Here is a 272,578-nt window from a genome sequence, read left to right as displayed (position 1 = left end):
CATGCTAAACGCCTTCTTCAGACCATCTTGATCTGTTAACTGAAAAGCTGCAAGGAGCCTGTGCCACATGTTTGCCTTGACAGGGCCTGGAAACACCTGCAGCTTCAACCCGGACATTTGGAGCACATGAGGTGGGAACTGGTGGTGATAATGGTGGTGGTACTTCTGGAAATAACACCGGGCCAATCTGACCCTTCACATAATCCTGCTCTGATCAATGGGGTTATCAGGATATTTTGAAAGGCAAACCTGGCCAGCTTTGCACTGCAATTTTATAGTGGTTCAAAGAGAGTCAGTTTCTTGGGTCTTTTTTAAAGCATCCTCCGTCATCTCTTTAACCCAGGTGAAGATGTGCCTGCACAAAGCAGCCCTTGTGTACATGGAAGTCAAGCTCACTGCAAGGCTCTGAAGGAAATGAAGGGAGGAGAACTGCCTTGCCTTTGTCAATGCTCCTCTGATGTCATTTTTCCTCCTTTATTAGGCTCAAATATTGCAACTTTGATAATATTTCTGTATGACACTTCTGTTATTCAAAGCAAGTGTAACACAGCAAATTCCTATACATTTTGTCTTCTGTTTTCTGTTACCCAGAAAGTAAAATGCTGTTCCTCACCCAGATGCAACCTATGGTCAGTGCCCTTAGCTATGCCTGCATCAAACTTAATAAATGCATTACGCAGGTTTTAGGGCTCTGACTCATACTTCTGTTGCCAGCAGCCAGGTATGTTTCTAGTCGGGGGTACCGTGGGGCCCTGGATGCAGGCACTGTAGGGTCACATCACATGCTTACCCAGCCCTGGCTGCACGGTGCAGACACAGCCTGGGCTGCACACAGAGCTCGAGGCTGTCTGCTGGCACAGAAGGGGTCTTTCCATTTTTTTCCACTATTAGGTGTTATTTGCACAAAATATTCAAGTGATGTGGAATACTTCATTCTCTTTTAATGTAATTGCAGAACTAAAATTTACTTCTATGCACTTTGTGGGACGGAGCTGGTCGCGATGTTTGAACCCGTGCAGGACCTAACGCAGCAGTGTCCCAGCTCCTGACAGGGCTCTCGTCAGTTCTGACACAGTACGGCAATTTCTTTTTTTTTTTTTTGTCTGTTATTCTTATGGTCAATGAACATTCTCCATAAAAGCTGTACTGTGAAACTAAAACCATCTGCCCTGCGCTTACAGACACATTCCTGTTTTGGAGCCTGCACTGTCATCTATCATAGGTTGTAGCAGTTAATATTAAAATGCTGCCCTGTGAAGGTACGATGGGTGTGGACAGAAACAATTTGTTTATACAATTGTGTTTTGCCACAGAGTAAATTAAGTTACGGGGTATTCATCAAAATTGAATTACCACAGTACGAGCTAACAATTTTCCAAAGACACTGTGACATGAGCACAAAGCAGCCCATGTCAGCCACGGGGAATCACTGACGTTTTGCAGGCTGCAGCTGAATTACTTACCAAAACGATTAGACAAAGGCAATCCTCAGAAAGCTGGAAGTTGCCAACCAGTGGAGAATGGTGACAAGTCTACAAGAGTGTTACTTCCTACTTAGAGGAGCGAGGAGAAAGGAGAGAGACGTGCTGTGGGTGGGACATCAGTGGAAGCAGGCAAAGGAGACATCTCAGGGTGAGGAGGGTCAGCGTCCTTGGGGGGCAGGCAGGACTTCTGTCCTGAAACATTTCTGGAAAATCAGACTCTTGGTTGGCTGTTTACTGATCACTTTTATTTTCAGAACTTCTATAATGAAGTGGAGAAAGACACATCACATTCTTTGCACAGAGGGAAGTGATGAAATGATTGTGTTTGAGCAAAGGAAATTCAGGAAGGGCATATGGCAAGTGGAAATCATAAGATTTTTTAACCCTTTACTCTTTTTATTTTTTCATTTACATCTTTACTCAAAGAAGATGATTCTGGAAACTAAATAAAAGCATGTGCAGGGAGAAATCACCTTCTAATTTAACATTTTCCTAGAATAAAATATTTTGTAAGTTATCCTCTATTGAAAGAAAAATGCAACATAGAAAAACCTGCTTCATTGGAATTGTAGGTAACTAAAAAAGGAGTTCCAGGTGTAAAAGAATTTAAAGAGGACTGAAAAGTTGCTTTTGGAAAAAAACAAATCAATAAACAAAAGCTGAGGGCCTAGTATCTCACCCCTTTAACCTATTTCTTTTAATAATTATTCTATGGAACCTCACACTATTCTAAGAAAACAGAAAATGAAAAAAATTGCAAAAGAAGAAATGTTTCCCTATGCTTTCAAAGCAATAGAAGATTCTCAAATATTTGTCAGAAATCTTAAGAAAATACAAGATGTTGTTTTATAATTCAGTCTCCAATAAAAGCCACATTTCTGGCTACAAAGGCTGAAAGTATTGTAGCCAGCTCTCCTTGGGCAGCTGGGTCTGCGCAGACACTGGGCTTGGGGCAGAGCAAAGATTGCACTGCCCATTGCCCTGCGCTCCTGCAGGACACGAACTGGACCCTGTGCGAATTACACCTGAGCGTGCCAAGTGGTGTCAGATGTCAGCCCCCAGCACGGACCCCGGGCACCCCCTCCCTCAGCCGTGCTGCCTTGGGATGATAGCACCCTTGCAGTCACACAGATGTCCCTGCTCACTGTGAACTATGCTGGGCTTTTGTAAGACTCTTCATTACAACAAAGCAGCTGTTTTTTTTTTTTTTTTAATTTTTTTTTTATTTTGTTTTTTATTTTGTTTTGTTTTCATTTCAGTGGGCTGAGCAGGGTTGCTTCTTCACTCTGATGGAGATGGGCTTATAGTTACTGTAAATGTTACTGGGTGCCATGCAGGTGCCTCAAGAGATGTTGACTGTGCATATTTACATAAATCTAAAAATAAATAAATATACTCACAAACCTCCTCAATCAAAATATGCCAAAGACAACTAAAAGATCTTGAATCAAATATTAATGTTAGAGATTTCTCCAGCCATTTTGTAAAGCTTCCAGCTACCTTTATTACACAGTGTATAATGCACTGTCTTATTTTAGTCCTGAGCTATCAGCAGTATTATCTTTTTGATGGCCTTGAACTGGCTTAATAAAACTGGTCCTCCTCTGAGTGCCCAGGCACGAGCACTTAAGATGGAGACGTGCTAGCACCTGCCTGCTGTGGCCATCGTGGCCAGGAGCTGCCAGTCATGAAAGGCCTGCTCCTTTGGCACGGGTAAGTCCCCTGTCACTTGCCTCATCCTGAAATGTAGTTGGGAGGGCTATGAATGCTTTCTGCTGTATCAGAGATTTGTCCTCAGCTGACTTTGGCTCACACCATGTCTGTCTGTTTTTTCACTCACAGTTTTGTTTTTTTTTTTACCTTTCTTTCTTTTTGCCTTCTGCAGTTTCCCCGCTATTGAACGTATCGTGTAGTTGCCTCTTTGCTGCATGGTGTCCTTTCTGCTGCATTGCTGTAAAGCTCCGTGCCTCATGGAAAGGTCTCAGCGTTGTGTTTTCTAAATGAAGAGCCTGTGATATTACACTTAGTGGCAGCAATCACAAGAGAAAACAAATCTGTTTAGAAAGAATCCCATGCAATTCCCTTGCAAATATGAGATTTGCAACATCACTATGGGAACAAAACCAAGTCAGTGGGCTTTCTAAATTTAATGAGGTTCAGATGTCCAAGGGCACCAGCTTTCAGGGGGAGAAGCAATGTCAGAGCATGCAGAGAAAGGATAGTGTTTCCTTAAGCAAAGGAAAGAAAATATCTTGAAAGAGTTTCACCCCTTGAAGTGAATCAGGTGAAAGTTAGTAGTAAAGAGTGAAAGGCAGGCCGCTGGGAATGTTCAGAGGGGATTACATTCTTCCACAGATTGTGACTTTTAAGTTCAATCACTGCAATATTATTTATGACAGTTATAGGCCTATATGGCAGTATATCAAGAAAGAGAGTGATTCATCACTTCCAACGCTTCTTCTTCCAGAGACTGAGCTGCAATGCAGCACATCACAGGCCACAACATCATTTTGGAAGCAAGAAATCTAACAGAGAATGATGTAAAAGCTATTCAACCAGCTTAAAAAATCCCATTGCTTCCAGTGAGCTTTGGAGATGGGCTAGAAAGGAGGCTATTGACAACAGCTGAATTTGCCAGAACTTCCTTTTGCTGAAGATGGCATCTCTGGTGTATTACTAAGACTGAAGGAACAACCACGTACACCTTGGAGCTGTTCAGAGCTCCCCCCCAGCTCAGCCCCTGGGGGCAGCAGAGTTTTCTCAGCACCCTGTGGCCAGGGCAGGCTGAAGCTAAAGCCTCCTCCATACTGACTTCAATTCATATCAAGTGTTTTCATCTATGCCAGCTGCTTCAGTGGTAGTATACAAACACAAATCTAGGCCATTGCCCCTCATGCACTAGCCAGGCAATATTGCTTCCTGCAGCAAACATCCAAACTTCCTTCTGTGCTTGCCTATGCCCTTCCCACCTGTGACAAGATAGAAGTGGAGCTCTTTGCAAGCTCCTCATGTATGCAGATGGAATTTACCATAAAGCTCTAGCCTGGGCTGAGTCTTAGAAGCACTCAATGCATTACCCACACAGCACTGAGGATTTCTGAAGTGCAAGACACTGCTAGAAATCACACAGTGTCCTCTGAGAAAGATACACCGATATGGCTCTGCTTCAAATACAGAACATTTAAATAAATATTTTAGAAATAAATATTTGCTAAGGTAAGCTCATACCTTCAATTTTATAGTAAAAGTGAATCCGCAGTCCTTATGCTCTACCATTTCTTCTCTACATAGCTAAGCTTCTGTTTTCTCTGTTTGGTGCATAATGCACAGCACTGCAAAGCAAATAATGCGAATGTTGCACCTTGCTAGAATACCTCTATCTTCTGCTAGATAGTAGCAGATGGTCAGGTCTCTACAGACAATTTGTCAGCAAAGATGATGTGATGATGTGTTTACAGGTTCTATCGGAACGCCTGTTGTTCACACAGTCATATTTGCTCCAGAACAGAGGTGCCACAGCAGTGCCTGGGGCAACCCCCCAGGAACCTCAGCCCAGTTGCTCCCTGTGTTCCCAGCAGTCAGTGAAGTGCACGACACCGGGCCCAGAGAACAGAACGAGTTCTCCTGAGCTCGCAGTGCTGTTCCTACCCTCATTGACAGCACTGTACCAAATGCTTAAGCGTGAATTGATAATACATCTTCCCCAAACTGGTCATTTGCTCCCACACACAAAAAAGAAATGTGTAATAGTGACATCTGGTGATGCCTATTTTGCTTATACACACACTCCTCTTTTCCAAATATACTGAGTTTCACTGAAAACTCCCAATGATATCAATCAATGATAGAACTATAAAACTGAACATTCAAGCATAAAAAAAAATTAGATTGAGGTCTTATTCTTTTCTTTTTCCCCTTTTTTGACACTGCTAACCCTCATCAAATGGTTAACTCAGCACCGTTATGTTCAAGGAGATGCATCAGATACTACATGGTCCACCTGGAAAAGGAATTTGTATCTAGATGCTAATATAAAATGAAAAGTGAATTGTGCTGCCACCAATTACTGCCTGCTTCTGTGGTACACATTACCAGAGCTAAGAACCTCACATTCCTTGCAGTGAGTTCCACAAACTCAATATTAGAAGACACAAAGATATTCTGGTTTAAAAAAACAGAACACCCAAGCCTCCAAATTTCTGGTAAAGTTTCTCTGCCAAAGGAGTCTCAGAATGACCTTGTTTTTGTATTAAGATGAAAAAAACCTAGATGTATCAGGAGGATACCAATAATAACCAATCCTATTAGGCATCGATCCCCACCTTCCCAAAGTATTTGCTGGGAAGCACAGGGATTATCATCAGATACTGTGATGCTCTGGTTCTGTAAGTTATCATTTGTGTCCATTATTAAATTAGCTCACCACTGTGGTGGAAATCACTACTTCTTTGGTAACTACACTATGAGTCAACTAGAGCATGGACTGTGTAAAGTCCTATTGGAAAATCCTGTAAAAATTAGGTGGTACAAAATAAACATATCTTTCTGACTCAAAGGGGAGCACTGTGGAAGGGGAACTAGTTTATAATTTTTATTTATACATGTTCATGAAAAAGTGTGTGGAAAAAAAATACCATTTTTTTTTAGCAGGGCAGCGCTGGTGGGCGCTCAGGGCACTGCTCAGATGGGCAAAGCTGTGCTCTCAGAGCATGGCAGGTGTTGTAAAGACACGCTTCTAGTTGAAGAGCAATGGAGAAGTCACCCCAAATACCTATTGCAAAGAAGAGCTGAGACAGGGTCATTAATGACAATTAATCATTAATTAAACCCAGCATGATACACTGGAAACAGCATGCCAGCTAGGCCGTTCTCTGGGCAGTCTCCTTTAACTGGCTCACACAGAGGTTGTGCTTCCAGTTTGAAAGACATGTCACATAGTACGATCCCAAGCCACTCAGTGAAGTTGTGGAAGCAACAATCTTTTGGTTGATTGAATTTTCACTTAATTTAATTTCATTGGAAATCACAGATGGTGTCATCCAGTAGCTAGAGGCTAAAAAGGGGCACTTTACAAACTGAATGAAAAACTTATTAAGTTATAATAAGCAGCCAAAGCAAATAGAGGTGAAAACTTTAGTGCAAACATGCTTACTCTACATTCAGTGATATTAAAATGGAATTTATTTTTATTTTAAACTTTACTTATGCTTGTGGGAAAACAAATAGCTATAATATGATGCAAAAACCTGGTTTCTGATAAAAGAAAATGGAAATAGATATAACGAGCATAATAATGCTAAAACGTGGATAGGTTAGAATGGCTTGAATGTAAAAAGTTTACTTAAATTGCTTTTTTTTTTTTTTTTTTTTTTTTTTCTCCCCAGTCCTTCTCCATCTCTTAGTGAAGCACTCCCCAAGTCCAAATGGCCAGCTTGAAAGGCACTGACAAATGTCCCCTGGCACATGCACGGTAGAGGACATTTTGTCAGCCTGGAGTCTGGGTGTTGTGTAACTCTTCTGCCTTTCCAGTATCAGCCGACCATTCGTTATCAAAATGACATAGCAATTACTCAAGGACACTGTGTGCTAATCACTGTGCATATTAGCTGGGATACGGCATGTCTGTCAGTGAAAATTTGAAGGGACAAACTGATGCTTACTTTTTCCTCTGTGTAATTTGGAAAGTGAACATCTACTGTTATTGGAAATGGAGAAAATCTTTTCTTGTGATTGAAAAGAACATTTTTGCCCCTCCTCTGATTTTCAACATCATCATTTTTGGAGAGAGGAATCATAAATTTTAAGACAATCCCTGCTCAGAGATGTGTTATTTATTCACCCTGTTAACAGCCATTTCCTGTAATCAGTATAAACTGATCAATCTGCCATAATGAGAATGGAGCCAGCAGCTTCCTGGCCAGGGATGAGTCTGTGTCTCTTCTGATCTGCAGACATAACATATTGGAAGAGAAGACCACTGAATTCCCACATGCTCAGCAGTGAGAACACAGCAGCTTTCCCCTCTGCAGGTAGGTTGCTAAAAATAAGACGTAAGAAGACAATGGTTCTCAGGTCACATGTATTATTACTGATGGAAGAAAAGAGAAAGTTTTCTAATATATGCTTGAATAATTTATTAAATAATTCTGACACTAAAAAAGTGTTTTTCAGTCTCTACTATAATGTACCTGCTACCACTAACAGATAATGCTCAAAAGCGGATCCACAAATGTATTAAGAGCAATGATTTTTGACCTTTCATAGAAAAATGCTCTTATTAGTGCCGTAAATACCTCTGCTGAACACGCGGATGGGGGTAAAGTACTGAGCAAATGAGATTTAGTGAAAAAAAAATGGGATCAAATGGTGCTTTGTTCCCATGGAAGAGTAAGCCAGTAAATAAAGCAACAAAAAATCCTGCCCCTTGCTTCCAGGAGGCTCCATGGGCTGCCCTCTTGCAGTGGTACACTAGCTGGGGGACACAGAAATCATGCTCTTTTAATGACTGATGCATGATTCAAAGTAGGCCAAGAAGTGGCTGAAATAAGTGCTGAAAAGAAAATACTTCCCTAGCAATATGTTGAAAGCTGGTATTGTTATACCTTTAATGCAGATTTCGGTTTGCTGGAAGCACAGCGAATGAAGACCTCTGGGCCACTCATCAGCATCTCTGGTTTTGTTTATGAAAAACAAAACAGGCCCAGATTTCTCTCTGCCTTCTTTTTTGGAGTCACTATGTGGACTCTGAAATATAAGGGGCTGAGAGAGTTCCTACAGTCATAACGTTTCTTATTTAAAAGTATTAATTACACACCTACAGGAAGTCTTCCCCACCACCCCAGGAAACGCACAGGGGTTTTACATTGCTGTTGCTTAGATGCTGAGATTTTACTCTTTAAAAGTTGTTTCTCGTCTGTTGCCAAGAGACATCAAAGTGCAAAATGTGAAGCATTTCCATCCAAACTGTGATGCAGCAGCCACCTCCAAACAAATAAGGTGTAAATTTTAATTGATTCCTTTAAAATGCTAAGGGCTTGATCCTGCAAGAAGTTTTACGGGTGTTTGTATTTAATATTCTGACTTGTTCTGCTGCAGTCAATGGTCTTTGTGGATAACTGGCATGAAGTGTGTATGTATTTGCCAGAGCAAACTATTAGGAAAGCAAACAGCAGTGGTAAGTGAATAAAGTTCAATACTACCAGCTTCCTTTTCACTCAGACTTTAAAATAAAAAAGAAAACTAAATGCCTACAATACCATGCTGATGCAGAGTTAACACAACTGCATAATCAGTTACCAGATACAAGAATGCAAAGCTGTGAGAATCACGGTTACTGTGGCTGCAGTGGGCAATTTGACCATGAAGCAGTACAGCAAATATGCAGCTTTGCTTCTCACATGTGCCCTGTAAAAACTGGAAAACAGACAAACTAGATGAATTAAGTTTTGCATTACAGCCTCTACTTTTGTAAAAGGTTTTTCTTTTTGTGATACCAGTACAGCCACAACATTGTAACAACATAGCTAATCATGAGTTTTGCACAATACAATAATTATTTCATTTGTGCTAATTGCAAGTTTCTTCTAATTCAATGAATACAGAGAGACTTATCTACTCCTTAATGCTAAAACTGAACTCCTCGATGCTGCAGGACACATTGTTTACTGCAATGTCCACTAAAATAATGCCAGAAATTATGTTACTGAATTTTTACTCACAAAAATTCACAGTAGCATGTTAGATGTAGTGCTTACAGCCTGGAACTGTTGGGCAGGTGTCAGGGGATCTGGGAAGAACCAGGTTGTTTTAGGTCTCTGCACAAGTGCTGCCGAGGAGCAAACGCTGCATTACACGGCTGCCCCGGCAGTTTGCCATCATCTCTATTTCTATGCACAGATGTGCACTGAGTTTCTAGGTTGAGAAGTGCCATGAGAATGAGAAGAATTATTAATAGGGAAATTGTGAGCCAAATAATTTATATCCTGATTCTTCATCAGTATCTTGCAAAATGCCCTCAGCAGCAAATGTTAGAAGTCATGACATTAAATGCTGTTAGAGTACACTCTCTTTCTAACAAATAAGACTGTCTCAAAAGTCACTGACAAAAACTCCAGCATACCCGAAAGGGGCAGGATGTGCCTGTTAGTTTTGAGAATGTGCTTCATTTCAGCTGTGCTACCCTTGATGAAACCTCCTGTGATAAATCACAGAGGCCAGACGCATTTCACTTGTTTGCCGATGAATTTGAAAGAGGACTTATAGCAGTTGGGAGTGTAAACACAATTTGATTTTAAAATTATTCAGGAATCATTTTAGAGTTCCCCTGAGGTTTCTGTGTTAACACAAATGGATTTTGCTTGTTGTCAGAAATCAGCTGCTTCTAGAAAAGCTTTGAGGAGGAGACAGGTAACGTGGCACCTAGTCCTATGTGAGCATTTGTGCACAGATCTACATTATAACCCCACTGTAAACATTAAATGTGCTTTTAAGATAATGAAAAACATACTCATAGTAGTTTTTTAAATCTCAATTGCATCTACATTACAAGTCTACGTTAGTTTGCTATAAATATCCTCCACCTTCAGAGCCTTGGTCTAACTCTGCACACCTGTGGCAGGCACCTGCTCCGAGGCTCTGACCCGTGCTTCGGGTCCCGCCGTGTCAGTGCTTTCTGAGGTTGCTCTGGGAAGAGGCCGGGGTTAATTCTTTTCCTGATAAGATGTAGCTGTTAGATCCTCGAGACTAGGTTAGGCAGTTAGAAGCACGCAGGAAGGTTAAAAAAAAAAAAAAAAAGCAGCCTTCCCACCTCTATGCAGTCCACCTCCTCATCCTGCTGGGGTGGTCTGGGCTCTCTGCACAAAGCCTGTTGTGACAAATGGTGGCACCTCCCTGCTTCCCACCTCCCCATCTATATTCAGCAGCATTCAAAACATGACAGGAAACCTACATAGAAACTATTTGCCACTGATTAGCAGTGCACACATTTTTCATAAGGGGTTTTCCTTTTCCTTTTTTCTTTTTCTTTCTTTCCTTTTTTTTTTTTTTTTTTTTTTTTTGCTAATCATGTTTGGAGATGTTTCCCCACAGAGAACCACTATTTCCTAGTAATGAATAAGCTCAGCACTTGTGAGTTCAAGCTGGCAAATTGCCAATAAACATTTATTATCTCTGAACTGCTGCATGAAGAGTCCAGTGACACAGCTCAAGCAAGAAAAGAGGAAAACAGAAAATCAGGAAAGGAACATGGGTACCAAGTTTTGAACTTCTGAAAGAAAGAGAAGCCTTTGAAGGACTTTTAATTTACAAAAATGAGGTGAGGTTTTTTTATTTTTTTGTCTTTTCCTGTCTTTTAGGATCAAGTCCTCGATCTATTCAGGCTGGTCCTACAACCTGTGGTGCTGCCATTGCCTTTGACAAAGCTGTAGCAGTGCTCTCCCATGAACTTGGTGAAGGACATGCCTGCTGGTGACCCCTCTGCTCTGAAATGTGCAGCCGAGCCTCAAGGGACATAGGCTGCAGCCTGGCGGTGCAGAGAGCTGCTGGCTGCCCTAGGACCCAGGACTCCTGAGAGGAGAGGTCCTTGTGATGGCCAGAAGCATCAGCAAAGCCCCTGCATGATTAGTAAAAAAAAAAAAAAAAAAAAAAAAAAAAAGGAATTGTCTTTCTCACCCAAGTGCAAAAGCTGATCTCGATGGAGGTCTCTCACATTGTTGCTCTCTACAAATTTCCAATTGCTTATGCCAAATCTTGGTCTAAATACAGGTGTTAAGGGAGCACTCACCTTCTGCAAATTTTTATTAAATCCACACTTCAAAGGGATTCCAATTGTGGCCTGTCCCTAAGGAAAAGATAATCTAACACAGCCCTTTGCTATAATCCACAAAGAAGAATGTGTGGGAATAATGTGTTCACAAACTACTGACACCAGGATCAGATTTTGCTCTGCGTTTGGGCAGCACCTGTCAGCAGAGTGTCCTGACCAAGGATTTAGGCCTCCAGATCATGTGGATGAGCCCAGGCTGGCTTCCTGCAGCATCACAGCAGCTTTTCAGAAGATAAAGAAAATAGGAAAAGGTTCTTTTCAGAAACTAACTGCTGAAGCATTGTTTTTGAGTAGTTAGTGATGAGCAGCTCAGATATCAGCTGACAAATATTTACCGCAGAACATCCATGAGTTAAAAGCTCATTTCTCTTAAGTAGCTGGACACGGTATGTCTACTGATTTTTTCTCATATGCTCTCTCTTCACCCCCATAAGATACTCTGGGAATTTTACCAGCCTTAACCTCTTGTTTCCCCACAGCTCTACCCCAGATAGGTGTTGACCTTGGCTAAGTGTTCGAGCTGCCTTTAATGAAGAAGGATGCGTGTTGTATATAGATCTTCCCAAAAATCCAGGAAAAAGGCAGTTGCCCAGTAACAAAGGGCCCAGTTCAGCTTTTCTTGCTCATGATAAGCAACATCCCCTCTTTCAGATGGTCCTGCTGCTCCCCTCCTCCTACCTGAGTAAGTAAACATGACGGAACATGGATGAAGCACCCGACAGGGCAGGGCTGTCTGCGGATGGTCTCTGCAAGGGAGAGGGCCCACAGGGCTCTCTTGTTTACTGGGTAGCTGATTTCCTGATATTTTCCTACAGTCGTCTTTGCTGTACAGTGACATATGAGGCAGACACTTGACCTATGCCTGCTATTTAATTAAATGCACTTCTCCACCTTTCTTCTTTGCGTCTGTGTCATGAACCGTGTAAGGATAGACAAAATACAGTGCTGTTAATAGGCAAAACTTATGAAGCTTAAATGGAAGATTTGGCTGGTTATCTTTAATTAAATGGGCATTAATACCATGCAACATCCTAACTCCGAATGTGAAGGCATTAAAATAATTAACTGGTCTAATCTAGGTTTAAGAGGCTTGAAAAGTATCTTGAAAATAGGTGCCAGCGTGATAGTATATCCCTGTGAAGGTGACCTTAATGCTGCACATGGAAGAAACATGCAAGCATCCAGTCCTTTTGGTGAGTTTAGCACATGAATACGTAACGTCCCTTTGGTCCTACAATGCGCATTGCATCACACCTCCAGGAGAGCTCTAATGTGAAGACAGGTAATACAACAGCTAATGCTAAGTGAGGATTTGTGCATTTCCACAAGCCCTAGGTTGATCCAATGGTTTGCATGCATTAGGTGCATGTCTGATAACCATCTTTTGGCGAGATAAAATTATTTCTTCTTACAGCACAAAACTAAGGCAGACTGAAGAAAGCTGCTCAGGTCTTTCCCCACAGCCTTGGATACCAGTCTTGGAGAAATGGTATTATTACACTGAAATGTGCTTTCCACTAGAGACCTTTATATTGCTATTTCTAGACCAAGGTATTTGCACCCACTGAGCATATGCATTTTAGACTTTTTGGGGAAAAAAAAAAAAAAAAAAAAAGGATCCTTTACTTATTGACCTAAAGAGAATAACAAGAAGAACAAGCAAGGCCAGTTGATTTTACCCACCCTCCCCAAAGAAGACCCATTGGCAGCATGCATCTGTTCAGCCTGGAAGGTCGTCAGCGAACATTAAGATCTAGTAAATTTTCTTTAAATGGAAGCTTAAATTCTGAGTAAATTAAACTGTGTCCATGCAAATCACGCTGCTGTTAAACAACAAATCCTAAATTATAGTACATAAAATCAGTCATTAATGCCTGGAAGCTCTGATCGCAGTATTAACTCTGGGATGGAAAAAATCCAAACCACTATAGCTAAAATAGAAAGGAAAGGAAAGGAAAGGAAAGGAAAGGAAAGGAAAGGAAAGGAAAGGAAAGGAAAGGAAAGGAAAGGAAAGGAAAGGAAAGTGCATCTCTAAACCCTGTTGCAATCTCGGCTGCCCAGTACAGTGGCAATCTGCAGGATTTTTGTCTTTATTTATCGGACTGCATAATCTAATTATCTCTCATTAGTCCAAAGCTGATTATTTCATTTATCTTTGTATATGTGACAACAAAAGGCTCTCTTTAATTAAGCAGATCAGCAATTAGCTGTTGTTTTATAGGCAGTTTTAAACATCCCTGTACAAATAGCATGCAGCATGATTGTAATCAGATGCTCAGGGAAGAATTGTAGATGAGGACATTTTGATTTACAGCCCCATTTAGTTTAAAGCTGCGCTGGCAAGTCTAACTCCAAAAGCAAAGGCTTATGAGCTATGGCCAAGTTGCCGAACAGGCTCGGTGGAACAAAGCCTAACTCAGACCTGCCAGTGAAATTTAGGAGATCTGCAGAAGAGACTGTCATGGGCTGACACAGATGAATATGGGAACTCGGTTTCCATCAGACAGGATTGTTCACATTCAAACTCCATAGTGAAACAGCAACAGGCATGTTTGACTGTACAGAGCTCTGTTCAGCTAGAGCAATCAGGAGTGTCTGTGCTTAACTGAGAGAATCACTTCCCGTTTGTGAAGATGTTGTTTGCAGCAGCGGATGATGCAAGAAACACAAAAGCAACTTGATTTAGTCCATGAACTATCCAAAAATTCAGAGCAGCAAAAAGGCTGGAGTTCAGGTATCCTTCCAAAAATATTTGGGTGAATTCCACCACCAGTGATTCCCTCATCTCCTCTAAAAAAGGCCTCTCCCACTGTGGGGCCAGTTCTTGTTGTCCCTGGAAGAGGAGTGTGTAGTCACTGCCTTCCAGTCCTGCACTATGGATATCATAGCTGAGCCAAAATGTCAGAGCAAGTTTTTGTTTAACCATCACAAAATTCTGCATTAATTTTATCAGCAAACGATTTCTTGCATCTGGCAAATATGTATGTGTCAGTACAGCTCAGGGTCTGGAGAGAAAAAAAATGCAGAAAAGAAAGAAAAGCAGGATTTTCTTTCCTTACAGTAATTTGTGAACATTATGAAGTTTTAATTTTAAGACATAAGTGCTGCATTAAGCACAAAGAAATTAAATAGGATGTGTCTGGTAGTACAAAGAGAAAGAACAATGGATTGGAATGCAAATCTCCACACAAACTCATATTTGTAAGCATGGGTATTGTCCATTACTTGAGAGTAGCTCAATTTAAATAATCAATTTGCAAGAGAAAACTGCTGGTGCATTTAATATACTGAACTTCCCCCACTGGACTGTGCTTGTGACCTACTCTGCTTAAAATATGGAGAAATTAGATTAAACAAACTAGAACAAAACAGATGCTCCTTTCATTACTTCATTTTGCAATTTCTTGTTTCTCAAAAATCACCTGGAAAATTATGCTTATTTATGTTGATACAATTTTCAAAATACATGTATTTTTTTGCTTTGCCTAAAGACAATTATTTTTTTATGTTTTTCACCCTTACCTTTGGATGGAGACATTTTAAGATTTTTTTTTTTTTTTAAACAGGAATAACTGATATTCCAGCTAAATGTGTGGGTTGCTCTCAAACCTACAAGGAGGTATTGGAAACTCTGGAAGAAACAGGAAGGTCTTTCAATGCCCTTTGGCCTTCTTTCTGCTAATAGAAAAGAGATTTCTCTGCACAGGACTCCTTTGCAAAGTATAATAAGCTTGGAGCAATGCAGTGTTATGAAGCTATTTACCTGCTGGTAATTGGCAATTAAGCCCAGTATAAAAGGCTAATGGCAATTCTCTTCTGCTTGCAGAGTAAGAGGTACAAATCTTGCTTGAACAAACTGAAGACATCTGTGAAGCTCCCTGAAGTGAGTCATGAAAAGGACATAACCTCTCAACCACTTGCCATGAATTTTAAGGGCAGAGTCCCTAAAAACCATAGATGAAATCATGAATCTAGGGCATCTTGCAGCACAGGGGGAATTCACATTGATTTGTATGGATGAGATGGTAGCAGTCTTCATCTAAGTGTGGGGAAACAGCTAAGCTGGGCCCAGGCTCCTGGAGTCCTGATGCAACCCCACCATTGACTACAAACGTTGCTGGGAGACTTGGATGACCCTCTCTGAACAAGGTTTTTATTTAGAAGAAACAAACCACATCCAGTAGCACTGCTCTCAGCACTGATAGCAGGGACAGAAAAGGCTAACAAAAGGCTGACAAAAAAAGTGCTAGAAGTGATTACTGAGTGGCTGTTGAACACAGCCTAGTGAATAAGAAAAGGCCTTCTGTAGGGTGTTTTTTCCTTCATATTCTGTCCAAAACACATCTGTAGAAACAGTGGTTGAATCCCACCTATTCTTTCTCTTATCAAACGTGGTCTTAAAACGAGAATAATGCTCCTCCATTGGGTATATTATGGGAAGTCCCATGGATGATTCAGGATTACACTATTTAGTAGGTACACTGAGAAGCAGAAAAATAAGAACAGAAAGAGAATCTCCTAGATGGATGATAGCATATTCTCTGAGAGAGACCAGTGGAGCATCAGGCAGCCTGGACAGTCTGCAGCTGCAAACTTCCAGAAGTGGTGACGTGTAGGACAGAGCTGCATTTCCATGCCACCTCACAGGCACAGCTGTGGTCACAGCTTCATTAAAAGCCAGAAATGACAGTCCTGTCTCAGAGTGTTTGTGACCTAAAGACACTGCTGCTAGACACCTCCTAGAAAGAGCAAAAGAGATGTGACCCCAGCTCTTGGCCCCTACACAAAAAGATGCCAGAGAATACTGCAATGAAGTGCTGTTAACCCCCTTTAACAATATTTTCCTCTTTGTACTATTAAATCTTGGTCAATACTTAGGCAAAAAAACCAACCCTGACTGCACTATGAAGTCAATATGAATTTGAACTCATCAACCACAAGAACAGCTTTAAATTATGGCAGAAAAGAAAGTAGATTGAGCCAATGGTTGTAACAGCTGAAAACCATCTACGCAACAAGATGCTACAAAAGTAGCATCTTCTCCTATCCCAAAAACTAGAATAAAAATAAAAGTTCTGAATGATGTTGGATCTCCAGTGGTGTGGGGCTGTTGGGGGAACCATAGCCTTGCTGTTCCCTCAGCTGACCCGGGAGCCAGACCTTGATCCACACCTGGCCACTCCATGAACCCACGGCTCCTGCACCTGGCTGGAGAAGACAGTAAACTACATTTAAAACAGCTTTCAGTGCTGGATACCCCATCAGAAGTGAGCTGCATCTGAAGGGAAAGAGTATAGCTGTGACTTCCTTGAGGTAAATTATTTTGATGCCAAGAATGGCACCACCAGCTAACTAGGTCTTCTGAAGCCTGGCTGCCCTTCGTTTTCAACTTCTGACTGTTCGCTGGCTTTTGCACTTCTGACGTACTTCTGCCTCATAAAGTGCAAATGAGGAGCCTTTCTGAGACATGTAAATGTCACCTGATGTTCCTCTAGTCCACTGGACCATAACCCAAACTTTCCCTACAACACAGGTTTGCCACCGCTGGCTACAGCCACATGTTTCTTATGCTTCATTTACATTTTGTAATTCTCACAGGCTCTGAGTAATAAGCAAAAAAACTGGCCAACAGCTCTAGGACAACTCTTTTTTTTTTTTTTTTTTTCCTTAGAAAAAGTAAAATGTTAAGTACATTGGCTTATTTCTGATAAATATATATTGCAGCATATAGTTTTTAGGACCTGAAGAACCTCTTGCAACATACAAGAACAGTTTGAAGGTTAGGACTTCACATTTGTACTTTTGCAATAACACGGGCAACTCTGCTGTTTCCCATTTTGCAGATGAAGAAGCTGAGCAGGTCATTTTATGACCTTGTCTTTATGCTACAATAAGAGACTAGCAGAACGGGAAAAGAAGCCAGATTTCTTTCTCTGCATTCCTTTCCCTCCTTCCTAAAACACTCTGGTCCCAATTTTATCATTAAAATAAAATAAATAATGGAAACCACACATATATGCGACCGACACATTTTGGCATTTTCTCTGAATCCATTCAGACTCACCCACCTGGATGGGAGGTGCGGAGCAGAGTATGGCTTGATCCTGGATGAAGCTAGCAGAGAGCTTTGGGGGATTTAATGGCCATTCGGTGGTTACCAGCAGGCCTAGGCAGGTACAGGTGCTGGGAACGCTGGTCAGGGATTTGCTTCTGCCCTTATCAGTTGGCCTAAATTTATCTTGGCAACTTTTAGGAGCTCTACTTCAATGGAAAACACCTATTTTATCCAACGCTGCCTCCATGTTTTATCCTGGATTTCACATGAATTTTGTTTGTAATATAAGTGTATTTGAAAAGCAGCTACTTTCAGCACATGGCTATTTTTAGGTGGCGCGTGGGACTTCAAAAGATAGAAATCACACTGTCTCCTATTTTTTTCTTCTGTTGTTCATACCCTCCTTATTCCCAAATTACAAACATCCATGTGCAAAAAAATCAAACCTCTTACAGACCTACTTCTTCAGAGAAAAACCTGTCAGCTTGGCACTGTAGGAAAAGTCCACTGTGAAGAGGAAAGAAGAAAAACTGTTGCCCTCAGCCAGGGGCTGAGGCTTTGTCCTTAAAAGGCGGGTTTCATTTGTCAGTTTTCTGGGACAAGCCCCACAAGTGTGCAATGAACAGCTTTTTGCATTATTGTTCAACATTTCTGAAGGTTTTCCTAACTTTGTTTTTCATGCAGTTAATTACTCTATGTTACATCTGATTTTTCTCATGGCTGATTATTCAAAAGGTAGATAAGGGAAAACAAGAAAGTGCAATACACTGTAGAAATCTACTTCTCTGGTAAGCAAAGGTGAATCTTTAAACTCCTGTATTTCTTTTTCACAAAATAAAGATAATTTACTTTTCTGGAAGTAAGATGAGCTCAGTGTTGCAACTGACACTCACTGTATTGATTTCTAGCTCCCATATCTGTAAGCTGAGCAACATGTGTCCTGGCCTGTGATAGCTCCTGCTGCCAAAAACCACAAACCAAAACAGCTGCCCTTCCAGTTAATAATTATTCTTATTATCAAACAGCAGACCTAGAGGAAAATGGCCAGATAATAATAATGTGGCCCCAAATGAGCCTAAACATTATTCTGTTGCTGTAAAGACAGTATTAACAGTATTAATATTTCAGTATTTTAATATTTACAGTATCAATATTTCTGTAAAAAGAGCTTCAAGCCATGCTTCAAGCCTCTTATAGGTATAGTAGATTTTTTTTTTACAGTACAGAGGCTTCTGACAACATTACAATGAAGACAGAAAAACATATGCAGAGAATGAGAGACATGTCAGAGCAGAAAAGCCCCTGAAATGAGACCTATTAGTTAAACAGCAAAAATGGAAAAAGCTGTACACATCCTCAAAACTATCAAAACCAAACTTTTTTCATTACTGCTACTTATTTATTTAAACTAGAACTTTGTATAGCACTATGGTTACAGGTTCCACTTGCAAGGGACTGAGCTTCTGAGTCACAGACCTGGGTTTTCTATCGAACTTAAAATCCCAGAGGAGGTGAACAACAAAAACCTCCTGAACAGACCTAGACATTTTACCCACGCTTTACACTACACAGATTCTCAAAAATGCTTTTCATCAAAGATGCTGAAGAAGAACTAGTACCTATCTCCTTTCTGGCTATTGATTTCCAAACACACAGGCCTATTAACCAAATCAGCAATGCTTCTTTTGCATACTTTTCAGTGTCCTGCAGTGACTGTTTCAAGGGAAGACAAACATTCAAAGGTTTCCTATCACCACTGCCTATGTCTAGCTTGCTCACTTGGCTTGAATTCACTGCTGCCCCAAAACTGTTATTATTTTTTTTTTTTCCCTAAGGACAAAGGATAGAAATATAAGTGCTTTTGAGAGGGATGGGACTTGACAGTGTGTTATTACGATGACCCTCAAGTACCTGAATGCATTGGCCAGGTATGGCGCAGATTAGTTGTGGTGCTTGCAGCTCCATGTGGCAAGCTCGGACCTAGAAAAGCCACCCTTTCCTGTGGTGAGCTGGCAATTAAAGCTCCACTCCTTCAACCTTTCTGTCTCTTGAAAGCTAAGGAAACAAAGAGCAGGGAGTGGCTGTATAGTACAAACTTGCACTAACCGAGTTACAGCTAGCCCCTACAAACTCATGCAAATGGTGTCTTGCAGGTTTCATATAAAACAACACAACACAGACGGGGGGGGCTGCTCTCAGGGTAGAAAACAGGAATTCCTTTGTATTTATCATTAGTCAGAAAACAGAAAAATGTTCTCTCCCCCAAACACTGAAAATTACATTTTCAATATAAAAATCAGCTTAGGTCTTAGGAGACAGCACTAGAGCATCTTAAATACAGATGTACCTTTTATTAGAAAATAAGCGGTTTATTGAATTAAAATAATGTTAAATTAAATTCCTGTGTGCTGAAAACCATGTGCTATGTTTAGTTGCAATTTGAGCTTGAGAGTTCTGAACCTAAAACTTGGAGATTTCATTATGGGAAGTGCTGTACAGCAGTACTGAAAAATTCAACCATCTTAATTGTACGAGCTATTATCTTAACTTGCACAGCATTTTGTATACTCTATCTGTTCCAGTATCGTATCTCCCAAAAGACAGGGGCAAGTACACAGGGCTGGATGCATTCACTTGAACGCTGTATTTTTCAACCATGTGTTTCTTTAGAAATGGTATGTTTTGTATTATTGTGGAGCGCATCCTGCATAGCAACACTGTAGATTATTGATCCCATTGAATTGTGCAAGACAAATTCTAAACCGTGTTTTTTCGCATTGATCCTTAAATCGTATCATTAAAATAAAACTCAATGATGTTTTGAATACACTGATCCTAATAATTTTAGTGCTTGCGATGTTCCATTTCTGCAACGATGACTAACAGCTCCCGAAGAAATAAATAAAAATCCTCCTGAAATACAATTGTGCCCAAGCTCTTTGAAAGCTACAGAAAACAATTACAGTAAAATTCTGCGTTCTCAATCAGGCTCCATAAAAAACACTCTAGCACGAAGAGATGCTGGATTATTTATCGTGGGAAGTTACTGAATGCTTAACTATGCAGATGAAATTCTGCTCATTCTTTTATACAAGGCAGCAAAATAAATAACTTAACAGCTCACAGTTCCCAAGGTAGACTTGTTAATCGGTCCAATATTGTTCTAATTCTCCTCGTAGCTAACTGAATTGGAGCATGTAACTGGATAAAATGTGTCTTTAGATACCATGTACTTATTCCGATTACTATTTGGTTGATTGATGACTTTCTGATTTTTTGAAACAATGCCAGCACAGTGGCCTCTTGGTAGCTGAACACATGACTGCTGTTTGTTGTGCTTTGGGGGGACTGCAGTGCGAGGTCTGGCTCAGTCATTTTTAAAATCAATACTTGCTCTCTGAGCATGGGATAATTTAGAGAACATAATTCAGAATTCTACCTTTCAGCATGTATCCTCCATCAAAGGGGGATTTTTGTCCAGAGTCAGCACAAAGGCTACATGACCCAAGAATGCACAGATAAGGTTAAAAAGAAAGGAAAAGTATATATTTTTTTCCAACCAAAGCATCACTAGCCACATGTGTACATAAATGTGTCTTATGAATGTGCACATTGAACATATGGATACCTCCGTGATACCAGCTGGAAAGAGATGCTTTGAATAAACTCATTTTTTTCCTTAGCCTCATGCATTTTTAAAAAATTATTATTATTTTTTTAAATGTTTTGATAATTTGTGTAAAATTTGAGAGGTTTTGAAGCAAGGTCCTACTTCACTGCAGAGTGAAGTGTTTGCAAAGGACTAGCTAAAAATGGGACCCAAAAAGCCTTTGATCAGCTGTCTTTCAGCCTTCCTAATGCTGGAGTTCTGAAATAGCTGAAGAATCTCCTCACGGGTATTAGTCATATTCTGCTTAGCACAGGTATTAGTTGTATTCTGCTTTCAGCGCAGAGATTTGAACCAAATTTGCCACATTAAATCAGTGCAGTTCTGCCAGTGCAAATGGAGAATAACTGAGATCCTAATCAGATCCACTGCTGTTTGAGTGTTGACTGAACTCCAGTGTTAGGCTATTTATTCCTTTTGGATTTATTTTCATGTTTAAACATTGTGGTCCTATATTATGCTTCCAATTCATCTTCCATATCTCTTCCATTAACAAAAAAAATATTTCCCTAGCTTCTTCAGACCTTAATGGCCTTCTAGATCCTCTCTCTGCCATTAAATTATATAAAGTCCTGTTTGCACTTTCTCTTCCTGCTTTCTCCAAGCTGCTCCCGAGCGACACACCCCAGAACTCCCTGTTTCCCTTGCAGCACCCCAGACACACTACTGGACCTCCTTCCTGCCTGGGTTTCCCTTGCTCCTCCAAGATCTAAACATCCCACTCCTCTTATGTTTTGACACAAGCTGTAGAAGTCAACAGAACCTTGTTTGTATTTAAAATGTCCCTTATTTGCTGTTAAAACGTGCCTGTATTTTAACAACTTCTCAGTATATAATTGCTCAGGCACAGTCCTTCTGTCCAGAACCTCCCAGCCTAGAGGACTGGGAGCCCCTCCACAAGCTGCCGTTTTCATTCCAGTTCTGCTTCTACCCCCTTCAAAAGGAGAAACTTCCAGGCATATCTGAACAGAGCTGACAGCTTCTCCACGTTGTCAGAGGATCCTGAGAAAGGAAAGATGGACATGCCCCAAAAGCACAAAGCTGGTTAGACATTTTCTCATGACAATAGCATGAAAAGAGGTATGTGAAATTTCTGGGGGTCTGGGAAAAAAAAAAGAAAAGTGTAAAACAAGGAAAAGCCTGACTCTACTTAAAGGCTATTTGCTGTTTTCAAACATCTCATCCTCATCCAGATTTCTTACATGTAAAGTATTTGTCTTAATTTGTTACAAAACTCAAATGAGTGCCACATGAAAAGCCATAGATGGCAGCAAATTATCTTTATCAAGCTAAGTTTTGCCATCACTCTCATTTTTGTATAGTTCTTTTAACAGAAATAGAATTAAATAGGAAACAAAACAGTGGGGAAGAGTTAGAACAACAACTTAGGCATTTCAGCTGACCAAAGACTACGAAAACTCAATTTCTTTTACTTCCCTCCTTATGTTCAGTCAGTTAATGAGTGCTCAGCCCCTTTTTACAGTGTGGACCAAAAGAAAAACCCACTCAGGATACAAAAGCTTCAAACCCTGCATCCATTCTAAATATTTGTGAAGATTATTGGTGCTATTTCCTTCTATGTAGTTTACTGGACCTCTGTATCACCAGCTGCAGCACTGGAGCTATGCAAACAGTTTCCCCTTTTAACTTTTTTTCCACAGCTCTCTGAAAACAGCCTTTATCCTTTGGGATAAAGTTTCTAGAGCCTATACATTTTTTTTTTGTGAAATAATTATTAAATATTATTAAATATTATTATTAAATGAGATTTACACCTCATTCTTTTTTTTAAATTAGGGGATGAACTACATTTCTTGTTAGTCTCGTCCATGGAAAAACATGATATGAACACCCATGTATTTTATAAAAATGCGCATGTTCTGAATCATTAAGCTCAAGACATTGTGTTCTAGGATAGACATCAGCCCAGGTTTGGCTGGTATTTTCTGCAGCAAGACAGATGTTTGATTTGTGGATTTCTACCCAGCCAAACCTCAAAGTAAAACAATGAAAGAGAAGAACAGAAGCAGGTGCCTGGCTACACCGAGAGGACAGGGTTTGAAACACTTGGTTCTGTGCCATTGAGGCATCTTTTTGCTTCACGCTGTGCAGCCTGGGTGCCCTTGGTACCACTTCTCAGGTGAGGTTTGCTCTCTTTCACCACAGAAGAAATGGCGAGCGACATATACAAATGATTCCCAGGAATACATGTATATTAAAGGCGAGCTGATGGATTTTGCTGCACTTCACTTGACTTAGCGAAACACAATAGAACAGGAAGCCTTCCACTTCTTTCCTTTTTTAAAAATTTGTCTATGGCATGATATGATACAAAAGCTATATTTGCATTACAGCAGCCTGAAAAAGTTACCAAATGCTTTCCTTTGTTCATTAGGTAAGTTGATAACAAATCACAAGGAGGGAAAGCAGAGGACCCGGAAGAAAATCAAGTTCTCAGCTTTGCACCAGAGCCCCCTGGGACAATTCTGGCACAGGAGGGAATGGAAGTACATGGATGTGCCTGCCTGGACTGGAAGGAAAATAGGAGGGTACACTGGAAATCTATGATACTTTGTGCTTCCCAGTATTTCGCAGAAATGGGGAAAAAAATGCATGTAGGTATACTACAGCCGATATAGCATTTTTTCCCTGAGTGAAAATTACAAAGAGAACACAGAACAATTATGTCAGAAGTGAACTGCTAGGACAAAAATCACTTGCCATCCCTATATCTGTAGGTTTTACCCTTATATGCACCCTGACATGAAAGATTCTATAAACAGTGTTTGATTACAGTGTTATTTTATAGTATGTGATTTCAGATGTATGAAAGGGACATTGACTTCTTTTTCCCTTTACCTGCCTTGTATTTTCTGCTCTTGTCCTTGATTTTCAGGTACAAATTAAGATACCTTCACATCCAGCTTCTCAGTAAATGAAAAAATACTCAGGCATGCACCTGCAATACAATTTTATGTCCTCAAGCTACAAGGATAAATTATATGACTGAAAGGTGGGGAGATTACAGGTTTATGACAATATTTTTTTAGAATATATATGATTATGCACATATCATTCTGACTTAGAGATTATCTCATTTGTGAGAAAATAACACGCCTGGCATCGCTGAATATAAAACAAAGGTTTTGTCATGGTGGCTTCATCAAAAGACACATGTAGAAAATGCATCATCTTTAATAGCAGGGTTGTTGAAAATTCTGAAACAGTTAATTCTCAGATATTTTTAAAAATCACAATTATGATGTCAATATCATAATTTTATAACCCATATAAAACTATTATTTGTGCCATCTATGTTGGCAATGCTCAAAATAGGAGAAAAAAGACTGTAAACTGGCATTTCTTCATCCTCTTTGTCATTGTTTATTTTCTCCACCATAAACCATTGCATTTACTTTTTGTGGCATGGGCAGTTGGGCTGCTCATTCAGCTTATTCAACAAGACTCAATCAAATGTTTATTTATCCTTATTCGCTGAGCCTGGAACCAGACTTTCCTTTGCCACACTGTCATTGTCTACTCTCCCTTTGAATCTTTCACTTTGCAGATTCATCTCCCCAAATTTTGGATGTCTGAGTGCCAACTTCAGGACCTCAGCAGATCCAAACACCAGCTATGGTTTTTCTTTCCTCTTTGCAAGGTCAGATAAATGGTCACCTCATAAAACTGTTTCTATTCTACACAACCATACAACAAAAACAAGGTCTTGCAATTGCAGCCCAGTGGCCTACAGCACATGAAGGAAGTAGCAGTAATGCAGCCAGCGTGGTATTTTCTGAAGCCTTTCAGGTACAGCAAAATCCCAGTTAAGCATAAAACACTACACCAAAATTTACTTTTGGTATGGGCCATTAATTAGAACCATTTGGGCAGAATTAACTCCCCTAGTGTGCTGAGGGCAGGATTCTGCAAAGCACTCAATGAGTGCTTCTGACATTGAAGCTAGGTACAAGTCATTACTGTCTCTGCTGTAAGAATAGAAATAGGTAGCTTATGTCTTAAGGAAGAGAAGAGCAGACTGCTAATGTGTAAATGGATATTATTCCAAGAGTGCCTTTGGACTTGCTGTGCTCCAGATTTTGGGTCTGGAACAGAGAGAGCCCTCAGGAGGGTATTGGTATCTGCACATCCATGAAATTGGAGAATCCAGTCCTAGCTTTTAAAAGAGCCAGTGATAACATGGTCCTGACATCCTTGAATTTATTTTCAAAGTCAAGAAATAGAAGGGGATTCACATTTTGTGTGTGTGATCTTCCTTTAAGACAGGGGTTAAACTGAACCAGCCTCTGGACCAAAACACTTCTGAGCTTTGATTCTTTTGTTTTTGAGCCTTGTGCCTTTGGATGTCCATTAAGAGCAGGTTCACAATCTAAATACACATGAGTTATTAATGAGAGGAATGCAGATGTTACAGAAAGCAATGTTTTTAGCTCTTCCTAATCAGATGAACTATTGTTGAACAACATTTATTTTCTTGCCAGATTTCCTGGCACAATTAATTCCTTCACAGAAATAAAACCTGCAGGAATTTTAATTGTTTTATAAAAAGTCAGGTCCCCTTTAAAGAATTGATTTCCATAGCTCTATTTCATTAGAATTGTTTTCCTTTAAGTAATTTCATAATTCCGCGTTAATGAGCGAGTGAAGATTGTTTCTGACTAAATGGCATGTGATGCCTAAACCACCAATCACTTCTCTGGACCTCCTATCTCTCAAACCACCTGCTAATCACAACAATTGCTAATTTGAGACCTTTTAGCCATTTCTGATGTTGGTGACAATGCTACATAGCGTGCAGTGGCCATTTGGCCAGTCTCCCACCCACCTCAGTGACTGCGGCTGCTGCTGCCCATTTTGGGCTCTATTGTTCTCCCGCCTCTGCTGACCACGAGCAATTCCTCCTTGCCTGATCCCGGGGGAATCTCTGCCTTCACAATGGGGGCAGGGCCATTTGCTTTGTGTGCAAGATAATCTTTTATAGAATTGTTCTCACACACACTCAAGCACACACTAGCCTGCTTGTGCTCCCTTTCTGCTTCTGAAAGGCTGACAAACAGCAGTGGGAAGGTTTAAAAAGCAGATAGGAAATGTTAACTGTCCCTGGCTAGTCATTCCTTTATTGATGTGCACTTAAAAATACATATGGATACAGCTAAATATAGAAATATACGGTTTACATAATCATTGCTGTTTTCACACTCCTACTAAGAGTATATCTGGCAACGCTTTGCATACACCTTGCAGATAAAATCTGATAATAGATAAACAAAGAGTCCACTACATTTGGATTTCATAAATACCCATGTGTAAAAACCATATCGAGATGGAACAAGCATTTCCCACAGTATTTCAAAAGAGAATGGAAAACCTAAGGTGATCTGTTAAGAGAAGCAGAACTGACAGCCCCTGTGCTCAGCATGGTATCTTCCTGCCTTATGGATGCTCCTCTTCCCCAGCCAGCTCTGAATAGAAAATAAAATTTACTCGATTTCTCTGTCTGAGCTGCTGAAATATGACTTTGTACTGAGCTTTACCTTTAAGTCCTCCACTCTGAAGGATTTAAAGCTGCTCATTATATTACAAAGCAGGTTGCAGTAGAAAAATAAAATAAAGGTAGACTGTACTGACCAACTGCTTTAACCAGGGTAGAAAATCTGTAAATATTATAGCAACCCGCACTACAATGAAAAAAGGCATAGAAGTATCCCCATTGCTTATGACAGGGGTGACAATTTGGGGCATTTCCCTACAGTTTTTACCATGGCTTTTCTGATTTATTTCCAGCCCTTTGCCTGAGCAGACTATTGAAGCATCCACAAAAGCTGCATCCAGCAGACATTTCCTCTTGAAAATACTCCCACCCGGCCCCGCTAAAGGGGCAGAGGAAGATGCGGCCAGCCGCCGGCGCGGTCATTGTGCCGTGTCCTGCCGGCCGCGCTCTGCCCGCGTACATGGCTCCCTCTAGGCTCGGCTGCCTCGCACGGCAGGAGGAAACGCTGCTGGATCCATAACCTGACCCTACATCTGCCCGTGGCCAAAATCACAAAGCAGCAGCAACCCCCCAGGAATATCCTGTCCAGCTAAAGGAAACCCATCGCCGCTGCTGCTGCACAAGGATCGCAAAGTCAGGTGAAAACCACAGTCTCACCCCTGTGAGCAACAGGGATGTCAAGAAAGCTTTGGAATACCTTCTGGCACAAGTGCTAGAAATAGGGCAGTGTGGAAAACCAAATCTAACAATTCTGTCACCTGGGACCCAGGCTGCTTGCCCTGGTAGGCACGGGATCCGTGCTTTGCGGCGGGGGCTGTAGTCACTTGGTGCTTTGTTGTGCTGCTGCCTTTCATTACTCTCTGCTCTAGCCAGGTGGCGAGGGCCACGCTCTGAAAAGCTCCCTGGGGCCCATGTTGTCTAATAAGTATGGATGTTGCCTGGGGCCGTTGGCTAGGCCCCTGCATCTAAGGCCCAACAAACTCAGCATTATAATGATTGGCAGATTTGGGGTTGAAGCGTGGCTTCTGACATGACATCGTAATTCATTCCACAGTGCTCTTTAACGTGTAAATTACCTGAGATATGAGGGACTATTTTACTTTTAACCCTTGTATGCCTGCGTTTAATTTCATTTTCCAGCTGTGTCAGTGGGCCTCTCTGGCGAGGTCGCACAGGTGCAGGACGAATGCGGCAGAGGCCTGAGGTGGCATGTTTCGTTATGTATTTTCGCTGTACGACACACTGCAGTCAAGAACTTCAACCGTTTCAGTCAAGCTCAACAAAATGTTACAGATGTCACATGAATGTCATACCTCCAACCTGGTATTTAGTGACTTGGTTCGAAAGCAGCAGTTGTGCCGTGGTTTCTGTAGTGTAACAAGGTGCAAGCACCTCACAATCACAAAACAATCCTTTTCAGCACAGCATCTATTGACTCGTGCACCTTTGTATTGCTTCCTCTACTGATCTCAGCTCTGATAAGGAGCTGTAGGTACTGCTATGTACATAAACATAATGATGTATACACACCAGCACAGGGCATGCTACCCCTTGGTGGCTGCTGCAGCTTTCACTAGGAACCAGCAGTAAGGCAAAATTAAGACTAGCAAAAAAAAAGCTCTTAGGTCTTAGCTGGTTTAGAGAAAATGAGGGATATGATTAATTTGATGCTAGGAAAGGAGGCTAGATAATTCATACATATACTCGAGTTTTATTGGAGCCTGATATATTTTATACAAATTACCAGCATGCAAACCCTCCAACCACTGTCACGGCTAAATTTCAAAACTTGCATGAAATAGCAAAGACCTGGTTTTGAAAGTGTGCTCTAAAATACTGTTTGCAATTACGATGTCAGAAAACATCATGTGTGCAGCTTCAGCCATGTAGCCTGATTTTGCCTAACATGCAGACGCAAGCAGAAGGGGTTGGGGTACGTGTGCCTCTTCCCGGCTGAGAGCTCCTGGCTGCTGGCACCGCTGACCTGAGGAGCTGCTTTCACTGCAGCAATGGAAGCTGTGGCAACCAAATCAGCTTCAGGGTAGACCAGTTACCCTGTTTATAGTTGCCTTAGATCCTGCTGGGCTGCGGAATAGTGGGAAAGTCCTGTGTTTTCAGTAATTACTACAAAGTAGCTGGTATTTACAACTTGTAGCTGCAGATAGGTTTTCAAGACACCCATTATCAGCCAGCCTCGCAACCATTTAATTCAATACTGAGAGCTTTGAAAAATATTTCTAGAGCATCAACTGTCTTTGAGTTTCTCTGAAATCACAGAACCTGGAAGGATTTATCATCCTGAAGGAGGTGGCTAGCAAACAGAAGGGTGTGACTCACAAGCCAAAGAAAAGTAACTGGGCCTTGTTTCAGGCACTTCTAGAAAGCTGCATCACTGCAAACATTTTTGGCCATCTTCATAATGGTGTAAGATTGCTGCCAACATACACAAATACCTTTATCTCATGCTTCAGCAAGAAGTTTTTGGCCCAGATGTTACTGAGTTAGCTTTATTTTTAACCCTCTCCCCGAGTCACAAATGCTTTCATCCCCTGGTTCCCTGCCACTAAACCCAGACTCGCTTTCGCCTCTTCTCAGTCCTTGTGAAAGTTGAATATCTATAACAGAAACCAAAATGAATGCAAACTGTATGCAGGCTTCGTTAGGAAACTTTACACCCTGCACAGAGTGAAACACCTCCCCCTTCCCCTCAAGCAGGGAACACCTCGGCTCTGTAGGGAGCTGAGGCTTTGCCACTGCCTCTGCTCATCACAAGATGCTGCTCGCAGCAGTCCACTGTGAGCTCCAGGAAGAGCAGTGCTCTTCAAGACCCCCTTTTAATTTGGGGACAGTACAACTCCTACAAGTTCCAAGTATTCCATGCATTGCATGGTAATGTGTCAATACAGGATTTAAAAAAAAAAAAAAAAAAAAGAAAAAAAAAAGAGAGGATTTGATCTGAAAAGGAGATATAATCGGTATGTTCCTAAAACCAACAGACTCTTGGTTTTGTCAATACCAAATGCTGGACCAAATTAATTTATTTATTTATTTTTAATTTGCATTACACCTAAACTAATTGCACCAGCAATTCATTTGGCTATGGATTAAAAACAACACACAGGATCTCCTATCACCATGCCTTGCTCCTTAACAGGGTAAACTATCCATAATCATACTCAGGTAAGTACAGAAGACATCCCATCCCTCATTTCCATTTTTTAGCAAAAACCAGCTTTAAGGCTGATTTTAAGATGCTGAGGTAGTTGCTCTAGAAGCCTATTTTCCCTTTGTGACAAGTCCAGCCTTGCAAGATGCTGAGCTCCCTCAGCTTTGGCTAACCAGATGCTCAGCGTTCACAGGAAGGATTCCTAGCACAAGCATGTCAGGAAGCTGTGGGGGGATTTTTCCCCTGCCCACACCCCAAATCCCACAACACTGCATTTTCAAAAGTTTTCTTGCATAGAAAACGCATTATCTTTTAGCTACCTCAAGTTTTCATTTTAACAAGGCACACTCTATATTGCAGTGAGGCTAGTAAGGCCACTGGAGCTGCGATGGCTCAATACTTGGTGGTACAAAGCGGTGGGAGTTAATCAGTGCTGAGCCAATATTTCAATATAATGTTTGCAGGCTTGGTGCTAGCGAGGCGCTATTTTTAGCCTCTCTGCCAGCTGCTCTCATTGTAGTTCCTGTGGCTATTTCTGACAGAGGGGGAATGCTCTCTCCGGTCTGGTTCTTATTCTGACATTTTCCCGCTCCATACTGAAACCACTAGATTACACCTACAGAGTAAGTGTGTTTCTGCTCCTTCTGCTGTAGCGCACAGTGATGCTGTGCTTCAGGAGCAGCCGACACACCTTTCTTCCACATGTAACTGCTGCCTAGGGTGACTGCACCCTGTGCATTGTCTGTGGGACCTGTACGGGTGGGCAGACCCCGTTTCTGTGCTCCACCTGCCCTGCTTGCCCATTGAGGTTACTGCAGTGAGATCCAAGCAGATTCCCACCTGGTCCTCTCTGCCTACTTGGGTTATAAACTCGTCGGGAGAGCAGCTTGTCTCCTCGTGCCCCCAGTCTGCTGCTACACACAGTGCCAGCACTTGGAAAAGAACAAGATATTTTTCTCTGCTCCTTGCCTTTGTGGAGTGCCCCAGCCTAATGGCACGTGGCCATTCTGTGCGGGGTTGGACGGCTTTGGTTTCTCCAGATGCAGGTCTGAGCCCTCAGAGGTGAACACACAGCTGATGCTTGAGTTATGTCAGAAAGCTGAAACTGCCCATGCTTGTGTGGTTATTAGGACACTGGATGTAAAGTCCTGTAGCATTTTCAAGGTAAAATTTGAAGTCTGCTATCTTAGGCACTGTTTTAGTAGAGTGTACTGCATTAAGCAGAATAGGTTTTAGATTTAAGCATACCCTAGCTCCATTACAATCTTGCTACCAAATGATTTTAAAAGCAAAATCCAAAGGACCCTGTGATTAACTCAGACCATCTCCCCTAACAGAGAAACCCATCTGACTGTGAAGTGTCGCTATCTTTCTCCTGCTGTCTCCATCTTCCTTTCATGCCACAATACAGGCATACTACAACAGAGGATGCCGTACATCCTCTGCCTCCTTCCCTTTTAGTGCTAGGGCCACTTCTTTTATCTGAGGGATCAGCCACCTCAGGCTCTTTTCCAGCACAGGAGTATGTGTGCTTTTCCCTCCCTACTTTGAAGGACACCAGTGAGTGCTGTGCTCACAGGTACACAGAGCACAGATACCTATTTGAGGAAAAAATGTTCTGTAAATCTGTCAGCCACGTACAAAAGGAAAGCATTTAATTGCAATTTAACTGCAGAGGCATTTCATGTGTTTTAACTGCTACAATAAAGAGGAAAACTTTCATTATCAGGTTCTGGGATTCAGCTGTGCATCTTTCCTTAACACTAATAGGAGACTCTGTGCTGTTTCTGCCCACCTAACACTGAAAAATTACTCAATAAAAGTTACTTGTCTGGTACAATTACACCCTCATCTTTCAATTAGCATTCTCCCTAGTAGTTAGGGTGGGCTTTAGGAGCCCTGTAAGAGATATTTCTTGGCTGAACAAAGTCATCTTCTTACCAAGTAGATTGGTTAGTGTCAGCCTGCTACCCCTTGCAATGAGCACAGGATCCTGAAAGCATTTCATCCTCATTACTGAATCACAGGGCTGCTGGTGAAGTGTGAATGTGAATGCTTTGGTCTTCTGGGAAAGCGGAGCTTAATATTGAATAAACAACTATCTGGGGAGAGGCAGGAGTCTAAAAGAAGCTTCTGGGGCAGAAAAGGGCTAAAGCCCTAAAATACTTTTATTGGTATAATTTTTCTTTTAAAAGGGAGTGAGCCACTTAAGTGTTTCCTTTGATTTGTATTGGGCTGACTGAATTATTATTAGAGAGAAGGAAATGCCTGTAACGCAATCCAAACTATATATCATGTAGAAAAAAATATTAGGGTCTTTAAAAGGGATAATGAGCACAGAGCAAGGTTCGCATATGCTAATCCCCTTTTGACACACTGTGTTGAATCGTTTATTAAAATAGCACCACAGTTCTTTTTACATTACATCTTTTACTCACATTTTCAAGAAAATGGGGCCGAGCGAAACATTTCTATCGACCAGAAACAAAATCTTTCTTTCACCGGCATTCAGAACAAAAAGGCCTTAGAGAGGAAGTCAGGTGGGCGGGCGAGATGGCAAGCAGAGGCAGCTTCCCACGTGAAGGTGGCACCACAGAACTGCCCTGGAAAGCCACCAACCTGTTCTCACAGGGTATTTGCAAGTAAGGTCCTTGTGATCTCACCTTTCAAAACATTTTTCTCTTGTATAAATACACATACATTAAGCCATACAGAGGAATTTCTGTCCCCTTATCCAAGTGAGGGTCCTACATACCTGGCTCCAAAATTATTCTCACTTATCCTGTGGCCAGATGAATGCTCAGTTATTTTTGTGAAGCAGTCACTGACATTACTGTCAAAGTTTTGAAACACAAGGGAGCACTTCCATCCTTTACGATCTGTTTATTATTGAGAGAAAGCATTTAGAAGCCAAAAAAGACAGGGCAAAGCTCGATTTACAACGTAGTTAGGAACACTGCTATAAAACTTTTCATCAATTCAAGTTTTTTGTTTTTTGTTTTTTGTTTTTTTTTTTTTTCCCCTCACCATTGTTAATTACTGGATAATGAAGGAGACTATGGCATGGGAATGTATTTTTTTCAGTAAACCCTGATGTAAGGAAGAACTTTAAAATGTCCTTGCTAAAAGATTTCCCAATTTTACAAAGAAATATCTCTAACATCAGATTAAACTCAAGCTGTCATTTTAGCACTTATTGTGCTTCTCTAGAAGGTCACAAAAAAGAGGCACTGAGATCTGGCCCTGCTCTGAATGAGAATTGCTTTGCCCAACATCAGATAAGCCGTTTGATGCAGGAAAAGAGTAGTGCTGGATCAGCCCAACAGAGGGCAATGGGATACATTGACTCGAGCTGCTCCATAGCCCCTGGAAGATGGCAGAGCTGGTCACAGCCTGCTCACTTAGAGCCGCCACCACTTGCCACAGGTCCAGCTACACGCGGTGCTGCCTAACCCGAGGCAAGAAGGAAGGGGCAAAAAGCAGGACTGAGCGGGAGAAGTGCGATCACAATGCTTCATGGGGTACTCACATAGCTGAATGTTGGCTTCTGTATTTTTGAAAGGCTTTAACATTTTTTTTTTTTTATTCAATGCCTGAATTTTTTTTTTTTTTTCTTTTTAGATCTGCAAACTGAGTCTTAAGAAAGGCTAATCTGGCAGGCACATCTGACACACGGGGTCAGATGCTGTGGCAGGAACATCAGGGCTGCTTAGCCGGGTAATCAGCAGGTTACATGCTTTGCACAGGGGCCTCCTGGTCACCTCTGTCTTGGGAACGTGGCCAGCCTGCGCAGGATAAGATGAGCTCTGTTATACTCAGCCTATTTTAATAGTGGGGTGGGCTGTGATAAGTATGTAGATTGAGAAGAAATGCATTTGGCATGTTTTTCATTTTACCTTTTGTCTGAGATGTCTGGGAGCAGGAGGACTGAAAAAAGATTAAAATAGTGTATTCTGAAAAGAAGTCACATCAAGATGGAACCAAGAATTTGGGAATTATCAGCAAAGGCCTATTCTTTAGAGTTCAACCTGCCAGCTCATCTCCCAGGCATGCTCAGACAAGATTTCTATTAGCAAAAATACTTCCCAGTATTTATCTGAACAGAGCATCCAGATACTACAAGAGATTCAGAGACCCATCACTAATACGTTGTGGCCTTTTCTCTGCATAGGAGTATTAATGGACTGGATTATTTTACAAATTACCTGGTGTTCTTACATACTGAAATGTAATGGCAGGAAAGCTCTAGACTCAAAATACATACATTGAAATCTATTGTTAGTATGTGATGCTTTGTTCAGTCGGGAGTAGGTAAATTTCAGAGAAGTCTAGTTTTTCTTTTGTTGTATGTTTCTCTCAAAATCAGTATCTGGGAACATGTGAATTAACAAGCATCTGTACAGTGGGAGGATGACCACAAAGCGATTTCAAAATCATGTTCTCATTACTGCTAAAAATATAGTTTGTTATTCCAAGAAGGGATGTAACACCTCTGTAATTAGGGACTGCTCTGGCCTCAGGGGAATCCTAATAAAGCAAATTTCATACATTGATGTGCTTCCCATTGCTTCATTTCTTTGTTCTATCACCCTGTTGTTAATAACACCCTGCAGCAAAAAATGTTCATGAAGCCAAGAGCTGTCCAGATAAGAGAAAAGGTCATGATCCCCCTAGTGCGCGTTCATCAGTGAATGGACACCAATCTGAAAATAAGAGGATGCCTGTCAATATGGAATGGAAGGCAGCAGCATAACATCAAATTAAAGCCAACGAATGCTCATACAGTTGTACTGGGCTCCAACCTTAACCAAAAATCAATAGTCAACAAAGTATTACAATATGAAGTGACTGAATCACTGGGGAAGGAGGTAGCAGAGGGAGGAAGTGCATGAAAGCTTTTCAACCATTATTATACTTATATTCACATATATACACAGATGATGGAGAAGATGATGCTCTGTTGCCTCTAAATTTTAGCTTGAAACACAGCCTTAGCTACCAGGTGTGGGAAATACACCATGCCCAGGTTACTAATGGGGGATGCAGCAGGTACGCCCCTACTCATATTCATATGCAAGGTCCTGAAACCAATAAAATGTATTACGTAAAGCCTTCATGTCTGATCACAGCCCCAAATACTAAGGGTGACTTCTGGCCATAATTCATGTATATTTTATGGCAATTCCTTTGAATAATCATAGTAGCAGTAAAAATGTCATGGAACAAGCAATGCCTGATGGCAATATAGGAAACAGATTTTTGCCAACAATTTTCATTTTGTACAATGAAAATATCTGTTTGCCTTTGATGCTTTTCTGTAGGGCATGTTTGTGGGGAAAAAAAACACGTGACTACTTTATATATAAGACATGAGCCAGATCCCAAAGAGTTTGTCTTAAAAATATCTACATTTATCAGTAAATTTGTGAACAATAATAAAGCTGTAAATTTCCATCGCCAAGTCTAACATTCAGCTAAGCATTTCATTTTAGGCCACTGACAGCTTATTCCAAAACCTCTCACAAGCATTAGGAAACTCTCAACAGCATCAGTGAAATGTGGTTCAGGTATTGGAGACCTGGGGGATTGCTGTTCAGTTACTCCACGTCAAGCTGCAAATACTGATTACATTCAAAAATCTTTATTTTCCCCAATCATTTCAAAAACAGAATTCCAAATGACAAAATGACTAAAAAAAATTAAAAGCACATACCCAATACACTGCAGGTTTATCTGATAACTGTTTCCCCTCTGAGCAAATGAGAAGGCAGAGAAAGAACCAAAGAATTTCATATTTATATCTTATTTTGTGGTTAAACAAAAATAATTTAAGCAGTGAGATGTTTTGGCACTCTTCATTTTGCCCCACTGAATGAACAAGATTAATTTTGCTGCCTGAAGGCTGCCCTGCATATAATTGAGCCTGATGTTAGAAAATGACCTTAATTTTTATCCATCAGTTTTGCACCCACAGTAACTACAGGAGCACTTTATAGCCTTTAGACATCTGATGACCAGATTAAACATGCAAATCAGATAGCTGAACATCTAAACCTGATTAAATTAATCAGCCATTACTTCCATCTATAAACCTGCACAAATATTTTAAAGTTTGCCATTATTTCTAAAGATAAAGTACATCAACAAACTCAGAGGCCACTTCTGGGCTCTTCTAAAATTCCCCAAACACATGTCTAGAGCTTATCAGAGAAGCAAGCCTGTGTTTTAGCCTTCCATACTGTCAAGTTTCCTCTGGGCTTTTCAGGATGAACTACTGAAGAAAACCCGAAGAAGGAATTAATTAGGATAGGCCAAGTTGTTCTCGGCACTGTACAAACAATGATCACCTTGATCAGACTATGAATTAAAGAGAATAACCTACACATATAAATGATAGGAAAAAGGGAGGCTGCAAGGGAGACATCCCCTAAAGGGTAGATAGGGTGCAAAGTAGATCAGACTCACTAGATTCTATTATTATAGTTGTTTCTTTCTTTTCTCCCCTTGAAAAATTATTTGTATTAGGTATTTTTGTAAGGCAATCGAGACTCCACATTTACCCTTCTTTTTAAATGCAAGATGGAAGAAGAAAAAGAGAAGTTGGTCTTTTTTTCCACAACAGTAAGTATACCTACGCTTGGGCATGAACTTTGTTATCTGACCTCCACATTTGCTCGGTGCATTACATGAGAACTATGTTGTAGCCTTTTCCTATTACCCAAGCCATAAATTTATAGGACAATTATAGTCTGCAAGCTACAATGCAGTGTCAGTTCCAGTAACCCAGGGACTCTCATCAACCATTTTTTTTGTTTGGTTTGTTTCTTCCAGGAACCTTGTGTTCCTTCTCATTTTCAGGGCAAACTCTACCTGGAGCATATGGTGCCTCAACAGCTGCATCATAAGCAAATCTTTAGGTTTATTACCTTGTTAATTAGGGTCATTGCCCACTAATAATTTAGCCAATAATAGGATATTTTTTAATCAGCCAGTCATTGCATTTATTATTTCCTTTGGCTGAAACTGTAATAAACACTATGAAATACCCTAATTTATGATACTTCTGCCTGTCATAAAAGCATTTAACTTGGCCCTAAATTTTCTTTAATGGTAGCCTTCATTTCTATTATTTCAGATCTTTTAAGACTCTATAACATGTGCTCTGGTAGGTGGACTTCGCTGCCATTTAGTGCATTAGCCTTGCTAGCCAAAGCCATTCCTGAATAAATGTATTTCCTTCTCTTGCTAACAAGGACAATGGAAGAAAAAATAACCTGCTACTAGGTGGGATTACTTTCATCATAATAGGGCAGGCTAAACATTGCTTGTGGAGGATTCTGTCCCACCACATAGGGCTTCTAACATCCTACAAGATGCTCATCCAGAAACAAGAGCAGGTTTACAACCATGGGACCTATTCCCTGGTCTGGTCCTGCTCCCAGGGTCCATTCACCCTGGGATGGTGCTGGTGGAGGAGACTACAGTATCTGTGCTGCTCACCATGGGGCCTGTGAGCCTCAAGGGCCTCATCGAGCATCTTGCGGTCTTCTCTGCTGAGAGCCTCAGCAACGCTTCCCTGACAAAATAGATAAGCCTGATGCTAACATTTTTACTGTTTTAATTCTGCTGTTAAAGGAAGGGTTTGTGTAAACCTCTTAAAGATGACCAGGGAAGGGGGAGAAGAAGAGGGAGCTGGTGTTATAGTGCCACGTTAAAGGAAAGCTGCTGTACATGCTCAGAAGCGAGAAAAGGAGAATGCACTTTTCAAAAGCAGCAACTCTCTAAAAACGGGCACAGGTTGGAGAAATAAATTCCAAGACTAACTGTAGGTTTCCTTGAGTATAACGAAGCTATGATGTATGCAGGATACAATACCAGCAGTTCATCCTGACGAGCAGAGAGGGGCAGAAAACCAGAGTAATGTCCCTTTTGTGAGGGAGAAGTATTAACCATGAAGATGTTTTTCCACACCAGCAGGACTGAATGCATTAGGATTAGGACCAGAGATGAGCAAAGCAAATCCTGAGAGGTAAGGAGCTTGTCAGCACAATATTGATGTCACAAGTCATGCTGATGCCCAGGTAGTAATAGCACTACTTTCTGTAGATGTTATTTGTATTAAAGTAGCTGAGATTAGGATCTCTTTGTGTTAAGCCTTTAAGCAAGGGAAAGTCTAACCCCCAAAGAGAATGCAGTCATCAATAATAAGACAAGCAAAAGCTGGGAACAAGACGCTGTTATTATTCCCATTTTATAGCCAGAGAACTGAGACACTGAGATTAAATGACTTGTCACACAAAAAATCTTTGGCAGAGTTGTGACACAGAGCCACTTCTCCCGGCTCCGCAGCTTCTGCCTCAACCACAAGATCAGCCTTCCTCTCTATTACATATAAATGGCAATAGTAGGTAAATAACACACTACCCCTCACCTAAAAATCTCAGACCACTTAACAAACACTAATAGAGCCTAATGATGACTTTGGAAGAACAGTAAGTATCCTCTTAAGTGTTCTCTTGATCTAAACAGGCAGGCTCTGCCTTCCCTTGTTCCAATAATGCACATCATATCAAAGATGCCAAATTGCCATCCTGGCATTGAAAGTAGCATCCTAATTCACACTCAGGATGTAGAAAAGGAAAAAAAAAAAGTGACATACAAATGAAGGTCTGTAAAATTGTTAAGTACTCTGTCACTTTTACTGGATTAGTAAAAATCACTGCTTGTGGAGTGAGGCCACAATACATATATCTCGACTTAGATCCCTGCCAGCAGCAGAGGAATACTGCAAAAGATTGCCCAAAACAGCAGCCACAGCAGGAAAAGGGTGACAAAGCACAGGGAGCATTAGAGCTGTGGGTCTTGTAACCCTTGATGCCATAAGGCAGTGCCCCCAGAAATGGGGAGGGTTGCAGGGCTGGATGCTGTGAGGGGCTGGAACTTCAGCCTCAACCATCCAAGGCAGATGCTGTGATGAAAAACCTCAAGCAGGTTTTTCTTCTGTGGGCTAGGGTAGGCTTCTTGTTATAGCTAAAATTACACCTTAATTTCTGGCTTTATTTGTCCGAGCAACGTGGGGTTAATATCCTGTCTGAGGAAAAGTGATATTGCCTTTATTAGCACGGTCTCTTAATGTAGAGTTACATCTGTGGCAATGACTAACGCTACAGGGCGGTGTTGCAAGCCCTCCTAATTTAATGCATCACAGCATTTATTTTACACAATACCTCTCAGTTTGCCACAAGAATCAACACGCTGCATATTAGAGGCAAAGATCTAGGTGCAACTCCCATGGCTTTGTTTCTTCCAGATGGTAAATTCAACAAGACAGAGAGGAAAACACTGCAGGTGTTGAGCCTGTTGTTACTCAGCAGGCTCTGGAGGAGCTGAGCACAGCAAAGCACAAGGACAGGTCCAACAGGAGCTCAGCTCCGGACCGATCATGCATTGGTTCAATGAGCTACAGCACCAAGGCTGTCCACAGGCTGATATTCCTCAAGCCTGTGAAATCAGAGCTGCAGAAATATCGTCGTGCAGCAGCTGGGATGTTGAGTACCCTGAGGGCGATGGCAACGCAGCGCAGCATGCAGGGAATGCTTCAAACAGCTGTGAACTAACTGCCCTTCTGCATGCAGGATCAGGAAACACACATACAGATGGTTCATGCATAGCATGCCACAACAGCTAGTGATGCTGATAACAATAGAGCAGCTTAAATAAAACTTAGAGATCGGCAAGACAGCACTATAATTCTGCTAGACACTCTGCAACTCTGAGAACAAATTTGATTGGCACAATGTTCAAAAAAGCATCTGAGTATTCCCCAACTAAACATATTTATTTTTCTGTCCAGAAGAGAAAAATGAAACATTTGTTTTCTGATTTGATGTCAAAATCTGCCACCTTGATGGGGGATACGTTTAATGAACAGAAAAGATTTAGTGAAATTTGATATTATAATAAATTTAAGAGCTCTTAAAATACTAATTGCTTGACAGTGAAGCACACGTTGCCACAATCACCCAAACTATACGTTATAGGAAGAATTATCACCCACCACTTCCAAATACATTACTCAGACCTAGACTGTCACCATCTGTGCGTTGCGAAGACAGCAAGAACTCATTCGGCAATTAGCATCAGTGGAAAGCGCTGCACCACGTAAGCAGTGCTCTACATAACAACAACATAGCTCGATAACAAGCTTAGCATGTTTAAGCATAATTGGTTGGAGAAATCAATCCTCTTCTACGGTGTAATTGTTGTGTGTGCAATGAGAAATAGGACTGAAGTCGAGGGAGCTCTGCTATGTGCTTCCTTCTGCTACAGGCTCACCTTTTGGTGCAAGTACTCAGGAATGTGCTCAGAAATCAAGCACAGATGGCAAGGAAGAATGTTTCTTCACCTATTTCTGGGCAGACCATAAACAGTAATTGCAGCGAGAGGTGATTTCTCCCATCATGCCCTGTGCTCTATTGAGCTCACTCAAGATGTAATTGGAAAACAAATACAGCAACACCATCATCAGGACAGACACGAGTGCTTGTCTTGGGAGCAAGTCGTTGTATAATGTGATAGGTCTTATTTCCACTGACACTCTTTATTCTTATCTAATAAAATACTCTGCCACAGTCTTCACAACCCTAGAGTAACAATTAAGTCTCATACATATGTACTGGTGCTCTGTGTAGATTCAAAAGTGATATTCTAATAACTATTAAATGTTAAGAACTGGCCTGTCTGGAAAGTGGAATCTAATTCATTACCAAATTGTCTGGTTAATGCAACATCCTCCTCCTCTCACACATGTAAGAAAATTGTAAATAGGAGCTAATGAAAGTGCATCCTAGTAAACAAATGTTTTTGCTAGAAATAGAGTATGGCACTGCACAATTACACTTATTTTTAACCTTTCTGCATCAATAAATTTACTATGAAGTCCATAACCTGTACAAAGAAAAGAAAGAAAAAGCAATTACCGGTGAGAAATGCCACACTTGTTAAAAATACCAGCCAAAACATAAGAAGCTAAATTTGATGAGATTGCACATTTGATGACTCATTTGTTCAATGGTTTTAGCTTTAACAGACCCATGGTTGAACCCGAAAGGATAATTTCAAAATAAATGTACAGCTATTAGCTTCTGGACACCACAAAAGTTGTACCAGAATAGAGTTGCAAAGTCAAACAAACTAAAGATATTTTGAGAGACACGGTGACACTGCCAGCGACTGCAGACAAGAAGCTTTTTATCTGCTTGGGATAGAGTAAGATTTAGTCTTGAAAGCATTTCTTGGCTCCCTCAAAAATAATTTTTCTTTCCTTTTCTTTAAAAAAATAAAAATAATCTGCAAGCCTCTAAACACAACGTGTAACAGTGCTGGCACAGGAATCCACTGTAATTTAACATTATTCGCAGCCACCTACCTGATATGACAGTGCCACTATATCACACCCACTAGCTAACGAGGGACTACAGAGATGTTTCATGTAGATGATTTTAAAGCTGCACGGTAATTTTAAATGAATTGAAATACTGATACCACTAACAACGCACCTCTCTTACCAATGTTCATGCCACAAAGGCTTCACTCCATCACCCCTCTGCTGATAAATAGAAATCTTAATATTTCCTACAGGAAGTACAAACATGCAGGAGTTGTCAAGTAGTATTTAGCCCCGTTTACACTACCACAATTATTTGGTTACCTTCTCCTGTCTGCTTCCTGTCTGCTAAGTGTGATGCTTTTTTTTTTTCTGCCTAATATCCTGTGAAGGTGCCAATTACCCTGCTGCTTATCAGCTGAAAACTATGCTTTGTGCAGAGGGAGCATCAATTATTTGTGAGCAGAGAGCAAAGCCTGTTTGAATCATAATGATAGGATGCTGGGGCTTCCAGCAAATAGAACATATCAAAAGGTAACATAAATCTAATAAAGTGTAGGTCATAAGGGATCATCTCAGAAGTCCACACTTCAATCTTTAATTGTTAAAATTATGTTAGTTTTGCAAAAGACAGCCCGTGAGTGTGTAAGAGCTTACTGTAGTTTAGTAATGGGGAAAAAAACAACAACCACTCACAGCAGAAAATATTTTCTTCAATTGATACTGTCTTTAAATGCATCATTTCTTCCACTCAGCTTATTTGAATCATTAGGCTTTCTACATTTGTGCCGTTTTCATGCCTTGGTTCTGTACTGATAACCATTTTGCAACAAACCCTCCTTGGTCTCAGCCAGATATAACCATGCTGCAAACCTGTAATCCTCTGCAGATTGCAGAGAGAGGCTGTAAAATGATTTCGTGGGGACACCGTTCTTTTTATTTGGTATCAACATTGCCTTACAGCCTCCCCCTAGCCCCCCCTTCAATTTCAGGCAAGCTTTTGTACATGGGGGGATATGGGACAGAAAGATTAGGTTATTCCTTGAACTACCTCTGTAAGGTCAGCTCTTTATATGCTTTTGAAACCCAATTTGAAGGGCTTGTCCTACTTTTTCCTCAAGGATTGTGATTCACAAGGGTTACTACCAGAGACCATTATCTTATCATAACACCTGCTCCAAGTGGTGGGACTTCTGGGTAGCTCCAGCAAACCAGCTTCTTTTATATTACAAAAATGCTTACCTGCTGACAGACACAGCCTCATTCAAATGACGTACAAGTGTGTCCCGACCATTTGTAGGATTATCGTGCTCCTCTTTCCTGAGGCTGGTATCCCCCAGTCCCAACTTGGGTCAGAAATCATGTAATGGTGCTTCTGTGAAAGGCCTGACTACTCAGAGCTGCAAAGTGTAAGGAATAAATAGCCCCCTCCTTTCTACACCCATGACAGCATGGGACTCTTGTTTTGGGTTATTACCCTGTTACTAGGAAAGCAGCAATGCTGCTTCTTAGGATAATGTTGAAACACTGCAGAATATTACTTTTAGGCCACTGAGCCCTAGGCAAAAAGCTACCATTCTTGCTTCCTAAAGAGCACACAGAATATTGCACTGGCATTGTGAGAGAAAAACAATGGTGTTGCAGTCTGAAAGGACTTCTCTAAAACACTACAGTATTAACAAAATGCATATGCACACAGATGTAAAGGTCAGCCCCTAGTGAGGGCCACCTCTGGCAGTAGCTGTCATACGATGGTAGGAGGTGTGGGAGATGCTCAAACAACCCCAGGCAGCAGATGTGACACAAAGAATGATGGAGAGAAACAGAACGAGGCAGCTGAGGTGCAGTGCCTTTTCCTGCCTCATCTCTGCACATCTCAGAGCAGCCTACGATGTTCTGTGATCAATTATTATATCTGCAGGCCTGCTTAGGGATCTGAAGAAATTCAATATTTTCAGCTGCAGTTTTCTGCCCTGCACTTGCAGGCGTCTAGCTTCCAGAAAATGTGCCACTCACACCAGTTTTCACCTCCTTGCCCCTCTCAGCCCAGAGCACGAGGGCACTCTTTGTGTTAAGGGAAAATACTGGCACTGACACCCGCTCATCGCCAGTGCTCTTCACGAGAAGCGATGGAGCAGTCCTTTCCCATGTGACTCATTTCAGCGGGCACCTATTGTCTTCATTCCTAGTGCTTCTGGGGGGTCACTGTCACAACGAGGTTGTAACAGCTTAAGTTACAGCTTGTAATTTGAGGAAATGGCCCCTGAAGTTAAAATGTGGCCTGCCCTATAAGCCTATGTGGGAGAGTAAAGCGTGCTGCTCTGGCTCTTGTACTGGCTTCCCCTCCATATAATGTTTGTGTGGCCCCAGAGAACCTGAGTTCTCTCATTTTGGGAGGGATCGGTGGGGCTCATGCCAACAAGCTCATGGAATGGGCTGTTGTTTCCTAGAAATGAGCTTCTTTAGAGCCACAGATAATTTCTGCTGCCCATCAGATAAAAGACGAGGAGTTTCTCTGCATTTCTGTCACTATCCTCTCTCCGATGTGCCATGAGGACTGCTCAGTTCCTTGCAGCCCCTTGTCCCAGGCAGGCTGCAAATCAATAACCTGTATCACAAGGCAACCTGGTCATAAGGCAAGCTACTGAAGCCAAGGTTTCTAAGGCTGCGCTACCCAAAGCGATATTCAAGCTATTTCTGAACAGTACACAAATACCCAGTGGACAGCTGACTGCTTTCTCCTGGCATTTATGCAGCTTGGCCCAGGCCCAGCACTAGCAGTTATTGTTGCTGCAAAGAGGGATAGCCGAGCAAGCTAGTTAACATAAATAATAAAGATACAAATTAGTATCAACAGTGAAAAACCACAATCTTATCAAAGAAACAATTCTTTCAACTTACACAGCCTTATTCAATTCACAATTTCTGGGAAAGGACAGAAGATTAGGCAGACCTTGCTGTGACATCAAAGTCAGCAAATCTGAAGGAAAGGAGGACTTCTGAGATGCAGGGCATCGCAGCTATTAAACAGGAGCAGTTGCATAGACAAACAGTTGGGCAGCCTGGCAGAGTTCAAAATGCCACCTGACCAATACTAAAAATAATAATCTCGTACACAGAGTGTCAAAATTTGGGCAGTGCATGGAGCACATGGTCTGTTGCTCCCCAACTGTCCCTTTGATCTGACATTCTCGCTAACACCACATCTAGCTCTGCCTTTAACTAGAAAGCAGGGATGTAAAACTGTCCTGCTTAGGGCCAAAGGAGTAGAAGACTCAAATACAAACAGCACTGTAATCTCCACATCTCACCTAAAATGCACGTAGATTACAACAGCTTTAAAGGGGTTAGTCTTTGGAAAGTGTGCCTTGATTTGTTCACTCCAATTTGACATTTCAGTAATCCATTTGGAGAAGGCAAGTTCTCTTTACACATGGGTATCACGATGGGCTGCACCATCAGCACTCCTGCTGTGATGATGAGGCTCCTAAGGCTGCATCTAGGTTGCTGTAGGGACCCTAGAATTTGAAGATAAACTTGGTGCTCTTGGCTTCTGGTTGGTACAATCTACTGTCCCAGACAGACATCAAATGTTGATCAGGTTTAAAATATTCTGATTCTTCTGCTAATTCTAAGGTACAGTGATGAGAAGTTTCATGCCATTTTGCTCTATCTGAAAGTTCATCTAATGATAAAGAATATAAGAGGGAAGAAGGACTAACCACTTTCTAGTTGTATCCCAGAGTTATACCTTTCTGGCTACCTGCAAAGAAGATGATAAATCCCTCTCACCAGGCTTACAACTTTGATTCTGTTGACATGCCTTTAGGCAGACCTGTGGCCCTGGAAAGCACATGGAGACAATTCTTTTTCCCTTCCAACACCATTAAGAATAAATAAAACCTTTGTCATGTCTACTGGATGAGACAGGAAGGGGAATGTAAACACTTGGCTGCATTTCACTGTTCCTTAATAATTTTTGCAGAATACCACTGGTTGGAAACAAAGCCACCAGTAGAGAAAGGTTGCTTTGCTGTTCATCTGACCTCTCTCAAGATTTCTGCTCTTAGTGATCTCTGATCACACTGCCTCTGCTCTGTCTCAGTGCTCCACACTTTTAAAGAGCCCTAGCTACTCAGACATTTATTCTGGTATCTTTTGAAAAAAGATGTCTACGTAAAAAAGAAGATCCAAAAGAAAACATATAAAATGGAACACAGCGTATTTCCTCTGTTCTTCCCCCAATCTACATGTGACAGCAGTTACCATAAAGCTGCAGCATCTGGTTTGGATGTAAATCTAGACCAGGGATTGTATTTGTACAGGGCATCACACAATCACTATACCTATGCAAGCAAAGGGTCAGAGGCTGTCCTCTGGGCTTTAAACAGGATGGTACAGAACACCTTTCATCCATGCAGCCATGCTCTCCCTTGATGCCTCCCGCATAGCAGGTGAACCCTGGCTTTGCTTGTTTGGAGGAGCACAAGTTGGTCCAGGCCAAAACATTTCCAGGGACTGCACCACAAATTCAGCAGTAGGTAATTGCAGGCCAGTGCCAGAGCCTCAGTTTTGCCCCTGGCTAGATTACTAGCACAGACATACTAGCGAGGAAGCCCAAGCTGTGTTCTGTCTTTTTATGCACTACTGCACCAAAAGTATGCCTGAGTTATAGCAGCACTTCATTCTTATTAAGCAGGTCTTACTGGGAAGACCAAAGAAATATTTGTTCTGTCTTTACAGAAGACAATTGTTTTTTAGGCACCCCAAAAATACAAAAACAGGACAAGAAAAATCTTTGGAGTCTGAGATGCTGGTGACCTAGTGCCCTTTGCTTTGTTAACTAAACTTGTATTTTGCTTTGGCTGATTGGCCCCTCTGACTCTGCTCGGGAAGCACCCTGCTGTCCAGCACTTGTTAGGACTTTTTCCTCTCTTGTGAGCTGGCAATTTATTAGGACAGATTTATGGAGAAATATTTAATAAGGTACGGATACTTCAAAATATAATTTGTAACTGCATCACTTCCAAGTGCCAATCTTTAATATACAGATCCATCATGCTAATATCCACGTATTAAGTACTAGATGTTTTAACCAGCCTGAAAGTGCTAACATTTGTTTGGGAACAAAGGCAGTCAAGAGAACATGTGCAGGTTAGGAAAGTCATTTTCCTGACATGCTGTTCTTTCTCATGGATTCTGGTGACCTTAAGCTACTCACTACTTATAGTAAGAGCAGTGTATTTGGCTAACCATTGAAAATAGAAACTTTGTAGAGTTTGCAGACAGTCCCTGGAGTATTACAGGCCACTAAGGATGAATGCCAAAGAGGAATTTTTTATCTCTCCTTTTTCCCTTCTTCCACTCTGAAACAATCATCAATTACCCTTATCCACTAGCACCATCTCATCTAAGTTCATTTTCAAGATGAAGTTTCCTCGTTGGATGGTGGCTGTCCAATCCTCTTTCTGTCCATCATGGACTGCTTTAGCGCTGTCCCCAGATTGACAGCCTGAGAGCGAATCAATAATAATTATCAGACTGCAACCACAGCGAGCTGTGTAATTCTGTGATGGGATAGCACTGAACAAACAGCCCCACATCTACTGCACAGCTTTAAATATGTGGTCCGGGGCTGTCCATTTAACTACTCTGATCATGTGGTTAGTAGTTAGCTGTTGGCCTTTTTTTTCCATCTCAAACATAAAATGCCTAAAAATTGCATGCTACTCTAACACAACCATGCCATCTCCTGCACTTTGCTATGTAAAAACTATTTGCCAGCAGATGTTAAGTAAGCCCATGAAACAAAACAATACATAACCGAAGAGGAGAAAAAGGTTATCTTTTGAGGCTGTTTTTTTTCCTTATGAACATTGAGTATGGTAGAGAAAAAAAAACAAACAAAAAAAACCCAAAACAAACAACAAAAAAAACCAAACAGCTAATCTATCACATGCAAACAGGTGTGAGCACATGCACTGCATATTAAAAGTGATGTGAATTTTACATACTGGGTGACTGACAAGGTCTGTGGGTTTTCTCAGGTAGTGACAATGTTGCTGACTCAGAGGGGATACTAGAATCATCTTAATCTCATTGGAAGTACATGCACATCACAGGGGTTTTCCAATTGCCTTGGCAATGAAGCAGTTGGACTAATGGAAAAATAATCAGACTCATATTTTGCTGGGGAGAACATCCTGGGGAACTACAACATGAGGAAATGCATCACGCATTGTGCCATATGCTCTGTCAAACAAGAAATGGGTGTGTATTTGGGAACACAGCTACTGAAATGATTCCCAAGTCAGTTTTGATTCTTAAGAGCAGAATTAGTGTTCTGGAAATACCAGAAAGTAAGAAATTCAGGTGTAGGAAAAATGTGAAAAAAGTACTGGTCTACAATAAATAGTTTTACACAAGATCCAGAAACGAACAGAAGTATAAAGTAATACAGGTTAAGGAAGAATAGCTTTTATATAGTCATCATGTGGAGAAAGGATCAGTAGGCTTTTAGAAAGAAGCCAAGCAATGGAAGACATAAGAATAAAAAGAAACAGAAAAACCAAACGCTATGAGTGTCACCTTTCAACCAACTCTAAGATGTGAAATTAGGAAGATTTCTTAGGAGGTAACAAGAGTAGTTTCCTGACAGAGTAGGCAATTATAAAAATAAACAAATGTGGGATAAACACTATACCATACCATTACTAAAATGGAGTGAGAGATTCTTTATCCAATACAATTATCATGGTGTTTAGCAGACTAGTCACTGAAAGAATAGCAAGCTCATTTTATATTGCATTTCTTCAGGTCCAATTTGGTTGAATTCCTGGTGTTTTGTACAGTGTCAACAACAAACCAAACCAAGGCATCATGACAAGACAGACCAGTATGAGGATGCCTGGAATGGGCAAGTGCCAAGACCAATCGATATTATTGACCCCACGAGTGTTAACATGTAGCTGGATAGAAGTGGATATCTACTAAAATATTAGGGGTGGGAAACAAGATATTGTCTAAAATACATGCACTTATGAAAGATATTGGATGTTAGATGAAGAGACTTCCTCACAGGAGAAGAAATTCAATACATCTTAGCCATCAGCTTGGCTTCTCCAGAAAGAGAAGAACGTGTTGAATCCGATTAGGCTGTGGAGAGTAGCTGCCAGTGGAAAGACTTGGAAGTTGCCTAATGCAAACCAACAACTGTGAGAAAAAGACTTCACAGAGAAACTTTAGAAGCAACTTAGTTTCTAAACATAGCAACATAGCAGTGGAATTCTTATCAATAAGACAAGGCAAGGTAGTTGGTCTCAGCAGATGACAGGTGCTAATAGATCTTTTCTCTACAGACAGGATTAAAAAGTATGATTTGACTTGTTATTCTCATCAGTATTTTCTTGGTCCAGGGCCTATTACAATGTAGGATAAAGCTGCCACTACCTTCCTTCTTACAAAACCAGGAACACAGTGACAAAGTAGAAACATTTTACTAATGGATTGAAAAAAAAATTACTTTGAGTAAAAACATGCCAGTGAGAAACATAAATCCGTACTTTAAGTATTTATGGTAATTATTATGAATTCATCAAATGGACTAGGAAGAGCTCCAGCACATGGGGAACAACAAATAGCTTAACAAAAATAAAACAGAATTCAAACAGTAGTTCAAATCCCCTCTGGCTGGATTTCTGGCTTCATGCCTTGCTGAAATTCCCTGTTTCTATGATCAAGTGAGAAGCTAGCAGAATTATTGCCTGGTTAGCAATCAGAATAAAAACAAAGGCTGAGAAAAAGCTTCGTTTTTCACAAGGACGCAAGGACAGTGAAAAAATGGCCTAGTCAGTCATAGAGCTGAAGGTCAGGGTATGGTCTTGAGCGTTATCTACCATTGCTAGATATTGGAAATCCTTATGAAGAGTCAGAAAGATGTTGCATATTATGTGAGAGGTTTAACAGCAGTAAAGCTGTTATTGCAGGAGCAATTTCTGAAAGCCTAACAGAAAATCTCACTCTTTAGTTCCGAACACAAAACAAGCTTATCATGCTTACTGTTGAATTCCCACTGGAAGCTCCCCAAATTCTACCTTCTCGTGTGTATGTGCTTTTTTTTTTTTTTTTTTTTTTTTTAGTGATTTTTTTTTAGCAAGAGAACTGCTTACTGCATTTAAACATACATTGCTCCTTACCTTCTACTGGCAAGGAAAAAATTAAATGAAACAAGCCAGAGGCAGGATATTAATGCAGAGTGCATTAAAAAAAAAAAAAAAAAAAGATGGCATGAACAGGGTAGTGACTGATTTATAAAATCAGTCACATACTTTTGGCTCGATGTCATGTTATAAAAAGAAAAATAACCCTGTTTACATGAACAGGATGATTAATCACTCTTTTCCTGCTACTTAAGATAGGCATTTTCTATTTTCTTTTCTTCTTTCATATTATTTGTAGGCAGTAACATAGTTTTATAATATAAACCTAATAATCGTGTTGATTATAGAGAATCTAATGTCCTTCTGTAGTTAAAAGATCTGTCAGCATCAATACTGAAATAAACTTTCAGGCATTTCTAAGTAGTCATAAAAATTCAATATCAGATGAAACTTGACTTTTATGAAGTTTTATCAAAGAAGAAAATATTACAAACAGGGGGTCATAACATCTGTAGATCACATTGTATAATACTAGATTTCCAGGCAAGCATTTGGAGCTGGTTTTGTAGTGATTTTTCCTTTTTACTCATGTAGAAACAAATTGGCAAGACTGCGAATAATTTAAAATGTGACTGATTAGGATGCAGCTGTCAATTTTAAATTTGCAAAACTAACTAAGGAAAACTATCAAGAACTCAAAATTTGGTATTGTGGTCTCTTCTTGGGTTTGCTTTCTGCTCCCATATCCCAAAACTAATATTAAACACGCTTGTTTCTCACTGTATAACCTTTGCACCCTCTGTGTTGCTGAATGCCAGCCTTATCTTAATCTCTGAGCATTATTTCACAATAGCTTTTGTTCTAGACCTACCCTCTTTGATTTTCTCCAAGAGTGACTCTTACAAGGAAAAGAAATTCATTCACTAGTCTGTACTAGTTTGATGGACTTTCAGACACATGAAAGGAAGCTAGCACCTGAGGATCTTGTGGATATTCAGGATGAGGACAAATTCCATGAAATCCATTTCTACAAGGAACAGGAAGTACTGAGGGTCCCTCTACAGTTGGTTCAGATTAGAGAGATGCAAAGATTTGGCATTAGCACCAAAAAAAGACCTAGAAAGTGGACTGCAGGAAATCATGCAGAGACATGAAGGGTGTCTGAGAAGTTAGCCTTTCCTTTATTTTCCTGAAGGACTCTTGGGTGAGAACCTTGCAGAGTGCAGGAGAGAACAAGGCTTCAAACTGCTGCTAAAGTAGAGCCAGTGTATTACCCTAGCTATAACAGTAGACATCCCTGTTTTCTAAACCATGAATCAGTAAGTAGTAAGGTTTAGCAGAAAGATGAAGCTCCCCAACAATCACTGTACCACTGAAAACTGGAGACCAATAGGGTGAGAACGTCTGGGACAAGTGCAGGGAAATATGAGCTTTGTCATGGACCACAGTGCAGTTTGCATTACTAATGCTCTAGTGCAATATACAAAGGAAGCTTGTCAGTGAAAAGTGTACAGCTACATCATCTTGGTTTTATGTATGCAGTATGAAAATATATCTAGAGAGAAATTACTTGAAACTAATTCCAACTCTTCTCTTGCATTTTTTAACATTTCTTCACTTTTTAGGTTGGAAATGAAGTAAATCATCACATATACTTGTACAGCACTGGTCATTATAGAGACAATATTCTAAAACCATTTAAAAAGTATTTTACACAATTCAGGAGAAGATGCTGCCAGAAATCATCTTAGTTTAAATAACCAAGAGACAAGATTTCATAATGAAAAGTATTATTCACATAAAATGTGATCTTCATAGAAATGATTAACATAGAAATGCTGTGAACTGCTGTCAATCAACAACCACTATGTAGATGTATTTGAACTTCTTAATGGGGATTAATTGTCAAATATTTTGTGCGAAGTGTTAGCCCTGTTCCAGAATCATGCACAATTCATTCAGGTGGAAGGATAAAAAAGGATTATTTCCTAGTCACAAAGAACACAAAAACTTAATTAAATTGTTGTCAGTGTTGAATGCACTCCTTTCAAATCAAAGGTCATTGACTGCCAGCCTATACTTGCATATTTAAAATTAGAGTATATTAAATTAATTTATCAAAATAAGCACATAAGCATGCAAATAAAATCAAAGTTAACTGATTAAAAGTCCATCGATTAAACACATAGAAAATGTTGTTACCATAACAAAGAAGAAACATCTCTACTTTTAGAAAATCTCTAAGTTGACATTTAGAGGAGATGGAAGCTTCTGTTGGTAGGGTGCTTATACCTTTTATTTGCAGGCATTGCCTTTGAAAGCTAGTTTTATGCTATAGCCATAATAATAATAATAATAATAATAATAATAATAATAATAATAATAATAATAAACCAAACCAAACCACAAAACAAAATAACAAAAAACCAAAACATTACGAACCTCATCGCTCAGACTCTTCTTCAATTTCCTTTCATCTTAAACTTCAAAAACATACAATTTGTCTCTCTACTCTTACCTTCATGCTGCTTATAGTGCCATATTATTAAAAGATGAAAACTATTTTCCTTTTTTATTAGAAATTATCTAATTGGACTTATCTTCATATAATACCAATGTAAGTGTTATGTAAAAAAAAAGGGGGTGGGAGATATAAAGCTGAGAAAAGTCAAAGAAAATGATAAATGCAACTAAACAAAAAACCATTTTCTTTTAGATACTGCAGATTCCTGGCAGTCTCAGCTTAGATGGCAGAGATGCAGCTGATGGAACAAGAATATGTTCCACCTGAGTAAAGATGAGTACCTAAACTCTAACAGGTGAATTTTGACAGCAATAACCAGGACTTCTGTAGTCAGCATGAAGCATTTAATAGAGCAGTTTCAGAAAATTTTCTTTGCTGTCTAAAGCAAATTTGAAAATCTAATGATCCTTATTTACTTCCACGGAAATTTGGAGTCATTGTGTAAAAGCTCTGCATTCATCAGTCCACAAATTATTAAGACAGGAAGTCTATCCTAATCTTGGAATTTGAAGTCAGCTATCATCATGGGACTTTACAAAATATCTGTATTACTTATACAACGTTTTTCTTTTCCTATTTCCAGTAATCTCCTACTCCTGGTATAACCTTAGGGGCAAGAGCAGCTATGTCATGTCCTGTGATCAAGCCTCATCTTGAAGGTTTGGGACACGCTCCATACATCCTCCTGAAAAGAATCATTGCAAGGGCAAGTGCACGAGGTGCGGCTTTGGTTGCATTGTCATAGATTCCACTAACGAAAAGTCTTTACATGGATACAGCTTTGCAGCTGGCATCGACCCAAGTTGTGTGAGAATAATCTTCTCATGATATCAGTACAAAAGTGCTCATGGTAATAATTTCATGATGTTATGTAGGGCTTAATAAAACTGCAAATCATCCTTTCTAAATTCAGGGAAACATCCTTGATGTAACCTAAATTAAAGTTTCCTACCAAAAGGCAAGTCACAAAATTTGGTTCAGACTGATAAAAAGCAGCAGATACTTAGAACTTTCAGGTTGAAGAAGCAGCAGAAAAGCTAATGCAAACACTGCTGTCTCTTTCAAAACCTGGTATTTTTTGTATTGTTTCACTTGTTGACTTGTCTGAATTATTTTATATACCCATATCAACTGACAAAAAGAAAAAGCATAGAAGAAGCCAGATGAAATTGTTTAGATAGAAAGAATTCCATCTAAGTGTAATTCCCCTGATGGCATTAATTTGGTAAAAGCCCTGGTACATGACCCAATCCTAACCTTATATTGAGCAAAGATAGCAAAAAAAAAAAAAAAAAAAAGTCAATTCCAAGCTGCAATTGCACTTGTTTGCCACCAACAAAGGCACCTTATATCACATGTGCAAAGTAACTAATAAGTGCCTGATTGAAGTTTTGACTTCTATTAGTCTAGCCAAGGCCAGAGCAATTTTCTGGGTTTGAATGTCCAGGGTTTAGTTGGATTCCCCTGAGGATGAACAGGAAATACCACTAGACACAAGATGCTCTGTGCCTGAACTGCATCTTCTGCATTCAGTGCCATTGCACTGCTCCAGCTGCCCTAGTCTAGCTACTAATAATGTTTTTGTATGTCAGCCCTGGCTTCCAATAAAGACAAGGACATTATTCTTAAATGACATATTAAAGTCAAGATAATCAAGACACTGCATTCAGTCCTGGTGTATTTTTATGAGGATATCTGATAGTACCAGCGCTCCAGATTACATCACAATCTTTTGATCAGATGCCACAGCAATAATTGCAGCAGTGTTGCTTGCAAACAGGCAGATGAGGACTGAGTAATAATCAACATCTGCGATGCTACTTTTAAAGTAACTTGGAATCAGTAAAATTACATCCACAGCAACACAGTGACCGTTCTAGAAACCTTTTGCTGACCAGTGAACGCACAAACCTGATTCAAAGTCTGTAAAAAGCATTGACTTCTATGGGATTTGAATCAGGCTCTCCAGGTCTGCTGTGTTAACTATCAACTATACTGGAAGGTAGACTCTCCACTCATTTTCAGCCAACCTTCTCTCTCCTTATACCTTGCAGGGTTTATGCTGTATTACAGGTTATTACTTGTTTTTATTAAATCCATTTTGAAGCCCAGGGGCTAAATCCTAAAGACCTCATCCAGCCCATTCCTTTTCCTTACCCCAGACAAACAACCCCACTGCCTCCAATGGGAGCTTGAAATCAGTGCAGGTGGAAATGATCCAATCGGCTTAAATTTAACACCAGCTTTTTGTTAACTGGTTTATCATGCAGTACCTTTATTCACTGGATGAACATACTTTATAGTAGTGCTACCCTGTATGAACATTAACAAGGAGGGAAAGGATTATATACAGAGCTTTTTAACTTGTTCTGTAAATTTGATCATGAAGTGTTTCCACCAGAGGAGATTTTATTGAAGCTATTACTTATCTGGTGATTCAGTCAGTGCAAAGCTATAAGATGTGCAAAGTTTACAAGGTGCTAAACAAAACCCCAAACAACCAGATTAACTGGGATAGGTTTCAGGGTATTATTATATGTGATAACACCATCCACAAAGTACGAGTCCTGAGTGTTCGGAATGGAAGACAATGTTTTATATTTAGAGGGTCAGCTAAAATAAGATTTTGCCCTTCCTTCATGGGATCAAAATTAAACAGGAATTGTTTATTAAAGGTTGAAATCCTGGATTAAGCAGTAAATCCCCTAAAACCTACTGATAATCATCATTATTATTAGGCCAGTAACACATACACTCTCATGCTAAGACCAGGACTCCAGCTGCAGGACATGGAGAAGCTGCTTCTGTCCCAGGCAGGTGCTGTTGGAACAATTTTCCATGTCTATAAGAAATTATTTGCATTGAATTCCCTGTTTTCCTATAGGACTTCAAGCCCATCTCCTCTTTATCAACCATGGTCTTTACTCTTCACCAATAGCTCCCTGCACCTGACTGAAATGAAATGATATGAAATATCAGAGGTCATGAGGTAACTGAGGAACTATTTTGTAAAGAGCAGTATCTGTACACAAAAAATAGAACAGTTCTGTATTTACTCACCACTGAGGATGGTGCAAAGCAATTTTGGAACTTGTCCCACTGCACAGCGAGTCTGTGTCAGTGCTAAGGACTGCATGGCTGCTCCCAGCTTTTTTGTCATACGGAGACAGTTCTCAGGTGGCAAACAAGGAAAGCGAGGGACTCATGGCTGCGTCTTCTATGTAACCTCTTCCACGTGTTGCACAGGAGGTTATGCTGGTGGTCCCTGGTGGGCTCAGAGCTACTGTATGCTACCATGGGCAGTACGAGAGACTACTATTCTTTAGTGATTATTCCCTTTGCAAACCGTGGGCTAATGAAACTGAAAGATGCAGACTAATTCCATTGGAGAAATCCTTTCCTCTTATACTGAACAGTGACCACTAACAAGGGACAAAATTAGAATAAGGAAATTGAAACAAATCTGCTTTGGCTGAAATAACACTCAGCTGGAGTGTTTTTGTTTTGTTTTGTTTTTTAAACAACAACAACAAAAAAATCCAAACACCTATCTAGAACAAAAATATGCCAACCATTTCCACATATCAGGATATAAGATTTTAGATATCCTTGTGCATAAGCAAAGCTGTTCCTGTTGTCTAATAAATTAGCTCCTGGGTATAGGGGAGCTAATGAAGGGCTCTGTGTGTTAAACAGAGAAGGTATGAGGAAGGTAACTGCATAACTCCCCCCCATACCTGCTACAGTTGCACCCAAGCTGTAAAAATATCTTTGAGGATGGACATACATTGACTTGCTATTGCCTACATGTTTTTGATGAATGCCAACACCTTGAGGGAAAAATGAGAATATTTTAATAGACAAAACCTAAAGCAACTACACTGGACTGAAAAGAAGTTCATCACTTGCATGTCTATCAAGGTGTTGTAAAGCTTTTTTAAAAGAGCAATGATAAGTTAAACCATGAATAAAATTGGTTAAAATTGGACCTCGTCAATCAGCTGACAGAACAGAAACATGCCAGTTAATTTCCAGAAGCCTTTAGGCATGTATTTCTTACTTGATTTCTAATCAAAATTATATACAGAACAGGAAAAAGTGCAATTACTGGTCTGTTGTAATACAAAACAAGTCCAAAAAGCTATAGATAGTTGGAGCTACACATTTATAAACTAATATACTTACGTGCTGCTGAGACTAATACACTTTATTTGATTTCTGGCTGCAAAAAAAACAATGATATATGTTAACCTAGATATCTGATTTTCAGCAAGGATACCTAAGTACTATTTAACATTGACAGTTATAGATAGCACAGTATTTAACTGGAGTCTTCTTTGACCTCAATTACCACATTAAAATATTGTTAACAAATTTAGAGTCAAATTGGCATTTATTATACAAGATCAGGTTCACTCTGAGTAATTTACATATTGTCACTAGGACTGCCAACTGCTTACATCTTCATATAGTCTGGGGGAAAGCAGCCAACGCTGATATTAACAAGACGGATGCAATGACATAAAATGTTATACCCGTGACAAATTGGAATTTTCCCTTTGATTTCGTGGCTCATAGGCAAAATTCTGGTGCATTTTTTCTACATGCTGTCTACATTCTTCATACTGAAATTTAAAGAGTTTATATATACACATAGAGGAAAATTTCCATTTTTGACTCTGGTGAGCTGCCTTTCCAAAGTTTAAAGTGGTATATGTAAATGCTGTACACCTGATTATCTTGTCGAAAGTGATTGTTGATGTAGTTCAGCACTAATATTTCATCAACATCAGTATTACAGATAAAAAATTAACCTGCTTTTTCATGTTTTTGTGTGCTTGTGTTTAGTGACACACTAAAGATGAAAGTGTGAATGTTTACTCATATATGTACAAAAATAAAATACACATACATATGTATGTTTACCTTGTGATTACCTGATGATTAACAGCATTTCCAATATTTTAGAACTGATGACTGTCTCCTATTTCAACCTATTTTGTGCCCTTTAAATTTTACTCACAGGGGGATAAGTTGCACAACATTAGCAATCTAACTTTGATCAATCTTCAGAGTCCCCTGAGGATGAGTCATGAAACCTCTGGTCAGTTTACAGTCGATCCTCAGTCAGACAAAACACCTAATGATTTCAGTAATGATTTTATAAGGACTCTGGGATTTGCCCTACTGTTATTAAGCAATGCAGAAGAGGGATCATGGAGTACTTACAGTTTCTCCTCAATCTAAAAGGGTATTTAATGCATTAGAGTAGATCTCATAAGAAATGTTTTCTTAGAGGCAGATTCTACAGTGGAGATATCCAAGGTATGTAATCCCTTTAGCAGAAACATCAATTTATCTCAGCAGGCTGTAAAAACGATAATAGCAAACCTAACTACAGAACCAGAGATCAGTTTCTGTCTGATCTTCAACCATAAGTGCTTTCTGAGACTTGCAGACACTGATAGCATGTGCAACTCTTTGGTTGCCCCTAAGGAATTATTTAACTTAGTTTCATTGCAAATGTTTGGAATTTCATGCAACTATATGACTAGTACACTTGATCTGCTTATTTTATTGGTTGCATAGTTGCAATACTTTCATTCTAGCTTTCCCAACTCAGCAGACCTTTCATCTTGCCCATGTCTTTTACTTTGAAGAGAGAAAAAAAGGTTTTAGGGTAAACTAAAGGGAGAAACTTTGTATAGGAATTCATAGAGGTTCACAAAGAACTTAATCTGCCTGAAGACATTTTCTAGATGAATCAGTCAGGAACTGTCTTTTTGAAGAAGAGCATCACAGAATTCCCTAAAGAACTTTCTATATGTAAAAAATGACAACCCTTCTAGTACTAAATTTGTACCAAAAGACAAAATAAGGCAGATTTCCACTCCAAATGAGGTTCTGACCCCAGAACAGCCTTTATAAATCTTGATGGGATCTTTGGTTTTATAACCAAAGCTGCATAGGAGTTTTGCAAGAAAACACATGTTGGCTGGATCCAAAATATTTGCACACAAGTCAAAATAACTTTCTCATATTAGGAAGACTTCCCTCAAATAAGGAAAATTAATACATTTTGAAATGACGGTTATTCCTATACAAGATATTCAAAACTAACAAGCTTACACAAAGGACAGATTGCATGAGTAAAAATGGAAAATTTTGCAGACTTCAGTTGCAAAAAGGGAAGAAAGTTTTCTCCTCTATTTTCATAGCATGTTCTGTTCATAAGAAGTCAACCACATCTCAAAAGGCTCTGTTCAATTTTGTGCTAGGAAAAAAATAGCAAAATGTATATCCATGGACATTAGATGTAGTCTGCTTCTGAAATCCACTGAAGTGACCTCAGGTTCTCCTGGACTACTAGTTCATTGTTAAGCCTATTACCAGACTCACTGGTGGGACAGCAAATAGGACATGGCAGAAAAATTAATTCCTATGAGCTGAAGGAACTCAGTACTACTGACTTGGTAACTACTGCATGTTGCAACGATGTGCTGCTTTAAATTACTCATTGGATGGATCCCTAACAGAAAGTAGGAGCCCTCCCTGGCATTTTCAATGGCTGCCACCTTCTCTGGTGAGCAGAGGCATGCCAGATTCACAAGCTGCAGGTTCTCTCCCTACAGCCTCATGATTTCAGTTCTGTGCAAGTGGGCTCCTTCTAGTTTGCAGTAACACTTAAGAGTAAATGCAGTTTACAGCATGGCTTGACAGAGGATTAGTATTCTTCTGCTATATTCTGGCCCATCTGCTTTACCTATGCATTTTTCTCAGGTTTGTGATCTTTCTATCTCTCGGGACAAGTGTCCTTATATGCATTTTGACTTTTCCAGTGGAATTTAAGACACCTGCTGAAAACCTCATAATATATTGTGTAAGTGCCAAGTCACTACAACAACTGCTACTGTAGCATTACAGTGAGATTTATTGCTTGCCATTTTTAACATAAATGTGTGCCTCCAAACAGCCTCTGAGGAACCAGCCAGATCTTAACACAGTTACAGAACCATCCTATACACCTCAGTCAACCGTCCTGCAGATCATCGGCTCTTTCTATAAAATGCCAGTAACCTAATAACAGTACATTAGACACTTTGTGAACCTTGTCTCACTCTCTTTAAATATATCTTGCAAAAGGAAAAACGTCCTAAAACATGCCCTATAACTTGACCATTTCAATCCAGGGCTAGATGGCATTGCAGAGCCCAAGAGCCCATGCAGAGAAAGCTATTGCAGCAAACACAGCTGAAAGGAAGACAGCTGATTTTTCTTACCTTTCTGTTTAAAAGACTTCTGTGTGCATCTTAGAGAAGCTTTTCAATTTTATTATAAAACCTCATTACTTCTTTTTATTGCAGACTTAGTGGAGCCTTCTTGTAGAAATTAATCATATGATTAACTGTGAGATGGTCTTTTAATACTGTATAGACCATACGTTGTTAAATATCCTTCTTGACCCTTTATTTGCAAGTTGGGTATTTCTCATAGGACAGAAAATAAGAGACAAATCAATGCAATAAGATATTTCATCCAGGGCTTTGTGCCCTACCCTAAACTCACAGTATTTAAAATCCTATTATTCAAGGAGGTAGGGGATCAAATTCACAACTGTCACAAACCATTAAAATCAGAAGAATTCTGCCCACTTATTCTAACAGAGATCTGACCAACTTCAGACATTTCATTCCTGATTATCTCAACACATACGTTAAACAGGAGAAGTCTGGCTGTACAATGGTGATAAAGAAACTCCACATTAAAGGCACTATCCAAGACAAGAAGCACAACCTTTAAAGGCAATAAGCCTTCATAAGGTTGGAGATGGAGGTTATTAAGAGTGGAGATATTCAGAAGACAGACAAAAAGGGGAAAAAAACATAAGCTCCATTTCCCCAAAGACTTGAGGAGCCATTTCATGGAGATGGAAATTCTCTGTGTGTGCAAGTCTACAGCTGCCTGAAAGCAGCCTCTTTCATTCAGTTTGCTCTTTAAGTACTGGAGCTGCAGTTGTCCTTTTTGCAGGAAATCAGATCTGCAAATTTAAAATGGAACAAATACTTGCATCTGCTTGAGCTTTTTCTATGCAGCCACCACTTATTTCTATCTGTACTTCCTGGAGGAACCTCCCTAAATGAGCAGATCCCTACCGCACAGGGCAGCAGCTCTCCTGGGACTGACCCACTTTGTCTCTCAGTTCTGACCACTGTGACAAAAGTTAAGAACATTTGTCAGCCCATTAAGTGACGGCAAACACCAGTGAAAACATCAGCAACATCTGAGAGCTTTTGCACAGCTTCAAGTCAGAGCAGGCAATCTGAGCTGTGGATGCTCTTTGGGAAAGGTGTGGCCTCTGGATCGTGTTCACACTGCACGCTCACGCAGCCCTACTGCTGCGGCACTGCTCTGTGCTCGAGGCAAGCACATTTCTCACCTGTGCACCCAGGGCATACAGTGCTGCAATGTGCTTTGAGCTGGAATAATCTTCTCACCCAAGGTAAAACTGTCTCCACTAACCACACAGCCTCTGAAGTTACTTTTTGCCATTTCAGAGGTTGTGCAAGAGTCTGCTTGTTTCATCTGCAGGTTTAATGGACAAAGGTGCCCACTAAGTGCAAGAAATGCAAGAGCTGAGAGCTACTGAATAGTTTCCAGGCTTTTCTGGTGGGTCAGTACACAGACTTTTAGATTTTTAGTGCTTAGGGTTTTAGGCTTTCAGTCTTAGATATTTTTAAATAGAGGTACTTAACTAAAGATGTATACAGCTCGCAATTATAACTTTAATTTATGCTGCTATCAAACATTTTTAACAAATAATTATATCCAGCATTATGCTATAGTATTTCAGATTTTTTGTTTGTTTTAATTTTATTTTAAAGCTTAACTCAATTAGTGTAGTTGTAGAATAATCGCACTGATCAAACGCATGGCAAGTGCCTAAGAGGGCAGACTGACACAAATGCCTGAGCAGACACCTATCTACCATGGATTTTCCCTGACTGCATCTTAAAATCCCTACTCTCCCTTGTAAACCTACCCTGGAGAGTCGAGCTCATCAACAGTTAGCACTGGTTTTGCCTGAGAGAAGTATTTATAAAATTCCTTAATCTTTTAAGTCAGATATCTTTGCTGTTGAGATGATGTTGTAATAGACTATTATGTACAAAGATATTCAGCAGTTTCAAAACAGCATATGGAAAAGTCAGCAACATTAGTTCTTTATTTTACAACCAAGTAGAATACAAACTGCTGAATTAAAATGCTGCCTGCTAAGCTTCTACCATTTTTACATTTTCATAGGACTGCAGGCTCAGGCGATGCTGAAATGCAGAATTCGTGGTGGGCTGGGTACTGCAGTGAGAGCTGAGACACCCCTAGAAGGGCTCAGCACCTGGCAGGAACAACTACAGCATTCACCATGTAGGTAATAGGAAAAATAAAATAAAATAATAAAATAAAATAATAAAATAAAATAAAATAAAATAAAATAAAATAAAATAAAATAAAATAAAATAAATAAAAGTCTCAGGAGTGGGATTCTTTTCTTGCCCCAAGTATAAATCAGGAATAGCTCCTCTGAAATCATGAGAGGTCAATCAAAAAGAGAGGAAAAACAGACTTTAATGTATTTAAATATAACCCAATATGTGCTACATTTACCAAAACCTGGCTATCATTACTCTTTCCCCTGGAGATTGTATCCAAACTTGCCTCTTACCCTAATGTGTACTATACAGAGATGCAAAAGCTGATGCAAGTGAATATGCATAGTTTTGGCAATCTCCTCTAGTTTATTTTGGTACATTGCAAAACAGTCTGATTCAGTATTATCCACTATAAGCTCATCTTTTCAGCTATTCCTGCAGAGAATGGAGTGTGTGCCCTCTACTGCAGAGTTCCTCAAATCCATCTATCATTTTATTGACCTGCTGGGAAAAGCGTCCTATTTTCTAGCTTAGATTAGGGTTCTTTAGGACCACAGAACAGAGACATTTCCAAAGTCTTTTAAAAAGCCTTTAAAAAATAAATATACACATATATAAAATATACAAAAGAAAAATGTCCTTGCAGGAATCATGCAGAAAACAGACTTGGTTAAAACTGGAGTTCAGCAGTGATGATACACTTACTGTAAATTAGAAGAAAAACACAGACAGAATGGTACTTGTGGAGAACCCCACATAGGACCTGAGCAGCGTGCAATTTCCAAATCCTTTACTCTAGAGCAGCTGAGCCTGGTTTGTCACTAGCACAATGCACCATGTGAAAAGTTTCCCCACTCTGTCTCCACCTGGTTTGTTTGTGGCCACAGATTGCTTGAGCTTGGATTTGTCCCAGCTCTTTTCTGGCTGCTCCCTTTCTCCACCCCCAGAGTAGCTCAGACCTGCCTAGGAGATGTTCTGTATTCATGTCTATAGAAGTGGTTTTGCTTTAACCAGCAGTCCTCGCATTTTAAATAAAGACTTTTTACACCTTTTGTTTCATCTCCTTCCACTGCCATTCTCAGTACCTTTGTGCCCTTCTCCAGAGATTTCTCATTTCTGAAAGAAAGCAGATAGCACATGGCAGGGTGGGGAAGTGCATCTCCACCCAGCCCTTCCTTGTACAGCAAGGAAACCCAAGCTGTTGTTTACTGACAGGGTGAGAAACCAGAGTTCTGGGTTATGTCCCTATTGCTGTCTTTGCTATGTTTGTAGCTGAAAGAAAGGTACAATTTAGAACTTAGAAATCAATGGTAATTGGTCTTTGTACAAATTCGCTTTAAGTGAAAGACTCAATTTCAAGTGATATCATACTGATTGGAAATCAATTTTTACCAGCAAAAAATGTTTTTAGGCATCTCAGAGTCATTCTTAAAGACCTGGAGCACAACCACGTTACAGGACAATAGCATTTGTCTCCATAGTCAAAGATTCAGACCTTAAAACTTCAGAAAAGTCAACAGTGAGACATTGACGCAAATGTCCAATCATTGGATGCTCATTTAGCATCTGACTTGTTGTAGATTTGTGAAAACAGAACAGTAAAAAATCAAATGGAATTACTTCAGAATCTTTCCCACTGTAGATAACATACAGCTATGACAATAAATGTGCTTTGTAAGCTCACTCTGGGGGAAGGAAGGGAGGGTGGGCAGCAGCAACGTCACATAGATATCTTTCAAGATAAATGTGTCGCTGGCTGGTGCACATGCCTATTCTCCCTTGCTGCATCAAATGTTACCGTGGCCAAAGAATTCGAGAACTGAACAGGCAGCCCATCACTGCAGACTCCACCCTCCTTTACATTTATCTGGAATACAAGTAACCAAATGAATTGGTTTGCAGTCTCAGATGCTCATTAAGCATTATTTTTCTTCAGAGCAAAACTCAAATAATGCCATATTTTCTAACTATCTATTTGGGATGCTGCTTCAAGCTCATTTTCCAGGCTCTATGATCTTCTCTAACACTTGGTTTGACTCCACCTTCCCTGAAGCTATAGAAAAAGCACTTTCATATTTACAAGGCACATTGTATTTCCCCTGCACCTGCTGACTCTCATTCACGGTCGGTTCCTGCCTCTCCATCTCATCCCATCATTTTGTCTGTCATTTTTTTGGAGTACTTACATCCTCTCCTATTTTTGACCCTCTCGGTTGGGTTGGACTTTCCAGGAACCCCCGGAAAGCAACAGAGATTTCATCAGCCTCACCTAAATCTCACTTTAGAAGTCCGGTTCCCTGTGATGCTAGCCAAGCCCTTGATAACATGGGCTTGGCCCCATGCTGAGCCACTGCCTGGTGCAAGGTACTTTGCAGCCCCATTTTCTTCTGCCTGCTCCCTGGCTGGGCACAGCACTGAGCATTGGCTCTGTGAACCCCAGTCATGGGCCTTACGATAACAGACGTCTTAAATTAGCTTTAGACATGCCATTGATTTGGTGATGCTACACAATGGTGCAGCTAGCGTGCAACTAGGACATATATCTCCTTCCAGATGACTTCAGTATTTTTTGCCCATACCAATATTCTTCAATACTTCAAATCTTTCTTCTCAACTTACAAGAATACAGGTTAGGTCAATCTTCCTTTATAAGTCATACCTTCAAAACACTAAATCATACATTTGTTTGCCTTCCACTGCACTTTTACAAGCTCAGTCAGCAATGTCCTTCCTCTAATACATTACAGAATTGCAGATAATCCAAATGGAGTCTGACTGGTGCTTTTCAAAGTGGCAGAGTAACATCAGTAGTAGTAATATACACATTCACTTGCATTTGTACTTCTGCCAATGTTTTCAGTTCAAGACCATATTTGAATCTGGTTTCCTAGAGCAAGATAGGAATTGATGCATCTGCAAATGCAAAGGCATATGGCCTAGCAATAATTGACATAGTTCCTTCCAAACATGCTCCTCCGAAGGTGACAAAACCCCTTCCAGAATAATTTACACCTAATTCCCTACGAACAAGTTTAACACACTGTATATACCTCCCTCTGTGTTTTAGGTGTTGTATGAAGCATCAATATTAAATTAGTAACATTCATACCCAGTTAATCAAGTGAGTCCTGAGCCAAAACCCCAGAGACTCTAAGGGCTTCCATCCTCTTTGATTTCCTATTCTTGGGATGAGATGCGTGGTACAATCTCTTTAGTAAAAATCCCTTGGAGAACTTCACAACAACCCTTCAGTACAATAGCTTGGCTCAAATCCATCTCCTGCAGTTATATTTAACTATCAATAGCCTCACCTTCACATTCTTACCCTAACTCCTTGAAATGTAGTCTAATGTGCAACACCTAGGAACTGCTGCATTATACCTTGGAGGGGGCATTGTTTAAACACTGAGGGTATTGATTCCAACTTAAACTTTGTTTATTGGTTTTATGGTGCTTTGGGAGAAAAGATACTACACAGAGTCACTGCTAGTGATCCCCACCTCTCCACCAAGATTATATCCATAGATGGGTTACTGTTTGGATCCATCAGAGATTACTTAATCCCCATAACTCCCAAACTTGATATAAACAGGGGTTCTTCACAGCTTGTGTGTGTTTACCTCTTGAGATGTTATGATGCCTGGCTGCTTACAAGTTGGCTAGACTCTTCCTTCTAAGGCATAAATTTCCATAGAATATGAGAGCTCAGACAGGCCTAGCTAACATTTAAGTGCCATCACTTTTATAGGAAACCCTTTCTACTGTGACAGCTCTGCCACACTGGTGTCACATCCCTCTTTACACTTCATCATGCCTGTTCACACTTTGGTGCATTGACAAATCAATTAAAGCATTTTCTTGGCTTCTCCTCTCCCCTTTTCCATCACTGTGGGACAGTTTGCTCATGGTAAGGCAAACTTTCACATCTAGGTTTTCAAACTTTTAATGAAAGGTTATTGGAATACTTGTTCCACAGGTAAGTCAACCAGTATAGTAGGACGGCAGTGGGATATTTATCTGTCTCTGTTTTGTTTTCTTGCAAAATTTACAAAATGGTGTCTGTGACTCATCTCCTAGAACTGGAGGACTGAAAAGGATCTACTTTCCTTTTTATCAATATAGGACTTCTAACATCCACTACTAGTGAAGGTGTTATGTTCAGATTGTGTGCTAAAAATACTGCATGCTTGGTGTATGGACAAAATTTGTATACCTTAATGAATATACATCACACAGAACCTAAATTGTGCTCTTAGCTGAAGTTCCTCAAATTTCACGAGTGATATATGCTCATGAATCCCACTGTAACCAGTGAGAGCTACAGGTACTTGACAGCTTGGAAAATAGTTTCTATCTAGATGTATGAACATGGATTAGAAACTATATTTAGGTATCCATACTTAAAAATATTTGTATTATTGATGCTACCACATACACACCACTGTAACCCATGGGCAGACTTTTTCAATATCAAGTCCACGGAATATCTGATTTTCAGAAATACCAAAACATATTAGCATATCTCCTTGAAAACTGGTCTTAAAAAAGTCACATTCTTAATATTTTCAAGGCTCATTAAACAGAGCAACCCCAGAGAGGCCTCCTCCTATCTAAGTCAAAGGGGGAAAGGGATAAAACCAGGCACGCTGATAATGAGCTAAGGGATAGTGCACTAGAATCAGAAGGACTCTGTGCTAGTAAGGTCCTTTGGTCTGCTCCATAAGGTGCTGCGTGTAGGGAGGTGCATTCGAAGTGCTTCTATGCAAATGCATGCAGTGTGAGGAATAAAATGGATGAGCTAGAAGTCTTTGCCCAGTCCCACAGCTATGACATCATTGGCATAAGTAAAACCTGGTGGGATGAGTCCTGTGGCTGGTGTGTTGCAATAGATGGTCACAGGCTCTTCAGGAGAGACAGGTAGGGTGGCAATGTATGTGAAGCATGGGCTGGACTGTGTGGAACTTCAAGGTGGCAATGGCAAAGTTGAGAGCCTCTGGGTAAGGATTAAGGGACAAACAAATAAAGGGGATGTTGTAGTGGGAATCTGTTCAGATCACCTGGCCAGGACAACAACACCAATGACTTATTCTTTGCATAACTATGAGATGCCTTGAGATCTATTCCCCTTGTCCTTATGGGAGACTTCAACTTGCCAGATGTCAACTAGGATCACCACACGGCTGACATGAACAAGTCCAGGAGGTTCATAAAGCACCTAGATGATAACTTCTTGGTGCAGGTGCTAAGGGAGCCTACTAGGAAAGGTGCCCTCCTAGATCTGTTGCTGGAGAACAGAGAGGGTCTTGTGGGAGATGTGGCAACTGGCAGCCATCTGGGTCATAGTAACCATGAAGTGGTTGAGTTTAGAATTTATGGCAACAGAAGGAAAACTTCCACCAAAACTTCAGCCCTGGATACGGGGAAAGCAGATTTCAGGCTGTTCAGGGAACTAGTCAGCAAGGTCCCCTGGGAAACTGCTTTTGAAGGCATTGGCGTCCCTCAGTGTTGGTCAGTCTTTAAGCACTGCCGTCTAAAAACACAAGACCATGGAATTCCAAAATATCGTAAGTCAGGCAGGTGGGGCAGAAGGCCGGCCTAGATGACCAGGGATATTCTACTGGAGTTTAGGCGAAAAATGAAAGTGTACGGCTGCTGGAAGGAGGGTCAGGCGACGAGGAAGGGATACAGAGATGCTGTTCGTGTTTGTAGAGAGAAAATTCGTGTGGCCAAAGCCCAACTAGAGTTGAAGCTGGCCATGTCTGTGGAAGACAATAATTTTATTTTATTTTTTTTTAGATATGTTAACAGAAAAAGGAGGACCAAAGAAAACATAGGTCTGCTACTTGATGGGGAAGGTCTCCTCACAATGACACAGGCAAAGCAGAGACGTTCAATACATTCTTTGTCTTCAACACTGATGATGAGCTTCAGGACCCAGGGTGCCCTGAGCTGGAGGACCATGATGGTGGGAATGACAAACTCCCAGCTTCCCCTGAATGTGTGCAGGATCTGCTGCTCTGCCTGAATCCATACAAGTCCATGGTTCCAGAAGGGATTCATCCCAGGGTGCTTAAAGAGTGGGCTGATGTCATCACAGGACCTCTCTCAATTATTTTTCAATGATCTTTGGAATCTGGAGAGGTCCCAGTAGACTGGAAGCTGGCAAATGTTGTGCCAATTTTCAAGAAGGGCAAGAAAAAAGACCCTAGCAATTACGGGCCTGTCAGTCTCATGTCAGTGCCTGGTAAAATTATGGAGAAGATGATCCTGAAAAGTATTGAAGCACACCTGGAGGACAGTGCAGTCATCAGTCCCAGCCAACATGGGTCCATGAGGGGTAGGTCCTGCCTAACAAATTTGATTCCCTTTTATGATACAGTTGATCAAGGGAAAACAGCTGATGTGATTTTTTTGGACTTCAGCAAGGCTTTTTACATGGTTTCCTCCCATAGGATCCTACTGGACAAAACGTCCAGCGTACAACTTAATAAAAACATCATACGATGGGTGAGCAATTGGCTGACGGGTAGGGCTCAAAGGGTTGTGGTAAATGGGGCCACATCTGGCTGGTGGATGGTCACTAGTGGGGTCCCTCAAGGCTCCATTTTTGGGCCAGTCCTCTTCAATGTCTTTATAAATGATTTGGATGTAGAACTAGAAGGTGTTCTGAGCAAATTTGCCGATGACACCAAACTTGGAGGAGTTGTGGACTCAGATGAGGGTGGAAAGGCCTTGCAGAGAGACCTGGGCAGATTGGAGAGCTGGGTGATCACCAGCCGCATGATGTTTAACAAAAGCAAGTGCCAGGTCCTGCACCTGGGATGGGGCAACCCTGGCTATACGTACAGACTGGGTGATGAGATGCTGGAGAGCAGCCCCGCAGGGAGGGATCTGGGGGTTGTGAATGGTAGCAAGTTGAATATGAGCCAGCAGTGTGCCCTGGCAGCCAGGAGGGCCAACTGTATCCTGGGGTGCATCAAACACAGCACTGCTAGTCGGTCGAGGGAGGTGATTGTCCTGCTCTACTCTGCACTGGTGCGGCCTCACCTCGAGGTCTGCACACACTGTGTGCAGTTCTGGGCACCACAGTACAAAAAGGACATTAAACTGTTAGAAAGTGTCCAGAGGAGGGCGATGAAGATGGTGAAGGGCCCAGAGGTATAAAGACATATGAGGCTGAGAGCATTGGGCCTGTTCAACCTGGAGAAGAGGAGGCTGAGGGGAGACCTCATCGCAGTCTACAACTTCCTCGCAAGGGGGAGGGGAGGGACAGGTGACCTATTCTCCATAATCACCAGTGATAGGACCCACAAGAATGGTGTTAAGCTGAGGCAGGGGAGGTTTAGGCTGGACATCAGGAAGAGGTTCTTCACTGAGAGGGTGGTTGCACACTGGAACAGGCTCCCCAGTGAAGTAGTCACTGCACCAAGCCTGTCTGAATTTAAAAAGTGATGGGATTGTGCACTTAGTCACATGGTCTAAACTTTTGGGCAGACCTGTGCGGTGCCAGGAGTTGGACTTGATGATCCTTATGGGTCCCTCCCAACTCGGGATATTCTATGATTCTACTTGAATGTTTGCCCACTTTTCAGATTCTGATACGGAACTTCCCCAAAGGGAACTGAATGAGCTTCACATCTGCTGCTGCTGCCCTCATACTCTCATTGCGGAATGGTCTCCTGGAACTGACAGAAAGAGGAAGACAAGTTTACTCTTCCCTACTACATACACACACACATGCCTTTACACATATACACACACCAGAAAATACAGTAGGAAAAGAGATACATTTCCATAACCATGATAATCAAAGAAAATCCATGTACACCCATGTCTAGGAACATGGAGACCCACCCAAAGAGATTTAAGCCTGACCCAAAGATCTGCCAGTGTCACTCAAATCTAAAATAGCAAATTGTACCTCTTGGAACATAACAGTACTTTATTTAATATGCAAAGTAATCCACTTTAATAACTATTTGACTGCAAAATGATTTACTACATATAAAAGAAAAATAAGTCATGTCCTTAGTAGACAGCTTCATTGCCCTTAAAATAAAAAGATTTTCATTGGTCACTGGTAGGCTTAATAGCACCATGATCCACAATTTGAAAAGCATAAGCTATACTCCCCACAATGTGAAGGAAATGCCGTTCATGAAGATTGTGTTTAATCCTATTATTTCCCTCTTGTCCAAGTTATCCTTACCATCCACTGTTAGTTTTCTATATAGTACTTGCATGACTGGCTACAACCTACAACTTGAGGCTCAGATTTTTTTGAGGCTCAGATTTACAGATTTTCTCCAAAGCAGAAACAAAACCACATTAACTATTAAAATGTTTCGTAACCTGTTGCAACTGCAACAAAATGACACTGAGCCTTTTCCATGGCAGTTTTTTCAAGAAGATAAAGAAATTTGTATTAAAGCTTCCGTAACCCTTAATTCACTGAACTAGGGATTCCCTAATTAGAGAAGAAAGCAGCTCCTGGAAAAGTGGCAAGTGAGTATTTACCTTCCATTTAAAAGACCTTGGATTAAAAGATACTGGAACAGATAACACAACAAAATTAGTTTTTGCTGTGATGGCAAGGTTAAGGTTTCTGCTGTTGCTAGGATATACTGCCCTATCACAGCCAATCTTGACGGCAAAAATTGGTGCCTTAATTTCCCAGCGGTCCATGCTACTTCTGACTTAGGCCTCATTCTGGTTAATCATGCTGTCATTCTCACTACAGATTGCCTTTTGACATCTTCATCTGCAAGAAGATTCAACAGTCAAGCCTATGGCGAGTCAATTCAGTGTTTCACTGGTGGTCAGGACTAAACTCGTGGTCAAGTTTCTTGTAAAGAGAAGAGCTTTGCTAAAGGATGAGGAATACAGTAATTGAAGAGTTATTTTGCTTGGCAGAGGCAGGCATGACCATGTCTGAGCAAAATGTAATTGGAGCACCGATCACATTTGACTCCCGGTACTGCAGTGTCAGGAGCCATTTACACCGTTATCAGAGAGCTGGAAGGTGGAGGCTTCCTCTGCTTGTGCTGGTTTAAATAACAGGACAGAAGAGAGCTGCTTCAGATATACATTTGTGAGCTGAAATGTGCATTACACTTGGTATTGACTAGTCCCAGCTGATAGATTCTCATGAAGACAGCTGTTTAGACAGCTTTTTTTTTTTTTTTTTTTTCCTAAGAAGTATTCTCTCTGATTTTGTTGTGATTTCTATTGTACTGGTCATGATATCCCCTCCAGACTGGTATAATGGATCATCCATATTAATTTCCTTACAAAGTTGCTATTTATGGCTGCTATCAAATGCTGCTTAAAAAGGCTTCCCAAGGATGATTGACAGGTGCCTGACTACAGGTTTTGCCTGAAAAGTAACATAAAAACCTGAGATACCTACTTTTCAGCCTGCTACAAGTCACTTTGTTTGAATCTGTCTGGAAAATAAAACTGCTATGTTATACAATAAGTTAATTCCATTAGAAGATTAAAATACTGTACTTTATGTGCAACAATATCCAAAAACCACACTTTTTTCCCCAAACATATTGCTGTTCCTTCTACTGCTGTATATCAGCATAAGCTTAATGTGTCCTCAGCCTACCTTAAAACTCTATTTCCAGTAGAAAATATGTGCAAGTGTCATAGAAGTTATACCAGTAGAAAGACGCAACAAAAAACCTGTGCTCTTTTACTATAGGTACAACTGAACAGGAAGCCTTTTAGTATTTTGAATAATTTATTGATGCTTTTGAAAAGCAGATGCACTCTCATTAACACTGCCTCTCTGATAACTTCTGCCCTTACTACCTAGATTTCTTCTGGTGCCAGATGTCTACTGCGATTTTTCACAATTATAAAAGCAGACCACTTGCTACTGTAAACTGCAAAGAAGCAGCACAGCCAGCCTCGCAGAAGATTTCCCATCAATTACTATTATTGTATTAGAAAAGAGCAGAAAGATTATCTGATGCTCTTAGCACCTTCCTTGACACCCAACAGATATTGCAGCTGTGAAGATATCAAGTGAACCAGCTGAAAAAAAATCTGATTTCCAGTAAAATCCAGTGAGTTAGACTCTGCTACTCTTGCTTACAGTGGCTAGTTCTATTATGGGCACCTACATTTAAATCAATGATATTTATTACAGAGACAGTAAGCAGTACTGATCCTACATCCTAACAAGAGTGAGTTTTTTTTAGAAAATTGGATAGCAAAAGACGTATCTGGCTAACGCAGTAGTTAACTGGAAGAAAGTATAGTTTGAGGGCCCTAGCACAGGGAAGCAAACAAGTAGTTGATTGCAAGTATGGCTAATGAAGTAACTGACGTGGTTCAGAACCCAAAACCAGAAGAAAACCAGGACTTGATATAAAGATTCTGCTTTGCTAATACACGAAACAGCAAACAAAGTACACATATTTATAACAAAGCATAGAGACATGCTTGATCACAGGAATCCAAGAAGTTAATATCATTAAAATTAGAATTAAATTAATATCACTAAAATCCCTCTGCTAATTCATACTTTCTCATCAGTACAGATGCCAATACTCTTTACAATGATAAAAACGGTATTATCCTTCATATAAAATAATTACATACACACCATATATGCAGCAGTGACATACATGTACTAAACTCAGAAACCAAGTGATAAATTGCATTTCTCCAGCACCTCTGACCGCCTCACCTGCACTCTGCCCACTAATCCATCTTTGCCAGGACTACCTCTAACCTTCCAAACCTATCAGCTGCTTGCAGACAACCATCATTATTATTATTTTTTTCAGATAATAACCTGCTAAAAAAAAAAAAAAAAGTTTTCTTCCTTCCCACAAATGAGGAATTTGCCCCCAAAATACATTGGTTTGAGGTTCAGGGCACTCCTAGAGCACTGACAAGTTTAAAATCTAATATCTCAGAACACTTGAAGGTTAGAAATGAGTACTTTATATAAATAGGGGAGAGCTATGAACACACACCCTTAATTGCTCGCTATAGGCTTTACCACATTACCACATGTCCACGTTTTTATTTTAGTCCTGGTAGGTCATAAGATATCAGCCTTCCAGATTGCAGCATTGCAAGGCACTGCAAGGCCCTCAGCTCACACTTGGATATTCTGAAGTTAATTATTCAAGTTCAGTGCTTTGAAAGGCCCATAAAACTAATTTCACAGCACTGGGGAACTTGGTACAAAGGAAGCAAAGAAAAGGGTATGCACACATGATCCTTAAGAATTGCAAAGTACATCTACTGCCGTCTATTTGTATGCTTTACCAGTCTGAATTTATTTGCAATGAATAAGCTCCAGATGTAGGCAGATTAAGTCTATGTGGTCTGTCACACAGATTTATCTTTTTTTTTTTTTTTTCCATGGCAAAGAAAAAAATAGCAGGAGGTACTGCCAACATTTTTAGCAGCTAGGTGCACATGTAGAGAACTACTGAAATCAAGGTCTCAGGTTCTGCCTCAGCAGATTGAAGGCATTTCCCATAGAGTATTTGAGCTCAGCAGCTTATCCACTGTACACAGAGATAACATTCAGCCGACAAACCAATGAAACCATCACCTCCGTTCCACCTCTGTGTAGTGGGCTGGGATGGAAGGGTATAAGACAATGTAAAATGCCTTTGTTTATTCCAAAGTTCTCATGCACATTCCTTATGAAAACTCCATCTGTCGCATTTCTCTGAGGTACCACTGGCAAGCTATAGCATGATCCAGCAAATTGCAAGACCTTGGGAAGAAGCAGACCATTCCACTTAGTTCATACCAGCAGGCTACTTGTCCTCCTTCCTTATTGCGCTATCGATTGCCCTCTTTTGTTTACAAAGAGAGCAACACTTGGGAAGTAAGACAAATGGTCAAGAGTCTGCCCTGACCCCTCTCCTCCTGCTAACATACAACGAAACCAGAGCCCATGGAACGTGATTTTGGGTCAGTGCCAAGCACACCTGCTAATGAAAAGCAACAGTAGTAAACCTTCACACTAACTGGGGAAGAAATTTGCATGTGCTATCCCTGCTGATGCAGCTTGCTTTGGAAATATCTGACATACTTGTGTTGCCTCTTCACCATTTCTTAGAAAACTCATATATACATACATACATAAGTCCTAATATATCCATGAATATCATTAAAAAGAACAATCTATCCCCATTTGCAAGAGTTAACTATCTAAATGATCTCCTTTGAATAGGTAATACTGAAATGGTAACCACAAAAACATAGGGACTCTTGTTTGAGAGTTTCCTTAAAACCTTAATGTTTTCCTCCTCCTCTGTGCTGATTTGTGAAAAGTAGTAAAGAAAATGAACTACTCTTCCTTCTGCTTTATGCTTTAAAATTATGATGACACTTCCAAATAATTAATCATTAACTCATTTGCAATTTATCAATATCAACAAGAATCAGAATGTACTAATGCATTAGTTTAACACCATCACAGGTTTCTAAAGAATTTTAGATGATTAGAAGACTGAAGACAGATGAATAAACTAAAACTGAACATTGGAAAGAAACACTTTTCCCATTAAGAAATGTTTCACCATGTCTGAAGTACATCACTTAACTTGCTATTTATGTGCAGATTGTTCCTGGCTTTGAGCATCATCTATCTCACTATTGGTGTTGTGATATAAGGTATGATGTACGGACAGTTAAAAATCTTGGTTTCCAGTGAATTTCAAGGCTGCTTCCAGCTAACCCCATGTTTGTGATCAGAGCTGGTCAGGCATAAAGAATTAGTTTTTCTAGGAGATCTCTCACATGCCCTCTCAGGTTTTTAGTTCTTGAATTCCTGCAGCAGTAGTTCTGTTTTTGTTATTTAAAAATACTTGCAAACCAAATGTTCTGAGTAAAGTCTTGATGATTTTCTAAATTGGTGACTCAGACAAACTTAGAGGGGCCATGTTTGTTAGGTATATCCATGATGGGTATTGTCCTCAGCATTGCTTTGTTTCAATGAACATAGATTACAAAATCACAGAGGATTGTACAGACTTCTGGATTTAGCAGCTAGGCGTCACGTGGATCCAGTACATAGCATCTTCACTCCCAAAAGTTTCCAGAAAGCTTGGTATGGCTGCTTCCCAGGTTTTCCCACATACCACATTATTACAGCCAGTCATTTGTAGACCTGGACTCATGGCACCTTAACTTCCATCTTCCAGGTGGACTAAAGTCCAGCATAGCACATAATCAATATTCAATTGAATGTAAAAATGAAAAATCATGAAAGCAAACATGAGATCCAGCCTTTAAAATATTTGTTGTGCATATATGTAAGGGTCAGTTTATTTTATTCACCCCTGACGACACAGTCCCATCTGGCAGCTCCTTAGAAAACTGGGACAGCAGTAGAAAAGATGAAGCAATTGAAGCAATTAACAATGCTCAGAGACTGAAAAGTTTAAAAAACACAAAAGAGTCAAGAGTCAGAATCAAGTTTTCTCAAGACAAGTCACACATGGCCAGCACGTTTGAATCACATCTATTTCTACAAAAACTTTACATACAAATAGCTGACAACTCTATACAGTTATTTATGTTTTTACATAGAGTTGATTAAGAACTGGTGCTCTCAGAAGAATGTGAGAGTATGGGCTGATGTGGTCCCTTTCCGAAGATCTATGCATGCAGCTGAATGCTGTAGTCCTGTCTCTGAAAACAAATTTCACTCCACTTGAAGTGAGAGTTATATTTCCATAGGACATATGTTTCCATAAGACACTGCACACAGACTTTATGTTATTTATCTTGCAAGTGTGAAGAGTTAACAGAGCTAGGATTCACACCTTAGGATCAAAGGAGCACAGGTATCAGGTTTCAAATACTTATATCATTGAAGTATCTGCTCTGGGACACACTGTGAATATGCTTTCCTGTTTTCCTCTCAAAAGTTACATTCTCTAATGAAAACCTGATATTGTCAAGGTTTTTGGATACCATAAATTTATCAGAACTCTGCTTTAAAAAGTATGAAGATGATGAACTTTGGATGACACGGATTGACTTTTGACAGCCTTCTCCAGACCTCCATGTGATCGTAACATTACGTTTAGGCATAGGAACAAAAGCATCTTTCGATTCTTAAAAATTAAGAAGTTCTTGTTGGCAACAGACCATAAGCAAACAGAAGGAAGGCAGAAGAAATCAGTGACAAACATTTTATTTCTTAATTGTTTAAACAGGAATTGCTTATGATTACATAAGTTTTAATGGTTTTCCAAAGGAAGCAGAACAATTCTTAGCTAACACTTTGCTTTGTTAGAAGTGAAGAGGGTTATAAATGCACTATACTATTATCTGTGCCTTCCTTCATATGTTGTGATTATGTGTTCAGTAAATAGCATCCAGACTAAAAAGACCTTGTTGCGAAATCAAGCAACATTAACTCATTAAGTCAATAATTCATGGATTCTTTTATCTAAAGTGGCAACATCACACCATCAATTCACAAAACAGCCACTTCTCCGAAGTGTATGTGATGATAATAATGGATTTTCTAACAATACACTCTCGGAGCAAGGTCACTGCGCACAGATGCGGTGGACGCCATGATCTGACCTAGGTCAGCAAAACAAGCTTTATTATTGAACCTAATTATGAACTATCAAGATAATGGCCTAGACTAAACTGTTTCCTAGGGGATTATTTAGAAACTAGTCAGCCATTTTAGGTTCAAACCTACTGTACAGCAATACCTTCAAAAGTAGAGCAATTGCTGCTAGTAGGTACTGTGTCTGCTAGGTACACTATACATGCACACAGAAAACAAACCCATTTTTAAATATCCATGTATCTGCCAAGGGTAACCCTCACGCTCATGGCATATATCCAATTCAAATCGAATGGCATTTTTCATAAGAATAGTCAAATGAGAGCTGCAAGAGCAAGCAAAGAGAAAAATGAAGTGTATAAATCTGCATGATCATCAAGTAAACAAGGTAACAATACAAACTTTGTTTGCACTTGGCATTGCTTAGGTCTAGAGATATAAACAAATCTTTTAATACAGTCTGATTTTAATACAATGCTAATAAGTGAAGAGGAACGAAGCCAAAGCTGTTTGGGATGCTGCTGATTGCTTTCAGACCAACCACAGTAAGATTCATGATATTCATATCATATTTCAAATATATTCCTTAGGAGAGCTCATGTAAGAAACGTATTTCATGCTTCCTACATTTCCTTGATTAGCTAAAATTAATGCAAGGGATCAAAGCTGTCTACTGCAATTTTTTGCTCGGCTGAGTTTTTTTTTTTTTTCTTTAAATAAAACCTTTTTTTCCCCCCTCCACAGAAAGATAAAGCATTTCAATTGAGTTCACTTCTCCAGCCAGAAAAGTCATTAAAATGTTTCCTTCCCTTGTGTGTCTCACTCTGTAATTCTCCCAGGTATATAGAACTGTCTCATTATTATTTTATACTCCAGCTCATGTAATTATACCCAAGTTTCAGAAAGGAATAGTTCCTTGAGATCAGAGTTCTTGTTGTGTTAGAAGTAAAGCCAACCTCTGAGTATTCCTGGCAGGGGAAGATTGATTCCCTGTATGATTCCCTCAATTATTTAAAATGATCTTGTTTTTATTTAAAATTTTGATTCATATGGTAACTAGAGACCTATTTTAGAGATGTTTGTTTTTTTAAGATCAGAGTTCTGTTACTGTGATAAACTTCTCACCTTTAATCCAGCTTCCAGTCCCAGTGAACCAGTCAACCTGTATGAATTAACATGATGTGATTGACCCTGTACCTTGCCTGTGGGTTTGTAATGAGATCCAACCCATGGGAAAACATGTAGGGAGAAGGGAGGGGGCAGCTCAGCCTGAAACCTTTCCTTTAACTGGTTGGCCTGTGAACCCATATGAACTGGATCTCCTACAGAAGTTATGATTTGAAAGTAACCCTTTCAAATCACTCTTGGAAAGGTTCACTTAGCTCTGGTGCTAATACACTGGGGCAATTTGCAGAAAATTTTGTATTCCTTCATTCCATACTGACAAAGACTGAAGTTCACAAGCTCTAGGCCAAAAGAAGCCATGGGGGAAAAATAGTTTTTCACAAAAATCAAGATAAAAGAATGACTTAGTCATACATTGATGGAAAGAGTTCTTAGGAATAAATGTAAGAGGGAAGGTGAAAAAGATTCACTGGGTAAAAAGATTGCTGGAGCACCATCTGAAAAAGGTATCTTTAAGAAGCAAGTATCTCCATCTCATACCATTAATTATCCAGGATCCGTTTGTTCTATATTAAGCAGATATCTATAACAAGGATTTTGATTTTTGTGTAATTGCTTTTTAAAGTCTGGAGCTAATTGAGAGTTGTGTTAGCAGTGGCCAGTTAGGAAATAATTCCCAACCATGTGAGTAAAAGGATGTTTTAGACACTTGAAAAACTCTGTATAATTTTTGTTCTTTCTATTAATATGTCATGGAAAGATACCAGAAACTTTTCAATTAAAATTAGAGGTTGTGGTAGCAACATTGTCACATGAAATAAAATGCTGGACAGCAACACTCTATTCTAAGCATACTATGGACCGAAGGTGACCAAAGGCAGAGAATAAATAAGAATTCTACCTAGCTCCTAAAAGACCCCAAACCAGTAGTTTAGAAGGAATTCAGTAAGAAAAGCAGAAGTCAGTTAAAAAAAAAAAAAAAAAAAAAAAAAAAAAAAAAAAAAAAAAAGGAACAAAACATAGAACTTTGGAATAGCAAGGAAAATGTTTTAAACACCAGTAAAACACTCAGTTGAGAACATGAAAGAGGATAGAACCCTAGTGAGAAAAACTATAGTCATATAGACCTGCCATTTGTTAAATAAAACATTCATAGAAGCAAATCTTTCAAAATAAATTGAGAACAATCTATGGAAAACATGGAAAATACCTGAATATAAACAACTAATTGTTCCTCACCTGGAAGTAAATGAAACTCTGCAATTCTACACCAGAAACTCTGCCATTCTACAACAGAAAAGTCCTGACTCAAATTATAAGCATCCCTCAGCTAGAAGCACATCATTATATTTTAATAGCTCAATAAACATAAGCAACCTCCTGCAATGCCACAGTCCTGTTTCTTCATTTACAGTGGCAACCCAGATACTTTTCAATGAGAGTTTGATCAATGTGGATAAAATCATGACTGAAGTGCAGCTAGGCCTTCTACTGACTCTGTTTTAGTACACGCTGCACGTACATCTACAGCTCTCATGGACCTCAGGAGAAGCAGGGAGCTACCAGATAATGTCCGTAAGAGATCTAACTATGGATTTAGACATCTGGTGGTAGGCAAATGCAATTTGAAAGTGAAGTTTCTCTGCATTTCAACTTCCTGGAGCAATTCTGCTAATAGTCCCACTCCTTACCCTTCTATTTCTACCCCTTTGATCTCCACTGTGCTGCGGCCACACAAGCTGTTGTATAGCTACTTGGAAATGAAGACAGCAGAAAGCTGGGAAGTGGTGCAGCAGGGAGCCAAAGGGATGGAGTGAGGCAGGACATATGCAAACATCAGCTACCATTGCAACCCTACTTCAGCCCTCTACATTCAAATGTTCATACTTCCTCTAAGTGCTTAATAAAATTTAGTGTATGAGGAATGTTTGACTTCTGTAGGAAAACAAACAAACAAAACCAAAACGTGTTCTGCACCCTTGCTTCTGCATGTCACCTCAATGCTGTAGTTTTAAAACAAGCAGAAAATGCTAGTTCTCTTGCAGTGTCCCACTTCCAGCAAACTGTAAGCTGCTGCCCTTCCACAAGCAGCAGGGAACATGGGCTCTGACCAAAATGCGACAGAAATTTGCAAGAATCCTCTCATTCAAGTAGACTTCAAAGTGTGGTTGTATTCTGTAGCACAGCATAAGAACACAAAGTATGGAAGGCACTTAAGGTTATTTTTGCATTACTAATTAATGTTTCAGAGCATTTCAGGAATCTTTTTACAGGAAGTTTATATTCAAATTCAAACTGAGAACTCCAAAAAGCATCAGGTGCAGTGAATTTCTAAGATATAAATGGCCATGGAAAATGTTGAGTAATCTTGGGTAATTTGCAAGCATTTTAGTCAATTTAATTTCCTCCCTGTGTGCACTGATTTGCTTTATATACACACACCTTTGGTAACGCTCAGTAGAATTAGCCTTTCCCACAACCTCATGATGCATATGTGCTGAATCAGGCCAACATATTGCTTCATACATAACTGCAAGCAACAAAATCAATTGTCTGGAGCATTATCTGATGTAGTCAACCAGTGGAAGGCACTTTACATTCTGTTTATGCCTATTCCTGTTCACTGTTTTAAAATAAACCATCTTGAAATGGTGTTAGCTTTTCACTGCAGTTTACTATACGTCTGGATTCCAGACAAGGAAGGGAATGCAGAACAGACATGATTACAAAGTTTTTAACTGTATATTCCCTGAAATTCAATTATGACAATCTCTCTTTTATCATTCATTGATTTAAGTATTAAAAATAAAGGTAAATTGGAAAGGATTTAGGCCAATAGTTCAGTAACAGTGAAGAGAAACCTCTTGACAACAGGATTACACTTCTAACGTTATGTTCTTCCCACCCTCCTATAGTCCTTAGTTGTTCTACAGGTCCTGGCTGCTGAAATCAACTCTTTATCTGATTGTGACTGTAGATAAGTATCAAAGTAGTAGAGTAACTAAAATAAGAGGATACACAGCTTTCGTGCTAATAAGCACTTCTTTTTAAATGCTAAGAGCAATTAGTCCTTTTGTGTCAACTATTGATTATGCAGACTGATAGACAAAAAAAGCAGCACCTCATTCTTCATTGTCCTGCATTTCTAAAGAGTGAAAGTGGCTTAAAGCAATTCTAAAGCAGAGTGATACTCCATCTTCAGAAATCAAGAGCAGCTTAGCTGTATTACAGAACAACAGTGATGGGTTCAACTGAGTGAAAAGCTTTTTCTGGTATTTCTTAGTACTATTTCATGAAAATATACATTTTCAGTATTAGCTTTCTAGTCCAAAGGTGAAGTCAAAAAAAAAATCTCAAGAATGAATAATTTTGGCTCATTCTATTTGAAACAAATTTAAGAAAGACTTTTTTCACAGTTAAAAATATGTGTGTTCAGTTTGAAATCTGAATTCTAAAGAGTAAATGTTCACAATCCAAATTCTGTGAATTCAGAATCATTGATTTAATTATGTGGCTTGTCCTTGGCAATGTCCTTAACTATCATAATGCCTGACCACGTGTTTATGGAGTCCATTACATGTCATAAAGTGTTTGGTTTACTTATAAAGTATGCTGTGTTCAACAATTTGACTTTATAAAGTGTGGTTTATAAGAAGTTCAAATAATAATTGTTACATCACAACAGTGCAAATCATATTCTAAGTGTTAAAAAAATCTTCTGCATGTTTAAAAGATATTCCTTCAAAATAGCATTTGAATCTTATTGTGCCATCTTAATTACATGGACACAAATTATCATGAGGTTCTTAAAGCATTTAAGTTACATATACAGAAATAGTGAACAATTAGTTACCTGGCAAACGGGTCACCTTTTGTTTGTTGGTAGCAGCAACCTATAGTCAAGAGTTAGAGCAGATGTTAAAAGCCTATTATTGTGTTAACTGACTCCAAGTGTTTAATAATCATGTGGTTATTTATTTAGATTTATTTTCATCTAAATAAAATGGGAATCCTTGGAATCCCACAGCAAGAACAAAATGAAATTCAGTATCTCCAAGTTTTCAGTGATTTTCGAGGATTTTAAGACAAATACAACACTTTCATATGTAGAGTAAAAGAAGAGCATAAGTTTTTAACTTCATATCAAAAGCTGAATAGTATTTAATTTTATATGCAACTTCAGCTGCTTTTTCTTAGTTTTTATATTGCTGCACTACTGCTTCTCACAAGTGAATGTGAAGCTATTTCATGAACTATTCATTGATCTCTATGAATTTATTACAAACGCTTTGGACCTAATTATAACAGCATCCTTGAAAAACAAGCATTTTGAATGTCACAAGGAGATGTTGCTGTAATAAAGGAGAATGTAATAGGCCTTCATGCACACTATTTGAGAGTCAGAGGATTTTCATCAAAGAGAATAATATAAGTCCCTTATAAGGAAGGTAGATCCTATACATATTGCAGTTTGAAGATTTCTTGACACAGAATATTAAATCTGTGGAAGGATTCTATTTTCAGGCATACACACATGAACATGCTAGCCTGTTTCACACCCATACTTTGTAAGGAGCACATAACTTTCCCAGAAAATACACTTTTATTACTCTTCCCCCTTTTGAATACAGAGTACCAGCATAATGTAGACCAAAAGTGCTGGGAGCCTTAAGGCCCTGCAAATGTATTAAACAAGTTGCACAAATTGATGATTTAGATTTCAGGGGGTAACTGTTTGATTCTTCTGCCACCGAACCTATTAAAGTCATCTGTCCTAAATATAATTCTGGGTGCCTAAAATCCCCATCTGATTGTTCTAGCCAGCATCTGGTCCCATATTACAAGTATTCAAGCAAAATGAATTAGAAGTATGAGAACTAAATGTCTATGTAGCTAAAGCATAAACGTCTTCAAGGTCTGGATATTTAACACATACAGAAACATTGCAATGCCTCTTGGTAAGTGCTCACTAGCACATTCATCTATGAATTTTGAATGTGTACTATTGGGTTATACATATCTGCAATTTAGAATCTAAATAATATATTTATATAAATCTACTTTATTTGATTAATACTTTGCTTTGTTAGGATTTCAACTTTCAAGTTGAAATACCTTTCCTACTTATTTTGTTTTCCATGAGCACTGTTGATCCCATTACTGAAATCTCTACTCAGCCATTAGGTTATTTTTTGTAAGAGCATGCATTGCTTTTGAAAGATGTTGAACTTTCAGATTTATGACACTGAAAATCTAATCCACTGCACAAATACATTATGGAGAACACTTGCAGTATACACTAGCTACTTTACTGAAGAGCTCTTTCAACATGCTTCACTCCTGACCTGGGGCCCATCTCTAGAAGGGAGAAAAGTCTTCTTGAATCATTGAACTTTTCAACCAGAACTAGAAAATGTACAAGCACTATACTTGCTGCTATGGTGATGTTGATATTACTGGAAGGGTAGCAAACTTCTGCCTGTACCAACCCTCTCGGTTTCAAGTCTGATCTACAGCAGATAACTTCTGTACCTCTTCTGAATTTTACTACTTTACAGCCTTCAAAAAACTAGCACCATCATTTAAATGACTAAAATGCCATATAAGTCTCTTGGTCAAGACTTCTGAAAGTCAGTATGAGATAATCTATAAAATACTAACATTTGAGAAACCCTGTAATTAGGTGCTCATACCATCTCGATGGTCCTTCAGTTTAAAAAATTTAATGGCATTCAATATCCCCTTCCTTCATCTACCCTGAGAAGCAGCAGTCCCTTGCTAATTCCCTTATTATACTAGCCTTCTCCCAGATAGGGAGAGAAAGTTGGAACTGCAGGAATACAATTGTTTGGAGATAGACTAGGCCAAATTTCAGAAGATTCCAGTCTCCATTAATTTTTACCACTGATGGATTTGGACTTCCTCATATAACAAATTAATTTCTCAACAATTAAACAACATCTCATCTATTACTGCTTCTTCATAGCTTACAGATTTAGGCTTCTAAACACAACGTATGAGTACACAATGTCTTCAATTGTGGGGTCTGGGACCCAGCCTTCAGGATGAGGTGAAGACAGAAAGTAATGTACTACATGACTTTTTTTAAAAACAAACAAACAAACAAAAAAACCAAAACAGTTAACTTGCATGCTTGCTCTTAAGATGACAGAAAGCAGTTTACTATAGAGTACAGTTACCTTCTACATTTTAAGTCATTTGAAAGCACACCTTATGTAAAAAACACACTCAGATATGTAGAAGTTTGAGCCTGAAAATAAAGTCACAGTAGCAAGAGCCACTGAACACTGCATAAAAGAGCTGTATGTTAAGTTTCCAGCTTTGAAAAAATGAAATGGATCAAAGAAAAATTCTGACTATTCCACTGTTTGTCTTCTGTAAATTCATCTGCATTTAACATGGTTTGTTTTACAAGCACAAGCGAAAGAAACAATTATTCTTGCTCAACAATGATTTTATGCACCCTGCAAAGCTCATTTCATTTAGCTTCATTGCTCCATTTTAGAGGTCTCTTAAGTGACATGTTCAAGCATCAAACCAGAGTCTAAGGTTCAGTATAAAACCATTTTAGCTCCTCACTGGCCACAAAGCACATTTTCTGATCCATCTGTGCTGTTTGCCCTTCATACAAGCTTCTCATAGGGCCTAAATAAACAGCTGAACTGTCTAACTAAAGGTCAGTCCTGGTTCAAACACTTATACCTTCAATCATATTACAAGTATTTTTTTTTCCAGAAGACCAGCACATTAGTAGCAATGTCTGTTGGATTTAAAAGAAAATGTGGAAAGTAGTTGATTATATGAAGAACATACCCTCATGTATCTTGTTTGTGGCATAACATAATACTGGTTGTGTGAAACTGTTTGGAAGAAAAAAGCTAGGCTCAAGTAGAGCAGAGTTTTGGTGAAAAAATAACTACAGAAACACCACTAGCACAGGTTTGTCAAAACCCAAATTTCACTTCCCAGTGCTTTTTATTGATGATTTAATGTGTTATGAGGATGGTGGTCATGTTCTCACATGTTCCTAAGACAGCACCAGTGTACTCAGCCCATTACCAACAAGCCCAGTTATAGCCTAGCTTTCATTGCAGCCAGGGTACAAAGATGTTTGTGAGATGCATGCTTCCAAAATTGTGGACCTGAAATGAAATGGGGCAATCCTTTTGTGGAAGATGTGATAAAGTCAATAGCTTGAGCAGGCTTTTAAAAAATGCACTCAGGTAGCAGATTTTCAAGGAGAAGAGGAAAATTTCATATTTCAGATAACTATATATATATATATTTTTTAATAAAAAACAAATCTCCTGATTACATATCAAATATTTAAAACATTATCTAACAAAAAAAAATTGGCAATGAATTCTTGTATTATTTTCATGTCATAACAGTTGGAAGGTGGTCAGAAAGAGGCACAATATGACTTTGAAATTAAATTTGCTACGTGAAAGAGATACGTGCATAAACATTTAAAAAGAAATATACATCTGTTATTTAATATTAGATAGGAAAATACTAACTATTTCCTGTAAGTTCAGCTATTACAATGATTAACCACTGTTGTGGGAAATGGATAAATATATACACAGGATTAGATCATTCTTAGATTAGGGATTTTTCTTGTGAATTTATTTTTTAAAATACCTGGAATTAGTTTCTTTTTTCTTTTAATGCAAGCATTCTCTCAGTTTATGCAATTGGCTGAATAAAGAAAAATACTAGCTTCTGTATAATTTAATTTTAGATAAATTAGAAACTTTGAAATATGCTTTTCAGTTGCACAGATCATCTTAATCAAGGCTTACCACTAATATATTGTCAATAATAATGTCTGAGATGTTTTCCTGGAATGAAAGAGAAAAACTCTCATTTTGATAATATATCATGTCGCAAAAAAGATTTAATTGAGCTACCATTTCTGACCAACTACAGCTGTTGTTTCTTCAGGAGACAATCATCTACATCAATCAGCTTTCCTGGGGCCCTGTATCCTGATCTCGAAGCTTGTGATCCTGCTGCTATGAGATGGCTACTGGTTGAGTTATGGAGCCCACCTGGAAGAGGTAAGGCACCTTTCCCTGTCACGGCAGCACATCCAGAGCCACTCATGCTCTGAGGACAGATGCACATGTCTTCAGAAAACTTTGTTCAACTTTTCAAATTGGTACAATTTATAAAAGTTTCTTCTCAAGGGCAGAAGAGGCACTGAGTAGCTATCTAGAAAATGAGAGCAAAGCTCAACCTTCAGAACAACTTTTTTCCTTAAGAATTAATTAACTTAAAACATTTTCCTGCAGCCAAAACTTGATACACTACAGCTAAGCATCACATAGATGAAGAATTTCTAATTAAAATTTTCTGGCAAGATAACTGAATTGTCCTCATATTAAAGATTAATGCTTTTGATAGGCTTGATGGCTCTATATCCATTGTAAATCATAAAAAAGATGCTTGAGGAATTGATTCAAATTTATTAATTGCAGTAATAAATATCACATCAGCAACAGCAACAATAAAAAGCTGTTCCTAATTCTTGAGTGCTAATCATTCCTAAGTTAGGAAATTTTATTTTATTTTTGCACACTACGTTAGTGGAGTAACTAAAGCACAGTTGCCTCAAGGCAGGATTTTGCAGCTCCCTCCCCCCCACTCCCCCCATACACTAGACCAACACTCACTGACCCATGTGGAATTATGGAAATGCTGTGTTTACAAGAATAAGCTTCACCCTGTCCCTTCGGCAGTTCTACAGCCGGACATTAACCTGTCCTTACCCAGTGAGGCTCAGGGAGGGTACACACCAACAGGAATCAGGAAAATCAGCTTCCAGTGGGTGGTGACGATTTCCAGGGCCAAGCCCCCACGATCTCCCTGCACTCTCATTCCAGGCTTTTCCCCTTGCCCCTTATATTTATGGACTTTTCTGCCATCAAGCCAACAACAGCAACGCCCTACTCCACACTCAGGCCTCTTCATCTGAAAGGGCACAATGAAACTTATTTCGACATGAATTCAGATATCATTAGTTTTACCTACTGCTCAGACAGAATCCCCATGTTAGAAAGTATTTTAGTTTGTGTTTATGTTGAGTTTTCCACAAGAACAACCTTGAACTCTTAAAAAACGGCTGACCGAAAAATATCACACATTTCAAAGATTCCTGATTTTTATTCTTCAGTAAATTAATGACAAATCAGTGGGACACCTAAGCAAGATAAAATTCAAGCTAAAACTCATTTAAAGTACATTGGTCCTCCCTGTTTTCCTGCCTTTGGACAGACTTAACTGTTTAAGAAGGGGTAAAAGATGTAGAGGTATCATCTACCTCAGCATATTTCCAGCTCAGAGACATTAAAAAAAACTTCTAGAATTTAAAACTTTTCATCAAAACAAGTGGAAGCTTTGTCTGCCTGAGGAAAGTGGTGTAGAATGCTTCATTTTTCTTTTGTTAGGACCACTGGCTAGCAGTATGTAGAAACTGAAGTTTAACAGAGCAAATTTTGGCTTCCTTCCATTCATCTCATTTATTAAGTCTGCTCATGGAAAAATTGCACAAACAAGGCCAGAAATACTTTGAAAGCAGTCCATATTTTGCTAGGCATATACCACCTAGAGATATAATTTTAAACAATAACCTGCTTTGTTTGTTCAGGCTCATTCCGGTGTTTATTTTTATTATGGTTTTATGCCAGTGTGCTACATGTTTGTACTCTTTTGGATTTAAATTTTAGGATTAGTAGGTATTGGGGAGAAAATAGAGCAAAAATTAATAACGTATGTTAATGAACAGCACAGGGACATTACAAAGTTCATTTCAAAGGATTTGGAGAAGTGATAGTAGCTTATGTGTATTGAGTCAAATTATGATTCAAAAGGAAAATGAAGTTGATTACATGTACGTAAGCTAGCATAAACATGCACATAACTATCATTCTAGGCAGTCTTGCAACTATTAAAAACAAAAAAAAACAAAACCAAACTTTCTCCAGTTAAATCAACACAAACCCTCTCATGTACTTGAAGAGCTATTGCTTTATTTTAAAACTAATCAGTAATATGGAAGATAGGGAGTACTCGGTGTCAGGCTTCTGGTCTCTTGTTAGGAGACCCAGGGATAAAGGAAACCAATGAGAGTCTTCAAAGTTGAACACAGTAACAGACACTGATATTCATTTGTACTGTTATTTGAGTGGTTCACATTCACAACTATTTCCACATCAGCTATTATAGGCTTGAATTTGAGGGCTGTCTGTATTTAATTGCAGAAGGAACAATAACCTATAGCCTGATCCAATACAAGTGACATTTGCCCTGTTCACTAGGGAGCATCTCTTTATAGTGTTTGAGGGAGCAACTGCCTACTGTACTAATTTAATGGCTGCTTTGGAATAAATCTACGGATGCTATTATGTAGACCCCGGTGCAGAAAAAAAAAAAATCAAAAGGTGTTAACACTGAACACTGAGTACAGGGAATAACAAACATCTGTGTCATGCTGAAGCCAGTGTGAATGGGTACAGTTCCCTAAAAGCCATGCAGTTATCTTTGCAAAAGGTTGAAGGTCTTAAATATATGAGCACAAAAAAGTTACTTTGCAATTTCAATTTCCATCTAGAAAGAGATGCTCCAAATAGCTGAAAATTAATGTTTTTCTTATATTTTGCCTTAAATACAGATGTAATTCAGCACAGACCACTTTGATGATAAAAAAACACCCAATCATTATAGTTTTAGTTTTAATACTTGCCTTCACACACAGGCATCCCAAGGCAATTTTCAAAGGTACTGGAACAACGGACCATACAATTTAACTTGAAATTAATTAAGAACAGCTGAAACAATCCAGAGTTCAGCCTTCACTTTTGAATTTTAGAAATACTTTCTTTAGCTTTAAAAATTTGTACCAGATCTATCACAGCTCTTGCTGATTCAGATGTTGCAGTCACCAAGTTGATTGAAAAATAGACCATTTTCTTAGGGGGGCTGTGTGCTTAAGATACTGTGGTCAAGCACTACCCTGCTATTCCTCCAGCTTGCAGGAATTTCTTATTATAATAAGAATTTCATCACCCCATTGCTTATTTTAAAATTAAAATTTTCCTGTTTCAGGTGCTATCATACCACTATTACAGAGCACACCTGAAAGCACATTAAAAGTCAATGGAGTAACTCCAACCGAATTCACCAGGCTTTGAAATCAATTTATTCACATTGATTTCAAATGGAGCTGAAAAAGGACTTGAGTGCTTATGAGGTTGGAACTCTGAGGAAAAAATAATGCATTTCTCCTTATTATGACAAAAAGCTGAAGAACAGTACTGCATTTTTTCAGGATAATTTTCACTGTTCATCTTTTTATTAGTACAGTACTCAAATTCATTGCAAGAGCTGCAGTTGTAATTTGTTGCAACTGCAAAGCAAGGTTTCCCATGAACAAACTTGGTAGGGCTCTAAAAGTGACTGAGGCTGAGTAGGGCTTTTCTCCTCACACAAATATATCTCCTGGAAGACGTATGTGGGTATACAGCATGCACAGAAAAGCCAGTGGTATGAAGAGCACCATATCTGCCCACACACTGCCTAAATTTGCATTTCTGATAGCATATTTTTAGCTATAACAGCACTAGCATTACTACAGCGCTAGCTTAATTGGGCTGGTCCTCCCTGGGTTCAGACACTGCTGCACTACCTAGATAGTGCTGCCTTTGCCTCTGCAAGCCTGCACCGGGATGAGGAGTACCAGTTATCCATGCTGACCTGCTGAGCTATTGGGACATCATTTTCTGTAACTACCAAAGTAAATAAAAATGCTATGTAATCACCACATTTCCTGTTTGAGAGCCGTTTGTCCTAGTCAAGGAAGATAAAAGTGAATGAAGGAGCGATACCTTGAAAAACAGATGAGTTAAAATAGCTTATGTTTTCTAGTAATGGGATAGTTAGAGAGAAAGAAAAATACTCTTTGTTGTGTGCTGTCAATCATGTAAAAGATATCCCATGCCTTCCCATGAGGCTGGAGATGACAGGGAGGATATGCACTCGTCTAGTATCCAGGACTCAGACAGCAGGCATCATACAGGAGAGCATTCCTAATTATTTCGGATTTCCAGCAATGGAAAGCACTTTGGAGAAGTAAAACATTTTTCTTAGCTAGTAGGCATGTTTTGCAAGACAAATAAAAGGACATAAAAGCACAGTTTAGATTTTCAAAGTGAAATCACCAAGACATTTAGTCAAGTTTCTTTATAATTCCATGTAAAGACATTAAAACAGAAGCAGTCAAAGCATTTTCAATTGGTTGAGGGCATGGCACCTGTTAAACAGTACTCCTGAATGGTCTGTATGCCTAGAACCAGGGAACATCTCAAACAAGTACTTTAGCACACTATGAACTGAAAATCAGACCAGTTAGCAGTGCTGCCATTATAGTGAGGCCATGAAATGGTAGAGGTTTAAGTAAAGCTAATATACTGGGTTGACAATTCTTTTTTACTTGTCTATTTAGTCTGAAAGAATAAAATCCAGAAACTCTATTCTTTTGTGATAGAGGGATTATTATTGTTTCATCTTTATTTCTTTCTAGGAAGAGGCAATTCATCCAAAGCCAAAATTAAAGTAGCAAGAAAAATCTGTCTGTCTAAGCCAGTAAGCCAAATACCCTTACTATAAAAGCATAAGAACTTCCACAGGCTGTAGACATGAAAGCCTTCAGTGTCATCAGTCAGACAAACCCCTAAAGACAAGTGGCTTTAATCCTATGGGGAAGCTGCAGAGCTCTGGGGAAGGAACCAGCTTTGTAGACAGACAGCAGAGCTCTGGGGAAGCATCACTCTCCTCAGACACAAAACTGGACCTGAGGGAATCTGCAAGGCTCTACAACAGCAGATGCTCCTGTAGACAGCTAACAAAAATCGTTGCATGTGTACGCATGAGCACACATACACAAGTCAGTCTGTAATAAAGAATTTTTTTAAACAAAAGTTCTAGCCCAGATCCTTAGAGGAATTCTTTCCTCTGTTTTGCTTGGATACATGTTTTTCCCCTAGAAACAAATATTTTGAGATGACTTCCTCCCTTTCCTGAAGTACTATACCAAATTTTCCTCAGAGTAAAGAACATTAGATTGAAGTTTGTTATGCCTTCCAGTTATGGTGTTCCCCCATCCCCTGCTTACACCTGTGCTACGCTAGCATTCCATGGCACATCATTATGCAATTTTAACCCACCTGAAGTTTCCAACAGCTGTGCCTTCACAGCATAGCCTTGGTGCTGCAGGACACCACAGAGGCAGAATGTGGCAGGGTTCACCAGCCTCGCTGGATCTTCTCCGTAGGTACAGTTTGTTTTTTTTTAAAGAAAAAAATCATTTCTGTTCAGGCAGAATCATTCCACTGATTATAAAACAAGCTTCATCTGGATTGAAAAGAGCTTGAGGAATTCTGATTATTATCTAGTAATAGGTAGAAAAGGTCAAAATGGAGCCAATCAAATTCATGGAAGGAAAATCCATTGAGGGCTACTGAACAGAAAAGGTACCACATCAGACTCAAGGTTCTGATCCACAAACCAGTGCAGAATACATCAGTTTGGTAGGACATCATGTGCTCACTCTGCTATAGTACTTAAACGTCTGCTCTTGGTTCCTCTCAGAAGCCAGATAACTGCCGTTGTGGTACAGCCATTGTCACCGTCACTGCCTCAGTTATTGTAATTTACACAACACAAAGGAACACAGTACATTCGTTGCTTCCAAATTGTAAAGGAACCATTTCTTCAGTATTTATTTATGCAAAATATAAATCAATTTTGCCAGTAAAGCACTACTAAGCTCTTTGGTATTACTCACATGACTACTACTACTCCTCTAAGGTGAATAATTGTGGAATTGGGCCATCTGCCAGCTGGGAAATAAAGACCTAAGTTCTGTCACTTTTACTTTTACTGAGTATTACTTTACTTTGTGAGTTGACCTGTAATGAGATTCTGATGAGGATAGATAGAAGCTTTTCAGCCAGTATAATTCAATGATGAAAAATGATGGGTATGTTTGAAATTACATTTATTTCATACCATTCTCACGCTCCTTTTACTGCATCCCTGTAGCTTCTTTTTTAAACTATAGATAAGGATATTTTGCAACTTAGGGTAATACAGACCAGAAAAAATAAGACGGATCTGAACAACTGCACTTGAGTCTCTCAGAACAATAGCGCAGTATTATTTCCCTGCAAGCTTTCCCCAGACTTCAGGTTCTAGAAGGGTCTTGCATTCAGTTTTACACAACTTCCTGAACTATCTACTCAAAGTCCTACCTGCCACCACTGCCCAGCACACACAGAGTAGAAGCAGGCATGGTGAAACGCAGGGACTTCATAGAGAAGTATGTGAGTCAGCTTTTATCCATGCTGTTTCTTTTCCAGATCTGGTAGATCTTGATGTATCCCTCCAGCTGATCAGGATGGGTGATAGGTCAGCTCATCGCACACAGACACGTAGCCTGAAACCACTCCTACACAGGCATGGATATAGAAGACCAGCTACTGAACTTATTGTCAAAATGGTTTAAAACCAGGGAAAAGATCCATTTTCAGTCCTACTACAATGTTAAGTAATGCAGAAAGAAACATTATCAGGTAAAGACCAAATTTATTGTTTTAACCATTACCAAGCTACAGAAGCAGGCTTTGAATTGAACTGAGGTGAAAATACCTGGCAGGTAATTTCCAGTTCTCTTCCAAAGTCTAAAAAAATTATACATACAGATAAAATTTTTATTTCGAAAGACCTAAAAGTCACAAATTCTATCACTTCTCTCCTCCTATGAAAAGGAGATGCACCATTGACTACAATGTATACCAGGAGAAGCCCCATCAGGCCTCTTAAGGTCCCTGCCCCAAGTAGCAGCTTTTGCTGGACTGTTTGCCTGGGTGCCCCTTTTCCTGGGCAGCATTCACCCAAATGTAAGCTGACTGGTGGGACAAATCATCTACTTTTCCTCCTTAGAGGCTAGATTTTAAGAGCAAAAAACAACCAACCAAAACAACCACTAATGCAACAAATGAACACAGCAGGTAAGAGGAAATGTTATGGAAAAAAGTTTACAATTTCCTGTAAATGTGAATACAGGCTATAGGTCAGCCAGTGAAGGTGTGAGCCTTTCCATTACAATTACACAGGCAACAGCTCTAACTGCCTGGTTATTAACAGGGTCACATCACTGTTAGCTTTTAACTTCAGAGTAAAGGAGGTTTCCAGAAAGAGGATGACAGCAGACTAGATTTCTTTTTGTGGGAAAGGAAAGCATAAAGGCAGTTTGGGGGAGAATATTTTATATATATATATATATATATATATATATATATATATATATATATATATATATATATATATATATATATATATAAATTTTAAAGCTTAGAGAGATCATCTTGGTCCCTTGGTTCTTTCAGGGCCTGTCCTATATTCCATTCTTTGTCCAAATGGAACATGTTTGGGCTGGCTGCCTCTACCTCTGCTCATCCTCTACTCTGCGAAAAGTTAGTTTTGTGCTGCAAGCAATTGACCACAGAGGAGTAGGCTATCAAGTAATTGATTTTGCAGCACTTGTGTGGCCTCAGGCAGGTTTAGAGAGTGCTGAAGCAAGACAGGGCTTAAGGCTGTCCCTAATTCTGCAGCTCAAGTCAAGATGGGAGGCAGCTTTATGGGCATTTACAAAACGTACAGCTCTGCAAGCAGCCAAACGTGTGGGGATTCACAGTTGAGGCTTTGAAGGACATACGCAGTACCATCCTTCTCCATCTGTTTAGGACACAGTTTGTGACGCAGGCAAATTCTGTTGCCTGGGCATTTTCTACTTCCTTTCAAAACTGAATCTACAGCAGGATTTCCCCGGAACCTCATTTTTATGAAAAACAGCATTTTTCAAATGTTAATAAAAAGCACATTATCATTCTGTCACCAAGCCCAATGTGTTCTGTGACCAATTTTCATCGTCTCTAGAGCAAAAACAACACAGCCTGTTCTAAAAATTTCTCAGTGAAAGAAATAATTATAGATTTCCTGACAAAGTAACAATTTTGAAGTTTACTAGTTGATTCAAAGTGCTTCAAAATGTTTAGGTAAAGGCTCCATGGCTCAGTTTTCTAAAAAATTAGACCACAAATAGACCACAAACAGAATGCTAGAAGTGTCATTACACTTGCTAACAACACCATTAGAGGATGCTCTGACAGTACTGGCCTGGCACCAATGACCCAGGGTACACCAGGTCTTACCTTTCTCTGTTATTTTGCAAAGCAGAAGAATGTTAAAGATTCATCTAAGGAGGCATTCAGAGTATCTGCTAGAGTATCTGCCAGAATATCTCTAGGCTTTTTCAGCTATTAACAATTTCAGTAAAACATGAAAAAATCTGCAAGAGCCCAAGGCTCTTTTGATTGATAGAAATTTTGTTAATGTACAAATTAACTATACATGTGGTTTTTAAATTCAATTTAAGCCTGAAAATCTAACCTTAGGGGTTTGAAATAATGGGGCATTAACTTCACTGCCATTTACAAACTACCATGAAACATAAGTAAATGACAAAGATGAATAAAATCAGAATGATAAATGTTTTATTGTTGGTATTTTTTTTAAAAATAATGTTATTGCCATTGAAAACTTAAGTGAAATGAATTCAGTCATTTTAGCTTAGTCCCTGGTGGACAATAGTCCACATTTCAAAAGCATCACACATAATTTGGCAAAATTGGTGGCTTCGGCTCAGATGTGGCTTAGGGCTGAGTAAGCATGCAATTCCCCTAGTGAGAGTGCCCCTTTCCTTCAGGGTTAAGGTCAATGGCTAGTCACTGTGGGGTAGGGAGGCTGATATTGTCTGCTTGTATTCATCTCTGCTACAGACAGCATTCCACCTGCCGGGCGTACATAGCCTTCCAGTGCCTACAAATATATTTCCTTAAATACACATGCACCTTCACTCCCCTCCACTCTCCCAGATAAACACATACCTTCCCTTTCTAGGACAGACAACCCTTCAGTCAGTTTTATAGTCCTCATCTTACCCTTTCTTCTTCCCCCCTCCTCCCTTCCCCATTCCACAGTCATATTTCACCTTATACTAGATTTAAAAGATTGCCCATTCTTGACCCAGAATACAGCTGGGCAATATACTAGTTTAATGGCAGGAAAACAGGGGCATCAATGGAAATTATAGAAAATCAAATTGAACAGATGTCAGGAAGCACATCAGGCATTGTAAATGTGAGGGATGCCCATCAGACAAGGTTATGGAGGTGAAAAAACAGAAGATGTAAAAACACAGCAAGAACAAAACCAGCCCTCCCCCCAGCTCCCGGTGATGTGTTTTAACTGATGTGTCGGGAAGGTTATCCTATGCCACTCTTCAAAGTTATGGAGGAATCTGCTGGATTATGCGATTATAGAAGACAAGTGTTAAGGCAACATGCGACATACAAACACTTCAAAAGCAGTCTCATTGAATGTTAATGGAGTTTTCTGTCTAGCACCGAAATTAAGATTTTACATGAATTTTCAGAAATACAGAAAGTGGAGGCATTCAGGCATTTAACACGGTAGATTGTGCCCACTGGGATTTTTAAGAGAGCGCAGACATCCAATTCCCAGTAGTTGCAGAGTTCTGAAGAGCCTGCATCTTCACATTAGCGTGAGGCATTTGAATAACTTTCCTTGCTCAGATTTGAGATTTTTCTGCCTTTATTGCCACTTTTAAGGAAGAAAATTGCAGAATTGTTTTCAAACACTAACAGGACACGTGAGCTTCTTCTTTCCTTCAGATCACGTAACTCCATTCATTGAAATGGTATCACACTAGCGTGAGTTTTAATTTCCTTTATCCAATAGAGTTAAATTTAATTGGAACAGTCATCATTTCAGCTCTTGAGAGAGAGCACAACAGCTTTGGTCTATCCTTATAAAGCCCTCACTAAAGGTAATATTTAATTCAGTAGGTACTCTTTTTCTAAGGTTGTCAAAACACATACTTTATAGGACTTCATTAACACTTTCTGATAATTATGAAAAAACATAGGCAATGTACATGAGACTATATACTGTTTGGTCTATGTCTAGTCAAGAACCGTATTATTACATGTGGCAAATGATTCAAAAGTTGCTTTAACGTGAAACAATACCTGGGTCAGGTAGCTTTTAAACCATTCTTCTGTGTTCAGACATATCTATAAAATCATACTGGTTTCCCATTTTGTGTTGGCTATTATAACTTGAACAAGCTGTTTCCTTACCAGGGGGCCACAGTGGCACAGGAGAGCCAGCATGCTGTCCTACACATGAGCTACAGAGCCCCAGCTGGAAGACAGGAGGACACTCAGGACTAACCAATGGTCCTAATGAGCCAGGAAGAGTGAGCAGGGCTGCCTAAACAGAGTAGAAAAAACAGAACCATCAATTTGTGACCATAACATTTGTACTTGGAATCCATGGCGTCATCTATGGCTTGTGAACTGCAGGCACAAGAGTTTAGAAGGGTCCTATGCCACTGAACACAGAGTAAGAGAGCATTTGAAAGCAATGTCTCGTATCGACCCATGCTGAAAAACCATTCTAATCCTGCTTCTGCCTGCAAAGCTACTGCCCGTTAGCATCAGCCATTAGCTGATATTTCAATATTGTTACTAAAAAGGATAGGAAGCATTCTAGAGTATCTTCACACACTGAGCAGCACTGCGTGCATGCTCCTTTCTTCCACACAGTTAGCCGCCCTTGTCCATGACTCAGCCAGCCAGCTCTCACTGAGAAACCAGTTCCATGGGAACAAAAAAAAGACTGAAGTATGTACATAGTTTCAGATGTTTTGGAATAACGAGACAAAGAAAATTAGTGGGAAAGTGAAAAGTAACATGAAAACTTGGCTAGAGGGATCTAAGGCTGACAGTTTCAAGCTTTTTATTTAAAGCCAAAATGTTTTGAAGTGACTAATAAAAAGTCTCTTAATTGAAGTTGTAAAATCTATGTCAGGTAGTGTGCAATTCAAACCTCAGAAGGAAGTGATGGTGCAGAGAATATCAGGGTTTAAGTGCCCTAAGTTATGCCAAAACATTCCTCTTTCTATCTGCTTACAGCCAGAACTAGCTTCTTGCCAGAAATGAGACTTTGCTAAAGCCAGGATATCTTACACATCTCAGAGACAAACATGAGGAAAAGGGTTCTCTGGAACATATTTTCTCAATCCATATCAGGTTTAAAAAAATCTGTAAAAATACCTGTTTACTATCACAAAGTCTAATGTTGCTATGAAACCCCCTTGCCCATCAATTCTGTTCATTACTTCCAGTTTTTAATTGCTTGGACCAAGCCAGGGCAGCTCATCTTTAATTGGAATAAAGAGTTAATCTTTTATACAAAGGACCCAGCTGAGTCTTTGTATATGTTCAAATGTGTAAACGGCTTTTGGCAGTTTAGAGTGTGTGTGGTGTTAGAGGGATTTAGCTCATTAGCAAACCACAAAGGCTCTTCTGACACTGTACTGTGGGTAAAATACATGAGGCCAACCTACACCCTGTGGACATGTACAGCATAACTACATAATAAACAAGCATTTATTAATAATTTTATCTGTCACACATGCAAAAGGAGAGGGTGAGAAGTCAAAAGCTGTCATATGTTGCAACTAAAGAGGCATAATTAAAATGATAAGTGTCATGTGATTGTAACCCTTGAAGAATTAATCTAGCATGAAACAACAATGGTATAAATACAACAACATATGTTCCAAAAATTAATTTCACATAATAGGCAGCTGATGTAAGCACTTAGACCCAATTATGTATGGTCATACAATAGCAGCTGATGCATGGAAAATCCCTTCTATAGTGTATACCAGAATAATCCCATTATAAGTGATTGAATAGAAAGACTCCTTTAAAGTCTTTGCACTAGTGTATTTACAGACAAGCTAGGATTTATGGAAATGTGTAACTAACTTCTCCACAAATTTGTTTTCGAGCTTTAAGTTTTCAAATCAGATGTGGCTTCTTCTGTATCTCAGAGCATTGGCAGAAACATGATTTGTAGTGACAGTTACAACCTATGGATTTGTTTAACCTCCATTTTAAATAACTCTGTGTTTAAGCTAATTGTTTTACTTCATAATTTCTACTTCACCCAAATAGTAGGAATTGATTGCTATTATCTCTACCTGATTCTCCCTCTGCAACTAAATGAAACAGATCATAATTGAAGACATTTATCTAATAGCATTAATTTGCTGTTAATATTGAATGTTTTGGCTTTACTTCTATTAACCTTCATTTTAGTACCGATTAATATTTTTCTCATAGAGAAAGCATGAATAGCTTACACAGAAATGAAGCATATTGGTGTTTCAGCTTATACCGATTGTCTGCATATGAGCTTTGCCGTTTTTCTATTGACCTCAACTCTGGTTGCGTGCAATGCAATGTCACATCCCAAGTTTCAGCTTGAGAGCACAATGTGCATCCAAAATTTTAAACCTGGAAGCACTGATAAGAATTCAGATGCACACAGATTACCTCCCGACAATGACAGAAATAAACTTATTCTGGACAGAAACTGTATTTATTGATTTAGATTTGGCCCTGAAATCACTTCGGATGCTTGTAAGGTCAATCAGAATGACCTACCATATGTTTCAATAGCCTTCTGTTCCCTTTCAAATTATGCAACTTTTAGTTATGAAGCTGTGAACATACCTAGCACTGACCAACGATGCTTTGTATGCTTGTGCTTGGAAAAGCTAGAAGCAAATTTCATTCACTGTGTCTCCAGAGCCAATGTAGTAAACAAGAGGAAAAACAGTGGAAATACAGCACTGCTAGAAGAAAACAGTGTTACCTATTGCCTGGAATTAATGTTGAGCTGTACAATAACAGTTTTCTGGGTGTCTGGGTGGAGATGCAAACAGACACAATTATCCATTCAGCTGATCATTTGAAAGTATATCTGAGAAAAAGCTTCTGATGAACAAAGTCTTCAGCAGAGAGGAAAAAAAAATGACGTCTCCAAAAAAAATCACTTTCAACTTATATGTTAGCAGTTCTTTCTACTTGGGCACCCATTTTGTCCTTTCAGTATGGTAAAAACAAAAAGGGAATGTGTACAGCTCATTAAATAAATTAATGACAGAGTTCCTATGGTCTAAAGGCATACCCAGACTGCATATAGAAACAGCAAGAGGTTGCCAAGATTTTAACTGCAAAAAAAATTTGCTTAGTGACCAAATTATATTATGACAGCAGTTAGCCATTGACAGAGTTACAAGTTACACGTTTTGGGAAAGCAGATAAACACTTCTGCAGAACACAAGGTTCTGTTGGCATCTAATGAATTCCATGTGGAAGCTGCAGCCAGGGCCAATGTGTGCTTTCACGTTATCTCAGCAGAGCCAGTCCTTGACATTTCAAGACAAGGAAGCAACAGACGTTACACTTAGTGCGTGAAAGGGAATGACTTACCAGCCTAGGGACTGGTGGACAGTGAGAAGCACAAGGTGAAATAACAGTTCAAAATACTATTGCCTTTTTTTTTTTTTTAAAAAAAAACATGCCATAATTCCTATCAGTTAGGAAAGGGACAAGATATTTTAAAGGTGCATAAAAACCCTTTGGAAAAAAAAAAAAAAAAAAAAATTTAAAATGCCAAAGACTAAATTGCTTACTTGAAATAGGAAAGAAGAGCTTCTGTTTAAAGTTAATGCATTTACCTACATTTTGAAATTTCACTTGACATTTAATTCCAACCATTTGTAAACTATTGATTAAATTAAGGTTCTGAAAACACTGACACACAAGCAAATGACAAAACAGTACTTTAAGAGACTACTAGTTGCAAAACCAACTTTGCTTCTTGAAGCACTATGTTCCTTGGGAAAACACCCTACAAATGCCACCAGCCTCCATCCTAGACTGCTCCAGCACACCACTTGTGACAAGCTGTGCCCGTTACCACCAGCTGAGAGAGCATGCGTGACTTCTGTACTCCAGGACAAGTAGTTCACAAAAGCAGCCCTTTCAGGCTGCCTTTCTCTGCAGAGCAGCCCAGGCCACCCCAGGCAGTTTAGCCATAGTTACTAACCTGTGACCTAGTAAAACACAGGTTGAGCCAGAGGACCGCTGTGACTTATACCAACTTGATTGGCCCCTTGGGGATCCATTCTGCTAGGAAGAAATTATTGTACTTTGCTTCTGTCTTTTCTACTCCTGGACATACCTTTAAAGAGCAGACCTCTACATGGTCTGTGTCAGTTGTGTGTACCAACACAACTTACAGTCCATGAATTTGCCTTTACACAGGTACAAAGCTTCCCTATGAGCAGGATAAGAAAATTCACATCAGCCAAGTCCTTCGATTTTCAGCTGATTTTAGTTGGATAGACTCAAAATATTTAATTGCAGCAAAGACGATTTTTCCTACTCTACCCTACCACACTCAGCTTTTAATGTAAGGGATGGTATGTACAAGTGATCTGGCTATTGGTTTGATTGTTTAGTGCTTCTGCTACAAAGTTAAGGAGAAATTGCACACAAGCTTTCCAGAACGACATCTTATTTTTATCAAACAAGGCCACACATTTGGGCCTGGAAGTACTAACAGCTGTATCTAAGCGAATGCTATTAAGAAAGGAAATAACGAATTGGGAAGTATTTGAAGTTCTGACCTTTCACCCCTAGGACTATGATTCAAGCTAACCCTGAAGACCCGATTATGATCTATCAATGATTTCTGGTTTAGATTCCCAATAGGTAATTTGTTTCATGCTGGGAGAAGTTGATGATATGGTTTAAGAAGGAGGCTATTTGTGCAAAATCATGCACACAAGCTTGTCTTAAACACTGAATAAAATTGTGATACATACATAGAAAACAAGACAAATACTTCAGAAATTACTAAATCGAACAGTAGATTCAAATTTTGAGAATGAGTTTTTTTTTTTTCTCTCCTCAACAGAAGTCTTGTGTTGCTCATTCATTAAAGAGTATTACTGGACTTAATGCCATGAAAATTAAAATAAGGTCTGATGAGTTTTCAAGTATTGGACGCTTCAGATATGATAAGTCCACTTTATCATATCTCAAAATATTGCTCTATTAGGGGTGCATTTCATTAGTTAGAAGGGTGGCATTACTCAGTATTAATAAAATATAGCAGGCACCTGAGGAGATAAACATGATTGCATTTAAAATTAGATATGTACATCATTTTTTATGTTTTCATGGGTAATGAAGAACATTCCCTCTGAGTGGGGAATAATGCTAAGGAGCAAGAGCTCATGTAAGGATTATTCAGGGATGTTACAGTATCACTTCAGTTACCCCAGGATTTTAGGTAATGTCTCCTTTTTCTTAACAGTTTTATGAAGTCTACACAAGAGCTTTATTCACACAACTCAATCCATCTCTATTTAAATGGGAGAGATTTTCTTCCTACGTTTTCCTCCAATTTTGGTGCCACCTAAATATTTAAATTTTTCTTCGGCTATGTCACAAAATTCACAGAAGATCCAAATACAGTAGCCAAGATGAAGTGATGATGTTTTATCAGTGCTTTTCCCCCTTTTAGCTGTTGTTTGAGAGCAATCCTGAGATAAAAAGGAGAGGTTATTACACTTGGACAACCTTAATTCTTCAGGGAAAGATGCACAGTTTAATAACAGCAGCCAGCCATCTGCTGCTCCTGAGGTCTGCATGCAGATGGAGCAGCCTTGCAATTCCTTGCAGCCTGTCACCCTCTGTGCAAGTTCAGAGGCAGAAGATATCCTCTCAAGGGCTGTGAAAAAACCCTGCCAAGACATAATCCCTTCTCACTGGCAGTGTGGGCACCAGAAGCAGCAGGACTCTGCAGGTGCCCCTGCTGTGAACCACTACAGCATGCACTTCACAAGTGGGGCTGCATCCAAGCTCTAGCATTTAAGACAACAGAATAAAGGTGGGTATTGTTCTCAATGACATGATTTTAAAGATAACAAATTAAAGGTGCTTATTACACATTTAGGGTTAGCAAGCATGCATCCGAATGGCTGAGTGCATAGCAGCACAGCTGGGAATGGAAGTATACAGGAAAGACATGTGCCTGTTTTCCTACAGCTTTTATGCAGCTCCAAAGAAAGGAGCTGGTAGGCTGGAAGCCCAAACAATCTGCGCAGGCACAGAGCAGGGTTCAAGAATCAACAAAATTAACACTAGCATAGGCACACTGGAGAGAGTCCAAAGGACCACAAAGATGAAGGAACTAGATCATCTCTCCTGCGAGGAAAGCATCAAATACTTAAGCAAGATTTAAATTTATTAGAAATTCTGTTTTCGGGAACCAAGTCTCTCACACCAGATGCCAGATTTAGAAATTGCTAATCCAGTGAAGCATTGCAAGTTTACCCATATGGCCTCCCAGAGCTTTTTGATGCAAACATGTCCAACCTGAATACACACAGCAGACAGATCATACACACTCTGTAGACTATAAATAGAAAAAGGTTTAATTGTGGTTTTCCTGAAAGCTCTCAGCTGGAGTCAGTATGTATTTCTGAGAATAAAAGAGCGAAGGTCACAGCCTTGCTCTATTTCCCCTTCCCATAGATTTCCCACAGACATACTGGAAGCATTTTTTCATCAAGTTCATACACAGTCTGACCTGCCGGTGCACCAGCTGAGCTGACCAGTGAGCCAACTCGGTCTGGTCTGTCTGCTCGTGGAGCTGCTGCTCAGTTTTCCACCACCCAGCAGCAACACCTTGTTGAGGATGGAAAGGGAGTGAGAAATCTTGTGTTTTCTTTCACTTCTGCACCAGAACCTGTGCCATGTATTGTTCAAATGCAAAGAAAATCAGGAAAGTTAAACTTCTATGGAATACTCAAAGGAAAGGGGCGAATACAGATTATTCTAATCTTTTAACTGGATAACATCAAATAAAGCGGCCAACTTTGGATTTTAATTGACTGAGACAACCCTAAGGATCTGTGATACTTAAGCTTCTGTTTGCTGGAGGTTTCCTCGAGCCCTTACAGGTGTTTTGTAAAGTGCATTTGGAACCTACTACTGTATATTCCTTAGCCTTGTTTAGAAAAAAAAAAAAGGCATAAGTGAGTCTCCCTTTTCAAATTATAGATGTCAACAAGCTTTGTCACAGTGCATTGGATTAAATGCAAGACTTCAAACAATTATTGCATACAACTCTATAATTTGAGAAACATTTATCTGTGGATATTGGGTCAGATATTGTGAGCCAAGCCAGTTATAGAAAAACAAACACGGGTCCACAGAGTAACAGAGGTCAGTGAAAAAGTTGCAATTAAATGCTTCCCTAACCACATGACAAAGCATTTGAACAACATCTTCCTGTAGATCTGGGACAGGACTAGATAAAACCTCTTGCTTTGTACCATTGCTGTGCTATAAAATGCTGATGATTACAACTGCCTCCTACAGACTGGAGCAGTATGAACTTCATCTGACATTCTGAGCTAGTTTTCTCAGTCAATATTAGTGCTGAATGGGACCCATTGATCAACCAAGTGAAGCAGCAAAAAAAAAAAAATATGGATTCCAGCTTGAGAAAAAAATCACTTGGGAAGCCACACATCTGGTATAGCCTGGCTTGGCAAAGCTGAATTCTCTGCAGTTTGACTGGGCTATAGCCACAGCCTGCACAGCCAAATAAATGGCAGGCAACTACAATTTAGATTTCGCAGCATACTACAGTTAAAATAGCTTTCTGACTAAGACTTCACTTAGCGAGGTCAGTAGAAGCTTGACCTGGCTTGCATAGCTCAGCCAATGATATGGTTTGATATGGGCATGTGGTCAAACAAAACCTTCCTTAATTATAACCGTTCCAGAAGCTTGGCTTCCTAATGAGATGTTGGTGGTAGCGTTGCTATTTCCCTAAGCATTTTGGTTTATCTCAGTTTAATGGAGGAGAAAAACCGATATGAGAGGACAGAAAAGAAAAGGAAGGGCAGCAAGGCCCTGGCACAGGCTGCTCCATCCCTGGCAGTGTTCAAAGCCAGGCTGGATGGGCTTTGGGCAGTCTGGTCTTAAGGTGTCCACCCCCTTGCCATAGGCAGGGAACCAGGTGGTCTTTAAGGCCCCTCCCAACCTAATTCTGCAGTTGGGTGTGAAGTGAAGGATGAGACTACATGCTATCTGGTTCAGCAGCGCTCACAGTAGTACAAGTACCTCCATGAGCAGAAGATTCTCTTTGTAATAACCATCTAGTTCTGACTTACAAACACACTGAACTATTTTATCATATCTTTATGATACACAGATGGCTTGTTCCCTCAAGCAGCAAGGAAAAGTACCTATAATAAATTACCATGCAGGGATTCTTTAAGGAAATAAAGCAAGGTGAACTAAGGCTGAATTTTGAATAACAGTAGCAAGCCAGGAAACACAGACAGTTGTTACATAGCTCAAAATATTACACCCATTTCTGTGGCTCCAAGCACACTATAATCACTCCTTAGAAACATGGGTATTTCTTTTTATTACTTTCCTGCTGCAACTAACTTTGAAGATGTCTGCTATTGACCAAGAGCTGTTCTCAGGTGAAGCTATTTATTCACATCCCACTGAAAAGCATCGTAGGTCATTTATTATCAGTGAATCAAAGGAGCTTTTCTTTGCTAAACCTCCTGTAATTTTATCCCTAATTAAAAAACAAAGCTTTAATTTGAATTCTATATAGAGCACAGAGATTTCAAGCATTATTAATATTGTAAGTCCCTACCTATTACAAACAACCCAAAAAACTTTTCTATACAAAAGTTACTGGACTAGAGTTTTTTCTTTTTCTCCATTTTATATAGATTCTTATATTGCCCTCATTACCATTGTATGTAAACACATTCCATTAATGCGGTTAGTGACATTAACAACTTGCCATGTGCAGTAGGCTCAGTTTGTGCAAGATACAGCATGTGTAATGCAACATACAATTTTTTCTTTATTATTGCTTTTTTTATCCAAGAATGTAACAAATTTCTATTAGCCTGGACTCTAAAATATTCCTTTTTTTAAAAACAAACAAAAAAACACAACAAGATTACTTCAAATATTAAAGTCAGCTTCAGAAATGCATGGCAAATTCAACCACATTTAGCAATTACATCCATTATTTCAAAGAGACTTCCAAAAAAACTTAACTGGCTCCTCAGAATCAGCTGAGGTGACCTAGATTCATCGTAAGTGTTTCTTACATCCCAATAATTGCAGAAACAACCCCTATGTAGAGGATAGTAAGTTCCTCACACCTGCAGGCTATTTTAGGCATTGCTAACATTACAAAGATGACGGATGTGCTCAGCACCATACAAAAGCCCAAACTCTGCTTCAGGGGCCTAAGTCCCCTTATCTGACTTTGCTTCAAGGCAAAGCACTGCCTGCACCCAGAAAAATATTTAAAAACAAAACAAAACAAAAAACACACATTTCAATGTGGAGCACTTTATTCAAATCTGAAGGCAACTGGTGACAGAAACACCCTAGAAGATTGATACGGGTTGAAGCATGTTATGTATGGCTTTGCTGTTCAACTTGCAAGTAATTTGTAAAGCGGGTCCGTCCTGACTATGAAACATTGTATCAGTGTGATTGGAATCAATAGTTCCTGCACTGTCATTTGTCACATATTTACAAGCCTGAAAAATAGTTCATTTTGTCCTGATCCTATAACTCAAAAGATTGAATCAGAACCCTGGAGGGATCTTCGAGTGCAACACATTCATTACTGGCCACTAGTCTTTGGTGACGCTGTGATCGCCACGCCAAGAAGGGATTGCAACTTCACATCAAGCAGGGTGCCCCCCCATGTTTTCTGCTCAGAAATATTTAAGGCCTGTTGGTAAATTGTACCTGATTTACTGTAGTTTAACTTAAAGTTACCTGTATTTCAATTTGCTTTTTCAGTTTTACTTTCCCTCATTAGAAGGCCTTTCAGAATTTGTGCCTCAGCTTCTGACAAGTTCCACCTACCGCAGCATTTTAAGGAGCAAGCTCAAGCCGTGAAATAGTCAAATTTGGATATATTTTCTCTTTAAACTTTTATTACAAACTCTACATCTCCTTCCAGTGCTGCACACTGAAGGCACGGCCCAGCAACTGAATTTCTCTTTACTTCTCCAAGATGGAACGGCATTTATAGCCGTCAGTAGACAACAGTCCTGGTTACCAGTTCATTGCCATGAGGTAACGCTCATCTTCCCACAGGAACAGTGTTAGATCCCCCTTCACAGGCCACCTCCATGCTCTATGGACTGCCAGGATTTCTCTACCTGAACTCTGAAGGGCAGGCAGAAGGATTCCGCACTGACCCTTTCTGAAAAGGGAAGACAGGCACCATGTGGGACGTCCTACCCTCCTGCTGCTGTTCAGCCAGGATGCTGCCCTCTGCCTTTCCCTAACCCCCAGAGGAGAAGGGATTGGAAAGTGGTGCCCCTTGCAGACAGGGGTACAGCTTCCCACATCTATCCCACCAAAACAGTGCCCAGCACAGTGGAAGCAGAACTCCAGTTTCCCCAGTCCTCTCTCACACATCTCATAGTTAGCCCAAAAATGCTTATTTGGCAAAAAAAATCCCTTAGCATGTTCAATAACATGAATACCAAAGTTCTCAAAGTATGACAGGCAACACTAAGCAAGCCTGTGTTCAAGCCCTGGATGCACATATGGTCTGCATGTGCACACATGGCCGAGGTTGAAAACCTTTACGTGTTATGTAGTTTTCTGGTAAACCACATTTTCTCGTAAAACTGTAATTACTTTTAAAACATTCAATGAGATTTAGTAACTTAAACACGATGCAGCAAGTCAAAACATGGCAGAAGGGACCTCAAGAGATCATCGGGTCCAACCAAGCCCTATAATTCTGTGATTTTGTGAAAACATCACTTATACCTAAGCAAAATACATAGTACTGGCTCTCAGATCCGATCTAAAATAAGAGTCCAACTCTATATATCAACAAAGAATTAAGTCACCAATGCAGAAAAAAGCTTCCCAGAAACTACAGAAACTATTATCTCCTCTAATTAACAAATGCATCAAACATGGTCACTTTGCAGGACATATAGCTTCAGACTGCATCAGAACATCAGATACAATAATTCTGTTTCTCAGCTGTTCTACCACCTAGACACAAACAACAGTAATATCTGAAGGGGATGGGTTAACAGAACCCAAATCCATTTTTCCCTCCTGAAATTTTAAAGAGTTGCTTCACTTCTGACTCATGACTGACAGTCTACAAAAATGAAGTGATGTTTCCAGTGGTGTCTCAGGAGAAAAAAGCCTCTTAACACTGTGAGCCAAGACTCCCTGATGGTCACTGCTGGGACCCTGCTAAGTGAGGCTACACCAGGGGCAAACCCAACCCTTTACTCTTCCAGCTATAACTCTTAGCATAAATTGTGGACTGTAGTTCATATATGCTTTAAACATTGCCTTAAAAACATTTGTGAATTCAGTTGTAACCGTCACCCTAGTTTTCAAATTTTATTTGTTGTAATCAATGGGGTACATAAAGCTGTATAACATTTTTACAGTATGCTATATCCCTGATGTAGTTTTTTTGAGTGCAGAAAGGAAAAAAGCAGAAGTTTCCACAGGAAAGCTAGACAAACAGCAGGACAGCCTTGACTGCTCACACAAATTTCATTCTCTTTGCATTTTCACAGACCAAAATGATTCTTCAGGGTGGGGGTGGATGGCACTGAAGTAAAGGGAGTCAGGAAAACCAAAATTTTTACTAGAGAAAGAATGGGAAGGAGCCAATGTAACCTTCATGCCCTTATTGAGTAGGGCAGGGTACCCAGCTTTGGAAAGAAGGAAAGGAAAAGAGAAAGCATCAGGAAAAATAGGTTTGCTATTTCACTCCCTTTTCCCTCCAATTAGGACAGGAGTGGGTGACCTCTTCCGCATCTATTTCCTCCCACCTCAACATTTCACCTTGCCTTGGCATTATTATTTTGCCAAAATATCCCTCTCCATTGGATCTCAATATTTTCAGCACAGTAGTGTAGAACTACACCTCTGGTCCCTGGTCCTACCACAGAGGTGCCTTCTTTCCTTAGGAAGACCATTTTCTTCTTATCTCTTTCCAGCAATACTGCCAGACTAATGGAAGCACTGCAATGGCACTAACTCCTTCCCATTTTTTTCCACAATATTTACCAGATTATTACTTGCAGCTGCTTTTAGCTCTTACCTGTACAGTCTTCATCTCCACACTTGGAGATGGAAATTCCTCTTGTGACGTAGCTCATGTCTCTCTAATTCAGGCTTTTTATCTCCAAGCACATTGACTTTCCCATCCTCTTCCCTCAAACTCCATAAACCCCTTCCTCTTACAGTGCTTTCTATTTTTTTTTAATTTTTTGGGGGGTCAAATTTCCAACTAGTGCCTCTTAGCACAATTCCTTCCACCCAAGCCAGGTCTATAAGGTTGAGTCTTCTTTTCCTTTCTCTAGACATGACAGAGCAGACACCATAAAAAAAATAAAAATGGAATGACTTTTACCAAGTATTAACTGCAAGCATTCTCAGATCCTAAGATGCTTCTAGCTCAGGAGGTAAAAGTGCCATTGTCAAACATAAAAATACTTACATTTATGTTAGTTCTGAAAAAAACATTTGCCATACTTAAAATATACTGACAACACTGTTTTCTTCAAAACCACATTATGTCCTTTTTTATTGCAACTTATGTAAGAATGGAGTGTCAGAACATGACCTATTTAATATTTAGAAGCCAGATGACCCAGGTTTCCCTTTCAAGTCTGACTTTAATGCAGTCATATGCAACCAGGTAATATCCTTCAGGCCACAGAGGGCTTCTCAATACTTTGTAAACAGCAGCAGACATACAACAACCAAATTCAGAGCTAATAGGTCACAGGAAGAGAACAGGATAGAAGAAAGGTATCTACAGTGCTTGAGTTTGCCAAAGTTAATTCCATCCTTCTGATGATGTCCAAAATTCAGACGCCAACTAAGCAATCCTTGCTGTGTAAGTTTCCATGCCCCTTCAAACCACGTTTGTGCATATCCTTCTTGTATCACTCATCATTTATCATAGACCTTAAGAGGGTTTAGAGTCCATAAGCTTTTCTTAATCATTACTCGTGTTAATCTGCACACTTCCTAATTCTTCATCTGTTATCCATAAACATCTGACACAGCTTAAGTAAATCTCCACTCTGCTCATTTGTAAAACCAGATGCAAAACAGTTAATGCCCCTGATGTTTAATATCTTAACCCTTAATCTGTAGTACAGTATCAACCCATAAGAAGATCAGTTCTTTAATATTTCTCTCCTGACTTTACAGGAAACAAGAACCATTAGAACAGGTGAAATGGCTTACTTTAATCACACAATTATTTCTGAATATTCTTGCCTTTACTTCTCATAAACTAGCCAAGAAAGCAAAATAAATAAATAAAATAACAAAGAATCAGAGTGATATTGGAGATAGAGATTTGATAAGAAGGTCATTCTCCCTACATTTTCACTACATTCTTTGTATTCTTAGACATTTTCCCTCAGCAATTGCCTCATTGCTTATTGCTTTTCCTCAGGGAATTTCACGACCCTTCAGTCCAGGGGGATTCAATTATATAAACCAAAGCACAGGAGAGCACCCACAGCACCCATCAGGTTTCTTACCTACACCTCAACTGCTTGTCAGACAGCCCAGTAGGTACTGCATGCCACTCCAGCTTTCAAGTGTCCTCAAGCAGTCTGCCATGGAAAGGCACAAGATGCCTTTTATCCATCCTCTTTTGTCAACGTGTCTCCTTGAAGTATTTATTTTTCTGTCCAGAGTCATTATGGCCACTACAGCAAGCTCATAAGTTACATGGATAGAGCTCTGTCTGCAGGATGGAGGAGGCAAGAGGCTGCTGCTCACTTCAGTCACGATGGCTTTGTGTGGAGATGAATAAAATAACCCAGGCCGTGGTGAAAAGCAAGCAGGAAAAGCTGAGTTTACATAGACCTCCAGAACAAACCCATTAGTTTATTCACAGAAAGGCACAGCAACCACCGCTCACTGGCAGAAAGCAGCGAGGCACAATCCGCACACTGGAAGTAGTGCGGACCCTCCATTTTGTGAGGTGAGGCAGCCACATGCCCAGTCCTTTTCCCATGGCACAAAACGGCTTTTTTGGGCTCACCAGCCTCCTCCCTCAGAACTTTCATGAGCCTTAGGGACACCAAGTTCTTCTCACCCACAATCAGACCTATACCTCAGCCTGCCATACAGCCATGTGTGGCTTAGGTCCCTCCTTGCAGCCTGCCCCAGGTGCTCCTAGGCAGGCCATTAGCCTGTTTGCACTTCCCAGCAACAGCTGTGGACACACAATGTTCCTCCAGTGCCAGCTGAGGAAAAGAAGATGTGTCCGTTGCTGAGAGTATTTAGGATTTTCTCTTACAGTTTAGGGAGGAGTTGACACTGTACTTATGTAATCTTTCTTAAAATCAGCAGATGAAGTGGTCCTGGCAGCTGGATTCTGAGTCCTCTTTCTTCCCACCCTCCAAGCCTGAGGTGATTTGAGGCCATACCAATGTGCATACGAGGTCTGAGCACTATACTTCAGCCCAGGGCTTCAGACTGTCAGGGCTGTGGTGCAGAGGTGGGAGGGCAGGCCAGCGGTGGGGCCAAGCCAGAGACCAGCATGGCTGAGGCAAGGTAGGCTGACATAGAGCTGTGGAACCTGGGAAGGGTGTGGGGAGGCCATGGCTGGGCTGGTGGGGGCCATCCTGGCCTGATGATACCCTCAGGGCCACAGTATGGCTGTGCCCCAAACCCCCTGTCCATGCCCATCCTGCAGGGCCTCACAGTATGTTCCAGCACAGATGCAGGCCTCTGGGTGAGTGTGGTCAACATATTCAACTAACTTTAACAATTTTACTTTCTTTTGGTTTTAAGATTTTATTATTATTATTATTATTATTTTTTGTAAAACCTTTGAATTTTAGCAGTGTGTCTGTGAGGGAACCCCACCTGTTCCTACAGGTGAGGTTGATCAGTACTCAGCAAGTGCTGGCCATTTCACCAACACACATTTCATCCTGTGCATAGCTTTCATGATACAAAACTTTCTGTTCTGCTTTCCGTGAGAGTGTGAAGCTTTTCAAGGCCTCATTTGTCTTCATTGTAGGACAATATAAGCAGCCATTGCAAAGTCATTATAAGAATGCTGAAGATGGCTTCTAATATTCTCTGTGCATGTTCAGAAATAATTTTCTTTGCCTTTCCTTCACCTTTTATTTGGGGTCACTCAGAAGTAAACTAAACAAGTAGAAAAGAACATTGGATTTGTCTAAAATTGCCAAGAAACACAGAGGTTCTTGACATGAGAAGCAATAAAACAGAGATGTCCACATGCTCTCTCTCCCCTACACCTTCATGCAAACGCAGTCCCCTGTAGAAAAATGCCCTCAGTTCTTGACACAGGAAAGGAAATATTAATACTGTTGTTTACAAATAGCTTTCCAGACTTATTACAGACATAGAAATCACCTAAAAACACACACATATACACACACCGAAATTTGATTTCAATAGTATATAATCTGGTTGTTTGGACAGGATATGCTTGCATTGGAGGAGCAGCCTAACAATGAACTCCAATATGTACAAATACATCTGCATAAAACTTCATTTCGTGAAGAAGTGGAGCATTCAAGCAATTAACCAAATCACAAATAGTTGAGAGATCTTAACAATGGCAATCATACAGCCAGACAGCCAAGAAGTTGATACCCCCAAGCAAGCTAACATGAACCTGTGAGTAAGATGTATTTCTTACCTCAGTGTTTTCTCCCAGTGTGACTCATTTTCTTTTTTAGTGGCTCTAAAAGGTTCTTCACATTTGTGGAAGACCTTAGTAATATCAGAAACAGGTGCATTTCTGCCCCTTCCCCATGATCAATCTGGGAAGAGAAGGAGGATTTGACTATACTGGGGTGATGAGAGGAAGTTGCAACCACTGTTGTCTGAGTTCACTGCAGTCCTTCCTGACTTTAGATTCTGGTCACAAGCAGCCTCTCAAGGGTGCCAGCAAAGTGTATTTCGTTTGCACTTAGTGAGCCTCTGTTATTTTCTTGTGACCACAGTGATAAAGCTATGATCACTATCATCATGGGGTAATTACATGTGGCATGATGCTTGCTATGGGATGTCTAGTATCTGCAAAGGTAAAGAAAGGGTTTTCTTGGGATGACCAGATAGGCTAAAACCAGTCAGGTATTTTTTATTTCTTCACATTGTCAATAAAAACAGAGCCAATTGGACTCAAAGGTGAATTTTGTAATGTGTTGCAACTGAATGACATGTTTGAATGGATAAAGGTTATTTTTAGCAACAATGACCAATGTGATTGAGTGGCCTGTGGCTACCTAGAAAGATAAGTCAAGGGCCAGTGCTAAGCATTAGGGTATAGACTGGTAAAACATGGGCCTTTGGGAAAAGAGATAGGCAGTTTCAAGGCTGCATCCACCCAAGATCAGAATATGCTATAAAGGTCAGTTGAATTTGCCTACAGAGGCATAGTAGCTGCTGAACTGTGGGGAACGCTTTCTACATTTATCTGCTTCCCAGAGAAGGCCAAACATTGTGGCAAAGCCTCATACAATATGCATTAGCACTTCATGCTCCTGCTCACTGCTCCCACAGATTTAGTTAGTGAATAAAAGTCCAGTGGAGGAGGATTCTTTCTTGGATTTTCATAGCAGTAGACGAAGTAACTGGCTATACAAAAGTCAGGGCTCAGAAAGCAACACTTTTCTTCATGAAGTAGCAAAACAGAGAAAAAAAAAAAGTTCAACAAATCAAGCAGCTGTGTGCTCTGTAACATCAATACACTTTATGAGGAGAAGCCCATAACACCTGGGAAAGCAAAACAGGTATGCCACTTCCTGATCATTACTCAATCACACAAATACAATTTATAAGACAGATGATAGTGTTGAACCAACAGGACACTGCTTGCTGATAGAGAAAGGGAAAGATTAGTCAACCACAGAGAAGGCAGAACAAAAAATTTCACAGGTTGCTTGTGAAACTGGCAGTTATATAATCCCATGCAGCCTCCCTTTACCTGTTAGTAAAACAGAGGTTTCTAGATCTTGAAGAGCTAGTTCTTGGGAAGGGTTTTATACAAATTGGAAGTAAGCAGAAAACAGAAGAAATGAAGAATAAGTAGTTAATGCTGAGCTCCATTACAGAAGCTAAATGAAAGATGGACAACGCAACCATAAGGATCATTCCTACTCTTGTGGCTGTTGCTGTATTTTTGAAGCACTTCTATGCTGTGACTAGAAGTAAGGAAGAATAACTCTGTGGAAGGTGGGTTTATTTACTCCAAGACCTCAGGAAAGACAGCATGTGCATTAAGTCTTGCTTAGCTTAGATCCCAGGCTTTTTTTTTTTTTTTTTTTTTTTTTTTTTTTTTTTGTTAAGATTTGGTTTCTAAAGCCAGAGAAGGAAACAAATCTGATACTTATCTTCCTGTTTCCCTCTGCCTTTCATCCTTCTTTGGGAATTTGAATTTCCCATGTACTCTTATCAGCTCAGTAGCTTGCATTTTGTACAACAGGGAGAGATCCAAACACTTTTTACAGTGCTGGCAATTTGTTAGTCAAACTGCCTCTTTGAGTGAGAACTTTTGGAAATGGTATGTCTCTATTGCTGATGAGGTGCTTCTGCTCAGGCCTAGGTCAATGATGAAGGTGAGATAAGTTAGTAACGTGAAAGAAGCCTTAGAAACTGGAGTTCATGGATTAGTTTTCATGTAGAGATCATTCACGTCCAATGCCGTGGTGTTTATTAATAACTTAAATTTTTGGGTTTCTTGTGAGTAAGCCATAGCATCAGGGAAAGGTGAAGTATATCTTCACCCCACACTCCATTTAACATTCTCCATACACATTCAAAGGGGCCTCGCACTCCTGCTTATACAAGGTTCCCCACTTTAATATCTGTCACCTGACTATTCACAGTGGGGATTTTGATACAAATAGTGATGATAAACAACACACATGTTTTAAATAGAGACGTGCTCCCAATAGGGTTGCAGCTAGGAAACTGCAGAGAGCATATTAACTGAATTTTTATAAGCACATATCTCAGCCGAACAAATAATACAAGGTCAGTTATCTACTGTTTCTGAATGTCCTCAGTCTTCTAAGTTAACCACTTAGTGCTTGAATCACAACTGCAGTTTTAGTGTCTGCATGCACCAGGGCTTGCTCTCTTCTTGTGTATGATGCTTTAGTACACTGATACTTAGCCAACTGTATCTTTTCATGTTAAACTGTACATTCTAATAAACTGTACATTCTAATAAAAACATTCCTTCCCCCCAAATTGTTACAAAATTTTCATGAGTTTGTAACAATTTTAGCAAATTAGTTAGAAAGAAAAAATAGGACTTGAAAAAAATGAAATGATAAACAAATGAAAATCAAATACTTAAAAAAATCCTGGATGTGCAGAAACATGGCTAAAGCTTGCAAATCTGAATAAAAACCTCTATCCACATTTTCAATGAGGAAAAAAAAAAAAGTACAAACCAGTATATCTTTTTCATCCCAGTTCTTGTTTCATGGTGTCCAATCTGTGATGATGTAACGCTTCAGTGTGCAAGCTGTGTCCTGGGCCTCTCCTAATAGGAACTGCCAAATATGCCAAATAGTGGCAATTACATGATGGCTTTGTGATGTGGTCCATTGGCCATTAGGGACTCATCTTTGACAACCAAACTGATTTAACTCAGGACCTGAGGATGGATTATACAGAGATTCCAAGTACAAAGGCCTCTGCTGTTAAAGCAGTTTAATCACTACTATAAACATAAATACAGACTGAAAATTGTTTACATTTTCATAAGGTTGATTTATGGGGTACAAAATATTTTGAATATCATGACTATTGGCTCAAATCTACAAAATAAAGAACCCTGACTTTTAATGTCAATTTTTTTGGGTATATTAGTATCCCACAGAACATTAATAAAAATTATTAAATGGGCAAGATATTTACTTCTTGTTCTCTTTATTGAATCTATCTACTATTAAAACTATAGACTTTTATTTTCTTCTCATTTGCAAAAAAAATGAACATCCAAGAACTCAACCATGGACTGCTATTCAGTTCCTCACTGAATGCACCCTGGGTTTTCTAGTTGTCGCATATGTTTAATTTAATTACAATTAATGAGTTACAATTTACCCTAAGGGAAAACTAGCTTTTGTTGACAAAGAGGTGTTTAGTGAATGGCATTCAAATTCATGACCTAGACCTCAAATTAACAAGCTGTCCATTAAGAATGCATGAGTAGCTTTAAAGACTGCATTTATCTGTCATGGTACTTTAACTCCTCTGTGATGTTTTAAAAAGGACAATGAAAACTGTGTGATACCATTAAAAACAAACACAACAACAACAACAAACAAACAAAAAAAGCTTTTGATGGTATTTTTTTCACTGCAAAATATTATTGAGTTCTACTGGATTATAGCTCATAAAGAGACTTCCAACTAACCCACAATGAATTAGGGTCCTCCTTTTAAGCCCTGTTCTGATTATAATGCAGCACTCCTACATTCTGATGGCCACTTTCCTTCATGTAAGAAATAAAATACTAGGACTCCAAGGAGGCAAGTTATCAGATACACTCTTCCTGGTTACCTAAGCATCAAGGAACTGCATAGATGTATTTGGAAAAGGAAGTGTGGTCTCAAGCACAATATTAAGCTGAATCAAATTTTGAAGCTAAGTTAAGCATAATATTAAGGTGAACCAAATTTTGGAGCTAAGTTAAGCAAACAATAAAAATTACGTGTCTTTGGAGACTTCCATTCTAACTACTGGACCACAAAACTGTTTTCAGATTTTTTTTAGATTTAAGCATGGTATAAAGATTAAGAATACCAAATTCCCCCAAAATTGAGAAAATGTTCTTCTGTGGTATCTCAGTCTGTAGAAATCTCTATGGTCAAATAACAATGTCCAAGAGCCTTTATATGATGAAGTGAAATATATAGTCTAGTTCTAAGTTTTCAACTCACATTTAGCTAACGAGTGCCTGTGTCATTTGGGTATTTTTTTATTTCAGGGCAGGGCAAAACAACCTGTAGGATCACTTAGCCTAGGGAGAACAAGCCCAACTGGAGGTACCTCAAGACTGTGTAGAAAACATTACAAAAATCTTTTGGATTAAACAGTTAAAAACACCAGATTGAGGCTATTAAATGATAGACCTATATGATTTAACAGTAACCGCAAAGTCGATGCAGAATGGCCTGCCATATGCCATTGGAGTTCCATTTTTATTCCTCTAGCCTATGTCTAGGGCCAGCATTTACAGCCAAGTTCCTCAGAAGCACTTGTGTTCCAGATTTTTTTTTTTCTAAATGCTGGTTTGTCATTGCACTAGAAGGTCACCAGCTGCTGTTTGTACTATTCAGTAGTCTCTCAGCTACAATTTCTTTCAGAGTTCTGCTTCTTCTGCATCTTATTTCTCAGTCCTATAAAGCAGTAATATGGAACTACAGAAATCTTCACTAACACATCACAGACATCTACATTCAAACTACTAATGTACTATGGTAAATTAATATTTAAAAGGGTTGTTGAACTTGTCCAAATTTGCCTGCATTTCCCTGACGGAATATCCTAGACCCTGCCTGTGGAGTTCTGTTATTTGATTGTTAGAAAACTGGAAAGATAAATATTATCATGCAAATCCAATCCTGAGATTGGAAGCACTGCATTACCTGGCACAGAATATTACTATATTTTAATACGGTATAAAATGCCTATGATTTTTCCAAAAGCAAATAGAGACAATGTCCTTGGTTTGCACATGTATCTGACTTGAACAAAAACAGATGAAAATTAAGGCCATGGCACCTGATGTATAAATGAATCCTCTTAGTGAACTGGAAACCCTCCAAGGTCTTCCCTTCCTATTTGTCCTTGTCTTTGACTCATACAAAACTATTTCTCATACATCAGAACTTCATACTTAGCCTTTTTGCTTTTCTTCTGGCTCTTTATATACTCACCGCTTCAGTGTTTGTGGGAAGTAGCAGGGTGGTGGCTGGAGGTACAGCAGTGGCACTTGTTGACATAACCGTGGAGGAAGAGGCCAGCTGAATCTTCAAACATGGGACAGATGGAAGTGTTGAACAAAAAATAATTCAACTTCCAGGACACCTTTCTTTGTCTTTTTGGATGGCCAAATGAAATAATCACTTTCTTCAGGCTGGAAGCCCTTGCATAGGACCATCACACCCCTAAATTACAGTGTGGTACATACATTGAGAGGGTAATGGTTGACATCAGGGAAGAGGAAGGCAGAAGCTTTCATATTTGAAAAGGGACAAATCTTAGTTTTGATAGGTAGCAGATGTACTAATCAGAATATATGTAGTGTGATTAGGAACTTTGACTTCTGGAGATGTCAAAGGCAATGGTCGCTAATCTGTGCCACTATACATCCATAGAGTTGTTGGAGTATTTGAATATAACAGCATTAAAGTGTCTACAGTGTAAAAATGAAAATGTTTTATGACAGTGCTCAGTTGCATTTTCTTGACCAAAACCTGAAATATTTCACTTTAATATTGAAATGTTTGCAAAATGCAATATCTGCTTCTCCCTTAATAAAACCCTTACTCTCTGCAAGTCAGAGACCATGAGGACAAAAACCTGTCACATAGCATGCTACAAAAATGCCACAAGGACAGATCATACATAGTTGAATGGCTGTGAATGGCTTTACTGTTTCTCTCTACTCTTTTGAAGGATTCAGGTTTATTGAATGATGAGTACATGTTCATGCATGCTGGCCAGGATATTTGTGAGCAGAAGTGGGTCAATAGGCATTGCAAAAAGGTGGCATGCTGTCATCTCTCCTCTCCGAGTGCCGTTTTGGGTGGATACTAACCTTGCTACAGCTTGCCATTTGCACAGAGAGTATCAGAGTCTTGGCATGCAATTAAATTATTCAGTCAGGATCAGAGGTACCTCTGGAATTCAGTGACAGAGATAATGTACATCTGACACAGCCTGCTTCATTGGTGTAAAATTGATCCCTTATTTTCCAAAAAGGAGGTCTGCTTTGGGAAGCTGAAGGACCTTTTCACTAGTTCCTTTCAACTTTCAAGTAGTTTTACAATTTAAAAGATCATTTATGAAACTCAGATATATTCAAGTCAAACTTTCCAAATAAGATATATAATTTGAAATGCTTCAGTTTTTCAAGTGGTGAACATAAGGTGTTATTGCCCTGATATTTATCCATAAAAATCCATTTTTAACTTTACTTTGAAATTACCAGTATACAACTTTAACTGTAAGCTTTTGCTGATAAAAATTAAGCTAATGATGGATAAACATAACAATCCAAAAATGTAGGCACTTTGGAAGAATACGACAAAGTGTAAACCCTTGGCAGTAGGATATAGATCTTCTAGCTATATGTAGACTGCCAAGTACTTGGTTATGTCTGTGTGAATGGCAAGTATTAATAATGCAGGAAAATGGAATTACAGTCACCCTGGGCTAACTGGAAAGGAGCCAGGCAAGAAACCAGAGCAAAGTGTGATGCACAGCCTCCAGGAATTTGTGTTCAGCAAACTCCTTTACCTAAGATACGTCAAATCTTTCCCACTTTTGTTAACTGGAAAACAGCTTAGTTTTTAAAGTGCCTAGTTAAAATACATTATTTGATTCAGATATTGCAGAACACTTGATAAAAGACATCTAAAGAACAAAATTCCAGCAGTTCACTCATATCACTTACATAATTTTGCTTGGAGTACCACAAATTAGAAAGGCAGTACATAAATTGTTTAGCATGAATTTAAAAATCAGAATGTGTTTTGTTTTAGGTTCATAAATGTACAAATCTGCAGTCTATACTGGAGAACTATTCCAAGAAAGCTCAGGTTAACTGTTCTCTCAAGATATCCACTAAGAATCTGTAAGTGTCTGAATGGGAGCCCTTTGCTATTTAGATAGTGAGAGATAAGATTTCTTCTTTAAATATTAGCTGTCAAACTGTGTTATGTCTTATTACGTTCCATCAGATTGGCATTCACCATGATGAGGTTTAACAGCACATGCTGATAACGCACAAATAATATAACATAATTTAGAAATAAATTTAAAGGACAGTAGACTATTTTCAGCTCGGATACCTGCTTATCAATGTTTTGAGATAGAACACAATTCAACCACAACAGGAAATGTAATTCACGTTCACAAACTGGCAAGTTCTTCTTTTCACCAGCTAGCTAAATTAGAACAGCAGCTGTGCTGACTGCAGTGGGGTTTGTGACTATTTTCAATCACTGTAATATTTGCACAGTACTTACAAAGTATGTATGTTTCGTAGTTCCCAGCAGCAGAAGAAAAAAAAAAAAAAAAAGGCCGTTTGAGAAGTATCTTTTAGGTTACGTGTTTTGGTTGAGTTTAAAAGGGACATGTGTTCTGTGTCCAGTACAAATAAGATCAGCTTGAGAATCAGCGAAGGGCAGTTTCTAAACAGTTCAACCGCCTACAGAATTTCTCTCTTATTAAAAATGCCGAGTTCATTCTCTGCATCACAGATTATATGTCTTTAAACCCCTTTCATCAAGAAGAAAGGTTAGCACTCCACTGAGATACCTTTTGAAAGTGAAAAAAGAGACTGACTGCTGATTTCAATAGGTAACTGAAGTCAGTGGTCAAATGCTGTCACCTGAACTTGAGCTCCACAGTTGTAAGAACTCAGCTGGACTCAATTTTTAGTACACTTCTTCCATGCAGTTTTATTTCCTCCTAATTTTGACTGTTAATACATTAACTTCAGATAATTTTTTATCTTCCTCCCTCTCTCCCCTAAACCTTAATTACAGGTTGCATTCCAAAAGATGATTTTTTTGTGCATGATTGGAAATTAAAACACTGACCTTTGGTAGACTTTTTTTTCCTTGGTGTTTTTCTGACTATCTGTTCTGTACCTGACAAATGAGGCACTGAGGCCCCTCCATATTCTGTTTGGGGTCTATTGGCTGAGGAACTCTTGGTCATCCTACCTGCCTGACGTCTAGGATCATGATGAATTGTCTCCAACTCTAGCCTCAGATTGTTTTTTAACATTTAATTTAGTTTCTTCCTGTGCTTGGATGAACATGGCCATGTTATGGATTTCTGCTCTAATGTACACCAGCAGGTTGGAAGAACAAGCCTCAGCAAGCTGTGGAAATAAGAGAGGCTGGATCAATAGTCAAGGTCATGACCCTGACTCTGATTTTGTACACTGTCCTGAGATTTTCTACCCTTAAAAGCCTCCGACTGCTTCTAATGTGGATCCAAGTGCATATTGAGAGAGAAATTCTTAACAATCAACCCCCCAAAAGGGTAGTTGTAGTTGGATCCTCTTACCTTTTGCATCATGCATGCAGAGCTGACTGGGAATGTACCTCTCTGCATTTGGTCTAAAAAGACAGTTTATTGTAAATGCTGTTCTGGCAGCCTTTTTGATAAAGAGATAGTACATGTTAAATTTTGTCATCTGTTGCTGCAAAAACATTAATTCATTTATTCATTCATTCAAAGACTAATTCATACACACCTAGAAACAAATTCAGATAGCTATTAATTGTAATATCCCATTTTAATGAAGATGCATAATGATTATATAAGCTAAAGAGCAAAAAGATTAATTTCACAAGCATACCTTGATTATAACAAGTAGCAAATGCTATCATAAAGTGTAGTGATAAAGGAACAAAGATGCTAAGTCATTTGTTGAGCATGCCTTTGTGCTGCAGATAGAGGTTTGAGTCTTCAAATATACGACTGTAATGCAACAAGGCACATTTCTGAATGGGTAGTAATTTTCCACTGCAGGATACAGTCATGCTGAGATTTAGTGCTTAAAAAAAAAAAAAAAAAAAGAAAAAGAAAAAGAAAAAAAACGATTGCAAAGGTATTTAATGTATCAAAACAACCCTCCCCCCCAATCCTTGATACAGATAAATGGTCATATTTGTTAAAACCCATCCCAAATGATGTGCTGTCAATACAATAAACAATTCAATCTCCAGTAGAGATGAGCAAAAGAATTTCTCAGATACAGAAACAACCTTTTTGTTGTTTTTGCAAAAGAGTGAAAAAATCAGTTTTCACTTGTTCCTTCTTTGTAAGGTGTACTTAGTAGAACAGAAAGCTGCATTTTGCAATGGAACAAGAGAACTGAAGGTCAGTTAGGAAATTCATACGGTTGCATTACACTGGCTCAATCTGAATATGATGCGCATACTCTGCAGCAGGATGGCTGCAGAGAACTGCAATGAATATTACAAGAAGAAGAAAGCACTGCTTAGAAAGGCTTTCCATAATACCTGAAAATTGCTTACAAATACAGTTATCCTTTTAATCAAGGGAACATGAATTTGGAGGTTTTCACACAGTAAAAATCAAGAGTGTGCACAATGTGAGAAAGAGGAAGTTATGCGAGCTTTATGAATTGACACAGTAAGGTTGTCAGAGGTATTTAGGTGCCTCATGGGATTTTCAATCAATGGAAATTAGATGTGTAGTGGTTTTGAAAAATCTCAGTCTAGGCCTATTGCATATTGAGGTGCCAAATCACTTATAATAGTCAGCGAGCTCTGTTATTCATTAAAAAGAAAAGGTAGAGGACTTTGTTTTAGCCTTTGGAGTTGTCCTTTAGGTTCCAACCTCTAGCTGTGAATTTAAGTGAGGACTAAACAATCAGACTCATCTCTTGTACAAAAAATTTGTACCTGTGTACCTGATGGTGGGACCACCACTGTAAGCTCCTTAAGCAAGAATCTGACATTTTACTTGTTCCCAGTATGCTGCTTTTATCTGCAGTCTGTAGGAATAATATGCAGTAATATTTCACCAAACCTGACACTCCACAATTATGAGATACAGCTGCATGGCATGGCTGAGGAGAGAAAGCAAGAGGAACCAGTTAAAAATCATGAAAGAAATAAAGCCTTATTGTTACAAAAGGTACCAAACTCTGCTGTAGATAAACAGGAAACAGAATACAATCTGTAGCACTATAGCAGGATACAGTGACATAGGTATAACATTATTACTGCTATGGGGTTAAATTTTCTCTTCCATTATATCCCATTTAGACTGGTCCATCAGCAGGAAGGGCTTAGTAACCTAATAGATGTGATTTACTGAGGTACAAAGGAAATTGTTTACAGGGCTGTGCTGCACACTACATTGTTCCACACTGAACATATAGACCCATGATGTTCCAAAACTTCCAACAGAAGGATGAGATGGGGACCTATGCTACTGTGCTGATGGACTGTGCTCTCCTCATAATTATTAGAGAAATTATTGCATCCAGGATGCAAATGAGAACATGGCTGCTAGAAATTCAGTGCCAGGAAGCATCATGGTGGGGCAGCTGTATAGAGTGTAAAAACACCTTTTCCAGTCACAAGATGGTTGTCATGTTCCACTGACAAGGCTGCAGTTGATAATGCCGTATGCCATGTAGGATCCTCAGGGATTTAGGTGCTTTAAGATATTACTAATATTTCTGAGCTCAGACCCAACCAGGAATGAGCCCTCTTCTGCTGCTGTCTTGAAGCACCTCCAAATGGAGCTTGCTGTGAGTACTCCCTCTGTGAGTCAGGCAGGAAAGGTAGGAGAGCTCAGGAGGGCTCCTGGAGTAGTGCTACTAACAATGAAACCAAGCAGGATGTAAAATAAATTAAAAATGGTGTTTGTGTCTCTCTTGGATTTCCCCCTCAGAAGATGTTGGATGTTTTTTTCACGTCCTTTCCCTCTGCAGATGTTAGTAAGGCAGCATCTGTTATGTCTGCTTAGGGAATTCTCAAACTGTCACTAGGTAGATGTGGATTTTATTTTTAATAAATATCATTTCTTATTCTGGTGATGGAAAAAAATATCTGAGAGGGAAAGTGGAATCTCCCAGATTTGTTGAAGTGAAAAGAATTGCTCAGATGTGACTGATGTTAGAACCTGGCCTACGCAGTACTGAAAAGCACTCCACGATGCTCTATACTATCCTAAAATTCTTTCCACTTACACAGCAAGAAAAGATGCTGCAGGAGTCTCCCTTATAAAAGTTTGGGTACTAGGAGGATAGGGAGTGTGTACTGCACATAATCATATAACCCCAGCATCTCTGGCTTCTGTGTGCTCTTTTTCTGGCCAATTGCAGAATCCCAGCAGACACTGTCTGCTCCCTTTTCCCATTTCATTTCCCATCATCCACTCTCAGCTGTAATGGGTGATTGCTCCCGGTGTACCACAATTCACATTTCCAATTCACATTTCCAGATGGTTAACCAAGAGAGGCAAAACACAGTCCACACACAACACGTTTGTCAGTCTCTGAGTTCAGCTGGAATCAAATTTGGCTGCCATTGGCTATCCAGGAACATTTGAGAGGGTTTGAGTCCTCCCTCTCTCTGAGCAAGAACAGCAGCAGTCACCAATACTGTCGATGCCGATATCAGTGTCACCTCAGAGCCAAACTTTTCCTTTCTGATACTGTTTCCTTAAGTAATCATTAAGAGGAGAGCTCAAGACTGTGCCTATTGTAGGAAGAAAGGCCTCATTCTAGCATCTGTTTCTGCCTCTCAGGTGCCTCGTTTTTATCCTTCCTCTGTCTGTTTGATGAGACGTGATATCATATTAAACCCGTCTAATTTTCTCTTTTGCTCACTCCACCAGAAAGTGATCCTTGCTTTTGATTGCACGTGCTTTTGCCATTTCTAATAGTGATTCTTTCCCAACACTTCTAAACATAGTACAGAACTCTTTTCTCCCATAAGATGTACTTCCCTTGACTTTGTATTTTCTCCACTGGTTCAGCATGTGAAAATGCAGAGAAGATCCTGTGTACTGTGTCTTAATAAGAAAAGCAAAAATCAGGAGCAGAAAGCCAAATTCTCACAACTGGCCTTGTCTATTCTCTGATATACCTTTCATAGAAGACAAAATGTGAAAATCCTCTTATAACCAAGCCCTTCAATCACTAGCTGTGTAAAAGACACAAGCTTTCTTCTTTTTCAGTACTTGCTGCAATCTAACCCCCTGATGTCTAAAAAAATTATGAGAATAGGATTTTATTGATAGGCTATTAATCAGAAAGTAACTTCCAAGTCAAAAAGAAAGAACAGTTACGTCTCTTGGTGCTGTGAAAATTACCGCCTCAAAAAAGCTGCCATGATTTTTTTTTCACTACTCTTGTTTCATGACTTACTGCTTCCTGTTTATGTCCCCAGTGAAATGAACACAAGTTACCAATCTGAACTCCCTTCCATTTCTCTCCTCTCTGATTACAGATGAAATAAGCAAAGAGATCACAAGATACACTCTTCCAACAAATACACATCTTCTGGGTGTTGCAAACAATACATATACAACATACAAGGTTGGGTTAGATTCTCAAACCACTTTTCTTTTTAGATGTTAGCAGCACCTCAGCATCCTAATTAACCTTTGCACTGCTGTGGTTCTTACATGCTGTATTCCTGCACATATTATCTGTAAGCAGAGGGAAGTCTGAAAAACATCCAATTTAAAGAATATCAGCCACTTCAGATTTCACCAGCTTTTGAAGAGGTGGAGTATCATAAATATATTAAAAAAATGCAGCCAAATATCCATCAGGCAATCAAACTGAGTAAACTCTCCCTCATGTATACAAGAGCAAGAGAAAACATTGTACTTATCTGATGGTGGGTTTCAGTCAAAAAAATGGCTATTCCTTACATATGGTTCCTGGCACTAAATGTGGACCAGACTTACAGGGAAAGGACTGTTCATGCTTTGTTTCTTGTTCAAACACTCCTTCATTGTAAACTCTGGAAACACAACTTTGATTGGGTACAAGTCCCCTGCCACTCCACAAACCAAACTGAGATGAGGCCAATTATGAGCATCTTTCATCTTGTAGAAGTAAGGTATCAAACAGTGTAGTTTTATAAAAACAAAACCTTCTAGTGAGACATCATCACCTGTGTTACACAGACACATGGGACTAAGGACATGCAAGATCAATGTAGTAGAGTACTCAAAGGTCATTTTTCAGGATTTCTTGAGTATGTAAGGATTCAGCGTAAATTTTGTTCAGGCTGCTGAACAAATACAACTTCCATAATTACATCTGAAAAAAAATGTTGGACTGTCTGGTCAACTTCCCAGACTTCAATGTAAAGAGCCAAAGAAGAAAAAAACATTTCCAAAAATTTCTATATGTTCAAAGAAATTGTTTGACAGAAGAATCGGACTTAAGTAGCTTTTAGTCTCATCAGCCAATAATTTTGTATTTTGCCAGAAATAGTAATCTAATAAATTCCAATAAATTGAGTTGTTTAAGGGTAGAAGAGATCATTTTCATTTCTATTGTTGTACAATGATTATAGTCTTGTTGTGTATATTTTTTATTATTTATTTATATCAACATTTTCCATCATGCTTGTTTAAAATCATACCAGAAATGCAAATAAATCTAAAAACAGGTGGTTGCAAAATGTGGCTTTGACTAGAGCCATTTTTGAAAAGGAGATGCTTGACTGAAAGCTACCAATAAAGTCCTAAAGTTTCCCAGGGAAACAAATGTTAGTGTCCAAGAAGAAGTTGCAGATTTTCAGAACTTCTTAGTCTTTCACAAAGCTAATTTTTTGCCTCCCTTCTCTCTCTCCTTTTCTCACCTGCACTTAGCCCCAGAAACCCACATGCACACAGAACAGACAGGAGAGATGTTTGTGAAAACTGCAGTTTCTGCAATCAAAAGTACAACATTTACCATGGCTTTTATCAAAGATTTCAATTCCCTCATCTTAAGGAAAATGACCCTTTTATTTTGTTGTGGACATAAAATTATGGCCCAGGGAAAATTGGAAGCATTTCTGTTGAGGGAAATCAATTTTCTCACTGCCATATATGATCAACATGTCACAGCCATCACCTAGATAATAATAGTAAAGTACAAGTAAAATGGCTGGTAATACTGGCTTCAGAAAAAAAAAAAAAAAAAAAAGAACACGATAACACCTTTTCTCTCCTCCCTCCCCTCTCTCTCCCCTTCCCCACATATGTTTGCAGTAAAAAAAGAAAGAATGCAAAGGTTTCTCCTATGATCATAGCCTTTCAGAACCAGAGTGTTTTACTCTGTATATTGATAGTCTGAAGTGTTGATGAAGATGACGAGAAATTTGGTCTTCCTGGAAAATAGTCAGTGCTTTGTGTAAGCTGTGCTGGGTCCTTTTCAATCAGCTTGTTAATGGGTAGCTAATAGTAAGGAGATGTGACCAGTTTGAGATTACCCAGGAGTATGTTTATGTAGAAGCAACACTGAGAGCACAGAAGCATCTTCTTAATTTGGATACTACAAACAAAGGAAACATCAAATCTGACCTTGCCGAGGGAATGTTAATGGCTTCTACTCATCCTCCTCCTGCCACTTAGCATCTTTTGTGCCCCACCTTGGGAAGCTTCCCGGCAGAAGTGTGCATTAGCAGAACTCTACCCTTACAAAACCCTGGCCTAGAAAAGGAGAAAACATTACAAGTGATTAAATGATTTTTTGATGTTCATTTCAACAGACGTAATACGTCACCACAGTCAAACACATTTCCAGTGATGCCATAGATGTATGTAAAATCTAAATCAGAACTCTGTTAAACAAAAGGATATTATTTAGCTTTTCAGGTTAAGATATAAATAGTGCCAAATAAAATCAAGAAACTACATCTGAAAAGGCTAAGGTCATTGGCAATAAGAACAGATATCAGCTGATTTTAGTTCATTAAAGAAATGTAAATGGGATATAATCCTTCCAACCCTGGTAGTCACAGATAGTGACTAGCTTGTAGGTAATAAAACTGCCATCTTATCCAGCACTCCTATCTCTGTTGTACTTTGAACTTTACAAAAATTTAAACAGTTGAATGGTGTCATTCACATCACGTTGCAAGAATGGCAGTGGGCTTACAAAACAACCCAAGAAATTAGTTTAATAATGTTTGTTTTGAGACAGAGACTGACACTAATGTTTACTTGAAAAATAGAATAAAATTTCACCAGACTTCAAAAATTATTTTGTCAACATATGGCTTTGGCAACAATGGTCAAGTATATTTCTCTCATATATTTAACTATGTAAATCAGTTAATCAAGCCTGGAAATAAAATACTGTCTTAGTAAGATAAGACATTTTCACACAGCTGAATAAAGTGGTAAGAATCTGTAAGGTTAAGTAGAAATGACTGGCATTTCTAGCCCTTGATATTGCAGTCTGAGGAATCTGAACAAAAAGTCAGTACATTTCTGATGAGGATTGCAGAAGACAACCACTATTAACAAATCCAATTAACAAAACAGCTGTTATTTCCTTCTTGCTGCACTACTAAGGTATCCACTAATATAAGTAGTAGTAGACAAACACTGCAAAAATTATTTTTTTTAAATCTGAAGTGATTACTTTTTAGTCTCAAAACCAGCCTCCCCCTGTATAAAATAAGCTCGTGCTCCACCTACAGAGGAATTCGTAGTAACAAGGCCCCACTCACACTCAGGTGAAACTTGCACTTTGACTGTCAGAGTCCCATGTGAATTCCTGTGACAGATAGTGAGAGAAAGGACAAGATTAGTGCTCTTATTAATGGCAAAAGTTAGTCAGATGATTTCTACTTAGGTACTCATCCAGCAAAAGCATCTAATTTAAACACCAGTAGTCACAGTCATTATCAACATGCATAGAATAAAGAATATGTTTACATTTTTGCAGGACTTATCACGAGTTTCGTGAAAGTCCACTATGTCCTCAGTTTGGCAAAGAGGTTAGGGCTAGTGTGATTACTAACATGCTTAAAACCAAGCATCTGTTGTATTGGATGAGGAATTCAGCAGAGATAATGTAAAGATAGATATTGATATATAAATACATAAAAACGAAGCCAGTAAGAACCTAAAGTGAACCAAACTACAGGCAATTTTATTTGTCAAAACAGGTTTCTGTGTAATAATTGATGAAGGTTAAACATCAAATTTTCCAAGTTTATCTGATCAGTCTAAGAATATGCAATGCCATGACATGCTTCAAATTTAAATACAGTCTGGAAGTGTGTTTCTAAGGAGTAAAATGAATAACTGAAATATACTAAGAATACAGTGAAGACCTTTCAAATCCTCTTTTAGCCTTTAATCCATTATTTAGCACTTCATTCTTTTTAAAGAAACCTGCAGAGCTATATCCTCTCAGAAGCACAACCTTGAAACAAAGTGTTTTTAGGCACGTACAGAAAGCATTAGCGGATTTCATTGCAAAATGACACCTGTGCACTCGTATGTCCTGATCTCTGAAATCATACTTCAGAGTATAGAGTTATTCATTCAAAACCACTTCATCTGATTTATATCAAAGTACCTACTCCTCACTACACCGACTAAGTAAATGTCCAACTCAGACAGCAAATACTGTTGTCTTGAAATCTTTCATTCTGGTGTGCTATCGTGCATTTATCATTGTGCTGTTTCATACCCACATACCCATAAATATTTGGTTTTGGTTGTAGGCAGACCTGAGTCTCATGGAAAGCTGACCCACAGTAAGTAAGAGGAAAATCTTATCTTTGGCCTTGGAGAAAAGGAGATAAAAATGAAGGGAAAGTTTGAGTAGTGTGAGCAAAACTTTTTTAAAGTTAAATTAAGTAAATGTCCTGTAGTCAGTTATTAACTTCACATGGTTAATGCTGTTGTTTGGTCTAGAAAGGTTATCTGCTGTAACATTTCTTAACATTTTCATAATGTTATCAAGAATTAAAAAGGTAACATTTATCAAACATTCACTGTGTCTGTGAATCAGAACAAAGACCAATCCCACAATCGTGATAATGTCCAAGCTGTCAATTAGACGCAGGTCCAAATACCTTGGAGGTATTTGTTTTGGATGATGCATTCTTTGTCATGTAAAAATGTAACTTTTTTACATGTTACTGATTAAGTTAAAATCAGAAAATCTTATTTCCTTCTAATTATTCCTAAAGCCCTATGCAAAAATGGAGAACAATAAGCAATGGGATGATCCAGATACTAAGGAGCCTTAGCATGAAGAGAAATCAAAGGGCCCAATCCTCCAAATCCCTCTATGATTAGTCTTTAATCTGCAGTGAGATTGCTCGTGTGAAATAGAATTACGGGATCAGATCTTAAATCTCCCAACTGCATTTTTTCCTAAGAAAAGAGGTGGATTAGAAAATCCAGACCTAATGTCTCATCATGTCTGGCAATGCCAAAGAAATACTGGCAGCAGACACTGAGTCTAAAAGACTCATGTCATTTCAGTAGGTTTCAGTATGATCAGCCAGGACTAACTCTCAATGCAGTGAGTGGAAAATTTATGGTTACAGCAAATTGTTAGATTTCTGGCCAACCAAGCAAATGAACCCATGCAAGTGACTATGCGAAAGGCAGACAAGAAGCTAAGATTCCCAAGTATTTCCTCTATAGTAAACATCATAACCTTTGATTCAAAGATTGTCATTTCAAAATTATTTAAAAAATGGAACTACTCTTGCTCAAAATGTGTTAGATCCCAGCTCTGCCCTCTTTTTCTAGGATTTCCAGGAATGATGCACATAAGCTGGCAAAAGCAGTCGTCAGTAGGCTGTCATTGCTGCCAGAGTATTAGAAGTGGCTTGGAGATAAGACATTGTGTTCTGAGTTATGTTTGAGAAATTATTCTTATGTGGAGACTATCCCCAGAAACTGCAACATGCAAGCTGCACCTCTGTTTTAACAAGTCTCATCCAGACCTGCTTCTGATCAATAATAAATAGCTTGGTGATAGTAAATAGGTGAACAGAAGTGCTAGTTACAGCATCTAGCAAATGTAGAAGCATCAAATCAGTATTACATTTCAATGGGACTCCACACCTTCCATTTCACTCAATGCCTCCTAGAATTATCATTTCACTAATTAGTCAGGGATTATTTAAATGATGTGTTAGCTACAGGTCTGCTGTCAGCATGTCTTCCATTAAGTCTGGTACTTCCTGCGTTGGGAAGTGGGACTGGAAGGATGAGAGTTACCTGCTTGCATTTGTGTGTCACAGCTCCGTACAAAGGTGACAGACTGGATTCTGTGCCCCTCTCCTCAGTTTGCAGCACACATCACAGGAAGAGCAAGCAGACAGGCTGGCTCTGCTTCTGCATCAACGGGACAGGAGGCATAAACAAAGGGAGCAGAATGCAAGAGCTCCTTTTCTACCTGTAGAGCTCCCTGGGCCTCACAAATGCCCCCATTTCTCAGGAAGAATGAGAACGCACTTCTGTTCTATATATTTTCTCTTTCCCAGACTTGCTAATCTCTTAATGTACAATAGATCAAAATGATAGATGGCTCATTGTCTCCATTCTGCTTTGGAGATCATGTTACTTTGCTTCCTGATGGCCTGACTCCTCTGTAGAATATAACAAGTCTTAGAATAAACCTACTAATCAGATCTGTACACATTACTGATTCTTTTTCCCTTCCTGATAAGTACCAGATAAATCCTTATTCAAAATGTTTTGTGGGTTTTGTAGCAAAATGCCAAATCAGTGAAACAAAACTGTTAATTCCTTAAATTTTTAATGATGTACTGAAAATATTTGCTTTTCTATATGTAAGTTTCCCTTATAGAGCTGTGACTGGAATTAGCAAAGCTAGTCCAGGATGAACAACGAATTTCCAAGCTAAATTCTGGTCAAGTTTATAACCAATAAGCAGAAGACACTCTTTTGATTCCAGTGACATCACTCTGGATTTACACTACTCTAACAAAGATCAGAATCAGGCTTTCTTTAAAGACTTTGCTCTCTCAGATGCCTTTCCAGATTAATTGGTGCAATTACATCCTTCTTTCCTTCTTCCCCCTCGGGTCAATCTATATGTCAAAGGTTTACAAGCTCTGTTGATTCAGAGCTGAATGAATGCTGTATGGAAACAAGTTACAATTGTTCCCCTCGTCTCTAACAGTCCCAACTTTTTTGTTTTTGATGTAACAGTCACAAAAATACACTAACCTTTCATTCCCTCAGACTTCCTCTTCATTTGAAGGGTGAGAGACACTTTCAGAATGGAATGGGCTGTCTCCCTTCACCTGTGAAGCAGTTCATGAAACCCTTATATGCACTTATTACTTTTTCAGCTACCAGAGTAAGAAGACTATTGGCATTCACAGTCAGAAAGTAATCTTTCAGCTGAAGAATTGCTAAGCCAGAGGGCACAGCTTAGTGATCTAAACATCTAGGATCAAATTAAGCCTTGGTGCAAGAGAAAGCAACTCACTTGACTTCAGTAGAACTGTGTTCATTTACATCCAAGGTGAATTTGTCCTGCTGACTGTATGGAAACACAGATTCAAATCCTGACAGGCAGGGACGGGTTAGGAGTCCTTTGTCAATTCAGCAATAAACAACATGAAATATAAATAGGAGTTCACAACTTGCCATGTGTTTACCTAAGATCTAAATAGTAGCAGCCAGCAAGATTTCTGTTAACTTTCCCCTGAATCAGTTAGAAGTGTAGTGAATAAAAAAAGTAGTTTATCCTGTTCTATTTTGTCTTTCAAAACCATTTGCTCAAGTGGCTGACAACTTTTCATCAGAACAGGAAGTGCTGATAGAAACATTTCAGTGGCCTACCCCATGTATAACATTAATAATATAATTTCAAAATCCAGTAAATACATGTTTGTGAATTTTCCCCAGTTTTCTGCGCTATTTTTTCTGATATTGTTTCTATTCTGTTAAGGGAAGTCCTTTTGGCCTTGGGGAAGCAGTTAACACTATATTTTATTTTTTCCTTTTGACTTTGTCTATAACTTTTCATGATTTCATAAAGACTAAATGATCAATTTTTTCACTTAAAATTAAAGAACAGTACAGTATTATTCTTAACAACATAAATGTCATTTTCAGACATGCCGTGTCTTTCTTTCACAGGGAAGGTGGAAAGGGAAATCAAGAGCAGCTCCTATTATCTCCTCTCCTGTTTAGACTTTCAAGGGAAAAGGCTGTGGTTTGGTAGTGTGCAAAGACAATGTTCCAATATTAGAAATCTCCCAACCAGAAAGTTGTATTTTGGACTTGTGTTTCCCAGACCTCTGCAATAGCAAAGTGATGTTAGATGGCAATTACACCTTAAGCAAAAAGATATTGCAGATCATTGATTCCTGCAAATCTCCTCTCCTTTGAAGTAGAAGCACTTGCTTATGAATGAAGATACACACACATTCACCTTGAAATCACATGGACCTATTTTATTATTATCCTGAAATCACATGAATTAAATGGTCCAAACTGGGTATATCTCATCTCAAGAAGAAAGGTTAGATTCTGAGCACCTCTCTTTAAGCAGATGAGACACTGATGTGAGTAGGCTCTGCAATATGATTGATACTGTGGAAGTGAAAAGTAAAAATATGAAGTTTGCAGAATAAAGTTCATGTTTGTCTTTGGCCTAAACACTCACAGCTCCACTCAGGTGAGTAAGAGTGGAGTCACATCACTGGCTTTCATATGAATATTTGAGTGAACAAGTATAGGAAGGGAGGAAGGTTGCAGAACTGTGTTATGGGAAACTACACAGATGATTGGTGGAGAAAAAAAATTAAAATAAAGTAGAATTAAGCTCTTCTTTGATTTTACAGAACATTGACTTCTGCAAATGTGACCTTAAATTCAAATTGATTTGATCTTAAATGTGGGAGATTTCATCTACCTTCCAGGCAAATATGCTCCGTATGTTAAATACCAGTAAATATAGTTAAGTTCTCCACTGTCTATGAATGGAATACAGAACAGCTTTTCTGTAAAGACCAGATTCTCCCTTAGCAGCAGAGGATTTAAAAGGTCAGAAGTAGTAATGATCAGTTGAAAACAAAGGTTTGCCTGAAAGCCATTAGAGGGTTTGCATTTCCATCAAGTCCTAAAACCCACTGAACTGCAGAAAAATTCAGGTGCCTTATGTATATTTTTTGGTGGTGATGCTTCTTTCCTTCTTTACCCTTTGATGATGAGGAATAAAACTGGAATATTATTTTCAGGAAGCATAATGAGAAGTCAGATAATTCCTCACAGTTATCCTGGGAAAAATGCCCCAGGTTTAAGATTTAAACTGACCACTATTGGGTAGAGTTAGGAAGTAAATTTTTCTTTCGATTAGTTACCCTATAATTACTCACTGGAAGATTTTGTATTTTTTCTTAATTGTAGTGTAATGCTCACCACCTGAAGAAGTTTTCTTCAACAACTTTGGCTATTTATTTATTATGTGGCCCTCTGATGTTGTTCTGAATAGCCACAGTTTTTAGGTCTTGGGTCATACATCCTGAGGAAGAAGAGTGATAGTCTCTCTCCCAAAGATAGATTGCCCTTGAGTGCCAAAAGCTGGCAAAAGGAAAAAACAAAGACAAGACCAAAGTGCTCATGGCAGACGGCTTGATAGAAGCTTTAGGGGACTAATTCTGATATGTTTACTTTATTTTGTTTTTAATGGGATGTCAGTAGAGGAGAACAAACAGCTTTTCCTGCATCCAGGAGCATAAGCATTTATTGGTCCAGATAAAGCACAGAGAAGAAATATTATTCAGGGTGTACTATAAGTCATCACCATGTCTCTTCGGGTAATACTGCCAAAGTATTTCTGTTGTACAGTTTTCACTGTGCTGCTTTGTGCAACAGATTGGTTCAGGGGCTTACTCGTGACCACTGGAACAGTGCAGAGTTTAATGCTGTATGTAGCCTCTTAATCTTACCCTGTAAGTGCCTCTGAGGTAAAAGAATTTCTGGTATTGTTAACAGAAAAAGCAGTTATGTTGGGAACCTTATGTGTGTACTTGCAGGAGAAGGTTACACATTCATATGCATGTGTTCTGAAACCTCTGTAAACTAGGAGGAGCTCAGATAGGCTTGGGGTTTCAAGGCAAGGCGTTGGAACTAGATGATCTTTATGGTCCCTTCTAACCCAAAGCATTCTGTGAGTCTGTGATTAAGCTACTTAACCATTCTGTCTTTCAGGGCAAAAGAAACTTGCTATACTTTCCTCTTCTCAATCATCATAATAAAAAGCCTTATTTATTTATTTAATTTTAGCATTATCTGGCATTAGATTAGGAAGGTGGTACCCATCACAATCACTTTCCAGTCTTTTCATGATATGGGCATAAGTGCAAACAGATGGGATTATTTTTGAGTGTTTGGGAGAGGAAACCTTTTGATATCATTCAGGCATGTTTCAAAATGTTGTCAGCATAAAGCAGAGAGTAGTCTTACAGATCTGCTTCCTTTGCATATTTTGAATTGCTCTAAACCATAAGCCTTTCTTTGCAAAGAATTTATAGAAAGCAAACATCCTAATCATCTTGTACATTCTGGATCAAATCCACAACTCTCACATTAGGTTCCACTACGACTGATTCTTCAGTGCAGTGTAAAACTGCCCTGAGGGAGACCAGTGTCCAATATATCTTATTCCCCCAAAGGAATATTCTGGTCAAATTTGGTGTGACTCAGCTGAAATTGCCACGGAGAAAACCTGTAGGCACTGGTCCATCATATGACCTCCAGTATCTATCTCCTTGAGCCTAAATTCAAGCTGGTGCCAGGCTCTCAGAAGGGATAATAGAGAGGCCAGGTGTCAAATCACAGAAGTGCTCTGGAATACAGGGAGTTGCTGGAGCCCTGTCAGACACCATGCAGTTACAGCCAAGAGTGGTCAAAACAAAAAAATAGCTGTGTAACTCTTGCATTCTACTGTTTTATGGGATGTGAGAAAGCTAAAGCTGCCATTTTGTCAACAGGATCTCATTTATATACTGGCAACTTAGTCACATTACAAGAGTTATTAATGGCTCCATTTATACTCTTGAAGAATCTGTGCTGCTATCCTACAAATAATGCCAATACCAGATTCCACTCAGGCATAGTCATTCATATACATCAGCTAATGCCAATTTAATTGCATAACCATATCATCATAAATACTGAAATATTTGTATATAATAATATGTGCTAAGGAACACACTGAATTTCAGTTTGTCATTAATTTCAGTTTGCTATTTATATACAGTGTATGGATTTCAACTTTTCCCTTGACACTGGCATTGTTGAAACAACTGCTTGATCTATTAAATTTTTTTGAGTAGCTCTTTAAATTATAAATAGTGCCCAGTTGTTTATTTCAAGTACTTTCAGCACTCCAAATGTGGTTTAATTGTATTTGAAAACTGCCAAATATCAATGGAGATCAATCCTGTCCTATTGATCTGTTTATGCAGTTAAACATGTAGAATATCAGATTCAGGCTCTAACATATTTAAATACTCCTCTATTGATCAGCTGCTGCCATGATCCAGCACAGATGATGGCATAGATGATTACAGGAAATGGCCTGCTCTGGTTTGCTCGACTGATACCTCTGTATTTCAAAAGGCCTCATGGAAAACCTGATCCACAGCTCAAAATCAGAAGGTGAATCAGATGAGTACACAAGTATTCCCTATAGAAATTTTCAATCCATGGAAAGATTTTGGCATTTGATAAGGAAAACCACAAAAACACATACTGAAGAGTTTGGAAAGTTTGTTAAAATCCTGGACCTTACTGCTTGTATTTGACAGTTGTGAGTTAGGGAGCTCAGAAAATCTTTGTTTCTTCACAAGAGCAACCAGTTAAAGACTGTCCAGATAAAGTGTAAAGGTATAAACTTATGACACAGAACTGTTTCCCACTGCAGATGATGGGACTACTCTAACAGGAATATAGAAATGACAGATCTTACGATGATATTATTTCAGCATTTAGTATTAGTATGGAATTCAGGTTGGAGAATGCTACAGACAAGTCAAAAGTATACTTTTCTTCAACCCCAAAGGCCTATGAACAGATTTTCTAGAGTTAAATAGATGTCCACTTTATTTGTTAACTATTTTGAATATCCATTAAAAAGCTGCCAAGGAAACACCAGCCTCTTGTATTTTAGTTTGGAATAGATTAGACAGAGGGAAGGATAAAGTGTCTCCTTCCAGTATCACAGACAGATCAGGGCCAGATCCCAGAGGAGAATCACTCTCCTGTGAGTGATGAAGTCTTCAACGGAACAGTTCTGTGCTGGTACCTCCCAGTGCTCTGCTCATGGAGAGCATATGGCAAAGCACCTCTCCTATCCCTCAGATATATCCCTCAAATATCCACAGTGTGTAAGTGAGTGTGTACAGCTAAGTGGCAGAAGGGCATGAGAGTTCAGATGTTGGACAAGGAGGAAGAGTGGGCTGGAAGGCAAGAATGAAACTGTTCTAGACGCTTGGCTGAGCCTTTCTATGTAAGGTGTTGAGGGAAATTGATGTGCAGTTCCAGAAAGTGCCAATATTGCATTTGACAATACTGCAGAGAGGAGTGATTCATGGAAGTGCCAGGAGTGTGGTCTAAGCACGGGGCATCAGAAGAACAGCATTGCTATAGATGAACAAGCAGAGCTTCATGCATTCTAGTGACTCTTTCTGAGAGCTGAATGCTTTATTCCTTGAGCTTTGGAAATCCTACCTACAGTTGTGAAATACTAAGGTGAAAGCAAAGAACAAATACGTATAAATTGTTCTGTGGTGTTTCAAGTGAGTGAAAACTTGGAGTGCTACCACCCATCATTATTATTATTGTGCTTTGTCAGCTTGTAAAAGTAAGTAAAAAATTGTCCTTGTCAAGTTTTCTTCAAAATCGAACCTTGCTTCAGACCTTAAATAAACAGCCTTCTCTGGGAACAGGTGCATGTGATACTGACATTATGTTATCAAATATGTACCTTTTTTGAACTGTACACAAAACTGTTTGAACAAAGTCAGAATATTTAAAAACTTGTCTTCATATGCTAAAATAAGACTAAATCTGTAGTTTAAGATAACTTACTTATATATTATGGGCTCTTATTAACTGCTTCTGAAATGAGATGATAGATTAAAAGACCTTTCCAATATTAATGATAATTAATGTAACTGTTTTTACTGACAATAATTTTTGAGGATAATATCGCTTCAGCTTTAGTCTCAGGACTCATGTTATAGTGGATGACTCTGCCTTTGGCAGGACCAGAAGATTTCAGTAAATGCTTCAGGGTATTGTGAGTCAGATCATTCAATTCAAAGTGTGGTAGTGTAAAGCAGAAAGGAAAAAGGAATACGTCTACTTATTGCATCAAAGCCAGCAGCTGAAGGACAGTGTAACTAGTTTTTAGTAAATAACAGAGACTGAAAGATGGTTTCTTCAGACAAATAATTAGTTTGAATATGCAGTCATTAATTCATTGCTGCAGTGATAATTATTCAGCAGTTATACAATCTTAGCAAATTAATTTTGACAGATATAACAGTATTTTTCATATTAAAAAAATACAAAATAACGAGAGGTAAGATTGCATTGAGTGTGGGAGACTTCCTTCTTAATTCCTGTGGAAAGCAGGAATCAAGCATTGCAGGCAATACTCTTTACCACTAACAGCAACTTGAACTTAGCACTCATCGATATCTCTAAATTACTAGGAAGAATCTAGTTAATCATTAGTTTCTTTACACCTTCTGGCAACCTTGTAAAGATTTCTATGAGTTAATATAAATCCCATAAAGATCACAAAGTGTCTGTGACTACTGGAACTTTGTGGGAAACTCTAATTTAATAACCAACCAACAGGTTACAATACAAAACTTTTGTTGAAGGTGCTTTGGTATCTGAGTGCAACTGACAATGTGATGAATGATGATTGCTGGGCTAGCTTTGAACAAGCATTCTTCTTCCAGCAAACAGACCTTGCAGAGGAAGCTACAGAATTTGCTTTTTGTTAAGGCAACTCAGAGATCAAAATCCATATGACAAATCTTTAAAACTCTGAATCCGGTCTCAGGACCGGATCCGCTCTCCCGACAACACTGACTAGCAGCAAAGCCCAGTCTAGCACTCAGAGGACAGTGTGTCAGCCTGTTCTGTCCACCAAACTGCAAAACATTCTGTCCAGGACTGGCATAAGGAAAATTTATTGTGTGTACTCAGCTGATTCTTTGCAAAGAATTCCACTTCAGAGCAGGTAGAGGTAGTAGTAAATGTTGTTTTTGAATGGGTGAATTTGAATGTCTCTGTTAAACTTCATCATCTATGTTTAAAGATTTAACAGTTACATGATCCCTCTTCTCATTGCAGACAATATACACCATAGCATTCATTCACAAATGCAAACCAGTCTCACATATAAAGTGAAAACAGTAAGGATGGAAGAGGGTAAAATATGCAGGAAACTATTCTATCCCCATATGGCCTGAAATTTGCTCAGGGTATTATACATGTGATTAGCAACTGTCTGCCAAATAAAGGAAAAAAAAAAAAAGTTGGAGAATTTAAGGAGGAAATGGATTTTACTGAAGTTAAGTGGTCAGATGATAAGTAAATATAAAAAGCCAAATGATGAATTTCGGCCTCAAACATAAAGTCTTTGGAGACAGGGAAAATAAGTGGTCAGATTCTCGTAGGTTTCGTTTGTTACCGTGTTTGCTAAGACCTACCTTGTAACAGGTTAACATTTCAAAAGCAGACCCAAATCTATCAATTGTATTGTTCTGGTCTGATTGTTAGGACCAAAATTAGACTCATTTATCTTTAAAATATCTTTAAGAAAATTAAACATTTGCGCATATAAAAATAAAGAAGTTGGAGGAGGCAATATTATGGATTTTGAAAGGACGTGCTAAAGATCGGTTTGTGATACTTACGTGCAGTGGAAAGAGTTAAGTATTATCTCATCCACTCTTTCTGCAGTTCTATAGCTGGAGTTTCACAATGTAACTGAAATTTTCACATTCCGTTTTAAAATAGGACTCAATATGGAATATACAATAGCAGATATAGCAGATAGGTATTCATATATATGTGTGTGTGTTTATAGATATATATACATATATAGGACTAGAAATCACCCATAATCAGTGAATCCATTTCAGTGGCCTCACAGTAAATATATCATAGAACCATAGAAGGGCTTCTGTTGGAAAGAACCTTAAAACCATCCAGTTCTAAATCCCCTGCCATGAGCAGGATTGCCTCACACTAGACCAGGTTGCGCAGGGCACCATCCAACCCAGCCCTGAACACCAACAGGGATAGGGCAATGTGATGTTTTAAGATAAATTTACAACATTATATTTTAATGCATTTTAACTCCTACTAAACGATTTAATTTAGCATCTCTGATAGCAGATATTTTACACATATAGTGCAGAAAACCAACATTCCTGATAAGCACGTATCTTTTTGTCTCTCTGGCAGTGGAACATTTTGGATTTGTGTGCAAGACAAACTCCAATAAAGTATTCACACTGTGCTTTCTTAAGATACTGCTCAGAATATCTCATGGTGGATTCAGGGATATTACCATTACTTTAGGCTTCACTCTACAGTTCATCTCTATTTTAAAAGCACATTGAAGCTTCCTGAGAGAAAAAAATAATTACATTTAAGTACTTAGTATGATGTTTCCCTCGCTTTTACAGGAATGAAGGGTTGATAGCATGTAACTCTGATATACTATTTACATCCATACTTACACAGATCCCACCGCAATAGTATTCAACTGACACAAACTTTATTGGACTTACACTCACAAAATTCCTATGGAGCTGGAAAATGTTATATTTTTCACAATTTATGGGGAACAAAAACTGAAAGAGAAATCCTTCCAAATTTCAGTTCAGATCAACAGCATGTCTTTAGAAACTGTTCTTATGCTTGGGTTACACTTAAAGATACTTGCTACGGTATATTACAATCACTTCAGTTTTTCCCTTTTATTTCTATATATCTACCAAGTAAAAGGTGTAACTTAACATGCTTAACGTGCTCGTCTGTTTTTTACATAGTAATTTCAAGAAAAAAATCTATCAAGTTATGCAGTATTTTATCAAATGCAGTACTTATATTTTGTCTACATTGATGTACAGAATGAGAAGGTATATGAATTATTTTACCTGCATTTTTTCTAGTAAAGAAATACGTCAGTAACTTCTTTTGAAACAAAACTGTTGATTCCCTTCCTTGTCTGTAATTGTGGAAGAGCAGAGACCATCACACTCTTAGTAGTAAAACAGATCTATTTAGCCCTGTAGAGCTGACAAGTACAATGTTTCCCCAGACCTAAAAGAAAAGGAACTTACTGACTCCCATACTGCCGAATAACAGCCAAGACCATAGAGAAGGTTGAATGTAAGATAAAAAATTAACTCTGCAGTGGATTGAACCCATATGGGACCTTGACTTTTTAAAGTGACACATTACAGACATAAACCTATGTCGGAGGGATCATATCTGTATCAACTGGAGGAGCTAAGCTCTCCAAAACTTAGCAGGGTTCACACCTTCTGCCTTGGCTTGCTCCCAACCTTCTATGAGATGAAAATTTAATAGAAAACTCTAGTAAGAACATGTACTTTGAGGTCCATAATTTAATTAATATGTGTAGAGCACTTTCAAGATGACTCATACTGCATACTACGTTTCTCTTGAAGAAGATACTATCCACTTTTGTACTGGCTTTTATCACATCCAGGAATGCACAGCTACTACACTTATACTCTCTTTATATACCCTTGGTACATATGTATATCTATATGTAATAGCAAATGAATTGGGCCTAGGACTGTTTTCTGGCAAGAAAGCCAACTGGTGGGAAAGACCTGAAAGAAATGTTGAGTGCAAAATACTTTTACTTTCCAGAAGAGCATGGACATGTTTAAACACTTCCTAGCAGGTATGGTCATTGAAAGTGTGTTAGTTCTTGCAGGTAAAGAACTTGGAGACTGTCCCATTAATTTATCAATACAGATAGATGAGAACCCATTCCTGAGAATGATCTCTTACTCTAATTTACCAGTGCAGATACAGCATCCATTTCTAGTCACTTTACTGTGAGGACACAGGCATAACCACTCTTACACATAGATAAATATAGTACTAAGACAGTAAAAAAGAATGCAAGTACTTCATGAAGCAAAACAGAGTAGTATTTAATTTCGTGAAGGTAGTCTCAAAGAGATCAAAGTTATCAGAGAAGCCCAGTCTTAGATTAGTGATACCCATTTTTTCCTATAAAATTTTAAGCATTCTGTTTTCATTATTACTAACTATCTAAGGAAAACTTCAGGCACCCATGTTTACTACTGTGATCTCATTAGTAGAACTGCATTCATTAGTAGTATTTTATTTAATAGTCTTTGTTGGTAATAGGCGAGATAAGCAAGGTCAAACGTGTCATTGTACTTGGCGCTGGTGGTCCCACCATAGGCCCAGTGTTCCAAGAAGAACAGGAATAGAAAAGGAGTGTGTGTGCTGGGAGGAAAGCCTGTGAGGCAGAGGGGATGAAGCAGCTGCTGTTTTTTGTTCTACATTCCAAATCAAAGCTTTAACCACTGGCTGCTGCTGAGGATCCTATGATAGCTTTCACAAGAGTAGTTCAATGCATTTCACTTAGTTGCCACTTCTTACAAAAACACTGTTGTGCAATGCTGTTTGTGTGGAATGGAAGTAGAATTTCACCATGGAGATAGCTACATTTCAGTGGTGGATGAAGTGATCCCAGCAGACTTTGTAAAGCACTTTGGGATTCTTACAGATGAAAGGTGCTATACAAATGTCAGGTATTGTTATACACCACTTAGGAGAAATGTTTCCATTTATTCTCTTGGATTTACTGTTGAACATTTAGAGATAATCGTCATTGCTGATAATACCAGTAAGAATAGCATTCTGAAGGCTGCAGGCTGTGTAGATTTTTCTGTATTCTGCTTGTCTGTAACAGGAGGTTGCATACTGATAAGGAATTTTTTGACAATGCAATTATGGAGAGCTAGCAATTTTTCATATTATGTGGTCAAGATGCAACTGTCAGAGTTATTTACATGGCTGCATCATTTAGAGCCCAGGATTTTTGCAAGGATTCAGCAAAAAGGTAAGCTGCTTTCATGATGGTATTCAAAACAGTATAGTACAACAGCATCTTTTATTAGGGCCATTTGTTTTACTGTATTGCCACCCTATATTTGTCTAAGTTCTACTCATTCATTTTATTAATAGATGCTATTCAAATGCATGAGAGATATTTCTAGCAATGCTCACTCAAGCAGTAGTTATAATTTGCTAGAGAGATTTCACTGTTTATCCTAAGTACCTATGTTTTTTCTTTTTTCACTATAGTTAGCATAACAGAATTCAGAACATAGTCCACTATCAACTATCATAAGAATGTAAAAGGCAGACTATTTTGCCAGGCAGATTAGTAATTTCAAGTTTGTGTTCTCTGTTATATTTCTTATTGCTCATATCTATGCTTTAACAAATCAAATGGTCCTTATAATGGTCCTAGAAAATGATCCTACCCCAGCAACTTTCTCAACTGTGTAATACCTGAATATAAAGCCTCTTAACACTGTCTTCCTCATCTCCTTCCCAAGTCTCTCCTTCAAGTTGGGTTACCTCCTTAACCTACTGGCTCTATTCCTGCTTTATCATCTTCCCCTGAATATTAGGAAGAGGCAGAAGCCGAGCTGTATTAAACCACTGGTTGCTGCTGACCAACTGATTCCTCTGAGCCCTTTTGGAAGCAACTTTGGCTGAGTAAAACCTGGTGGAGGACATGGTCCAGGACTGAATACTGGATAAGAAAAACATGTCATTTACTGTGAGGACTCATTTTGTCAGAACCTTGGCAAAATTTTTATGTGCAAGGGAGCTGAATCTATCTCTAAGGAACTCATGCAAGCATCCCTCCTATTCCCAGTATCTTTTAGTGCAGAAGCTGTAAAAGCAGTAAAACGTACAGAACTGCTTCCTCCCCTCTCTGCTAGCCAGCAAAGGCACTTTTCTGACTAATCCAGAAAGACCAGCCACAGGGAAAGGGACTAAACATTTAGGAAAACTTAATGTTGCTGAGATTCATTTTATAGTCCCATCTCCCTTCCAAGAATCCCAAGTGTGAGCTCAGTGTAGTGGGGGACTGTGCCCAATACATGCAGGATTGTGGTTATGGCTATATGTATACTATGCAAATTCCAGAAATACTTTATTCCTACCATATTGACATCTACATCTACCTTCAGCAGCTCTGTTCAGAATTACCATAAAAGATCAGAGTGCAGCTTGAAGGTCAGTGTGACCATAATTTGGCCATACTAGAATATTCACTCTTGCTAATAGACTTCTTTTTATTTTTCCTTATTGCTGCTTTTACTCTGCTCTTACCCTATGGGAGTTTAATTACTGGGTGTCATGGGAGAAAGAAAAAACTCAAAATTATGTGAAGAGTGTGATAGATTTGTCACACACACAAGGAAGAAAAAAATGCACAAACAGCAGAAACACTGAATGACTTTCTACAGATTTAGGTATGGTACAAAAGAGGAGTAACATGAGATGCTATGGGCTTTGTGGGCTAAGCAAAAAGTTCATATCAATAATATCTGCTTAATCAATAATTATTAATCAATAATTATTAATCAGTAATTATTAATCAATAATTATCAATCAAATTATCAATAATTATTAATCAATAATTATTAATCAATAATATCTGTTAAGTAACAGAGAAAATAATTTTTAGTGAGAAACCAGTAAAGTACTCATGGAGTTAGTCAGGGATATGACTTAAGACATGAGGAAAGGACTTTTTGAAATCTCTTACAAAAGAAATTTTAAAGATAAAGGTTTACCCCAACTGTATCCTAAATTTTCCTCATGCACAGATTTATTACAGTAGAAACCAAATAATGAAATATCTTTCAAATATCAATACTTCTTGAGTGACATAATAATCTTAAGTATTTAGTTGAATAAGCAAGTAAATTTAACAAGACACATGTTCATCATATGATAGATGATGGATCCACCTGACTCTTCCCAGAGACTTCTTAATGGAAACCACCAAAGAACCTCTGTAATTTAATCACTAGCCACTGCAATTGGCTGACTGTCTGTTAATTGCTCAAATGATTCCCAAACTGTCAGACCAAAAGACCACCCAATGATTCATTGGCTGTCACTCCATTTAATGAAAGCAACAAATATAAGAAACAGTGGCTAGAATGAATCTTCCCTTATGGTGTCATGTCTGATATGTTTCTCAGTATCCCAGCCATTAAATTGTTCAACTTCTTCAGAAGTTTGAAATAAATCTTACTGTTGAAAAAAAAAAAAAAAAAAAAAAAAAGTTCCTAAAAGTATTTATCCTCCAACGTGATTCTGCAAAAATATCCCTAAGGAAAGACATATTTGATATTTATCAGAGTTGCTATATCATTATTACTTTAGTTAGTTTTGCTTATACCTAAAAAGCCTAAAAAGTTTGGGTAGGTATAATGAAAATTTATCAGCTTTTTCCTGTGTAATTTTTGTTGTGTGTTTTGCTGACAGAATGCAGTGATCACCCACATGCACAAATACAAAAAAACCTCTGATGTAGGGCCTTGTCATTATTTCTATTCCATAGACAAAGTAAAAAGATACAGAAATATATTTTAAGCTTCCAAGAACTTAAAAAAAAATGTTCTTTATAGGTTGTGCGCAATCATAATATAAGCTCTGCAATTTGAATGCAAATGCATTTTTTGTTGCAAGGCACAGAACACTACCGTAACTACACTGAATGTACTACGAGTACGATGGAAAGATGAAAAGATATTTTCATTACTCAAGCATCATTTTGAATGTATTCAAGAAAAAAACAACAACAAAAACAACCACAAACACACAAAATAAAACACCACGCACGTAGAGCTGGTGGACCTTAAAGCAGCTTTCTAGCAAATATATATGTATGCTCACAGGAAAAAAATCTGTAACATTCATTTCATGAGTGATGTACAGTGGAGAGTAAAAACTCCTAAATCTCCATAACATAGCTGTTACATACTTAAAACATGTTCATTCTAGGCATGTGTTTGTCTGGAAGAGCTTTAACAGTGGAAGAGATTTCCCATTAGCCCTGTCCCACGTAGCAGATGTAACGTCATACTCAGTGACATGCAGGAGACATGGAAAGCTATGGTGCAGGTGTCCTATTGCTGCTCCTTTTTCACTATAATTAATTCTACTTCTAATGACATCACAAATTTTAAAAGCGACAAATTCATACTTTCCCCTTGTTAGTCCTTTACCTGAAGCACCAGGTAAGCAGCAGGAATGCCATCATTCCAGGATATGTATCATGACATCTGAAATAGCTTTTTGGTTGTAGTCCCATTATGTTTTAGGAGCCTGTTTGGGGACACATCATCCATCGAGTGCAGCCTGAAGCTATAATAGACTCTTCAGTGTGGAATTCTGTCCTCTGGAGAACAGCTGCCTGACTACAAATGGCTGGGTGATCTACTGGGTCAAGGTTTTCTGCTTCACACTGTATAACAAGGGAGGGATATGGCCTCCTGTTTCCCTGCCAGATTCTGCACAAGGCTAGAACAGACCAGTCAAAATCTGCAGCAGTGACAGTTCTGCATGGGTGAGGCACCACAATCTGCCCACTTTCACATTTACATTCTCTGATTCTGTGCTCAATATGGATTAAGATACACCAAATGCATCCCCATTTTATCAGATAGGGCCTGATTTGAACTGCCAGAAGGAGTCCAGGTTGCTAGAGGTAATATTTAAAATTACCCGTAGCAGAAAACAGAGGTAGCTACTCAGAAGAGGACTGTGCTGTCCAAAATGGTCGTAGTAGGCGATGGTTTCATTTTAGTGCTACTCTTGTTATTTTTTCTTCTCTTTTGTAGTGTCAGCAAGGGTCAGGAACAGCAGACGTACAGAACAAAATAGTGTATCCTACTCTGAAAAGCATATAGCCTAATTTTTTTCCCTGTACTAACTGTCACTTATGCCATTGGTAGCCCAGAACCTATGAAATGAGAAATGCTGCCCACTGCATACTTAGTCTCCCTGCTAATGCAGCTGCTACTGGTTAGGAAACTTTGGGAGTTAGTGCTTATCTACTACTGGATATTACAGGTTACCGAAACACTACCTTTTGCCTCCAGCATTTGACAAGTATTTCCTAGCTCAAGGACCTAACATCGTAGGCTTTTGTTTGTTTGTTTGTTTAATTTTTTTTTTTTTTTTTTTTTTTTTTTTTTTTTTTTTTTTTTTTTTTGTGTGGTAGTTTTTCCTCTATGGCCCTGTCAACGAATACTTCCAGTCACGTGTCTAAAACCTGCTTTTATCTCCCGGGGCCTGAAGATGATCCCACAAAGCTTCCCTGAGGTTTCAACTGATGCTGCAAAGAGACTGAGGCTTTAAGACAGCTTTGATTCTGGCTCTCAGTTTTGTTGCTTCTCTTTTAAAACCTTGCTCTACTTAGGCAAAGCAAATGTTAGAGTGCAGATATTTTCATACAACTAAAGAAATCTGGACCCTCAGAATATATCCTTTCAGGATAAATCATGATATTTTTATAAAGTACTATGATTAGCAGAGCCCACAGCACAAAATCCTACACCATGCATTCCGTTACCTTTCTCTGCTCTTTCTCTTTGTATCATCGACAAGGGTGCTCACAGTCAACAGCTTTCCTGCCCAAGCACCCACTAGCTGCTTCTCATTCTGCAGGGAAATATGTGTGGGGATTATTCAAGTAAATCTTAACATTTTCAGACCTTCAGAAACAGCATGTGTGTTCTGAAGCCTAACAAGGTAGAAAAAATACTAGCAATTTAATTTAGAGAAAGAAAATAAATCATAATGTACAAAGAACAAACAGTGACATCTGTATTCATACAGGCAGATATAAGACCCCTTTAAAAACTGATATTATGATGTTGCAGCCTTCTTTAAATATATGTGCAACTAATGTCATATCCATCTTAAAAATAATCTTGTTTTTAGTTCATTTACGGCAATAATATTCTTGAACATGGAGTTATGGAATAAGCTCCAGAAAAAGCTGGTGTGAGTTTCAAGTCTTGAGTGCTGCTGCCATCTACATGGCAGGAAGACTATAAACTATAACAAACAACAAAAACATATTTGTTGCATTTTACTGGGCAGACCTTAAGTCTGTTTGCCAGTGTGATTACAGAAAAAAAAAAAGTTATGAAGCTGAACACAATTTTTTATTGCCTTATGATTCTGTGTGGGAAATTCATAATAATTTAGAGTACAATTTCCCCAGATCCCTTTAAACAAGGAATTTACAAATTATTTGGATGAAATCTGAGAATAGATAAGAAAAATGCAATTATTTTACTAGTGTTTAATATTTCTAACATTTTTCTGCTGAGTATTAAGCTTTCAAATGCTAAATACAAAGTAAAAAATTCTCTTGGTTGCTGTAAAAATGGAGGGAGAAATGTGTACTTAAAAAAAGTGTACTTAATTACACTACATATATTACTTTGGTGATGTTATTTTTCATGGGTATCTTATTGAGAGTATTGCCAGAGGAAAAAAAACAGTTCTTAATTCTAAGTTTGTGAGACACTTAATGAAAATTCAGGCTGCATAACTGTCTTCTTCAGCTACTCTTTCTAGAAATACATGAAAGAAAATGACAAGTGCAGCTAAATTGGAATTGTGTAACAATTTCATCATGTGCACAGTCCACCCTAAAAAAATCTTAGCAGATGTCGAAGCTTCCTTATGTTTAATATTGCTTAGTAACTTTCACTGCTTCACCTTGGCATTTATATTTGTACTTACCTATCAGACCATGTACAGGACTCTCATATTCTTCAGAATATGGGGAATGTAAAGTTTATGTGAGCATCAACTATGTCCTGCAGCACAGCTCCTGAATGCACTTTAGACTTTCCAGCAGGTGTCATTAAAGAAACAAACTTCCCATGATCCCCAATAAGACAATCCTGGGTGATCATGTGATTTTATTTATTTATTTATTTATTGTGTTGCATCCAAGTTTGGTATTACTTCTAAAATAATATTGCTCAAGTATCACTTTGGGGATCTATGACTTCAAATTGTAAATCAAATCTAACTCAGTCTCTAGTAATAATTCTAAGAGTTTTGCCTAGCAGCTCACACTGGCTATTCTGTGAAGAAGGAAAAAGGGGAAGACCAGCCCTTTAAATTCCTTTGAATCCTTTTCTCTTGCAAGAAGAATGACCTGCAAAATTCAACAGAAATATACATTAAGAGGAGCAGGATTTTGTCTTCACAGAACCCGCATCAGGAGTGTGCATGCTTGCTAACTATTCAGAATTGGCAGTGACTTTGAGATTTGTGTTCCAGCCCACTCACCCAGTCTGCCTTCAGAGAACATGTTCTTTCAAAAGGAGAAGAAACCTGGAGAGAAATGATGCTCTTTATTATACCTTGTCCCATTCTTTTCAGAATTTTCAGCAATTTTAGGTCAGTCAGATTAGCAAAATCATTTCCCTTGCTAGATTCCTGGTTCTATTTAGGGCTTGTAGCCCTGTTGCATTGTGGTCTTGTTAAAGTCTCTCTTTTTCTCTCTCTGAATCTCAGTGTTCTCTGATGGAACGCCAAGTCTCATTCAAATTCTATACCAATTTACCTTCAGAGAATCTGACTGGGAAAGAGTGTTGTTTAACAAAATTAAAAAAAAATAGAACCCAGAGATGGAAGCTATGTAAAGAGCATGAGATTTCAAATTACAGTGGCTTGTATTTGGAGCCATAGATGAACAGTCTATTCAGGGAAGTTTCCAGGCATGGATCTCTGTCAGTGATCATTTAAAAAGTATGAATCATTTGGAAAATTCAAAATCCCTCAAATCAAAGACATGTCAATGAGTTTTGACTTGGGCTTGTACTAAAGAATCAGAAATGTGTCGTGTCCCATGTCCATTCCCCCCCCCCCCCTTTGTTTTTGATAATATAAAGAATTGTGAGCAAAAAAGTATAAATGCCTATAGGATTTGAAAGCTTGAAAGCCAAAGATCTATTTTCAAGAAAGACCCTTTCATAATGCATCCTAAAGCTCCAATTTTGTGCTGAGATAATGCTAATGTAATTGTGGGTTACCCCTTACTTACATGGTATCAGTATCTCACCCATCTTCTTACCCTGGGCTGCTTGTTACTTCTCTGCTTGCACTGAGACCAGTGTTTTTGTTGACATGGCCTGGTCATATGAGCACTAGTGCAAACATAAGTAAGGAGACATGAAAGCATATGGCTGGAATGGGGAGAAACTGCCCTGTTTAGTGGAAGGATGTCCTAATACTGCTTAAAATATGAAATGACAACTTGAGTTATAAGGTTTAAGAGACCCCATGATTTCTGGAGGAAGAAGAAGAAAAAGGACCTTTCTCCCTAAGAAATACAGCTATTTAAGACTTTTTAATTCCATATCTAAAACTTAGACAAGTACTCTAAAACATTAGTCTATGACTCGTTTGGCAGGATTCCTTCAGTGTAACACAATAGAAAAATATATTCATAATTACGTTGCAACTTCATTGTAACATCAATCTCCATAAACATGAACAGAATGGTACATCATAGTGCATTAGTACAGAACCTTTTCTTCTTTTCAATCATCATTTTGATACAAAAAGATTGTTCTAAGCAAGTTCATCTTGAGCATATAATATATTTTTGGTTATTTGAAAGACCTCCAGACCACACTGGAAAAATATTCATTCTACGTAATTAAAAAAGTTCCTGCCTTACTGTGATGACTTACCAACTGGTAGGCAGCTAAGCACCACCACACCACTCTCTCACTCCCCCTTCTCAGAAGGAAAGTGGGAGAAAATATGATGAAAGTAGAGAAGAGTTTGTGGGTTGAGATAAGGAGCAGTTTAATGAAAGGAAAAAAATGCAAAGGCCACATGGAAGCAAAAGGAGAAAATTTATTCTATACTTCCCATCAGTAAGCAATGTTCAGTTGGTTCTTGGAAAGCAGGTCCCCTGTACACTCAGAAACTCAGGGCTTGGGAACACTTTCATAATGAGAATTCCACCTTTCTCCTTCTTCCACCCCAGATTTTATTGCTAAGCATTACATTATATGGCATGGAATACCCCTTTAGGTCAGCTGTCCTGGCTGTGCTCCTCCACACGTCTTGCCCACCCCAACCTACTGGCCTTCTGGGGCGGGGAGTTGGAGACACAGCTTCGATGCTGTGCCAGCACTGCTCAGAAATAGGCAGCAATATCAATGTTGTTCTAGCTAGGAGTGCAGAGCAGAGCACTATATAGGCTGCTGTGGGGAAAGTTAACTCCATCCCAGCCAGACCCAGAACACTTACCTTACTGATACTATAATTATAATTAGCAGAAAGCACGCATAAGCATGTGCCAAACACCAATCATCACTGCACAAATCATTCCAAAGGGCTGTCTGTATTGGCAGTCTGCTGATGTGCACTGCTTTGCGGAATTAAAGACAAGCAATCAAATATTGTGTTGCACAAATGTAATTGCTACCACAGCGATACTGGGTGTTATGGACAATGCCAATTCCTTGAGCTATGAAACCACATTGAACACTCAGTTTTTAAAATATCTAGCAGAAATTGTTTTAAGATTTCCTACTCTTGCACTAAGAACAGAGTTGGCCCAAGTGAACTGATACAAAGTAGTAATGTTTGTAGTGAAGGTAAATGGACGTTTCAATGCCAATGGAAGAGTACTGCAGCAAAATAGAGGTGACTGTTGACAAGGATGTGTGGCAAAACAGATAGCAAATCCATGCCTTATAGTCCATTTGGTTTACTGTCTGCAAGGTACATGTATTGTTACTAAGTTCCTGTAGTTGTAGTTTTAATTTTATTTTTACCTTCTTGATGTTTTAATCTCTAATTTAATCATAAATTTAAGAAGAGGATACATGTCAGCTGAAGGCACGTTCTGCTTTCAGCTGTGCAGAACTTGTGTTATGCGAGTATAAATAAGTCTATGAAATTACTCCAGACATCCAGCATGCTAAGTGAAAGAATGAAGCCATTCCACTCAACATCTAGATTGTTTAGTCATGGTAATTCATACACAAGACTGTATAAACAAAAGATACGGTTTACATAGGAAAATGACTTCTAAGAATAAAGAAAGCTATTCCTGAAAAATACCAAATGTGTAAAACACATTGACTAATCTGTGAAAGATGTAATTTTCTGCAAGGCATGTAAAATTCCAGAAAAAGAACATTAAATAACTTTATTTTTTCCTGGGCTGCAGCCCATTTCAATGACATATACTTTAGCTGAATGCTAAATGCTGAATACACTAAAGCTGAATGCTTGCTTTAGCTGAAAGACTACTCCCATAATGCCCTTCAACTCAACATTTCTGAAGACCTCATACACTATAGCTTAGAGATACAGAGTCACAGGATATAAAAAAGAAAACAAACAAACAAAAGAATTCGTGTCTGTTTCACATTTAACCAAATTCATGTCATAGTACGGCAACAAGAACCTGGTTTTGTCACTCCTGCAGCCACATTTCCCCACAGGTAGGAGAGTTTCATTGCCAGAGAATCTTTTCACACCAAAGAAATCTTCATTTTCCTCGTTAAGGCAGATTTTGGCTAACATTGCAGTTAGGAAGGATAGTATCAGGTGATGGCTTCCACCATAAGATACAGATCCAGAACACATCCACAAGTCCCTTTGACTTCATTAGCACTCCTACAATTGGTAATACAGAAAGTTTACCACTCTGTGTGGCTGTTCTTTGTCAAGCCAGCATAAATTTCTCAGAACTTTAGGAGATATGAGTCTAATCAACTGCACATATTTTCCAAACCTATTTTTTTTTTTTTTTTAATAAGGACAAAAATGTTTAAATGTTTTTCCCCAAGAGCACAAATACAATTCAACAAAGTGCATCATTGGAGAATAGGACACAGATGGGCTTCTCCATATTCATACTGGCACCACATTTCTTCAGATGACAGTGCTGGCAGTATTTATAAAAGGAAAATTTACATACTAGAAAAGACCAGATTTAAAATCAATTATCCATGCTGTCCTGTGCACACAAAAATTTTACTTTATTGTTTCTAGATATTCCACATTTAATTCAAACTATACATTTTTCCTTTAAATCATAGAAAATTCTTGATTTTTTTTCAAATTTGTTTTTTGTTCAGTGTTAAAATGTTAATGGTAATAACAGTCAGAGCCAAGGAGAGTATAAAAAATGAATTAGCTTGTTTAAATTAGTTGTATACAACAGAATATTAAAAGTGAGGCAAGAGTTTTATGGTCAATCAATGTTGTAAGATTCGGAGTCACTACTTAAACTACTGAAAAATATCTTATAATAAGGACTTGATATTTTCTGTTAGAACTATTGAAATTAAATTGAATAAACATAAATCTATAAACAATGAAAGTGTGAATTGAAGTCAATAAATTAGCAAAAAGTGGCAGATCTTATGAAAGATATTTCTTCTGAAAATGAATTATTAAAGGTATAAGATAATAGCTACAGCAAGCTGTTCCATGTCCACACCACGTATGTCCTATTTATTGGCTGCTCTTTGGGATCTTCTCATTCTTTCAGCTAAGTAGGGTTTTTCTAACACACCTTACAGGAGCACACCTTAGATATCCATGGATGTGCCTTCATATCATCTGGAAAAGAAATAAATGTATTAATTTGGTTTAATGACTGTACAGTTTGAAGTAGTAAGCAAAAAATTTTTAAAATTATTTGACAATCTTTTGTTAGAGTAATAATTTATAACTTTTGTAATGGAAATAAAACTTTCAGCATCAACACACTAGGGTTAAAAAAAAGAGCACAAATATACCTCTAGAAAACTGTTCTGTTCTGTTTGCATCACAATTTCTATATTGCAAGAGGCAATGTGGAACCAAAATAGCTTAAGAAAATTTATAGCCTTCCCCAGAATTTTTGCTGAACAGTCCTACTCTCCTTTTTTTTTTTTCTTCTTTTTTTTTTTTCTTTTTTCCTCTTACTGTTTTTTCTCTCTCTCTTTCTCTCTTTTTTTTTTTTTTTTTTTTTTTAACATCTTTTAACGGAGCACTTTTTAGTGGATCAGCTGGAAGATAATTTCTGATAAAGTTAGTAAATTATTTATGTTTCCTCTGATAATACTATTTTCAAGTTTTATATATATCCTTTCCAGAGAAAATATTCTATAATAGCCATAAACAGCTATTATATCAACTATATGTATATATAACAGCTATATATATATATTATATCACAGAACTGATAGGAAGCTATATTAACAAGTCATTATAGTTTAACTCTGTCACAGTTAATTGGAATTCTACAGAAAAGCAATCTCAACCATCAATTTTTAGCTTCATGATTTTTTCCCATTTAATATATGACAACATTTACCACCTGAATTTAAAATAATGCTTCTATTAGAAACACTGTTTAAATAGACATGGCACACTTTATGAATACATGAGCACAGAGAAAGAAGCACACACTATTTTTTCCCAATATAATAACTATCTTCTCAGTTTATCATATTATCATCTCTCTGCATATGTGTCATAAATGTCCACTGAGGTAGTCTTCTGTTTTTACACTTTGATTTACTATGGATAACCAAACAAAATCAACCAATCAAACAAAAAATGAGTCATAATACTTGCAACCCTGAATGCTGACAGGATGCGACATTGCATCTACTGCAGTGAAATTCTTATGGACTTTAATTTCTGGACTTACACCTAGCCAATAATATTTTATACACAGTTGATGAGTACTATGGGCTATCAGTGCCTGTGAACAGCCTCCAGCACTCCAGCTCACATCTACTGCTAACTACTATTGATGATGATGCAAATACAAAAAAATCATGCTTTTCTAGGGTGCTGCACACACTTGTCAATCTACTGAATACCTCCTGCCAGCGTACTGAACAATATAGATAAAGATGACATAGTGCTGATGTAAATAACGTAGTCTTCAGTTGATGGAAGGAACTTGGAGCTAGTAACAATATTCAAGAAAGTAATTATAACTTGGTTGATAACAAGATAATCACAATTGTAGCGATGAATATTTAAGCACACTGTGGCTAATAGGAATCTATTCTTCTTGATACATCTCCATATTCTCATTTCTATTTGCTGCAATTCCTTTTCTAACAGATGGTACTTTAGGAGCAGTCAGAGACCTTTCTCATCTCTGTGACAAGATCTACCTAGGACATGCAACTATGTTAGCCTGTGAAAACTGCTTGTATTTTCACTATTAAGTGTTATACAACCAGAATTACATTATGTCCTGAATGAAGAAGGAAAAATATAGTATGTACAATGTTTTTGCAATGAACGCATGGGAGGATCATGAGCTGCAGAAGGCGCCACTTGACTCAGCCAGTCTTCCTGGCTACTGAAGGCCATAAGTATATAGATTTCTCACTATTTACATGGTTTTCATGTAAGAGATAGAAAACCCATTTATAATTTCAATCTACAGCTTTCGGTTGTTTTTTGTTTCTTTGCTTGATTTTGAGCTGTTCAGGGTCAATTTCCCTGTATTACCTAGCAAAATAATAAACTACTGCCTAGTCTGGTGCAAAATCTGCATTGGAGGAAATAAGAAGCAAGGGATATCTGTGCCTACATTGTTGCTCCTAACTCCAGCTCCAATCTATTCATTTTTCTCATAAGAGTTATGCTTGCAGAAGCCTCCTTAGTGGGACTGCAGCCCATATGGAAGCTAAGACATCTCCAGCTGTGTCAAGTCATGCTGCATTCCTCTCAGATTTTAACTGACAAAATTCTGAGCATTTTCAATTCCCTTAAAATTTATCTTAAGCAACTCCCTTTGAATAGGGTGATCTGCCTTTAGGAGTGTGAATTTTCCACCATTGTTTACACAAGAAAACTTGGGTGAGTAGCTCAGACCTAGAACTCTAACTTGGACACCTAAGTTTGGCCAGTTTCAGCCTCCTTCTCAATTTCTCTAAATGTGGAAAATTTGACTGATAAAATGGAAAACTGTGCTGAGAATATTTATACTGAAGAAGCATTCTAAGTGATACCGAACTCTTTATGGGGGGTTGGTATGATTAAAAGTTAAGTTCTACAAAAGGCTGTTGCAATTCTTATCTGATTATTATGTTCAAGGCAAGAGCAGAGGCAAGTTTGAAAAGCCAAGGCTTTGCATATCAAACAGAAGTAGTCCTCAGCATGTGGGGAAAATGGCAGTGATAAACCTACTATTAGGCATCTGGGAGAGAAACCCTGTATCTCCGCTGTGTGTGGGCTAAAATAGACATGAACCACTATCACGGATAATGGCAGCTTGTAGGCACATGAAGGGAGAAACTAAAATCTATTTCGCTTAGACAAGAAACTGCAGTCTGATATTTACCTGTGTCCATCACAAGTGAAAAGTGTTTGCTGTGAATTATCCAAGAGAAAAGTGCAGGTTGAAGGGTTTCATTTCCCATCTAAGAGTAGTTCGGATCACACATTGAATATAAGAAATCACAGGTAAATCTCAGACTGGGGTCTTGGGTAGTCAGATAGATTCCTGCCATCAGAGTATATATGTTTTTCCATGACTGCTGGAAGCCTACATCTGGAGCAGTGAGATAATGTGCAGACATGTAGAAAGTGTGAAAGCAAAACTAGCCAAGTATGCTTTATGTGATTTTAGAAAACTAAGATCACTTTGAAAATAATTCTCAGTCTAATGTCAAGGTTAGATACTGTACCTTTCAGCATCAGAAAACACAGTACACAGATGTGTCTGTTAATGGCTGCTCTATGCATCTAAAGCCTTACTGATTCTGGTAGAAGTTGTCATAAATAACCTTTTCTTGAAATAGTTGGAATTTCTTACAGGTATATTGTCATACTTTCACCTTTTCCCCATCAGAAGAGATAAATAAAGTCAACATATTTCTTAATGTCACTTTTGTGCATATATCAACATATGGTAAGCAAACTGCAACAGATTCTGCAAAAAATACATACATACAACTCTTACATAAAAACAAATTTGTAAGTTTGCTGAGACTTTGAATATGTGAGAGAGTGCTTCTAAAGTCCCAGGATTCATCAAATCAAATTCTGACCTCCCAGGCACTCTCAAATTCCAAGATCCATTCTGAAGTTAAAGCATCTGAGAAACACTACAGATAATCATACCCAAGTGAATGTCACATTATTGTTTCAATGTTTGCTTCTAAAAGTAAGTAGTAAGTTTTAAGAGAATGTATTCTGTTACCAAATCTTTCCTTTCAAACAAGCACTTCTGTCAGAAGTGTCTTAATTTCTTATCACAGAATTTCATCCGCACAAGGAGCAATAAATAATTCATGTTCCTAGCTCTTTGTTGTGTGTCCCTGAACTGCACAGAGCTGGAAGGCTGACAGCTGTGTCAGGACAAGCACCAAAGATCTGACATGACAAGTGACTAACAAGTTTCTTTCAGTCTATAGTGAAAGAAGACAATGGCATATAGTGCAAAAACGAAATCCTGAAACAAAATGAAACTGTTTCTTTCTCTTTACCTAAGTGTTTGCTATGAGCTTATTTCTGACCCATAACCTCTGGTCATTTTATAGTACTGCCCAACCCCCTTTACTCCTCACATTCGCCTGGCCATTTACGCCTGTCCACGGATCAATATGAGCAATTCTTGGAGAAATACGATGTCTCCATGACAACCAAGCCACAAATTCTCAGTGGAAAGCAGTGAGACCAGTAGTGAAATCTCCTGAGGTTTTCAGACCTAGAAGACAAGATGTCTTAAAATGCAGGAATGGACAGAAACAAAAGCCAGAGTAATTCATTGTTTATTACCAGTTTAATGATGTCAGATGGACTGAATGGAACTCAGTTTTTAAGTTTATATGCTTTATCAACATGTATTTTTGCTAGTCAATATTCACCTCCTGACAGTTTTTTATTCTTTCCATATAGTCATGCAGAAGGCAGAATTGGATATTCAAGTTTCCATCCAAATGCGTGCATTTTGCCCCACAGAATAATTTAAATCAAGATTAAAATTAAAGCTATCTTAAGGGCACATTAATTCTCACCTCAGTGCTTTAGTACCACTTTGTTTAAATTCTTTCTCACTTCCAAACAGATCAGAACTTGGATGGCCAATCCACATTTTTGTGCATACTCGTTGTAGAAGAGACTACAGATATTTTCTGAAGGAGGTGTCATCTGCCACAGATAGCTTGATGTAGCCTTGATAAGAAATTAAACTGGTCTCCTTTTCAAGTAGCTTACCTATTTCTTTCTAAATCTCATGCTGCCTTCTGCTGTACAGCAGTGAGTCCAAGACAATGTGGCTTTAAAGTGAATATGGATTTACAATTCATTGGTTTCAATTATTCTAACGTATACTGGTGTTCACTTCTGTGGAAAAGATGAAAAGGGAATGTAGTTCAAATCAGGTATATGACAGCAGTTGAACTCCCAAGGAATCTTGGAGGAGTGGAGTGCACTGAAATATAATCCCCCAGACAGGGGTCCTTTCTGGGTTCTGAGATGACTTAGGGGACCTGACATGGATTTCAGACTGCACCCTTTGACTGAAAATTAAATCTCAGCAGTGTTCCTTGGGGAAGGATCAGGGGACTGTTGGCAGCTGCCCCCTGTCAGCACAGGCTGCAAGATTTGGAAATCTCTTAACTAAGCTGACAGGCCGCAGAGACGATGAATCAAAAATATGATACACGGATCAGCACACAAAGATGCAAGAGGGTACACAGACACCAGATAAGGCAGGAAAGGAAAATACCACGTTAAGAAAGATGTTTAACTCTTTCACTAATGAGTGCTACATCCAGGTTACATATATGTTGTATGCGGGTCAAACTCACAGCTTGTTTGAAAGATCTTAATATTCAGTCACACAGAACATTTTTAATCATCTGTGACTGGATACATTTGATATTTAATTGTTTCCCTTTGGGAATCATTTAATAAATTTCTTAGATATCCCATAACTAGAAAGATAATGAAACTACATGAAGATAAATCTTTTAGTCACCAAAAATAATGCACTTTATGGATGTTCCTCTATTTAGCTGAATCAATGTTAAGAGTCATTAAAATGAAATCATGATTGTGAACTGATTTAGAGAAAAGAATCAAGCTACTCAACACTACCAATTTGCTTTCCTCCAGAGATACAGTGTTTGAATGTCCACTGCTACATTCAACTGCAGTATATACAGTGCTTCTAAGTTTTCATAATCTCATGCTACCTTCAAAGGGTCAGACATCATACATATATTAACTAAGCAGTATAGTCCAAAACTAATTATAATGAACTGGTAGTGTCAGCTTTCTTTTTGGTCATAAAGCCTTTATCCTTTCTAAGACCTGAATTGTTGATGAAAGAGGAAAGGATAACAGCTCCATACTGTGACCCCTGGAGGTGACCATTAATTTGACATTGCAGCTGCTAAAAAGGAAACAGCATTACAATGTGCCTTTTTCACAGACCCAAAAGCTGCGTCAGATTTATCACTTGATACTTGGTGACTGTCTTTAAATAGTTCTCACCTGGACTCTCAGACTCTTCCAAGACACATCTGTCAGGCACATCCTCCACATCTTGGAAGTTTGCTGAGTTTGAGCTCTTGTCATGCTTCAGTGCACTAACTGGAGCAATAAAGAATAAAAACAGGGGGAGAGAGAAATGTAATATATCCAGAAACAAAGACTTCCTGATCTTCTGCAGATCATTCAATGCTGAAAATATAAATTATAAACTCAAATGATAGATTTAAATAAAACCAAAACTCAAAGTACATATATGCAACCATAACGCATTTGAAAAGTCTATAGACAAGAATTCATCTGGGGAGAAGTTTGAGGCATTGGCTTAAATTTGATCTCTTTGAAGTAAAGAACAAACAACAAGATTTTTTTTTCTTATATAAGCCAAAAATAATAAATTAATTTAGTAGTCATAATAAGTGCTTTTCTGTTTCAGTAAAGAACCCAGTAAACAACAAAAAAGACCAATTAGCTGGTTTTGCAATTACTGGAGTCATTCACCAGGAGAGAAATTACATCCATTTTAAGATTAAAACATGTTGAATATAACAAGCTTGAATCTGTAATAAAATTAGTTATAATTATAATATATATGTTTATAACTACATAATATATATAGCTATAATAGCATGCAGAAGAAAATAGACTCAATTGCAGTTTAGATATGGTAAAATTTGATTTCATTTACTTAATCGCTAAAACCATTTTAATTTTAGAGTAGAAAAATATTTTAATGGAAATAGTTATTCGTCTGTATATGACTTTTTAATTCTCTTGGTTTAAAAAAAAAAAAAATCACGAGTTTTGCTGAAAAGAATAAAGGTTTTTATCTTGACAATGTTAATTTCTCTCTCCTGCTCAATATCTTCATATGGAACCAAAAATGCATTAAAGAAGAACAAAGAGTAGATCTCAAATTTTCAGTCCCATTAAAACTCTGATTAATTAAAAGCTGATCTCATTTCTTAAATAAATGGTGCTGACTTGTTTTTTCCCTAATATCTACAAAACTAAGAAAAGTTCCAGGCTTCCAGTCCATGTGGGTTGGGATCACAATGGCTATAAACAATTCCAGCACAGATTTATCCTGTTTTTAAAACAAGTACCATTTAAAGAAAGAATTATTCCGTTTTAACTTTTGATGGATTTGTTTTTGTTTTTTACCGGACCCATTTAAATTTGCCAAAATTATGAGTGAATTAACAAGGCATCAGGGCATTATTAAGGCAGGAAGACCTCAAAATACACATATTCCACTTCGACATTCTTCACTTTCCATCAGCTTGCAGCTATTGATCCCAGGTCACCAAAAGTTTCCATCATTCTTGACTCCTACACCTACACAGGATCCGCTTGAAGCAATCATGCTTCAGCACAATTGTGGAGTTAGACCCTTGAAAATACAACATTAAAACAGAATAAAATAGTAAAATCTTTGATACTAACACTGCACATTTCAACTGAAAAAAAATAGTTTCCTAAAAACATCTGCTGCAGATGGCAACCAAGCAAAAGCAGTCTTTAAATTTCTAACCATACAGCTAGTAAACGTGTAACAACAGTCAACTTATCCACATAAAGAGGCGTTTTAGTCCATACCTCTACCATTGAAGTGTTGACAAAATAATCTGCATGAGGTGCATTGACAGTGAAGAACAACTTACAGTAAATAAAATATGTTCTTGTTCATTCAAGAAAATGCTACAACTTGTGCAGGAAGAAATGTTTTCATAGATGTCTGTGGTTTTGTCTGATTTTTACAATATTTAAATAATTTTCAAATTTATATGAAGGCCAGGTTTCCCACTTCAAAAAGACAAACTGGAAACCACAAGTGTGTGTATTGTATTTATATATTTGTTCTGTGACAGATTTATTAGAACATTCTTTCTAAAACAGTTCTTCCTATTAAGCACCGAGCTCTGCTGTGCTGAGTGATAGATAGAGCCATTACAGCTGTACGAATTTAGAAGTCAGAACTCCTCTGAAGTAGAGCAATAGGAAAATTTCCAACAGAGAATACTATGATAAAAGGGAGAAAACAAAACATACAGCTATGACTCTGGAGAGGATGAGAAAAATCACAATAGCTATCTTCTCTAAACAACATAACAGTCACCAAAAATTCAGAGTTAGACTTTCAAAATGAATGGACCTGAAGTTCCTGACTTGAGGATAAGTTGTGAGGTGTATTTTTATCCAGTAAGTAACTCTGAGTGGCCATCCTTTTCAAACTATCACTGTTTTTCTTGGGTCTAGTTACTAAAAGCTATGTAATATTAGTTTAATTAAGGTAAGGTGATTCCAAGGGAAGAAGAATGCTTACTTGATGTCTAATTTAAAATGTGGTGTGATGTTGAGGCAAAATTCACACCTCTGAAAAAAATCTTTGGGGCACCTATGCGGGAAGGACCAAACAGTATAAACTCATTATCATATATAACATATGCAATGCATTTTCCCTTCTGTTCAGCCCTTTCTGTCAAATCAAATACAAAGAAGACAATATGTAGCTGGGGTACTGGGCACACAATCCTTTAGCCATTTCCTAAACTGGACTTGAAATCTTGCCTCTCAGATGAAATACATGCAGAATGTGGACTATTTTTGACACAAAGTGTGTCCAAAAACATAGCGGAGTGAGGGCTCTGAATCAGGCCAGGACCAAACATGCAAAAGAGACGTATTAGAGGGTTTTATTAGGACATAGATTTAAGGACAGAATCACAAAATCAGAAAGTAAGGAGAGAGAAGGTTTGAAAGAGATGATGAAGAGCTCTGATTTAGTTGTTTATTCTGCAATCATGACAAACATCAGTGGAACCACCAGATCTGATTCTCTTCATTATCACATATCTGTTTGAGTTCTGATAATGAAGAGAAGACAGCTATAAGGAGGTCCATACACAGATGGCATACATCAGAAAGAAAGTGTGAATTGAACAAGAAAGAAATCAAATGAGAGTCTAGCAGATCCCTGGACAAAACAGAAGAATCTCCATGTGATATGCTTAAGTAAAGATTGCAGAGATAAGGGGAGATTCTTCAGAAGATGGAGTCAGAGAAGCCCAAGAGAGACAAAATTGATTTAAAAAAGGGTCATGGGTAGAGCTCATACCATCCGACTAATGATGGAAAACAACAATGAAACGCTGTCATCAATAGTTGATTGGGAAAGAGCTGTTAGCAACAAATTTGAGGAAGTGGAATGTACAGATGGGAAGGGTTTTCACAGCGATGGAGAAGCAGATCTCTAGATAACTAAAGTAAAATGCTGCTGGAGAATGATGTTCAGCCAGCAAGGGTGAGGTCAGCAAGTGAATGTTTCAGAAAACCAGGATAAGGTCACTGGTGCAAGTGAGGGATGAGTATCTTAGCTTTGTCACTTACCTCTAAATACACATATCTCCCTAGATAATACAGGCAAATAAACTTCACAATATCCTAGTTTGTGAAGTTATATAATAGTGCATGCAGTGAGAAAAGAAAGGGACCTAGGCAAAGGTCTTCACATCTTTTTTTTTTTTTTTTTAAACACACAATAAATGTGTTACATGCTCTATTTGAAGAGGAAGGTTCCTTAAAAATATCACAAAAGACAGAAGAACAAAGGGAATTGAAAAGTTAAAAATAAGACAAGAACAGTCTGGCCCAAATAAAGAGTGAAAGTTAAAAAATGGCATTATGTAATCATGGAAAAAAATCAAAAAATTGTAAAACTGAAACCTACTTTACTGTATTCTCAGCTACAGGAATGTGATTTTATGTTCAAATATCAATAGGGGAAATATTGTTTTGAATTGATTATACCTAGGTTATTGATGGAATTTCAGAACTGATGTAACCATAAATGGTATGATCATTACTTATTCTGAGGATATTCCATCTTATTCTGGACTTAAATGGACCTTAACATTATGTTTGTTTCCATTTGAAAGCTAATTTATGTAGCTGAAGTGATGTAAATTTCTGGAGTTCAAATAAACCCCAAATCTATGTGTCAGAGAAAAAAGTTAGGAAACAAAAATTTCTGACATAACCCCAATGATATGTTCTTTATCCATGTTTTCTTAAAACACGGATAGTAGAAATTACCCTTGTTAGCATGGAAGTAAGGAAAAAGGACAGATTTCATAGATGCAAAAGACCTTGAACTTCATATGTAAAGTGATGTAAATCTTCATTGTATAGAATCAATCTTGAGGACTGTGGTAATTTTTCTGATATATCTTAATAAGCTCTTCAGAGTTGTTTACTGAATTTGATTCTCTTATATTAAAACATTAAAAAAGAAAGAAAAAGACAAGATAAGTATGGAATTTAGAATAGTAAATGAATGTTATCAGATCAGAGTATTCAATGAAACATTTATGTAAATAGTTTCCAAATATTTCAAGTTCCAAAAAAATAAAAACAAATTATTTACAAAGAGATCACAAACTCATTTGTGACCTGCCTGTGAAAGAACAGTCTTCTTGTAAAAGAGCTGTTAAATGATAAGCTGTTCTTTGTGAATATGTACTAATCACTGATTACAGCAACAGCTAATCACTATCTTATTTCTATATGTTTTGTTTGAACTCTGAAAAGCCTTGTTCCATGCTGGAAAGAAACATCAGACACTAAAGTTTAGGTAACCTGTTCTGCATACCGATTTTCACAGGGCAGATATATTGGAGAAAGTTTGCATAACGCAGGTGAATCAACCAATTCACATTTTTTGATAATATGCCTTTTTTATTAATAAGGTGGATTAATAAATTAGACACAGTGTGTCTGCAGAGAAAACAGTAACATATTTGTCATTCAATATGTGACATTTCAAAACAAGCTGAAAACAAAACAAAAATTATTTTTCATTCAAAGATATTAGGTAAGATTGGCTATAGGTTATACGTGTAGTTATGGTCCAATGCAGAACATAAACCAACCTGAATTTAAGTAAAACTGCAGGAAAAAAAGGTATGTAAAAGAAAAACTTGGTAATTTTTCATTTCTATAGATTCAGCTGCTCTTCAATGGGATTCATTGGGTCTACCATAACCATAATACACCAAAGAAGCTAGACTGACAACTGGGAAATAAATGTTTTGAATACTATTTTTAAAAGGTTGTTTCACAGATATCATAAAAAGAGTAAGAATACCTTCACATACTGAGAAAACATCATCTACTGCACTTGTCTACCTCACTGTTTAAAAGTAAATGCCAAGGAATTTAAAAGGAAATGCCAAGGAAGAATGCAACACCCATACAGTAAAACCACCAGAAACTCCTCCTAAATTACATTTTGACACTCAGTTAGTTCCAGAAACAGACTCTTTTTGTTTGTTTGTTTGTTTTGTTTGATATTTAATAACTCTCAGTATATTGTTCTTCCATAAACTTTTCCACTCTTCCCCTAAGTGTGTAGCATTTTCAGACCCCATATTCTAACTTGCCTTAACATATAAGGCTCTGTGGTTTTATGATTTTTATGGTTTTATAGGGATCACAGAATCACAGAATTTCTGGGATGCATCTTCTTTCATTTGTTTGTGTGTGTCCCTACTAGCTTAACATGAAACTCCCCAGCTCTGTGGAAGAAGAAGGTATATGGAAGACTCCTGCACACTACACTCTCTGTGGTGTTCATGGTGTTCAACCAGTCTTTTGTTGTATCCTTTTTTCAAATTTTAACTTTTTTTTTTTTTTCTCCAAGTTGAGAATTACTATGCTACTTAGCATTTTATTTTATTTTATTTTATTTTATTTTATTTTATTTTATTTTATTTTATTTTGCCATGCATTTTGATTTTCACTAGTACAAAAATGCATAAAGTATTCATGAAATGGCAGGTGAAGTATTATCAGCACTTGCCACAATCAACTAGAAACAGGACAAGGTGATAATGAAGTACCACCAGCCCATATGGAGCACTCACCCTTCCACTGCAGTGATAGAACTCACCACTGAGCAGTGTGCCAGCAGGCAGATAGGCTGGGGATGTGCCCTTGATATTACCAATGCTGAGTACAGCACACAGATTACTTCACACGTTTTTACAGGTGATGCTCCTGTTTACAGAATCTGCTACAGTGTTTGCCTTTGTTGCCACAGTTTCCACCCCATCCTGTCTTTCCCCAGAAGATTAATCCTACTCAGTCTAGATCCTTGCTCTTGCCCTTATTGAATTGAACCCTGTTGGTTTTGTTTGTTTGTTTGTTTTCTCAAACCATTTCTCAGGTCATATAAATGACTAATTCATCTTGGTGACAAGGGACATCAGTTGCTCGTCATTTCTTAATATTTAGTGCCATTAAAACAAACAATCAATTAACAACAACAAAAACCACAAAGAAAATACTCTACTGATGTATGTAGTTGTCACTTAATTGAGAATGACTTGTTATTTTCTGATGATTGAATGTGACATTGGCTAAAATTTGGTTTAAGGTTTTTATATATTTTAAATAAAAAAAACATCTAAAACTCTGTTGTGTTTTTTTTTTTTTTTTTTTTTTCTCCCTCTCTATATCTATGAGGACAGAATTACTCCAGACAGGAAAACTGAAATTTTCAGTGATTTTTTTCCCCAATATACCTTGAAGTTTTATTCACCCAGAGGGACTTCCCTTTTTCTCTCAACTAAAATACAGTGGCATGTAACAAATTATGCTCTCAAAGGACATCCTATTTTTGTTTCATTAGTGCAATGAAACATTCACTCAATTTTAAAGCAGTTGTCTTGATATTAGTTATGATTTATATCAGCATCTGTCCATGTATTCTGTGTACTATATATAATAAAGTACATAACTAGTTAAATTTGTCTCAGTGGGTTCTGCTGCAAGAAATAAAATTCTTTCCCATAAAATCCCACACAGCATTTATTGCAAAGCTCTGAAGCATATGCTTCTGTAAAACTTAGGAGGATTGTAAAAAGGAAAATGTAACCCCAAACCATCTTTAATTCTTTTATCATTATACACTGCTTTTTCTTCTCAATAATCTCTCTAGCCAGAAAGCCCAACTTTCTTTTATCCAGTTTCCCTAAATATCCGGTTGTGTGTGTTTTAAACAAACTGGTGTAGGACTGAATAGTGTAATCACATTTGATTAATGTTATTTATACTTATTCCCCCCCCCCCCTTTATTTTTTCCTCCATCCAGTCACTGGAAGATAGTAGAAATAAATTTTTACAAGAATTATTCCTTCCTTCCTTCCTTCCTTCCTTCCTTCCTTCCTTCCTTCCTTCCTTCCTCCCTTCCTCCCTTCCTCCCTTCCTCCCTTCCTCCCTTCCTCCCTTCCTCCCTCCCTTCCTCCCTTCCTCCCTTCCTCCCTCCCTTCCTTCTTCCCTTCCTCTCTCTTTCTCCTTTTCTTTCCTTTCCTTCCTTCCTTAAAATGTATGGCCTCTCCTTTCCTGTCCTGTCCTTTCTTCTGAAAAATATATAAAGTCTTGCTTTTTGCACATCAGATTAATGGTGTGAGATAGTTCATATTGCACATACAGTTGCCTATTAGTATATCAATAGCTTCTATAAGAACATCAAACACATAAAGAAATCCATATTTTTAAAATTGCATTATTGCCAGATTATTCATGAAGATAGATTTATTTGGCATTCAAGTCCAAAATCCTTTTAATTATTCCATTTATACACAAGAATTCTTGTTGATTGCCTCAGTTTACTTCTAAAAACAAAATGAAACAACAGTGTGTAGCACTTTATGACACTCACATATCCCTGTTCATAATGTGAATCTTATAGCTTGCATACTCGTCCCATCTCTTGATCAAAGCTTTCCAAATAGCTTAATCCATGGGGAAAAATATACACAGAGAATCTTTATTAACCTCTTCTGGACAGATTATTGTCATTACTTTGCCTTATGGCCTTGAAGATGCATTACTGATAGGGAGGTAAAGCCAACAGCAGCACAGCATGAAACTGCTGAATGACTGCCGTACGAAAGTGGAAGTACTTATTTCCAAGACATTTCTGTGATGCTCCCTACTGTTAAAATTTTATCGGACTTTAAAAGATTTTCAGTTCAATTGTAAGCAATAAGTAAACTCAGGCAGTACAGTACCGTATACCAAAGAGTTTCACTAGCTGGTCAAACAGGCATTATTCCAAGAAACTAATGTTGTATAGGACTGCTTCCTGGTGGCTGAGACATCTGATTGGCAAAAGACAGTGGACTTTTCAGTCAGCAAGCTAGTTACCCATGGATGTGGCTCGAGGCTGACACACAGATTGACTGGTTCACACTAATTTACTTCACACAGATTCCATTTATCTCCTAGAAGATCCCCTGGCAGCAGCTTATAATGGCATATCCTAGGATGCCTGCCTGCATGAGTTTTTAAAGCGGCAGAGCTTGATGAATCTAAGTCCAGAAAACAGTTCACAGATTGAGGACTAGGTGCAATCAAAAAACATCAAGTAGCACAGCTGGGACTTGCTAGCTTGCTTGACTGGTTTGAGCAGCTGAGCATTAACTACGCTTGCTTTCCTGCTGGCAGCCTTGTGTCACTAGGACAAATAGGAGCAATGCCTCACAAAGGAAGAAAAAGAAAAAAAGAAAAAGAAAAAGAAAAAGAAAAAGAAAAAGAAAAAAAGAAAAAGAAAAAGAAAAAGAAAAAGAAAAAGAAAAAGAAAAAGAAAAAGAAAAAGAAAAAGAAAAAGAAAAAGAAAAAGAAAAAGAGAAAAAGAAAAAGAAAAAGAAAAAGAAAAAGAAAAAGAAAAAGAAAAAGAAAAAGAAAAAGAAAAAGAAAAAGAAAAAGAAAAGGAAAAAGAAAAGGAAAAGGAAAAGGAAAAAAAGGGAAAGGGAAAAAGAAAAGGAAAAGGAGAAGAAGAGAGAAGAGAAGAGAAGAGAAGAGAAGAGAAGAGAAGAGAAGAGAAGAGAAGAGAAGAGAAGAGAAGAGAAGAGAAGAGAAGAGAAGAGAAGAGAAGAGAAGAGAAGAGAAGAGAAGAGAAGAGAAGAGAGAGAAGAGAAGAGAAGAGAAGAGAAGAGAAGAGAAGAGAAGAGAAGAGAAGAGAAGAGAAGAGAAGAGAAGAGAAGAGAAGAGAAGAGAAGAGAAGAGAAGAGAAGAGAAGAGAAGAGAAGAGAAGAGAAGAGAAGAGAAGAGATTATGGCATTACAAATTTCACAGAATACTATTAACAGATACAGGGAAAAATCATTAGAACTTTTAATCTTTATGCAACTCAAGGATTACCAAACTAAGTAACACTCTAGTTAGCAAGTCTCTTTTTGTCATGTTAACAGTTTGTAGGAAAAAAACAACACCTGAACAAATCTAAAGTTGTTGCCATTTATTTCCTATTGAAAATAAAACTGTATTCAATCTAGTATTAGGTGTACAAAGAATAACAGTTACTAATATACTGGGTTTTACATTATAACAGATGAGGTACAGGTTAATGCAATTCCTCACCTCCTTAGAGAGCAATAGAGTTTGATGGGTGCTGATTTTTAAATTGTATTTTTAAAAGGACTGAAAATACAGGTTTACACTATAGCTCTCCAAATTCAGATAGATAGAAACTATTCTTTAAAGTCCTCATCAGAAAGGAAGCAAAATTAATATTATTGGACAGTAACATTTGACAGCAAATGTCCTGTGAGAGATACAAAGCACATTTAGTACTTAGAAGGTTAAAGACTCTGCTGTAGTGCTAGTTGATGAAAAAGTAGGATTAAGGCTTTAGTGTGAGTCTTGACATGATCATGTTGTCTGCCTGCTGTCTTAAGCTTCGAAAAACAGCTGGGATCATCTTCTTCTAAGCTCCAACTCAAAGATGTTTAAGCAGTTCCCAATCCAATTAAACAGAGATAAATATAAGGAAGAGCCCTACTGAGCCCAATCTTTTTTTTTTTTTTTTTTTTTTTTTTTTTTTTAAATGAAAAACAGCATAATTGCAGGTTACACAACTCCTTAATCTCACTTTAAACCTAACAGACTGCTGCCTTAGTGTGCACATGGCAGGCCCAGTTAACCCAAGCGTTCTGTATTGGTGTGCTTAATTTTGGTCATTATCTTTTATTATGTTACTTGTAATCCTAAAAGCCTATGATTGTGTCCAGATATCTGGCAAGGATTGTACCTGGATTAAGAGTAATGGATTAATTGGATGGTACTGTATGAGTAGTAGATGGTTTTGCAGTGAAACTGCTGTACAATTTTTAATTTGTGAACTCCACTTGCTTCCTTTTCTGTCCCTGTCTTCTAAACAAATTCCATTTTTGAACATTAGCAGTGGTGTTGTAGTAACATATTCTCACCGCTAACATGACAGCACTACAGAAATAACACTGCTGTGCATAGTGGACTGCTTACTAAAATCCTCTTCACAGAAATTATTGGAAGACATAGAAATACTATTTTTCTGGTAGAATTTCACGTTCCATTTAAAAGTGGTTATCTCACATACACAGCCCAGTCATAATATTATTACTTAAAAGCTTAAAGCATTAGGCCACTTGTTTTTCATACAGCCTGAAGACCTTTGAGGTGTACATATGTAGTCATGCAGTACTATGTATGAAACACTTGCCAAGGTATGTATTTTTTCAGTGATTAGGGTTAATGCTATAAAAGCAAAAATCTGCATATGTAATCCTTCTGCTTTGTCTTACAAACATGCACTAGGACATTCTCCAAGTATGTGAAAGCAAAATCTTATTAGTGACTACCTGATGTACAGGATCCTCATGTCTGTAAGAGCAAGAAGGAAATTTAAACAAGGAGTGAACTGTTCGCAGTAGCTGTTACATTATGCATGACTCTTGACTAAACTGTATTTAATTAATGAGTTTCAGTTGCATGTTTATTTTTATTTTTTTGTAGTAAACTGGTGTTTTAGGCAGCAAACTAGCTTCTAATGGATTTATATCATTTTGTATTTGTTCCCAAACAACAGCTGCTCCAAGTAATTGTTCCTTTGTAGTGTGGCTAGAAATCCATTTTGCACATGTGGACTATGATTCTGATCTCTTATACAAGCATAAATCCAAGTTAATTCTAATGGAGCTACACTCCTGATGCAGTTGAGAACAAAATCTATACTTTACTTATCTATGAATTAATAATAAAAAAAATGTTGATACATATAAATGTTGGAAAGGTGCTTTGTTGAATTGTTGGTAATGAATGTGCACCATTTTTTTTTTTTTCAGTTATGACAAAGCAGACACAAATCTGGGAAACAGAATTTCCCTTCAAGCAGTACAGTATATATTACCAGAAAAGCAATGTGATACTCCCTGAAATGAGATGATGACCAAGAAATGGTAAAGTAGTTAATAGGTAAAAGATAACCCCTGTCTGCACCTTAATACCATTCTTACTGCACCTTAATACCATTCACATGTGCTCAACTTTATTCCTCAGGCCATCTTCAAGACATATGTGTAAATGGAAAAAGGGCCTGGACCCTCCACTTTGAGATGGGCAATAAATAAGTAAGAAAGAGGAGACTACAGGCACTTGCAAAGAGACAGGCATCTAAGGAGAAGACTGAAAGTATCCCTGTAGTTCAGAGGCTGTGTGAAACCACACGCATAAAAAATTGAAAAACACAGTTCCAAAATGCAGATGATCTTTCTCTTGATACGTGAAACATGGTACAAGACCATGCTTTTACTGGAGTTAGTCATCACAGAGGTTGAAGAGCCAACAAGTAACATAAGTATGAGCTTATCCATACTCTCTTTGATTCAAATGCCACATAAGAGTGTGAGGACAAAAGAATCCAGAGGGAGAAGCAGCAAGATTTTTTAAATTGTTAGATTCACTGCAATTCACTTAAATATATTTTGTAAGATGAAACAGGAGCCTGAAGCTCAATGCACCCAATCTTAAAATTTTGCAATCAATTTGATCATGCTGCCCACCTTCAGCATATGACTCAACTCTTCAAAAGTGAGACTTAAAAAAGAAGGAATCATAGAATCATTCAGGTTGGAAAAGACCTCTAAGATCATCTAGTCCAACTTTTAACCTAGTACTGGCAAGTCCATCTCTAACCTCTAAACCATGCTCCTAAGTTCTACGTATCTATGCTTCTTCATGACCTCCAGAGATGCTGACTCCACCACTTCCCAGGGAAGTCTCTGGGAAGCCTATTCCAATGCTGCAGAACACTTTCAGTAAAGAAATTTCTCCTAATACCCAACAAAAATCTCCCTTGATGCAACTTGAGGTCATTAGGTCCTTTTTCCGTTCCATTCCTTTTGTTTGTTTGTTTTGTGTGTGTATGTCTGCTTTTACTAAAAGTTAATACTTTCCTATTATTATTGCTGTATGAACTTGAACTTTCAAAAAAGAAACACACAAGGTAGCTTAAGACTTGCCATAAAATTATGAAAGTTGGGGAAGCTACATTATGTTCAGAGTAATTTGAATTGAGCCAGCATTATCATGGTAGTCAAGTCGATGGATACAAATTGATTTTTCATTGATGTCTGATCATTAGTTCTTTGTTAATTCTGAAAACAAAGATATAACTTAGTGAGCATACAGCAAGAACTTCTCCCTCTTGATCTTAAAATCAACATTAGAAAAGCAGTTATCATAGAAAATGTTAAATCAAATTGGTTTCATTGTGAGTGTCCACTCAGTAAAGTGTCATACTTACAGTCTTAGTCTCTTAGATTCAATAAATAAATCATTTCATGCAACCTCTGATTTTCTGATTGTGGCAGTTTTTTGTTGCTGAAGTGATTTTCCAACTCTTGCATTAACACGAACAAGAGTCTATATGCAAAACTCAAAGTATCTGAAATATCTTTAGTTATTCTGAAACCTACTTCTTCCAGGCTGGTGCTTATTTGCACACGTCTATATCCTAATTCCCACACAGAAAAGGTAAGCATACTCTGGGTATTTAGAAATGATCCAGTCCTCAACAAGAAATTCCATGTGGAAATGTCCTGCCTGTTTCAAACTGTACTCCTGGTACTCTTCTCTTGTTTACTGGTTAATTTGCTTTTTGTTCTTATATGCTTTCAGCTAACAGCTTGTCTGCACAATCAGAGGTGAATCTAGGGACAGTCACATACATCCCTCTACATATTGAAAGATAAAAACAATTTAGTGTTTCAGGAAACAAAACTGCATGTTCAGGAGATCACTAAAAGTTGCACACTAGCTTGTAAGATGAGTGAAGTGGAAATGTTAAAAGGGCTCCTGCAAAAAAAAAAAAAAAAAAAAAAAAAAAAAAGGTACAAATGTGCAGCAGGACCTTCATTGCAGTTTCAAAGGCGCGGTGCAATGGCTGTAGTATTATTAACAGAGAACACATCGTTCTTGTGAAGTGAATCACAGAATGTTCAGGGAGCTGGATTCACACTGCTCTTAACTAGGTGCACTTTTACAAAAGTCAATAGAACTTCACTTGCTTAACCACAGCCTGAGTTTGGCCAAGGTAAATGAGATAAAAGCAAGCAATGTAGAAATTCTTCTGGATGTATTAAAAAGATTAGAACAGATAAAATGTAAGACAACTTTCCATAATCATGTCCAGAAGATCAGAAGACAAATTCATTATCACCAGAATATAACTGGCACTTTAGAATCTTTCCAATCTTTTCCAAGTTATAAGCTAATTGAGACCCAAATCCCCTCCCCCCCCCCCCCCCCAAAAAAAAAAGTCCAAAACTTTGAGACTACACAGGTGTACTGCAACTGTATATCTAATTTCAGAGATTAATTAAATGCACAGAACCCACTGATGCTCATAGGCACCTCACACTTTGCACATCCTTTGTCACAACCAGATGACAAATGCAGGTGAGCTTCTAGGTGCTCTCATGGCCTGATGCTTTTTGCAGAGGGGAAGAACCTGCCTCTGCCTTGGCAGAGAGAGAGAGAACTGCTTTACGTTTTGGTATTTTTATGCCCTCTCTCTCCCTTGCTACAGAATCAAAAGAGTTCTTACAACAGTATGTGAAAGGATATCTATAGTGTATGTTACCTGTAGGTTTTCAAGAATACACAAGTAGCTTAGTTGTTTGTGTAAAACATTTAGTACCTAGATTTGTTCTTTAAAACAGAGACAGGCTAAAAAATATAAATAAGTAAATAAGTAAATAAATCTATCAACATGATTAAAAAGCCTTTTTTTTTTTTTTTCCAGAAAAAAATACAAAATTGGGATCACAGCAGTGAATATTACCATATTGTATTATTATAAACCTATTATTTGTATCTATCTGACACTTTTAGTGGTGGCAGGTGCCATTTCACGTTCCATTTCAAGACAACCACTCAGTCACTCTGAGCTAAAGAAAAGTGAAAATGTGGTTGAGAGGAGCAAACCACTTGTTTTGTTTTAGTCCATGAAGAAAGCTATGGAGTGCAAATGAATATGGGTTACATTCCTCAACTTATTTATTATTCTTACACTGACACCCACAAAAAGCTGGTGTGTTTTCTATGGTTTCATTGGAACTGCAAACTTATCTGGATGTATAAGCATGTTATTTCCTTTAGTTTTCATTACTTAAGATTCACTTAACACTCAATGTAAAGACAATAGAGAGACTGTTTTGTCTTTTTTTATTATTATTTTTAGTTTAGTTGTAGCTTAATCATTCTTTATGTTTATCCCTGCCTGTTCTAGCAGCTTAGTCAACCTCTTATAAATCTTGTTCCTTAAAAAACAACTAACACAATAACATCGTATAGAAACACCAGTAATAGCTCATTTTAGCTTTTCATGGAAGCCAAACATGATTGGAGAGATTATTAATGATGGGTTTAAAATGAGTTTTGAATTGGGAATTAATATTCTTTACTCCACCATGATAAACACTGTGACCAGCTATCTAGCTGTCCTTAAATGATTTCATTTTCACTATATTTCAAAGTAATTTTCCCTCAGAGTCACCACTTTAAGTGAAATAGATGAATAATATACGTCTCAGGTAAGATCCAAAAAGTCAACAGTGAGAGAACGTATATTTCTGCTTTAAAAGCAGATATTTACATTAAAATACTTCAATGACAAACATTAGACTAGAAAAGAAAAAATCCAAAATAATACTTACAAATCACCTGAAGATTTACACCATATGTAATGATAGGAATAATGATGGACCCATGTGAAGACATGTCAATCTCTGAGCAGTTAAGTGTTTATTAAAATACAAAGATAATTTTTTTTTCATTAACCTACTTAATTCTGTTTTCTATATATTTTTCTTCTCATTTAATCCTATGAAATGTATTCTTGACCTCTCTTGTACACATACCTCCTACAAAGTATATCTCATGGTCATGTAACATTCATAATATATAGGAGGAATGACAAATGTCTTTTTTTCACTTTGTAAAGTACACCAGGATATGTGCTAGGATGTTTTGCAAGTATTAAGATAGAGGGCATTAGTCCAACTCTGTCACATAGTGTGAATATTTATTGCACCATGGTTATAATAGTGTTTGCATAATAATAAAAGTTGGAGTAGAAACTGGGGTTAGCTTACATGTAATAGTATGTGGTGACTTCTCTAAAAGATACAGAGAGAATACTGACAAACTTCAACACTGCTTGTCTATATTAGAAATAGCTTACTAGGTTGGGAGCATGCTATATAGCTAAAAGCAAGCAAAAATGATGTACAAAAGAATATTTGCAAGATACAGATATTACTCATGAACAAGACTAACTGTACTTCAAACTGTTCTGCACAGGACAAAGTAGTATCCTTTAATGTTTGCCTGCATTTCATTAATATACAATAGCTTTATTTAATTCTCAGTAAAAATAAAAAATAAAAAAATAAGAGAGAGAGAAAAAACTTTTTGTGTCATCAAGAAAGCTATAACAAATACAAGGCTGTTTTAAAAGCTAAATATTTACTTTTTTTTTTTTTTTTTTTTTTTTTTTTTTTTTTAAAGGACTATTACATCATGTTATAACTCTTCTCACAACGAGATTCACAGCTTCCTGTACTTACAGGAAACTCCTTTGTTCCAACCAAATGTTAGGTACACTTTAACATCATACCAGTACACAATTATTTTCTCCACTACTGGAAACACCATGAGAATAGCTGATAACTTTTACTGAATGCTAATTTATGACAGAGCTGTACTTGCAAAGACAATCGACTGCACAATATTTGAAAGACAAAAAAAAACAAACAAACTATTCTCTTACAATTTAAGAGAATTTAACAATTCTCTTACAAATCTCCACAAATACAAATCACATGTTTAGTTTTTTGCATATTTTTAATCCAGTGTCTGCTTAAAGTACTTCTCTTACTCAGTTTGTATGCATATATGGTTGGACATATTTCAGATATGTATGAATTCTGATACTTAAAGAATTTGTATTTTACAGCAATTTTTAACAAACAATAAATTCACTACAGTGTTGCTAGAGGAAATCCATTTCTATGAAAGCTGTGTATTCACAATATATTGTCGAAGTATATATTGCATTAATACTTCACTGTGCTTATAAACGTTAATATAGGTTATGTGTTTATTACTATGTCAAGGTTATTCATCATATGCAGTGTCAGAAAACACACGCTGACATCTCATATTGTCTGCTTCAAGGGCAAGACCAATGTGACCTTTGACTCTTTCTTTTAAAAAGGATGAAATCATTCCAGAGGAATAATGCTGAACGGCACAGATCCTGTTAAGAATCAATCTGCCATATATGGTTTCTAATTTTCCATACTGTATTACGGCTTGTTAAGCTAATTTTGGCTAATTTTATCCTCTAAGTTTAGTGCTTTAAAACTTCAAAATAATTTTCTTCTTAGGATGTTATGCTACCTATTTATTCACTGCAAAATGAAAATTTCAAATCATCAGATCTTCATTAATTTCACCAGAGTCCTTCTTGATTCTGTTTGGAGAGTGAAATCATGCTGACCACTGATTTCCTAGATCTAGATTGCATCTGTAATCAAAAAATATTGTAAAAATATTTTGGACTTTTTTTTTTGCAAACTAAATTAAAGTCTCTTCATTTTTTATTAGCATTTTTTGCTTTACAGTCCTTCTAGATCTCCTATTGTCAATGGATACACATATGTGGAGCTGAAATAATAGATACTGTTACTACTGAAAAATATACTGAGTATGTATATCAAATTTAAAAGCATTAAAAAGAAATCTATGTAAAAGAATGGCAGTGATAAAGATGAGAGATATCTGCGAGCTACAAAGCTGTCTTTAGCTGTCTCAGTACCACAACGGTGGAAAGTAGATGAACAATTTGAAGCATGAATTAGATGTGAAGCTACATGTGTTATTTCACAAGGATGACAAGGTATAAACATGGTCTTGAAGCATACGTGTATTTGTATTGGCAACCCTTTGAACTTCATCAACCTCAGAGTGAGTACATTTTTGGAGAGAGAGGGATGAGATTCACATGAATTGGTAATTATATTATCTGGGCATGATACTGATTTCACTATAAAATTCAACCAAGGAAAATGCAGCATACTTTGACCTAGCAGATAAAAGGTCAGAAAGCAATTTTGAATAATAAATGAGACCTGCTGACCTCATGACCCAAGTCTGGCAGGGTCAGCAGCAGCCATCTCACCAGATGCTGATGGCAGATATACAGACGCAGACAGCTCAACTAATGAGCTTCCTGCATAAGGGTTTCAGATCCAGTGACATTTAAGTGCTATGCAGTATATAAAATAAACTTTCAAATAATCTGTGCCATAAAAAATTAAAGTGATATTTACAGTGAGGTGCAATATGACATACTTTGTAATCCTTACTGCAGCAATTATTTTACTGCTTCTCCTAGATGGCCTTTAGCCACAAAATATAATACCTGACTAACATTTCCTATGAGGTCTTTTCTCTTCATATTTATATGGTTCCCATTCAGGGGATGTACTTTGAAGAGGCATAATTTGTTAGTGCTTTTGTTTGGCACCTCATTTAATGCAAGTCAGCAAAAAAAATACTTTTAAGATGCATTCAATTTTATTCTATTGAAATTCAAGCTAATATATTCTTTCTTCAGGGGGTGAAAGACAAGCCTAGAGCATGTAAGGCCAAGAACGATTTTCTCCTGAACACTTCATAAACAGTTCTTAGAAAGAGTTGCAAAGTAGATAGTTCATGAAGAAGAGAGACCCCTATACTAGAAGTAGTTCATGAAGAAGAGAGACCCCTATACTAGAAGTAATTCTCTTACCCACCATTAGGTTTCTGTGCATGAAAGGCCTAGGGTCACTACTCCATTCCAGACCTTGGAAACCCTGAGTTTTGACTTCACCCTGGGTGTTGGGTCTGAGCTCCACAAACTGCCAGCTTGTTTGTCAGGTATGTTCTAGCTGCTTGTATGAATTTACACAAATACCTCTATATTTGCTTTTGTCCTGCATGAATTAGCAGCTATATGCTAAATTTCTAAATACCATTCTTGGATTCCTTTTTTTTTTTTTTTTTTTTTGAGATTTATTTTGTTAAAAGTAAATAAATGCTTTGTTCTCCTCATGTCTCAATATTTGACTGTGAATACAATGCAGGAGCTACAAAGCTGACAGGAGGAGCTTTTCCATATCTTTTAAAAGTCACCATAAATACTTTTACAGAGGATGCTCCTTAGATACAGAAGCCTGGTTCCTACATTAAAATTCTACGGAAAAATTGCTATGGCCTATTTAATTCTGTAGAACTTTGTGTAAGTTATTTTTAAGTTACATGGGGACTGGTGCTTAGGAACTTGGAACCTTGGAACATTTAATGGAGATGGAGAAAAACTGCTGCCCCATTTAATAGAAGGCAAAACTGAGACGTGTTATGAAGAAAGGTTTTCTTTCAAGCTTTCTAAAGCTTCAACCTTTCAGTTTAGCTGAATGTTTGTATGTTCTTGACTTATGAGAAAGGAGAAAGATGACTGAGTAACTGATTTACTTTTGCCAAACCATTTGTAATTTCATATGCTTCATATGCTTCTTATGCAACATTCTTTCGTATTTATCCCCTCTTTAAACTGACCGGCTTTTAAAATTACATTTATAAAGAAGCCTGTTAATTTTTCTTGCCTCTCTTTAAGCTCTTCTCTATTTATGCCATATCTTCTCAGAGACAGAGTCAACAGAAAAGAACATGACCTCCTCAAAAGGCCATACAATCAATGTACATAATAACTTTGTAATATTTGCAGTGTTATTTACATTCTTCTTATATCCCCACAGTGTATCAGCTCTTCTGAGTGCCACTGTGCAACTTTTGACTGAAATGTTACCCCTGACATTTATAGATGAAATTTACCTCCACAGTGGTGACTGGCATACCACTAGGGAGAAAGAATCTGCATCCTTCTGATCCAGGGGCTGCCAGGAGCCATTTAGATCTTTTTAATCAGTGCTGATTAAGGCAAGTCAGATGACTACCCTCAAATTTATCACTGCCTCTAAAGATCTCATAGCAGCCAATAGCTAGGGGAGCTAGCACAAGGGATTGTCTTGACCACATGTCCTCCGTTTGCACTTGTAAGGACTTTGCAAGGAGAATTAAACACTGTCTCTACATAATCTATCCCAATTTTTCACCGAGCCAAGTGTGTGTCTAGAATACAATTTTGGGACTTCAGTATTGTGTGTAGCTACCAATTAAACTCATTGTTAGTGAACCCAGCTTCTAAATCTTACTGCGTTCATTTAAGGAACCAGTAACAGCAACCAGCCCCTGCACTTCCAGCCTGCATGCAATTGAAATAAAATTTGATTATAAATTGATTAGATTACAAAAGTTGCTCAAAAAATCTGCCTGTAGCTTTACTTCATGTATTTAAGACAGCAGTAGCCTACACAAGCAAAAGACTATCTTAGTGCATCCAGTGTATCAGTAAAGAGTACCTAGACTTGCTTCATTTCTTTCCTGCCACTAAATAATACCTGTATTTTAAGGACTCTGCTAGATTTCCTTAAAACGTTATACTCACTCTGCTTTACAATTGACATGAGCTCTACAGTGGGCAACCAGTGTCAAACCTAATTTATGTGCCCCTAATTTAACCCCTTCCCTGCTGCTTCCTTTTCTTGATGAGTGCTATGGTATTCCAATATCATACCTTTCTTAAATATATAAATATATATATATACACACACATATATATGGGATCTTTGGAAAATATCATAAAGGAAAAAAACAAAACAAAACAAAACAAAACAAAACAACAACAACCAGAAACCCCCACTATTCAGTTTCTTTTATGGCTGTTCTATTTTATAGCCATGAGAGCACAAGTAATTTTGGAAGCCAAAGAAGAGTTGTTCACAACAGCTTCATACTTATTTTCCCTGGACGAGACCCTGGAGGCTACGTGCACCAGCAGAAGCTTCTGTCTAACAGAGTAAATCTTCCATTACATAGATCAGCTGGACATATGTTAATTGCTTACTAGTAAAACTGTGTGAGGCAGAACACTGCTGTCTAGAATTAGAGTCACAGTCTTGAGATGAATCTATTAACCAATATCTGAAAATACTTTAATCTGAGAGGGAGAGGAGGAGCTCAACAGATTTGGCAAATGGTGTCACCTACAAGCAGAAATTCTATTTGGCTTTGCACAGCAGGTTTCTTCTGGGTATTCTATTTGTGAGCCAGGAGTAAAAAATATATACTACAGATTGGATCTCTCTATGGGCTTGCAAGGGTATAAGTAAGGAATGGAGAAGTCAAAAAGGTTACTGTACTCAGCTGGCACTGTAATAACAGTAAATAGTTCTCTTATAGAAAATCATCCCAGATAGGTCCTACACACAGAATTTGTTAAACAAATCTAGCTGTGCTCTAATGTACCCTGTGCTGCTATGTCATCGTGGTAACAGCTAATGCAAAGTGGGCTGCAGTTTTCCACTGTTTGCCCTCCTTTTCATGAACTACAGCAATGCCATTCCATTTTATTTTTGATTCTGCATGTTTATGCAGTGACACAAGGAATGAGAATTTTCACAGTACATGTAATTTTTTACTTCACTGGTACAAAAGATGTATTTGTAGTATTACCTTTGTGCTCTAAAAGAGGAATGTGTAAACTAGTACTGTACACCAAAAATCAACATGCTTTCCAGACTACAATATTTATTTTTCCTAACCTGGAACAGCATATTCCCATAAGCAATTAACATGTCTTATGCTCTTTTTTCCTCTCTTACTAGTACTGCTATAGAGAAAAGTAGAAAACTAATACTTGATTTGGGTATGTTTTGTCTAATATGATCCACATTAAAGTCCTAGCCGCCAGTTTTTGAGCACAATTATGCTTGATAGGAGTCACATTCATATATCCCAGAACAGATTTTGCATTCTGTGGCAGCTATTTTCTATTAAAATGTCCTTTTGCATACCACTTTTCCCCTGGGAAGATGACCATTTACTCTGATGTTGAATGCATACTACAGTTTTGTAATTTGCATGAATTTGCAGCTGAGAATTACCCTGCACTTTGTCACAACAATTAAACACATTCTAATCTATTTATATTTCAAAGGAACAGCTTCTCTGTACGTAAGCTTCATGCTGCCTAACAACCCACAACATACGTTTTTTACCTGCATTCCTTAATTTGATGTAACATAATTTCCATCTATCTATCTATATACTCTCAATAATCACCATACTTTCTCAGCCATTAAACTGTATTAATTTCAGTCTTAGCATTCAGAGATTTTAAGACCACAAGTTAAAAATGTTAAAAATGTATGAGCTACACAAATGCTTGGGAAGTTTGTGTCCAGATATGAAAACTCTTTTGCTTCCCCATATTTTACATAATTGTCCTCTTATCCATTTTTTAACCTTTACCAACCTTGGAGTCCTTTTTATATTGTATCAGAAGTGAAGCTCATTTGCAGACAGCTGCAACATGAGTTTCCTTACCCTGCCCTGCCATTGACCTACAACCTGATCTGAAAGAACCACCTTCTTTCAGAGTGAGAAGTTATTCATTTGCCATAATAGCTCTATTTTGGGCCTTCTCAGCAAAATGGGCAATTGTGCCCAAATAGCATGAGGTTTTGTGGTATCAGCCCTGTTTTTTATATACTGAGAAAAGCACAAGGATGTTTCACTTAGGACTAGCTCACAACCAGAAAGAGAAAAAATTGTAATTAGAAAGAGATTTAATACTTATTTTGAAAAAAAAAAAGAAAAAGAAAAAGTGTTAGAAATTGATATTTCTTGTTCATGTGGGCTTGCTTTAATTTTATTCTTTACACTATGTGGCTTATTCATTGAGTAACATCTAGTCTTCTAGCAGTCCATTGTATGGAAGGCAGCCTTCAAATGCTACCATTGCCAGAGAATAAATGAAAAAATGAGATAATCAGAGGCTATTGGGTAATAGTTGGAAACAAAATGTTTCTGATGAAAACAATTAGTCACAAGCATTACAAGTTGAAATTCAGTTCAGTGTTAAAGAGACAGTTTAGAAGCACATGGTACATTTATCACAGCCCCACAGACAAGTTATTGAGCTGTCTGTGAAAAACAGAGCCAAACAGGAAAGCTTTCAGCAGAAAGCAGTGGTTGAGGTCCTTGATTGATAGAGTTAGATGATGCAAAGCTGTCTGATGGCCTTTCTGCAAAATAAAGTGAAGGAACTCAAGGTCTTTCATGACGATCTCTGACCACAGATGAACAGCTACTTTATTACAGCACAGATTGAGGTTGCACCTTAGTCCATATTCTGCCACTTTTGGATGCACACGGTTAACTTTACCAGCAATCCACAGTGTTTAACATGTGTCTGCCATCTTTACAGGATTTTAAAAGGGATAGCTGATTGCAGTAGGTAAAAACTTTGCCTCTTGTCCATTTAACTGCAGTGACTAAAAATAATATAATCAGTTTTACCACAGGCTTCTTATTGCAGTGACAGGACTGATTGTTCAGGAACAACTGTCTCATTTTAAAGATACAGAAAAAAAACACACCATTATGCATAGTAGGCAATATCTACCTGCTGTGCTACTTTCTTCAGAAATGAAGTCATTCACTTTTTTCAAAATATAATCTCTATTTTCCTAATGCCTTTTTGTTTTCCAAGTGTGGTTCCATTCTCCACTGACATGACACTACTGATAGATTTCATAAATAAATATTCACAAAACCTGATTATTACACTACACTTGCTTTTAGCAAAAACTGAATGCTCATCTCCATGCTTGGGATATCTAGGGAAAATTAAAATCAAAAATTAAAATTAAATTGAAAGAGCCAACACTGCATTACTGATATAAACCATATACAGTTAGCGACCTAAACACTCCTGACTTTTGTGCACTGTTAAATTTAATAAGAGCAGTGACTTCTCTTTATTTTAGGAAGTGGGATTTTTTTAGTTCAGATTTTGAAGGTATTTAGCTACCTGTGATACACACTGGCTGAGGCTGTACTGCTCTTGTCGTTTGAATTCAGACTCAACTTAGACCCAAATATTATGAGCCAGTCACTTCTACAAAACATACCTGCAGGACATGGCTTGGCCCGCTCCACTGTGTACATGCCACTATTCCTGCAGACAGTTCCAGATTTCCCAGGCTCAGGAACCAGCTGGCTCTCATTTGAATCATTATATGAAACAACATAGGCCATAACTTTTAAGCTCAGCGTGTGGACTTGAGACTCATATTATTGTCTGATATAAATACAGGTATGGGAGATTACTGAGATTGTTCTTCACTGCTTAAATACCTAAACCCTTATTTACAGGTATTTAGGACCTCTCTTTGCTCATACTCCAGTCTGGATACCTCAACGCAGTTTTAGGTGCTGCTTTTAACTTCTTCTTTCAAATGAAGATGACTGGCATGTTGTCACTGCTATCCAACTCAGAACAGTCATAAAGAAGAAAATATGAGGGACTATGTTTCATATTGACTGACATTTCTGATATTAGAAAAGCAACAAATTCCAAAAATAATGTTTCAGGGTATACAAGTTTGATAATACCCTATTTTAGTTAATGTTCCTGTTATACCTGGCTCATCAGGTTACTAAAATAACTTTCCAGAGGTTGATCTCTCATTCATTCTCACTGACTCTCCTTTGAAAAAAAATGTATTTTCAGATAGTTTTTTTCCTTAACTATATGTCTCTTTCTCTCTCTCTTAAATTGGCAAAGCCAAAGTAGTGCAATTGATATTTGGAATGCTTTCATTTATCCTTGCACTTATTCATATACTTCAATTTTTGTTGCTCTGTCAGCTGCAGTGCCTCAATGTAAATGCCAGTATTTAAGTGAGAACATCTTCAGACCAGAACAAGCTATGGTAAAGCCCAATACACTTATGTCTCTCCACGAGGTGTTTCATCCAGCAAAGTGTCAATGGCTGCAAAAAGCACAGTTTTAGTATGGATAAGGTCATGTAACTCAGGTATTGACTAGAAGAATGGTTCTTAATCAGCTTTCTAACAATTTCTGCTCTCAGTGAAGGAATGAGCCTTATGGATACCATGCTTCTCAACATATTCCCTCCCCACCTCTTTAACTTGGTTTTAAAGTCCACGTTAATCACTTCTCCCCTGACTCTCTGCTTCAGAATAGTTTCTTCTTTCCATTACCTTAGTTTAATATTTACTTTAGAGGCTGCTGCCTGAATCGTCTCTGGTTATGAAATTCAGAGTCTCAGCTATCAAAGGGCTGACGAGCGGAAGCCTGTCTTGAAATCCTGACTTTGAAGAGACTGGCTTTGAAATGGTTTTAAAACTATTTTAGCAATACTTCTCACTAATTGTACATTTCAAATATGCAAAATGTATTTATTTTGATGTTAGGCCACAGTTTCCTTAACTAAGTCTATATAACAACTGTGAAGATAATAACTGATCAAATAAGGCAAAGAAGTCAAGACAAAAGAAAGCAGAATGCCTTCCAGGATTTAGTGTTCAAAATAAGCAATGTCTGCTACTTTAGGAAAACATTCTGTAATTCTGTAAGCTGTTCAATCATCAAAGATCATGCAGTAGCTATGTTTTAATTAGAAAATACAAACACAAAAAATGATAGTTAATGGCAAACTGTGAGCATTTTACTCAGCTTGAATTCACAAATCTGTCTAGCTCCTTTTTTTATGGGTACTGTGGGTATATAGGCATTTGGTCTTACGTATTCAGCTTTCAACCAAGTTCAAAACAAAAAATACCTGTTTATAGAATAAGACCAGTAGAAGTTTTAAACTATATAATTTTAAGCACTTAATATGATTTTATTTGGTTGCATTTACTCTGACTGATGCATGTAACTACAAGTCTTGCAGGATTTTATGCAAAATGTCATTTTTATTCTCATCTAGGATTTTGCTCCTATAGCATAGAAGACTTTTCTCGCCACAGTGCATCCTGATAAAAAGGCAGACGCTCTCAATTGCCTGGGTTAGATACTGGTCCAAGGGAGTTGGGGAGAATGAAAATAACATTGATTGCTATCAGTAGAGACAGGCATTAGGAAAAAGATTTCTGTCTTAAGCTTCCAATTGATGTTGTGTGTTTCTACCTATGAAATTTAAAACAGACTTGTAAAGCATTTATAATTATTTCAAAGTAGCAATTCTCAGTGATTAATATTGGGAACACTGTTTTTACATCCCAAAGGCTGAATTATGAGAAGGATTGCACAGTTACATCTCTGTTGCATAAGGTCAACCTCAGAATGAAAACCCTTTAAATACAAAACAGCATGTCTGCTTCATATAAATAAAGGTGTTTTAAAACTGTGTATTGATTTCTTCATTTTATTGAGCTTTTTGGATGAATCCAGTTGTTAAATAGCTGTTCTAGTAACTGGCCTGTCATCTGGAAATGTTAGATTTTTTGACACAATGTCCCTGCAGAAAGTTGGGCAGTGTGACATAAAGAGCACAGGTTTGCCTATCACGCTGATTACTTGATGTAATAGTAAGCAAGCTTAAGTGAACTGTGTGTCTTCAATCTTTCCAATCACTTAGGGCTGGGCACCAGAGGATACCATCCATCATCTGTGGCCTGAAACATATGGTGCATCAGCAATCTTAGGCTGACCTAAATGATAGTAAAAGCTGCTACACTGGTCACAATAAGAAATTGTTGTCCACTGAATTACAGGTTTGTGATTAGATTGCTAACATGGCCAACTTGATGTATAAGTGAAGTGTCCAGGAAAGATATTCCCTAGGATCCTTTGAAGATTAATTTATACCCTTGAAATGTGCACCAATCACAAAATGAAAAAATATGTCAAGATATTTTTCTTGTGAACAAAAAAAGCACTGTAGTGGTAACAGCTATTATTTTTTTTTTTGGCAGTTTTAGCCAACAGAATTCAATAAACAAGGTCTTAAAGGTTTTTGTTTTGTTGCAAGACTTACTGCTTGACTCCTAAAAACACAGAGCCCTAAAACTGTATCTTTTATAAGAGACAGCTCCCCCTCGTATTCTGTTATAAAACCTGATACACAACTTCAAATATCACACACAGACAGCTGGACGAAATAAAGAAATTTCTTCATTTTGTATCATTATATTTTCACCTATTAGTTCTATAAATAAAGCATCTATTTATAAGATGGTCTATAAAATAGAAAACGTACAGTAATACCACTGATCCAAAACCACTGATCCAAAAATTATAAATCTTGCTTTTCCATAAAGTAGACTATGTTCATCACATTATTCATTCATAGCTTTAGGAAAAATGCATCTACGCTGTTAAGGTTCAAACTGCAATACCACCTTTGTGGGGGTGGGAGGGATGAGCATCCATCCCAAGGCAGGGAGGTTAGCATCCTAAAGAATGTGGTGAATTTCACCACAAACAGTGAATGACATGTTAAGAGGCACAGTTAAAGAGAGAAGAAGATTTCAAGAACACTGTCTTATAGTATCTGTGAACTGACCATTCAAGACCCTTCACGAAAACCAGGCTAACTTAAAAGGAAGTTATGCCCTTCTAAAGTATGGAACATTGGAGATACTGGTTTGCAAATATGGCTGTTATACACAATTATCACAAGCAGAGTTTGGAAAAAGTGGTTCTCTTTGCCCTGTCTTTCCATCAGCCTATTCTTTTTTTGTATCACGCCTTGCTGTCCCAGTACATATGACTTAGATGTGCTTGTTATTCCTGTTAGATTAGACATTCTACTGGCATTTTAGTGTTGCTTTTTTTTTTTTTTTTTTTTTTTAAACTAAATCATTACATCGTTGTTATACAAAGGAAAGTACAGGTTTACAATCATGATTTTTCCTCCTCCTTAATATAGCCTATTAGCAGTAGTGTAATTCATATAATACTCATACCTTAACATAGATAGCAATGCTCACTAATGAAAGGAACTCCTTGAACCTTTCCAGAGGTATGTGCTAATTACATAACTAATTCTTTCCTGTGGGATAAAGATGGCCTTAATATGGTCTTAATCTGCTAACATGATCTAGAACACACCTGTCTGAAAGATCATTCTCATTGATATCAAAATGCTGTGCTTTCTTGAAAACACAAATTAAAACTGTTGCCTAAGTTACACTGAAACACAAAAACAGATAAGTCTTTATGTTGACATAAAAGATAATGTTGTCAGCATTAACCTCTCCAGTGTGGTGAGATGCCAAACCTGCCAGTACTCGATTTCTAAAAGAAACAGAAAATTTAGCAGTAGAGCTTTATCAGTACACGAAACTGAACAAGAATGCTTTCCTTATGTCAGATCTACTTTCTTTTTATATTTAATCATGGAACTAAAGGAAAAAGAAAGGAAAAAGAAAATCCCAAACCTATCCTTACATAAGGGCGGTGTAGAAGAATAGAATGCATGTAGCAGCTATTCACTATATACTACAGAAAGTACTTCCTGGGTTCACGTTCCTACTTCACCATCTTCACTAGGCTATCTGAGCATCTTCTAGGAGTACAAGCAGGTGATGAAACTAACATCTATCATATGAAAACAGTGCAGGCATCTGGTCTTTAGGGCATTAGTGATAGGTATCTCAAGTGTGACAGAAGTTGAATTTTTTCAAAAATAGAAAAAAAAATCTTCTGCAAATATTTACTAGAATTTGAGAAAAAAATCCCCAGATGTACTGGAAAGTTTTCTGTATTCATTACAATTTGATTTTTTTTTTTTTTTTTTTTTTCAGTACAGTACAATGCAAAAAGTGAATCTAAAATAGATTACTGAAGCAAAATAAGATACTTACTGGATCTAACTGTGACTCAAAATAAAGCATCTGCTGAAACACTAGATGTGGACCAGGAATAAGAGGAGAAATTTTGAACAATGCTTTTCTTACATTTCAGAATTTGGAAATCTTGTGCTGATTAGTTTTACACACCATCCAAATATGAAATACCATTTCTATTATTGTTTATCTGCTTTGAAACAACAGTGATATCATCATCATATGAGCACAGAGCTAAATAAAGATTTCTGTGAGGAAATAAGCTATTTGGGGTTTGACAGTATAGTCCAAATAAATAAAATAAAATAAATCCAGGATTATTCTAAAATACAAACGTGTTAAAAGGGTTCTGAAAACAAAAACAAAAACCAGGTTAGCAACTTTTATGGATTACAGGTCCTTCATGTGCCTTTGAATTTGAACCTGTAATACTGAACACATTAGGCCACACTGAAGTTGTACTTTCCCATTTTTTTTTGACACTTTTACCAGCATCTGGCAAAAATCACTGGGAGGAATGCAGTGATGCCTTATAATTTTCCCCCTTTTCAAGTCTGCAATAGTCATACTAGTGCTCTCCTCCATAATTTCAAAAGTATGGAAGCAATTTGTTTGTTTATTTATTTATTTAATTAATTAATTTAAGAAAACAAAACCACATACAAAAATTTCAGCCAGGACTATTCTTGGCTAACATCTTACAACAATTTTATATGGAGTTCTGTCTATGCCTGATATAGTAGGCTAAGTAAATCATGTAAGAAAAGGCTGTTATAGATCACTATATTTTATTTACAAACTACAATTACCCTATTCTACATTTGAAAGCTCAAAGAACTATTGAGCTGAATGATGTTAAGTTACATTAAAGAGAAAAGCTAGATTCTGGATTACATAAGAGACATAACATGCAAATGGATGCATACAAATCTTTTGTATATATGTCCATGTATACTTATAAAAATGTATGAAGGTGGAGATTGTGCTCATCTGTATGTGCACTTCCACATCCTGAAATTTAACAGTTCTGTTCATGAACATTCTACATAGTGATGGACATACATATCTACATACAGTTCAATATTTTCTCAATAAGCTTAATAGGCAAGAATAGTGTCTTTTTTGTCATTCTGTATTTTTTGGCTGATGCAGATGTTTTACTTTTTTATTATTAGAGACAAGAACTGCTCAATTGTGTTGCTCTGCTAAGTGGACTTTAGCTAGACTCAACTTCAACACTTACAATAAAGCCTTGTATAAAGTACTAAGTACCTCTACTTTTCAGTGCACTTTTTTTTTTTTTTTAAACAATCAATAATACTAAAGCATTTAACTTGTCTTATTACCAGATAGTTGTCGTTCGCTGTTTAGTTCAATGTCTGAGTTGAATTTCTATAGTAACTTGTTTCAGTTAGGGGTGTCAGATATTCTGAAATTCAAGGATGGAAACTTTTCAAACAGGTACAGACTATGTTCGGAAACAATTTATGTATATTCAAAATGATTCAAAAATGTTGTATTCACTTGCTTTATGCATCATATAAGTAAATAAATGTGTGGTTTCAGCTGAGATAATTGTCCTCCTAGTAGCTGGTATGGTGCTGTGTTTTGGATTTAAGATGAGAATAATGCAGATACTTTAGCTGTTGCAAAGCAGTTCTTACACAAAATCAAGGACTTTTCAGCTTCTCATACAGCCCTGCCAGTGGGGAGGCTGGGGCGACACAAGCTGAACAGCTGACCCAAACTGACCAAAGAGACACTACAGGATCACAAAATGGCTGAGGTTGGAAGGGACCTCTAAGAATTATCTAGTCCAACCCCCTACTGAGCAGGATCACACAGAGCACACTGCGCAGGATGGCATCCACGTGGGTTTTGAGAAGGAGACTCCACAGCCTCTCTGGGAAACCTGTTCCAGTGCTCTGTCACCCTTGCAGTAAAGAAATGCACTCTCATAATCAGACAGAACATACTTAGCTTCAGTTTGTGCCCGTTGCCTCTCATACTCTCACTGTGCACAACTGAAAAGAGACTGGCTCCATCCTCTCGACAGCTTCCCCTCAAATATTTATACGCACTGATGAGGTCTCCCTCTCATTCTTCTCTTTTCCAGGCTAAACAGGCCCAGTTCTTGCAATCTGTCCTCGTACAACAGGTGCTCCAGTCCTCCAGTCATCTTAGTAGCCCTCCTCTGGACTTGCTCCAGTGGTTATATGCCCCTCTTGTACTGGGGAGCCCAGAACTGGCCACAATACTCCAAGTGTGGCCTCACCTGGGCTGAGTAGAGGGGGAGGATCACATCCCTTGACCTGCTGGCAACACTTCCAAATGCACCCTAGGATACCATCAGCCTTCTTGGCCACAAGGGCACATTGCTGACTCATGATCAGCCTGCTGTCCACCAGGACTCCCAGGTCTCTTTCTGAAGAACTGCTTTCCAGCATGTCAGCCCCCAGCCTGGAGCGGTTCTTGGGGTTATTCCTCCTTAGGTGCAGGACCCTGCATTTGCCCTTGTTGAACTTCTCGAGTTCTTCTTCTCGGCCCATCCCTCCAGCCTGTCAAGGCCCCTCTGAATACCAGCACAGCCCTCTGGGGGGGTATCAGCTAGTCCTCCGAGCTTTGTGTCAGCAAATGTGCTGAGAATACACTCTGTTCCATTGTTCAGGTTGTTGATGAATAATTTGAACAACACTGGACCCAGTACTGACTCCTCAGAGAAACAGCTAGCTACAGGCCTCCAATTAGACTCCGCACCACTAAGCACAACCCTCCAAGCTCTGCCATCCAGCCAATTATCAATCCACCTCACTGTCCATTCATCTAGGCCGCACTTCCTGAGCCTGTCAATGAGGATGTTATGAGAGACAGTGGACAGTGTCAAAAGCCTTGCTGAAGTCAAGGTAGACATACCATACCATACCATACGGCATCATGCTGAAAAATAAATATGGAGTGGCTGGCCAGGGAGCAGAGAGAAGGGCAGGAATGGGACCGCTGCTCAAGGATCAGTTGGTCATCATTCAGCAGGTTGTGAGCAATTGCATTATGCATCACTTGCTTTGTACAATCTTTACTTACAATTAATTATTTCCCTTCCTTTCTTGTCCAATTAAACTGCCTTTATCGCAACCCATGAGCTTTTACCATTTCTTTTCCCCCAGTTCTCTCCACCATCCACATGGCTCTGATGCTTAGCTGCCTGCCAGGTTAAAGCACAACTCCTTTTGGCGCTCAATGTGGGGCCCAAGGAGTTGAATCACAGAATGTTAGGGATTGGAAGGGACCTTGAAAGATCATCTAGTCCAATCCCCCTGCTGGCACAGGAACACCTAGATCACGTCACACAGGAATGCATCCAGGCAGGTTTGAATGTCTCCAGAGAAGGAGACTCCACAGGCCCTCTGGGCAGCCTGTTCCAGCATTCTGTCACCCTCACCATGAAAAAGTTTCTTCTCATATTTAAGTTGAACCTCCTAAGTTCCAGCTTGTACCCATTGCCCTCTGCCTTATCATTAGATGTCACTGAAATAATGGCAGATCAGACCAGAATGTGTTAAAATAAAATTGTTATAAGTATTATATCAGTTAATAGCTGCTGATCATAATGTTGATTTTTTTTTTCCTCACAGGGTTGTTGTGTTGGTTCTCAGAATTGTGTTGCATATTACTGTTCCCTGTCATGCTGTTTATAATTTTTGAGGGCTGGTTTAAGGTTATTATTTTGCTGTACTGCGTAACACTAGTTTACAAAATGATAAAATTACCAGTCAATTCTGGTATTTCTACTCAGCACTGCTGTCATCACTATCAGAAACTATTAATAATTACAGTCTTTACATTGTCTCCTCACAGAGCCAGTCTATGGGGGGGAAGAGGGCACAACGGAACAAAGGGGGACACTTTCCTCCACTTCCTCACTCTTCCTTTCTCCTTCACCTCCTCCTTCCTAGAGAGGCCTCTTCAAAACTCTGAATATCGTTGGGATGTTCAAACCAGCATGTTACTATCGCTATGTCTCCTGAATGCGTTTCAGGCTTTATTTAAGGTTAAACAATTACTCAAAAATCCCACCCAGAGATGTGTTCTGAGGCAACACAGTTAGGAGTGGCAAAGAGCATGAGAGTATGATAGGCCCCTGCGATTGAAAATGGCACTTCTTCCAAGCTCAGGATCGGTGCATCCTTGAGTAGGAAATTGGTGAAGGGGACCAGGAGACCTGCATGGATGAGCAAGGAGCTCATTGACAAGATCAAAAGGAAGAGGAAAGTCTATGAAATGTGGAAAAAGGGCCTGTCCTCTTGGGAGTATAGGAGTATTGTCAGGGCCTGCAGGGACGCAACAAGGAAGGCTAAAGCCTATCTGGAGATGAAGCTTGCAAAGGAGATAAAGAATAATAAGCGTTTTGTTTTGTTTTTGTTTATGCATGTAAATGGTAAAAGGAAGACTAGGGATAATGTAGGTCCCCTGCTGAACAAGGGGGGCGTCCTGGTAATGGGGGACACTGAGAAGGCGGAGATACTGAATGCCCTCTGCTTCGATCTTTGCTTCAAAGACCTTCCCCTCTCCCTGCCCCCCACCAAGGACTCCTGGACCCTGGAGGGAGGAGAAAGAGTCTGGGAAATGGAGAGCTCCCCTTCTGGTTGAGGAGGGAGTGGTTTGGGAGCCTCTAAGTGGGATCAACGCACACAGATCCATGGGTCCTGTTGGGATGCATCCACATGTGCTGAGGGAGCTGGTGGATGTGATCGCCAAACCACTCTCTATCATCTTTGAAAAGTCTTGGAGAACAGGAGAGGTGCCTGAAGACTAGAAGATAGCCAATGTCACTCCGGTCTTCAAGAATGGCAAGAAGGAGGATCTGTGAAACTACAGGCCAGTTAGTCTCATCTCTGACCCTGGAAAGGTGTTGGAACAGCTTGTTCTGGATGCCGTCTCCAAGCAATTGGAAGAGAAGAAGATTATGAGGAGTAGTCAGCATGGATTCACCAAGGGGAAATCATGCTCAACCAACCTCGTTGTCTTCTATGATCACATCACCAGCTGGGTAGATGTGGGGAGAGATGTGGATGGCATCTACCTTGACTTTAGCAAGGCTTTTGATACTGTCTCCCACGACATTCTGCTAGCAAAGCTGAGAAAGTGTGGGATAGAGGAGTTGACAGTAAGGTAGGGTTGAGAACTGGCTGACTGGCCAAGCTCAGAGGGTGGTTATTGGTGGCACTGAGTCTGGCTGGAGACCTGTGACTAGCGGTGTTCCCCAGAGGTCAATGCTGGGTCCGGTCTTGTTCAACATCTTCATTTATGACCTTGAGCATCCACTCTCAGCAAGTACACTGATGATACAAAGGTGGGAGGAGTGGCCGACATGCCAGAAGTCCGTGCTGCCATTCAGCAAGACCTGGACAGGCTGGAGAGCTAGGCAGGAAGAAACCAAATGAAGTTTAGCAAGAACAAGTGTAGAGTCCTGCACCTGAGAAGGAACAACTGCATGTATCAGTACAGGCTGGGGGATGACCTGGTGTAGAAGAGCTTTACAGAGAAGGACCTGGGGGTCCTGGTGGACGACAGGTTGACCATGAGCCAGCAGCATGCCTTAGTGGCCAAGAAGGCCAATGGGATCCCCAGTGGGATCCTGGCATGCATTAAAAGGTCAAGGGAGGCGATCCTCCCCATCCACTCGGCCCTGGTCAGGCCTCACCTGGAGTACTGCGTCCATTTCTGGGCTCCCCAGTACAGAAAAGACAGGGATCTTATGGAAAGAGTCCAGCGGAGGGCCACAAAGATGATGCGGGGCCTGGAGCATCTTCCCTATGAGGAAAGGCTGAAAGATCTGGGCCTGTTCAGCCTGGAGAAAAGAAGACTGAGAGGGGATCTTATTAATGCTTACAAATACCTTAACTGTTGGAGACAGAGGGATTTGGCCAAACTCTTCTCAGCAGTTTGTGAGGACAGAACAAGGGACAACAGGCAAAAAATGGATCACAGGAATTTCTGCACCAATATGCAAAAGAACTTCTTCACAGTGAGGGTGATGGAGAGCTGAACAGTCTGCCCAGGGAGGTTGTGGAGTCTCCTTCTCTGGAGATATTTGAGGCCTGTCTGGACACCTACCTGGTCAATCTGCACAAGGGAACCTGCTTTGGGAGGGAGATTGGATATGAAGATCTCTTGAGGTCACTTCCAGCCCCCACAATTCTCTGATTCTGTGATTCTCTTAGGCTCGGACTGGAAATTGTGAATATGTTCCTGAGCTCCTTTATTTTTTTGTTTTTAAACTTTTTTTTTTTTTTTAATTTTTTAATTTTCAGATGGTAGAGCACTGTACTTTTGTCTTGTCCTGAAACATCCACAGCTTAATAAAAAGTCACAGTATTGCTGGCCACTGCACCTACACTTGAAGACCTGTGGTACTGTGATTCTAAAGAGGACATTGAGAAGGGATCTTATCAACCTCTACAAATATCTGAGGGGACAACGTAAAGAGGACAGGGCCAAACTCTTCTCAGTGGTGACCAGTGATAGGACAAGGGGTAATGGGTATAAATTGAACCACAGGTTTCATCACCATATGAGGAAAAACTTCTTTATGGTTTGGGTGACAGAGCACTGGAATGGGCTGCCCAGAGAGGCTGTAGAGTCTCCTCTGGAGATACTCAAAACCAGCATGAATGCCATTCTGTGGAACATGCTATAGTTGACCCTGCTTGAGCAGGGGGGTTGGACCAGATGATCTCTGGAGGTCCCTTCCAACCTCAACCCTTCTGTGATTTTGTGATCTAAACACTGTTTGACTAAGAATAATTCGCGTAAGGACATTCACAATAATGAAACAAGGTATGACAAGTTGTGGCTCTTCAACAAAAGCATAAAAGACAGAGGTGACTAGCCTCGCACCCAAAAAGCTAGGAACACTGTTTTAAACATGAAGTATGTGCAGTTCCTTTATTTATTTTGAAGACTGAACTCAGAATCAGCTTTAAATTTTTCAATCTTTCATTTCACTTTGCCCAATGAACTTTATAAATAAAGTTAATCAGTAGAGGGATTAAAATGAGACAATAACAACTTTATGCCTGCATTAACAGTAAAAGAAAAAGCATCTACCTTTAAAGATCTAAATAGAAAGTTATGAGAATTTTTCCTGGTCAGTATATAAACACTGAAAAAAAAAACAAAACAACACACACAAAACAAAACAAAACAAACAAACAAACAAAAAACAACAAGTAGAAAATGGCCCAAACTATACTGTGCATTTGAATTTAGAATACATGTCATCCTTAGTCCCTCCCTGACCAGTGTCCTACAGCAATTCTATCCTTCCTAATGTTTTGGAGGAGTCTGAGATGGCGCCTGTACAATTTGATTTTGTGTAAAAATACACACTAAATCTGATTTCTGCTACATTAAGAAGTTCTCTGGTAAAATATATGATGCATGGAATGAAATAAGCTGTAGTTCTAGAATGAGTCTTTAAGCTGGCTTCCTTTAGTACTTGACCACTAATATTAAAGACTACTGGATCAAAATACAGTTTTAATTGGATATATAGGAGATGATACAGTGGTATAGATAAACCACAGGTTAGATGCTAAAATATAACATTGATTTGTATTCTTTTACTGGAAATATTTGTAATATGAAACTAAGATATAATACACTCATTTTTAATGCATATTCAGTATAGAAGAAAGCTACTGCTGTCACCAGCATGTATTTGTCAAATACTAGATTAATTTGTTTGCTGTTTAAAGGACTATAATGAGATTACAGATAAATCTCACTCAATAGTGATGAAATTTTGATTATAGTGTCATTTCTTACATTGCTAGTTACTAATGCAAGTGCATACCAAATTGGTCAGCCAGGGATTTTTTAAGTGACCTGAAGTCTCATAGTTTAATGAGCTTTTTTTAGTTGCATGAACTTGTCCAAGACCAAAGTAAAAAATGTCAGTTTTGTCTACAAAAATTGCTCTTATTGGCCAACACATCTGTGATAATATGAACAGAGTGAACAGAAAAAGGAAAATTCATTTTGAAAATACTGTAACATTATTATTTCCTGGGAAAATAAAGCAAATATAAAAATCTTCCTTTGAGCAAAATATTATGTTTCAATAGTGTGCAGTTTTACCTTACTGAATTAAAACACTCACTTTGGCCGCAACAACCCCATGCAACGCTACAGGCTTGGAGCAGAGTGGCTGGAAAGCTGTGCAGAGGTTCTGGTGGTGCTGATTAATTCTTGCCTGATGCACTCAGGTGGCCAAGAAGGCCAACGGCATCCTGGCTTGTATCGGGAATGGTGTATTCAGCAGGACAGGGAAGGTGATTTTCCCCTTGTATTCTGCTCTGGTGAGGCTGCACCTCAACTACTGTGTTCAGTTTTGGGTCCCTCAGTACAAGAAGGACATGAAGTGTGTCCAGAGAAGCTGGTGAAGGGAACACAAGTCCTGCAAGGAGCATCAGAGGGAACTGGGGTTGTTTAGACTGGAGAAGAGGAGGTTTAAGGGAGACCTTATTGCTTCTACAACCATCTGAAAGAGAGGTGTGGGGAGCTGGGGGTTGGCCTTTTCTCACAAGTAACTAGTGATAGGACTAGAGGGAATGGCATCAAGTTGCACCAGGGGAGGCTCAGGTTAGAAATTAGGAGACATTTCCTCACAGACAGAGTAGTCAGGCATTGGAACGGATTGCCCAGGGAAGTGGTGGGATCACCATACCTGGGGATGTTTAAGGGAAGGTTGGCCTGGTGTAGAGTGGTGGTTGGACCAGATGATCTTGGAGGTCTTTTCCAACCCTATTGATTCTATGATTATCCCTACAAATCTGTGATTCTGCAGGTCTCTGTGATAATACTTTGTTCCAGAGGGAAATTCATAATATTTGCTTAGGAAAAGGTTGAAGTGTTTGAACTTCTTCCCTCTTGCTGCCGTGATGTTGACAGCTTTGATATGACCTGGGAGAGCATCTGATTTTATTTAAACTGCAATTTGTGTAATCACTTTTTTTTTCATCAAGTAGTATCATACTTTTAACAAATTTTTTTGAAAGTCTATCTTTTAACATATAAGTTGAGCATCCCTAATTAACTACAGTAAACCTTCTGTATCAATAATCTCCAAATGCCTTCCTGTAACAAATCTATAAATAACTTCCTTAAATTATTTTTATTCATTGCATTCCTCTCTAACTAAACTTGTACATTTACTATCCTTTTTCTTTAAAACATTTCAACGTTTATATAATCCTTGGTTCTATTATTCCCACCCCTATTACCATAAAAAAAAGCCTCCTAACATTTTTTCCATACAACAAATTCTATAGCTTCTCTTGCCATTCAGCTTAATGCAGAACAACAACAACAACAAAAAATGCATAGAAAACTTCAAGGCAGCCATAGTAGACAATGTTTCATGCCAAGGAAGTGTATATACTAAGACCATTGGCAGCGTTGTGCGATATATCAAGGTCCAAATGGAAGAGAATTTCTGATGAGTTAGAAGAGAGAGAAGCAAGACCAATGCAGAAATCAGAAAGACTGTGCAGCTAGAGAAGAATGCTGAAAAGGAAGATGGCAGTGTAAAGGGATAAAGCAGCCTGGAAGAATCCAGGTGGAGGACATAACATGCAACAGAAGACTATTAGACTGGAAAAATGTGAGAGGCACCAGAGTGGAAAAAGCCAAAATTCAAACCAGTTGAAAAGTAACAACTACAAGAAAATATGAACATAGTGTTTAGTTCAGAAGTTGCTTTACAACCAAAAGTTTAGAAATCCTTCAAAAGAGTAGAGAGACTATATAGGAAGAGGGTCAATTTTAACCTATTTAATTTGAAATTGTACTTGTTTTAACCACAGGTGCTGTGCGACTCTGAAAGTGATTTCAGTTTACACATTTTGGAGGCTCCATTTATGAAAACAGTACCTGGAATCTAAAGATTTCTTCATGTCAATTTTATTTATTTATTTATTTATTTATTTATTTTTACCAAAACCTATGCTCATCTCATGTAATCTATTAGTCCTGTGGCACTTACTTTCTGCCTGTGAAAATACAAGCTCTGGAGTCATACTCCAGGTCTTCATAGGTGAAACTGAAAATAATCACAATACTCTTGAAAAACTGAACTAGTCTGAGAAATCAGGAGGAATTAACCATTGCTTCCTGTACAGCAATAAAATCTTTAAAGCAGTCTTCGTGGAGTAAACTATCTTAGGTTCCTTCAAATATTTGCACGTAAGAAAATATTTGTAAAAAAAGCACTACGATTTCACAAAGAGATAAAAGCTAGCACAAATCCTTCACTTGCTTTTCTTTAGGAAATCTGTCATAATGAAAGGTGATTCCCATTTGTTCAGTTTTCTTCCCAATAACAACTTGTATTTTTCCTTCATATTATTTGAATGTGCTTAGAAAAAGAGGATTCTGTCTCATACTCTTTGAAACCCATGCTGTTGGATTTTTACCAGTTTTTACATTTAATCATGTCTTCTCACAATTTGGAATTGACAAAGTTCAAGACAAAATAATGCACTCTCAAAATTTCCTCATTTTCTTGTCTATCTGCCAACTAACATCAAAAAGCTGTATCATGCCAGAAATGGGATCAAATTCTGTTCCTGGATTATTTTTTTTAATCAGCAGCCAATTTTCTGGATATGACTTCCACTGGAAAATTTTCACCCTGTTTACACTGGAAATTTTTCACCCTGTTTACATTGCCATGTTTCTATTACAGTATCTTTTTCTTCTCTATTTTATCTGGACTTCTATATTTTAACCTCAATTCCTTTGCATCCATAATCTTCTCTTTCACTTTTTTCTTTTTTTTTTTTTTCCTCCTTTTATTTATGCATTTATTTTTCTGCTTAAGTGATGTTCTGGGACTTAACTAGACACCTTTTCCCAGATCTTATTTGATTACTTGATTCATGTTGGATATGGAACCCAGCAACAGCAATGCAAAGAGTTTCAAAAGACTGAATATTATGTTTCAAAATCCAAACTTGAAACTAACACAGTAAGGGAAATGTAAAGATGTGAGGACAGATACATTCATCTCAATGTACAGTGAATTCATCAGATGTTCAAGATCCCTGGGTGCGGAGTGTTCCATCAGAACAGAAACAATGCAAGTTATATTAATGTGTGGTTACATTATCAAATGTCTCTGACACCACTAAAAGTTATTTCTACATCAATCAGGCAACAAAGGTCAAGTTTTCTATTAAATGTAATCATGGTGATATCAATGGTACAAATTTGTTTGTTTAAATATAGAGTCAAATCTCATACTTGGTCTAATATGAAAAGGCAGTAGGCTACAGGAAGAAGACAAGATAAAAGAAAGTATCAGACAGAAGCACATCCTTTGTACTTATCTGCACTTTTCTGACAAAACGTTAAGACCTCAGAGGCATGCTAGAAGATTAATTTGCTATACAAAAAGGCACCATCACAAAATGATTTCCTAACAAATATGCATAAATTTCACATAAAAGTATGCAACCAGACTGGTTTCTGAAATGGAGACAACAGAAGTATTTGCAAGCTTCCACTGCAAGACACTGCACTTTGTAGCAAACAGAAGCTGTTATATCTTGTCTTTCATTGATTTATCATTACTGACCAAATAGGAGTCCTTATTTTAACAAAACATTAAGGTGTAGATAAGACTCTGACAATTCTTGACACACTGAACTCTGAAATTCATATTTGAGTGTTAATTTTGTAATGGTATTTATCACAAGAAGCTTGTTTTTCCTGCAAGAACCAATTTAATTGAATAATTCAAAGTGCTCCAAAACCACATGCAAAAGATGAGGTTATAGTTAATAGCTTTCAAATATACTTAAAATCTTAATCATTACTTTAATCATACTTAAATTAGTATTTTTTAGGCATTAACCAGAACTTTTTGCCAGCTAAAGTGTGATTTTTCACTAATCTAAGATGCAGTTAAAATAATATACTGTATTTACAAATAAAGCTGGTATGTTGTGTTTGCTGTTCACTTTTCCAACTTTTGGCATTCCTGAAATGTGTACATCAATTCCTCTATTTAATATCTGAGCATAAATATCAAAAACACATTTATCCTCTCAATTTTCCTAAAATGCAACTGAATCCAGTTATTCACATTTAAAAATAAAAAATAAAATTAGGTACAAAATGCCAGAAAACTTGTGTGCTTGACTGCTATCTCAGGTAATATAGTTTCGGCTCCTTCTGCATTAGAAGAAATAGACATTCAAGGATGGCACATATGGCACTGCTTCAGTGCACTGGCTAAAAGGAGATTACAGTTCTACACACAACACTTATCTGGAGGTGAGAGAAACTAGTTTCTAAGTTTTGCAAATATTCTAGCACTTAGAAATATTTTGTGATTTGCATTAAGAGTGAAACATCTTCTGTAAATGAATTTGAAAAACTCACTGCAAAACACCTTGAATAAGCAATTCAAGCAAGATAAGCAATGAATTAATGTTGAGGGAGCTGTGGGTTCAAATGAACTACAGGAGGTACTATCCAATTTCTTTGTATCCAGTCACTGGGCTATTGAATGAGATTACCACCATTTTTCCTCTGATCTAATAAGTTCTGCATGTGTGGATTTGTACCAGGTATATATGTCATAAGATCAAATATTTAAAATGAAAGATGAATAAAAGGATGTCAGCAAATTTATTTCCTCTTAGTTTACGCAAATAAGGGTAGATAAGATCCTTAAACCCACCTCTTCTGACTTAGCTGGCAGTGGAAAATGATACCACAGTGAAATCTGTTAAATGGTACCATTAATGTAAGGTTACTAATGTTTAGGAAAAAGGCAGTAAAAGATTAGTGCAGTGTCCTTTTTCAGAATTATGATGAATGTCAAAAATCAAACAAACAAACAAAGCAAGAACCAAGCAACCAAAAAAAACAAACAACAAAACAAACAAACAAACAAAACAACAACCAAAAAAAGCAGGGAAAACTTCAGTTTCTCTGAAGAACTTAACCAAAGCTCACAGATAGCAATCATGCCATTGATATGAAAATGTTTATCAGTATATTTGGAAAAGGCCCAAAATGATCATATCACTGACATTAACAAAGAAACTACATCTAGTTGCATTTATATTTCCTTTTAACAACTTTTTCCTTTTAATAGTTCCTATTAGAAAACTGTAAAAGCCAAAATAAGAATACTTGTGCTACTTACATAATATGATGAATAATGCAATAAGTTAAAACAGTAATGGAAATGAGAAAAAAAAAAAAAAGAAAAACAGTATATTAAATATTCATAGCGTAACAACTCTTTCCTAGTGTTCCTATGTGTTTCAGTCTGCTCCAGAATACATTGCTGAACAATGATAATTAAAAAAAAAATAAAATCCACACTGCTTTATAGGTTCAAGTATGGAAAAAAAGCTATTTCCTAACCACTATAGGTACACATGAGTGTTGTGCTCACTGTAACAGAGGAATTTTCTAGTTTTCTCTTGATTAACTTGCAAAAAATAGGGTAAGGAAAAAAAATACTTTTTTTTTTTTTTTTTTTTAAACATTACGTGCAAACAAACACATTCCCCTTTCAGAGGCTGGAAATCTAGAGTAGCTGCTCTCAGTTCATAACTTTTGTGAGCCTCAATACTCAAGCAGAATTAAATAGCACTTGACTACCAGAATCTTGTAATCATTCCAGCACTCTTTACATAAGAGACTTTTTTTTTTCCATCTAGTATAGAAGGGTTTGAATCAAACCCAACACTTAAACACATCTGGAGTTTGCAGATGTCTGCATTTGCAAATTCTAGTTAATCCAATTTTTGTTGTAATCTATATCAAAACACTGCATTCGAATGCAGCCTGAAAATTCAGAAATTTTGAAATCAAGTCCAGGTATGAACTTTGTTGCTGGGGATGTTTTTTAGTTATAAAGCAACTTATCCCAAACTGCATAGAACTAGAATGATTCAATGCTGTTTCCAGTGTAAACAAATTCTAAATTCATATATGACAATAATTCAAAGTGTTTGTAGTTTGTTGTATTCCAACAGCCAAAATTTTAGGGTCTGTACTGTTCCATGGCCTGAAACAAGTATGACTAATAGCTTTTAGCATTCTGGAAGAAGCAAGTATGCAACAATTTTATATGACAGACACATACTCAATGAGATTATAAATTAGTTTCCCAAGAGAAGGCTCACTAATAAGATCAGATCAAAAATTCAGGTCACTTGATTTTATGACTCAGCTAATGTGGTAAAAAAAAGTATAACTTCATAATATAAATTCAAGTTCAATCTTTTTTTACCATAAACATTAGCACCATTGTAAAGTTGCAAAGGGTAGGCTTCTTGTAAAATGAAATGATCTAATTGTAAAATGTATTTGATATCTCCTTGCAGAGAGGTTATTTCTAAAAGAAAAATAAAATATTCTATATTACATTACGAAGGTATAAAATTTAAGCAATTAATTTTTAGTGCTGGATAAGACTGATGTCATAGAAAAGATACATTTGCAAAACTTTTTTTAATTATGATTTACTGATCCTATTTCAAGCACACTTCTTCCTTTATTTTCAGATTTATTTACGATACCAGAACAATTATATTTATAAGGGAAATCATACAAGCAAAAAAACTATCTGTTCTTTAATGTTGTGAGATGATGAGAGAGTGTAGAAGTCCTTTAACTCCCTGACATACATCTGAAAAAGCAATAGGCTGATAGGGTCAAAAATAGGCCACTTGGCTTGTCTTACATGATAATAATGTATTATGAACTCATACTGCTAACTTCTGAGTACTAGAGAAAGTTCTCAGCTAAAAGAATATTCCAATAAATTTTGCACTTACATGGCAAGGTTTTTAATGTATTGCAAACCCATCTGCTTTGCCTCCTCAGACTTTGGCAGTGTCTGCAACTTACCATTTCCATTCTCTACTATGGCCAATGGTTGTCTGTAGACTGCTGTCTTTCTCAAGGTTTTCATAGTCCTTTGAACTTCTGCCAACAGCACCGCTTGCATTGCCTCAATAATCTGTCAAAAATGCAAATTATAATTGGATGATATTTTTATTTCAGTCATTTATCTAAGCACTTGTCCCTTTTAAGCAAATACCAGAAGATTTTAAGATGGTTGAGTAGATGCCATTAGAAAGTCAACATTTACCAATATCTTTCAGACAGTGATAATCATGTGGTTCTATATGCACAGAGTATTCATCAGATGTTGCTATCCAGTTAACAAATGTTAATTGTGAATTGTGACTTGTTCACAAATTAAACATTAATTCTCCTTAATCTCCAAACTAGAATTGTTTGCCTACTATCTCTTTGATATCAAGGGGTCATGACAATATATGTCAGATAGGACAGGTGGTGATATCATCCAACAAAAAAATATCTTTATTTGCTTCTTTGTGTGCAATGATTCATGGGCTGAATAAGGACTTGGTGTTTTGACATTTTTAGAAATTTGGATGTCCAGTCTTCTCCAAAAAGCTTTCCAAATGTTTCATTATTAGTGGCAATCTTCTATTTCTCCAGCTCAACTGTATTAATACTTCATTTTTATTTTTTTTTAAACACAAGAAGCAAAAGGTTCCACTGACTCCTCTTATCCAAAAGGAACAACTGCTGCAAATATGAACAGCCTATAAATGGCACTTGCAATACCTGTTACGTTAACACCACGTGTGTATTAAGACAATGCTGTTTAGAAACTGCATGACAAGGTTATTATTTTTACTCATCTTTGCTTTAGTGGAGAAGCCCAAGGAGAACTTGGGAAATATTAAAACCTAAGACATGTACATGTATAAAGCACATGGAGAACTTCCACAATGGACCTGAGCTTTTGTAGTTCCTACTCAGTCTATATTTCAATATGATGCAGAATGGTAGCATGTATACCTTTTTATTTGGTATGTCTATCAGAAAAGGGATACATCCCCCTTCCCCCCCCCCCAAGCCCCATTAGGTAGTTATTCAACTCTTCTTCCTGAAGGACAGAGAAAATCTGAAGTTTCCAATACAGTGTACCCCACCTTAACATAAATATAAATTTAAGTTGCATATGAAAATAAATAAGTGAAATGTTTCAATTATAAATGCTCTTTATATAATGTTATATTAAAAACAGTATGTTAATAATTTAAGTTAAATAGGAATTTAAGTCAATACACAGGTTTCCTCAAACTGCCTGGAGGAGAGAGATTTCATCTCACTAATCAAGTACAGTGAATTCGTGGGCTATCCTCAATCACATTTCTAGCTGCTCTTGTAAATTCAAATCATTAAGCAGAACAAAGGCTGTAGGTGTCCTTCATGACAAAATTCCTTATTACAGACAAGTGTACCCCAGTCAGGTTCATAGTGTGGAAGTTCACAGCAAATGAACACAGCTCCGCGTGTTGTGACACAGTGCAAACCATCTTGTTATAATAGCACTTGACTTTACAATGGAAACCAAAGGCATTTTCTGATTCCTCACATCGATAGAACCCTGAGCTTTGGGGATTACAGATCCTGACTTTATAGAGGACTCTTACAATGTATCTACAATAATTAAGAAAGAAAAAGAAGCCCAGAGACATTTTAATTGTCCTAGGAAAACTTCAGACCAAGAAAAAAAAATAACAGGATTACACAAAAGAATTGTACACATTATCTATTTTTCTGATATACTAAGAACCTGTTGGTAATCTGAATATGATATTCATTGCTGTGTATGTGAGCTAGACAGCATTTATAATATGTTATTTCCTCTAACATCTTACAACAGAATTAAAAACAAACAAACAAAAAAAAACCTGTTGCAAATGGCACAGCATAATATTGTGCAGGCACCTGTATGTCTCTGCATGCTACTCATCTACTACTGTTGAATCCCTATTTCCACAGGGCTCAGTGTGGTTTCACATTTGGTTTTGTCCTCCTGGTGTTTTCCCCATCAGTTTATATACCTCATCTAACATTATCTCCAAGCTCAAAAATCCCCAGAAACTTTGCCCATTTTTAGCACAAAACACATTTACATGAGTACTTTTCATTTTCTTTGACATTTTCCAGTCTGTCTTCAGGATTCTTCTGACTTACATGTAAAACTGCTATCTTGTTGGCTAACACGTATTTTTGTTTGTTTTTGTTTTCCTTTTTCCTCATAATTGTGAAAATTTCTGAAAAAATCATCTACTTTTGAGCTGAGATTGTGAAATATGATAGAAATTATACTTCTTTTAAGGGTATACCTGACAAGGTATAAATACTCTATGTCCAACTACAAATAGAGATATTCAGTGGTGAAAGGTAATTGCTTGACCATCAGGACCTGCAGCACCAATATCTGAGAACAATTCAAACATAAGTGAACAAGAGCGGAAGCAAGCAGTATTGTTACATAAATACTAAGTTATATTGACTTTCATTTCTTCTCCTAATCAATTATTTCCAAGCATAACTATTCTTATAATGACTGGGTCTGATGAGAGAAGGCATCACCCCTGGTTATTGCTCAGGCCATAGCCTTTACGGTGTTAAGCCTTCTGGAATCTGACTCCCAGGAACCTGTATAACACAGGCACATCAGGGAGCAAAAAAAAAATACAGATCAAAGCATCAGACTTGTAGCATCCAGCTTGCTTTCCTTTAATATAAAGAAATTGATAGCCAACCCAACTACAAGAACATATAGTCATATGGAGCAGGGGGAGTATAAATTAAATTAATTATCAGTGGCATGGCTATGGAGAGGATCCACTATCAGGGGAATTGTTTAGACCCTAATAATGAGGTAAGTTGTCTTCAGGTAGAGTCAAACACAGTAAAAACAAATGCTTCCATAGTTTTTAAGGGAAATTACTGTAAACATGAGTAGCATAAGTAAAAAGGTACTTGCTCATCTGTGCTACTGTTAGCAATGGCCTTAACAGGAAGTGGTCTATGGCTTGAAAGTAAAATTCTCTGTAATATGCCTCAGATTTATCCCATCTTATTTTAGGTATTAACTGAAAGGAAGTAATTGATGTGACAATAATATAGGTGTACTGCAGAAATCCACAGAAAGATGAAGATGTACAGAGATGATTCATTCCTCCAAAAAATATGAACAGTCCCTCCACAGTTTCTATCTTTTCCCAGTGGTGAAAGAGGAGGCTAAAGCAACCACAGTCCTCATGCAAATGTTTATGTCAGAGGTCTAAATATGGCGTCAGCAGTTTTCCTAAGGGAAGACTGTGCAGAGTAGCTAACTAATTATCGACGATACAGGTTTTCTTGTAGAGAAAAGGAATACAGTAAGATCAGGAAGATAGAGGAGGACTTCCAAACCAGAACCTAAATGTTATACACTGAAGCTATATAAACTGTTTTTCTGATGGTGGTCCTGAATTAATACAGTTCTAACATGGTCTTACTACTTGGGACAGTTTCAAGATTAGAACTGACTTATGTCCAGGTAGCTCAGAACTAAAACAGATGCATGACTCCCTACTGATTGTGAAGACATTAGTAGTTAATGGGACAAAGCTCAGACATTTCGATATGGATGTGTCACACTACAGATTCCACTTGCTGTCATACATAAAACAGAGACAAACTGCTGAATCCCCATAAACTGATTGGTGCCAAACAAGTCTGATAGACTGCTTGCATATTGCCATGTAATAAAATCCTTGACCACATATACAAAGGTTGGAGACAGCATTTTTTTTAGTGGAACTACTGACCTATAAAAGATTCATGCAAAACTTACTGTTTTGATCCTGATTTCCTTTGCCGAGATTAGCACTGAAAATGGCTAAAGGCTATTTTTTTCCATAGCAAAGGCTATGGAAACATGGTCGTTTACTATGTCTTACAAAATGTTCAGCTCGTGGAATAAGGCACATTGTAGGAAGAAGCTTACTTGGTCTATAAACATTTTTATGAAGTGATAAAGGACTTCAATCTTCAGGGAAGTCAACCTAACAAGAAGCAGCTTCACTCAATGAGATTGGAAAATATCTTAGAGCAGAAGAGAAGGAAGCAAATTATTTCATATTGTATTATTCTTGAAATGACTGAATAAAGGAATAGGAAAGACACATTTCAATCTCTATTATTTGAATAATAAGGAGCTAGGAAGAGCAAAGGAATATTTATCAAAGAAATCTTCCTAGTGGAAAAAAGGATGCTTATATCTCCCAGAATCAACATCAAAACACTTCAGTTGCATTACAGTTTGATGTGGTTTTTTAATTTTTTTATTTTTATTTTGCACTCTTTCAGCCACAAAGGTTTCATAAAGCTGAAATAATGTAAGAGTACAGTAAATAAAATTAAAATACAACTAAACGTCTATTATAGAGGAACAGTTTATTTTAAGTATAGTGTAAGAACAGTCATTATTTCATCATGTTAAATGTTTCTGGGCAAGCAATTATTTCTATATATGTGTATCTCTGGAAAGGCCAAAACACTTCAGTAATTTCTGGGTGAGGTGGGAGTGTGGCAAAAAGCAGCAGTATTTCACCCAAAAGAGCAGGAAAATGAATGAAGATGACCTTTTCTTTAAAATCAACCGGTGAAATAAATCCTGTAAAAATATTTTAAAAATACGTGCATTTTTAAAGTTTAAAACAAAAAGACCTCCCTTGGCCCTTAAACTTCAATAAGTCAGTTAGTCAGTAAAGTCATGATCAATCATTTGCTGCAAGTTCTTTCAGTTTCCTTGTTTGCACAGAATCTGTTGTAGTACTGTAAGGAGATGAGGAATCAATAAATGGCAAATCCTTTGGGTCATGTCTGAGAGTCAGTATCCTCCATAAAAGACGTTAGAAAAAAAAAAGAAAAAACTTTTAAAAAGTAGAATAACTAGCGATGCTGGGAGAGAACATACATGACTGTTTAATCAGTCTGTTCAGGATTTACAGTTTGGCCATGAATCTGTGTTTGTATAAAGAAATCAGTAAGAGAGCCATCCTACTATCAATAGAACTATCATTTTATATAAACGTGGGTGGCTGAATACCCACCCCTATTGCCAAAGTCACAAATGGCTTTGAATGTTATGGCATTTACAGCAGTTTGGCTGCAAACAGGAAAAAAAAATGCACTACAAAGCTGGTTAAAGATCATTGCAAACCTGAGTCTTAATAACATTAGAATTTGTGTAGGATTGATAGGATGGTATTTGCAGTACTTCACAATTTCAGTGTCTTAAGATCTTTTCAGATGAAAGTTATGAGGTAGCTTATTCCACACACTAATCTCCTTTGGTAGATAAGGCCATTATCATTGCATAAACTTATCAGTCACTAAATTCAATAGAAAATATAAAAACATGCTGCAAATTCTAGAAAACATCACGAAGCATACTTGGTGATTATTCATTCAGACTTTAGGACAATTACCTTCTCATATTTGAGCATGCGCATTAAGGCTTTATAAATAGCATACCCCATATCAAAGTAAATTTTTATACCCCATATCAAAGTAAATTTTTGATTTTTAAAGATATGAATGGCATGATTTATATATAATATTTTCCTTAAATTGGTAACTACGGTATCACATGACAGATTCCAAGTACTAAACTACAGTCAATGTCACTTAAAGATTAGATTGTTGCTATTAACACAGCCTATTACCTACCTTTATAGATTGGTCACTCCAACAACAAATGAGTTTCAGCAGTGAAACTCTCCTAAAGTCAGGGGAATGGTGTTTACTTGTTTCTGAAAAACACATACATAACTTATGAACTGACAGTACACATAAATACAGAAATACAAAGATGTTAAACATTTTTAACTCCAACATCTGAAAAAGAATAATTTCTCAGAACGTTTCAATCTAATGACATAAGCACAAGGCACCCATATCACATTGTCATCTGAACTACTTACAGTTATCCAAAATCAGATTAGTCCTTTTTGTTTACAGTTGTCTGCTTATTTGCAAAGACCAAAAAAAATACTGAAAGTATTCTGATCATACAATGCAGTTGTCCACTGAGATGATGGAGTCCTGCCATGAAGACTGGAGCTTGAAAGAATTGCATGGGTATACGTATACTGTAAAGTCAATTGTATTCACTAGTGTAGTCTGAAGAGGATCGTATGCTATTCAGTAAATGGTTTTGTGAAATAGTTATGTTTGTCAGTATCTAATTAAATATTTAAACATATGTATATACATGCAGGTATGATCAAAAAGAAAAGTGAAAAAGAAAGGAAAATAAAATGAGAGCATGTGATATTATTTTATGGTTAGATGGGATAAGGGCAAGCACTACATTCTTTACCTCTGGTAGCTGACGTAACGTACCATATTATACAAAATGTAAAGGCTAATACAAAAATATAAAAAACATTGACAAAATAAGGCAAAACTGATCATATGAAGGTAAACTTCTTTCATTCTCACATTTTAATTTGAATTTTGAAATTTGTTCATACATCAGGATGATGAATTTTTGATGAATTTTTCTTTTTTTTTTTCTTTTTCTGACGCAGCGAAACTTGCAAAATTGCCAAGTTGAAGGTTGATTGATTTTTTGTTTGTTTTGTTGGCCAGCAGATATGGTAACAACATTTTATAAGTATAGGTAATTAGTGCCAAATTTTCAAATGCTATATCCTCTGATTAATGATTTGGCATTGGGACCAGATTATGAATTTTTTACTCAATTAACATTCTACCTTTGAAACAGAATTTGCTTCATTTCAATGATTTCAACTGAATACAAATTTAAGTATGGCCTGACTTCATTGCAATAAAAGATAGTGTTATTTTTCTCTTGTGTTATGTCTGTCAATAAAAGTCTCTGTCACTGTAAAGATTATTTCAAACACAATGCTCTCTCCCTTCCCCCCCCCCCAAACAAAGCAATATTTATTTGAATTGGCAGCTTCTATTGTTCTTACTAACCTAGATAAGAGCTAACCTGAAGCTTCTCCATTCTAAACATAAATGGTCATTTAGCAAGCATCTCCCATAATCAAAAAGAGAACAGCAAATATGGTACCTTATCCAACCTTATTGTCTGTTCTCATGCAAATATATTTCAGTTTAATGTCCATATATATGCAAAATGCTCCTGTTCTAATTTGGCTTTATTCCCATCTCTTTTTACAAGTGTAAATATATACAGAAACTCCCAAAAGGTCAGCAGAATTAAGATTTAACATTGCCCAGTGTGTCCTTGATGCTAAAGTGGTCATTCCTAAAATGTCTGTGTGATGCACAAGCTGATTTTAGATGGGGATTTTAAGGTTTATTTAAATACCAGGGAAAAAAGTTTTAACTTGAAAAAGTTCATTTTATCTGTCTAGACAGGACTTAACTCATAACAGGAACACTATAATTTGTTAAGGTAATGTATAATGTCAAATATCCATACTCTTTCCTCTACTCTTTGGTTCATTACATGCTATAAAAACAAGTTTAAAGTCACTTGCAAGCCAAAACTGGTGAACGATTGCCTATGGGACATTAACATGAAGAGATTCTGCACTAAGCCAAAAGTCTAAGTTTGGCATTACCGAACAGTCAACACAACTCTTGTATTGCTAAGGCAACAGTTTGCTTGAAGGGTTGTATGTATTGTAGGGTGGGCATGTAACGATGTTGAGGGAGATGGAGGAGGGGGAAGACAACAGCGTTTATACTATTACGTTTCTATTTTTCAGATTGCTAGAAGATATCTTTAGAAACTCAGCCAAATGTTCTGCCATCACACAACGCATATCTTTGTATTATTTAATGTGCTTTTGCATGTAAAAGTGATATTCACATTAAAAAACATATTAAACCAGTCAATCCAGACCTCCTCAAAGTTAAAGAATATAAATAGTTTTTTCATTATTGAAATTAAATGATATATTTTAGTAATTAAATGCATGCAAAACACAACACCAAAAAAAGCTAATATTGTCATTCTTCAACACTTACTGCTTGATAACTCTCCATAAAAACTGGAAAACGAAGACATGGCCGCTTCCATATTTCTCCATTTGTCATGTACAGATTCTGATCGATGTGAACTAAAATAATATGGAATTGTTAAATAAAACCTGAACATATTTACAAAAACCTTATGTCTGTTTTAAGATAGATATTCACAATCACTGTAGCTATTACTATCAGTCAACCACAAATTAGTTTATCCTCAGGTGACTTGCACACTTTTGCCCTCAACTTGCTATTGAAACAGTCACATGTACACAAGTCTGAGTATCGTCCATATGCAGAAATTTCATGTTTAGCCAAAACTTCTTCCAGTTAACTCTTACATTATTTTATACAAGCAAAGTCATGTGAAAAGAATTTCATCAAAATACTATTTTCACCAAGTACCTGAGCTTTTTTTCTATTACATAGGATAAAAGTCCAAGAGTGACAGCTTTAATTTTTACAGGTTTTCACCTTTTCACAGTTCTAAATATTCACTTGGAATATAGTTGTAATACTTGGGATTTTGATAAAGAGCTACAATTTAGGGGACATGTTTGTATACCTATTAGTATCTAAGAGAACCCTTCAGTACTTGTCTCTGACTAATTCAGGAACCATAACCCTTGAAGACAAAGAATATGGGTGGAAAGGAAGTAGAAAACCCCCTAAACCCTTGTGCTATTTTAAACTATTTCTTTCAAATGCTTTGCTATAGTGACCCTGAATTTGTGTGTCATTTAAAAATAATATATTTCACCTTTCAAATTCACTACAACCAACAATAAGTCATAATATTTTGAAAGCTTTACAATACTAAGCAATTCTCAAAATTGAGAGCTTGAGCACTTTGAGGTACAGACACAAAACTCAAAATGCAGCAGAACAAAAGTTATTTGAAGATCTGTTAGCTTTTTCCTGTTTCTGTTCCACTTTTATAACCTGACATTTTACTACAATTTCCTCTATTATCACAGCATTGGTCAAGTTGAAAAAAAAAAAAAGCAGATTCAAAAATATTTTTATGAATAATAGCTAATAGACTCAGTCCCAAGTTTTTCCAAAGTCATTTTTTTCATACTTCATTCTTTTTTTTTTTTTTTTTTTTTTTTTTTTTTTGTGTGTGTGTGTATCAGGTAGCTAACAGTTCACATACAAACTATATCCTGAAACTTATTGATCCAAATCATTACCTGAAAATGTATGAGTTTGTCAACCAAGTGTTTTTCACTGGGGAGTGATGAGCTGCTAAAGACATGGTTTATGCAGAAACATACATGTATATATGCTGACAAGGACATGTATCTGCTCAAAATGAGAATACCAGACTCATCCAAGAATACCCAAAAGTGTATGTACTGACTGAATTCATTTTCCAGTTCTCATTCTTCATATTAAAAATGTATTTTATTTAACAACAACAAAAAATCCTTTCACTCTCCTGTAATAGCAAAATTATCAGATATGCCAAAGAAAAGGGATTTAAACTTTATTATTTCCTTCCCCAGATAAGGGCCATAGCTAACAATAAAATAATTCTCCCTACAGTCCAAAGAATATGTTATTGCAAGAATATGTTATAAGCAAAGAAGTGGTCTACCATAAAAAGAAGAAAGCTGTAATCCCTGAATTATCAAACCAGTAGCTAGACACCAGTCTACATTGACAGAAATAAACATGCAATCTATTCTCTTTCATGAAATTAGGCAGGAATTTCCATTTCAGCTGCATACATATTAAGCAAGAATCTTGGTCACTGGATAATCTATTCAAGTATTTAAGTTTAAAAGATTCTATTTTCTTGTTTGCACTAGTGTGCTAATAGAAAGTAAACTTTCACAGGAAGGAAAGAGTTGTAACTCTCAAAAGGAGATTACTGAAAAAGTAAAAGGATCCTACTAAAATGAGATTAAAATGTGTTTTGTTTTGTTTTGTTTTTTTCTTTTCTTTTGTATTAGTAACTGAATTAGTAAAAATTGTTTGTACCTCAGTAATAATTAGTAGACCAGCACTCTTACAAGCTATAAAAGCAGTCTTACTAATTCCTTCAGCAAATGCTGCAGCAAATTGGAATTCAATATATGCTTTTTCCCTTGGGCATGCAGTAGTTTCAGCTAAATCAACTGCTCAAGCAGGTGTGCCTACATGCTGTACTTTTAGAAATCAGACTATATAAAACTGTATTTGCTCAGCTTCTTTCAAACTTTTAATTAGGCAAAAGTGCATTATTTTAACAGCTTGCCAAAACAAAACTCATTCCAACCCCCAAAACAAAGTGAATAATGTATAAAGAATAAGGACAAGTCATATAGGAAGATGAAAAAAAAAATTAACATAGGTTGTGATAATTTTCTCAAACCTAAATTATTTGTGAGAAGAATAAGTGAAGCAAATACTAAATCACAAAAACATGGTAAATAAATGGTCATGTTCACACTAGGCATACTACTAGGCATAAAAAAAAAAAGGAAACTTCACGGGAAAAGGGCTTTCTAGGTGGAAAGAGATACATTTACATACACATTACTGATTTTAAGGTTATACAGAATTTATAGATACATTTAGATAGTAAATTCAGATAGCAGAACTATGCCTTTAATACTCAGACACAACGATAACATTATTGCATTAAAGTAGATAGTGTCTTTTTTTTTTTTTTTTTCCTAAGCCTACCAACTTTGGAATCATTAAAACAAACAACAAACTAATTTTTGAAGAATTAAATTCATTTCCTTGACTCTAATATGCTTCTTCTACAAAGACAGATTATTTTTTCTTTAAATAACCTCTTGTGTGTGTGTGTATGAGACAGAAAAACAATCTTGTCGTCTTTACTCACACAACTTTGATTTGCTGTCAAAGGGATGATTCTTTACTGTAGTGGGGCATCATTTGCACATTACAGCCATTAGGAAAATGTACAAAGTTCTTTACATACTTCATCTGTTATCTTTGTTTATTAGGGAAAAAAGGGAATTATTACTCACACGTCTAACATTCCAAAACAGTTCTTGGAATGTAGCAGGGAGAATAAGGTCTGAACAGAAAGCCATTATGAGAAAAAAAAATTGTCACCAGAGGTATAGAGGGAAAAGGCCCAGGTTACTCTAAAATCTCTAAGGTCTCCGTTAATTCAGCAGATACAGTCTAGTACTGATCAAATTCCCTATTAAAGAACACTATCTTTCAACAAGTAAAATCAGGAAAAAAAAAAAAAGACTTGTGTTATCTCTATCTGGACTCATAGTACATGGTATTGCTGTGTAGGAACTCAGGGGAGCTTAACAGCAACCAACCAATCAACCTCCTCCCCCCACCAAAAAAAAAAAAAAAAAAAAAAAAAAAAAAAAAAAAAGAATTAAATGGATACAACTCAAGAGCTCTTATTTAGATGACTCCATAAGGAGGTAACAGCCCATATGAGAGCATCACAAATGGCACCAAACTGAAACTTAGTCACAAGACAGCTGTAAATAAGAATACTATTCAGCTCTTAAAAAAAAGACACAATCCATACCAAACCATGTCAAAATCCTAACTAAAGCATTTCACAGTCATTGAATATAAACTAATGTTTTTTTAAACTGAAATTTATGGCAATTTTTTGTATTTTGTATAATAAGAAAATCACTTATTTCTACAGGTGACACTTGCTTTTATGGCTTTACCTTCCCTAGAGAAAGTTTAAAATTGTACGATAGTGTTTTCACAAAATAAACTATGTATTTTTTCTATTCAACTTCAATAATTTTATGGGTGAGATTCTCCAAAGCTAGAATTTGTCAGGAAAAATATATTATTTTAGTATGTTCCTAACTGAATACATTGTCTCTACCAACAGAGTACTGTAAGACACAATGTAGGCATAACATTTTCTTGCATAAAAAAGATTTCATGTTCAAGCTGGAATCTTGGAAGTGTCCTTTAATATAAGAACTTGTGTTGAATATGTACCAGTAGACAATGCAATAAGCAGGAAAAGTAACTGAGAAATGCATGTTTGTCCTGCAGGATGTTGTATACCTACTGAGGTATCCTGAATATCCAGAGCCTTGTGGAAGATGCACAGTTCTTTGCTGCACCAGGATCAGTATTTTTTGTTCCCCTCCTTACCTCTAGGTCATAGTGTCAACACTGAATTTCATTGTCCCTAAAATACTAAATATGGACCAACATTGGTTTGCTGAATGAAAACAGTCTGGACAATATCCATTGGCTGACTAGTGAGCCTTATTTGGATGGGTCAAATAATAATGAGCATACTATTTCTCAAAATGTGGAAAAAGTGTTTAGTTGATAAATTTGTTTTAAGTAACAAATGTTATTTGGGATGGTTCTTATAACATAAGGGCTGATAAAATATTCATTCCTTCTAGCTGCCATTATTACTCTGTGTGTGTTACTTTAGATAACATAACAAGTAGAGATTGTTGCCTCTCATGTTTTATTTATCTGTGGAGGTAGGGGTTTCGTGGTAAAGGAAGTATATTGCTTATAGGGAATGGAAGTTAAAACAGCACAAATGTGTTAATACGCCTCCAAATGTGCTTGAAGAGACCTCATTATTCTCCTTACTTTAAGTAGTGAGGAAAATAGTTCTCTGGAAAGATAGGGTGTGAAGTTGGATAATTCAAATTTTTGTTCAGTTGAAAAGTTTCTTACGTCATTTTATTCATCAGCTGTAAAGATACTTAACTTTTACCTGTTCTTTCATTGAAAAGACATCCTATAAAAAAAATCTCTACAGGAAGAATGCAAATTACACTGAATACGTCCATATTTAAGAACAAAATCAGTCATGTCATTCTCTCCTCCTCCCCTCCCTTTTCTTTCAAAGTGCTTTGAAAAAAAAAACAAACAAAAAAAACACAAACGACCAAAAGAAAGGGTTCTTACCTTTCAATTTCACTTGTATCTGCTGAAGGCATGTTAATTATCCTGTTGATTAAAGCTATTCTGTTAAATAAGAAAAGAACTGTTTCCGATCCCTTTGCTCCATAAGCATTATTCACTGGTTCTTCCTTTGTTTCATTTTGTCCTTCAGTTGCAGCAAGGTACTTGTTTGATAAATCAAACACTCTCTTTGAAAACAAGTTACTCAATGTGTGTTCTTCTAGCACACCACAATCAGTACACTTCCATCCCGGCAACATCAGTGATATGTGACTTTCATTTGACAGAAGTCCAAAAGAAACTGGACACTGGAGCCGTAATATATCTAGGTGTCTTACACAAAGATTGTCTATTTCTTCATCTACACCCCAGGGTAAGAGACATGACAAAAGCAGTTTAGCTGTATCTGTGGCGATGTCCACATCAATGTTTCCTGATGACTGCATTCTAATCTTTCTTGAACTCTTCATTTTTTTCTGTCTTTTTATGCCACCACTTTCTTCCAAAGATCTAACTGCATTAGTATCCCCACTGACTTGGTTTGCACAAACAGCATCTACTTGCCCATCAACTGTTGATATGGAACCAGCAGTTTTATTTCTTCTTAATGTCAGTGCCCTTTTCTCAGTAGTACTTTTGGCTCTTTCTATAGTGTCAAGGTTGTGGAATGAATTTGATGACTTTAATCCACAGAGTTGAGATGACAGCAGAAGTTCCACAAGTTTTTCCAGATCAAATAAGAGAATATGAAAGTTTGCACTGTTCCATTTTGTCTTAACTGGTAAAACAGTAAAGGGCTGTCGAATGAGGCTGTTATCCATTATCTGAAAGAAAAATAATAAATGTCCAAAAACAAATCCATAATATTTTGTAATTTTATAGAGTTGCATAGAGTTGCATATAGAATAGGCTAAATCCATTAACTCCATTAAGTCTAACTTAATCATATTTATTCACTTCTTACTTAGGAAAAAGATTTTCCTTCTACATCATTTCATATATGCAAAGGGACATGTACTTAAACACTGCAACCCCAATTCCCCAACATCTTTTAAAGTAAAAATATTCTAATAAATTTTCATTGTAGAGAAGAAACTTTTTTTTTTTTTTTTTTTTTTTTTTTTTTTTTTTTTTTTTTTGGTCTGAGACACATTTCAGATGAGTTTCCAGGAAAACAACTACTTTCTTTCATAGGAATCATTGTGCCTCACTACCAAGGTGCACTCTTCTGAAGTTACTGGAAGGACCATCAAATGTTAAAGTCAAATTATGAGATGGTGACATCTGATATCAGAAACCTGCTCTATCTATTAAAGAAGCATCTTTTACCTTCAGGGAAAAAACAGACATGAGTATAAATTCCATTTTGATTCTTTTGCCCGTTTCTTTAAGCAGTTACGGCTTGTATGCTTTTATTGTCCTGCACAAGCCTATACTCTCAGCACTGTGTTCATTCCAGTTATTTCATGTCTACAAGCAAGCATGTACAAGCAGAAAGATAGAGAAGCAAATTTTCAGCCCAGTGATGCTTCTGCAAAGAGCCATCATAGCACCATGCTCCTTATCACAGGTGATGCAGGATTTTCTGGATCTTTGTTTTGTGATAGTCAGAAATATTATGCTAATGCAAATGAAGAACTGTTTCTGCTGAGCATGTGAGCTGAATCTTAAAAGACACTATCAACAAATATTAGTAAAAATGAGGTGACAGCTGGATTTAATTTGAATGATTAATGATTGTTGATTAACTCATCTTTCTCAAGAGTAGTTTTACCTAACTGCTTTTGCATTGCTAACAAGTTTTATAAGATTAACTATTCATAAACTGTTAATATTTTAGTTACAAATAACACAAGTGCAATTTTAACCGTGTTTACAAGCAATTTGACTACTTAGTTTTGGATAATAAAAAATTTGCCCTTCTGTTATTTAGGGAATGATGTTACCACCAGGTGAAGATAGACTCTAAATATACAATCTTATTTAAAGATCTCTATGGGAAGGCATAAGTAAGAGATTATAACAGCTTGTTCAGGTTTCCTTTCTATCCCTTTCCTTTAATGTATATATTGTAACATTTATATATTGCTGTATTTCAGCACTAGGATTATTTTAATCTTTATAGTTACTGATACATAGGGAGAATCCAATGGAATGCAAACAGTGGAATTCATAAGCTAGTTTTAACATTAATAGAAAGTATTCTTAGGCTTTGAACTTTCTTCTTTGTTCTATACATTTATATTTGGTTGACTAGCATTTAGAAGCCTTTAGAAAAATCGCCATACAAACAAAAGAAAATACTATGACAATGTCAATCTGTTGAGGCATTTGGTGATGTTACTGGGTGCAAGGCCACAATAAATGTTTATTGGCAATATGAAAGCTTATTGACATTGATCCTAAAAGCATCTACAAAGTTACCTTAGCTCTCTGCCATAGGCATTTAATTCCATTGAAAGAAGGTGGATATCTAAAGCTTCAGACATAAAACACTATTTAGAAATATGGACAAGCTATTCACTGTAACATAAGATGACAGAAAATGGAAGGAAACCCATAAAACTAACTATGAACTGGAGAACAGGGAATAGCATTTGATGATGGTTATTGAAAAGTAGATTAAATTATTTACATTCTGTACTGTCTTTCCTGAAATTCCAGAAGTATTTTACAAAAATAAGTTTTACTATATACAGATAAGTATCAGAACTATCATTTTTAAATGAACATATGAAGAATTTAATAACTTGGCTTCAAGAAGTGGGCTAATAGGAGTTGCAATAACAAAGCATGACCTGTCTCTGAACCACATGGTCCAACTTTGGGGTCTCCCTGTTGCCAACACACAGGTCTCTGTAATAAGATACTTTTTTTTTTCTGACAATTTTTGCTTGATGCAATTTCATATATCATGGGATCTTTCAAACCCAAATTAGTTGATCTGATAATACTGTGTATACCCAAATATCAAGCCATTCAAGCCTTAGCATTCTCCCAATGAATTTCAAATTTTCATGTCAAAAAAAGGATTCATCTAATAATACAAAGGTTTCCTTCAATTCTGCAGGTTAAATGACCAGAGGCGTCTTTTTCTGATTTACCATTGTTAATTTTAAATTTTATTGTAGGCACGGCCTACCTTCTGATTCCACATTGGCATCTCTTTCCTGACCACCAATGTTCATCTACTTTCATTATTTAGCTGAGCAATTAGGAAGATTATTTATTAAAAAAAAAAAAAAACTTCTGAAAGTTGTTACAGGGAAAAAGCCTTTCTTGGCTTCAATAACTTGATCCACATTTTAAAAGCTGAACTTTGTCCTTTTTGTCATTATCCAGATGTATGAATTTAAAATAACTATAAATGCTAAGGCACACCACCGCACTTTAGTTGTAAGAATTAGCTGAATTTGCTACCACTTTTTTTTGTGCATCACTAGCAATAAGTTTAAGAACAATTCACTCTGAAGGAGATCTATGCCAGTCAAGAAAGTAAATTTTAGAAAAAGAAAAACATGTTTTTGTAAGGTCTAAAAACTGTCACTAAAAACGTTCTCATTGTCATGATGTACCTAACACTTTTTTTTTTTTTTTTTTACGTTGGAAACTGGGAAGTCGGAAGCACTTTATTTTATTATGTCTTTATACATTATTACCAAATTAATACCACCACCAGCCATTTAAGTTAAAATATTGGCTAGTTCCTAACAAAACTGATAAATTCTCATAAAGCTTTTGAAACCATCACAACTTAATTTAAACAAATTCTGAAGTAAAATAGTGTTTGTTCCCCTCTCCAAACCAAACAAAAACCCTGTTAGATGCTGAAGTTTAGTAAAGAGGTGACACTTCCCTTGTTCAAAAACAAAGCCATGTTGATGACATTCCTGCTAACAATTGGAGTTCAGAGCATTTGCTGCTTGGAGTAATCTGTATTCACTGATAATGCTCCATTTGAAGCCTTCACCTGTGAGCTTTAAAGAAGCTTGGCTACAGACCAAAATTATATCCAGAGACTCATCATCTCTGGTTGAATGACAGCTTTCTATATGTAGAAAAGAAAGGATTCAAAGAAAGGCCACGCTATATGCCATGCATGGCAACTATGACTTCTCTAGGGGCCATCTAGGGAGCTATTAAAGGTATTGGAGCCAGGACAAGACACGAGCCAACTTTGCAGGATTTCTTCTAACATGGAATCCTTTCCTTCCCATAACTTAGAAGACTGCTCTTTTACTTCCCTCTTTACAAATCTTTACAAAACCACATTAGCAGCCCAGAAAACATTTTCCCTTGTTTATGAGTAGTGGGAGGTAGGGGGCTACCCTTACCATAACACTGATCTATGTGTGGGCTATCTTTAACATATTTAAGACATAGACACTACGTAAAATTTTAAAGGGAAGTAGAATTCAAGTGTTATTTTATCTAGCTGCCTTCTCATCTCTAAAAGCATTTTTCCACTGGGATACAACTTAATCAAAGAACACTATTCCATGTAAAATACACACTTCCATTAGCTGGCAAGGATTCCTGTATTTTTTCAGCTCCTCATGTATATGTACTATTTCTGCACTCCAGCTTTCTTTACCAGATGCACTCTCTTGTTGGCTTTGTGCTAAAAATAGTTTTGACAAGAATGGTCTTGACATTTATTTTACATAAAAGAAATAAAGTGGCAAGATCATGTGGTGGACTCTAGAAGGAAAACCAGACTCAAAGTATGCTTAGAGAGCACTTTAAAACTACTAAAAAGAAATAGCTCAGTTCTCACAGTGTGGGTAGTATCAACTTCTACACAAAAACGTGTCCAAAACTATTAAAAGGGATTCTTACAGAGTTTGGGTTTCCTTTATCCATTGTACACTTTGGGATTAAAAAAAAAATAAAATAAAATAAAAATAAAAATAAAAATAAAAAAGCCACAGAAGAGCCTGCAATATGAATTATGGTATATAAAGCATAAATGTGAGCCACCAATTCCAATCTGTAAGGTTTTTGCTTTATTTGTTTTTAAATTATGCAACATTCAGGGAGTTAAAATTCTGCTCATTTAAGCTTTCTCTTGTGAGAGTAGGTTCTAGAAAATGTTAGGCTGAAATGAACAACTTATTCTCAGGATAAATTTTTCTTAGGATAAATTTCAGTTAGATTTTTTTTTTTTGGGGGGGGGGTGGCAATGAGCATCACTGAAGTATTGAGAAAGCAGTCTAAAATTCTTAAACTGTGCTACGGGTGATTTTGAGGCCTGGGGAAGGGGGTGGTAGCAGCTGGGAAGGGGATTTTCTGTTAGTGTCCTGCAGTTTTTTTTTAAGCAGATTTAAACTTCACTGTTTTGACAATCATTAAAATATAGTCTTAATAGACCACTTAATCATAGACCCAATAAAACACGGCATTTAGTCCATAATAAAAGTTTGTAAGCATGACTTTCACTTTTAAAGAGTAAATAATCCACTATTAAATATACTTATTAAAAAGAAATCTAGTTTATCAGTTAAATACCAGCATCCTTGTGTGTCTGCTTAAGTGCATTCAATTAAGACAATCTGTGAAAAATGCGAAAAAGTACACACACTTCACCCTTTCACAAATATTATTAAGCAAAAAAATGTTTTTAAAACTACTCTTATAGTCTAAATTGCTTTAGATGATAATTTCTGAAATAGCACAAAATGTTTGAGACTATGACTGAATGTATTTTAATGAAATTAACAGGTTGTTTTCTCTGTAATCTGACCTTGAGTTACACTACAAAGACAACAGAAATTTTAAATAGCTTTTACATATTTCATTTACTCCCGTTTACTGTTCATTACCTCTGTGGCAATCAATAGCATTGACAATAAGTAGGATTATTATTTTATAAACTAACATGTGACAAAACTCAGCTACCAAAAAGAAAAGGAGGGTGGGGCAGTAGAATTTGCCAACTAAAATTTTTTTGCAGGTGAAAAATTTTCTGCATCTTGATTATACCTGTTACTGGGATATCAATAGAAGTTCAGAACTCCTAACTTTTCTTGGAATCATGTCCCATCATTGGTCTGCCTCTAGGCTCATAAAAAAATAAGCATGTCTCACAGCTGCTTGTAAAAATCTGTCTGTTACTCCTACCCTATGTTTCAAATTTTTGGTTCATGGATCTGGAAGAACTGTTTTGACTGAAGGATGGCTACCACGCCCAGTTGTCTTAAATAACCGCTTGTATTGCCAGTGACAGCTCTATTCTATTCTCCATGATGTTTTTGACCTTGATGGTGGGTAGCAAGTTTTGTTGTTGTTTTGTTTGTTTGTTTTTAAATATTAATATGGAATACCTTAGTAAGTGGCTTTACCTGACTAGACTTTTTAACCTTTTAAATGAAAATAGTAACATTACATAATACATGTAAGGAACAGTTATGTTTCAGGGACATATTTGCAGGTGCAATCTAACAGTTTTGCAAAATAGAAAAATTGTAATTGTCTCAAAAATACAAATACATAAACAATGCACAAAATGGCTGGCACAGTGTAAATTAAAGCATTAAATTCATTTCTAAATCCTCTGAGCCCTGGGCTGCTGGAGATGGTAGTCGATAGTAGTAAAAAAATTGCCTCCTTGAAATGTGCTTGGTGGACAGCAGCTTGATGATTGGCAGCACAAATAGAAGACAAACAAGAAAGCCTTCAATCTGCAGCTGATGCACAGGAAGAACATGGGGAGCTGAGTTTACAATAGAGAAAACATTACCAAGCTAATGGCACAGGCAATCATTTGACCACCATGCATCTCTGATAGCAGCAGGGCATCCATTTCCAGTTAAGTGTTAGAGTACCTTTTTGCTTTCTCTGACCACTGCAGGGGTAAAACAACCTAGTGCGTGAAACCCACTGACTGGTAATAAATTACTATATTGGATACTTTTTGTTTTCTTTCAGCAATGACTTTACTGTGTATTCCTGCTATCATTACCAATTAAAGTGGAGATTGCTTTAGCAAGCTATATCTAACTGTATATCAGTCCCTATGCTCCAATTGCTTTAGCAAGTATCACAGGGTCAAGAGGCTCCTTTGACCTTTATCAGCTAAGTCTCTCTGACCACTCACTATTTGAAGCAATCTCAGCTGAACAGATGGACACTTTTGCAGATTCTATAAAGCTTAGAATATAAAGATAAATGAAATTGTGTTTGGGGCTTCAACCTGGTTTATGAACATAAAATATTGCTGCCAAGTTCCACAAAAATCTCAGATTTCAAACAGCACATCTTAAATCTGCACTACAAATACATGTACAAGTCCTCTTTATTGACTAGGAAAATATACTTTTCAGATTCAACTTCTACAGATAAAACTAAAAGCTTGGTACAACTTAACTTACTAGTTATGACAAAGTTACTTCAAATTTTGAAAGCTTAATTATTTTATTAATTTAAAGGGCAAGAAGAAAATTTAATCCAGGCTTTTACTATGACAGTCAGAATTAGTGTAGTACAAAGCGCATGTTCAAACAGATCATACAGTGGAGAAATACTAGAATAGTTAGATACTACAGAGCATTCGGATAGGGCTTGGACCTCGATTGCAAATTTCCCTGAACTTACATGTTTGAAAAAACCTTACTCTTTAAATTACTGCACCAAAATTTCAGTCAGACAATATCAAAAGAGAAAGCATCAAATTTCATGGTGATGCTTGAAGAACTGGTAATAGATATAAATGTGGTCTTGCCATATTTATGCATTTGTAATTGAAAAGTAATCATCAATAATATTGAATACACGAGTGTTATACAGTCTTAATAAGATATACTGTTGAAAATTTCCTAAATTGTATGAAACCATGGCATATTCTTCTTAAAACATGTCTCAGTTTTCAGAAAAATAAATCCAAGAGGTAAAGTTTTTATCTGAATCTTTTGGCAAAGCATCATTGATGTTTTATAGGAATACTAGCTTAAAACATTTTCTAGTTCTTTGTTCTATCACCATGTTAATTGTATCAGCTATTCACAATAGGCTTACAATAAGCCCTCTGTCATTTGCAAATACACAGCTATCTCATTTCACTCTCTTGCTCTGCTGAAATGAACAATTTAGGATACGGGCAAAAATGCATTTGGTTAAAAGATAGTTACAGACTATAGGTATACAATTGAAATAGATCCTAAGTACACGTTATCTTTAAAAATTCGCACAGGGCTAAAGAATTCAAGTCATCAGTTGCATATTCATCTCTACATAGTAGACTAACCCAATACAACTCTTACAGAAAATCCATCCACACTCCCACATCTATCCTGCCTGTTTCTTAAGGATCACTTGATTTTAGGGAGCATGTGAACAATTTATCACTAAAAGTATCTATAGCCTTCCAAAGCAGGCAAAGACAGGTCAGGCCTACCCACCCCAAAACAATGCTGATGTTATGCATAGGATGAGCACTATACAGAGTAAACATGACTATAATGAGGTCATTCTTATCACTTAACTTCAGACAGTTCAGTTAGTAATAGTCACAGGACAGACAGTATTCTCTTGAGGTGGGCATTCAGCACTTTCTCATGTCCATTTACTATTTTTAATACCTTTAACAATGTCTCTTCTACGTAACATTTGTATTATAGAAAAAATCCAAATGAACTGGGGAACTCCATTCACCTCAAAATAAAATCTGTCTATGTAGACAGTCTCTGCACCATGAAAAGCAGAGATGGAAGGGAAGTATAAAGTGTTTTTAAATGAAGTCTTATTAATTTATATACTAAATGTATGTATATTATGTCTACATCCTAACATATTAAGATATCTTGAATGTAGAAGTAAATACCATAACCAAAAATTATTAATCTTTAGAAACATGCAGGACTCAGAGACGGGCAATAGCCAAAACTTTTTCTAGCCTTACCCAGCTCTTAGAAAATCTGTAAAATGGAAAATCTGCCATTTTTCCTAGATCAGCTGGACAAACAATGCCACAGTAATCCACAAAGTACAGAGTTGATTCATGGATATGGGAATTATACTGAACAATTTACTGGAAGAATGAATATCCAAATATCTGTGAGAATAATGCTGGAAAGAGATACTGCCAACATGACCACAGAAGAAGGCTAACAGCATGGGAATATAACTTTGTTCCAAGAAGAACTGATGTATATAAAAAATTAAGTTACCAACACATGGCTGTTTGGTGACTCCAGCTGAAATAATGCATTTGCCCTGGCCTGCTCTGATTGTGAATTTTCCATATGGGATTGTAAGAAACCCATTCATATAATTTAGAAGTACATAGAAAGTACACAATTGAATTCTAAGAAAGTGACCTTCTCCTAAACAAGCAAACAGGAAATTATGGGATTAAATCCTTAGATACTATAATGTAGTCTAGCCCAGAAAATGCCGTCCTTAAAAACTCATGAATCTGCAGGCTGGACTTTCTTCAGCTCCTGTATCATTAATTGCATTTTCTAGGATATGTCAGAACAACAGCAATATCTCTGTACCTATAGCTTTCATGCCATCCTTTCTTTGAGTTGTTTAATCTTACAAAAGGCAGTAGTACTGCATAGGTTTCCAAGAGGACAGTATTTCCAAATAAATGTTCAGACGTATCTGGTTGGCTAAATCATCTTTCTCAGAATTAATTGCAAGAGCCAAACCTGACCAGCAGAACAAATTCAGGTTTGAGTAGGAAATTTAAGCACATGTAGGAAAAACACATCAGAAGGAAATATAAGCATTGTTTTTTTTTTGTTTGTTTTTCTTTTGCTTTGTTGTTGTTAGTGTTTTTTAATTGATCTGCAATTCAGTCCTTTATTTCTGCCTTATTTAAAGGAAGCAAGAGATTTAATGTTTTTAGAAGAATGCTGGCAGATAACAAGTCTTTCTTCTGCAAAGTAAATTTGGGTGTTGGTTTCAGGAGAAACCATTCTGCAAGCCCTGCATGTTCCATAATTTCATTTAAGCTGCCAATGTATTTCTGACAAAGCTACCATTCTGTTTTGAATGGGCATAGGTACACACCTCAGCACAGATCTGAATGCCTGTTGGTACTTTTCTTCACTAAAATACCACTAATCAAATTATACTTAAAAGGCCAGGAATCTAATGTTTAAAACAGAAAATACTTGTTGCCACAAGTGCAAAGACTCCACCGTTCTTTTGTCATTAATTGTGAATAATCCTCAAGAACTCCACTGTGGAACATCAAAACATAAAGGTTACAAAGATGATTTAATTTACTATAATTTCAGAATTATAATAAGGTAAAGCACTTACAAGGAAAAACTAGGTCAATCTACAGATGAAGTTGCATCTTAGGGACTTCTAAAGGGTAAAGGTAAAATAAAAGATTTAGAACTGTATAGGACTTTACATACAGAACTAAAAGAAACAATCAATGGAGAATAAGATAAAGGGAATAGCACTTCAATAGGGTAGAAACTGAACACAGGACATACACCCCCCCCCCAAAAAAAAAAAAAACAAAAAGAGAAAAAAATTGCTACAGCTTCCACAGGATAGAGAAGGGAATTGCAGCATGGCAACCGAAGTACATGGAAAGATGAGAAGGACAAAGACAGCAATGGCTAGCTTAGCTTCAGTAAATGGTCCTTCAGTGTGAAATACTTTACAAGAGCTACAGATGTTGAACTGCTTCTAGTAGAACCTTATAGCACTTCTGTAGCTTTAGCACAGGGTCCAATTAGATTTCTAGACAAAGAAAACAAACATATTAAGTATAATACTTCACCTTCAGTATAATAGCAGAGAAAAACTTGTAGAAGTATATAAGTACTGTGCTTTTTTTGAAACAAAACTTTAAAGATTATTCACAGATTTTAGTCAACCTGTGTTGCTTACTATCCACATTTGTAAGAGTAAAATATTTTACAATATCACGATGGCAGCCTTTTCTTTTCTTTTCTTTTCTTTTCTTTTCTTTTCTTTTCTTTTCTTTTCTTTTCTTTTCTTTTCTTTTCTTTTCTTTTCTTTTCTTTTCTTTTCTTTTCTTTTCTTTTCTTTTCTTTTCTAAGTAATCAATAGAGAAAACACTAAAATCAACAACTTATTGATTGGGTTGACGAATTTGGAAAACTGCAGTAACTTTCAGCAAAGCCAGCATGGGGTCCAAGCTATCAACCTCTCTCAGGATCATGATGCCCTTTGACTGTCACCTATTTAATCTCAGAACTCCAAAGTGATTCCTTCACTGTAGTTATGTTGCCACATTGGTCCCTTGACAAAATACATAATTGTGTCTTTCTCAATAAATGTGGTACTGAAGTACATTGCATTTGGGTTATGGGAAATCTATATATAGATCTTTGTTTCTTTTCTTATTTTACTACTACATTTAAATAATATACTACTAAATACAATTTCTAAACACCAATCCCTAAACAAGAAAAAGAAATACATTGGCAGAACAACAAAAGTTGTTCTTTAAAGAGAAACATTTGTCTTTTTATTTTGATTTGGCCTTAGTAGTCCATTTCTTACAAATAATGAAAGTTTGTAACTGCATAGTACTGCTATAAATATCACTAAACAAAATAAATAAAAGGTCTTTAATGTACCGTGCTTCTGATCTCATATTTGAAAAGTATTGGTTGGTATTTGTGCTTTGAATTCATTTCCACTATTCTATCAGTTTCCCCATTGGTAAGACTTAATTCGTAGTTATTTTCCAGTTTTCCAATAACAATTTTCAATTGCATCCATTATTTTACTAAAAGTAATGTCTGCTGTTGTCCTACAGTGCACTTATTTGCCTTTTGCTTCTGTACAATATTACAACACAAAGTAGGGTTTTTAATTTATTACTTCTGTACATTCTATTGTGTATTTCTTCAGTTTTAAGCAATTATAAAAATATGAACTTGACTACTACAGAAGAAATACCTCTGTTTCAGAGGCATCATACATATATTTTGATAAGAGCAAAGTATGTATGCTATTAAGTGAATAAGGAGTTCCTTAGTACAAATATTAGGTAAAATGTTTTAAATGCATTTTAAGAGTGCCATAGTATTTGTTAATTAACTACTCTAGTTATACTTATTTCTAATAATTACATAAATCAAATTACTCTTTACAGATCTTGTACACTTCAATATTTTTGACTGTCTGCAACATTCTTTAACGCTGTGTTATAGCTCAGTGCTCAAAGATCAGTATTTTAAGAAATAGTGAAGTGAAATATGTAAAACAAAAACTCCTATAAATGCTCATATGTAGATAAATCTATTTCATCCCTTCATCATTGTCTTGCTCATCTTACCTACACAGATATGAAGAGAATATTAAAAGTTTCCCTTTTCTAGTCTAGCTCTGCAGTAGTATAATTCAAAAAACCAAGGGCCAACATGGATCATTTAGTTTAGCAATTACTGTACAAATTTTAGAAGCTCTTCTTCCTCCAACATCTTTATCTAAAGGAAGCTCTAATCATATGGAAAGTGCACTAAAAATCTAAGAGTATTGAAAACACAGATTTACATCTAAATTATTGAAACTCAGAAGCTGAGAAATTTTCTAATATTTTATATTTGTGAAATGTCAAGGAAAAAATTCCCAAACATCTAGCTTGTGCATCAATTAAATCTTAATTTAATCTTCAGTACCGAAGCATTTATAAATATATATACACACACACACACACACACATTTAAAAAACAGCTTTTTACACAGCTTTGATAGCAAATGTAGTTATGATTTAAAGATATGATGAGAGCTAGTTCCATACAAACACCAGGAGCACACAATCTAGTATGTAGCCTATTGTAATTAAGACCAGTGATTCAATACCTATTGCTACTGGCCAGGTATCATAGCAACCTTGTGTCACTGAATACTGCTGGAAAACTGTTCAGCACCAGCAAGACTATGCTTCAGGAAAATCTACAATGGCACTACAGATTGTCAACATCTGTGGGGGTTGTTACAGGAAGAACAACAAAGAGACCTGCTTTTTAAAATAAACAAAACAAAAAAAAAAAAAAAAAAAAAAAAAAAAAAAAAAAAAACACGATAGCACAGAAGCAGTACAAAAAAGGAAAAGAGATACAGAGGAAGGAAAGACTTTGTCATTAGTTACATAACTTATGCACCCACATCCTAATACTCATCCACATAAGCTAGAGTTGAAATAATGCTGTGTTACCACATTGCTTACGTACATCCACAAAATACTTTCTGATTATTATTCTTCTTAAACACATGCATCATTTATCACTAATATTAATCTGAAAATAAAGCAGACACTTAAAAATATTTAAACCTCCACAAATGAACTCTAGGTAGTCTTGTGTAAATCTGGGGAAGAAAAAAAAAAGAAAAAAGAAAAAACAGGTTACTATGAACAAGAACCCAGTATTGATTTTTCTGCGGTGCAGTAAAGCATCTCCATTCTATTTGGCTGCTGTCAAAGCCACTCTTTAACAGCTGGAGTCAAATTGCACTATTTACAGCAAGAGCCCTTGTCAAGTGGACCATAAGTATTCTAACAATACACTATTCAAATGGCACTTTGCCACACAAATTGCCGACTTGATGAATACCCTATGTCAATGACTAAGGCCAATATAAAAGTTTCATTTTTATGAGAGGTTTTACATTCACATATTAAGTAAAGCTTTCTTGAAGAACTATTAAACTATATATTCCAGGTCTTTTGACACGGAAAATAATTAAAATCTGTTTAAATATATCAAGGGTATTTGACAACATTAATATGGATCTTGTGTTAACTGCATTTGTCACACTCATCTGTTATTGGTACTCCCACTGGCACGTGCAGCACAATAAAAGAATTAAAATGGTCAAAACACCATGAAATCAAAGCATTCTGCTTTTGTATCTGTGATTTACATGATGACAAATGTTTTGAAAGAAAGGCTTTGAAGCTGGAATGTTATGTGAGAATATTATTCTTCTTAGGAAGAAAGAAAAACCATCGTCTTGCAGATGTTATTTTGTCTTAAATATAATATTTAATGACAAAACAATATAATAAAAAATACTGAATCTTGCTTGTGAGCTTCATGTTGATCATTGTACAAAATAAGATTTGCTTACAAGAGTAATATTGACAAGGACAGAAGAGCCTCCTCATTTTTTCTGTTTCATGTCTTCTGAAACTGAATTCAGAAACAAGCTAAAGTTGATTTATATACATATACACACACACACAAAATCAGTCTTACCAATAATTTAACATGTTAACTTTCTATTACACAATTTGCCAAAGAAGCAAATTAATAATGAATTAGTGATTGTTTATACGCATTTTGATAAAGACTTTTGAGAACCTGAAATTTTCATGATAGTTTGATCTGTGTCATCATTATATACCTAATAATACAGCATGAAGTGTTGAACCCACTGATATCCACAGAACTTCCACTAGTTTCATAGAAAGTGGATTTCAGGAAATTATTTCAAGATGCTAAGCCGCAGTGTTCCAAAAGAGTCAACACAAAACACTTGGAAGAAAAAAATGAAAAAAAATCCAGAATAAGAACTAAGAAAAGTGGTAGAACTCATAAGAAGCCTTTATTTGAACTTCATTAAAAAAAAAGTATCAGGTATAAAAATCCACAGGGCGGCATGCTCCCTTTGTGCAGGCCACACTGGGTTTCTGGAAAAGCATTAAGTGGACCACCATTGTCATTATCTTCCCAGGTTTGGCTACACCCTATACATTTAGCCTCCAGTATCTCCCACAGGAATCTACAGAATCTTCTCTAATGGAGACAGAAGTGGGGAGAAATGCTGGATGCAACAGACAGCAGATTTTAGTTGAATGAAGAGCAGTTTTCCTAAGTACAGATCTCCATTTGTTAAGGAACTAGACTAACATAACATGACTACAAAGACAAAAAATGAGAAGGTGAAAGAAAAGAGGTATTTTGACAGTCATAGGAAAGTCCAAGAGCCATCAATAATATTCTCTCAAAGTTTTTGTTAGAACAAGGTAACTAAGGAGCAAAGTTTAAAAATGTAAATGGAATATTTTATTGCAGATTCAGAGTAGCTGAGACACATGCCTATTCAAAAAGTGCTATAAATTATTATAACTCCACTGTCACCTATTGTGACATTACTTCCAATTTAAAATCACAATAATCCTTAAAGCACATTAAACTGCATACTTTATAATCTGCCAAAAACTACTTTCCTATATTCCACGAGCAGCACATCTCCCTTCCAGCCACTTTAAATCCATACAATTTTTGATTTAAAATGTATGGCCAAAATTATGATTCAAAGATGCTTATAACTTTGTTATTTCTCTTTAAAAATACTAGAAGAAACTATTCCTTTTAATAAAGCAATAGTGAGATCAGATTCTGTGTCAATGGCCAACTAGCACACCATCTGCCTCACAACATGCTCAGCAGGATTATGCTCTAATAAGACTTTTCAGAAAATGGGATCAAAAAGAACTTTAGAAATCAGACAAAGGTTAGTAAAAGGTCAAAGAGAAATATAAAGAGTTCAACAAGCATAATTATAAACTCAAAGGCATATATAAATTTTAAGTGCAATAAAGAAAAAAAAAAAAAACAAAAAACAACAGAAAAGAAAGTTCAGAATGAAGACTTGGATTAAGCTATTCTTTATCAGACTGAATTTTGGAAAACCCAGTCTTTCATTTAACACAATCGAAAAAGCCAGGAAAAGCCCAGAGACCATTGTGAAGGTTGTTTCTACATGCAAGCTAAGGGAAAACATTTCTCACCTTCTCATACTCATAGGAAAGTATTTTTGATCTACATTTACTGTTGAAGAATAACAGATTGTCTTCCTCCGATTCATCACAGAGAAAAACTATTCCAAAAATGTATTAAGACTACACTCAAACAAGCAATGTTGAATCCCCATTCTTAAGATATGTTTGTATCAAAAATTCAGTGAATATATTTAACTCATGATAAACAGACTGTGAGAAAAAGGTATTTGCCATTTTGCCATTATCTTCCAGCTTGAATGAGGTAATACATAATCCAGTAAATCTGAGATTGTATTAAATTTGAGATTCTTTTAAAAGTTAGTTTTACATTTAACAAATAACAGCTATTTATAGATAATTTTAAAAAGTAATATACATATATATCTGAGCCATAAGCAAATTTGTTTATGAGCTTTCCACTTTATTTCTCAATATCTTTGTACTCTTTTTCTCAGCTTTAACAGCATATTAGCACTAGTTTCTGTACTTTTTTATATTTTGAATAATAGAAGGAAACAGGAAAACAAGAAGGAAGAGCAAATCTTTTCCATCAGTCACAATTTTTTTGTTTAATTACATTAGTGAAAAAATGTTCAATAAAGCTAGATATTGTGCTCAATCATATCACTCCTGAATACTGACATACATATTTGGTGCCCACTGTGCCCTTTTTAAGCAATAAAGTGTTCCAAAGTTAATTAAATGAAAAGCACTTTCACTCCATTCCCCACTGTTAACAGAAAACAAACAACCAATAAAAACTACTACTGCATGTCAAGAGAAATCTGCACTTTTGTAGAAGAGCAATGAGGGAAATGCCAATGGCATTGTGCCATGATGTGCTTTTCTCAAGACTTCCAACTGAAGTTGTGGGTTCACTTGCCCTGAGGGTATTGCTAATAGATGCAGTCTTAAGTTAGCAGAATAAGCAAATAGGGTCAAAACTAATGCTAAAAATCAAGAAAATCCTTCTGAGATCATCTACTACTGGCTATACATAAGGCACACCTCCCACTTGTTTTACAAAATGGTACAGAAACTGAACAAGTAGGCACATGGCTTTACAAACTTCACACCAAGTATCCACAACATTAATACAGGGCTCCACAGTGAAGATGAAAGGGTAAATAATTTGTATCACAAATATGTGCCCTAGAGAAATGCATTACTTTGCATCCTTACCTTATCTGAAGATTTTTCTGTATGAGTAAGATTATAAGAGACCATGCCAAGCTTATAAGAGCTAGAGGATTTGTATTCAGGATTTTTATTTCTTTTTGACTCTTGAGATATAGGAAGTAGAGCATCTGCCACTAAGTATTCTGAATCTTCAATGGAAGAAAGAATTGCTTTTGCTATTTCGCCTGTTTCATGCCGTTCCAGTGTGCCTAGAAGACCACAACACAATTTGTAATTTTTTCAAGGAACTACACTAATACACATTCCCATTTGAATATTGTGACAATAACACAATATTTACAACAAAATATTAAAATATTATATTAACACAGTACACTTCATGTAAACAGATAAATCATTAACCTATATTCATAGACAAGCCAACTAATTCCTTACTTTCTAGACATTAAAAATGTATATTCTACACAAGATTCTATTTTATAGCATTATTACATTATTTTTTTAAAAAAAAAAGCTTAACTACTGAAGAGACTCTAACAAATACCTTAAACATCAACAGACTTAGTATATTCTGTATAACATGATGTCAGATACAACTTTCAAAAGGAGTGAAGAAATTTCAAAACACCACTTTCCCTAACTTTAACTCTCAGTTGTTTTCCTTCCCACAAAGCCTTCAGTGTGTAATTAACAGTGTAAACAATAATATGTTTATGTAATATTTTAGTGCTGTCCTCTAGTGTTCTGGGTTACAAATAGCAAGGGAAAGCTCAAAATTTTTCATTCTGTTACTTAAACCCATCTACCTCTGAAACTTTTTAAATACCTGAATATATTACACCTAGCTTAAGAGTCAGGAATATGAATACAATGTTTCATGGACTGCTTTATCAGTTGTGTGGATATAGGGAATCTGATTCTTTTAAACATTGCATCCACAATACAGGAAGATTTGAGTGCTATTTCCCCAAGGAACAGCTTCTGGCTCTGCTCTTCTTCAGTTACTTTCTTCAGTTTTCTTTTCATTCTTACTGTACCCTCTTCATTTCTCCTGAAGAACAAATCATTTACCTTAGGCTTTGGAAATTCTAGCCGACATGGAAAAATTGTAGAGTCTAAAATTAATCTAGTTCTGACTAGTGACTGCTAATTCTTGATACTTCTGACTGTATTTTTCCCACTCTTCATGTGATTTCCTAGGTTAGTGCAGAGGAGTGAAATGCTGTCAGGAAAGCTAAATATGACGTCATCCATTTGCTCGTGTGTTGGAAGGCTGACAGTCCCCAATGGAAAAAGATTGTTTGATTTTGTTTGAAGACAGCAGCACACCTCTTTTCCAGAGTCTCTGGGCTGTTTATGGGTCAGACAGAATGAAGACCTTATGAATTTGCTCTGTTCTCTCTCCTTCAAGTTACATTCCCAATTAAAACTTTCTACCCCTTTTTATGTTCTACATAGAAATTGTATTCCCATCCCCTCCCACCAAGATATAAGGTCTGACTGGAATCAGGAAGAATTCCACACACATTTTTCTATAGTACTCTAAATGCTAAATTTTGGAGAATAGAAAACAGGGCTCAATATCTGAAATTTGCAGGATATTTAAACACAAACAATTGAAATAATTTGAATGAACATTCATGACCAGAAGAAGATATTCCAGTAATAGTACTTAATTCATAACTAACATTAAAGCTTTGTAACTGAGCTTGAGTATATTTTAAAATGAGATCCTAATAAATACTACAAATTTCCTCCATGAATTAAACTCTTGAGAAACTATTACATTTCCTATAAATAGCAGCAATAAGAGACATGTGAACAATTTAAAAGTAAGTATCTGCTATAATGTGACATATTTTTCCTTAAATTTAAATTCTGTGTAGCCTCAAGTAATACAACATGAATTTCCCCTTTCATTGTCAGTGAAGGAAAAAAAAAAAAAGTAACATTGAAGTTTTAACAGTAGCACTTGCTAAAAATATTGGACTGGGATTGAGGGATCTCACACAATGCATTTGTCTCTATAAAATTTCTTTACCTGAAATTTCTCCAAAACTTATCTCTCTTAACTGTAGTATCACCTCAGTTATATGGCCAATAGTCTTCCTGTTCAAAGCACAAGAAAGCAATGCAACTGACTTTTTGTCCCCTCCAACTCAATTGAATGCCATAAACTACACTATATTATTACAGAAAAAAAATGAAAATAAAAATAAAAATAAAATAAAAATAAAAAAATCAGGCCCTGTTCTTTTCAATGTCATTTTCTTCACCCCTTCCCAGGGGTGAAGAAATTTGCAGTCAGTGTCAAGGACTTACAGAAGTGAGTAGGAAAACAAGAGGCCTAAGATCTTCAGTCAGACTGCTTATGAACGCTTCAGGAAAAAATACTGGCTGCAACATTTCAATATTTCAGGACCACAAAAATTCAAGGAAGGACTATACAATCCATACTAGACATGAATGAACAAATATTCTTAAAAGTGTTATCATGTTTGTAAAGTTAAGTTTATAAGGAAATAATGTGGACATTCATTCAATATTAGTTTAGCTTCTTTATGCATACAGAATAGTTTTTGGTGCTCTCTACAGATCTCACTGCATTTTTCAGAACACAAGATAAATAAAAGTCACCAAAAAAGTAGTAGCTCTCCCTTAAGCGTAGAAGACTAAACTCTCACTAAGACCTACCATTGCAAGTCTACTATACAGGAAATGTATATGTGTACGTGCTTCTACCCATCCTTGTTTTTCATATCACTGTAATCTGTACAATTCACTACAATTAACTACACGCTCAGCTACTTCAGAAAGAAGTACCGTAATATACCTGTGAAATAATAGGATATTACCTTTATGGGCAAGGAGCTAAGGCAGAATTTGTGGAAAAATTCTTAATGAATCCAATAATTTTAGGGGCCTAGTATTAAATTTTAAAGACCTGTTTTTACATACTCTTTAGTATTAGACAGCTTCAAATATGCAAAACAGGCTTTGCTGGCTGCATTTACACCTAAGTGTGCCTCACCATCCCTTAGCTCCTTGCACAAATAGACGGACAGCAGTATTTCTCTTTTGAAGACCATTGCCTGAATGAAATAAACGAGCAGTCTTGATGTATATGAAAGCAAATCAACATTTTATATGGATTTATTTCCAAATACTGGCAGATGTACTTCTACATCCTACAGACTTGTGGATGCAAACTGAGAAACCAAACAGATTGAGTTGCAAGTGTTCAGCAACTGGTTGCGGCAAGATCATGCCACAGCAAGTATACTATTTTGTAGGTATAGTTTGGAGAAAATTGATTTCTTATAAGCCACAGAAACACATCCAGGTTCATAATGGGAGAAAAAAAGAAAAAAAAGACCCCTTGACATACAAGAGTAACATAAAAGAAGCCAGGTGGGGATTAAGAAAAGTGCATTTGTAGACAGGAATTTCACATAGGAAATTCCCTGGACAACCAGCTTCGTTTACTACTGACAGAAGGCTATGATATCATAAAATCAATCTCAAAAACTTGAGTTCCACTTGGAGTTCCATCTTAAAGCTATTTATTCATAGCGGCTATCTCAGGTTCCTTATAATCATAAGTAACATCTTCCAGAAGAAAGCTCTGTTCTTAAAGGTGTACCTGTTTGCATATACTTCTAAGTCATAGAGCACAGTATGTTTATAAGCACGGATTTGCATACATTTGAAGCTGCAATAAAAGGGCACAGAGTACACAAGGAAACGATTGTGATGATGGGGGAAGCTGGGCAATCGTGGAAGTACTAGAAAACATTTATCCTATCCAGTTGTGTTTGCATTTCTGAAAAGACTGAAATATTCATTTGCAAAGCGAGTAGGCAGCAGAGACGAAGGAAGAGGTATATGCTGGAAATCCCGAATACAACTATACAAGAAAGAAGCATGTTAGGGAGAAAACTGTTTATGTAACAAAGATTCTGACCAATGCAGACAGTTGAACAAATACAGGGGCTAGGTGGTTTGTTCCAGAAACTGTAGCTACAAGTGCTGTCCCTAATCTTAAGGGAAAACAAGAATAAAGAGCAATAAAAGAGACTGTACATTTGAAAGCTGTCTTGTTTGTACTCTTTCCAATCTGGAGTATTTTAAACACAAATGAACCCAAAGCTTTTGACAAGGAAGGTTAAGGTACCAATGAATGAAGGAGAAAATATTTCCTGTATAGCAAGTCCACTGCTATGACCCCCTACTATACATACAAAATACAGGAAAAAGTCTTTATCTCTCTAAGGTTGTGACCATGGCAACCAAGTCTTATGAACAGACAAGAGTGGAGTATTTCACTCTCCTGGGCAGCTTTGGACCACTAGATGTGACTGGCTAGAGACTGTTACAACATCTTATTCTTTTTCTGGACCAAGTACTACAAATTGGGTCTCTTGGTGTTAGTGCTGTCCATGCAGTTCTCAGGGTTCTGCTTTTACTGAATGATGCATTTTTACTGGGGAGGTCATGCATATTATCTTTTTCAAGACAAGGTATTCACTGACATCACATGACCTGTCATATCATCAGGCTCCAGTGCTTTCTGTTTGCTGTCACAGCTAAGTATTGAAAAGACATCCTCAATACTGCAGTGCTGCTGTGACCTAGTAACTCAGCTGAATTTTATAGCAGAGGTGCTCTATGTGAATGACAAATGATTTTAGAATTGATGTTATTTAAAAAGATCATGCGGTTAAGAACAAGTCTTTCTTTAAATTTACTAGTAGCCAAAACAAAAATCACCACTTGTCAGGCCAACTATCATCTGCATGATATTAGCTATTTCTTGGTGTTTTATTTGTTATCAAAATATTCCTTTCCATAAATACCTTTTTCATCTGAAGAGCATCCACCTACATCTTTTCTGTGCTGGTTGAGTCAGAGAAACAGAACTTACACCTTCCTCACTATAAAATGCTTTATTATTTATTTATTTATTTTTATTTTTCAAGCAGTCTACCATTCTGCTTCAAGACAGTATTCAAGCACTTGAAAAAAATCTCTGAAATGTTAGCTCTATCACAAATATCAAATAGCATAAACTAGATAGAACAAGCATTGTGTTAAGTTAAAATACACAGTTCAAACCAATATTGAGACAGAAAACTAAATAAATAAAATCTAACAAATACAGATGGGATAGACCAAATAATATCCTGCCTATTGAAATGTATTTATTTCTGAAATTATATTTTACTATGACTTCAGCACTGTATACAGGAGCAAGTAGAATAGTTGTCACTGAGGAAAATGGACTTGGCAGACTGCTGTGGTTTCCACATTCAGAAGACTTCTGTCATATAGTCTGATGAACATTGAGATTCTTCAGAATACACATTTTTAGAACTGCTTTAGTAAGTTTGTAAAAATATTAAGTTAAAAAAAAGCAAGAAAGAACTATGTAAAGAAAAGTTCTGACATTATCTATGTAGTGCACAGTTTACACAGTGTAGGCAAAATTCTCTAACACAGACAGTCCTCATCTCAAGATTTCTGCTGCAAACAAAATACCCTGAAAGAACGGCCAGTAGAACTCCCATTTGCTTCTTCACTCCACTATTCTGAACAGCTAAAGACAACAAAACTGTAACAAGAATATAGTACATATAACGTATGTCAGCAAAACTGAAGAAGTGAACATTTCTGAACTTAGTAAAGATGAGCAGTTTCACTATTCTTATATTGCCATCTTAAACTATTTTTTTTATTGCCATCTTAAACATGGAGCACGACAATCATCCCTTAGTGTCTGGAATTAAAAACATCGAATAGAGTTGAACCCTTCAGACCGCAATGACCATGTCAATCAGTTTTCCTTTCCACTACTTTTTTTTTTTTTTTTTTTTTTTAATATCCTACTTAATTAATTAGCAATAAAGAATGGACATCAGCTATCAACTATAAGAAATCATACTTTTTAGAAAATATATGGAATTAATTATATATGTTCTACTGAATATACATGAAATATATGCAAATATAAGTACATAAGTATATATGGTTTAAAATAACATGTATTAAATATAGATGTACCTTACTATTCTCTGCACAAAATACACACCCTTAGCTTCTCCAGGCTGAAGAAAAGACGATATTGCTTTTTCAACAGACCTGTCCAAGATCCAGTACTTTCTACATCACCAAGTTACTGAATAATTTCTCAGATTTAGACAACTGAAATATTTGAGTGGAATCTACTTACTAACCTGAGGCTTACTTGCAAGATAACACAAAAAGAACAAAGTTTTAGCTTAAAGGTTTACCCATGAAAAAAAATCAAAAACACATCTTCACATTTATTGATCATTTGAAGTTCTAAAATATGCTAAATACATGTAAGTGAGTGCTGATATTTTGTGTCTTAAAAAAAAAAGGACTTAAGTCTCTGTGTATGACCTGTAATGAGCAGCTGAGGATACTTGATTAATTCTGCTTAGAGAAGACACTGAGGGGTGACCTCATTGCTGTCTCCATCTTCTTCAAAAGCAGATCTTTTTTGTGACTAGTGATAGGACATGAAGGAACAAATTAACACTGCATCAGAGGAAGTTCAAATTAGATGTTAAGAAAAAGTTCTTCACTAAGGGGGTGATCAGGTACTGGAGTGTCCCCAGGGAAGCAATCATGGGATCACCTTCCAATTTATTCAGTGTTCAAAGTAACACAGTGTAAATGATAACATGACTTCTGCACAGAGCTACTAACAAAGAAATATTAGTTAATCCAGACATTCTTTAATGTTGCACTGCATATTCCTAGAATTATGGTAACATTGGCCAAATAAGTTATTTTGCCTCTGGTTCAATAGTGTACAGCAGGTTCTCCCTTTCTCTAAGGATGCCTCTTAAGCATGAAGTAGGGAGGAGGAGGGGGAAACCAAGAAGATGTCAAGATGTCAACCTACGTGGCGTCTGCCCTAACTGTTGATGTTGAAGGTCAGACCATGACCTAAGAACAGAAGAGCTAAATCACTAGTCTTTTTCTAAACACAAAAAGCTCCCTTTGGGGGAGATATAAGCATCTCAGTCTTCAATTAACTCCTAAGAATGCAGCAGAGTACCTAATATTTGATCCATAGTTTTGTATTAAGTGATATTTATTAACAGTAACGTCAGAAGTATGAACAAGTGTTTTTTGTATAAGCAAGCAGACTTCAGGGCCCATATTATGGGTTCATTCACAGACATGTACCTTAAAAATTAAACGTTATTTAAACAAATCATTTATCAATATTTATTTGTGTAATTCTAGAATAAAGAAAGCAAAGATTGTGTGGGTACAAACTGAGCATGTGTAAAATGCATGTAAAAGACTAAACGATAGAAAACCAAAACAGACAAATTGTAAACATTTTCTAAAGTATAGGGTTAGACAAGAGAGATTTTAATCAAAATACAGCATGTCTTGGAAAAAAAATTAAAACATGTCATATACCACCTCTTCCTGATAATCTGGCATCTCTGAAAGCCCTCTACTACCTGACTGCTTTCATTAATAACTACAGCAATTTTATCAAAAGCTTAATGTTAACTAGCCAAATATCTGACGAGAGTTCAATAGAACTAGTTAGGTATTATCTCATTGTAATGCCTATTGCAGAATTTGGCACTTTTGAAGAATCGTGTTATACCAATAGTTACAGATGAAGTTCATTACTCTACACACATGAACTGCATAGAAAGGAGACACTAGACTGGTTTCTAAGAAAACCTTTTCACTGTTACTGCATCTTACTCCTACAAACATATAAGTGACTTAGACTTCTGACAAGGAGCATGGGACCCTAGAGATAAACTTTGTTCACCACAAATACATGAATAAATAAATGGGCTTCACAGAAAGTTATTAATAGGCCTTTTTTGCTCCCAATAATATAATGGGGTACCATATGAAAGATTCTTCCTGTACACATGTAGTGTTTCACAAAAGTGTTACCAGGCGTAGTTACCAAGGAATCTAAAACTTTTTTTTTTTTAATCAACCCATGTCTTTAGGCTATGCAGAGGGCACTTGAGGAGAAAAAAATAAAAAAAAATCAGTGACTGCTATGACCTTGACCTTAGCTACACCACAGCCTGCAGCATATGAAAAGCAAACACAGGATTTACCAGCTAGGCCATACACTCCATTCAAATCTAGTCTGACTGATGACATGAAATAAAAAGAGAAAGAGAGGAAAAAGGAAAATTAAAGATATCAGAGACTGTAAATCACTAAGTTTTACAAAGACAAAAGGGTGAGAGGAGTAATTATGATTACTTCTACAATTATCTAAGAACAAACTTGAAGTTTATTTTGCTATAGCTTTAAGGGTTTCAATAAAACTCTCCGGATTATTTCCTTACAGTCCCTAAATGAAACCTAAAGCTTAGTTTTCTTAACTGATTAATTTGTTCTGAGGTGAGAAAAGCTATCAGATGTACTAAAAAGATGGTCTCCTTTAAAACAAAGAAAGGAAACGCCACATATCCTGCAGCTTATATAACAATAGCATAGAGTTTATCAGAGACTTAGACTTTTTTTGGCACTGGTTGTAAAAAAAATTTTGAAGCGTAGATATCTAAAAATGAACTCTGGTGTTTTAAAGTGTTCTGGCATATATGACTGTCAGACTGTCAGACTATGACTACTCCCACCCCCAGCAGAAGTGTTTGAAATCATTTATTATTGTTATCATATTAGTCATGAAACACATGGTGTTGCATAAAATCTTAATGCCTTAGAGCATGGAATCAAAACTGAATAGAACACTTCTGTTAAATACGTTGTCAATGTTGATGTCTTGTTCCCACCATAGTGGCAACTTCAATTGAAGGGGATTATGTAGCATCATTACCATTTGCTTGCTCAAACCGGAGAGGTTTATACAGACTCCATCCCATACTACAACATATATGGACTTCAGTGAACAGAAGTCATAACAATTCCTTTTCTTCTATGAAAAGCTATACACACATAGAAAATTGTGTAAATATCAACATAAAGTTGCAGAGACAGGAAGGGATAACACAGAATATCAGCTGAGGTAGCTTGCATGTTTATGCAAGTACAATGTATTCTGCACATTATAACCTTTTAAAATTATATATGCCATTGGATTACTATAGGTGTTAAGTGAAGTTAGAAGCAGTGAGTCTGCACCTGACAGGAAGATGCCAAAAGTTTTCTTATTAAAGCCCTCATACTGTGATAACCATCATGTCAAAATACATGAAAATATATTCATAAAAGGCTTGAAGTAGTGTAACAGAAACTGGGAGTGCAGCACATAATGTAGACAAAACACTACGCAATTCTACACATTAGTAAATGTCTGTCCTCCAGCATTCAGAAGTGCATGAGAAAACTAAATACTGAAGGAATTTGTGCAGTTAGATTTATACAGGTGATCTTACCCTTAGCATCAAGTTTTTCAAAGCTTAAATTTTATGTTTTACTTCCTTCAAACATCTCAAGCATAGTTACATAGCTACTTTAATAACCTGTTTTTCTTTAGCAATTTAGTTTTCAGAATGCTATAATTATTTCCTTTGCTATTTATAACTAATTTAATTACCCCGCATGTAATAAATGGTACAGAATATTAACATGTAAAAGGTAAGAGGTAAAGATCCATAAACAGTTCAGAAGAGGAGTGAACAAAATAGATGAACAGAAGTCAAACAATGTCTCATGAATCATGTTTCCCAAGAGTGCCCATTTTAGGTAGCTATAGTAAAATCACTGTTCCCATTAGCAGAAACAGATCATACCTGTATATTACTATCGTGACAATGGAACAAAAAGGTTGATTAAGCTACATTTTATTTTTAACTCACAATAAGCATGTTGTTAAATAATAAAACAGAACGAGATTTGCAGGGAAAAAAATATAGTAAGTTACTAGATGATTCTGCAAGCATGATGAATAAAGTCATATTAAACTAGTAATAACTCAAAACTATATCTACCTTCAACAAATGACATGCTTAAAAAAGTCTGTCCATTCTTTCCTCAGTCTCTATATATTAGATTGAAGTGTGGCTCCATAAATATGGTGTGTAAATCAGGAAGAAAACTGATCCTGTTATTGCTGCATCTTACACTAACATTTACCTTTTTAAAAACAAAAACAACAAAAACCTCAAAGATGCATTTTCCTGAGCAGATAATAAGAGCAATAGATAAGAGCTGATTTCCTTATTGAAGTGGATTTCAAGTGGTGGCTATTGAAGAAAATATTCTGCACTCTAATTTAAATAAAATTTGTTATTGATTGTCATATTTGTCTTCTAGTACACCAATTTGGAATGTATCTTGTATACATGCTATGTTAATATTCCATATGTTTTATTAGATCAATATTTATTGCCATGGAAGGATATTCCACCTTAATGGAAAGTCTCTGCTTCCATATATTAAGCTGTAGGCAAAATGTTAAACTACACAAATATTAGTTCGTAACATCTATATTACTACTTACATATATGCTCAGCAGCAACATTTAAATTTAACATGGAATAATTTTACTTAGTTCTGTAAATCAAAGTACTAAGGATGAAATGCAATTCATCTTATTCTGGACTTGTAAAAGCAGTAAACAATTCACTTAAACATCCTTCCCCTCCACCCCCCCACCCCCCCCCCCGTCTTCTTGTAGTTATTGGAGGAGAAAAAATAAGCACTTCTGCTTATTCCTACTTCCTCCTATTCATTAAAGACAGAGTTTAAACTACTAGCTTATAGGTAGATGTCTAAGTGTAAATACATGTAAATGCCAAGTTATTTAAGGTAAACTGTAAATTTCACTTAGTCAACTCTCGCCAGTTAATGCACTTCAGTATAAAGTATCATTAAATGCTTTTTTTTTTTTTTTTTTTTTTAAATAGAGGCAGCCCATCATACTCATTGGCAATTTCCCATTTACAAGGTAAAATAAAGTATCTTCAGCGATCTTATGAAAATTGTACAGGTTGCACATGAAGAAATACTGGTTTAGATTTAATCTGTGATGATGTTCCCACCCCATAAAACAAGAAAATAAAAGCCTGCTAAAAAGATATTTTGAGCTTCTAAATGCTTTCTGAGAAGTGTTGACCTCCCTCATAGGAACTTGAGAAGATGAACTGTAATGTATAATGAAGTCTTTCATTTGTTTAAGGGTTCATCCTCTTAATTACCTGGTAGGACAGTTTTGAAGCTAAACTGGTATCGCTAAAAGACAGTGATAGGTACTAGACACCCCTAAACTTTTGTGAAGTCATTTGTCAAATTCAACAGAATTACTGCAGACTCTACAGCAGTGTAAATATTTAAGTATTCATGGAAATTCCTTAATTTTGGGATGTGAATTATAAACAGACTGGCTGTTTTCCCAGTTATCCATTAACTCCAGCACAATAACAGTTCCTTCCCCCCCCCCCCCCCGCCCCCCCATTTAAAAAAACTGCAAACAGTGATATACAATCCTGACACAAAATCTGTTGACTTTCATTTAAGGAGGCAAAGCTTCAGTCAGGAAACTAACAGTACAGCCAGAAGAGAAATACTTCTTGACTATAGAAATGACTAACATTTTAATCTTATGTTCATATCCATAATGGAATCCAAACACAAAGCTGTCACTTAGACTCTATCCTCTTTAAATATCAGGGGACATGCTCACAGGTAACTGCATCAGCAGTTAGTACTTTGCATGTCTATCCATCAACCAACAGATCAAACTGTAACGGAAGTCTGCTTTGTTCCTGCTGAGTTTTGTCTGTGATGCTGTATACATCTTTCCCTGTACCTCTGAATAATGCTGTCTGCCTGAGTGATACTGAAGTATCTACATAGCTCCTGATCTAGGTCAGGCCAATTTCAAGGATCAATGCTATGACCTTTCATGTTCTCTTGGAATAAAAACATAACTTACATTAAACCAACTACAGTATATCTTAGTAGGCTTTCCTGAGTATTCTCTCTAGGTATCATTTTTTCAGATATATATTTCAGTATATTTTTCAGCTATATTTTCACAAATATGGAAGAGAAATACAGAAGCTATTCACTAATGTAGCAAATAGCTGCATCCCTTATTTACCAGATATTCCTTAATTGTGGTGACTGTAGTTCTCCTTCCGGCCTGATGTTATTAGCAAAAGATACAAAAACATCAATTAAAGGTGCTTTTAATTATCTTCACCCTTCTTCGTTATATAATATACATGAGTAGTGGCATCCATTTTACTTCCTGTGAAGCAGGCATTATTTTGATAGCTAAAGGGGACAAATATACTCTGATTTGTCTCCCTGGTATCATTAAAATCCTACACTATTAAATCTCAGTGATTCACAAAGAACTCACTATACTTTCACATGACTTCATCTAGTTGCACTAGAATACAGTTGCAACTGAGGTACATTTGTCTCCCTTTCAGTCCCTTAACTTCTTGGTCTGCTTTGCTCATTGCATTGTGATAGAAAGGATTAGTCTTTTATAGTTTACTGCAAAAGTTTGCATTTTAACTTTACTTTTCTACAGATTTTGAGAGTCAAAATAATTTTCCACATTGCTAAACACACACAGCAGCAGCACTGAATTCACTCCACAATAAGTACTGCCCATGAGTGTTTTTTTTTTTTTTAAATTAAGAAAGAACCTCTTATCCTTGCAGCGTGGTGGAAGTATCCCTACTGTCAGTAGTAAATTCAAAGCCCTAGACCGCTTAGGCATCACTTAATTTTGCAAAATGCTTTTTTTCCTGTGCTGACATGGCCTTCTCTAACAACACACATTTAAGGTTCCTTCCAACCTGAGCCTTTATATGTTTCTGATTCATTAAACACTTTTTCCATCGTATAACTGAGGACTCTGAAGTAAACACAGCCTAGACAGGGACTGCACTGAAATGATTTGTGAAGCAAACTGTGGTTCCAGTGTTATACAGGACACATAAAACTGTTTTCATGCAGCTTTAATATGCTCTGCATTTCAGTGCTTCTAGACTCATTATGTAATCTTTCCACCACACAAGGCAGGTTACTCTGAACAGCACAGAAACACTATATTGCAACACCTAGTGCAAGTACATTCTCCCATGTTCTGTTGAAAAGTTCAAATAACTGCATTTATTACACTTGTGAATCAGTCTTAATTTGGAGGAAATCTTCAATTTAAACTTTGAATACTCAGTTTTAGTTTTCCAAGTTCCACACTTTTGAGCTTCACAATTATATCTAAGGTTTTTCAAATTAATTTTGCTGAAGAAAGCAGAACTTCATGCTATAATTTGGTATTGTTAAAACAGTAAATTTCTTTTGTTAATTCAAGAGAGCACATTGTTTTTATTCCTAGCTTCCAGAAATATTCAACTCTATTCACTACAACATCAGCTAATGATCCAATTGTCAGGATCTGACATAAGCTATTTTATCTTGAACCATATGGAAGTTTTATATCATGCTTGTTATATGAAATTATATATTAATATAAAATTTTAGCTTCCTAAGTAAAATGTTCTACATGTTAGTACTTCTGCTTCAGTCATCTGTAAATTAGGTTTGTATAGCCTAGCATGACAGACAGACAGACCTTAAAGTGAACATATAACTTATTACCTGTTTCAATTTCCCAAACATACACTGAATCATCTTCACATCCAACAATCAACAGATTTTCAACAGGGTCAAATTTGATCTTCTTCACAGGAAACAGATGCTTTCTGGCATGTAGGAGACACTCTCTCTTCTGAAGGTGTAGAATAGCTACTGAGTGATCATTGCACACACAGCATACTATGCTGTGATCTTTAAACTGTAGAATAGATTAAGAACTTCATTATTAGTACTGCAAAAACAGCTATGACCACACCACTGATACAAGACTGGAGCAAGTTGCCTAGTGATTTATTTCCTGAAACATACTAGTTTGGGAAAATATTTCATTTCAGCCTATTTCTCTGATGCATTTTTAGCAGGCTAGCTGTAAAACTAATACACAAATAGGAAGATACACACCCACTCTGATTTTTCAAATATGAGAAATTTAAATACCATTAGTCCACAGTACTTAGCCTGACAAAACAGTGATTATATAACCAAATATATAATTATCTGCAGATATCCTTGAAGAGAAAGTAGTAAAGAAATTAACTTAAGCCAAACTATTAATCATGTGATATAAACTTATATCAAGTCTTAAGGCACAAAAGCAAAGGGCAGTATATTTCTAATGAAAAACAGATATGTTGCAGTTTAATTTAAAATTGGATGGAATTGATTCTGCAAAGCCTCCCCTTTCCGCTAATAATTTTTGGTGACAAAGGAATTCACACTGAAAAAATTCAGCCCTTTAAGAACTGGATCATCATCCAAGCAGGTATTAAATCCCATCTAGATTCCAGAAAAAGCACTAAGGAACCTTACAAACATTAAGAACTTGTGCCAGGCCTCTAGAAGGTATTCAATCGCATCACTGCTAAAGGTCTTTTAGACTGCTTAATCTTAATGTTATCATTAAGAAAACTCTCAGCCAATTATAAGTATCAAATGTAGGCTAAGACAAATGAAATGGGGACAGAATTTGCTCAGTGATTTTTCATAAAAGGTTCAGTAATTTTTTTTTCTTATGAATTCTTACTTCAAAATTAAATTAAAACAAATCAAGTTTTTCTAAAGCTTATAAAACACAACGGTGTACATACAACAGACCACAGAGATCTGTCAGGAACTAAATACAACCGTATAGATTGAAATACTATTTATATTTAAGTGCTATTGGTCTAATTCTTGTCTTACTACATTCAAATCCCTAACCTTATAGATCTACTTCTGCAGTTGAGAAGTGTAAACAGATTAAAATAGCTTGATAATCATAATATAAAAAAATGAGTATACTGTTAAGAACTTCAATTTACTACATCACTTTTTTTTAGCACTTTTCTGAACCTCTGAAATTACAAATTAACAAAAAGTCACTGCCTTAGAGTTAAAAGTAACTTTCAAACAAGACGATTGATTAGTGAATGTAAATCAAAGACAAAATGTCACAGAAGTACCACCAGATAGTGTTTTCTTCTCATATATACAGATATATTTAACACACATGCATAAGTTTATATATATACTTTTATGTTTGTATCTATATTTGATACCTTTTGTTTTTACTTACTTTGAAGTTTTCTGGAGATCGCAATAGCTCTATCACTGTACCAGCTTGCAGAATAAATTGGTGCAAGATTTCTCCAGTAAATATATTCCAGCAGATCACAACAGAATCCTGTCCCCCTGATAGAAGCCAGCTTGGATCAAACTTGACTGAGTTATCATGTGGATAAAGTAAACATGTAACTCTGCTACTATGACCATTCAAAACTTTATGAGATAGATTACCTGAAACAAAAGTATTTTTGTTCTTTAAAGACTATTATTAAATTAAAATAAAAATAAACACATTTGTTAATACCTTGATTCAGAAAACAAATACAACTAAGAATTTTCATCCAATGAGTTTTAGGCAAGACATCCATAGGATCAAACAATTTTAGACATTTTCCCAAAAGGAAGTACAAAGATTTACATTTTGAGATTCAGCTACTAAGATGTATCCTTTTCATTCCTTCAGTGGAATCATCTTTTTGAGGGAAAATAAAGAAGACTACTGCCCCTATCATGACATCCTGCAACCCAGGTTCCAGGTGATTTAATCCCTGCAGCCATTCCCAGATTCCTAACAGTGCAAAGCACCTTGGTAGTACTAAACTGTATCTTAGTAAGTTATCTACATAAGGAGGGAAAAGCCCATCATAATCTTCCTTTTCTCATTCAGAGCCTGACCATCAACTTCACTTTCAGTGAATTTTTACAGGGCTCATTGAAGGGGACATTGGAAGTATGAAGTATTCTGTGGTTGGCTGAGATAATAGGTAAAATTGTTAAAACTTACCTTTCAAAGACACATTTTCTAAAAGTCTTGCTCTTGCGGTTTTTAAGCCTAGTGTTATGAAAATTTTCCCATTTTCACAGCCACAGACAAGTTTATCAAGGCTGGGTATGTACACAGAGGAAGTCACAACTGCACTTTCAATTCCATATTTAGATGCACAAAGATGATCAATAATGCCTTCTGACATGGAAAGGTTTTTATCAAAGTTATCCTGAAGACTCCATATTGCTGCAATTGGGATCTCTGGAGTGAGGGTAGTGAGGGTAGGGGGTGGAGAGAGGCAGGAACATTTGTTTTAAACCAAAACCAAACATACATTTTAGTTTCTCCATTATTTCCCTAACTTATCCCTTCTGCATCCTGAAGTTGGAAAGTCAGTTGCCGTTCCAACATTGGATCATATCTTCTCACTAAAAATCTTTAAGTATTATTACCTGTCCATGAAAAGCCACAAGTAGGATCAGCTAAGCAAATTCTGATGATGTTTAGTAAAGATGTGTTTATGGACAGGTGGAAATAGGGAGATTTGTTCAGTTATACATAGAAATTGTGTCCATTCCTGGACACTCTTGATTGGTGTTGCCTCTAATTAGAGGCAATCATCACACTATATAGATGAGCACTATTTTTTTTTTTTCTGTTAAAGCTTTTTCCATAAGAATAAGCATTCATGAAAATTGACTTAAAGACATAACTAAGGAGACTGTATTGAGAGTATAGATTTTCCAGACCTTTTGGGGAACCATCAAACATTGATGCAGGGACATCGGGAACATGCCACAAAGTGATTCTTCCTGAAGCTTCACCAGAAAAAAGAATCTTATAAAAAGGCTCCTTCCTTTCGTTCAGAAAGCCCATAACAAAAGGAAAACTCTACCAAAGAAACCAAAACAATAGCAAATCAGTTTTCTGTTGTAGAAGAATTGATCAAATAATGCAATAATTGAAAATTCAAAGTTTCTGGCATCAAAAGCCATAGAAATCTAAAACAAATAAAGGTTGAACACTCAGATGTCACTAAGCTCTGCTTGGACCAGGTCTAATCTGTCTGGTGCAAGCCCCTCTGCTTTGCCAGTACCTTTGGCTGAACCTACATCTCAAATGGAAAAACGTACTTGGAGAGATCCCTAGGTTCACTGCCTCTAAGTGAAGACCCCATATTGGCTATAAAAATTATTCATGCAGGAGGGTAAATACTTGAGCAGAAGTATAAGAAAATAGTATTGGACATTATTAAAAATGCATACATTTGGAGGGGGTCAACATTATTTTCCTTCCTTCACTGTAACCCTTGTATTTGCATGCTTTCTGTTTATTCTCCCCCCATGACAAATGACCTTTTGGCATCTTTCCCCAGTTAGGACAACTGTTTTTAGATCAGAAGGATTGTTGAGGGTAACATGAGTTGTTCTATTTTCCTTCAGCTGAAGGAAAATGTCAGGTTTCAGAAAAGTATGCAATACAAATGCTTTCTAAGAAAAACACACATAAAAAACCTCACATCTTCCAAAGCCAATTTCAAACAAATTTCATAATATAATGGCTTTGATTCTGGTTTTGTTGCTATGCTGAAGGGTTAGATTTATTTTTGTTTTATTTTTCCAAAAGTAAGAAACCCCCACACAGATTTTCTACTTCCTAACTTCTATCCATTGTTCAGTATTTCTGTCAGCTGTTCAGCTGTTTTTCCTGACCTATTTCACTCTGGTCACACAAGGCAAAACAGTGAACCAAGATACAGATTTCAAACAAAATAGCTTAAGTGAACTCATCCAAGCGATAACTTGGAAATTTGAAATTGATATACCCTGCCAATCATAAGTTCTTAAACAGAAGTAAAGATCACCTACTTTAATTCTTCCTCTTCTCTTACCAAAGAAGCTTCTTCAAGGCAGAGGCCATAGTTCTGAAGAGTTGTGGGTATTTTATGCATTCTGAGTACTGTCAGTCTGCTCACAATATAAGTTAGGCATGTGATTATGCCTCTGAAGGCTCAAGATAACAGCGTTCTAAATAAAGTGTCATAGACTCAAACCCCTTCAGCTTAAGATAGGTATACATGGGAACAAACTATTTACACAATTTCACTGAAATATGCATGCATATCTTAATAGAACAAGAATGAAACAACTTGTTTACATTTTGCTCGCTTTTATTTACAGATGTGCAAATAAAAGGATCTAAAGCTATTTTAGACCACTTAAAGAAAAGCTCTGCCTGTATTACAAAAACAGAATAAAAGTCTGTAGATAAAGACACAGGATTTCTGTGAAAAATTGCCAGAGATTAAGACAATACATTATGAACATCTCCAAATTTACAAATAAGTGTCCAAATGAAGGAATGCCTTACTTGTTTTATACAACATTCAGATTGGTTGATATTTAAACAATTTTTAGGGATCATTCTGGTAATTTACTAAAAGCATACAGCAGATTTTGAAGCTGACTGTAAACCTTTATGAATTTACCTTATTTTCCTTCAGACCAGTAAAGCAGAGTAAATGAGGATAAACAGTTTCTTTCAGCACCTTCCCATCTGCAGGATATGTGCTTCTAGAAAGCCCGCTGCATAATTTAAAAATAAGAGATTTAAAGAGTCATTTTAGAAAGCAGAATGGTAATGTCCAAGATCCACACATTAAATTAAAAGTTACCAAGCAATTACAAGCGACTTTGTGAAATCACAGCACCAGCTGCCCAAGTTCTACATGGCTAATCTTATTTCTGTGTCCCCTGCTGTGTCAAACAAAGGCTAAGGGCTGTCAAATTCAGGGTAAATCTTTGAGTGCCAAAGTGGTTTTGTTCAGGTTTTTGATCATTTGCAACATGCAGAGATTTTCCATAATAAACCTCCCAAAGTTCATCTTGTACCTGAACTTTTTGTGTGAATTTCCCATCTGAGCCCACCTGTTTAGCAGCTGGTAGATGTAACTGTAACCATCTTCTGTCCAGATGATCAGTCTGTAAGCTGCTAGTACTTCTCCACCAGCAAAACACTGACCACTTTTACTGAACTCAGTACAGAGCAAGGAGAAGTCACAATAATCATAAACCTAACAGAGAGGAAAAAACAGTAAAATATAAACAAACAGTACTGTCTCATTTTAGTTCAAGCTAGTTTTGTGCAAAGGATCAGTAAGTAAAACATAAAAGGTAGTTTCACTACAAAGTCAAGATAAAGACAAATCAGTTTTTGTACCATTAAAATGCCATAATATCTGAATCAAAACGTATCTGAAAGATAAACTGACAAAATAAAATTAAAGGCTTCTAGTATATTAGTAGATTTTAGATAGGGTTTAGGTTTTGCTTTGCATTTTTTATTATATAACTTAACAGACCAGTAAATATTAAAAATAATGAATTTAGTATGTAACAAGTATGACATTGAAGTCTGACAGACATTGAATACCTCTGTTGGTATTCTTTAAGAATTCTGTACAAGAAACTGCTAGTGTAACCAAAGCACATTTTCACGGAACAGATTTTCTTCTGTGTTTGGTAAACAGATTTTTATTTTTCACAAATTGAAAGTAAAGAATACATATAAAACGTGTATAAATCCATTTGCTTGGAATAATTCTTGTAGCTTTTCCACTTATGAGGACTAAAAAAAAAGAAAAATAGCTTGTTTCCTCTGACCTTGCCATTTTAAACCAGAACAGGATATGAGCAAGGCAAACTGAATAAGTTTGTGCATGTTCCTAATAGCCCCATGCAGAGTTCTCTTAGCCACATTCAATAACTTATTCCAACAGTTTGAAGAAATTCTCATTCCAAAATCTTTCTATGAATTGCTCGTATAGGAGCTACTTCATATCTAACTCCCTCTATATTTTCATTACTATAAATTGAGTCACTAAGCACACATGAATCTTTACAACACATACCTTTCTAATTAAGTAGTAACATTCTCTTTTTCTTTAAAGCTATATGTTCATTAACATACAAAATTTTAAAACAAACAACTTATACATCTATACCACCGCTTCAAGCAGTAAAATACTCAAATGCGTAATGGAAATGTTACAAGAAACATGTGTCTTTTGTGAAAAATGTTATACAAATTTATAGAAAACAATGAATGTTACTTTCATTCCACATAAGACGTATCTGTTCTATATACAAAACTTATTAGTGCTTTTGTACAGACTTTAAATAGCACAAGAGAAGTCTCAAGAATATCCTATAAGTGTATTAGTTAAAGCTGACTCGAGTCATGTATGTGAGTTCCACACCCCATCCATCAGACAGTACTCCTTGGATCAGGTCCTTAATTTAATATAATTTTGAGCTGTTAGCACAAGAGGAATGTCACAACCAAGGTGAAAAATACTGAGTTTTCACACCATGGTTCAGACCAACTTTAAAAACACCAAATTACATTTTCAGTAACTACACAATCATCTGTTTTCTTAAAACTGAAACAGAAAGTGATAGTCTGGGCTGTTTGTTTTTGCTGGCTACTGTTAAAGGTACTGAGGCCCTGATAAAACAAAGGCTTCTAATTACTGAGGACTTGCTGACTATGGTTACCTCTGACATACTTAAACATTTATTGTGCGATTTCTTGAACCATAGAGTCACTTGGATTGGAAGGGACCTTAAAGATCATATAATTCCAATACCCCTGCCATAGGGACACCTTTTACTAGACCAGGTTGCTCAAAGCCCCATCCAAACCAGCCTTAAACTCTTCCAGGAATGGTACAGCCACCAATTCTCTCAGCAACCTGTTCCAGTGCCTCACCACCCTCATAAGGAAGAAATTATTTAATATCTAATCTAAAACTATTCTTTTAGTTTAAAACCATTACTCTTTGCCCTACCTCTACACTCCCTGATAACGAATCTGAGTCTCTTCAGCTTTCCTGTAGGCTCCCCTTTAGGTACTGGCAGGCTGTAATAAGGTTCCCCCAGAGCCTTCTTTCCTGCAGGCTGAACAACCCTCCTTTTCTGCAGGCTGGAGAGGTGCTCCAGCCCCTTAATCATCTTTGTGGCCCTCCTCTGGACTCATTCTAATACTTCCATGTCCTTCTAGTATGTGTTTGTCTCCTTTTGAGATGCACTGCTGAGAAGGCCATAATATACCCCGTTCTTTAAGTGTAAGTAATACTTGAAATTGATGGGATAGTAAGTATATTTCATTACAAACTTTTAAAGCAGAAATACTTTAATTAAAAATAAACACTTCATCTCAGTAAGGCAGTTAAAATAACAGGAGAGAGGACAGCACACATATGACCATTAGTTAGCATTTTAACTTGAAGAAAAGTAGTATTTTCATGGATGAGTTAATAAGCTTTTCAAAGTTACTAATAAAATTAAAAAAGAATAACGCTCAACAACATACCTGCCAGCATATGGAGGACACCACTAGAAGGAGCCTTTCTGTGTAAGTGCAAAACCGTATTGCTTGACAGTTTAAACAGTCCAGAGATTTTGATTCCTTTTCACATACATCTTGCCTCTCCTTCACAGCACAAAAGGAAAAAAAGACAAGCAAATTATTCCAGATAGTTTTACTTTTAGAATAGAAAACATTTTTTCAATGTTTATTTGACATGTATTTTCAAAGCATAAGACATATTATTGATTAAAACTGTAATAAGAGAACAACGTTCATGAGTACTGTGCAGTAGGCTTCACAAGTACTGTGTAACCAGAAGACATTCTGCATGGCTCAGATCTTGATCTCACTTTAAGTGATAATGAGCATGGAAAAGAACTACAGGCAGGTTATGGATTGAACCTGCTGCCATGAATATATGCTAAGTATTCTTCAGTCAAGAAATAGCTACTACCACCCATAGAGTGACATTATCAGATTCAAAATAGCTAAAGAATATTCTGCATTCCCAGTCATCCAAACCAAGCCATTGTATTCCAGTTCTAGCACCTGTGCATGTCAAGTGACAGCTGTTGATATTAACATAAAATTGAAGAGAATAAGCGAGTTTGAAGATGGACAAATAGGTCATGACACAGTAATAGTTTTCCAAGTGAAGACAGTATAGTAAAAAAAAATAGAAGAAAGACTAGAGGACCATCTTGAGAAAAAGCAACAAGATGGAAGAGGACATACAAAGAGTAAGCTTTAAAGAGCTTTGAGTTTAAAGGAATTAAAAGGTTGCAAGAACTGAGTGACATTATTGAGACAGTAGAAAACCATTACAGCTTCAGCACCATAGAACATGGAAAGATATGAAGCCTGGGTAGAAAACTGCTGCATCAATTTAAGAGCTGTCCAATGGCTCAAATAATTTTAAATTGCAATAGGGGGATTTTTTTCCTCAGATTTTTTTTTTGAAACTTAGTGAGGACTAACATCTTCATCAAGGACACAGACAATACTAATCAATCTGGTTTAATTCATGTCCAGAAGATTCTCACTCATTTGTGCTTTGTTTCAGTACATCCTTCACTCGAGGATATTACTATATTTTTTTATTGTTCCAATTATCATTTCACAGCTCATACAAACTGACCTGTATGCTAGTCAGAGATGAAGATAGCTCCCATACTTTCAGAACTCCGGTTATAGACACTGCAACCAACGAGTCTTCTGTCAAAAAGGCAACAGTGAGACAATTTGAAACCAAGTCCAAACAGTGCCTAACACCAAAGGAGAACCTTGGTATAGACAATGGTGTTGTACACAGTACTAAACCTGATGGATTCTGCAGGGTACTGTTTAAATGAAATATTAAACAACTAATTTGTACATTGAAATACAAAGCTTACAAGCAAATAGTGAATAACTATTTTGCTTTATAGATATGTTCTAACAGAAGATAAAACAGGAGTTCAACACCCAAAAATTTCCCTGATATTACCAAATTAATTTGTAATTACAGATTAAAGTAATGAGTTGCTTACTATTGTAGAGACCATTTGTTTTTCGTTTAAGATACTGAATGAAACATGACCAGCATTATAAGTATGTAAACACCTTTTAAGGTATCAACAATGAAATATTAACGTCCTGTACATAACTGCTCTGCAAAGCATTAGATATTTGTAAATCTAAAATTCTACTATCTATACAAAAAATATTATGTAAATTGACTTACATAAATACATCTATAACATATACCTTGAATTCTTGCAGAGTGAACAATACACATACAATTTATCCAATCAGAAGACTGAGAAGACAAAGTGTGCAGAACACCCAAAGTTTTAGCATCAATAATAAGAACATCTTGATATTCTCCACAACAAAGAAGCCAGCCTTCACCTGTCATTCGGAATGAGCAATGGTAGTACTGTGCAAATGGAAAGAAGCATCAGCATACAGAGCTACGTAAGTGTGCATACATATTTTTTTTTACAGTAAGCATATCATACTTGAATTTTTATTTAACAATCAAAGAATTACTAAAAATATATAGTACACAGCATGAGTCAATACACCATTTTGCCTATGATACAAGTGTTCCACATATATTTACAACAATTTAATAGACATATATTAAAAGAGGTACTTAATATTAAAAGTGTTATCTGCCCTGCCTACTAGGATTTTTGAAAATGATTAAGGTGTTAGTTCTAATTATAAATTGCTAAGGAATTTGCTACTTGTTTCTCTGAGATAGTGTTTGGAGGGAGATGAGATCAAATTTCCATCACCAAGAGGTACATAAGGACATGGGAAAAAAAATCAGGTATAAACCACAGAGGATTCATAATGAATTCTCAATTATTTTTCAGAAATAATTTCTGCTCTGAGATATTATTCAGTATGACACTAATTGCTTTGGTGTTCAAAAGAACAATTCTTTCTTAAAAAGAAAATAGAAGAAACACACACAGAAAAGTACTTGAGAACAGATGACAAGGGTGCAGAGTAATTATGAAGATTTTTTTGTGAGGTGTCTTATGTGCAAGCATATTTGCATTTCATGTTATATCTGTTTATAATTGTACAGAATTGCTATAAATACATAAGCAATAGCATGTAAAAAAGCTTTCAAGCTCTCGTTTTTTAATGATGTTATCATGTAGTCAGAGATAAGTATCTAATAACAGAGTTTTTGCCTTTTGTTTAAAATCCTCTCTACTAATTTTAGCTAGATAATTCTCAGACTATCAGTTAAATAATTGAAGTCTAAAACCAAAAAGATAAATACGTGAGAAGAGGATAACTATTGTCACAGAAATAAATAATCAGAAGGAAAAATGTTTAGAAATAGGAAACTTTTGTAACTGGTACTCTTAAACTAGACTAGAACAGGAATATTTGTATAGCCAGTCCTCTAAGAAGAGATTCCACACTGCTTAAGGTCCCACAAACAGTTAGGAGTTGACCCTGGTGTTAAGTTTCATTTCAAACTGCAAATATTGTTTGTACTGTTTGATATTTGCAATTTACACCAGAACCACCTATGCTGAACAAAAGGAAACACTAAATAAGAGCATTAACTAAAAGCAACATTTTAGGACAGTGATGTTAAAGAGAGTATGCACTACATTTCCCAGGCGATTACATTCTGTATGAAACTATTCTTTTTCAGGTCCTACTATGCCACACACAGCTATTCTTCAAAGGAAGAAAAAAGACCTACAGCAAAACAAGTAAGCTATTACTAATACTTGAAAATTGAATTTTAAGTATAACTTTGTTCTAGTCACATTATTTTCTTTCCTATGAAAGTTTTCTTAGATATTCATATTTTCCTTTAGCCATATTGTCAAAGCTATAGATGAAAAATAATTATCTAGCCATAAGTAACTTCTCACCTCCTAATAGAGAAGTAATACTTCTGAAGTACTTGTTTCTCCTACTTGAAGGATAAGAATTAAGCTTCTGTTTCTGATCATCACAAAAGGACACAGATTATCTGATAATCAGCTAGGCCAGATCTGTCTGCTTCTTTGCAAACTTCTCCATAACTCACTATTAAGATCTAATTGAAGCACAGTATGATCTGTGTGTTGCTTAATTACATAACTGGGGGCATTAATATTGTGTGTGTGTACAAACAAAATCATAGATACTTTATTATAAACACATACAAATTAGAGGAATAGCTTTTTACGCTGTTTATACATACACATATTGGTGCATATATAAATAAACATATACATTTTTAAGAAGCGATTCATCAATATTTTTATTTGGTAGTTTACCTAAGCTTTTCCTTCTTCCCTTTATCTTTGACAGTTATGTTTGAATTCATCATATCAACCAAAACATTGACATGAAAAACAGTGTCTGCTGGAAGATTAGCAGAATGTGAATGCTGAATTCACCCATAGTTTAAGAGTCACATGAGAACTCAGTGAGGTCTCAGATCTTCAACGTTTGCAAACTTAGTTCCACCACAGACTTCCTCACTGAATATAAGCAGCATTTTAATTAACCAAGGAATCCCGAGTTCTTCTCTTACTAATACTTTCATAAATAAATACATCTCTCTGAATCAAATTCACACATGCTGGGCTCCTAAATAATACCTGTGCACACACACATTTTAAACACCCTCATACTCCAATATCTGGATATTTAGTGTACCTGATACAGTTAAAGCCAAAAACTTGGGATCATCTGAAGAAAGATTTAAAGCAGTTTGGCCTCCGAAAAAAAATACTCTGTAATCTGCCCCTGAATTCTGCAATGAAAGTACATTTTTGGAAGCAGTCTTTTAGAAGATAGCCATTAAGCATCAAAACCTCTCAGATGTGTTTGAAAATAAGATCTTCTGCAAACTGGCTCACTGTATTTGCCTTGATTGCATGTAATTCAGAAATACATCAAAAACTAACATTAGACCTGAAGTTCCCATGCCATTTTAACACAGGACAAAAGTAAAGATTACAAGACAGTGGCATTTACCTGATGACCAAGCTTTATAATATATTAAGTGACATGGCATTCTAGACATCTGTGGCTTAAAATCAGTTTGATTTGAATAATGAATACAGATGAACATAAATTCTAGTTATTTTCTTAGAAGAAGGTCAAAAGGAAAAATAACAAAGCTAATGCAACAAATTTTCTTTGAAGTCTATTTTAGCTATGTTTAAAACTATGCTTCTGAAAAATCACGTTAATAAAGCAAACTCCTCTTGTAATGAACAGACATTCCATGAAAAGTTGCTATACTTACATAGATTGCTGTGTGCCTATAAGGAAGCTTTGTGTTCTCAATGCACTGTCCACTAGCGACATTCCAAACACACATCTCCCTGCCAAAAACAATTTCATATTACTCTGTCATTTCCACTCAATTGGCTGGAATAATTTTGCACCAAGTTTTTCTTTAGTGCTGTACTTAAGTGCAGTCTGATCGTTCATGGGGCTTTTTGTTACAGATTACTGGGTAAGAAAATGTTGCGGTCATTAGCAGGGGATGACATACAGTATCTGTTTCTTTTTGTTTTGGTAATTATACCCTGCTACCTCACAGCAAACCTGACTTTAAGGCCAACTCTTTTCTACAACAAATTGTAGGTATACTGCCATTACAGCTCGTCAAAGTGTCACTGTAACTATCATTCGTTGGAATGACATCCTCCTGAAAATGATTCATTTCACTGAACTTAAACCATGCGTTTTGAAAAACAAAAACTGAATGCTGCTGCAGAACAGGCATCGAGGGGAACTGATGCATTCTGTTAAGACTAAACAGTGCCACCGTGAGGCTGTTCCTGAACTGTCTTTACAACGTGAATATCTGCAACAATTACAGCTGCACTTAGTTACATTTAAGAGTAATGTTTGAGAAAGACTCACTAGCTAGTCTTCATCAAGATATTCAGCATGCTTTGAAATCAGAGTACAACAGAAACATAATCAATTTAAATGTTGTGTCATTTTATGATTTCTCTAATTATACTTTAAGACATTTTCTGTAAGAAGACTTGAACATATTATGGAAAAATATTTTAATATATCAGAAAAACTCAAAGACTTGCATTTTATTCTACACACCAATATTCATAGTTTGAGAAATTAAAAATATTACTTAATTTACATTTTTCAACTAAATGGGAGGAGTATAATCTATACCTACACAGTGTATCAATCTGTAGACCAAAAAATCATAATTTAATTCTCTCACTTTATTAGTCACTTTAAAGCAATGAATTTCTTCTTGGTGATATCAGAATATGAAAATTAACTTTACCACTTCAGCTACATTGCTATCCATACATGCAAACATGCACATATTAGACTGGAATATAACTTCAGCTTCTGTATGTTGCACTTAATTTACTTTTTGTACCACAAGGAACAAGTAATGTAACATGTTGATAACCCTGTCCTACAGGGCATACTACATGCAGACAAAGTGAAATTTTGTTCACATCAGTGAAAGATTCTGAATCATTATGGATTGATCTCAACATTTGCGTATAAGAAAGAGAAAGCGTCTGATATTCATCCTTCTGGAATAAGTCAGTTACAGAAACACTCAAGATACTGACATGGGATTTAGGCTGGGGGGAAACAAACATCTTCCACACAATTTCCTCAATCCAAGGAGATGGAGGGTTGAAAGTGGGAGAGAACTGAATGATTCACAGGCCAGACAGTACAGTTGGACAGACTCCACATCTCCTGAAGATGAAGCTTACTGTTGGTAATTACCTCAACTTGACACTGCAACCTTCCAGTAAGCAATGATAGATGCTTTGCCTGTATTCAGTACAGATGAAAGGTAAGCTATAATTTGGTAGAAAGTACACATTTAAAGGGGTCTGAAGACTAGTACTACCAATATCCATTCCAAGCAAGCCCAATGATATGTTCAGATGCAGAACCTTCAGAATATGAACTTCCTTCTTCACAGCATACCTATAGCAAAAGAAGTCTTGTTTGTTTCTTAATGTGTTTTATCCCAGTTTTTTTGTGAACACAGTATACATGTATTTTCTCCCAATATGATCTGGAAATAACATTGCACTAACAGAACTTCAAAATTAGGATGAAAAATAGTTTCATCTCTGAATCTTTGATTAAAATTGTAAGAGGTCAATAAAAAGAAGTTCTGTAGACTTATCTCCCTTTCTGCAGTCTTTACAGGTTAGACCATCCCACTGGGAAGATAAAAGTAAGCAGTTTTGGGTTCAGAAGCCCAAACCAGTTTGTTCAGTTATCCTCTTCCTGTAAATCAAATATTGAGACAATTAGATCCTAGCAGCTGGTGATGGTTGGAAAAGAAACAAGCCTTCCAATGGTAAAGTAGTACCCTTAGGATGATGAGAAATGTAACTTGAAGAAGGGCAATTGACAGGAGCTCATAATGGGAAGAGGTTTTAAAGCTGTCCTGTTAAATGGAAAAGATGAACCTAATATGAGAAGGGAACTGTATTAAGTAGCAAGACAAATTTATTTAAGAACAACCCATAAGGAAGTAATAAGCTGACTAACTGCTTTCAAAAGCTGAAAGCCTGAACAGATGGGCTTCAAATTCCAGCTGAAAGAATTATCAAATATTCAGAGGAAAAGAAGACTCAAATGTTACCCTGCAAGAACTGGAGAAATGAGTTTGACTCAAGTGGTGGGCCAAGTCACTACAAACATAGTAGAGAATCTGCAAGATCAGGAGCCTCTAGAAGGACATGCTCCAAAATAGCTAGTCAGATTTGGTCACTGAGCAAGCATAAACTGGACATAGTACGTGAGCCTCCTTTACCAATTCTGTTCTTGAGACTGAACTCAGGAAGGAAACACTACAATACTAAAAATTTTAAGCATCTTGATTCCCTGCTGCAGGTTGGGATTCTCCATTTGAATGGAGCCTAGCTGACCCTCATTCTCCTGACCACTAACTAGATACCTGAAACTGGCAAACCCTTCTGCTGTCCAAGACATTGGCTCCCAGTTAGCCTATCATATGATAAATATAATCATTATCATAACTAAATGTTATCCTTTTCATAGCATAGAGGAAGTGGATTAAAGACCCTTTGCTAAATGCAGAATCTGACCTATATGTGCCATACATTTCTTGATTCAGAAAATGAAAAATTGAGGATTCAGTTACCTACCCATTTTCAGTAGCACTTACAACGTATGGTTGTTTCTCAAATTCTCTTGCTTTTGCCAAACAAGTTACAGAAGCAGTATGGCCAAAGAGAATTTCTTTAGATGAAATCTAGGAGAATAATACAATGGTTTAACTTAAACAGAGCATTTTCTGTATAAGCTACAAAGATCTAAAAAATAGAGATACTACTTGTAGATGTTATCAGTAAGTAACAATGTGTTCTATATTCTTGCATTCTTGAATGATGTTTCTGGGATGCACAGAAATGTGCAAAGACTATGCAGTTTGCACACTGGCAGTATGAAGTACAGTCTTTGTAAATTCTTCAGAAAAAACAATTTCAAGACTACAGTGAATACACAGTGTCAAATGTAATACAACTGGTAATGTACAGGAACTCTGGCCCTTGCAGTACTACATACAGCAAAAATGGCAAAGCAAAGTAGGGAACTGATATAGCAAAACTCTTAAGAATACGCTTAATACTATGTTTCAGTAACCCCTTTGATTCTGATGAGCTTCACTAAATGCAAAGGTCATCTTAAAGGAAAGAGGTAGCCCCATAAAACACAAACAAACAAAAAAAAAAAAAACACTAAAGTTTCAAGCCATACTCAGATGATGTCAAAATCTAAAACAAAGCCATCCCTCTAGGAACACAGTCAAAAGTTAGCATTGCTTTGACTTCATTCCATTTTGAAGAAAATAAATGTGAAAGAGTAGCAATAAGCCAGTAGGTTTGCAGCTTAATTATACCAAAAATATGTATTTGCAATATTTCATCTTACTACTTCCATCTTTTTACAAGTTTTTCCATTAACTTGGTAGAGAGCTCTTTTTTTTTTTTATAAATAGGTGTTTAATCCTGAAATGTTAGGCCACACTCATCAATTGGTTTAAAGAAAAAGACACTTCACAGGATATGAATTAAAATAGTAGCATATATTTTATATTACTGTGAGTTACAGCAGAACTCACAGCACAATTTCAAATTATAATTATACAGGTCAATGATCATCCATGAAAAGTTTTCTGAAGTCCACAAATAACAGGTTATTCATATAGGTATTTCAACATTTATAACTTTGCTTCATGAGTTTCCTATAACAAGTCTCACACTCTTTAATAATTAATTTAAGTGCAAGAGTATGGGTAATTCCACTGTTGGTAATAAAAGAGAAAACTCCAGTCCATCAATTTGGCAGACACAAACCTTTAATTCTGATGAAAGATCCCAGAGACATATTTGTCCCTCTTGACTTCCTGTAACAATAGTCTGCTGGTCATCTGTAATCATAATAGCAGTGATGCTGTGAGAGGGAGCAATTTTGCCCCACACTGCCACAGCCTGTACTGGTACATTCATAGCTGGCACCTGAAAACAGAAACAAGTCAAAATGATTTTAAGTCACGTGTGATTAAAAAAAAGAAAACACGACACAACCAAGAGCAAAACACAATCAAATAATTGAATCAACATTTGATAAGGGGAGCTACAGAAAAGATGATGACATTTTGAAACATTTTCTAGTTGTTGCCAATATCCCACTAACACTTCCATTGAAATAGATACCCATTAATAGCTTATATGTACAATGGGACAGTGAGGTGATGTGCTGCTATTTTAAATTTCTGCAGTAACAAACAGGACCAGTGTTAGATACCAGTACTATCACAATACTGAAGTATCAGCAACAGGAGTCCCGTACTGTCTCACACAACCTGCCTTAGATCTGATGGGCACATCACTATTTTTGCCCTAAGTTTTTATTGGTGGAGTGCACCATGCCTACTTTCTACCTCCTAACAAGCAGTGCTGTTCAAGCTCAGCAGCAAACTATAGGATACGGATGACAGGGGAACAGGGGTATCAGTAAAGAGTCTGTGGTTCCTATAAGGTTAAAGGAAGACAGTAATGGGGTGCTCGAAGGACAGAATGGGAGGTGGGTCAGGGACAGAAATGACACCTAGGACAGTGAAAAATTCTACCCTCAACCACTGAGCATAATCTCCTACAGATGTGACCCAAAAGGAAGATGGGGGCAGACCTGCAGTTAGTAAGCATGTAGTAGAACAAGACTGTTAATTCTTCCTAACTCATATATCCTTTGTCTGAAAGATTTGTCAGCGTAATAGGTTTCAACCACTACTGAGAAAAAATAGTTTATTGGAATTGTCCAAAATGACTACTAGTCACGAGATTTTTATGAACTGCATTTCTAGGAAACTATTACAGTGTCTGTTCAGACAACAGTACTTACAAGATCTTCCTTATTAAACAAGTTCTACTTTTTTTGTTTCTAAAAACTGATGCACATTTGTTTTAAAAACACTTCAGCTTACTAGCTGGACTCTGTACTAGTTTTGCTTCAAACAAAGTCTTGGGGAGGAAACTGCTGTCTCAGTCACCTCACAAGCCTTCTGCCTTTTTTTGGTTTCAGTGTTTTTCAATGCTTTTTCATTCATGTGTTCCTAAGTGTAACATATTTACAGGGTACTCCCAATGGCATCCTCAAAATGAGAAAACATGTGAACATAAATAATTTGATATTTAAATAGTCAGTTTATCTAAAAATATATATTCGTCCTGTTAAGATTTCTCAGGGGAACTAGTGAAACACCCAAATATGTCTCCTTTGGGAGAACTTATGTAAAAGCAATGGTTACTAAAAAACTTACACAGATGAACAATGTCTTTATCATCCATGTCTTTACATGAAGAATTCCTACAATAAACTGGCAGTGTCTACCTGGGCCCAAATGCAAACTATTTCCATATCCCACACCCTTTGCAAAGATATGTGAAATGAAACAGGTTCCAGTAATAAGGTGCTAGAACAGTACAGATGGAAATGGTCAACCAAAATAGAAGACAGCAAAGCTGAAATATCAGGAGACAAACTGGGAAGTACAAAATATGTGGCAGCAGATAACAGCCAGCTGAAGGAAGTAATGTAACAATCATGCAAGAGCATGAAATTGCGGTTCCTATGATAATTCAGAAGACTACAAAGCAGAAAAGGAAACAGAAGCAGCCTTTAAGTTTAAAGAAAATTTAATTCAAACTATTGCTAAATTCAACACCATAGCAGCTGAAGGGAGACAATAAGTATCTTCCCTACTATTAATAAAAGCCTTAAGTGACACAGAACTATGGGAATGGTCTTAACTGCTGACAACAACACGAGATGAAGAGCTCAGTCACTGAGAAAAAGAACAGAAAAGTCTGGCATGGCAATCAATGCAGAAGGACTGGCCATGCAACCTCAACCAGAATGTCAAAGGCAAAGGAAGAGGAACCTGAGAAATTAATTATGAGATCAAGAGTGTATTAGGATAAAATAAACTTACTTTTAAAACAAAACTTTGGTATAGGCCCACAGTGTGAGGTATTATTGCATATTCTAAATGCGTTAGAATTTGATTTTTCTATTTATTTTTTTTTAATTTCTAGTCATATGAAGTATTATGTTTACTGAAAAACAGTAATTTTCTTCTTTGTTTTATGCCCTGAATAGTTGTTCTACCCAAACTTTAGAGATACATTTCTAGATATTGGCTAGGCAAAAAAAATTCACCTTTTCATAACATTTATGGAATGATGGCTGCAAAGGTAATATTTGAATGATAAGCCAAATCCTAGGTCTTTAAGATGTGCCCTTTTTTCCCCCTCCTGCATATCATATAGTCATTTATACTTGTGCTATGGGAATGTTCAATTGGTGTAAAACACCATAAGGTAGCAGAACCCAGTTTTGTAGTGCATTGAATATGAAGCTGTAAGTTGTATTTTTCTCTATCAGAAATATAGAATCAAGATTTAGGGATATGGTTTAGTGGGGACTGTTAGTGTTAGGTCAGAGGTTGGACTCTATGATCTTGAGGTCTCTTCCAACCTAGAAATTCTGTGTGATTCTGTGTGTGTGAAATATTCTTAGTTGAAGACCCACTGCTGAGCAAGAGATGCATAAGAGAACTCAACACAAATTAAACAAATTACTGGAATTTGCTAATATACCACACTAAGGACAAATCATTCTAAATTCACTTTTATATAAATGAAGGTTTACAAGAACCTTTTGACCTTTTTACATTCAGCCTTTGTGGCTGAAGATGGAGAAAAATAGAAAACAGATTATATTAATTTGTGTTAATATAACTGTCCCTAACTACTCCCCCTTGCTTATTTTTTTTTAGATCAAGATATTTAAATGCACAAGATAGAAGTACTTTGCATAAAGGTTTTTATTCAAAGAATACCATGACCCTAGAAATATTGTATACTTACATGCACATACACTCACTCTTTGTCTATTAGCTTTATCAAAACTATTTATTGAAGGTGATAACACCTAGAGCAAAGAAAGTTCATATAAATCAGACTATTCCTTTAGAAAGGTAAAATCTGTTTCCACAAAGTCAAATATTGCCAAAGGCATATCTCGCCTGCATGTAAGCTTATCAACACATGCTAAATTTTTCCAGCTCTGCCCACTCAAGCACATCTGATTTGTTGTATTAGCTTGTAATCCAACTTTAAATCAGCTTCCTCGGTTCAGCTCCCTATTTCTCCCCGCTTGCAACCTAATACACTTCTGTTTGTCCTGCCCTCATTTCACTGCCAAGGAGTACTCCCTCATGACTGTCAAAATAATATTCTTGTTCTTAGTTAAAACCAGTCCAGTTCATTCCACCTCTAACTTGTCACATCTCCACCCTGCAGTCTCTAGTTCTGTGAACATTTCACACTGGAATCACAGCACAAGCCTCTGGGAAAATTATGCCAATCTGCACAGCTTGAAGGACTTCAGGTGTGCTATTTTAACTACTTTGGACCATTTGTACAGTATCAAATCTTCCATTTGAATAGCTAAATACAACTATAGTTTTACAGAAGCTGCAATGTATTTAGAAGTCTAATCAAAAACTTTAAGGCTGCAAAGGGGAGGAGGTATACTTTTGGACACATTTCTCAGCATATATTTACAGCCATTTGAAGTGAAAGATGTGGGTTGTGTTTTGCTCCCACTGAAGTCTATGGCTTACATTCTCTATTTGGCTTTATGTTTATAGGTAGAGCTTACTCAAAAGCATAAAGGAAACTTTTCTGTATGAGATACATGGAACAATATTAAACTATTAGCTACAGTTATAGGAATCACTTCTTCATACAAGAAAACATCCTAAATTTTGAAAGCAAACTTCAGAATTCTTCAGTTCTAATGTGTCAGGGTCCTTGGAACTAGGAAGTGAACTTGCCTTAGATATAATCTTAAACAGTTCATGTAATAAAACATGAGTTTTGACAGAAGCCTCCTTCTCAAAACATCCCATAATGAGAGGTACTGAATAGTTATTTATAGCTTATGTAGGGAAGGAGGGACTTTGTATACCTTCCCTGACAAAAAAAAATAATAAAAAAAAAATCACTCTACAGATGACAGTCATCCCATCAGAAAGCCTTTTCTGGTTTTGTATTGTTACTTATTTTGTGTTTTCTCTGTAGCCTGTACAATACAAAGTCAGTTGTTTCAAAATCCAGGTAAATGCTCAACAACTGGGGGGGGAGGAGGAGGAGGGCAGAAACCCATTCACAGACCTGAAAGTATTAAGAGATGAGCAGCATTTAACTGTTTATATCGGATTCAAAATTCAAATATTTAGAGAAGGTTAAGTGGGCCAAACTGATTAAAAGTAGCTATTGAAAAATTTTATAAAAGCAACATGCATCTATCAAAATGCTATTTGCCCAAACAGCAATATCCTTGAAGGCCACATGAAACAGCATGTACGCTATTTTACCCTCTTTAGCTTGATCATTGTGGTGAAGTGTTAGGAAATGTTTTAAGCAGAGCCTGGTAGGTTTTGATAACAAATTCCTAAGGTTTGTGTGTTCCTAACTCACCTCATTCTCCTATTTCTCTCTATTCTGTATCTGACATTCTATCAACATTTTTGTAGTTAGTGAAACAAATATTTTACTTAAATGCAACAAAACAGAATGCAAGTCAAAGCTATCACAAATTTCTCAGAATTTACTTTAACCTGTAAATACTGCACTCTCCTTAAGAATGATGTGTTATCTCCAGAAATCAGCAAAGATATTTGTTCCAGAACTAAAAGATTATACTCACTCACTGTCCACAATATAGAACAAGTCCCTCTAATAGCCACAATTAAGATTTAGCATTTAGAGCTAAAAACTTTTAAAGGTGCAGAAGTGACATAATGCTGCCTTTTTAAGCTTGCTGATACACCACAGTGCCCATGCTGCTGGTCCCAACTTTGCTATTTACATAAGCTGTTATTCAGAATCTTATATCTGTGAATCTGAAAATACAGCTTAACAATATTTTACAGTTTGTGAAACAGCAGGGTGCATGTAATGGAATAAGTTAGAAAAGAAATGAAATATGAGAAAGCTTAAGTGAGAAACAGGAATAAAACAGAGAGGTAGAGGCTGCAGGGAAGAAAGCAGAGAGGATAGTGGTAGGACATGAGGTTAGGTAAATTAAAATGGAATGATAACCAAAGAAATGACACTAAACAACAGGACAAAGATAAGAAATAAGTTTGAAGTAGTTAATAGCAACAACTTCAAACCAATTAGTATTCAGCACATTACACAATAGATATAACTGTATCCTTTAAGATGTGCATTCAACAGAAAAAAAATGATTTTATACTTCAAGTAATTAATACCTCTAATCATATGTTGGGCTACAATTAAAATACTTCAGTCATCGACATCTCTATTTCCCACTACTTTGTTCTAATGTATTCTGCCAGAACTTGCATTATTCCACACTTCTCTCTCTACTTTGTTTTGGTGGTTTCATCCCCTCACATTCATCCTGGAGGCCCTGCTAGCCTGCCACAAACTTTCAGTTTAAGATTTAACAGGACTTCCTTGGAGACCTGGCAGAACTACACACTAGTCGGCCAGAGTCACTGCTGAGTGACCAGCAGACCTCCCCTGCAGTGTGAATGTGCCGCTTTACAGTCCAAGAGAGCAAGATACCAGGACCAGGAATCAATACAGACCATTTTAACTAGCAAGAACCACCTAGTAATAGTTCGTTTGTATTTCTTGAACGAGTGACACAAGAAACACTTATTTCATTCCACACAATAATTTACCACAATCAGAAGGAGCACAGTAAGGGCAACACCATCTCCCAGCTGCTGATTACATCAAAGGTTTGCAGCACAAATTCAATTTTATGATGTTAATCTCAGCCTGCCACTCAGAAATTTTCTCTGAGGGATATGATTTTTCTCTGGATTTCATTTTAAGAATGATTTTCTTCTTCTACAATCAATAAAGATATGTTTTCATCAAAAGACTCTATCTTGGCAGAATTCAATTGGCCATTTCAAAACCTTTTGGTGACACAATATTAATTAAAATAGTTTATGTTGCTCCTAAACTGGAAAATGGGGGCAGTGAAAACATAAGCAACTCAGAACCCTTGTACTCTACACACTGTAATAAGGTACAACAGAATAACCTACACCTCCTTGAAGTTACTGCATTACCCCATGGCCTATTATTTAAGGCTTGCTAGACAAGTGTCATGAGATGCTCTTTGGCCAACTGAAAAAAATCAGAATACATGGAAAAATATAAAAAAAACACTTCCTTTTACTGTCATTAAACAGTAAATGTTTCAGTAAATGCTTCAACAACAAAATCAAGGATCTAGTAGCTGTGTAAACATTGTTTGACAACAATTAATGCATGTGAGCTAAGAAACTTGTTTTTAAACCACATATTAAGAGATCCTGTGTACATGCAGTTTATTTGGGGGGAAAAAAGAGTACATTATACGAGTGTTTGGAACCAGGTGTCATTTAAAACCATATTTCTTTTTATTGTCTGAATGTCCTATCAAATACAAGACTAATTATCTATAGAAAATGAGATGTTTAAGCATCTTAGTCCTACCTGAATTAAGGTAGAACTTGCTTAAGCATACAAATAGCATCAGCTAATTCATCTTCAGTGGAGTTACTCATACATGTATTTAAATGGTGAAAAGCATTACTTATGTGGGTATTTAATCAGGGAGGTTTTATGAGAAGTTCACTCCTCCAGTTCTTACGAGAAAGTTTATATAACAGAAGTGGGACACCAGTATCTACAGATATTAGAAGTTGCACCTAACTGACATATAGACATGTTTTAGCCTTAGCTTTTCTATACACTAAACTATACCTACCTTTATTAAAAAGTAAGTTTTCCATATGGAAAAAGTGCTGCTTCCTTGTGCCAGCAAAGAGACAGCTTCCTAGACTTTCCTATTAAGTTCTTTTGAAGAAAGTCATTTATGTTCTTTAAGGAACTAGTGATTCCCACAAGCATCACAGGATCTGCTAATGTAGCTCCAACCCCAAGTTTATGGCCTATATGCCTTGGAGAACAGAGAATAACAAACTATGTCAAGAATTCACATAGATGTAAGCAAAGTCATATATAATCTGCAATAGGTTTGATGTACTTTGACTTTTATGACATACCACAGATTCTGTAACAAACTAGCCATAACTAAGCCTACAGAATTCTTTTTTCTTTACAGTACTTTAACAGAAGAGAAAATCTGGCAAGGTCAAGATACTTTAAATCTGAAAAACTCTCAAACCGAAAGTCAGTGAACATTCATCAAAGCTTTGGTCACTCAGTTTGTCTTCCTTAAGTGACCTTGAAGTCACTGAAGATAAATCTGTTCAACAAAGGGGTGGTGTTTTTGGTTCAGCTACACTGTACTCCAGAATGTTGAAATAACAAACAAACTTGGAATCAGATGCTGGAAATAAAACAATTAAAACATTTCACCATCCTTTGGCTTTTATATAGTGATGTAAAAATCACTAATTAGCATTGTAATCAGTTGCATCATAATCAAGATTTCTAACCTATGACAATTCAAGAACTCCTTATTTTTCCATCCTGCTCTTTGAATACTCTTTATGACCAAACAGGCCTCTATGCAGTGTTCTGTGCTATGGGGCATGCAACTGTTTAGTGTAAACAAGTCTAAATGACTTATAATATTTACACAGCCAAATAAGCTTAAGTACAAAGACACTGTTTATTATGAAGCAAAATCAAAGTCCAGAACTGATTCAATGCATTGCAATGCATGGATTGCACTTCTTGTTACAGTAAAGTTCTAGCTTTAACACCAAGAACATTTAATGAGAATTCCACTCTTGTTGTGAGATCAGGCCTGCCAACCAACCCCAGCCTTATGAGCAGAACTAGCTCACAACAAACAGCTGTTTCTGTAATGAGCATTCCTAAAGGATCATAGTTCTTTACCAAAGGCATCAATGTGTTAAAAGTCCCTGACCTATTAAGAAAACACTGCTCTAATAATCCTAGCAATTACTAGAAAAGTAACAACAGAAACATGAGAGCAATGGCATTGCAATACCCTATACTTTGTGCCTACCCAACAGGGCATTGCTACAATAGCGCAAAAGCATTCTGCCATTCCCATGGCCTACTATTTCCTGTCCTGCTGTGTCCTCCCATCACTGCTTTTCTCCAGGAAGACCAAGGAAGAAGCACACTCTCCCACAGCCAAGGGAAGGTATGCATAAGTCTCCTGATTTTCAGGGACTGGGAACACTCACATGGGACGGCTAACACCAAGTACCAAAGCTCCAATATAATACAGCTTTACAGGTATTTTAAGTGACATACAGATGGACCAGAAACAGTTGAAAAAAAGTCTGCTCTACTCAAACAAAACTCCCAGGAGCTCGGACAAAGCTGGACCCAGGATCCTGACCAAGCACTGCGCCTGCACCGGCCCCAGCCCTCCCGAGGCACCCTCATGGCCGCCACCGCTCCAGCGCGGGGCACCAGCGGCAGGACGCGAAGCTCCGACCCCCACGGAGCGGTCGCACCGCAAGAGCCGAGCGAGCACAGTCCCTTACCTCCAGCGGTTCCCAGGCACCACGAGCGAGGGCAGGACCGATCGACAGCGGCGAGAACGCGGAGGGGATAGGGAGGAAGGGAGCGGGCGCCGGTTTTATCCCGCTCAGGGGAGGCTGCACCCGGCTCTGCACCCGCCCTGGGCGCGGGACGGTGGATGGAGCAGGGGCGGCTCGCACCGCCCTGTCACAGCCCAGTGGTTCTCGCTGAGGTGAAGAGCTTAAACGGGAGTTTTCTGCCTTAACAGTTTTATTTATTTATTTATTTACTGAGTCGGGGTGAGGGGATGGACAAAATCGTAAGAAATAGAGTCTAGAGAAAAAAAAAAAAAAAAAAAAAAAAAAAAGGTTAAACCTGGGCTACAGCTACCCTGCCACCCCCCTCACAGGTCTATAGGCGTTGTTAGAGGCAGACCCAGACTGTTCCCCACCTAGGGAGAGTCTGAGATGTACAAACCCGCCCTTCAGAAGTTATCCCTTAACGATGATGAGGTACAGGTAGTTTTTCAACCATCTGTCCTGCTTCAAGCATGGCATAAAGAGCATTTCTATTTGCAGCGGCTGATTGAAGGTGTGGCTGTAGGTGAGGGTAGCTCTCCCGCGATGCAAGCCTTCAGACAGGTGCTCTTAGGGGCTCAATATGAGATGGTAGTTAGCTGCAGAGTTAGGCTCTTCATGGTGTGAAGGGGGTACCAATCATTAGGGATGTAAACTGTGCTTCAAATATTTATGCTTGAAAATAGTAACTTAGTTAACTTATACTAAATAAGTTGTGAGCAGGAGAAAAGAAGTGAATAAAGAAATTAGGTTTCCTTTGGTTTACAAGTCTGCGTTTTTCTTGTTCAAGTATCAGATATAAAGCAACTATAGCCTGTGAGATGTTCTGTGAGGAGCCAATGTGGACTAGCTGCAACGTACAACTGTGAGTTTATCTTTTCTGTTGAAAGACTTAATTACAGCTGAGCTAACAGAATAATGAGAGTTCTCATTATTTAGAAGTTTGTGTTGCTAAGCACAAAGCTTCCTGAATTTTCTTGCTTAATATTTGCTGAAATGATATTGAAATGCCCAGGGAGGGAGTAGGGTGCAAAAAAGTTTATGTATATCTTTAATGCCTATACTTTTTCTGTTTTAAGGTAAGAGCTAACTTTCTGTTTTAATACAGTAACTAGTATGGTGGCTTACTTGTGCTGTGTCTCTGTTTTGGTAATATCAAATTCATGCTAAGAATGCTTCCCTGGGGTACCTGCTTTAAGATAAAAAAAACAGCAATGTTTTAATAAATTATATGTAATTATAGTCTTTGTCTATTGGCTACATTGTAAGGGTAAGTAAACACAAGGAAAAAAAGCTTATAAAGCTTATGAAACTTTGAAACACATTTCTCTCAAACTTCTATCTTCTTAGTGGCTCTGCAGTTCAACATTCAGATTATTATTTTTTTTAATGTTATAAGATTAAAATCTTAAGAAATTAAACTTCTTATACTGCTTTACTTCACAAATGATTTTATGTAGGCAAATTGTAAACCCTGAAAATAGGCCTCCAGTGGAAAGGCTGATGTCTGGTTAGGTTGTATTGCTACAAGTGGCAGACATGGGCATGGAGTATCTTAGGTGAAAGCTTACAAAGGCACCTCCTTTCTGGGCTTGCTTCTGGGGATTTCTGTAGTAGTCACACTGAAAGCAAAATGCCCTAATAGCAGTCAATTTATTTATTTATTTATTTATTTTTAAAGATCTCTTACCCTCTAAAGCCAGTGGCATTAACTGGCATGTCAGCAAGTTTTTGTAGTCAGAAGATGCTTATGAAGAAAGTGAAATAATTGTATGAGACCAAGTAATACCAATAGATAAACCAAATATTGCTTATGCTCTTTGGAGCTTCTTGGGACTGCAAATTCTGCTTGTGAACTTAAATAAATGATTTTTGACAGACTTCTTAATCATTGATAGCTGGAAGCTCCCATAAGAAAAACTGCTATGTACATTTTAGCACTATTTGACACAAACACCTTAATTATATTTAGTTATATTTCATGCTCAAGAGGGTCATGGGTGTTTCAACACCATATTTGTTATTTCAGTAGAAAAAAAATATGCCATAAAAGTAATACCCATACTTATGATCATTTAAATACACTTACAGTTTCATGGTAAAAATATTGATTCTGAAATCTGCATGTATTATATATGTGTGTGTACAGCAATCACTATTCCTTTAAAAACAACAATTTAGTTGTATAAATCATGTAACTTATTCTTAGATGTCATAACATTTTTAAGATAATGTAGTTTGAAGTTGAGGATTTCAAGAGATCGCTATTTGCTGGAGGAAAGGATATTGGCTTATGTGGGCTGCTGGTTCTCCACAAGGAAGGCAAGAGCAATTCACAGGTAGAAAAGTGTGCAAAGGAGAAGAGTGTAGGTATTGAATACTGTAGGCTTGGAAAGAATCTCTTCTGAAGAAAATTAGATCTTTCTTTTTCCCCCAAACGTGAACATTGGTTGCTAGTTGTAAAAAATGATAATTGAGGAATATGTGTTGTTATAGGATACTTGCATTTTATTCCAGCTCTTTTGCTAATTTTCAGTCTGTCAGGAAAACTACTCCATTTCACCTAAACACAGTTATTTATTACAGGAGGTTTTGTGGTTTGTATGTGTGAGTTTTTCTGATTGTTTTGTTGAAGATAAGTTATTCTGGCTTGGGGAGTTAGCTGAGTGCTAGCTCCAGAAATGTCATTTTCCATTGCAGACTTGGGCACTGGTCTATGCAGAGACATTATGTAGCTAACTTCTGTGTTAGTCTCTTATTTTCCCCAAATGTAAATTGCTAAAAATAAGTCTTGCTTTCATTATGATAAAAATTGAAATTTGTTGATGAAATGCACTTAAAAAACAAAACAAAAAACTATGAAAGAACTTCAGAAATGTGTTTTAACAAACTAGACCCATTTCTTATCTATTTTTCATTAAAAATGCCAGTTCACTAATTTATTAACCTTTCAGACCATATAATAATTTCAGTCTTTATTTATATTATTAGAATCCAGTAACTAATTTCTCCATTTCTTTTATCTTCATCTCCCTCAAAGTGCTTTTCCTTTTGCTTGAATGAGCAGAAAAGTAACTTCCATGAACTTAAGTATTCATCTGTTCCCAATTAGCAATCAAGGGATATTTTTGAGATGAGTATGTGCAATTAGTGTTTAACAACATTGACAGATGTTGTGTACTGAAATATGAAACAGCATTAGCTTAGATTACATTAGGGAAGAATTGTCAAGTAGTGAGAATTTATTGTCTTATGTATGCTGTGTTGAAATATTGATGAAAAATATTTGAT

The 272,578-nt window shown here is 37.3% G+C and overlaps 1 protein-coding gene and 3 long non-coding RNA genes across 10 annotated transcripts; 1 reads left to right on the top strand and 3 right to left on the bottom strand.

Moving 5' to 3' along the window:
• Nucleotides 1-10,075: 10,075 nt before the first annotated feature.
• Nucleotides 10,076-16,858, top strand: LOC311442815. 3 transcript variants are annotated; one of them, XR_014696889.1, is made up of 5 exons: nucleotides 10,214-10,731; nucleotides 10,838-11,693; nucleotides 11,787-11,989; nucleotides 14,874-15,027; nucleotides 15,134-16,858. It is a non-coding gene; the product is annotated as an uncharacterized lncRNA (long non-coding RNA). The 3 variants fall into 3 exon arrangements; XR_014696888.1 differs by lacking the exon at nucleotides 10,214-10,731 and adding an exon at nucleotides 10,076-10,144 and having other exon boundaries at nucleotides 14,874-16,858; XR_014696890.1 differs by having other exon boundaries at nucleotides 14,874-16,858.
• Nucleotides 16,859-80,755: 63,897 nt separating this feature from the next.
• Nucleotides 80,756-109,497, bottom strand: LOC311442611. Its single transcript, XR_014696780.1, has 3 exons — nucleotides 108,622-109,497; nucleotides 95,210-95,342; nucleotides 80,756-80,797 (listed from the first exon to the last, which is right to left on the bottom strand). It is a non-coding gene; the product is annotated as an uncharacterized lncRNA (long non-coding RNA).
• Nucleotides 109,498-116,029: 6,532 nt separating this feature from the next.
• LOC311442610 lies at nucleotides 116,030-139,159 on the bottom strand. 3 transcript variants are annotated; one of them, XR_014696777.1, is made up of 6 exons: nucleotides 139,030-139,159; nucleotides 126,524-126,602; nucleotides 125,402-125,530; nucleotides 120,763-120,929; nucleotides 119,691-119,888; nucleotides 116,030-116,121 (listed from the first exon to the last, which is right to left on the bottom strand). It is a non-coding gene; the product is annotated as an uncharacterized lncRNA (long non-coding RNA). The 3 variants fall into 3 exon arrangements; XR_014696778.1 differs by lacking the exon at nucleotides 116,030-116,121 and having other exon boundaries at nucleotides 119,348-119,888; XR_014696779.1 differs by lacking the exons at nucleotides 116,030-116,121; nucleotides 139,030-139,159 and adding an exon at nucleotides 129,077-129,195 and having other exon boundaries at nucleotides 119,348-119,888.
• Nucleotides 139,160-150,993: 11,834 nt separating this feature from the next.
• On the bottom strand, nucleotides 150,994-269,345 carry WDR72 (WD repeat domain 72). 3 transcript variants are annotated; one of them, XM_084532298.1, is made up of 20 exons: nucleotides 269,234-269,345; nucleotides 260,502-260,663; nucleotides 259,290-259,396; nucleotides 256,403-256,481; nucleotides 253,387-253,558; nucleotides 252,779-252,855; nucleotides 251,644-251,763; nucleotides 249,198-249,343; nucleotides 248,759-248,855; nucleotides 247,020-247,161; nucleotides 246,289-246,531; nucleotides 245,515-245,735; nucleotides 243,963-244,158; nucleotides 230,397-230,602; nucleotides 213,491-214,311; nucleotides 208,595-208,686; nucleotides 206,294-206,376; nucleotides 200,588-200,699; nucleotides 157,499-157,597; nucleotides 150,994-151,603 (listed from the first exon to the last, which is right to left on the bottom strand). In XM_084532298.1, the coding sequence occupies exons 2-20, from the start codon at nucleotides 260,652-260,654 to the stop codon at nucleotides 151,548-151,550; spliced, it is 3,222 nt and encodes a 1,073-aa protein (XP_084388424.1). In that variant the 5' UTR covers nucleotides 260,655-260,663; nucleotides 269,234-269,345; the 3' UTR covers nucleotides 150,994-151,547. The 3 variants fall into 3 exon arrangements, with proteins under 3 accessions (XP_084388424.1, XP_084388425.1, XP_084388426.1); XM_084532299.1 differs by having other exon boundaries at nucleotides 252,779-252,852; nucleotides 269,234-269,312; XM_084532300.1 differs by lacking the exons at nucleotides 259,290-259,396; nucleotides 269,234-269,345 and having other exon boundaries at nucleotides 260,502-260,631.
• Nucleotides 269,346-272,578: the final 3,233 nt, after the last annotated feature.

This window comes from Aythya ferina (genome assembly GCF_964211825.1).
Source record: "Aythya ferina genome assembly, chromosome: 11".
NCBI classification, from domain to species: domain Eukaryota; kingdom Metazoa; phylum Chordata; class Aves; order Anseriformes; family Anatidae; genus Aythya; species Aythya ferina.
Note: the sequence above shows the minus strand (reverse complement) of the source record. Positions and strands in the feature narration are given on the sequence as shown.

Coding starts and splice junctions, on each gene's coding strand:
- WDR72 (XM_084532298.1), bottom strand. CDS start 260,654: ATGAATGTACCAGTACAGGCTGTGGCAGTGTGGGGCAAAATTGCTCCC. Junction 252,856..253,386: donor TCACTCTGCAAGAATTCAAG/GTATATGTTATA, acceptor CCTTTTTGACAG/AAGACTCGTTGGTTGCAGTG. Junction 214,312..230,396: donor CAGAAAAATCTTCAGATAAG/GTAAGGATGCAA, acceptor TTTTTCTTTCAG/ATAATGGATAACAGCCTCAT.